Raw genomic sequence first — 281,027 nt, 5'->3', positions numbered from 1 at the left:
CCTATCTTCACTATCCCCTCCCTCCCCCGCCCTATCTTCACTATCACCTCCCTCCCCCGCCCTATCTTCACTATCCCCTCCCTCCCCCACCCTATCTTCACTATCACCTCCCTCCCCCGCCCTATCTTCACTGTCCCCTCCCTCCCCCGCCCTTTCTTCACTGTCACCTCCCTCCCCCGCCCTATCTTCACTATCGCCTCCCTCCCCTCCCTATCTTCTCTATCACCTCCCTCCCCCACCCTATCTTCACTATCACCTCCCTCCCCCACCCTATCTTCACTATCCCCTCCCTCCCCCGCCCTATCTTCACTATCACCTCCCTCCCCCGCCCTATCTTCACTATCACCTCCCTCCCCCGCCCTATCTTCACTATCACCTTCCTCCCCCTCCCTATCTTCACTATCCCCTCCCTCCCCTGCCCGTTCTTCACTATCACCTCCCTCCCCCGCCCTATCTTCACTATCGCCTCCCTCCCCCGCCCTATCTTCCCTTACACCTCCCTCCCCCGCCCTATCTTCACTATCACCTCCCTCCCCCACCCTATCTTCACTATCCCCTCCCTCCCCCACCCTATCTTCACTGTCGCCTCCCTCCCCCGCCCTATCTTCCCTTACACCTCCCTCCCCCACCCTATCTTCTGCATAAAATCCAGCTTTTTCTTAGCCATCATGAATTCTGAAGAGGGGTCATTGGACATGAAACGTTAACTCTGATTTCTCTCCACAGATGTTGCCAGACCTGCTGAGTTTTTCCAGCATTTTCTAGAATCATAGAGTAGTACAGCTTTGAACAGTCCAACTCGTCCACGCTGACCATCATCCCAAACTAAACTAGTCCCAGCTGCCTGTGTTGGCCCATATTCCTCTAACCATTTCCTATTCCTGATCTTATTCAAATATCTTTTTAACTCTGTAACTGTACCTGCGTCCACCACTTCCTCTGGAACACTCACCACACACTATGTAAAAACATTACCCCCTCATGTCCTTCATAAACCTTCCTCCTCTCGTCTTAGAGATATGCCTCTGGGCTTGAAATCCCTCCTCGTAGTCAAAAGACATCTTCCTTTACCTTACCTACACCCTCATGATTTCAAAAACCTCAATATTATCACACTTCAGCCTCCTACCTTCCAGTGAAAAACTCCCAACCTCTCCAGTCTCTCCCTATAACTCAAACCTTCCATTTCAGGCAACATCCTAGTAAATCTTTTCTGAACCCTTTCCATCTTAATCTCCTTCCTATAACTGGGAGACCAGAACTGGACACAATGTTCCAGGAGAGGCCTCACCAACATCCTGTATACCCTCAATGTGACGTCCTAACTCCCTATACTCAAAGGGCGGAGCAATGAAGGCTAGCGTGCTAAACTCCCTCTGAACCACCCCCAATGCCTGTGATGAAAACTGTAAAGACTGATGTCCTGGAATCCCTGGGTCCCTCTGTTCTACAACACTACCCCAAGGCCCTACTTTTAGTTGAGTACGTTCTGCCCTTGCCTGTTTAACCAAAACACAATATCTCACATTTATTCAAATTAAACTCCATCTGCCACTCACCTTTTCTGTATTTGTTTCTGATTTCCAGCATCTGCAATTCTTTGTTTGTTTTACATTATAAACAGAGATAAGAGAATTTATAATGAGAAACAGGGCAACAGCAGACAAGCAAAATAATTAATTTGTGTCTGCCTTTATTGATGAAGACACCTCACAGATATAACAGACAGCCAAGAGACTGGTGAGAATGTGGAATTGAAAGAATTTGCTGTTTTTAAAAATGTAATGTTAGACAAATCCTCATGACCTGAAGACCCACATGGCAGATAGTTGAAAGAGGTGTTATAGAGATAGCAGGTGTATTGGAGAGATTCTATATTCGAGAGCAGCTCCTGCAGATTAAAGGACAGCAATTCAACCTCAGATATTTAAAAAAAGGAGTGAGATCCTGTGGCCCTGATCTCGGTAAATTAGGAAAAGTTCTTGAAACTGTAATAAAGGATGAGATAACTGGATATTCAAAAACATCATAATCTGGTTGGGCAGAGTGAATATGGATTTATGAAGGGGAAATCATGTTTGCCAAACCTCCAGCATTTTTTGTGGATGTTATTAGCAAAATAGATAAGGGGGAGCTGATGGAATGTTGTGACTGGGCTTTTCAGAAAGTTTTCCATCAGATTCTACACAGGGGGTTAGGAAACAAAATTTAAGTCCAAGGGCCATATACTGACATTGGAGAACAGAAAGAAAACAGAGTCTATTATTCTAGTGTTGACAGGCTGTGTCCATCGCACTGGACCCTCACTCCCTCCACCTACCTGGACCCTCACTCCCTCCACTGCCCTGAACCCTCACACCCTCCATGACCCGGGACTGTCACTCCCTCTATCTCCCTGAAACCTCACTCCATCCATCGCCCTGAACCTTCATTCCCTCCATCGCCCCGAACCCTCAATCCCTCCATCGCCCTGGACCCTCGCTCCCTCCATCGCCCTGGACCCTCACTCCCTCCATCGCCCTGGACCCTCACTCCCTCCATCGCCCTGGACCCTCACTCCCTCCATCGCCCTGGACCCTCACTCCCTCCATCACCCTGGACCCTCACTCCCTCCATCGCCCTGAACCCTCACTCCCTCCATCGCTCCTAACCCTCACTCCCTCCATCGCCCTGAACCCTCACTCCCTCCATCTACCTGAACCCTCACTCCCTCCACCTCCCTCAGATCTCACTCCCTCCATCACCCTGAGCCCTCACTTCCACCGTCGCCCTGGACCTTGACTCCCTCCATCGCCCTGAACCCTCGCTCCCCTCCATCTTCCTAGACCCTCACTCCCTCCAGTGCCCTGAGCCCTCACTCACTCCATCGCCCTGAACCCTCACTCCCTCCACCTCCCGGAACCCTCACTCCCTCCATCTCCCTGAATGTTCACTCCCTCCATCTCCCTGATCCCTCACTCCCTCCATCTCCCTGAATGTTCACTCCCTCCATCGCACTGGACCCTCACTCTTTCCATCTACCTGAACCCTCACTCACTCCATCCCCCTGAACCTTCACACCCTCCATCTACCTGGACCCTCACTCCCTCCATCTGCCTGAACACTCACTCCGTCCATCGCCCTGAACCTTCACTCCCTCCATCCCCCCGAACTCTCACTCCCTCCATCTCCCTAGACCCTCATTCCCTCCAACTCCCTGAACGTTCACTCCCTCCATTGCACTGGACCCTCACTCTTTCCATCTACCTGTACCCTCACTCCCTCCACTGCCCTGAACCCTCACTCCCTCCAACCCCCGAACCCTCACTCCCTCCATCCCCTGAATATTCCCTCCCTCCACCATCCTGAGCCCTCACTCCCTCCATCGTCATGAAACCTCACTTCCTCAATCCCCCTGAATTCTTACTCCCTCCATCGCACTGGACCCTCACTCCCTCCATCTCCCTGAAACCTCATTCTCTCCTCTGCCCCAAAACCTCACTCCCTCCATCCCCCTTAACACTCACTCCCTCCATCTCCCTGAATCCTCACTCCCTCTACCGCCCCGAACTCTCACTCCCTCCATTTCCTAGACCCTCATTCCTTCCAACTCCCTGACTGTTCACTCTCTCCATCACCCGGGACCCTCACTCTCTCCTCCGCCCCAAAACCAGATTCCCTCCATCGCCCTGAACCCTCACTCTGTCCATCGTCCTGAACCCTCACTCCCTCCATCGCCATGAACCCTCACTCCCTCCAACCCCCGAACCCTCACTCCCTCCATCCCCTGAATACTCCCTCCCTCCACCATCCTGAGCCCTCACTCCCTCCATCGTCATGAAACCTCACTTCCTCAATCCCCCTGAATTCTCACTCCCTCCATCTCCCTGAACGCTCACTCCCTCCATCCCCCTAAGCCCTCACCTTCTCCATTGCCCTGTAACCTCACTCTCTCCATCTCCCTAGACTCTCACTCCCTCCATCTCCCTGAACCCTCACTCATTCCACTGCCCTGAACCCACACTCATTCCACTGCCATGAGCCCTCACTCACTCCATCCCCTTGAATCCTCACTCCCTCCATCTACCTGGAACCTCACTCCCTCCATCGCTCTGGACCCTCACTCCCTCCATCTCCCTGAACCCTCACTCACTCCATCTCCCTAAGCCTTCACTCCCTCCGTTGTCCTGAACATTCACTCCCCTCCACTGCCCTGAGCCCTCACTCACTCCATCACCCTGCACCCTCACTCCCCTCCATCTCCCTGACTCCTCACTCCCTCCATCCCTCTAACACTCCCTCCATCCATCTTCATGAACCCTCACTCCCCTCCATCTCCCTGATCCCTCACGCCCTCCATCTCCATGAACGTTCACTCACTCCATCGCATTGGACTCTCACTTCCTCCGTCACCCTGGAACCTCACTCCCTCTATCTCCCTGAAACCTCACTCTCTCCTCCGCCCCAAAACCTCATTCCTTCTATCGCCCTGAACCCTCACTCCCTCCATCCCCTGAACCTTCACTAACTCCACTGACCTGAACCCCCACTCACTCCATCCCCCTTAACCCTCACTCCCTCCATCTACCTGGACCCTCACTCCCTCCACCGCCCCGAACTCCCACTCCCTCCATCTCCCTAGACTCTCATTCCCTCCAACTTCCTGAACGTTCACTCCCTCCATCGCACTGGACCCTCACTCTCTCCATCACTCTGAACCCTCACTACCTCCACTGCCCCGAACCCTCACTCCCTCCATCTCCCTGAACCCTCACTCTCTCCTCTGCCCCAAAACCAGATTCCCTCCATCGCCCCGAACCCTCATTCCCTCCATCGCCCTGAACCCTCACTCCCTCCATCTTCCTGAAACCTCACTCTCTCATCCGCCCCAAAACCTCACTCCCTCCATCCCCTGAATCTTCACTCACTCCATCCCCCTTAACCCTCACACCCTCCATCTACCTGGACCCTCACTCCCTCCATCGCTCTGGACCCTCACTACCTCCATCTCCCTGAACACTCACTCCGCCCATCTCCCTGAACCTTCACTCCCTCCATCTCCATGGGCCCTCACTCCCTCCACAGCCCCGAACCCTCATTCCCTCCATCCCCCTGAACCTTCATTCCCTCCATCGCGCTGGACCCTCACTCCCTCCATCACTCTGAACCCTCACTCCCTCCATTGCCCTGAACCCTCACTCCCTCCACCGCCCCGAATTCTCACTCCCTCCATCTCTCTAGACCCTCATTCCCTCCAACTCCCTGAACGTTCACTCCCTCCATCTACCTGTACCCTCACTCCCTCCATCGCCCTTAACCCTCACTCCCTCCATCTCCCTGAAACCTCACTCTGTCCATCGCCCCAAACCCTCACTCCCTCCACCGCCCCGAACCCTCCCTCCCTCCATCGCCATGAACCCTCACTCCCTCCAACCCCCGAACCCTCAATCCCTCCATCGCCATGAACCCTCACTCCCTCCATCCCCTGAATACTCCCTCCCTCCACCATCCGGAGCCCTCACTCCCTCCATCGTCATGAAACCTCATTTCCTCAATCCCCCTGAATTCTCACTCGCTCCATCGCCCTGGACTCTCACTCCCTCCATCTCCCTGGACCCTCACTCCCTCCACTGCCATGAGCCCTCACTCACTCCATCCCCCGAACCCTCACTCACTCCATCCCCGACTCCTCACTCACACCATCCACTTGAACCCTCACTCCCTCCATCACCCTAGACCCTCACTTCCTCCATCTCCCTAAGTCCTCACACCCTCCATCTCCCTGGACCCTCACTCCCTCCACTGCCATGAGCCCTCACTCACTCCATCCCCGACTCCTCACTCACACCATCCCCTTGAACCCTCACTCCCTCAATCTACCTGGACCCTCACTCCCTCCATCGCCCTGAACCCCCACTCCCTCCATCGCCCTGTACCCTCAGTTGCTCCATCACCCTGAACGTTCACTCCCTCCATCTCCCTGGACCCTCACTCCCTCCATCGCACTGGACCCTCACTCCCTCCATCCCCCTTAACCCTCATTCCCTCCATCCCCCTTAACCCTCACTCCCTCCATCCCCCTTAACCCTCACTCCCTCCATCTCCCTGGACCCTCACTCCCTCCATCGCACTGGACCCTCATTCCCTCCATCCCCCTTAACCCTCATTCCCTCCATCCCCCTTAACCCTCACTCCCTCCATCCCCCTTAACCCTCACTCCCTCCATCTCCCTGGACCCTCACACCCTCCATCTCCCTGGACCCTCACTCCCTCCATCACCCTGAACGTTCACTCCCTCCATCTCCCTGGACCCTCACTCCCTCCATCACCCTGAACGTTCACTCCCTCCATCCCCCTGAACCCTCACTCACTGCATCTCCCTGGACCCTCACTCCCTCCATCACCCTGAGCCCTCATTCACTCCGTCGCCCTGATGCCTCACTTCCACCATCTCCCTAGACCCTCACTCCCTCCATTGCCCCAAACCCTCAGTCCCTCCATCACCCTGAGCCCTCACTCCCTCCATTGCCCTGAAACCTCACTCTCTCCACTGCCCTGAGCCCTGTCTCCCTCCATCTCCCTGAAAATTCACGCCCTCCATCTCCCTGAACCCTCACTCCCTCCATCACCCTGAACCCTCACTCCCTCCATCACCCTGAACCCTCACTCACTGCATCTCCCTGAACCCTCACTCCCTCCATCACCCTGATCCCTCACTTCCTCCATCTCCCTGAAAATTCAATCCCTCCATCACCCTGGACTCTCACTCCCTCCATCTCCCTGGACCCTCACTCCCTCCACTGCCATGAGCCCTCACTCACTCCATCCCCCGAACCCTCACTCACTCCATCCCCGACTCCTCACTCACACCATCCACTTGAACCCTCACTCCCTCAATCTACCTGGACCCTCACTCCCTCCATCACCCTAGACCCTCACTTCCTCCATCTCCCTAAGTCCTCACTCCCTCAATCTACCTGGACCCTCACTCCCTCCATCTCCCTGGACCCTCACTCCCTCCATCGCACTGGACCCTCACTCCCTCCATCCCCCTTAACCCTCATTCCCTCCATCCCCCTTAACCCTCACTCCCTCCATCCCCCTTAACCCTCACTCCCTCCATCTCCCTGGACCCTCACTCCCTCCATCGCACTGGACCCTCATTCCCTCCATCCCCCTTAACCCTCATTCCCTCCATCCCCCTTAACCCTCACTCCCTCCATCCCCCTTAACCCTCACTCCCTCCATCTCCCTGGACCCTCACACCCTCCATCTCCCTGGACCCTCACTCCCTCCATCACCCTGAACGTTCACTCCCTCCATCTCCCTGGACCCTCACTCCCTCCATCACCCTGAACGTTCACTCCCTCCATCTCCCTGGACCCTCACTCCCTCCATCACACTGGACCTTCACTCCCTCCATCCCCCTGAACCCTCACTCACTGCATCTCCCTGGACCCTCACTCCCTCCATCACCCTGAGCCCTCATTCACTCCGTCGCCCTGATGCCTCACTTCCACCATCTCCCTAGACCCTCACTCCCTCCATTGCCCCAAACCCTCAGTCCCTCCATCACCCTGAGCCCTCACTCCCTCCATTGCCCTGAAACCTCACTCTCTCCACTGCCCTGAGCCCTGTCTCCCTCCATCTCCCTGAAAATTCACGCCCTCCATCACCCTGAACCCTCACTCACTGCATCTCCCTGAACCCTCACTCCCTCCATCACCCTGAACCCTCACTCACTGCATCTCCCTGAACCCTCACTCCCTCCATCGCCCTGATCCCTCACTCCCTCCATCACCCTGATCCCTCACTTCCTCCATCTCCCTGAAAATTCAATCCCTCCATCACCCTGAACCCTCACTCCCTCCATCACCCTGAACCCTCACTCCCTCCATCACCATGAACCCTCACTCCTCCATCCCCCTGAATACTCCCTCCCTCCATCACCCTGAGCCCTCACTCCCTCCATTGCCCTGAAACCTCACTCCCTCCATCACCCTGAGCCCTCACTCCCTCCATCGCCTGAACCCTCACTCCCTCCACTGCCCTGAGCCCTCACTCACTCCATTGCCTTGAACCCTCACTCCCTCCATCTCCCTGATCCCTCACTCCCTCCATCTCCCTGAATGTTCACTCACTCCATCGCACTGGACTCTCACTCCCACCATCTACTTGGACCTCACTCCCTCCATCACCCTGAACAGTTACTCCCTCCATCTCCCTAAGCCCTCACTCCCTCCATCTCCCTGAACCCTCACTCCCTCCATCGCCCTGAACCCTCACTCCCTCCATCTCCCTGAACCCTCACTCCCCTCCATCCCCCTGAACACTCACTCCCTCCATCTCCCTGAATGTTCACTCCCTCCACCGCCCCGAACTCTCACTCCCTCCATCGGCATGAACCCTCCATCCCCTGAATACTCACTCCCTCCACCATCCTGAACCCTTACTCCCTCCATTGCCCTGAGCCCTCACTCCCTCCCCCGCCATGAACCCACACTCCCTCCATTGCCCTGAACCCTCACATCCTCCATCTCCCTGTACCCTCACTCCCTACATCACCCTGACCCCTCACTCCCTCCATCTTTCTGAGATCTCCCTCCCTCCATCTCCCTAAACCCTCACTCCCTCCATCTCCCTGAACCCTCACTCCCTCCATCGTCCCTAACCCTGACGCCCTCCATCTCCCTGAACCCTCACTCCCTCCATCGTCCCTAACCCTGACGCCCTCCATCTCCCTGAACCCTCACTCCCTCCATCTCCCTGAACGCTCACTCCCTCCATCTCCCTGAACCCTCACTCCCTCCATCTTTCTGAGATCTCCCTCCCTCCATCTCCCTGAACCCTCACTCCCTCCATCTCCCTGAACGCTCACTCCCTCCATCTCCCTGTACCCTCACTCCCTCCATTGCCCCTAACCCTCACTCCCTCCATCTCCCTGTACCGTCACTCCCTCCATTGCCCCTAACCCTCACTCCCTCCAACTCCCTGAACCCTCACTCCTTCCATCACCCTGAGCCCTCACTCACTCCATCACCCTGAGCCATCCCTCCCTCCATCTCCCTGAACCCTCACTCCCTCCATCTCCCTGAACCCTCACTCCCTCCATCTCCCTGAACCCTCACTCCCTCCATCTCCCTGGACCCTCACTCCCCTCCACTGCCCTGAGCCCTCACTCCCTCAATCACCCTGAACCCTCACTCCCTCCATTACTCTGAACCCTCACTCCCTCCATTACCGTCAACACTCACTCCATACAATGCTCCAAACCCTCACTCCCTCCATTGCCCTGAGCTTTCACTCCCTCCATCTCCCTGAACACTCACTCCCTCCATCTCCCTGAACACTCCCTCCCTCCATCTCTCTGAATCCTCACTCCCTCCATCACCCTGAACCCTCGCTCCCTCGATGGCCCTGTACCCTCACTCCCTGCATCTCCCTGGACTCTCACACCCTCCATCGTCCCTAACCCTCACGTCTCCATCTTCCTGTACCCTCACTCCCTCCACTGCCCTGAACCCTCACTCCTACCACTGCCCTGAGCCCTCACTCACTCCTTCTACCTGAACTCTCACTCCCTCCATGACCCTGAACCGTCAATCCCTCCATCTTCCTGAGATCTCCCTTCCTCCATCTCCCTTTACCCTCATTCCTCTCCACTGCCCTGAGCCCTCTCATGCTCCATCTTCCTGAACCCTCACTCCCTCCATCTCCCTGAACCCTCACTACCTCCATCACTCTGAACCCTCACTCCCTCCATTACTGTCAACACTCACTCCATACAACGCCCCGAACCCTCACTCCCTCCAACCCCGGAAACCTCACTTCCTCCAATCCCTGAGCCCTCACTCCATCCATCTTCCTGAGATCTCCCTCCCTCCATTTACCTGAAAACTCCCTCCCTCCATCTCCCTGAACCCTCACTCCCTCCATCTCCCTTAACCCTCACTCCCTCCATCACCCTGAACCCTCACTCCCTGCATCTCCCTGGACCCTCACTCCCTCCATCGCCCTGTACCCTCACTCCCTCCATCGCTCCTAACCCTCAATCCCTCCATCGTCCCTAACCCTCACGCCCTCCATCTCCCTGAACCCTCACTCCCTCCATCTTCCTGAGATCTCCCTCCCTCCATCTCCCTAGACCCTCACTCCCTCCATCTCCCTAAGCCCTCACTCCCTCCATCACCCTGAACCCTCAGTCCCTCCATCCCTATGAACCCTCACTCACTCCATCCCCCTGAACCCTCACTCTCTCCATCACTCTGAACCCTCACTCCCTCCTTTACCATCAACACTCACTTAATACAATGCCCCGAACCCTCACTCCCTCCAACCCCTGAACCCTCACTCCCTCCATTGCCCTGAGCCCTCACTCAGTCCACTACCCTGAGCCCTCACTCACTCCATCCCCCTGAACCCTCACTCCCTCCATCTACCTGGACCCTCACTCCCTACATCACCCTGAGCCCTCACTCCATCCATCTTCCTGAGATCTCCCTCCCTCCATCTCCCTGAACCCTCATTCCCTCCATCTAACTTCAATCCCTCTATCTCCCTGAACCCTCACTCCCTCCATTGCCCTGAGCACTAACTCCCTCCACCGCCCCGACCCTCACTCCCTCCATCCCCTGAACATTCACTCCCTCCATCCAACTGGACTCTCACTCCCTCCATGTCCCTGAACACTCACTCCCTCCATCACCCTGAACCCTCACTCCCTCCATCACCCTGAACCCTCACTCCCTCCACTGCCCTGAACCCTCACTCCCTCCATCACCCTGAGCCCTCACTCCCTCCGTTGCCCGAACCCTCACTTCCTCCATCCCCTGAACCCTCACTCCCTCCATCACCCTGAGCCCTCACTCCCTCTATCACCCTGAACCCTCACTCCCTCCATCTTCCTGAGACCTCCCTCCCTCCATCTCCCTGAACCCTCACTCCCTCCATCACCCTGAACCCTCACTCCCTCCATCTCCCTGAACCCTCACTCCCTCCATCACCCTGAACCCTCACTCCCTCCATGGCCCTGTACCCTCACTCCCTCCATGGCCCTGTACCCTCACTCCCTGCATCTCCATGTACCCTCACTCCCTCCATGGCCCTGTACCCTCACTCCCTCCATGGCCCTGTACCCTCACTCCCTCCATGGCCCTGTACCCTCACTCCCTCCATCGCTCCTAACCCTCATTCCCTCCATCACCCTGATCCCTCACTCCCTCCATCTCCCTGAACCCTCACTCCCTCCATTGCCCTGAACACACACTCCCTCCACCGCCCGACCCTCACTCTCTCCATCCCCTGAACATTCACTCCCTCCATCCACCTGGACTCTCACTCCCTCCATCACCCTGAACCGTCACTCCCTCCATCACCCTGAACCCTCACTCCCTCCATCTCCCTGAACCGTCACTCCCTCCATCACCCTGAACCCTCACTCCCTCCATGGCCCTGTACCCTCACTCCCTGCATCTCCCTGAACCCTCACTCCCTCCATCGCTCCTAACCCTCACTCCCTCCATCTACCTGGACCCACACTCCCCTCCACTGCCCTGAGCCCTCTCACGCTCCATCTTCCTGGACCCTCACTCCCTCCATCACCCTGAACCGTCACTCCCTCCATCACCCTGAACCCTCACTCCCTCCATCTCCCTGAACCGTCACTCCCTCCATCACCCCGAACCCTCACTCCCTCCATGGCCCTGTACCCTCACTCCCTGCATCTCCCTGGACCCTCACTCCCTCCATCACCCTGAACCCTCTCGCCCTCCACTACCGTCAACACTCACTCCATACAACGCCCCGAACCCTCACTCCGTCCAACCCCTGAAACCTCACTCCCTCCATCACACTGAAACCTCAATCCCTCCATCATCCTGAGCCCTCACTCCCTCCATCTTCCTGAGACCTCCCTCCCTCCATCTCCCTGGACCCTCACTCCCCTCCACCGCCATGAGCACTCTCTCCCTCCATTTCCCTCATCCCTCACTCCCTGCATCACCATAAGCCCTCACTCCCTCTGTCTGCCTGAACCCTCACTCCCTCCATTGCCCCGAACCCTCACGCCCTCCATGTTCCTGAACTCTCAATCCCTTCACCTCCCTGAACCCTCACTCCCTTCATCACCCTGAACCCTCACTCCCTCCATCTCCCTGGACCCTCACTCCCCTCCGCCGCCCTGAACCCTCACTCCCTCCATCTCCCTGAACCCTCATTCCCTCCATCTCCCTTAACCCTCACTCCCTCCATCACTCTGAACCCTCACTCCCTCCATTACCGTCAACACTCACTCCATACAACGCCCCGAACCCTCACTCCCTCCAACCCCTGAACCCTCACTCCCTCCATCTCCCTGAACACTCACACCCTCCATCTCCCTGTACCCTCACTCCCTACATCACCCTGACCCCTCACTCCATCCATCTTCCTGAGATCTCCCTCCCTCCATTGCCCTGAACCCTCACGCCCTCCCTCTCCCTGAACCCTCACTCCCTCCATCTCCCTGGACCCTCACTCCCTCCATCTACCTTAACCCTCACTCCCTCCATCTTCCTGGACCCTCACTCCCCTCCACTGCCCTGAGCCCTCTTGCACTCCATCTTCCTGAACCCTCACTGCCTCCATCACTCTGAACCCTCACTCCCTCCATTACCGTCAACACTCACTCCATACAATGCCCCGAACCCTCACTCCCTCCAACCCCTGAACCCTCACTCCCTCCATCTCCCTGAACCCTCAATCCCTCATCGCCCTGAGCCCTCCATCGCCCTGAACCCTCACTCCCTCCATCTACCTGGACTCTCACTCCCTCCATCTCCCTGAACCGTCACTCCCTCCATCACCCTGAACCATCACTCCCTCCATCACCCTGAAACCTCACTCCCTCCATTGCCCTGAATACACACTCCCTCCACCACCCCGAACCCTCATTCCCTCCATCCCCCTGAACACTCACTCCCTCCATCTCCCTGTACCCTCACTCCCTCTATCACCCTGAACCCTCAATCCCTCCATCTTCCTGAGACCTCCCTCCCTGCATCTCCCTGAACCCTCACTCCCTCCATGGCCCTGTACCCTCACTCCCTGCCTCTCCCTGAACCCTCACTCCCTCCATCTCCCTGAATACTCACTCCCTCCACCTCCTTGAACCCTCACTCCTTCCATCTCCCTGAACCCTCACTCCCTCCATTTTCCTGAACCCTCACTCCCTCCATCTCCCTGAACCCTCACTCCCTCCATCTCCCTGAATACTCACTCCATCCATTTCCCTGTACCCTCACTCCCTCCCTTGTCCTGAACCTTCACTCCCCTCCATTGCCCTCAACCCTCACTCCCTCTATTTCCCTGTACCCTCACTCCCTCCTCCGCTCCAAAACCTCACTCCCTCCACTACCTGAACCCTGACTCCCTCCATCGCCCTGAACCCTCACTCCCTCTATTACTGTCAATACTCACTCCCTTCATCTTCCTAAACGCTTACTCCCTCCATCTCCCTGAGCCCTCTCTCCCTCCATTTCCCTCAGCCCTCACTCCCTGTATCACCATAACCCTCACTCCCTCCATCACCCTGAACCCTCACTCCCTCCATCTCCCTGAACCCTCACTCCCTCCATCTCTCTGAAACCTCACTCCCTCAAACCTCACTCCCTCCATCTCCTTGAGCCCTCACTCCCTCCATCGCCCCGGCTCACTCCCTGCATCGCCCTGAACCCTCTCTCCCTCCATTTCCCTCAGCCCTCACTCCCTGCATCACCATAGACCCTCACTCCCTCCATCACCCTGAACCATCACTCCCTCCATCTCCCTGAGTCCTCACTCCCTCCATCTCCCTGAACCCTCACTCCATCCATCTCCCTGAACCCTCATTCCCTTCATTTCCCTGAACCCTTGCTCCCTCTATCCTCACTCCCTCCACCCCTCCAAACCCTCACTCCCTCCACTGCCCCGATCCCTCGCTCCCTCCATCACCCTGAGCCCTCACTCCCTCCATCTCGCTGAACCCTCACTCCCTCCATCACCCTGAGCCCTCACTCCCTCCATCTCCCTGAACCCTCATTCCCTCCATCTCCTCTGAGCCCTCACTCCCTCCATCTCCCTGAACCCTCACTCCCTCCATCACCCTGAACCCTCACTCGCTCCATCCCCCTGAACCCTCCCTCCCCTCCTGGCACTGCTGTACTGTAGCAGCACAGTGTACTAGCTACAAGAGCCGATCAGCCTTTCAGCCAGTCTGATCTGCCACTACCTTCCAAGCTGTTGACCTCTCCCATCTGGAACGAATCGGGCAGTATGTACATCGGGATTTCTCCTCCAAACCCTCTCCCCATCCTGACCTGGAATAGGTCCTTCATTGTCACTGCATTAGAATACTGCAGCCATTGCCCCTTCCTCACTACCCTGCTGGTGTCTTACCCCACATGGACTGTGACGGGTGGAGAAAGCCGCTGACCATCGCCTTCTCAAGGCCAGTTAGGAACAGACACCAAGTGCTGGTCTAACTAGTGATGTCCATGTCCCATGAAACCATTTTAAAGAGGCCCTTTGCACTGTCTTCCATTGTACGAGTTGACAGCATCCCTGGTCCCTGTGGTGAGGCGTTGCACATGAAAGCTCATCGGTTCCTGGCATCGCAGTGGAATCGCGTTGCAATACGAGCCAATGTTTTCTTCACTCTGTCAAATAATTTATGATTTCTCCAGAACTCTTCCAGTACATTAGGAGAAAGTGAGGTCTGCAGATGCTGGAGATCAGAGCTGAAAAATGTGTTGCTGGAAAAGCGCAGCAGGTCAGGCAGCATCCAAGGAGCAGGAGGATCGACATTTCGGGCATGAGCCCTTCTTCAGGAATCCTGAAGAAGGGCTCATTCCCGAAACGTCGATCCTCCTGCTCCTTGGATGCTGCCTGACCTGCTGCACTTTTCCAGCAACACACACTTCACTTCCAATACATTCCCTTCATCTCTTTCAGGAAACAACCCACCGTCTGTGAGGTTTGTGTAAACCACAAATAGATTGTTTTTTTTTGTTTATTTTAGATTTTTGTTGTGATCCAGCAGAGTAAATAATCAGGCCTCAAGGATATTTAAAGACTGTGAAACCTTTTATTTAAGCCTAAGCCCACACAGCGTAGAGAGGATGACTTAGAGTTTCAGTTTCCCTTTGTGTTTTAGGGCAGTCCTGGGAAGTCTCGGGGTTGGGATGTCATGTTGAGTCTGTTCAGGACATTGGTGAAACCTCTTGTGGAACACTCTGCCCAGTTCTGGTCACCTTGCTATAGGAAAGATATTATGATGCTGGAGACGATTCCGAAGAGATTTACCAGGATGTTACTGGGTTTGGAAGGTTTGAGTTATAAAGAAAGGCTGGATAGCATGGGAATTTTTTCACTGGAGTGTAGGAGGTTAAGAGGTGACCTTAAATAGGTTTATAGAATCATGAGGGGTATCAATAGGCTTAATGTTGGGTTAAAATCAACGAGGTAAAAACAATGACTGCAGATGCTGGAAACCAGATGCTGGATTAGTGGTGCTGGAAGAGCACAGCAGTTCAGGCAGCATCCAAGGAGCTTCGAAATCGACGTTTCGGGCAAAAGCACCTTCAGGTGGTTGGTCCTGACAGTGAAGGGGATTGAGGATTGGTCAGCCCAGTTCCCGAAGAGCATGGCCTCGCTCTTGCCTCGGTTTACCTTGGCCCCCGAGGCCTGCTCGAACTGGTCACATATCCACATGAGTCTGTGCACGGACAGTGGATCCGAGCAGAAAACGGTGACATCATCCATGTACAGGGAGGCCTTAACCTGTAGGCCCCCGCTGCCAGGAATAGTCACCCCTCTCAGGCTCGCATCCTTCCCAATGGACTCGGCAAATGGCTCCATGCAGCACACAAAGAAGACAGGAGAGAGAGGGCAGCCCTGCCTGACTCCAGATCTGACTGGGAAGCTGTCTCATTCCCACCCATTGACTGAGACTGCACTGACAATGTTGGTGTAGAGCAGTCTGATCCAATTGCAGATTTCCTCCCCAAAGCCCATTTTGGAGAGAACATCTCTCATATACGTATGTGATATCCTGTCAAAGGCTTTCTCCTGGTCCAGGCTGATGAGGCAGGTGTCCAACCCTCTGTCCTGCACGTAGGCGATCGTATCCCTGAGGATTGCGAGACTCTGAGCGATCTTCCTGCCCGGTACAGCACAGGTTTGGTCAGGGTGAATCACTGACCCCAGAGCAGACCTGACCCGGTTGGCAATTACCTTTGACAGAATTTCGTAATCCGCATTCAACAGTGAGATTGGTCTCCAATGGCTGAGTTCCTCCCTCTCCCCCTTCCGCTTGTAGGTGAGGGTGATGATGCCTTCCCTCATGGATTCACTCATGGTACCTGCCCGAAACATACTGACATACACCTCCAGCAGGTCCTGGCCAATCAAGTCCCACAGAGCAGAACAGAGCTCAACCGGTAAGCCCTCGCTTCTGGGAGTTTTATTCTTTTCGAAGGACTCGAGGGCCTTGGTCAGTTCGTCCAGAGATAGCGGCTGGTCCAGCCTCTCCCGTGTTCTATCGTCTAAGACCTCCGTGATAGAGGACAGGAACGACTGGGAGGCTGCGCTGTCGGTCGGCTTCGTGTCATACAGACTGGCATCGAAGGATTTACTGATCCTCATGATGTCAGCCTGAGATGACGTTACCGAGCCATCTTCTTTCTTCAGGCTGCTGAGCACGGAGCTCTCTTTGTGCACCTTCTGGAAGAAGAAACGTGAGCACGTCTCGTCCTGCTCCACCGAGCAGACCCTGGTCCGGATGATTATCCTGGAGGCCTCCGAGGCAAAGAGCGAGGCTTGCTGGCCCTTCACCTCCTTGAGGTCCTCCGTGACATCCACCCCCATCGTCTGCAGCAGGAACAGGTTCTGCATACTTTCCTGGAGCTGGGACAGTTTTCCCCGCCTCTCTCTCGCCTCCTGGACACCTTTGAGGATGAAGAACCTCTTGATGTTTCCTTTTACTGTTTCCCACCAGTCCGCTGGAGACTCAAAGAGGGGCTTCACGGTTCTCCAATCTCCGTAGTCCGTCTGGAGCTCCTCAATGTTTCCTGAGGTCAACAGCTTTGTGTTCAGCTTCCACCTTCCCTTACCAGCCCACTGCTCGTCCTGTAGGTGACAGTCGGCCAGCAGGAGGCAGTGGTCAGAGAAGAACACCGGTTTGACGTCGGTGGATCTGACCGAGAGCGTTCGGGACACAAACAGGTAATCTATCCTTGAACAGATAGACCCGTCTGCCCGTGACCAGGTGTATCTACGCTGCGCTCCATCTGCAGGGGTGCTGAAGACGTCGTGCAGCTTGGCATCTTTTACCGTGTCCTTCAGAGTGCTGGACGTGGCGTCCAGTTTACTGTCCCCCCTGCCAGATCGTCCATCTGCATCAATGATGCAGTTGAAGTCTCCGGCCAGAATGACCGGCCTGGACGTAGCCAACAACAGTGGAAGCTGCTGCAGGACGGCCAACCGTTCACTCTTACCCACTGGGGCATACACGTTAATCAGTCTCGGGGGAGCATTCCTGTACATGACGTCGGTGACAAGGAGGTGCCCACCCACCACCTCCTTAACCTCGGAGATGGTGAAGTTGCCTCCCCGCAACAGGATACCCAGGCCGGAAGCGCGGCTATCGTTGCCCCCCGACCAAACTGACGGCCCGTGGGCCCACAAGCTCGACCATCTCCTGTAACTGCTGAGGTGCGGTATCCCACACTCCTGCAGAAACAGGACGTTGGCTTTGACGTTGGCCAGGAAGGCCAGCGTTGAAACACATCGCGTAGCCAATTTAATACTACGCACATTGATGCTGGCAATTTTAAACCCCATTTTAACAGTTTAGGAGGTTGGCAGTGTCCATTTGCTGCTGGTCTTGCCCCTCTGGGGAGCTGTGTGCATCCCCGTGGTGACGGCAAACTGCTGGACCCTCCCAGGGCTGAGGTAGTTGTCCAGCTCCACGTTGGAGTCATTTCCCCGCTCTGGTGTCTTCGGGTCGGGCCCAGGGTCCACACAGTCTAGGTCTCCATCTGACAGTGGGGCTGTCACTGGGACGCTGCTCCCAGTTCCCTGGAGCTGTGGGCCGGTGGGTACCTCTTGGTTCTCACCAGGTTGGGGGAGGCCTTCACCCATCCCCTCAGAGGGATCGTCTTTTCCTGTTTGGGTGGTGCTGCCATCCTTTTTCCACACAGCGCTCTGTCTCTTCCTCCGGTGACGACCCTCCTTGCGCCCGTCCTCACCGTTGGAAGAGCTGCCTGTATCCTCGTCGTGTCGGTGTCGCTTCCCCCTTTGCTTGGTGGCTTTGGGAGGTTTCCCCTTCTTGCTTTTGACAGTAATCCAATCCTTGCCTCCTTTGATCCCTCCTCTTCCATTTCCTCCGTCTGTCTTGAAGGAGCTCGGATCAGCTGCTGCATCTCCCCGCTGTCTGCCGTCTGCTCCTCTACAGCCTGCCCTTCCTTCTGGGTGCCTCCAGACACCGTTCCTGTGCTGTTTTGTGGTACCTCGCTGGTCTTAGGCGGTCCACAGCTCACATTGCCACCTCCGGCCATCTGTGGCAACCCCTGGTCTTGGGCAGGCCGTGTACATGTGGCCCGCCTCTCCGCACAGATTACAGTTCTTGGCCTCCTTACATTCCTTAGTCGGGTGGCCTTACTACTTGCAGTTTCGGCAGACGGTCACCTTACAATCCACCGCCATGTGGCCTGACCTCCCGCAAGTTCGGCACACTTTCGGCTGCCCTGCGTATGTCAGGTAACCTCTGCTCCCTCCGCTGGCAAAGCTGGAGGGTGGGTGGAGGATGTTCCCACTGGCATCGACCCTCAGGGTTACCCTGACCTGTCGTTTGCTGCTCCAGATCCCGAAAGGATCGACCACATCGGTACTCTCTCTCCTTTGACCTGGAGGTATCTTCTCAGGAAGGTCAGGACACCTGCTGCTGGGACGTGTGGGTCGTACATCTGGATTGTTACAACCCGACTCCTCTGCACAGGAAGCCCACACAACGGGACCGCCCACAAGATGGAGAACAGAGGTTCCCCTTCCTTCTCCTTGAAGACCTTCAGGAGCTGCTCACAATTCTTCACATTCCTGAAGGTCACGTCAAAATAGCCCACCCCTGGGAACGACCTTTTTTTTTATTTCAAAAATATACTTTATTCATAAATGATTTGATGGTCTGTACATTGAATCATGCCATACATATGTTCATATTTACAAACACAGATTCGACTTTATCCTTGTCATTCGCATTTACAATCCTGTGCATTTTTCAATCTTGTATATATACATATATTTGGCTGAGGCATCAGCAGAGCCCAAAAAAAACGTCCGCATGGGCCCCCTGTTCTTCTTTCGGCAGGCCGATCTTACACGGTGGTCTTTCCCCACCGCGCCTTGGCGGCAGCTGCCCCAAGCTTCAGCGCGTCCCTCAACACGTAGTCTTGGACCTTGGAATGTGCCAGTCTGCAACACTCAGTCGGGGTCAACTCCTTCAGCTGGAAGATCAACAGGTTTCGGACCGCCCAGAGAGCATCCTTCACCGAGTTGATGATCCTCCAGGCGCAGTTAATGTTCGTCTCGGTGTGAGTCCCGGGGAACAGGCCGTAGAGCACGGAGTCCCGCGTCACGGCGCTGCTCGGGACGAACCTCGACAAGCACCACTGCATTCCTCTCCAGACTTCCTCTGCATAGGCACATTCCAGAAGGAGGTGTGTGACAGTCTCGTCCCCCCCGCAGCCACTTCGAGGGCAGCGTCCGGTGCGGCAGAGAGTCCGGGCGTGCATAAAGGATCTCACTGGCAGAGCCCTTCTCACCACCAGCCAAGCCACGTCTTGGTGCTTGTTGGAAAGTTCTGGTGATGAGGCATTCTGCCAAATGGCTTTGACAGTCTGCTCAGGGAACCGCTCGACAGGATCCGCCCTCTCCTTTTCCCGAAGGGTCTCAAGGACACTACATGCTGACCACTTCCTGATGGACTTGTGGTCAAAGGTGTTTTTCCTCATAAACATCTCCACGAAGAACAGGTGATCTCGACCCCCTCGAACCCACAGCACTCCAGCAAAATCTTCTTCACAAACACCGTCCAATCGACTGGCGTGTGCTCCTCCACCTTCTTCACAGTCACCCTGACTGTGTTGTGAAAGCCCTGCCCAGGGCTGCGAGCAGCTGCTGAGGCCATAGCTCAGAGGTTGGCTGGTCCCTGAATTGGCATCAAGCCGAAGCCAGCATAAAGAGGAAAGGCATCATCACCCTCGTCTACAAGCGGAAGGGGGAGAGGGAGGAAATTAGAAATTGGAGACCGATCTCACTGTTAAATGCAGACTACAAAATCCTGTCAAAGGTCATCGCCAACCGGGTCAGGTCTGCTCTGGGATCGGTGATCCACCCGGACCAAACCTGTGCTGTACCGGGCAGGAAGATCTCTGAGAGTCTCGCACTCCTCAGGGATACGATCGCCTACGTGCAGGACAGGGGGGTGGACACATGCCTCATCAGCCTGGACCAGGAGAAAGCCTTTGACAGGATATCGCATACATATATGAGGGATGTCCTCTCCAAAATGGGCTTTGGGGAGGGAATCGGAAATTGGATCAGACTGCTCTACACCAACATTGTCAGTGCAGTCTCAATCAATGGGTGGGAATCAGATAGCTTCCCTGTAAGATCTGGAGTCAGGCAGGGATGCCCCCTCTCACCCGCCTTGTTTGTGTGTTGCATAGAGCCATTTGCCGAATCCATCAGGAAGGATGCGAGCCTGAGGGGGGTGACTATTCCTGGCAGCGGGGGCCTGCAGGTTAAGGCCTCCCTGTACATGGATGACGTCGCTGTTTTCTGCTCGGATCCGCTGTCCGTGCACAGACTCGTGTGCATCTGCGACCAGTTCGAACGGGCCTCGGGGGCCAAGGTAAACCGAGGCAAGAGCGAGGCCATGCTCTTCGGGAACTGGGCCGACCAATCCTCTATCCCCTTCACCGTCAGGACTGACCACCTGAAGGTGCTGGGTATTTGGTTCGGGGGGGCTGGGGCGTGCGCCAAGACCTGGGAGGAGCGGATCAGGAAGATGAGACAGAAACTAGGCAGATGGGGGCAACGGTCGCTCTCCATCGCGGGAAAAAACCTGGTCATCAGGTGTGAGGTACTCTCAGTATTGCTACATGTGGCACAGGTCTGGCCTATCCCCAGGACCTGTGCCGCCGCAGTCACCCGGGCCATCTTCCAATTCATTTGGAGATCAAAGATGGACCGGGTCCGAAGAGACTCAATGTACAAAGACCGGTGCAATGGGGGAAAAAACACGCCCAATGCCACCCTCACCCTGATGGCCACCTTTGTGTGTGGCTGCATCAAGCTGTGTGTGGATCCCCGCTATGCAAACACCAAGTGTCACTACGTACTGAGGTTCTACCTGTCCCCGGTGTTGCGAAGGATGGGCCTGGCCTCGCTGCCGCGGAACGCTCCGAGTAGTTGGACCGTTCCGTATCACCTGCCCTTCGTGGAGATGTTTATGAAGAAAAACACCTTTGACCACAAGTCCATCAGGAAGTGGTCAGCACGTAGTGTCCTTGAGACCCTTCGGGAAAAGGAGAGGGCGGATCCTGTCGAGCGGTTCCCTGAGCAGACTGTCAAAGCCATTTGGCAGAATGCCTCATCGCCAGAACTTTCCAGCAAGCACCAAGACATGGCTTGGCTGGTGGTGAGAAGGGCTCTGCCTGTGAGATCCTTTATGCACGCCCGGACTCTCTGCCGCACCGCACGCTGCCCTCGAAGTGGCTGCGGGGGGGACGAGACTGTCACACACCTCCTTCTGGAATGTGCCTATGCAGAGGAAGTCTGGAGAGGAATGCAGTGGTGCTTGTCGAGGTTCGTCCCGAGCAGCGCCGTGACGCGGGACTCCGTGCTCTACGGCCTGTTCCCCGGGACTCACACCGAGACGAACATTAACTGCGCCTGGAGGATCATCAACTCGGTGAAGGACGCTCTCTGGGCGGTCCGAAACCTGCTGATCTTCCAGCTGAAGGAGTTGACCCCGACCGAGTGTTGCAGACTGGCACATTCCAAGGTCCAAGACTACGTGTTGAGGGACGCGCTGAAGCTTGGGGCAGCTGCCGCCAAGGCGCGGTGGGGAAAGACCACTGTGTAAGATCGGCCTGCCGAAAGAAGAACAGGGGGCCCATACAGACGTTTTTTTGGGCTCTGCTGATGCCTCAGCCAAATATATGTATATATACAAGATTGAAAAAATGCACAGGATTGTAAAGGACAAGAATAAAGTCGAATCTGTGTTTGTAAATATGGACATATGTATGGCATGATCCAATGTACAGACCATCAAATCATTTATGAATAAAGTATATTTTTGAAATTAAAAAAAAAAGATCCACCAAGAGCAGGTCAGCACAACCAAACGATCCTCCAACGTCCTATCACGATCCAGCGATGGTCTCCAGCAGCTCCGACACCTCGCAACACACTCCCCATGGTTTCTCCCCCACCAGCACACGTCCGCTGCGTCAGACCTGCAGCACCCGAGCAGGATCTCTCCCTCTGGTCCTCAGGAACTGCACATATCCTGAGCCAAAAGGCCGAGAAGTGCTGGCGATGTCATCGCATTACAGCCAACCCACGGTTTAAAAGCCCCCACTTTCAACACAGAGTTCCCAATTTGTCAACCACGTTACAGTGAATTCACGTGGACAAAATGTGTGTTACCACAGAATGACCTCAATTAAAAAAAACAATTAAATTAGTTTAGATTCGATGGACTGTTTGGCCTTTTTGTCAGTGCTGTGGGCCTGCAAGTCTACCCTCGTAGAAGGATTAAAGCCAGTTTAGGAATTATCTACAACTTGATGGGTAGTGGAGCCAGGAACTCATTGCCTGAAATAGGACAAAAGGGGACATGGGGATGACTTTAAATTATAATCGCCTTTTCCCTTTTAAGGTAGACCAGCAGGAGGCTGGAAGAACACAGCCAGTCAGGCAGCTTCAGGAGTTGGAGAGCTCAATGTTTTGGGTGTAAGCTTTCCCCTCTCACGCCTTGAAAGCGGAGTATTGTTTGATTTACTCTTTTCTCCTTTTGTTCTCTGAGGTAGGCTGAAGCACCTTCCTCAAAGCCTGGCTTTCAGATTCGCAGCTTTCAAACGAATCGACAATAAAAACCTTTAGGATAAAGCGAAGGGAGGGTTTATACACAAAACATTCAAAACATGGGGGAGTCCCTTCATTACTCAATCCACACAAACAGGAAGGACTACAATGCTCAAACTTCCAGCTTTATTTCTTTACTTTCAACAGAAAACGAAGAAGGTCTGCAAAATATAACTTTTAACCTCATTTCACGTTTTACACAACACTATAATTACTGCAAAGTTTAACTTTCAACATGGTTCTTTCTTACTACCTTGTTCCTTAGATTCTGTACCAAGTCACTCTACCGAGGATGGCATCTTGTGCAGTGACATGTTACACATTTCACAGGACCCCTGCGCTTGTGTACACATAGCAATAAAATCAAAATCAAAATCAGATCGTGTCAAGCATTTCAGATGTTAACGGTGCAGGAGAGTAGAGCAGAAAGTTGGTTAATTACAAATTTTGGTAAATCCATTGGTAACTAAAAACCAGTTACCACGCATTAACAAATTCCCAGATGTCAGGATCTCATAACAGATTCCTCTGTGAACTTGGCAAGAGACAAAAAAACTGCAGATGCTGGAATCCAAGGTAGACCAGCAGGAGGCTGGAATACACAGCAAGGCAGGCAGTATCAGGAGGGAGAGGGACACAGCAAGGCAGGCAGTATCAGGAGGGAGGGGGACACAGCAAGGCAGGCAGTATCAGGATGGAGGGGGACACAGCAAGGCAGGCAGTATCAGGAGGGAGAGGGACACTGCAAGGCAGGCAGCATCAGGAGGGAGGGGAACACAGCAAGGCAGGCAGTATCAGGAGGGAGGGGAACACAGCAAGGCAGGCAGTATCAGGAGGGAGAGGGACACAGCAAGGCAGGCAGTATCTGGAGGGAGAAGGACACAGCAAGGCAGGCAGTATCAGGAGGGAGGGGGACACAGCAAGGCAGGCAGTATCAGGATGGAGGGGGACACAGCAAGGCAGGCAGTATCAGGAGGGAGGGGAACACAGCAAGGCAGGCAGTATCAGGAGGGAGGGGGACACAGCAAGGCAGGCAGTGTCTGGAGGGAGAGGGACACAGCAAGGCAGTCAGTATCAGGAGGGAGGGGGACACAGCAAGGCAGGCAGTATCAGGATGGAGGGGGACACAGCAAGGTAGGCAGTATCAGGAGGGAGGGGGACACAGCAAGGCAGGCAGTATCAGGGGGGAGGGGGACACAGCAAGACAGGCAGTATCAGGAGGGAGAGGGACACAGCAAGGTAGGCAGTATCAGGAGGGAGGGGGACACAGCAAGGCAGGCAGTATCAGGGGGGAGGGGGACACAGCAAGGCAGGCAGTATCAGGAGGGAGGGGGACACTGCAAGGCAGGCAGCATCAGGAGGGAGGGGGACACAGCAAGGTAGGCAGTATCAGGAGGGAGAGGGACACAGCAAGGCAGGCAGTATCAGGAGGGAGAGGGACACAGCAAGGCAGGCAGTATCAGGAGGGAGAGGGACACAGCAAGGCAGGCAGTATCGGGAGGGAGAGGGAACACAGCAAGGCAGGCAGTATCAGGAGGGAGAGGGACACAGCAAGGCAGGCAGTATCAGGAGGGAGAGGGACACAGCAAGGCAGGCAGTATCGGGAGGGAGAGGGAACACAGCAAGGCAGGCAGTATCAGGAGGGAGAGGGACACAGCAAGGCAGGCAGTATCGGGAGGGAGAGGGAACACAGCAAGGCAGGCAGTATCGGGAGGGAGAGGGAACACAGCAAGGCAGGCAGTATCAGGAGGGAGAGGGACACAGCAAGGCAGGCAGCATCAGGAGGGAGAGTGATACAGCAAGGCAGGCAGTATCAGGAGGGAGGGGGAACACAGCAAGGCAGGCAGCATCAGGAGGGAGAGTGATACAGCAAGGCAGGCAGTATCAGGAGGGAGGGGGACACAGCAAGGCAGGCAGCATCAGGAGGGAGAGGGACACAGCAAGGCAGGCAGTATCAGGAGGGAGAGGGACACAGCAAGGCAGGCAGTATCAGGAGGGAGGGGGAACACAGCAAGGCAGGCAGCATCAGGAGGGAGAGTGATACAGCAAGGCAGGCAGTATCAGGAGGGAGGGGGAACACAGCAAGGCAGGCAGCATCAGGAGGGAGAGTGATACAGCAAGGCAGGCAGTATCAGGAGGGAGGGGGACACAGCAAGGCAGGCAGCATCAGGAGGGAGAGGGACACAGCAAGGCAGGCAGTATCAGGAGGGAGAGGGACACAGCAAGGCAGGCAGTATCAGGAGGGAGGGGGAACACAGCAAGGCAGGCAGCATCAGGAGGGAGAGTGATACAGCAAGGCAGGCAGTATCAGGAGGGAGGGGGACACAGCAAGGCAGGCAGCATCGGGGGGGAGAGGGACACAGCAAGGCAGGCAGTATCAGGAGGGAGAGGGACACAGCAAGGCAGGCAATATCAGGAGGGAGGGGGACACAGCAAGGCAGGCAGTATCAGGATGGAGGGGGACACAGCAAGGCAGGCAGCATCAGGATGGAGGGGGACACAGCAAGGCAGGCAGTATCAGGAGGGAGGGGGAACACAGCAAGGCAGGCAGTATCAGGAGGGAGAGGGACACAGCAAGGCAAGCAGTATCAGGAGGGAGAGGGACACAGCAAGGCAAGCAGTATCAGGAGGGAGAGGGACACAGCAAGGCAGGCAGTATCAGGAGGGAGGGGGACACAGCAAGGCAGGCAGCATCAGGAGGGAGAGGGACACAGCAAGGCAGGCAGCATCAGGAGGGAGAGTGATACAGCAAGGCAGGCAGTATCAGGAGGGAGAGGGACACAGCAAGGCAGGCAGTATCAGGAGGGAGGGGAACACAGCAAGGCAGGCAGCATCGGGGGGGAGAGGGATACAGCAAGGCAGGCAGCATCAGGAGGGAGACGGACACAGCAAGGCAGGCAGCATCAGGAGGGAGAGGGAACACAGCAAGGCAGGCAGTATCAGGAGGGAGGGGGACACAGCAAGGCAGGCAGCATCAGGAGGGAGAGAGACACAACGTTTCAGATTTGATTAGATTCACTATAGTGTGAAAACTGGCCCTTTGGCGCAACACGTCCACACTGACCCTCCGAAGAGCAACCCACCCAGACCCATCCCCTGCCCCACATTTACCCCTGACACTGTGGCCAATTCACCCTGACCTGCACATCTTTGGACTGTGGGAGGAAACCGGAGCACCCGGAGGAAACCCACGCAGACACGGGGAGAATGTGCAAACTCCACACAGACAGTCATCGAAGGTAGGAATCGAACCCGGGTCCTTGGTGCTGTGAGGCAGCCGTGCTAACCACTCAGTCACCGTGCCACCCCCACTTCAGGTATAACCCTTCCTCAGGACTGGCCTCAGCAATTTCCCTTCGGTATCGGCTCCTTTCCAGCCAGCAACTTGGTGGAGGTGGAGGTGGAGGGGCCAAGACAAGCAGCCAACTCAGCCTGGGGATCCCATAACTCCCCTTCGAGTTCAAATAGTAATGGGCTTGGAATTCCAGAGTTGGAGACTGAAGCCATTTGGTTGAGTTTTCCGGAGAGGCTGTAGATCGGCTGGGATTTTGTTCCCTGGAGCTTGGGAGACTGAAGGGATGGTGAGCTGATAAAGTCGATGGAATCATGAGGGGCATCAATAAGGGAGATAGGCAACAGCTTTACCCCATGGTGAGGAGCCTAAAACTAGAGGGCATAGGTTTAAGGTGAGAGGGAGGAGATACAAAAAGGTCCAGGGGACAGTTTTTTTAACAAGCAGGGGGTGGTGAGTGTCTGGAACAGGCTGCCAAAGGAAGTGGTATAGAGACGTACAAGATAATACATGGCTTGGAAAGGGTGGATGCTAGGAAATTGTTTCCGTTAGGTGAGGAGACTAGGACCGTGGACACAGCCTTAGAATTAGAGGGGGTCAATTCAGAACAGAAATGCGGAGACAGTTCTTCAGTCAGAGAGTGGTGGGCCTGTGGAATTCATTGCCACGGAGTGCAGTGGAAGCCGGGACGCTAAATGTCTTCAAGGCCGAGATTGATAGGTTCTTGTTGTCGAGAGGAATTAAGGGCTACGGGGAGAATGCGGGTAAGTGGAGTTGAAGTGCCCGGCAGCCATGATTGAATGGCGGAGTGGACTCGATGGGCCGAATGGCCTTACTTCCACTCCTATGTCTTATGGTCTTATGGTGGAAGCTACCATTACCGTGTAGACATGTACATGGATGGGATAGGTGCGGAGGGATATGGACCAAACACAGGGAAATGGGACTAGATTCATTGTGAAAATGGGGTAGCATGGATATGTTGGGCTGAAGGGCCTGTTTTCCTGTTGTAAACCTCTATGACTGTTCATCCAGCTCTGATTTCAGTCATGTGAGAAAGACAGGCATTTGCAGAGGAATCGGAGGCTTGCAAAGCTGGAGGTGCAGCTTTATCTCTTGGCCTGTACTGGGAGGTGTGTGGGGAACTGTCAAAGCATCGGCACCATGTTTGAAGTCTTCCCTTGTCCGGAGCTGGCCGGAGATAGAAAGCTTGTGTATCACCTTTCACTAGGATCTCGACAGAATGCAGGTGGTTCAGGAGATTCTGGAAATAGGATCATGGGATCAACCTCAGTCATGTGATGAGTGCAACTAGGTTGCTCATTGAAAAAAAAACCCAGAAGTTAACACAGAAACAAGACAGAGTAGTTTTCTTTGGGATTCCTTTCCATGTTCTCCGACCATTTAAATCAAACTCGAATAGTCCCTGAGAGTGCTATAGCCAATAGGGTAACAGTGCTGGAAAGCAGGAACACATTATAAAATCTTGCCTCCCTCTACACTGTACATCTTGTTTTCACTGTAATAAATCTTCTCTTGACGCTATTCAAGGCCTTGCCATCTGTGTCACAGAATTCCAGTTATTAAGGTGGCACAGTGGCTCAGAGGTTAGCTCTGCTGCCTCACAGTGCCAGTGAACCCCGGGTTCAATCCTTGCCTCAGGCAACTCTCTGTGTGGTGTTTGTGTGCTCTCCCTGTGTCTGCATGGGTTTCCTCCGGGTGCTCTAGTTTCCTCCCACAATATAAAGATGTGCAGGCTACATAGAACATAGAAAAGCCCAGCATAGAATTGGCCCTTTGGCCCATGATGTTGTGCCAAGGATTCATCCTAAAATAAAATAGCCTAACTTACGCACCCCTCAATTCACTGCTATCCATGTGCATGTCCAGCAGTCACTTAAATATCCCGAATGACTCTGCTTCCATCACCGCTGGCAACGCAAACCATACATTCACAACTCTCTGCAGAAAGAACCTACCTCTGACGTCTCTTCTATACCTTCCTCCTAATATCTTAAAACTATGACCCCTCGGCCCAGTCAATCCTGCCCTGGGGAGAAGTCTCTGGCTATTGACTCTATCCATGCTTCTCATTACCTTGTATACCTCGATCAGGTCACACCTCTTCCTCCTTCTCTTCAGAGAGAAAAGTCCGAGCTTATTCAACCTTTCTTTATAAGGCAAGCCCACCAGTCCAGGCAGCATCCTGGTAAACCTTCTTTGCACCCTCTCCAAAGCCTCTGTATCTTTCCTATAGTAGGGCAACCAGAACTGGACACAATATTCCAAGTGTGGTCTTACTAGGGACTTGTACAGCTGCAGCAAAACCTCGCAGCTCTTAAACTCGATCCCCCTGTTAATGAAAGCCAAAATACCATATGCTTTCTTAACAACCCTATCCACTTGGGTGGCAACTTTGAGGAATCTATGTACTTGAACCCTCTGTTTGGGGTGGGTTGGCCATGTGAAATTGCCCATAGTGTTGAGGGGGATGTGTAGGTTAGGTGCATGAGTCAGGGGAAATGTAGAGTAATAGGGTAGGGGAATGGGTCTCTTCGGAGAGTCAGTATAGATCTGTGGGGCCAAATGGCCTGTTTCCACACTGTAGGGATTCTATGATTGTCAATAATCTCTTTGCACTTGTATTCTCTGCATCTATGTATCAAGCCTTTGATATTTGTGTGATTTTGCTGACCAACTTTCTTGACTCTTTCTGCCACATTCAAAGGCCTGCCACCCAGTCTCTGGGTTCCTGGACCAGTACTGAGACGACATCACATATTCTGCCTCTGGGTATTTGCCAAGTTTTAAGGACCACATTAGCAGAAAGTCTGGGTGCACTATATCCAGGCTTTCTGTTGTTCTGAATAAACCTCTGCTCCAATCTGCCAGGCGAAAGCAGGGGCTATGTACTCATTGTTCACTGTCTTTTAGTTTATTGTTTATTAGGGGAGAATATTACTGAACAGTTTGTACAGGAATGATATTGATGGCAGCACATCTTGTACTGTTTCAGAATGCGAGACTGTTATGTGCACGGTGTCGTTATTCATATTGTTTGATGTGAAAGGTGCTGTGACACAGAAGCTTCTTCACAAACTCAAACATGGACAATGTTCGGTTACTCTATATTTCTCACAGACATCTACCTGCGTGGTGTGAGAGCAGTGGGCTTTGTATGTGATATCCCTGAAGCAGATCATGCAACGAGTGTTGAATTTTACTGTGTTATTATTTCCTGATAAAATTTGGAGAAATGTGTTACATAACAATTCAAATTTGATGACTTCAACCTTTATTCACAGGAGGGTTAAGGTGCCTGACTCTATTTTACATTTTAAATCCAGCATTTTGTGTGAACACTGTTCTGTTTACCCTGGATATTCCCCCCTGACTGTTCCCATTTGGGGAGGGTCTTTATAATGTCTGCCTGATGAAAGGGTGCACTTTTCACAGTTGTAAAAGTACCAATTAATAAAAGATTAATAATCTAGAGCATCTACACCCGAGACACAGTTTGCTGCACAGATAGGTTTTCATTCATTCTCTCTTTGATCTAGTCATGGCGTAGAGAGTCAGAGAAGTCTCCAGCTTACAAAAGGCCCATCAGCCCGCCCAGTCTGTACCACCAAACTATTCCAATCATATTTTCCAGCAATTGGCCCATAGCTGTGTGTGCCTTAGCACTGCAAATGCACATCAAAATTCTTCTTCAATATGATGAGGGTTTCTGCCTCTCCCTCCCTCCCTCCCCCTTACAGGCAGGAAGTCCCGGATTCCCACCACCCTCTGGGTCAGAAAGTGTTTTCTCACATCCTGGCTCATCCTTTTGCCCCTCACCAACCACGCCATCAAGGAAAAGTCTCTTTTTATCCACCCTATTGCCGTCCCTCAATCTTATCCACCTCCATCATGCCCCCCCCCCCACCCCACTCGATCTCCTCTGCTCCAAGAGAAACAATCCCAGTCTGTGCAATCTCTCTTCAGAACTGAAACTCTCCAGCCCAGGCAACATCCTGGTAAATCTCCTTCTGCATTCTCTCCAGTGTTATCACATCCCTCCCATAATGTGCATTCCAGAACTATACATTCTGCTTTATACTTAGCCCATGTTTTCTACAGTTCCAGTATAATCTCCCTGCTCTCAAATTCCATGCCTTGATTAATATAGGTATATAATATACCATGTATATTCTTAACTGCTTTATCCACCTAACACTGAAGGTACTGATGCAGATGTACCCTATGGTCCTTCTGATCCCTGGCTCAGAGTCTCAGATTGATTACAATCAAATCCTAAATACTTACAGTACAGAAACCGCCCATTTGGACCAACACATCCATCCCCACTAGCCTCCACCCATCCCTTTTATTTCCCAATCTCACTGCCATGAAAACAGATCAGAGTTTTTATCATAGAATTCCCTACAGTGTGGAAGCAGGCCATTCAGCCCATAGAGTCCACACTGACCCTCCAAAGAACTTCCTACCTAGACCCACCCCTTTACACTATTTCTGTAACCTTGCTCTGTGTGTGTGTGAGTGTCTGTATGTCTGTGTGTTTGCGTGTGCGTCTGTGTGTGTGTGTGTCTGTGTGTCTGTGGCTGTATATGTGTGTGTGTGTGTCTGCATCTGTGTGTCTGTGTCTGTGTCTGTATCTGTGTGTGTCTGTGTGTGTGCGTGTCTGTGTCTGTATCTGTGTGTCTGTGTCTGTGTCTGTATCTGTGTGTGTGTGTGTGTCTGTATCTGTGTGTCTGTGTCTGTGTCTGTATCTGTGTCTCTGTGTGTGTGTCTCTGTGTGTCTGTGTCTGTGTCTGTATCTGTGTGTCTGTGTGTGTGTCTCTGTGTGTCTGTGTCTGTGTCTGTATCTGTGTGTCTGTGTGTCTGTATCTGTGTGTCTGTGTCTGTATCTGTGTGTCTGTGTGTGTGTCTCTGTGTGTGTGTCTCTGTGTGTCTGTGTCTCTGGTGTCTGTGTGTCTGTGTGTGTGTCTCTGTGTGTCTGTGTGTGTGTCTCTGTGTGTCTGTGTCTCTGTGTGTTGGCTGCTCTATGGAGAAGTGAATAAAGAAAAGGGGTCTATTCATTTCTCCTCACCTGGGAGCTTGGTTTGCACGATACAATCGAGAACTGTAACCAACTGGGCAACCTCACCCACCGACTGGTCATTACACGATTAACACATCCTTATTCCTCTCTCTCACACATGTACAGTTCTACTTCCCTCTTAGATGTCTCAATGTTATTTGCCTCATCCATTTCTTGTAGCAGGGACTTCTGCTTTCCCATTCCTCTCCGTGTTTCTCTCAAATTTCCAATCGGATTTATTGGTACTTATGGCTCCGAATCCCATCTACGTGACAAGAGCAGATCCTTGCTCTAAGTCTACCCGCTGTTCATGGAAAATGGGTCACATCAAGGCACCAGGAATACTCTCTGAATCTGTGACTCTGATACTTGCTGGTTTCTTGCTCACCTTGATCAAAGTCTGAGGGAAGCTGCAGAACACCAACAGAGACTGCTCTGTGCTTTGAACTCACCTCTCACAGGGCAACATCGGTCAGGGGTGAAAGGGGAACAAGCAAGCCCGATTATTGCGAGGTAAAGTCACCATAATCCTACCAACCCACAGGATTTACTCTCTGATTAGGGAGAGAGGGATGTCTGATGGTGGTTTAATCAGAGTCAGAGAATCCCAACACTGTGGAAACAGGCTATTCAGCCCAATGAGTCTACATTGACCCTTCAAAGGGCACTTCACCCAGATCTGCTCTCTTACCCCCACAACCCTGCATTTCACATGTCTAACCTGCCTAGCCTGCACATTCCTGAACACTATGGCATACAAAGTGGCCAAAAACAGCATGAAAGTCGAAAATTGGGGAAACTTTAAAGGTCGACAGAAAGCCACAAGAAGACCCATAATGAAAAGTAAGATAGAACATGAGAAAAAAACCCAGCACAGTATATAGAGACCGATAGCAAAGGTTTCTATAAATATATAAAACTAAAAAGAGTGGCTGAAATAGACATTGGTCCTTTAGAGGGTGAGAGGACCATTTCATTATGGGCATTGAATCGTCCTTCACAATGGAGGGCACTAGTAACAAGCCAATAATTGACAAAGAGATGAAGGGAGGTGAGCACCTGGAATCAGTCATTATTACGGAAGAGTTAGTGTTGGACAAACTAACGGAGCTAAGGATAGATAAGTCTCCTGGCCCTGATGGAATGCATCCCAGGGTACGAAAAGAGATGGCGGGAGAAATGGCAAGTGCAATGGTGGTAGTTTTCCAAAATTCACTGGACTCTGGGGCAGCCCCAGCAGATTGGAAATTGAGAGCCTCCCTTATTTCCTTCAATACTTGTGACAGATTACCTCTTTTCTTACACTCCTTCCTTCTCACTGGAATATACATTTGCTGAGCACTTTGAAAAATTGTTTTGAAAGTTCTCCACTGCTCATCAACTGTCCCACCATAAAATCTTTGTTCCCAGTCTACTCTAGCCAAGTCCTCCCTCATTGTAGACCCCCTTGTTCAAGCACAGGACCCTAGTATTGGATTTTACCTTCACATTCTCCATCGGTGTTCTAAGTCCCACCATCCTGTGATCACTCCTTCCAAGAGGATCCTGAACTGTGAGGTCATTAATTATTCCTGTCTCATTACATAGTCCCAGATTGAGGAGAGCTTGCTCCCTCATTGGTTCCATTACATACTGCATATTGTTCTGCATCATATTGTAGCTGTCCAATCTCCACCCCCACCCCCGATCCCCAACCCCCACACCAAATCCCCAATCCCCTCCCCCACCCCTCACCCCAATCCACAATCTCCACCCCCACTGCCCCACCTCCACCCCAATCCCCAATTCCCAATCCCCAACTCCCACCCCCACCCCTAATATCCAATCCCCTCCTCACCCCTCCCCCAATCCTTAATCTCTTCCCTCACCCCCCATTCCCCAATCTCCTCCTCCACCCCAATCCACAGTCTCCTCCCCACCCCAATCCCCAATCCAATCCCCCACCACCCCACCCCCACCCCAATCCCCACCCCCACCCCAATTCCCAATCCCCTCCCCAACCCCAAATCCCCTATCCCCACCCCCACCCCAATCCCCAAACCCCTCCCCACCTCCCAATCCCTAATCCCCTGCCCCACTCCCACCTCAAAATCCCCAAACTCCTCCCCCACCCCCAAATCCCCAATCTCCAATCTCCTCCCCCACCCTCAATCCCCAATTCCCTACCCACCCTCAATCCCAAATCCCCAATCCCCTCCCCCACCCCCACCGCTAATCCCAATCTCCTTCTTGTGGCACTCCACTGGTCACAGGCCTCCAGTCTGAAAAACAACCCTCCATCACCACCCTCTGTCTTCTATCTTTGAGCCAGTTCTGTATCCAAATGGCTAATTCTCCCTGTATTCCGTGAGATCTAACCTTGCTAATCATTCTCCCACAGGGAACCTTGTCGAACGCCTTACTGAAGTCCATATAAATCACGTCTATTGCTCTGCCCTCATCAATCTTCTTTGTTACTTCTTCAAAAAACTCAATCAAGTTTGTGAGATATGATTTCCCATGCACAAAGCCATGTTGACTATCCCTAATCAGTCCTTGCCTTTCAAATACATGAACATCCTGTCCCTCAGGATTCCCTCCAACAACTTGCCCACCAGGCTCACCGGTCTATAGTTTCCTGGCTTGTCCTTACCACCCTTCTTAAACAGTGGCACCACGTTTGCCAAATTCCAGTCTTCCGGCACCTTCTCTGTGACTATCGATGATACAAATATCTCAGCAAGAGGCCCAGCAATCACTTCTCTAGCTTACCACAGAGTTCTAGGGTACACCTGATCAGGTCCTGGGGAGTTATCCACTTTCATGCGTTCGAGACATCCAGCACTTCCTCCTCTGTAATCTGGACATTTTGCAAGATGTCACCATCTATTTCCATACAGTCTATATCTTCCATATCCTTTTCCACAGTAAATACTGATGCAAAATACTTGCTTAGTATCTGCCATCCCAGGAGCAGGGGAATCGATGCTTTGAGCATAAGGCCTTCATCAGGAAATGGGGAGGGGCTGAGAGATAAATGGGAGACGGGTGAGACTGGGGGGGGGGGGGGGGGGGGGGGGGCAGGTACCTGGGATTGTGATAGGTAGATGAAAGTGGGGGTGTGGTGAAGGTGATAGGTCAGAGAGGAGGGGAGAGCAGATAGGTGGGAAGGACTATGGACAGGTACCTTTGGGCTAATACATTGGGGAGACAGGACACCCACTCGCAGAAAGATTCAGGGAACTTCTCCGGGACACCCGCACCAACCAACCCCACTGCCTCATGGGCCGAACACTTCAACTCCCCGTCCCACTCAGCTAAGGACATGCAGGTCCTGGGCCTCCTTCATCGCTAAACCCTAACCACCCGACGCCTGGAGGAAGAACACCTCATCTTCTGCCTTGGAACCCTGCAACCACACGAGATCAATGTGGATTTCACCAGTTTCTTCATTTCCCCTCCCCACACCTTACCCCAGATCCAACCTTCCAGCTCAGCACCGTCCCCATGACCTATCCCATCTATCCATCTTCCTTCCCACCCACCCGCTCCACCTTCCTCTCTGACCTATCACCATCCCACCCCACCCCCACCTGCATCTACCTATCGCATTCCTCGTTACCTTCCCTCCAGCCCCAACCCCCCCCGCCCCTTTTATCTCTCAGCTCCTTCCCCCCCGACCCTCGCATTCCTGATGAAGGGCTTATGTCTGAAATGTCGACTCTCCTGCTCCTTGGATACTGCCTGACCGGCTGTGCTTTTCCAGCACCACACTCTCAGCTCTGATCTCCCAGTGTTCAAGTCCCAACTGACAATGTGATGGAGATGTGCCAAACAGATTAAATGAAATAAAAACACAAGATAAGCAAATTATGATCTCAACCATAAAAACCAGGAGCAGGAATAAGCCATTCAGTTCATTGAGATGACTCTGCCATCAAATATCATCACAGTTAGAGAGAAACAAACTCACAGATGCTGCAAACCAGGGTGGCTAGGCAGGAGTGAGCCAGGCAGCATCACAAGGCAGCATGGTGGCTCAGTGGTTAGCACTGCTGCCTCTCAGCATCAAGGACCCGGGTTCGATTCCCACCTTGCGCGACTGTCTGCATGGAGTTTGTACATTCTCCTCGTGTCTGTGGGGGTTTCCTCCGGGTGCTCTAGTTTCCACCCACAGTCACAAAGATGTGTGGGCCAGGTGAATTGGCCGTGCTAAATTGCCTGTAGTGTTAGGTGCATTAGTAAGGAGTAGGTGAATGGGTCAGTGTGGACTTGTTGGGCTGAAGGGCCTGTTTCCATACAGTAGGGAATCTAATTTAATCAACGTTTCAGGTATAACGGAGGGGGGTCTCCACCTCCTGATGCTGCCTGGCTCGCTGTGCTCTTCCAGCCCCTTGACTGAATATAATCACAGCTGATCCTTTCTCTCAATGCCAAATCCCCACTTCCTCTCCATACCCTTGATGCCTTTAAAAAATACACATTTCTTTCTGTTTCTTTCTTGAATACATGAGCAATCTGGCCTTTCTGGATTCCCACCCTTTGCTGAAAAGTAATGCTGTCATTCCCTCTGGCTTTGCTGTCCCCTAATGCCCTTTTCATGTTCATATTTGCTCCCTCCCCACTCGAATGTCTTCCTGTCCCACAACACTATGGTCAGCTAGCTCAGCCGCACCCCCCCCCACCCCACCCCCCACCCCCTGGGAGCTAGCACCACAAACAGGGCACTTGGTGACATTACAAAAGCAAAGGCTGCTGCATTCCTGCCCTCTGGAGTGCCCTTACTGGTTTAACTGGTAGTCACACCCCCCCCTTTCTGTTTCCCATCATCAAATCAGAACTCTGTATCCGAAGGGGTATGACAGTCTCCTAGAATATACAATCCCAGTAAGACTCCCCCTCACAGTCTCTGTCGTTCAGTCTCCAGCTCATAAGCTCTGAGCTGAATCTGCAAAAACTCACTGTAGATCCTGAAATATACCAATGCTCATATGCTTAGTGTTTTGACCTCAAACATCTCCACACACTTGACAGTGAAATATAAGGTCAGCCAGCAGAGTGAGTGTTGTTCTGACTGCTCGGAGGGCCTTAGTTGATGAGAGGTGTTAGATATTTTTTAAGTGAATATACCTGTGAAGTGCATTTAGCTGCACTATGTGTACAGTTTCTTAGAATCCCTACAGTATGGAAATAGGCCGTTTGGCCCAACACAACCACACTGGCGCTCAGAAGATTAGGTAAAAACAATGACTGCTGATGCTGGAAACCAGATTCTGGATTAGAGTGGTGCTGGAAAAGCAAAGCAGTTCAGGCAGCATCCGAGAAGCAGGGAAATCGATGTTTCGGGCGAAAGCCCTTCATCAGGAATACCTCAGAAGATTAACCCATTCAGACCCATTCCTCTACATTTACCTCAGATTAATGCACTTATCTTACACTTCCCTATCACACTGGGTAATTTAGCACAGTCAATCCACCCAAATTTGCAACACCTTTGGACTGTGGGAGGAAACCCATGCAGACACAGGGAAAATGTGCAAACTCCACACAGGCAGACCCCCAAGCTGGAATCGAACCAGGATCCCTTGTGCTGTGAGACGGCAGTGCTAACCACTGAGGCACCATGCCACCTGGGCTGCTTCCTATCAAACAGTACATCACCTTATGGACATGATTTGGAGGTCCCGGTGTTGGACTGGGGTGTACAAAGTTAAAAATCACACAACACCAGGTTATAGTCCAACAGGTTTAATTGGAAGCACTAGCTTTCGGAGCGACGTTCCTTCATCAGGTGATAGTGGAGGGCTCGATCGTAACACAGAATTTATAGCAAAAATTTACAGTGTGATGTAACTGAAATTATACATTGAAAAATTGATTGTCTGTTAAGCCTTTCATCTGTTAGAATACAGTGATAGTTTCACTTCTTTCATGTGTAAATCACAAAACCTTTTTTTTAAAGTTGCATTCTCGGGTTAGCTGTTAGCTAGTGTTCGCTCCGAAAGCTAGTGTTCGCTCCGAAAGCTAGTGTGCTTCCAATTAAACCTGTTGGACTATAACCTGGTGCAGTGTGATTTTTAACTTTGTTCACCTTATAGAGGTTTATAAAATCAGGGGAGACATGGAGAGGGTAAATAGACAAGGTCTTTTTCCTGAGGTCCAAAACTCAAGGGCATAGGTTTAAGGTGAGAGGGAAAAGATTTAAAAGAGACCTGAGGGGCATCTTTTTTTTACGCAGTGGGTGGTGTGTGTATGGGATGAGCATCTGGATGGGTATATGAATAGGAAGGATTTAAAGGGATACTGGCCTAATGCTGACAAATAGGACTCAATCAGAAGCTGATCAGCGTTGACACATTGAACCGAAGGGTCTGTTTGGAGAAAGTGAGTCCTGAAAAGGGGTCCTGCCCAAAACATTGACTCTCCTGCTCCTCGGATGCTGCCTGACCTGCTGTGCTTTTCCAGCACCACACTTAAACAACTCTAAAGGGTCTGCTTCTGTGTTGTGTGACTCCATGACTCTGTGTGAGTATGGTGGTGTTGTTGCTATAGGCTGGTATTTGGGAAGCACAAGCAGAGATCTTCCTGAGTAAAACCAACCTTGGATGGCCGGTCAGGGAAACTGGATCTTGTTGAATGAGCTCACGGGGAATGGTGAGCTGAGAGATGAGAAACCTCAGCAAACACCTCTCCCACATTCAGGCCCACTGTCAAATGTGTATCCTAACTTTTTAACTATTACTTAATTGAGTCAATTGTAGTTCATGAGTAGCAGGATCTTCCCCTGGGTCAGATAACTGTGAGTTTGAGTCCCCCTGTGGAGATTTGAGGGTGGAATCTGGACTGAGATCCCCGCAGAGTGCTGAGGGAGGGCCGCACTGTACTCTTTCAGCTGAGATTTTCAATGAGGCCTTGTCGACTGCCTCAGGAGAATATAAAATATTATTTCATTATTTTGAAGTGGAGCAGAGTCTTACATATTTTTAAACAAAATGCTTATATTACCATAAAGGCCATTCAGCCCATCAAGCTGGCTGTGCTATTCAATGGGACCATGGCTGATCTGACACTCCTCACATCTTCTTTCTTCTCTCTTTCCCCGTAACCCTTGATTTCCCGAATAATCAAGCATCTATCTCAGCCTCTGAGGCAAGGACTTCCACAACTCTCACAACTCTCTGAGGGAAGAAATTCCTCTTTGTTTTAATTCAGCAAGTCCTTTGTTCTGAGACAATGTCCTCTGGTCCTAGCCTCTCCCATGAGGGGCAACACCCCCTCACTGTTCACCCTGTCAAGCCCCTGAAGAATTCTCCATCTTTCAATGAGATCACCCTCATTCTTTGAAACTCCAGGGAGCAGCCTGCAAAGTGGTTAAACCTTTGCTAATAAGGGAATCCCTCCATACCGGGGACATCCAAGTGATTGGATTTCATTGATTTATTGTCACATGTGTTTATTAGAAATACTATTTAGTTGCACCATCTTAAAACACAGAAAATAAACCAAAACGCAGAATGTAAAGCCAGGAAAATAAAACAATAAAGTTCAGCTTATCGTATTAGCCAAATAAAATGAGGTGGCGTTTGGAACAGCTCCCACATCTAGCTCAGCGCTGGGCTAAAGTCTGGCCTCCTCCTCCTCAATGCTTCAAGTCATAGAGTCATCGACATGTACAGCATGGAAACAGACCCTTTGGTCCAACCCGTCCATGCTAACCAGATATCCCAACCCAATCTAGTCCCATCTGCCAGTACCCGGCCCATATCCCTCCAAACCCTTCCTATTCATATACCCATCCAAATGCCTCTTAAATGTTGCTATTGTACCAGCCTCCACCACATCCTCTGGCAGCTCATTCCATACACGTACCACCCTCTGCGTGAAAAAGTTTCCCCTTAGGTCTCTTTTATATCTTTCCCTTCTTACCCTAAACCTATGCCCTCTAGTTCTGGACTCCCCGACCCCAGGGAAAAGACTTTGTCTATTCATCCTATCCATGTCCCTCACAATTTTGTAAACCTCTTATAAGGTCACCCCTCAGTCACCAACGCTCCAGGGAAAACAGCCCCAGACTGTTCAGCCCCTCCCTATAGCTCAAATCCTCCAACCCTGGCAACATCCTTGTAAGTCTTTTCCGAACCTTTTCAAGTTTAACAACATCTTTCCGATAGGAAGGAGACCAGAATTGCATGCAATATTCCAACAGTGGCCTAACCAATGTCCTGTACAGCCGCAACATGACTCCCAACTCCTGTACTCAATACTCTGACCAATAAAGGAAAGCATACCAAACACCCCCTTCACTATCCTATCTACCTGGACTCCACTTTCAAGGAGCTATGAACCTGCACTCCAAGGTCTCTTTGTTCAGCAACATTCCCTAGGACCTTCCCATTAAGTGTATAAGTGCTGGTAAGATTTGCTTTCCCAAAATGCAGCACCTCGCATTTATCTGAATTAAACTCCATCTGCCACTTCTCAGCCCATTGGCCCATCTGGTCTAGATCCTGTTGTAATCTGAGGTAAACCTCTTCCCTGTCCACTACACCTCCAATTTTGGTGTCATCTGCAAACTTACTAACTGTACCTCTTATGCTCGCATCCAAATCATTTATGGAAATAACAAAAAGTACGCGACCCAGCACCGATTCTTGTGGCGCTCCACTGGTCACAGGCCTCCAGTCTGAAAAACAACCCTCCACCACCACCCTCTGTCTTCTACCTTTGAGCCAGTTCTGTATCCAAATGGCTAGTTCCCCCTTTATTCCATGAGACCTAACTTTGCTCATCAGTCTCTGAAGGGGAACCTTGCCCCTGCAGCTAAACCGGTTACACTGCCGCTGGAACACAGAGGTGTCACTCTCCAGTGCCATCTTGCCTTCATCCTATGTGGCCGTCGTCATGAGTTGATGCTTGGTCAACATGCCATTGCAGCTGCCAGCTGGTGCTGCAGGATCCCGCACTGGGACCTAACTCAGGGCCATTCCCATCTCTGCTAGCTGATGCTCGGGCCTAGCTTGAGACCCAGAGCCTTGGCTCAGCCTGCAGGGCTGGTTGAGGGGATGAAACCTGGGAGCTGTACCTCACTGGAGGGAGACCTCGGGCTGGGGTGGAGCCATGTCCACCTCCCCCTGGCATTGCTACAGCCACTGCTGTCAGACATCTCCTCCTTCAACATTGGCCCAGTCTCACTGGTCCTCGGGCCCACTCTGCCATCCCTGTTCACAATGCCACACAGGGCAGAATGATGCCACTGTCACTGAGGTGAAAAGATATGGGAAAAGACTAAAGAAAAAAGAAACGATAAGCGTGAGGTTTTGCACTGTGGAAAGTGAAATCAAGGTAGGGGTTTCATGGTGAATGGTAGGCCCATAAGGAGTGCAGTGGAACAAAGGGACCTTGGAGTTCAGGAACATGGTTCTCTGAAAGTGGAGTCCCAGGTAGACAGGTCAGTGAAGAAAGCTTTTGGCGCACTGGCCTTCATCAGTCAGGGCATTGAGTATAGAAGTTGGGAAGTTATATTACAGTTTTACAGGTGATTGGTGAGGCTGCACTTGGAGTATCGCGTTCAATTTTGGTCACATTGCTGTAGGCAGGATGTTATTAAACTGGAAAGAGTACAGAAATAAATTTACAAGGATATGGCCAGGACTCAATGATCAGAGTTACAGGGAGAGGTTGGACAAGCTGGGACTGTTTTCTGTAGAGCGTAGGAGACTGAGGGGAAACGTTATAGAGGTGTATAAGATCATGAGAGGCACGGATCGGGTGAATGCACACAGTCTTTTTCCCAGGGTTGGGGAATCAAGGACTAGAGGGGATCAGTTTAAGGCGCGGGGGAAAAGAATAAAAGGGAATCTGAGGGGCAACGTTTTTACACAGAGGGTGGTACGCATTTGGAGTGAGCTGCCGGGGAAGTGGTTGAGGTGGGGACATTAACAACATTTAAGAGGCACTTGAACAAATATATGACTAGGAAAGGATTAGAAGGATATGGGCCAAGTGCAGGGAAATGGGGTTAGAGTGGACGGATGTTTTGGTCGGCATGGACCAGTGTGGGCTGAAGGGCCAGTCTCTGTGCTGTAGGACTCTGTGATTCTATGACTCGAAAATTAGTTGGAAGTGGACTCAGTAGCCCAAACGCTGCTACCTCACCGCCACCACCTTGAATAATCAAGTGTCAATAAAAAATAAAAAAAGACAAATCTCTGACCTGCCCCCAATGAATTATTATCTTTCCTAATATGAAGGGACCAAAACTGCTCCCATTGGTCCAGACGTGGTCTCCCCCACACCTTGTACAGTTGCAGTAAGATTTCCTTACTCTGAAACCTCAACCCCCTGAAAATAAGGGCTACCATTCTATGACCCTTCCTGATTCCCTGCTACCCCTGTCTGCTGGTTTTCTGTGTTTCATGTACACGTTCCCTCGCGGGTTTTCTGTGTTTCATGTACATGCTCCCTCCCTGGTTTTCTGTGTTTCATGTACACGTTCCCTCCCTGGGTTTTCTGTGTTTCATGTACACGTTCCCTCCCTGGTTTTCTGTGTTTCATGTACACATTCCCTCCCGGGTTTTCTGTGTTTCATGTACACGTTCCCTCCCTGGGTTTTCTGTGTTTCATGTACACGTTCCCTCCCTGGTTTTCTGTGTTTCATGTACACGTTCCCTCCCTGGTTTTCTGTGTTTCATGTACACGTTCCCTCCCTGGTTTTCTGTGTTTCATGTACACGTTCCCTCCCTGGTTTTCTGTGTTTCATGTACACGTTCCCTCCCTGGTTTTCCGGGTTTCATGTACACATTCCCTCCCTGGTTTTCCGGGTTTCATGTACACATTCCCTCCCTGGTTTTCTGTGTTTCATGTACACATTCCCTCCCTGGTTTTCCAGGTTTCATGTACACGTTCCCTCCCTGGTTTTCCAGGTTTCATGTACACGTTCCCTCCCTGGTTTTCCGGGTTTCATGTACACATTCCCTCCCTGGGTTTTCTGTGTTTCATGTACACATTCCCTCCCTGGTTTTCTGTGTTTCATGTACACGTTCCCTCCCGGGTTTTCTGTGTTTCATGTACACCTTCCCTCCCGTGTTTTCTGTGTTTCATGTACACGTTCCCTCCCTGGTTTTCTGTGTTTCATGTACACGTTCCCTCCCGTGTTTTCTGTGTTTCATGTACACCTTCCCTCCCGTGTTTTCTGTGTTTCATGTACACGTTCCCTCCCGTGTTTTCTGTGTTTCATGAACACGTTCCCTCCCTGGTTTTCTGTGTTTCATGTACACGTTCCCTCCCTGGTTTTCTGTGTTTCATGTACACATTACCTCCTGGGTTTTCTGTGTTTCATGTACACGTTCCCTCCCGGGTTTTCTGTGTTTCATATATACGTTCCATCCCTGGTTTTCTGTGTTTCATGTACACCTTCCCTCCCGTGTTTTCTGTGTTTCATGTACACGTTCCCTCCCGTGTTTTCTGTGTTTCATGAACACGTTCCCTCCCTGGTTTTCTGTGTTTCATGTACACGTTCCCTCCCTGGTTTTCTGTGTTTCATGTACACGTTCTCTCCCTGGTTTTCTGTGTTTCATGTACACGTTCCCTCCCTGGTTTTCTGTGTTTCATGTACACATTCCCTCCTGGGTTTTCTGTGTTTCATGTACACATTCCCTCCCTGGTTTTCTGTGTTTCATGTACACATTCCCTCCCGTGTTTTCTGTGTTTCATGTACACGTTCCCTCCCTGGTTTTCTGTGTTTCATGTACACATTCCCTCCCGGGTTTTCTGTGTTTCATGTACACGTTCCCTCCCGGGTTTTCTGTGTTTCATGTACACGTTCCCTCCCTGGTTTTCTGTGTTTCATGTACACGTTCCCTCCCTGGTTTTCTGTGTTTCATGTACACATTCCCTCCTGGGTTTTCTGTGTTTCATGTACACGTTCCCTCCCGGGTTTTCTGTATTTCATATATACGTTCCATCCCTGGTTTTCTGTGTTTCATGTACACGTTCCCTCCCGTGTTTTCTGTGTTTCATGTACACGTTCCCTCCCTGGTTTTCTGTGTTTCATGTACACATTCCCTCCTGGGTTTTCTGTGTTTCATGTACACGTTCCCTCCCTGGTTTTCTGTGTTTCATGTACACGTTCCCTCCCTGGTTTTCTGTGTTTCATGTACACATTCCCTCCTGGGTTTTCTGTGTTTCATGTACACGTTCCCTCCCGGGTTTTCTGTGTTTCATATACACGTTCCATCCCTGGTTTTCTGTGTTTCATGTACACGTTCCCTCCCGTGTTTTCTGTGTTTCATGTACACGTTCCCTCCCTGGTTTTCTGTGTTTCATGTACACGTTCCCTCCCTGGTTTTCTGTGTTTCATGTACACGTTCCCTCCCTGGTTTTCTATGTTTCATGTACACATTCCCTCCCTGGTTTTCTGTGTTTCATGTACACATTCCCTCCCTGGTTTTCTGTGTTTCATGTACACCTTCCCTCCCTGGTTTTCTGTGTTTCATGTACACATTCCCTCCCTGGTTTTCTGTCTTTCATGTACACCTTCCCTCCCTGGTTTTCTGTGTTTCATGTACACGTTCCCTCCCTGGTTTTCTGTGTTTCATGTACACATTCCCTCCCTGGTTTTCTGTCTTTCATGTACACCTTCCCTCCCTGGTTTTCTGTGTTTCATGTACACGTTCCCTCCCTGGTTTTCTGTGTTTCATGTACACCTTCCCTCCCTGGTTTTCTGTGTTTCATGTACACGTTCCCTCCCTGGTTTTCTGTGTTTCATGTACACATTCCCTCCCTGGTTTTCTGTCTTTCATGTACACCTTCCCTCCCTGGTTTTCTGTGTTTCATGTACACGTTCCCTCCCTGGTTTTCTGTGTTTCATGTACACGTTCCCTCCCTGGTTTTCTGTGTTTCATGTACACCTTCCCTCCCTGGTTTTCTGTGTTTCATGTACACGTTCCCTCCCTGGTTTTCTGTGTTTCATGTACACATTCCCTCCCTGGTTTTCTGTGTTTCATGTACACGTTCCCTCCCTGGTTTTCTGTGTTTCATGTACACGTTCCCTCCCTGGTTTTCTGTCTTTCATGTACACATTCCCTCCCTGGTTTTCTGTGTTTCATGTACACGTTCCCTCCCTGGTTTTCTGTGTTTCATGTACACGTTCCCTCCCTGGTTTTCTGTGTTTCATGTACACCTTCCCTCCCTGGTTTTCTGTGTTTCATGTACACGTTCCCTCCCTGGTTTTCTGTGTTTCATGTACACATTCCCTCCTGGGTTTTCTGTGTTTCATGTACACATTCCCTCCCTGGTTTTCTGTGTTTCATGTACACGTTCCCTCCCTGGTTTTCTGTGTTTCATGTACACATTCCCTCCCTGGTTTTCTGTGTTTCATGTACACGTTCCCTCCCGGGTTTTCTGTGTTTCATGTACACGTTCCCTCCCGTGTTTTCTGTGTTTCATGTACACGTTCCCTCCCGGGTTTTCTGTGTTTCATGTACACGTTCCCTCCCTGGGTTTTCTGTGTTTCATGTACACGTTCCCTCCCGGGTTTTCTGTGTTTCATGTACACGTTCCCTCCCTGGTTTTCTGTGTTTCATGTACACGTTCCCTCCCTGGTTTTCTGTGTTTCATGTACACATTACCTCCTGGGTTTTCTGTGTTTCATGTACACGTTCCCTCCCGGGTTTTCTGTATTTCATATATACGTTCCATCCCTGGTTTTCTGTGTTTCATGTACACGTTCCCTCCCGTGTTTTCTGTGTTTCATGTACACGTTCCCTCCCTGGTTTTCTGTGTTTCATGTACACATTCCCTCCTGGGTTTTCTGTGTTTCATGTACACGTTCCCTCCCTGGTTTTCTGTGTTTCATGTACACGTTCCCTCCCTGGTTTTCTGTGTTTCATGTACACATTCCCTCCTGGGTTTTCTGTGTTTCATGTACACGTTCCCTCCCGGGTTTTCTGTGTTTCATATACACGTTCCATCCCTGGTTTTCTGTGTTTCATGTACACGTTCCCTCCCGTGTTTTCTGTGTTTCATGTACACGTTCCCTCCCTGGATTTCTGTGTTTCATGAACACGTTCCCTCCCTGGTTTTCTGTGTTTCATGTACACGTTCCCTCCCTGGTTTTCTGTGTTTCATGTACACGTTCCCTCCCTGGTTTTCTGTGTTTCATGTACACGTTCCCTCCCTGGTTTTCTATGTTTCATGTACACATTCCCTCCCTGGTTTTCTGTGTTTCATGTACACGTTCCCTCCCGTGTTTTCTGTGTTTCATGTACACATTCCCTCCCGTGTTTTCTGTGTTTCATGAACACGTTCCCTCCCTGGTTTTCTGTGTTTCATGAACACGTTCCCTCCCTGGTTTTCTGTGTTTCATTTACACATTCCCTCCCTGGTTTTCTGTGTTTCATTTACACATTCCCTCCTGGGTTTTCTGTGTTTCATGTACACGTTCCCTCCCGGGTTTTCTGTGTTTCCTGTACACGTTCCCTTCCGGGTTTTCTGTGTTTCATGTACACGTTCCCTCCCTGGTTTTCTGTGTTTCATGTACACATTCCCTCCCGGGTTTTCTGTGTTTCATGTACACATTCCCTCCCTGGTTTTCTGTGTTTCATGTACACCTTCCCTCCCTGGTTTTCTGTGTTTCATGTACACGTTCCCTCCCTGGTTTTCTGTGTTTCATGTACACGTTCCCTCCCTGGTTTTCTGTGTTTCATGTACACGTTCCCTCCCTGGTTTTCTGTGTTTCATGTCCACATTCCCTCCCTGGTTTTCTGTGTTTCATGTACACCTTCCCTCCCTGGTTTTCTGTGTTTCATGTGCACGTTCCCTCCCTGGTTTTCTGTGTTTCATGTACACGTTCCATCCCGGGTTTTCTGTGTTTCATGTACACGTTCCCTCCCTGGTGTTTTGTGTTGCTGCTTTCTGCAGTTTTTCTCCATTAAGTAATATTCTGTTTTTGTCAATTCCAAAATTGACAACTTCACATTTTTCCAAATTATACTCCATTTTCCAAACTATTCTCAATTTTTCCAAACTCTACTCCATTTTCCAACTTTATGTGTAGTTACTTTTTGAAGAATTTTTTGTAGAATCCCGACAAAGTGGAAACATGCCATTTGGCCCAACGAGACCACATCAACTCACCCACACACAGACTCATCCCTCATCCATATCCCTGTTATCCTGGATTTCCCGTGGCCTACTTAACCTATCAATATTTCCTCACAGGATCCTATTGTGTGGAAAGAGGCCATTTGGCCCATCACATCCACACCAACCCTCTGAACAGCATCCCATCTAGACTCAGTCCCACACTCTAAACCTGTAATCCTGCATTTCCCACGGCCAATTCACCTAACCTGTACATTTTTGGTCTGTGGGAGGAAACCCACGCAGACACGGGGAGGATGTGCAAACTCCACACAGACAGTCACCCGAGGCTGGAATTGAACCTGGGTCCCTGGCGCTGTGAGGTAGCACACTGTGATAGCCACTGAGCCACTGTTTCATACAAATTGCTTGTATTCCTCTTGCAACCTGCTGCTCCACCTATTTTAGTGTTATTTGCAAATGTGGCTACAGTACCTTCATGTCTTTCCTCCAAGTCATTAAGATATATTGTAAGCAGTTACAGTCCCAACACTCATACCTGCGGAAGGTCTCAGGGGTTCCCTCCACTCACTGTTTCCTGCCCATTAACCAACTCTCCATCCCAGCCAATTTACTGTCCAACACCTTGTGCTCTTATCTTATGACTTAACCTTTTGTGTGGTACTTTGTTGAATACCTCCTGGACGCCCAAATCTAACACATCTACTGGTTACCCGCTCTCTACTCTGGCTGAGGCTTCCTGGAAAATCTCTCATAAATTAGTCAGATATAATTTCCCTTTCATGAAGCCGTATTGACTGTGTGTGATTATTCCCGATGTTATACTTGACTTCCTTCATGATTGATTCCAATACTTTTCCAAACATAGAGGTTAAGCTAATTGTCCTATGGTTCCCTGCTTTTTAATTTCATTCTGTTTTGGAATGGTGGGGTGGGGGGGTGGGGGTGTGCACGGGTCACATTGGGCTAGGGGTATCGCATTGACAGTTTTCCAATCCTCTGATACTTCTTCAGAATCCAAGGATTGTTTTTGGAAAATTACAACTGAAATGTATCCCTGATCTCTGTACTCCCTGTTTTGGGATCCTGGGTTCAGACCCGGGACACATCCTGTGGTGGGTTGGACTTGGACATCCTTGCACAGAGCTTAAAAATGTGTTGCTGGAAAAGCGCAGCAGGTCAGGCAGCATCAAAGGAGCAGGAGAATCGACGTTTCGGGCATAACCCCTTCTTCAGGATCTGCAGTCCTCACTTTCTTCTCATCCTTGCTCAGAGGTTGGGACATTGTCACTGTAACACAAGAGCCCTTTAAGCAACAGTTATTCCTCGTGTTCTGAACCTCAAATCAAGATTGATCAAGCAGATTATCTGGAGATCATCCCAGTGCTGTCATGTGGGAGCTTGTCTCGTGTATATTGACTGTTTTCTATAAGGTAACAGTCACTCCACTTCATTACTCAAGAATCACATTGAGATCTTCCAAGGTGAGTAAAAGATGCCACCTAAGTGGTTTTTATTCTGGGTTTGGGGTTGGGTTAAGGGCAAATGAAGTTGGTGGGGGTGGGGAGGGTAGATGGGTCACCCAGCAGCTCCCCAGGAACATCCTTCATTTCTGCTCTTGACCTGCTCCCCCTCCGGGTTGGTGATGTCATTTCCTGTTCTTTTTCTCAGAGGGTGGCAGATGGGGTCCTAATCAATCGAGATAGAACAGGATGAAATAATGGTCTCCTTTGATGCAACAGCCCCGTTCACGTTCATCAACATCAACCTGGCCAAGGAAACACTGACTACACTATTAGAAGAACCAAAGACACAGACACCAAACACCACCAACTTCATCGACAAGGACAGTATTGTCATGCTAGTGGACCAATGCCTGACCACACAATTCACCTTCAACAACAAAACCTACACACAAACCAACGGAACACCCATGGGATTTCTGATATCAGGGTTCTTAGCAGAGGCAGTAACAAACACCTCTGCTGACCATCCAACCCAAACTTTGATCCCGTTACGTGGATGACACCTTTGTCCTCATTAAACAAAACAAACTAGAAGAAACCTCCATCAATAATCCCCTCACTGACATAAAATTCACTAAAGAGCAGGAAAACAACACCAAACTGCCATTCCTAAATGTCACAGTAGAGCAAACAGCCAATGGGGAACTTCAAACCAGCTTCTACAGGAAAACAACACAAACGGACTAAATACTGAACTATAGAAGCAATCATCCCAACATCCACAAATGAAGCTACATCAGAACATTATTTCAATGAGCCACCATACACTGCAGCACAGAGGAACTATGCAGAGCAGAGGAAAATCATCTATACCGTGTGTTCAAAAAGACCGGGTACCCAATGAACACAGTCCGCCGATTTGTTAGCAACAAACCCAAACAATGAGACAAAACACGTCCAGAAACCCTAGCCACTCTCCCTGACATCAAAGATATCTCAGAAATGACTGCCAGACTACTCAGACCCCTTGGCATCATGGTAGCACACAAACCCACCAACACACTAAAACAGCAGCTAATGAACTTGAAAGACCTTATACAGACAACAAGCAAAACAAATGTCATCTACAAAATACCTTGCAAGAATTGTAACAAACACTACTTTGGACAAACAAGCAGAAAACTAGCCACCAGGATACATGAACACCAACTAGCCACAAAGAGACATGACCCTCTCTCACTAGTATCCTCACATACAGATGAGGAAGGACACCACTTCGACTGGGACAACACATCCATCCTAGGACAAGCCAAACAAAGAGACGCACGAGAATTCCTAGAAGCATGGCATTCCATACGGAACTCTATCAACAAACACATCAAGTTAGAATCCATCTACCACCCCCTGAGAAAAAGAACAGGAAGTGACATCACCAACCCAAGGAACCCTAAACACATAAACAGAAAGCAGGACAGAACAGCAGTGCTAAACCAGAGGCTCACTGATGCTGTTACCGAACATGATGACAAAACATCTGAAAATAAACCTTCCAGCTCTGTGAGCAAACCTACATCTATGAACCCAAGGTCCAGTTGAGGCCATTCTCACAGATACTGTACTTGGCTATCAGCCTCTGCTCAGCCACTTTAATTTGATGCACATCCTGAAGTCCACCTTAGATTACTCAGCGGTGAGCTACTGAATGCAAAATTACTTAACACAAGGAACAGAAAGGACACCACAACTGATTGGATGACCTGTGTCAACTAGTGGAGTTTTTGTAACATTTAGCCGAGTGAGCTTTGATTAAGCCTAACATCAGAACAGTCCTGAAGAGCAGCCCAAACAGTTTGAAAGAGTTTTCCCAGAGTTGTCTTGGATTAACTTTCAGGATTGGTGAAGTCAGTAGACTCTGAACAGAAATCATGTCTGAGGAGTTCACACTGACAAATCGTACATGGCAGGTGACAGCACGTTACCATGAAGGTGACAGTTTTTCTGCTGTGAATTGAGATCATTCAAAATGTATTGAGGTCCCTCAGAGAAGAACATGGCGTATAGAGAAAAATATTCTGGCCTAGACTCGCCAGCCAGTCATTATTCTGCAGTGTAGATGCTCATGGGCTCAATGCCAGATTTCTTTCTAATACATTGAATTCAAATCTGAACCTGGTTCCCCAAAATATTACCAGAGTCTAGATTAATAGTGATAATGCCACTAAGCCATCAGCTCCCCTACTCGAACCCCATTTAGATGATTAAATACTTTGTCTCATTTCGAAGTAACTTTTCAACTGACCCCATATTTACTTCACACACCTGCCCCAGGCCATTTACATACTCCAGACCTTATCCTTACCCAACATGGTCTGCTCTCGCCTAACATGTCCCCTCCACTTTCTCTGGACCTATAACCCCAGCCCCTGCCGAAAAAGGGCAGCAGGTCAGGCAGCATCCGAGGAGCAGGAGAATCGACGCTTTGGGCATGAGCCCTTCTTCAAGAATCTTCATTCTTGAAGAAGGGCTCAGGCCCGAAGCGTCGATTCTCCTGCTCCTCGGATGCTGCCAGACCTGCTGCGCTTTTCCAGCAACACATTTTCGGCACTATAAGGTTCCCCCCTCAGTCTCCTACGCTCTAAAAAATAGTCAAAGACTGTGGTGCTGGAAAAGCACAACAAACCTGGCACTACATCCTTCCCCCACTCTTCACCCTCCAAGGACCCCATCTCCCCTCCTCTACACTGGACCTGCCTCTGTGCTCCCCATCCCCAGGACCCACAATGCCCCTCCCCCCGATTTGACTTGATTCCTCCAACAGGACCTAATCCCATCTGCCCAATATCTCTTAGCTACCTCAAACTGCCTGAAACAGACACTTATTGGACTGGAGGCCTGAGTCTAGTGGAGTTCCTCAGGGGTCGGTGCTGGGGCCATTGCTGTTTGTTATCAGTATCAATGATCTGTTTGTGAATGTACAAGGCATGATTAGTAAGTTTATTGATGACACTCCAAACACATGAGATCAACACTAACTTCACCAGTTTCCTCATCTCCCCTCCCCTCACCTCCTCCCTGACCCAACCCTCCAATCAGCACTGCCCTCTTGAACTGTCCTACCTATTCATCTTCCTTCCCATCTGTCCGCTTCACCCTCCTCTACAACACTATCACCCCCACCTCCACCTACCTATCGCCTTCCCACTAATCTTACCCCTAACCCCACCCCCACCCTCTTATTTATCTCTCAGCCCCTTCCCCCTACACACACACCGTTTCCCTCCCACTCCACTTTCCTGATAATGGACTTATATCTGAAACATCGATTCTCCTGTTCCTCGGATGCTGCCTGACCTGCTGCCCTTTTTCGGCAGCACATTTTTGGCTCTGATCTCCAGCATCTGCAGTCCTCACTTTCTCCTCGGAGGGAACCTTATAGAGGTGTATAAGATCATGAGAGGGATGGATCAGGTGAATGCACTCAGTCATTTTTCCAGGGTTGGGGAATCGAGGACTAGAGGGGGTCAGTTTCAGGTTCGAGGGGAAAATATAAAAGGGAACCTGAGGAGCAATGTTATTTACCCAGGGGGTGGTAAGCATATGGAATGAGGTGTCAGTGGAAGTGGTTGAGGTGGGTAATTAACAACATTTAAAAGGCGTTTGGATAAATACATGGATAGGGAAGGATTAGAAGGATATGGGCCAAGTGCAGGGAAATGGGGTTAGAGTGGACGGACATTTTGGTCGGCATGGACCAGTGTGGGCAGAAGGGCCTGTCTCCGTGCTATAGGACTCTGTGCCTCTCTATGACTACCTCACATACCGGACCCACATGCCACTTTGCACTCTACCCCCTACCACCCACTTGGCATATTATCCCACCCAGCACTCTACCCCCACACACCCATGTGGCACATTACCCTGTCAGCATCCCCAACCCAAACCCCTACTTTGTGCAGTATTGTTTGACAGGAGCTGTCAAAGTGACTGTCTATGATTCCGGACCGTCACATTTCAAACCCTCAGTGGTTGTGCGTTATGGGGGAGCCATCAGAATGGAAGTATGGCTCCTCACTTTTGTAGGACACCCTGGTCAGAATGCCCTCTCAGAATAGTCTTCCTCCTTCCTCTTGTAAACCAATCTCTGTTGTAAATCCAAATCTAGATCTCCCATACTGTTTGAAATCGTGATAAGCAACAAATGACATGGGAAGGAGGGAATGAGCAGTTCTGAAAAAGGGTCACTCAACCTGAAACATTCACTCTGATTTCTCTCCACAGATGCTGCCAGACCTGCTGAGCTTTTCCAGCAATTTCTGCATTTGTTTGTGACGTGGGAATGACATTGTCTGATGAAGGAATATGATGTAGATGAACAGCCAACAACAACATGTGTACCATTAAATAGCCAGAATAATTTGAACACATATGGAACACACAGGCAGAGAGTTGTGGCACAGTTGATGGCCTCACAGCGCCAGAGACCTGTGTTCAAATCCAGCCTCAGGCAACTGTCTGTGTGGAGTTTGCACATTCTCCCTGTGTCTGTGTGGGTTTCCTCCCACAGTCCAAAGATGTGCAGATCAGGTGAATTGGCCATGCTAAATTGCCCGTAGTCTTAGGTGTAGGGGAATGGGTCTGGGAGGGTTAGTGTGGACTTGTTGGGCTGAAGGGCCTGTTTCCCCACTGTAAGTAATCTTAAAAAAAAGAGTAATGAGTATAGTGAACTGCTAATGCATGAGAACACTTGCGTGTCTGTTGGGTAAGTTATGCAACTTAAGATGTCCACAACAAAGCATGCATTTTATTTTTTTCACAGGCTGATGTTTGGACTGAATTGCAATCATGTACATGTGTCCTTCCTGGTCTGCTGTAGTGATGAGACCTCAGATATGAGGCACACACTGCAGGGAGCCATCTTATAGTCACTTTGATAAATAACCCAGAACCGATTACCTGCTGAGCTCAGAACTGACCTCCCTCTTTCAATACAGAGACAAAGGTTTCAGCAAATTCAGACAAATCTTCAAGTTTTATCTTTTCTGTTTTAACAAATTAATTTCCCTCAGGCCCTGTCTCAGCTACCTCTCAAATCACTAGTGGTCTCGTTACTCTATTTAATTTTGTAGGTTTTCCAATAATCCCCTTAATATTTACAGGCTCTGTGTTGGCCCCTTTATACTTTTGCGATTTGCATTCTGGACTCTTTTTTTAATTTGGTCAGATTCATTTCTATTCTTTTTGAACTTTGTGGATACTAACTGGGCCCTTGACTTTGTATTGTATTACTTAAGCCATTTCTACCCTTATGGTCACCCATAGGAATCCTGAACCTTTCCTAACTCTCCGGATTATTCTGGACTTCTGGCTGGTTTTACCACCAATCAGCCAAGTTCACCCCCAAATAAAGGTTCCCTTGTAGAGAGAGGTGTGGGTGTCTCAACCACCATTACCAGCCCAGAAATGAGCTCTCTGCTGAAGTAAATGTTTGTTGGTGGTACTTCTATATCATCTCCTGTGAGTGCCCTGTTTAACACATGGGAATGCATCCTGTTTGGGGGCGGCACTGCTGCCTCACAGCACCGGGGATCTGGGTTTGATTCCAGCCTTGGGTGACTGTCTGCATGGGTTTCCTCCAGCTGCTCCAGTTTCCTCCTACAGTCCTAAGGTGTACAGTTTGGTGTGCTTGGTCATGGGAGATGTTATAGGATGGCTGGGTGGGTCTGGATAGGATACTCCTCAGAGGGTCTGTGTAGCCTCGATGGGCCTAATGGCCTGTTTCCACACTGTAATGATTCTATGTTCTGATGTTGGAGATCTTTCATATTTTCCTTAATGTAGATGTGGAGATGCCGGTGTTGAACTGGGATGGACAAAGTTAAAAATCACACAACACCAGGTTATATAGTCCAACAGGTTTAGTTGGAAGCACTAGCTTTCGGAGCGCTGCTCCTTCATCAAGTAGCTAGTTGGGGCTAGTTGGGACTGAAGAAGGGCTTATGCCCGGAATGTCGATTCTCCTGCTCCTGGGATGCTGCCTGACCTGCTGCGCTTTTCCAGCAACACATTTTTCAGCTCTGATCTCCAGCATCTCAGTCCTCACTTTCTCCTAGCAGGAACATAGGACACAGAAATTATATTTAAAGATCAAAGTGTTATACATCAGTTTGATCTTTTGCTATACATTCTGTGTTTTATGATCCTGCCCCACTAGCTACCTGATGAAGGAGCAGTGCTCTAAAAGCTAGTGTGCTTCCAATTCAACCTGTTGGACTAGAACCTGGTGCAGTGTGATTTTTAACTTGGTCCACCCCAGTCCAACACTGACACTTCCACATCATATCAAGAAATGTTATATCCCTCTTCACGGATGTTGTCTGACCTGCTGAGTATTTTTGAGATTTTCAGCCCTCTGTTTTCCTTCGGTGTGGATCTGAAGGCAGTGTTAATGTGCGTGATGTGGAGATGCCAGTGTTGGACTGGGGTGTACAAAGTTAAAAATCACACAACACCAGGTTATAGTCCAATAGGTTTAATTGGAAGCTCTAGCTTTCGGAGCGTCGTTCCTTCATCAGGTGGTTGTCCACTATCTGATGAAGGAGCATCGCTCCGAAAGCTAGTGCTTCCAATTAAACCTATTGGACTATAACCTGGTGTTGTGTGATTTTTAACTTAATGTGCGTGGTGTGCTATTACATTAGTTAAACACAAACAATGGTAAAGAGACCGACTTGTTTCAATAAAGATTAAAAATTCAACTCTGAGAAGGTATGACTCAGAGCTCCTCAATGAAATCAGCAGATGCAGAAACAGCATTAGTCAGCCCACTGCATCACCATGGCAACTGGCTAGGCCCTGAGGCAGTATCTTGTGAGCTGGTATGCTTCCTTGTTCAGTACAGGTCAGACAGCACTGCCTTACATAAAGAGGTTTGACAGCACAGTGTCTTCCTGCCTCACAACAAGGGAACACGCACAGGAGCAACCTCTTTGACTCAGAACAGGATGGCAGAGATTTGATCTCAAGTTACTGAATTTACTGGACAAATAATTCCCTCAGCTTGTTCTTCATAGGGGCAACGAGCCAGCAGGTGTTCTCCATCCATCCCCCTTAGTGACGTTGAAGTTTGCCACTCTGTGACAGGGGACCAGTGGGACAGCAGGAGGTGAAACCTGAGCTTTGAATCACCAGGTAAGCACTTAAGAGTTGAATTCCATGCTGTCAAAGTGTTGCAGTCAAAGCCTATAGCTTCAGCACAGACAGCGAGGAACATGAGTGTTTTGTGGGACTTTTCAGAGGATTAAAATCTAATGTAAGGGCATCAGGTAGAGTTTGTCGATATATAGGGACAGAACAGTCACCTTCAAACTGTGAATTGTGCAGCAAACAACAGGTTCTGGTGTCTGCACTTTGTTCTGTTATTGTTAGCTCTGTTTACTTTCGTTCCTGAATGTAAAACATTTAAGGAGTGTGTATTGACCTGGAGGTTCAAAGGTCGCCTCCACACAGCCTACCCTCTGCAGTTTACACAAAACAAGATTATCAGGTGCTCCCAGAGAAATGAGCTACATGTCAGTGCAGTCTCCAATGGGTTAGGTCAAGGTCCTGAGATATTGCTCTGTCTGGGTCTCCCTGATAAGCTCAGAGTGCTGTAGAGTTTACTCTCTCAGTGAACATTCGTCCAATTACTGAGTTCAGACAGCACTCCTGGCCTGACAAGCACAAAGGAAAATAACTTCTGGAAACTTGAAACATTTCCAAATGTCTTTGAAACTTACAGCAAGGAAGGAGACTCCTCAGGTAAAAACAATGACTGCAGATGCTGGAAACCAGATTCTGGATTAGTGGTGCTGGAAGAGCACAGCAGTTCAGGCAGCATCCAAGAGACTACTCAGCCCATCATTCCGGGTCTTGCATCCCACTCTTTTCCATGATTTGGAGATGCCGGTGTTGGACTGGGGTGTACAAAGTTAAAAATCACACAACACCAGGTTATAGTCCAACAGGTTTAATTGGAAGCACACTAGCTTTCGGACCGTTGCTTCTTCCTACCACCTGATGAAGCTAGTGTGCTTCCAATTAAACCTGTTGGACTATAACCCGTTGTTGTGTGATTTTTACCTTTGTACGCTCTTTTCCTGTAGTCCTGCAATTACTTTTCCTCTAGCATTGATTCAATTAGCTCACAGAATTGGTCATAGAATCCCTACAGTGTAGAAACAGGCCATCCAGCTCACCAAGTCCGCACTCAACCCTCCAAAGAGCACCCCACCCAGACCCACTCCCTAACCTATCCCAGTAACCCTGCATTTCTCATGGTTAATCCACCCTAACCTGCACATCTTTGGACTGTGGGAGAAAACCAGAGCACCCAGAGGAAACCCATGCAGACAGGGGAGAATGTGCAAACTCCACACAGACAGTTGCCAGAGGGGCTGAATGGCCTTTTCCACTCATTAGTTCTTATGTTTTTACCACGAGTACCAATTCTCTTACTGCTCAGTCTGCTTCCACTATTTTGTCAGACTGTGTATTCTCTATATTTTTAATCACCCTCATACGATGTGTTATGACACATCACCAGGACTCAAACCCCAGCCTTCTGTCTCAGAGATAGGATCACTACCACGACAAGGAGAAAGTGAGGACTGCAGATGCTGAAGATCAGAGCTGAAAATGTGTTGCTGGAAAAGCGCAGCAGGTCAGGCAGCATCCAAGGAGCAGGAGAATCGACGTTCTGGCATAAGCCCTTCTTCAGGGTTTATACCCGAAACGTCGATTCTCCTGCTCCTTGGATGCTGCCTGACCTGCTGCGCTTTTCCAGCAACACATTTTCAGCTCATTGCCACAACAACCCTTACCAAATTTTTGGTCATTAGAACTCACTGTGTAAAACACGTTTCTTCACCTCCACCTCATAGGTCTTTTACTAATGATACACTTTTAAGAATAGTCTTTCGGACATAAGCTTCATACCAATAGCATGATTTGACAACCTGTCCCTGGGTGTGAATGAGCTCCATCTGCCTCGCTCTGCATTGACACCGTCTAATACTGCAAAATCATTTGTGAACTTGTTTCCAACCTTCTCAGTGTGGTCGATTAAACAGAGACCTGGGAAATACAGGGGAGGTAGGGGGACAGGTTCATAGCTGTGTCTCTCCAGGAATACATGAGGGAAAGTCGGATCATTCCAGAGAAACAGGGATCTCTGCTTCACGTAAGCAGTGTGGGAAACCATACAGACCAAACTGGAGTTAATCATTACAGAGACTGTACAGACCACGCAGACCAAACTGGAGTTCATTGTTCCAGAAAGTGTACCCATTATTATGGCGATAGCTATCGTATTCCACATCTAAAAGCCCCAAAGCTTCTTTTGACAGCTCCTTACAGACATGTGTAAGGTGGCAGGTGGATAGAGGGGAGAGGGACAGAGGGTGAGGGGTTATATTGGTGGGTGGTTGCTTCAGGAGGGAAGTAGCTGGATGTGAGCTACAGACGAAGCTGGGTGAGGCGGTGGAGACTTCAGGAGAAGGGGAGGGTGATGGTAGGTGGGGGTGAGTGTGCTAGGAGGGTGAGTAAGCAGGTGACAGGTGTGACAGAGAGTGGCAGGTAGATGAGAAGGATCCAGTGAAAAGTTAGCAAATTTGAGGGCTGAGTAGGTCAGGTTCGGGGCTTGTCTGGTTGCCTGGGGTGGAGATGATTGTGACTTCGGTGTTTGGGGACAGGAAGCCCATGAGGTTTGGGGATGGATTAGTTGTGTATTGATGGGGAGGGGGGACATGTTGAAGTTATGTGGATAATGGCGCACGGTCAGGTGACGTGGTGAGATGTTGTTTAGTTAATGGTACCATGTTTGGATTTAATCCATTTATGTTTGCTGGATCACCAACGAGGTCAGTGAGAACCCTCTAGGCTCCAACTTGAGCTCACAGTTAGTGCCAGTGTCGGAGTGTTCCAGACACTGCGTAAAAGTCCAGTCAAGGTTTTGACTTCTTGGAAAATTCCCGTAGGCCTGAGCAGAGCAGTATGAGGGCCAGCTTCCTGCTTGCGGTGTGCAATTGGCCTTTCGATCTGACAGCAGACAATTACAATCCGGAAGGTTCTGACAGCAGTCAGCATGTCTTTAACTGCCCGACAAACACACCCAGGGCCAGGGCATGCAATTAATGAGGTAAAGAAAATCACTTGGTTCCTGCCAAATGGAGGGACTGAACACTTTAACTGAAGTGTTTGCCCTACCTGACCACAATTCCACAATTGTATTGTTGAGTAAAGAACTTCCCCTGAATTCCACTTTGGAATGACTGTCTGTGGTTTATAGCTCCCCACATTTTGGTTTGTTCCACAGGCAGGATATTCCCAATCAGTTTACATCTCAGCTCAACATCATCTTGGGAAACCTGTGGCCAACTTGCTGCAATGCCTCTCTGTCAGGGTTGCTAACCGCAGTTGAGAAGATTCCAGGAGATTTGTCCATTTGATGTTTGGATTCATTTGCCAGTCATATTTCTACCCAAATTTAATGATCGTGGGGAGTGCATGAATTAGTGGTTATTTACATAACACATTAGAACAACACTGTGCTGTTTTCGCCTGCTGTTTTCGCCTGCTGTGGAGGTTTGCTGCTTTTACAAAGTGTAAACCGAGCTGCCAATTCTGTATTCCTGTCCGAAGCCCCCAGCTGAGACACATTGATGGAGCTCCATTGCTTGGAGAAGGTAGTTTCTTGGATCTCACCAGGATGTCCTGTTGGAGTTTAAACCAGTGAGAAACATTCAAGGAAATTAATCACTCACCCCCACCATGGGAGCTCAGTGTAATCACTCACCCCCACCATGGGAGCTCAGTGTAATCACTCACCCCCACCATGGGAGCTCAGTGTAATCACTCACCCCCACCATGGGAGCTCAGTGTAATCACTCACCCCCACCATGGGAGCTCAGTGTAATCACCGATGCAACAGACCATTAGAAAGTAAAGAAATCCCTGGGTATTAAATATTCTCCCTTACACTTCCTCCCGTAATGGACAAAATGCAATTTCCTAAAGAGAAGATGTTGGGGTGTGGATACAGTCACAGAGATGGACAGGGAGAAGATGGTGGCACTTACCCTGGGGGAGTGGAGAAGGTCATTGATCTTTTTATTGCAATACTGGGCCATCCTGGGCGGCACAGTGGTTAGCACTGCTGCCTCCCAGCGCCAGAGACCCGGGTTCAGTTCCCGCCTCAGGCAACTGACTGTGTGGAGTTTGTCCATTCTCCCCGTGTCTGCGTGGGTTTCCTCTGGGTGCTCCTGTTTCCTCCCACAGTGTTGGGTGTAGGGGAATGGGTCTGGGTGGGTGGCGGGTCGGTGTGGAATTGTTGGGCCGAAGGGCCTGTTTCCACACTGTCAGTAATCTAATCCTCCAAGATGGCGCCCACGCTGATGTCACAGCCTCCACTGCGTCTCCTGGGAATAGGAGCGTTGGCAGTGCATCAGCACAGCAAAGGCCTCCAGGTCCCTGTCACAGAGCACAGGAGCCCAGAGGAAACAGCAGCAACAGTGCCAGGCAGCACCAGACGGGCAGTAGTTCTCTGGCTGCACAGCAGTCTTTAAACAATGGGCGAAAGGGGGGACTGGAGATACTGGAGATCAGAGTTGAGACTGTGGTGCTGGAAAAGCACAGCAGGTCAGGCAGCATCCTGATGAAGGGCTTCTGTCTGAAAGATCGATTCTCCTACTCCTGGGATGCTGCCTGACCTGCTTGTGCTTTTGCAGCGCCACACTCTCAACTTCAAACAACAGGGTTATGAGCAAGGGATGCTCATGCATTCTGGGATATATACAAGTCATTCTGGGAAAGACACATGACTGGGTGGGGTTGGAATTGGATGTGACAGCTGTCATAGGATGGGTTCATAGAATCATGCAGCACAGAAACAGATTCTTCAGTTAAACTCATCCATACTGATCATGTTTCCCAAACTGAAGTAGTCCCATTTGCTCGCACTTGGCCCATATCCCTGAGGATCCAATGGATTTCTCAGTAATCCTCCTGGAGTTAGTGACATTGTGTCTCACCAAATCTCATTCAAACTTCACAAAGGTCACGTTTGCTCATTTGTGATGACCTGGACTTCAATGTGCCTCTGCTCCAGTTCTGCTGGTTTCGCCTTTTCTTTTCCCGGGCTTTTGCTCTTTGTATTCTTAGTAACTGTAACCCAGTACTTACTTACAGCGGAGCTCCAGCTTAAAGAGACAAATCTGGTCAGATGTCATGTGTAAACTTGCTAGGCCTCATGCCGGAACTCAGACTTAGCCAAAATACATAAGATTCAGCCCATGGTTTCTTGACCAGATCATCTCACAGACTCTTGCTTCTCTTGATCTATCGATCTTAAATAAGTTACTTCACGGTTTTGCAAAGGGTAGGCCATGCTTCACAAACCTTATTGAGTTCTTTCAGAAGATGACCACATTGGTGGATGAGGGTAAAGCGGTTGATGTGCTGTATATGGATTTCAGTAAGGCGTTTGATAAGGTTCCCCACGGTGGGCTATTGCACTAAATACAGAGGAATGGGATTGAGGGTGACTTCGTGGCTTGAATCAGAAATTGGCTAGCTGAAAGAAGAGAGAGGGTGATGGTTGATGGGAAATGTTCATCCTGGAGTTCAGTTATTAGTGGGGTACCACAAGGATCTGTTTTGGGGACATTGCTGTTTGTCATTTTATAAAAGACCTGGTTGAGGGCATAGAAGGATGAGTTAGTAAATTTGCGAATGACACTAAGGTAGGCAGAGTTGTGGGCAGTGCTGAAGGATGTTGCAGGTTACAGAGGGATAAAGATAAGCTGCAGAGCTGGGCTGAGAGGTGGCAACTGGAGTTTAATGAGGAAAAGTGAGGTGATTCACTTTGGAAGGAATAAACAGTACTGGGCTAATGGTAAGATTCTTGGTAGTGTAAATCAGCAGAGAGATCTCGGTGTCCACGTACATAGATCCCTGAAAGTTGCCACCCAGGCTAATAGGGTTGTTAAGAAGGCAGATGGTATGTTCACTTTTATTGGTAGAGGGACTGAGTTTCGGAGCCACGAGCCATTCAGGCAAAAACAGCACTGTGTTGTTCGGAGCCATGTTGCAGCTGTACAAAACTCTGGTGCGGCTGCACTTGGAGTATTGTGTACAGTTCTGGTCACCGCATTACAGGAAGGATATAGAAGCTTTGGAAAAGGTTCAGGGGAGATTTGCTAAGATGTTGCCTGGTCTGGAGGGAAGGTCTTATGAGGAAAGGCTGAGGGACATGAGGCTGTTTTCGTTAGAGGTTTTCAAAGGTTGAGAGGTGACTTAATAGAGACATATAAGATAATCAGAGAGTTAGATAGGGTGGACAGGGAGAGCCTTTTTCCTCAGATGGTGATGGCTAGCATGAGGGGACATAGCTTTAAACTGAGGGGTGATAGATATAGGACAGATGTCAGGGGTAGTTTCTTTACTCAGAGAATGGTAATGGCATAGAACGCACTGCCTGCAACAGTAGTAGACTTGCCAACTTTAAGGGCATTTAAATGGTCATTGGATAAACATATGGATGAAAATGGAATAGTGCAGGTTAGATGGGCATCAGATTGGTTCCACAGTTTGGCACAACATTGAGGGCCGAAGGGCCTGTACTGCACTGTAATGCTCTCTGTTCTGTGTATGTTCTATGATCATTTAGCACCCATACCCACATTCAGTGAGCAGGCATTCTGCACCTAATGCTGGGAGTTTGTTGAGTGAGGAGGTTAGAAGGGGATGGAAATGCTCCTTTGTTCCATGAGAATTAGTTCTTGCTGGGCAGTGCATGCAGAAACTAGCTGCTCGGTGAGCGTGTGGTAAGTGAGCAAGGCCTATTCTAGTAGGAAGTTTCATAATAGTTCAGGAGGTTACTAGTACGGGTAAGGTTAGTAAAATGGAGAAAAAGGAAAAATATAGGTAAGTCAACCAAATAATTAAATAGCTCATGAAAACAGATGAAGGATGCAGGTGCAATTGCACATTGTGGGAGTTTCGTGATGCCAGTGTGACCCAGGGTGAACATGTTTGCAGTAAGTGTTTGCAAAATATGCAGCTTTGACTCAAAGCTGGAGGCTGAAGCACAAACACTGAGGAAAATCACGGAGGGCGGAATTAGCCAAAGAAAGAAGGCAGTCCCTCTCCTGAGCTGAGGGATTTGGTCACTGGTCAGGAAAATGTAACTATGACAGCAAGTGAGATGGGTAAAGGAAACCAAGGAAAAAAACTGCAGGACTCTTCGACTGTACAACAGGTTTGAGGTTCTTGTAGGGTGTTTAAATAGAGTGGGGGCTGTGTGTCTAAATAGAGTGGGGGCTGTGTGTTTAAATAGAGTAGGGGCTGTGTGTTTAAATAGAGTGGGGGCTGTGTGTTTAAATAGAGTAGGGGCTGTGTGTTTAAATAGAGTGGGGGCTGTGTGTTTAAATAGTGTGAGGGCTGTGTGTTTAAATCGAGTGTCGGCTGTGCGTTTAAACAGAGTGAGGGCTGTGTGTTTAAATAGAGTGTGGGCTGTGTGTGTGAATAGAGAGTGAGGGCTGTGTGTTTAAATAGTGTGAGGGATGTGTGTTTAAATAGAGTGAGGGCTGTGTGTGTGAATAGAGAGTGGGCTGTGTGTTTAAATAGAGTGGGGGCTGTGTGTTTAGATAGAATGTGGGCTGTGTGTGTGAATAGAGAGTGGGCTGTGTGTTTAAATAGAGTGGGGGCTGTGTGTGTGAATAGAGTGTGGGCTGTGTGTTTAAATAGAGTGAAGGCTGTGTGTTTAAACAGAGTGAGGGCTGTGTGTTTGAATAGAGTGAGGGCTGTGTGTTTGAATAGAGTGGGGGCTGTGTGTGTGAATAGAGAGTGGGCTGTGTGTTTGAATAGAGTGAGGGCTGTGTGTTTGAATAGAGTGGGGGCTGTGTGTGTGAATAGAGAGTGGGCTGTGTGTTTAAATAGAGTGGGGGCTGTGTGTGTGAATAGAGTGTGGGCTGTGTGTTTAAATAGAGTGGGGGCTGTGTGTTTAAACAGAGTGACGGCTGTGTGTTTGAATAGAGTGAGGGCTGTGTGTTCGAATAGAGTGTGGGCCGTGTGTGTGTATAGATGGTGGGCTGTGTGTGTGTATAGAGTGGGGGCTGTGTGTGTGAATAGAGTGTGGGCTGTGTGTTTAAATAGAGTGGGGGCTGTGTGTTTAAACAGAGTGAGGGCTGTGTGTTTAAATAGAGTGAGGGCTGTGTGTGTGAATAGAGTGGGGGCTGTGTGTTTGAATAGAGTGAGGGCTGTGTGTTTGAATAGAGTGAGGGCTGTGTGTTTGAATAGAGTGGGGGTTGTGTGTGTGTATAGAGTGAGGGCTGTGTGTTTGAATAGAGTGGGGGTTGTGTGTGTGTATAGAGTGAGGGCTGTGTGTTTGAATAGAGTGAGGGCTGTGTGTTTGAATAGAGTGGGGGTTGTGTGTGTGTATAGAGTGAGGGCTGTGTGTTTGAATAGAGTGAGGACTGTGTGTGTGAATAGAGTGAGGGCTGTGTGTTTGAATAGAGTGAGGGCTGTGTGTGTGAATAGAGTGAGGGCTGTGTGTTTGAGTAGAGTGGGGGCTGTGTGTTTGAATAGAGTGAGGACTGTGTGTTTGAATAGAGTGAGGGCTGTGTGTTTGAATAGAGTGAGGACTGTGTGTTTGAATAGAGTGAGGGCTGTGTGTTTGAATAGAGTGAGGGCTGTGTGTTTGAATAGAGTGAGGGCTGTGTGTGTGAATAGAGTGAGGGCTGTGTGTTTGAGTAGAGTGGGGGCTGTGTGTTTGAGTAGAATAAGGGCTGTGTGTGTGAATAGAGTGGGGCTCTGTGTGAATAGAGTGGGGCTCTGTGTGAATATTGTGAGGGCTGTGTGTGTGAATAGAGTGAGGGCTGTGTGTGTGAATAGAGTGAGGGCTGTGTTTGTGAATGGACTGTGGGCTATGTGTGTGAATGGACTGTGGGCTATGTGTGTGAATAGAGTGGGGGCTGCATGTTTAAATAGAGCGAGGGTGTGTTTTTGAACAGAGTGAGGGCTGTGTGTTTGAATAGAGTGAGGGCTGTGTGTGTGAATAGAATGGGGGCTGTGTGTTTGAACAGAGTGGGGGCTGTGTGTGTGCATAGAGTGGGGGCTGTGTGTGTGCGTGGACTGTGGGCTGTATGTGTGTGAATAGAGTGGGGGCTGCATGTTTAAATAGAGCGAGGGTGTGTTTTTGAATAGTGTGGGGGCTGTGTGTGTGATGAGTGAAGTGGCCATAGCACCATGGTCCAGGAAGGCATTCAAATTGGAAGGTACAAAGAAAATGTTTTGTTGGATGGAGAATGGGGTCACTTTTACTCAGTTGGCTGAATGGTTGGTTGGCAAAGTGGTGTGATGCAAACAGCAAGGTTAAGAGGGCACGGTGAGTAAGAGGGTCAGCACTGCTGCCTAACAGCACCAGTGACCCAGGTTTGATTCTCCCCTCAGGCGACTGTCTGTATGGAGCTTGCACACTCTCCCTGTGTCTGTGTGGGTTTCCTACACATGTTCGGGTTTCCTGCCATAGTCAGGTTAGCTGGGTTGGCCGTGCTAAATTGCCCATTGTGTCCAGAGTGGATTAGTAATCAGAAATGCAGGTTTACACGGATAGGGTAGGGATGCGGGTGTGGGTCAGTGTGGACTGGATGGGCCAAATGGCCTGTTTCCACATCGTAAGGATTCTATGATTGACACGATTGGTTTGAAACAGAGTGCAGACAGCTGTGTCTTTTCCCCCATGGCAGGGGTCAGACACCTGCTCACACCTGGAGAGGAGCTTACAGTGGCAGGGAATGGATCCAGTTATCATGGTCCACATAGGTGCCAACTACATCAGCAGGACAAAAAAGGAGATTTGGCACAGTCAAATGTGGGGGACAGTCAAATGTCAAATTTAATAATCTCTGAATTATTACTAAGCCAGTGCAATTTAGCAGAGGGCAAACAAGGTTAGAGAAGGGAATACATGGGTCAGAGATTAGTGGAGCACTGTCACCAGGACTGGGGAAAGTGGGATTGGTTCCCATTCGGATAATCTGCACCTGAACCATTCCAGGTGTAACATAACTGAGGAAATATAAACTGGGGAAATGTGAAAGATTTTAAACTAAATAGTGGGAGCCCGGCAAGTTGTGGTAAATCAAAGAGAGACAAGTCAAGAAAGGAAGATATTTATATGGGAAATGATGATCAGGATGATGCAGATTTTATTGCAACTGAACAGAAACGATTAGAGATTACAAAAATAGTAAAATCATTCGACATGAAGTAGATAAACTCATTGCAATTAATAAAAATAAGTGTAATCTAATAAGGATGGCATCAGGCGCAAGGACTGAAGGATGACACCGACTGAGACCTAAATATTGGGGAGTGCACGGCATTTTGAAATGATAGATGGGAATGAATGATGGTATTAGCACAATAGAGAAGGATGATTAAGCTCAGAAAAACCAAAATGTGGAAGTGGCTTTAAAGGCAAGATGTCATTGTGAGAGTGATGTACAGGCCCATTAACAGTAACCACATGGGAGAGTGTTTTCACTGAGACCAGTGTCTTGACAAATTACTTAATTAGGGTAAACAGTTGAGGTGGGGGTGGGGGTGGGGGTGGGTGCAGGTGCGGGGGTGGGGGCGGGTGTGGGGGTGGGTGCGGGGTACAGGGGAGAGTTCACATCAGATGTAATTTGGAAGATTAAAGAGAAGGATAGCGATTTGGATCCTGAAACCAGAGTATATGAGGAAACGCTGGAGTGTACAAAAATAACACCATGCCAACAGATAATGTCAAAGTTGACAAAAAACGGTTAAAAAAACAGAATTAAAAGCTGTGGAAACAGGCCATTTGGCCCAACAAGTCCACACCAACCCTCCGATGAGCAACCCACCCAGACCCACTTCTCTACACTTACCCCTGACTAATGCATCTAACACTATGGACAATTTTGCATGGCCAAGTAACCTGATCTGCACATCTTTGGACAGTGGGAGGAAACCGGTGCAAACCCATGCAGCTGCAGGGAGAATGTGCAAACTCCACACAGACAGTCACCCGAGGCTGGAATCGAACCCGGGTCTCCGGTGCTGTGAAGCAGCAGTGCTAACTACTGGGAGACTATGCCACCCTTTATATCTGAATTCTCTCAACATTTGCAACATAATGAATGAATCAATATCACAAATAGGCAAAAAGTGTATGATGTATTAGCAGTTCCAAAAACTGCACAAGGTTGAGATCTAAATATTCAAGAGTTATTTGACATTTAGAAAATCATAATATAATCAGACAGAGTCAATATGGTTTTGTGATTGGGAACTTGTATGAAAAATGATTAGAGTTTTTTTAGGATGTAACAAAAAGGTGGGTAAAGGGGAACTGGTAGATGTGAAACATAAACAGAAATTGCTGGAAAAGCTCAGCAGGTCTGGCAGCATCTGTGGAGAGAAATCAGAGTTACAAAGATTTAAATCACATGGGATTTGGGGTGGGTTGGTTCAATGGATACAAGGTAAAAACAATTACTGCAGATGCTGGAAACCAGATTCTGGATTAGTGGTGCTGGAAGAGCACAGCAGTTCAGGCAGCATCCAAGGAGCAGTAAAATCGATGTTTTGGGCAAAAGCCCTTCGTCAGGAATACAGGCAGAGAGCCTGAAGGGTGGAGAGATAAGCTGGAGGAGGGTGGGGGTGGGGAGAAAGTAGCATCGAGTACAATAGGTGAGTGGGGGTGGGGATGAAGGTGATAGGTCGGTGGTGGTGGTGGGGGGAGGGTGGAGTGGATAGGTGGAGAAGAAGATAGGCAGGTAGGACAAGTCATGGGGACAAAACTGGCTTGGTCATAGCAGACAGAGGGTAATGGTGGAAGGATATTTTTCAGAATGAAGATCAGTAACTCGTGGTGTTCCACAGGGATCAGTCTTAGGTCCTCTGTTGTCTGTTGCATATATAAATGACCTGGTGGAAAATGTGGGTGGTCTGGTTAGTAAATTTGCAGATGACACAAAGCTTTCAGGTGATTCTGAAAGGATTTCGATAGAGTGGCGACGTGGGCACAGAAATGACAAATGGAGTTCAATCCAGACAAATGTGAGGTAATGCATTTTGGAGGATCAAATTTACTATGATTGAACTGTAAATGGCAGAACCCTTAGGAACATTACCATTAAAAACGGATCTGTGTGTGCAGGTCCACGGTTCCCTACAAATGGCAATACAGGTGACCAAGGTAATGAAGCACGCAGATGGCATGCTCACCTTCATTGGCCAGGGCATGGGGTACAAGAGTCAACAAACCATTTTGCAGCTCGGTAAAACTTTTGTTAGGCTGCATCTGGAGTATTGGGTGCAGGTTTGGTCGCCACACTACCAGAAGGATGTGGAAGCTTTGGAGAGAGTGCAGAGAAGGTTCACCACGATGTTGCCTGGTCTCGAGGGCATTAGCTATGAGGAAAGGTTAAAAAGATGAGGATTGTTTTCACATTGGAAAGATGGCGGCTGAGAGGAGACCTGATAGAGGTCTCCACAATGAAGAGAAACATAAACAGGGTGGATAGTCCGAGGCTTCTTCCCAGGATTGAAGTTTCAATTACAGGGTTAACGGTAGGGTTCTTAGTAAGGTGGAGGAGCAGAGGGATCTTGGGGTCTATGTTCATAGATCTTTCAAAGTTGCCACTCAGGTGGATAGAGCTTGTAAGAAGGCCTATGGTGTATTAGCGTTCATTAGCAGAGGGATTGAATTCAAGAGTCGTGAGGTGATGTTGCAGCTGTACAGGACCTTGGTAAGGCCACATTTGGAGTACTGTGTGCAGTTCTGGTTGCCTCACTTTAGGAAAGATGTGGAAGCTTTGGAGAGGGTACAGAGGAGATTTACTAGGATGTTGCCTGGAATGGAGAATAGGTCGTATGAGGATAGGTTGAGAGTGCTAGGCCTTTTCTCATTGGAACGGCGAAGGATGAGGGGTGACTTGATAGAGGTTTATAAGATGATCAGGGGAATAGATAGAGTAGACAGTCAGAGACTTTTCCCCAGGTACAACAGAGTGTTACAAGGGGACATAAATTTAAGGTGAAGGGTGGAAGGTATAGGGGGGATGTCAGGGGTAGGTTCTTTACCCAGAGAGTGGTGGGGGCATGGAATGCGCTGCCTGTGGGAGTGGCAGAGTCAGAATCATTGGTGACCTTTAAGCGGTACATGGATAGGTACATGGATAGGTGCTTAAGCTAGGACAAATGTTCGGCACAACATCGTGGGCCGAAGGGCCTGTTCTGTGCTGTATTGTTCTATGTTCTATTACAAGGGGTCACAGGTTCAAGGGGAGAGGGGTCCGGTTAAGGGAGATGTGTGAGGGAGTGGTAGGAGCCTGGAACACAGTGCCAGAAGAGGTGGTGGAAGCCGGCACAATCACAACGTTTCAGAGGCATCTGGATGGTTACAGGAATAGGGAGGGAATAGAGGGATAGGTTACAAATAAGGGCCGAAGGTTTGTTTTTGATTGGGTTAGGGCACAATGATCGGCACAGTCTTGGAGGGCCTGTGTTGTAGTTCCCTTTTGTTCTTTTGTATTTAATGTTTCGGGTCAAGTGACCCCAGTAGATGTTGTTTATTTCAATTTCCAAACGTAATTTGATAAGATGCCTTATGAAAAGGTAACTAGGCAAAGAAGGTGAATGGTGTGAGGGTGATATAATTAACATTACTGGAGAATGATTAACTAACAGGAAAGGTAGTTGGGACTGATGTGACACTCTCAGATTGACAAACTACACAGAAGTCAGTGCTGAGACCTTAACTGTTTAAAATCCACAACAATGTTTTGTGTGAAGGGAGCAGTGACATTGTAGCCAGACACACTGACAATGTGAAGTTAAGTAGAAAACCAAGTTGTGGGGAGGATACAAAGGAAATTATATTGGTGATGTGTGTGGGCATACATTTGGTACACGGAATTACGCCGATAGAAAATAATGCAAGAATATTTGGCAGGAAGGACAGGAAAACAGTATTATGTAAGCAGAAAGAGCAGAATGTTGTGGTTCATAAATCACACAATGTCATCACACAAATACAGCAAGAAACCAAGAAGGCAAATCGAATGCGGATTTTTCTTGCAAAAGGTATGGAGTTAAAAGTAGAATATTGGTGAGGTCACATATGGAATACCGTGATTAGACTTAATCTCCTTACTTAGGAAGGGATAGGATTGCATTGAAAGCAGTTCAGAGAAGGATCGTTTGGCTGGTTTCTGGAGTTTAAAAAAGTGTTGCTGAAAAAGCGCAACAGGTCAGGCAGCATCAAAGGAGAAGGAGAATCGACGTTTCGGGCATAAGCCCTTCTTCTGGAGTAACAGGTTATTTTATGAGGCAAGGTGGAGTAGGTCGGGCCTGTACTCAGTGGTGGGGTGATCTTTCTGAAACGTGGGCGGCACGGTGGCACAGTGGTTAGCGCTGCTGCCTCACAGTGCCTGAGACCTGGGTTCAATTCCCGCCTCAGGCGACTGACTGTGTGGAGCTTGCTCGTTCTCCCCGTGTCTGCGTGGGTTTCCTCCGGGTGCTCTGGTTTCCTCCCACAGTCCAAAGATGTGCAGGCCAGGTGAATTGGCCATGCTAAATTGCCCATAGTGTTAGGTAAGGGGTAAATGTAGATGTAGGGGTATGGGTGGGTTACGCTTCGGTGGGGCGGTGTGGACTTGTTGGGCCAAAGGGCCTGTTTCCACACTGTAAGTAATCTAATCTAATATCAGATCCTGAGGGGACTTGACAGGGTGAATGCTGAGAGGACATTTTCTTTTGTGGGGAAATCTGAAACCGCAGGGCACAGTTTTGAAATAATGGGCCTCTCACTTAAGACAGAGAGGGTTAATCATCTTGGGAATTCTCCTTGCCTGAGAGCAGTGCAGAGCAGTGGAGGCTGACTCTTTAAATATATTCAATGCTGCCTTAGACAACTTTGTTTTTTGTTTGTTACGAGTTATGGGATGCATGCAGGTAAGCTCACAACCAGACCAGCCAGTTCTGAAAAAAAGGTCATACCAGACTCGAAAGGTTAACTCTGTTTCTCTCTCCACAGGTGCTGCCAGATCTGCTGAGTTTCTCCAGCATTCTCTCTCTTTGTTTCAGTCATGATCTTATTATTCAGTAGGGTAGGTTCGGGGGGGGGGGGGGGGCGGGGGGGCTGCTAACTGCAGCTCAGATTTCTCATTTCCCTTCATTTTGAATTGCCCTTGGGGATGTTGGTGATGTGCAGTTGATATTCATGTGGTGTTGGTGTACTCAGTGCTGTTTGCAGGAGAATGTTCCCATAGCAACAGTGAAGGGACGGTGATATAATTCTGAGTCAGGATGGTGAATGGCTTTTTTGCTATTCATATATGGGATGAGGGCATCGCTGTCTAGACCAGCATTTATAGCCCATTCCTAATTGCCCAGAGGGTAAGTACAGGTCAACCAATTGCTGTGAGCCTGCAGTTACAGGCCAGACCAGGTAAGGATGGCAGCTTCCTTCTCTAAAGGACATTGGTGAACCAAGTGGGTTTTTCCAACAGTGGACTCATGGTCATCAGTCGACTCTTAACTCCAGGTTTATGTTTTTAATCAAATTCCACCATGTGCTGTGGTGGGATTTGAACCCTGGTCCCTAGAACATTATATGGGTCTCAGGATTATCAGTCCAGTGATAATGCCACTAAGCCATCACTTGGGGGGAAGCTTGCATGTGGTGGTGTTCCCATGTATCTGCTGCCTTTGTCCTTGGTGATGGAAGTGGTCCTGGGTTTGGAAGGTGCTGTCAAAGGAGCTTTGGTGAGTTGCTGCAGTGCAGCTGATAGATGGTATACAATACTGGCTCTACATGGGTAATGAAGAAAGAATGAATGTTGAAGGTGGTGGATGGGATGCCAATCACATGACTACTTTAATGTGAATGGTGTCGAGCTTCCTGAGTGTAATTGGATGTGCTCTCACTCTGTCAAGTGGAGAGTAGTCCATTGCAGTTTGGCTTGTACTCAGCATCTACCCTCAATAGCAAGTCATGGCAAACACTTCCACATGCTGTTCTTAAGCTTGGGGCACTGGCAATAAGGTGTCAGGCTGTGCTCCCTGTACACATTACAGAAACCCTTCAGCTATTCTAGAAATGCTTCTTAAAGAACTGATCTTCTTCCCTTGACAGGTCCCTGTGGACTGAGGAAACCTACCTTGCAATGGAAAGCAACCCCTTGGAAGAGCACAGGCCTGGCCTACTGCCATGGTTTATTGCAGCAACTCAGATCCTTGGCCTAGCTGCTGTGGTCATGACTGGTGTGTGGATGGGTCACTATGAAGGGGGGTTTGCGTGGGATGGAGGTTCGCTCCAGTTCAATGTGCACCCTCTCTGTATGGTGGTTGGAATGATCTTCCTCTATGGAGACTGTGAGTACTGGAGAAACTCTCCATCGTATTCTTCAATTTGAAGAATTACACTTTGTTAAATAGACGATTGTGTCGCAAGTGAAAAAATGCCCCACCCCCGCCCAAGTGTTGGTGAGAGGTGTTTGTGTATATACCAGAGTCTGCATCACAATTTATTGATTAAATATGAATAATATAGCAAGAAATCAATTTCCAGTCTTTCTATTTCGCCTTCATAAAACCCCTATGGTGTGGAAACAGGCCCTTTGACCTAACAAGTCCACCCCACCCTCCGAAGAGTAATCTACCCAGACCCATTCTCCAAAATTTACCCCTGACTAATGCACCTCTCTGAACGCTATGGACAATTTTAGCCTGGCCAGTTCATCTAACCTGCACATCTTTGGTCTGTGGGAGGAAACCCATGCAGACATGGGGAGAACGTGCAAACTCCACATAGACAGTCGCCCGAGGCTGGAATCGAACCTGGGACCCTGGCGCAGTGAGGCAGCAGTGCTAACCACTGAGCCACCATGCCCCACCATTCCCTAATCCCAATTAAAGCTGAGTGTTAGTACATCATGGAGGGACATTGAGAATACAGAATAATGACAGGCTGGAGCCATTAAATGTTGGGATCATAGAAACAAGCAGAGAACTTGGAAGATTTTGATTCTGATACCATCTAGGTGCTAGGCTCTGGAATTACCACCCCACCCCCCAGATGCCTGTATGTGCCTCTCCATCCCCCTTTAAGATACCCCTTCAAAACCTAAAGCTTTGACTATGGTCACCTGTCCTAATGTAACTTTGTGAATGCAACATGAGAATGCACCTTGGAATGTTTCGATAGGTTAAATATACCGTATAAATACAAGCTAAAAACCAGGACATTTGAGAATTACAAACCTTGCAGCACCTGCTACACTCTGTTAATAAAACTGGGGGAGAACGTCCTTAAGTAACCCTGAGCAGTATATGAAGCTGTTCATTCATAGGCAAAAACCGTTTGGTCAAATAATAGCTCAGGTCATTGCCATTACTCTAATTTGAAGAGACATGCATCCAGTCTCTGCAAACAGGCCCAGGAATATGCCCGAGCAGTGTCTAGTGGCTGTCACATGAAGGATTCGTTTACCTATCCCAGAGCTGACAATTTGCCTGAAGACTGGTGCTTTTAATGAAATTTCCAGGTACAATGAGAATGGCAAATGTGCTCCCAAACAGATAAGCTGCTGACTGCAAATCAAACAGAGATCTTTGGAATAGAAAATCAGATCAGTTTGTGGCCTTGGGCTTGATGAATTCAATTTCAAACTCTTTGACTATGGAAGGAGAAAATTATCTTGTTGTGCAGTTAATGTAATTGTGCTTTCTCAATTACACCCTCAGGTTAATTTAAATCAAATCATCCCTGACTCATTCCACTTCCTTGATGGTTATTGACCAGTTGACTGTGAGGGGCCCTATTTAATTTCTATAATCCATTCTGTGGTGTCCAGCATGAGTTGAAGTCAAACACCAGGCTACATCCATACATAGTAATACCCAAATCAACAAAACCTTCCTCTGAAACTACAGGGCTCATAATGTGATAATTTCTCCAGCAGAGGAAGCTCCCCAGGGCTGGAGAGTTTCAATGGGCTGGGATTGTTTTCTGTAGAATAGAGAAGGTGAGTAGGGTCCTGATTGAGGTCTACTAAATTATGAGTCACATAGACATGATATGCAAATACTTTTCCCCTTGATAGACAGACCAGTAATCAGAAAGTATAGATTTAAGTTAAGCAGCACAAGGTTTAGAGCAGATTTAAGGTAGAATTATTTCACTCAGAGGGTGGTGTATATCTGGAAGGGTGGTAGAGGCAGCAAACATTAGTGTGTTTAAGAGCTATTTAGATGAGTACTTGAAATGCCACAGCATACGAGGTTATGGGTTAAGTCCTGGAAAATGGGTTTGGACAGGATAGGTATTTGGTGACTGACACAGACACAGTGGGCCAAAGGCCCTAGTTTTTGCTGTACAATTCTACCACCAAGCCTACTTCCTCATCAGTTTACCACAGCCAGCTGCCTCACAGCATGGCTCCACGTATACAGGCAAAACGCGGTGTGACACAACAGTCCATCACAAGCCCCGATTCCTGGGATCGTCTCACCAGGAGCCTCAGACATTTACCCTTGACCCCTGCCAGAAAAGCCAAGGACCAGGAGGAAACTCTCTCCTTCTCCATTGAAGGTCGGTGCCGTATTAAAACACGGGAATACAGAACAAGTCAGGAAAAGCAGAGGCTCATGAAGACTCAGCCTTGCCCTAAGTGTAAGAGCCTGGAAGCCAGGCTCTAGTATTATCAAGTCATGGGCAGACTCCATCTGGGATATACATCGCTCAGGACACCAAAGCCTTGATATTGGAGGGGTGTAGGATAGAATAACAAAATGATGTAGATGTTAATGAGAACATGGGGCAATGGAGAGTAATTAGAGGTCATTAATAATCTCTAATGATCTAACTGAATGGCACAGAAACTAAAGCTGTTCTGTCACCTCCTCCTGTTCCTGTTTGTTGATCTACACACACAAAATGGGTACCCAAGGTTTAAAAGAAATGTTCATAGGGTGTGATTGTCACAGACAAGACCAACAGTTATTGCTTATCCCTTATCGCCACCTCTTTGAACTCTGCAGCCCATGTGGTGCAGGGACACCCACAATGTTGTTGGGCTCCAAGTTCCAGGGTTTTGGTCAATTGACAGTGAAGGGTTGGTATTATACTTCTAATTTAGGATGGTGAATGACTAAGAGGGGTAGTTACAGGTGGTGGTGTTCCTGTATATCTGCTGGCCTTGTCATTTTACAGGTTAGAGTTCCTGAGCTTGGAAGGTGCTGTCTAAGGAGCCTTGGTGAATTGCTACAGTGCATCAGTACACACTGCTGCTACTCAGCATCGGTGGTGGAGGGAGTGGGTGCTTGTGGATGTGGTGCCAATTAAGCGGGCTGCTTTGTCCTGGATGCTGTCAAGCTTCTTGAGTGTTGTTAGAGCGGTCCCCATCCAGGCAAGTGGGGAGGATTCCTGATTTGTACCTTGTAGATGGTGGACAGGCTTTGGGGAGTCAAGAGGTGAATTACTCGCCGCAGTATTCCTAGCCTCTGACTTGGTCTTGCAGTCACTGTGTTTATTTAGCTAGTCCAGTTCAGTTTCTAGTTAATGGAAATTCCCAGTTGCAGAAAAAATAGAGATTTCCCAGGAACGAAACAATGTTTGGGAAGCATCGGCAAATTGGCAGCCTAATTGCTCATTTGGAGAGCTGGTGCAGACATGATGGGTGAATGGCCTTGTCTTGCACCATAACATTCTCATTCTCCTTTTGGGGTCTAGATGGTCATCATTTCTGTCAGCTCAAATGCCTCTTTGAACATTCCTCTTGACCAGATATAAAGAAAGTTAAAATGTTGTGCGATGGGGTGGGAGGAGATGACCATTTGGCAGATGGTTCTGTTTTCAGGTTGGTGTAGGATGTCAGTATGTCACGGGGTTGGATGTGGTGTCCAGCCAATGGCTGGAGCATAGGCAGAAAATCGTGAGATGAATCCTCCAGGAATGGACTCAATCCCAGTTGACACCACGATTGCATGGCAGGATGGGGTGGGTGTGTTCGAAATTGAAGGAAAAGGAGATGGATTGGGAGGTGAGGAGGATTGTAAATCTAAAGTTACAGAGAAAAAAAATCTAGAATGTTCCCCAATCCCACTTCCATTATAATACAGGAGGGATACTGGAATTGACCAGAGTCATAGAATTATACAGCACAGACACAGGCCCTTTGGTCTCACTCGTCTATGCAGACCAGGTTTCCTAAACTGAATTCGTCCCATTTGTCCCTAGTTAGTCTATATCCATCTAAACCTTACCTCTCCATGTACCTGTCCAGAGGCTGCTCCTGCTGAAAGGGTTAAATGCCAGATATAAAAATGCAGACTGACGGAATGCTGTCATATATGTCTGTAGCACAGTTAAGGTCTCCCAGAACACTGTTAATGTGCTTGCCCTATTTGCACACCTCATTCTCACACCTCTTCACCACCCATTCTCTAGTTTCATCATGTCTCGGGCAATCTCCCAGAGCCCACCTTACAATAACAGTAAGTACTCACTTTCTCTATGTCCAAAGATATGCAGCTCAGTGGCTTGGCTAAATTGCCCACAGTGTTCAGGGATGTGTAGTCCAGGTTGGTTCACTATGGGAAATGTAGAGTTACAGACATACGCTAGTGGACTGGGTCTGGGTGCCATGCTCCTCAGAGAGTCGGTGTGGACTTGATGGGCTGAATGGCCTGCTGCCGGGATCAATGATTCCATGATATCTGGACGTTGAGTGGAATAAAGGAGGCTATAATCAGAGCTGCTGATTATCTGGTGTTGCTTCACCTGATCAGCCTGTATGTTCAAGTGTGTTTTTCAATTTTCAAAAGTCACGTTTTAAGGGACTCAGACTCTCCCTTGCTAACACTGTAATCTCTTGGTAATCTAATGTCTTAATAACTAAATCCTGTGCTTTACTCAGAATCTCCTTCTCTAAGAGACTGAGTTGAACATCACCAAAGATGTATCCTCACTTCCTGACAGTTACTGATAACCCAATGTATTTCTCCTGCAGCAATCCTGGTGTACAGAGTGTTCAAACATGAGAACAAAATTACAGTGAAGATCCTACACACAGCTATCCACCTGACTGGATTGATAGCCACCATTGTTGGTAGGCCTGATGTGGGTTCAGTGGGAATGGCAGTGTCATCTTGTGAGGGGTGGGTGTCTGAATGGGAGTAGGATTACAAGGAGTCAAACAAAATGAAAATTGGAAGAGATGTGAGAGACACGAGCAAGAGAGAGTGTGTGTGAGAGAGAGTGCAAGAGACAGAAAGAGAGAGAGCGAGAGAGTTGGATGAGGGGGAAAGAGACTGGTGCAGCACAGTGGCTCAGTGGTTAGCACTGCTGCCTCACAGCACCAGGGACCTGGGTTCAATTTCAGTCTTGGGCAACTGTCTGTTTGGAGTTTGTATGTTCTCCCTGTGTCTGTATGGGTTTCCTCTCACAGTCACAAAGATGTGCAGATGAATTAGCCATGGTGTGCAGGCAGGGTGGGTTAGCCATGGGGAATGCAAGGTTATAGGGATGGGGTGGGATGCTGTTCGGAGAGTCAGCATGGATGTGTTGGGTTGAATGACCCAGACAAACATTGGTTGTTTACTGGAATCAGCATGTGATGACCAACGACACGAGGGTGGTGGTGACATTGTGAGAGGGTTGCACCTCCCTCGGACTTTGTGCATGATCGGGGCCTGGGAATGAGCAACCATCTGAGGTTAAAATGTGTGGATTCTGATAGTGCAATTTCTTCCAACTCCTAGGTTTGGTTGCGGTGTTTCAGTTCCACTCAGCACAGAATATACCCAACATGTACAGTCTACACAGCTGGTGTGGCCTCATAACTGTCATTCTCTTCTGCACACAGGTTAGTGCCCGTCACTGTGTCACTTCCAGGAAGGGTCGCCCAGGGCCAGTGCCAATTTACCCAGAACTCTCCCTCCCTGTCCCTTAAACTAACGAGGGAAAGGTGGATTATTTGGAAAAGTACAGACTATGTTAAAGTGTTTGGAAATGGCATCGAAAGGGGTGAAGCTGAAATATGAAGGAATTGGGTGGATGAGATGGGTTTGGGCTTCAGGGAGTGGGAATGATAAAATCTCCCATGGTCCTGTAGATCTGGTTGGAGCCACTTGTACCCACTCCCTGGTTGACCTGCTTTTTCAATATCGTTACCTGTCACGTGCTGTGTCAGTGTTGAAGGTTAAAGTGTGTGTTTTGTTTTGGCTCTCCTTTCACAGTGGGTGCTGGGACTGGTGTTCTTCCTGTTTCCTGGTGTGGCCTACTCTCTCCGAGCCTCATACCGGCCTCTACATGTCTTCTTTGGCCTTGCGCTCTTCATTCTGGCTATCGGGACTTGCCTGCTCGGGATCACTGAGAAACTGCTCTTCTCCATCAGGTGAGGATCACTGAGACACTGCAGGGAGGAGAGGACATTTGTGAAGTCCTCAAACAGGATGTGGGGCTTACCTTGCGGATGCAGTGGCCCAGTTCTACAGAAAGTCACATGGTGGATCCCATGCTTGTGCCAAGCTGCTGAGCTCAGTGCCACAGTTGGCGTCTGTACCATAGAGCCTGGGCAAAATGGGTGAGGGCCAGGAGGATGAGCCCCGATTGCTGGATTCTCAGTGGCATCTTGCTGCAGAGCTTGTGCAGATAGATGTTGGATGAGACCACCATGAGATTAACTCCTCTCCAGTCTTGGCTCAGATCTCACCAAGTAGTCCTCTGCCATACGCTGGCCAATTGGTCATTGCCAAATAGTCCATGGAACAAGAGCCCCTTGCAGTTGTGCCATGGTGGATCTGTGACTGAAGCCCTTTACCCTGGACACATTCCAAGAACAAATGCCAATCAATTGGAGATCTCACATTAATAATGGATGGAGCATTACTGGTATTTACAGAAGGGAATTCTGCACTTTTGTCACCTTTAGTGTTTCCCAATTTCCCTACAATCAGGTCTGGTTGATTATGATGCGATTAGACAAAATTTAGGATGCACAGGATAGGGAAGGAAACTGCAGGGGATGGACACAATTGAAAAGTGGAGCTTATTCAAGGAACTGGTACTGCATGTCATTGATAAGTGTGTACCTGTCAGGCAGGGAGGAAGTGGTCAAGTGAGGGAACCGTGGTTTATGAAAGAAGTTGAATCTCTTGTCAAGAGGAAGAAGAAGGCTAATGTTATGATGAGATGTGAAGGCTCAGTTAGGGCATTTGAGAGTTACAAGTTAGCCAGGAAAGACCTAAAGAGAGAGCTAAGAAGAGCCAGGAGGGGACATGAGAGGTTGATGGCAGATAGGATCAAGGAAAACCTTAAAGCTTTATATCAGGAATAAAATAATGTCTAGAGTGAGGACAGTCGTGGGAAGTTGTGCATGGAGTCCGAAGAGATAGGAGAGGTGCTAAATGAATATTTTTCGTCGGTTTTCACACAGGGAAAAGACAATGTTGTTGAGGAGAATACAGTACTAAGATACAGGTTACTAGACTAGATGTGATTGAGGTTCATAAGGAGGAGGTGTTAGCAATTCTGAAAAATGTGAAAATTGAAAAGTCGCCTGGGCCAGATGGGATTTATCCAAGGATTCTCTGGGAAGCTATGGAGGAGATTGCAGAGCCTTTGGCTTTGATCTTTATGTCATAATTGTCTGCAGGAATAGTGCCAGAAAGCTGGAAGATAGCACATGTTGTTCCCTTGTTCAAGATGGGGAGTAGAGACAACCCTGGGAATTATAGACCAGTGAGCCTTACTTTGGTTGTGGGTTAGTGTTAGAAAAGGTTATAAGAGATAGGATTTATAATCATCGAGAAAGGAACAATTTGATTAGGGATCATCAACACGGTTTTGTGAAGGGTAGATCGTGCCTCACAAACCTTATTGAGTTCTTCAAAAAGGTGACCAAACAGGTAGATGGGGGTAAAGCGGTTGATGTGGTGTATATGGATTTCAGTGAGGTGTTTGATAAGGTTCCCCACAATAGACTATTGCAGAAAATACGGAGGCATGGGATTGAGGGTGATTTAGCGGTTTGGATCAGAAATTGGCTAGCTGTAAGAAGACAGAAGGTGGTGGTTGATGGGATATGTTCATCCTGGAGTTCAGTTTGTAGTGGCCAAAAGAGAAAATGCTGGAAAATCTCAGCAGGTCTGGCAGCATCTGTAAGGAGAGAAAAGAGCTGACATTTCAAGTCTAACTGACCCTCTGTCAAAGCTAAAAAAGGGGGAAATAGGGAGGTATTTATACTGGGCTGAGAGAAGGAGTCATGGCTCCAGAAGCAAAGGTAGCAATAAAGAGGTAATAATGACAGTGCATAGAGAGATTATAGGGAGATTAGGAGCTGTGAATGACCAAGGCTGAAGCCAGTGCTATGTGACAAAATATGTGGGGGATGGGGGGAGGGGTGAAGCAGAGGCAAAATGGAAAACAGGGGAAAAGGGTAGCAAAGGGGGAGGAAGAGAGAAAAAAGGTGATGAGACAGTGAGGAGCGAGAGAAAGAGAGACAATCAAGAAATAAGAAGTACAGAACAGTGAACAAAATATATTAAAAAAGGGGAATAAAATAAATGAAATAAAATTACGGAGCAGAATGAAAACAGAGGGGTCGAGATGGGATAATCATCTGAAATTGTTGAATTCAGTGTTGAGACCGGCAGGCTGTAACGTGCCTAGTCGGAAGATGAGATGCTGTTCCTCCAGTTTGTGTTGAGCTTCACTGGAACATTGCAGCAGGCCAAGGACAGACATGTGGGTATGGGAGCAGGAGTGTGTGTTGGAGTGGCAAGCCACAGGATGGTCCGGGACCTGATTGTGTACAGACCGAAGGTGCTCAGCAAAGCGATCACCCAGTCGGCGTTTTGTCTCTCCAATATCGAGGAGACCACATTGGGAGCAATGAATGCAATAGACCAAATTGAAAGAGGTACAAGTGAAATGCCGCGTAATCTGAAATGAGTGTTTGGGGCCTTTGATGGTGAGCATGGAAGGGGTAAAGGGGCAGGTGTTGCACCTTCTGTGATTACATGGGAAGGTGCTGTGTGTGATGGGAGAGGTGTTAGGTGAGATGGAGGAGTGGATTAGATTGTCCTGGAGGGAACGATCTCTGCGGAATGCAGACGGGGGAGGGAAGGGAAGATGTGTTTAGTGGTGGTGTTGTGTTGGAGTTGGCAAAAATGGGGGAGGATTATTTTTTGCATGTGAAGGCTGGTGGGGTGAAAGGTGAGAACAAGGGGGACCCTATCCTTGTTCTGGGAGGGGAGGGAGGGGGTGAGGGTCGTGGCGCGGGAGATGGACCGCACGCTGTCGAGAGCCCTGTCAACAACTGTAAGTGGGAAGCCACAGCTCCTCTCCCTATAATCTCTCTATGCACTGTCATTATCACCTCTTTATTGCTACCCTTGCTTCTGGAACCATGACTCACCTTCTCTCGGCCTCGTATAAATACCTCCCTATTTCTCCCCTTTTTTAGTTTTGACAAAGGGTTAGTTAGACTCGAAACGTCAGCTCTTTTCTCTCCTTACAGATGTTGCCAGACCTGCTGAGATTTTCCAGCATTTTCTCTTTTGGTTTCAGATTCCAGCATCGGCAGTAATTGGCTTTTATTCAGTTACGAGTGGGGTACCACAAGGATCTGCTTTGGGGCCACTGTTGTTTGTAATTTTTATAAATGTTGAAAAATGTGGTGCTGGAAAAACACAGCAGGCCAGGTAGCATCCGAGGAGCAGGAGAATCGCGTTTCGGGCATAAGCCCTTCTTCAGGAATTTTTATAAATGACTTGGATGAGGGCAAAGAAGGATGGGTTAGTCAATTTGTGCATGACACTAAGGTCATTAGAGTTGTGGGCAGTGCTAAAGGATGTTGCAGGTTACAGAGGGACATAGATAAGCTGCAGAGCTGGGCTGATATGCAGCAAATAGATTCTGGATTAGTGGTGCTGGAAGAGCACAGCAGTTCAGGCAGCATCCAAGGAGCTTCGAAATCGACATTTCAGGCAAAAGCCCTTCAAAGCTCCTTGGATGCTGCCTCTACTGCTGTGTTCTTCCAGCACCACTATTCCAGAATCTGGTTTCCAGCATGTGCGACCTGGAGGGGAACATGCAGGTGATAATGTTCCCATGCGTCCTTCCATGTGGTAGCAGTCATGGGTTTGGCAGGTGTTGACGAAGGACCCTTGGTGAGTCGCAGCAGTTTATCTTGTAGAAGGTACACACTGCGCAGCCAAGATGGGTCTGTGATGGATGGACTGCAAACAAATGAACTGCTTTGTCCTGGATGGTGTCAAGCTCCTCAAGTGTTATAGGAGCTGTGGTTCATCCAGGAATATAGAGAACGTTGGGCCAAACTCTTGACTTGTGTGTTATAGATGATGAACCACATTTAGGAGTAAGTTATATGTCCCAAAATTCCAAGCCTCTGACTTGGTCTTGTAGCCACAGTATTGATTTGATTGATCCAGTTCCATTTCTGGTCAATGGTACCTCCCAGGTTGTTGACTGTGGGGGATTTAATGATGGTAACGCCACTGAATGTCAAGGGGAGATGGTTGGATTCTCTCTCACTGCAGATGTTCATTGCCTGTCACCAGTGTGTGCGATGTGTCAGGCCGAAATGTGGGAGTCGTTTGGGGCAGGACGTCATGTAATAGATACCTTGAGGAACATGACAAACTGATGTTGACAATCCCGCGGAGGTTCAGAGTGTGGAGGATTTTGCCTGAACGAGTCCTTTCCCTTGCAGTGACACCTACTCGAAATTCGCAGCAGCGGGAGTCATGGCGAACGTGTTGGGCCTGGTATTGGTCGGCTTCGGGTTAACGGTTGGTTATGTCGTGACTCGCAGCGAGTGGAAGCGGGCAGCAAGCCCAGAGGAGGAAGCTCTCTCCATGCATTTCAAAACCCTGACTGAGAGGGACAGCCCTGATTCACCACAGGGATCATAAATGGTCAAATCCAGCACCTTCAAGTAGCAGCCTGGTCATGCTGTGTGAGTGAGTGAGTGGAAATAACACGTGCTTTCTTGATGTCTCCTTTTGATCAATAAAACCCATGATGCTTATTTTCCCTAATAATGGTAAGCTGACTCAAGCCCCCAGTAAACTCGACTTGGGGGTGTATCAGCAGTTATCACATCCCAGAAAAGGAAGAATTGAAAACTGGATGAATGAAAGGATAACAATTAAGATTTTACCTCAGGGAGCCACAGATACCAGTCTGTTAGGTTGACCTTGTGTGGAATGAGCTTGAGTAAGTTCAGCCCAATTCCCATTGGACCATGGGATCATGGCAACCCCAGAGCAGCTGGAAGGCAGGTGAAGGAACCTCGAATCAGTGCCGTCCAGAGTAATCAGGAGTCTCAGTCCAGATTGATGCTATGGCATGGGGTAGGATCAATGTGGTGTGAGATTTACGCTGCCAAACCTGGCCTACTTCTTGTTGGCACAAGGTTCTCTGACATCATCACCCGTTAACTTCACAAGTGTCAAATTAAATCTTTGGTATTAAATAATAGGTTAGAATATAAAAAGTTTTGAAATAAATCGGTAGGATTTATTATTAGCCCACTTCCATTCTGTACCAGCTGCCATATATAATACCCCAGTGTTGAGAGAGAATTGGTTATATGTAACATGAGGGTAACCATTTCAGAGTGTTCTCATCTCCACACTCCAGGGAATCGAAATCTGTACAAACTGCCTTTTATTGAGTCTAAAATGTATACAATTCACATCAATTTAGCAGCAAGACATCCTGTACCCACATTAGGCAGACATTCCTGTCTAACTTCCTCTTTGTTACCCAGGACGTCAGTATGCTAGAAATCTTCTTTTATTCTCATCTCCCCCTCCTCCTGAAGATTTATTTCCACTCTTTCAATTCCAAAATTTCAAGACTGTGAAATTCTTCTTCCTCCTTCCTCCTCTAATTTCCAGCTTTGCAAAGTTCTGCCTCGATGTCACTAACTTTGTTTCACTGGCTGCCTGAAGCCATTTCATTTCCTAGTGCGATCGCTCTGAACTGTACCAGCTCGAATCCAGATCGGGACGTTGCCTGAGCTGAGGCCACGAGCCCCTTTAATGAGAGGGTCAGTTTTCCTTGTCAGGTACCTTGTGCATTAAGAGAGCATCAAATCCCTCAGCACCGCTGCCAACGAACCTTCCCTCTGGGTACAGTTTTTAACCTGCCTTGTTGACTTCCATCTCCATCTCAAACAAGTACTATTTTTGTATTTGCTTTGATGTGGAGATGCTGGTGTTGGACTGGAGTGATTTCTGACTTTATATTTGCTTGATCATTTTATTCAACAAGGGAAAATTTTCAGGCTAATCCCATCCTGCAGGAAAGAGGAATCAATTTAACTGCCCAATAGACGTGCAGCTCAGAGGTGCTCAGCAGCTAAAGTAACCCCAGAGTGTTGGAAAATGACCATCCAGTGACTGTCAGATACCTCTTGCTCACATGACCTTTATCAAAGAGACATTGCTCAGTAAGTTCCTGCAAGCACTGAAGACTTCCCCCATAACTCAAATACTGTCACCAATTCTAGTTGGAGGTATTCCTGGAGGGTTTGAAAGAATGTGACTTCCTGTCCCCAGCCACCATGTCCCTACTGTCTTGCTTTTGGTTACATGACAAAATGATCTTCTCTCCCATGATCACTTGTAAAAAGGATCAGTAACTGATGGAATGAAAGCTGACTGTTATTAATTAGCTTTATTTTCCATCCCCAATACCTTGATATTTTCAGAGAGTTAAAAAGACCCTTTGTCACAAAACAATTCCCTTGATTTATTTCTGGCTTAAACTGGAGATTAAACTTTCATTCCTGGAGATCAGGACAACAACCAAGCAGCCGGTGTTTTGAGAAATCTTGGAAAATATATTTCTATCCCATCATTGCTGTTGTCCACCTTGCACTGGCCTCCCTGTGGGGTGAGGGGAGGAGATTCAGCCTTGGCTGTAACAAGTAAGGGAGAGTGGAACAGCCCAGTATACACCTCCAATCGTCCTGATCTACAGCATGACCAATGGCCAGGGGGAGAATGGAAAAGGGGCATGGGCCAGGAAACCTCTCTGCTTGAGTATGACTCTGGAACTTTCTGTAGCTCAAATCGGCCTCTGCTGTTTGGGGGGAGGGGGAGTGCGGGGGACGGGGATGAGGGGGCTTTGTTCGTTTTGCCTGAACACAAATGTTAGTTAGGCTTACAGTAGAAAGAGTTTTACTCTGCGTCTAACTCCATGCTGTGCCTGACCTGACTGTGTTTGTTAGGGCCAGTGTCAAGGGAGTTTAACATCTAGTTAACTTACAGTTTAAGAAAGTAGAGGGAGCTTCACTCTGTGTATAACCCTCTGCTGTCTGTATCCTGGGAGTATCTGATGGGGACAGTGTAGAGGGACCTTCACTCTGTGTTTAACCCCGTGCTGTCCCTGTCCTGATGAATGAATATGCTGAAAATGTTGTATTGCTAGTGAAAGCACAGGATTTAGTTCATGTCAGAAACAGAAATTGGGATTCAGGCAGTGTCTAGTCTATGGAATAAGTGTAAGGATAAGATCGTCCTGCCAGGATATCTGCCAGTAAGTGCAACAATAATCACCTGGGTCCGTTAGCATCTGTGGACAGAATGGATGAGTGAATGTTTAAAGAATAGATCTACCATAGGATCTGGTTGCAAAGAGCTCACTCCTGGATCCTGAAATTGTCTGTCCTCCCCAGAGAGATGTTCCCTGACCTGCTGGGAAGTTGTTGCATTTCCTGAGTTCTGATTTGGATTGATAGGACAATTCCCGTCTGTATTTAATCACTTCTAGAAAACTCTGGGCTATTTTCATGTGACTGCAGGACCAGGGCTTTGTGAGCGGATAGTGAATGATAATAGCAAGCCTGCTCCCACAGTATGACCGAACCTCTCTGACCAGTGTTCTCCACCAGTGAGGCCACTCACGGATCCCTGGATTGCAGACTGAAGGATACCTCATGAAGCTTGTTTATTATGTTACTGAATGTCACCTATTAGAATTAGGTCAAAGCCAAGATGACATCGACAGATTACACTGAAACAGAAGGAGATGGAAGAGGGAAATCAGCATCTATTTGTTCACTTGTGAATGATTTCAGTCAGAATGTGTGTCTGTCAGTTAAGTATTTGTTTGTCTACTTTGCTCTGTGTTATATTGTAAGATTTTAAATAAATGTTGCAGCCAAAATTGATTCTGTGTGTGCTGTGTGGTCCTATCCTGCTGGTTCGGTTGATTCAGATATTCCTACAGGGTCATTGAATCCCTACAATATGGGAGACAGGCCATTCGGCCCATTGAGTCCATTCTAACCCTCTGAAGAGCTTCCCACCCAGGCTGACCCTCTCACCTATCCCTGCACCGCTCATGGCTAATCTACCAACCTACAGACCATGGGCAATTTCCCACGGCCAATTCACCCTAACCTGCACATCTTTGGATTGTGGGAGGAAACTGGAGGAATCCCAGGCAGACACAGGGAGAGTGTGTAAACATCATACAGAAAGTCACAAGAGGCTGGAATTGAACCCAGGTCCCTGGCACTGTGAGGCTGCAGTGCTAACCAGCGAGCCACCCATCCCTCTCACTCTGTCCTTCCATTTCTCCTTGTACACAAAGCTGAAATAGCTGGGGTTACACATTAGTGTTGCCTTTGGTTAAACCCGAATGGGGCAATCGACAGGCCTAGGCCAGTGCTCTAGAGATATCAGTTCAGTTCCCACCTCAGGAGCTGAGAAATTTAAATGCAATAAATCAGTCTGGAATACGAAGCTAGTCTCAGTGAAAATGACAATGAAAACCAACATCAATTGCTGTGAAAAACTCATTGGTTCATTGATGAAGGACATTTGCCATCCTTAACCAGCTGACATTTGACCCTGGGACCACAGTGATGTCAATGACTCTGAACTGTCCTTTTTAAGGGCAAAGTTCAGGGCAGCTGAGGGATGGGCAAAACATGCTGCTGGCCAATACAGCGTGAAAGAGTGATGAGAGTAAAAGCATGTGAACTTTGGAGGGGGGGGGGGTCAGTGGAGAAGAGCTTCAAATTTCAAAAACTGAAAAGAAAATGCTACAAGAGGAGAAATGAGGGGAATTCTGAGGAAGGGTCACCGGATTTGAAACATTCACTCTGATTTCTCTTCACAGATGCTGCCAGACCTGCTGAGCTTTTCCAGCAACTTCGGTTTTTATTTCTGGTTTACAGCATCTGCAGTTCTCTTGGTTTTTATGAGCAATGTTTTGCAGGAAGTGTGATGCACGATTGGGGAAGAGGAGGTAGGGCTAAAGACAGGAGGAGTTTGCATGTGAAAGGACTGACATTCTGAAACAAGGTGGCTGGTTTTGGTGTCGGTAGTCGCTGGAGTCTACATTGCAGTGTTCACCAAGAGCTGCCACAGCTTACCCTGGGTCAACACAGATCTTGGGATCAAGTTTGCACTCTGCCCTTATTTAACAATCTAAATTGAAAATGCATACATTTTCCAAAGTCAAATCAGGAGCCAATCAAACTAACAGCATTGGGGAATTAATTGTTATCTGTTTCTCCTTTTCCATTCAAAAATACCTTTGAAATATTTACTGAAAATGACTTAGGAATGAACCCATCCAGCACAGTCTTTCTGAATAATTTAAGTACATTCATACTTCAAAACACTTGACAGTATGTCTGTTTCATGACCTTTCACCTTTAACAAGTTGAAGTGTAAGAACCTCCCCAAAGTCCTGTAAATGGCCATAATTCGCATAAACATGACATGATGATTCATTTGCTTTGTGGGTGTGACCAGATTCCAGCGTCCAATCATCCAACTGTACAGTACAGGCCATTAAACCCATCACATCCACACTGCCCTCAGTACCCTACTACTGGCACTGATCATACTTCCCAGCACCAGGCTCAGAGCTTTGAATTCCTGATGAAGGGCTCCGGCCTGAAACATCGATTTTTCCTGCTCCTCAGATGCTGCTTGGCCAGCTGTGCTTTTCCAGCACCACACTCTCAACTCAGACCTTTGAATGCTATGACATTTTAAGTGTTTATCTGGGTCCTTTTTGAGGTTGCAAGGTTTCCCACTTCCACCTCCGACCCCTGCAGTGCATTCCAGACCCCTACCATCTTCTAGGTAGACACGTTTTCTTCAAATCCCCCCGAAACCTCTTGCCTTTTCCGTTAAAATGTTGGCTGCTTGTTACGGAGCCTTGAACTGGGGGAAGAGCTGCTTTCTATTTACCCTGACCATACCTCTCGTAATCACACACACCTCGGTCAAGCTGCTTCTGAGCTGTCTTTGTTCTAAAAAAAACAACTTACCCAGAACCTCCCTCCATCACTGAACTGCTCCATCTCAAGCAACGCCATAGTGAATCGCCTCTGCATCCCCTCCAGTACAATCACATCCTTCCTGTAGTCTGGTGACCAGACCAATCCTCCAACTATGGTCTAACCAAGCTCTGTTCAGCTCCAACATTACCTCCCTGCTTTTATAATCTACGCCACAACGGATAAAGATACATGTCTCACATGCCTCCTTAACGACACCACTAAACAGTCCTGCTACCTTCAGGGATCAGTGGAGAAACTCCCTGAGATCCCTCTGTTCCTCTGAGCTTCCGAGTGACCTGCCATTCATTGTTTTCTTTCTCCCTTCTTCCATATTGCATCACCTCACTTGTCAGGGTTCCATTGAACTTGCCGCTGTCTGTCTATCTGACCAACTTGTATATATCCTTCCATAACCTAACACCTTCCTCCTCTCTGTCAACCACTCAGCCAATCTTTACATCATCTGCAAACTTTACTGGCCAAGCCTCTACACTCCCGTCAGCATCATTGGGTATTTTTGAAATACCCAAATGATTTAAAATATACAAGTACACAAACTGTCGACATGAAACAGAATTTGCATTGGAAATAGTTCTGCCAAGTGTATTGGTGTAACCAAGGCCAGGTGAATTACAGTGCTAACACTTGAGAGTCTAATAGAATTGCTCCCTTCATTACCTCCTCTAACGTTTCTTATTCAACTTCTACATATGCACCAACAAAACCAATCCCAGCTTCTCACTTCCACATTTGTGTGTTACCAGCTCTCGATAGGCCATTGGTTTGAGATCGCACCACCTGAACCCTGGATATCTAGGGCAGGATGCACTTTCATCACCTTCAGATCAGCATTAATCCCTCGAGTTCCTTCACACTAGTTACAACTGGAGATGCTTTGTGCATCTCATGACATTGTGGGTCTTTGTTCTCAGTGGAGCTCGGAGGAACTCCTGTCACACAAACTGGCCAATAAATTCACCGTCACTCAATACCGTGGAAGGGTTTGGAAGACACTGCCCTCAAATGATGAGAAAACCGAGCCTCCTTGTCTTCTCCCTGTGTGACTGACCTCTCATGTTACCCTCCTGTTCTCATCCCTCACCCAGTCCCATAGCGACCTGCATCACGCTGTGAGCAGTTCTCCCAGTTTCTCTGTCACGATTGTCAACATCTCAAACACCACCTCATCTTATGACTCAATATTTTGCAGTCCCTTCTCCTTAATATAAATGATTAACAACCTCAGGCCTTAATTATAGTAGCCACTTAAACTGGGATGGTGTGTCTGTGTCTATGTGCATGTCCGTGTGTGTATGTGTGTGTATATATAAGTTGTGTATGTGAGAGAGAGAGAGACTGTGTGTGAGAGTGTGAGTGTGTGTGTGAGACAGATACTGTGTGTGAGAGAGAGAGTGTGTCTGTGTGTGAGTGTGTGTGCAAGAGAGTGAGTGTGTGTGTGTGTGAGTGTGAGAGACAGAGACTGAGTGTGAGAGAGTGTGTCTGTGTGTGAGTGTGAGTGTGTGTGAGTGTGAGTGTGTGTGTGTGCATGTGTGTGAGACAGAGACTGTGTGTGAGAGTGTGAGTGTGAGTATGTGTGTGTGTGAGTGTGTGTGTGTGTGTGAGACAGAGACTGTGTGTGAGAGACAGAGTGTGTCTGTGTGTGAGTGTGTGTGCAAGAGAGTGTGAGTGTGTGTGTGTGAGACAGAGACTGTGTGTGAGACAGAGTGTGTCTGTGTGTGAGTGTGTGTGCAAGAGAGTGTGAGTGTGTGTGTGTGTGTGTGTGAGTGTTGAGAGGACAAGGAGGTCTATCCCCTGGAGTTGATTTGTCTTTTGCCTCCTCCTCAAACCCGGAGAGTGCACTCTGCTCTGCTTTGCTAGTTTGATCTGGTTCCCTTTCAACCTGCACCTGCCCATTGAAGCACCCACACCCACCACCTGCATTTCGGAACCACAGGGGAACGATGCCAAACCATTTGGCTGCTGAGCAATGATTTACAACGTTAAGAACAGGAGGAGCACCATTTCGCTGCTCATTTTATGATATTATCGCTGACTGTCCTACACCAAATGTAAAGGCTGTGTCTTAGGAGGGAGGTGGTGTTGTGGATATTGTCCCTGGGCGAATAATCCAGATAAACACCTGGAGGTGTTGTGTGGGGGGGGGGGGGGAGAGGGTGCTAGTGGGGGGTGAGAGAGGGACATGGATTCCAAACCCACAATGAAGCAGGTGCAACGTAAATTCATGTGTTTCAAAAATAAGTATTAATCAGTTTGAGATTTAGAATTAGCAATTAATGCGGCCTCTAATGCCATTTGCAAAAGAACAAGTTGAACTTCTATCACCTTCTGTGTTTCGAATATTTCTCAATGTCGCCATGGTGAGGTCTGGCTCTGATTTTTGACTTTGTCCTAACAACATGATACCTTGATCAATGGAAATAGTTCTCTTCTTGACAATTATATCAAGAAAACATTGATCAAGGTGTGGACCACCCAGGGCTTGGTACAATTGAAGCCTAATTTCTAATTCTTTGTATTTGATTGTTTATATATAAAGGTCTGAAGCTGATTATCCTGTACTTGGGGGAAATATGCATCTCAGGACCTTACTAATGTTCATTCTTAATAGAGCTGAGAGGAGGCTTGGTCATATACACTGGCTAATAACTCAGTTTTACTCAATTCAATGGATGGATTTCAAAGACACTGTAGACGTGAATGATGAGAGAAATGGGTAGAATTCTCTGTAGAACCCACATCTCATTCAGTAATGTCCGTTATGGAAGGAAATCTGCATTTTTACATGGTCTGGCCTACATGTGACTCCAGACCACAGCAATGTGGTTGACTCATAGCAGCCTCTGAAATGGTCATGCAGTATATTCAGTTCAATGGCAATTATTGATGGGTAACAGATATTGGCCTTCCAAGCGATGCCCTTATTCTGTCAATGAACAGTGACAAGTTTATTTTCATACCCCTATCTAATAAAGTTCAAATTGTCCTCTATATTCCACAGTTTTCTGGGGAAGAGAATACCAGCCAGCCTTTGTACCTCCCTCAGATCCCCTGAACCTCTCCTCCCTCAGATCCTCTGCACCTCTCCTCCCTCAGATCCCCCGCACCTCTCCTCCCTCAGATCCCCCGCACCTCTCCTCCCTCAGATCCCCCGCACCTCTCCTCCCTCAGATCCCCGCACCTCTCCTCCCTCAGATCCCCGCACCTCTCCTCCCTCAGATCCCCCGCACCTCTCCTCCCTCAGATCCCCCGCACCTCTCCTCCCTCAGATCCCCGCACCTCTCCTCCCTCAGATCCCCCGCACCTCTCCTCCCTCAGATCCCCTGCACCTCTCCTCCCTCAGATCCCCCGCACCTCTCCTCCCTCAGATCCTCTGCACATCTCCTCCCTCAGATCCCCCGCACCTCTCCTCCCTCAGATCCCCTGCACCTCTCCTCCCTCAGATCCCCGCACCTCTCCTCCCTCAGATCCCCCGCACCTCTCCTACCTCCGATCCTCTGCACCTCTCCTCCTTCAGATCCCCTGCACCTCTCCTCCCTCAGATCCCCGCACCTCTCCTCCCTCAGATCCCCCGCACCTCTCCTACCTCCGATCCTCTGCACCTCTCCTCCTTCAGATCCCCTGCACCTCTCCTCCCTCAGATCCCCTGCACCTCTCCTCCCTCAGATCCCCCGCACCTCTCCTCCCTCAGATCCCCCGCACCTCTCCTACCTCCGATCCTCTGCACCTCTCCTCCCTCAGATCCCCTGCACCTCTCCTCCCTCAGATCCCCCGCACCTCCTCTCCCTCAGGTCCCCCGCACCTCCTCTCCCTCAGATTCCCCGCACCTCTCCTCCCTCAGATCCCCGCACCTCTCCTCCCTCAGATCCCCCACACCTCTCCTCCCTCAGATCCCCTGCACCTCTCCTCCCTCAAATCCCCTGCACCTCTCCTCCCTCAGATCCCCTGCACCTCTCCTCCCTCAGATCCCCTGCACCTCTCCTCCCTCAGATCCCCTGCACCTCTCCTCCCTCAAATCCCCTGCACCTCTCCTCCCTCAGATCCCCTGCACGTCTTCTCCCTCAGATCCTCTGCACCTCTCCTCCCTCAGATCCCCCGCACCTCTCCTCCCTCAGCTCCCCCGCACCTCTCCTCCCTCAGATCCACCGCACCTCTCCTCCCTCAGATCCCTTGTACCTCTCCTCCCTCAGATCCCCCGCACCTCTCCTCCCTCAGATCCCCTGTACCTCTCTGCATTAATTCTTGCACAAATATCCAGTGTGAAATTTGCCGGTGTGCGTTGATATTAGTATATTTGCAGGTAAGTGTTGATAAAAGTATATTTGCTGGTGAGTGTTGATATTAGTATGTTTGCAGGTAAGTGTTGATAAAAGTATATTTGCTGGTGAGTGTTGATATTAGTATGTTTGCCGGTGTGTGTTGATATTAGTATATTTGCAGGTAAGTGTTGATAAAAGTATATTTGCCGGTGTGTGTTGATATTAGTATATTTGCAGGTGTGTGTGTTGATATTAGTATATTTGCCGGGGTGTGTTGATATTAGTATATTTGCAGGTAAGTGTTGATAAAAGTATATTTGCCGGTGTGTGTTGATATTAGTATATTTGCAGGTGTGTGTGTTGATATTTGTATATTTGCCGGTGAGTGTTGATATTTGTATATTTGCCGGTGAGTGTTGATATTAGTATATTTGCCGGTGAGTGTCGATATTTGTATATTTGCCGGCGTGTGTTGATATTATATATTTGCTGCTGAGTGTTGATATTAGTATATTTGCCAGCGAGAATTGATATTAGTATATTTGCCGGTGTGTGTTGATATTAGTATATTTGCCGGTGAGTGTTGTGATTAGTATATTTGCCAGTGAGTGTTGATAATAGTATATTTGCCGGTCAGTGTTGATATTAGTATATTTGCCGGTGTGTGTTGATATTAGTATATTTGCCAGTGAGTGTTGGTATTAGTATATTTGCCGGCGAGTATTGATATTAGTATATTTGCTGGTGTGTGTTGATATTAGTATATTTGCCGGTGAGTGTTGATATTTGTATATTTGCCGGTGTGTGTTGATATTTGTATATTTTCCGGTGTGTGTTGATAATAGTATATTTGACGGTGAGCTTTGATATTAGCATATTTGCCGGTCTGTGTTGATATTAGTATATTTGCTGGTGTGTTTTGATATTAGTATATTTGCCAGTGTGTGTTGATATCAGTATATTTGCCGGTGAGTGTTGATATTAGTATATTTGCCGGTGTGTGTTGATATCAGTATATTTGCCGGTGAGTGTTGATATTAGTATATTTGCTGGTGTGTGTTGATATTAGTATATTTGCTGGTGTGTGTTGAAAATAGTATATTTGCCGGTGTGTGTTGATATTAGTATATTTGCCGGTGCGTGTTGATATCAGTATATTTGCCGCTGAGTGTTGGTATTAGTATATTTGCTGGTGTGTGTTGATATCAGTATATTTGCCGTTGTGTGTTGATATCAGTATATTTGCCGGTGAGTGTTGATATTAGTATATTTGCCGGTGTGTGTTGATATTAGTATATTTGCCGGTGTGTGTTGATATCAGTATATTTGCCGGTGAGTGTTGATATTAGTATATTTGCTGGTGTGTGTTGATATTAGTATATTTGCTGGTGTGTGTTGAAAATAGTATATTTGCCGGTGTGTGTTGATATTAGTATATTTGCCAGTGCGTGTTGATATCAGTATATTTGCCGGTGAGTGTTGATATTAGTATATTTGCCGGTGTGTGTTGATATCAGTATATTTGCCGGTGAGTGTTGGTATTAGTATATTTGCTGGTGTGTGTTGATATTAGTATATTTGCCGGTGAGCGTTGATATTAGTATATATGCTGGTGTGTGTTGATATTAGTATATTTGCCGGTGAGCGTTGATATTAGTATATTTGCCGGTGTGTGTTGATATTAGTATATTTGCCGGTGAGCGTTGATATTAGTATATTTGCTGGTGTGTGTTGATATTAGTATATTTGCCGGTGTGTGTTGATATCAGTATATTTGCCGGTGAGTGTTGATATCAGTATATTTGCCGGTGTGTGTTTATAATAGTACATTTGCCGGTGTGTGTTGATATTAGTATATTTGCCGGTGTGTGTTGATGTCAGTATATTTGCCGGTGAGTGTTGATATTAGTATATTTGCCGGTGTGTGTTGATACTATTATGTTGAACTGTTACTTTAAGGAGAAATTGAGGACTGCAGATGCTGGAGATCAGAGCTGAAAATGTGTTGCTGGAAAAGCGCAGCAGGTCAGGCAGCATCCAAGGAGCAGGAGAATCGACGTTCGGGCATAACCTCTTTGTCCGCAATGTGAAAGCTCACTGTGAGGTATATTTAAATGTGACCTTGTGGATGCAATTCAATGTGAATTGATGTCTCAGGAAGTGGTTGAATGTTCATCCAGCCACAAAATGTCCTTGTATTATTTGCATTTCTCTTTCCAAAACAGTTCAAACAAATTAGAGTGCACTCTGCCTCACATTTTTTACATGAAGGACAAATCACATAAGGTGAATGTCAGCTGATTTTTCCCCTTAATTACTCTTTAAATGCAAGGTTGTTTGACCTTCCACAATAACTTACCAAAAGAGGAAGCGATTAACAAGCTTTAATATGTTGAGAAATAACAATCACTCTTTTACTTTGCCCAGAGATTCTGTGTATTGGCAACAAGGACAGTGGAGCTGCCACTGCTCAGAGCAAGTGCTGTTGAGCTGCCATCCTGACCCACTGCTGGACTGCCCGACACTGCCGTCAGGGAGGATCAGACACTGACATGGCCTCAGGGGGCTGAGGGACCTGGAGGGAAACCTCGCAGCTGATGGTGATCCAATGTATCTGCTGTTGAAATTACAGGGAGCAGAGGTCACGAGTTTGGAAGGGCTGATGGGTTTTTAGACTGCACCTTGTATATGCTACACATGGTTACGGTAGGTGTGAGTGCGGGAGGGAGTGAATACAGAAGATTATGGCACAGGCAGACCCTCACTCTCTGGGTTATACAGGGGGGAGTGGGCTCAGTGGGACACACAGACCCTCACTCTCTGGGTTATACAGGGGGGAGTGGGCTCAGTGGGACACACAGACCCTCACTCTCTGGGTTATACAGGGGGGAGTGGGCTCAGTGGGACATACAGACCCTCACTCTCTGGGTTATACAGGGGGGAATGGGCTCAGTGGGACATACAGACCCTCACTCTCTGGGTTATACAGGGGGGAGTGGGCTCAGTGGGACATACAGACCCTCACTCTCTGGGTTATACAGGGGGGAATGGGCTCAGTGGGACATACAGACCCTCACTCTCTGGGTTATACAGGGGGGAATGGGCTCAGTGGGACACACAGACCCTCACTCTCTGGGTTATACAGAGGGGAATGGGCTCAGTGGGACATACAGACCCTCACTCTCTGGGTTATACAGGGGGGAATGGGCTCAGTGGGACATACAGACCCCCACTCTCTGGGTTAAACGTGGGGAATGGGCTCAGTGGGACATACAGACCCTCACTCTCCGTGTTATACAGGGGGGAATGGGCTCAGTGGGACACACAGACCCTCACTCTCGGGGTTATACAGAGGGGAATGGGCTCGGTGGGACACACAGACCCTCACTCTCGGGGTTATACAGAGGGGAATGGGCTCGGTGGGACACACAGACCCTCACTCTCGGGGTTATACAGGGGGGAATGGGCTCAGTGGGACACACAGACCCTCACTCTCTAGGTTATACAGGGGGGAATGGGCTCGGTGGGACACACAGACCCTCACTCTCGGGGTTATACAGGGGGGAATGGGCTCAGTGGGACACACAGACCCTCACTCTCTAGGTTATACAGGGGGGAATGGGCTCAGTGGGACACACAGACCCTCACTCTCTAGGTTATACAGGGGGGAATGGGCTCAGTGGGACATACAGGCCTTCAGTCTCTGGGTTATACAGGGGGAGTGGGCTCGGTGGGACACACAGACCCTCACTCTCTGGGTTATACAGGGGGAATGGGCTCAGTGGGACACACAGACCCTCACTCTCAGGGTTATACAGGGGGAATGGGCTCAGTGGGACAGACAGACCCTCACTGTCTGGGTTATACAGGGGGGAATGGGCTCAGTGGGACATACAGGCCTTCAGTCTCTGGGTTATACAGGGGGAGTGGGCTCGGTGGGACACACAGACCCTCACTCTCTGGGTTATACAGGGGGAATGGGCTCAGTGGGACAGACAGACCCTCACTGTCTGGGTTATACAGGGGGAATGGGCTCGGTGGGACACACAGACCCTCAGTGTCTGGGTTATACAGGGGGAATGGGCTCAGTGGGACAGACAGACCCTCACTCTCTGGGTTATGCAGGGGGAATGGGCTCAGTGGGACACACAGACCCTCACTGTCTGGGTTATACAGGGGGAATGGGCTCAGTGGGACATACAGGCCTTCAGTCTCTGGGTTATACAGGGGGAGTGGACACAGTGTCCATTAAATGATTCTGCTTTGTAGTGTATGGAGTGAAGCCTGTTGAGCAGTTTGTCATTTCACTCCTCCACACTGCTTCCTCGTTGCTTGTGGATAATGGATGGGCTTTGGGAAGTCAGGAGAATCCCAAGCCTCATGACGTGTTGTTGCTTGATCCAGGTCTCATTCTGGTCCATAGCGACCTGCCAGCTGATGTTAGTAGGAGATTCAGTCATGCTAATGCCACTGTTTGCCAGGTGGCGATGGGGAGATTCATTGCCTGGTACATGTATTGGGTCAGTGTTATGTGCCACCTCTCAGCCAACGCCTGAATATTGTCCAGAATTTGCACAGCACTTTAAAATTGTGCCAACCATTCTGGGAAAAGAAACATTGAATAACAAGGCAATAATACAACCTGGTTTCCCGAAGGAGTTTAGGGTCAGCAGCTTCTACCTCTGGGTACTGCCTTTTTGGCTCAGGATTTCTGAATATCCCAAAGAGCTCAAAATGTGAAAGGACACTATCTCTAACTTAATATTACACAACTGCCATAAGTTGCACCTATACATCACTGCTGTGTTGTCTTCAACATTAAGACTCTCTCCCGTTTCCTGTCCACTTAACACTTCAGATTACCAGTACCGTGTACTGGTGCTTCCCTCGTTTATTTATATCATGCTGGATCAACATTGTTTGTTTTGTCAGGACAACACAAGACTCATTACGTGGGAACCAATCCATTAATGACCTTGTAAGGTGCTCTTAAACCTAATCATCTCACCTGGCTCCAATGTAATTGGTCTTTAGGTAAATGAGTTGCTTAGCAACACTTCCCTTATTAGATCTATTTTCCCTTTTGCTGAAGTTGTTCGTGCAGAACAAGGCGAGACACTTTGACCATTTTCTTTAGTTTAACACAAAGTTTTAGAATCATCAAAGCAGTGGATTCATTGCAGGAGCTGTCAACATTCCAGAGTGACACATTTCAGGGTCACAGCTACATTCAGCACTGACAGGGGCTGCCATAACAACTGTTTGGAAATGCGATCAGAGAGAGGAAGGGGTCAGGACAGGGGTAGGGGTGCCAAATGTTGGAGGGGGTGGGGGGAAGTGGTTTTCTGGGTGGAGGGGGTTTTGAGTATTCAGGGGCAAGGGGTACAACAGGAAATCAGGGTTTGGGTTAGGAGGAAGATTGTTAAATAATGTGAGAGGTTGAGGACAGTGGTAATTGGGTGGTGGGGGAAAGGTGTGTGGCCAGTTTTATAGTTAGCCATGAGTTAGATTGTAGTTCCTCGAACCATTCCTCCAAAGTGTCCGACACTAACTTGGAGTTGGGGACCTCTGGAAGTTTCAATTTCCCCAGAATTTCTGCTGGGTCATTAGTGCACCGGGACGTCCTCATGACTTCCGATGATTTCCGATTGGAAGATCTGGACCAAGGCCTGAGAACCGCACTGTGGAATCTAACTCACAGAAAACACCAATTAGTCCTTTTATAACCACAAAGATCAAACACTGTGCTATCAGATCGCTTACAGGAACTGTACATAACCCTTGTGTTCTGCATTGTGTCTCCCAATCAATCAAAATTTTAACGCCAATAATTATTTACCGTGAGTGCCATGTTTGTCTTGAGTACCTCTCTGTTTATAGCTGGTTCCCAAGGCAACCAGCTGTATGGTTTCTCAAACTGTTTACCAGTGAGCTGGATCATTGCTGCACTCCCCAGTTCAGAGCAGGCCGTCTGTAGTTGAGAAGCATGTACTTTGCAGAGAACAATGTCTTTTATCCTCAAACATGGAAACAAGACCCTCGCAAACTGTGGATTTTTCAACAGGTTAGTGACGCTGTCAGGGCTGGGCTGTGCTGTGAGTGAGGAGTGCCATTGGAAACTATTACTGTTCAGCTGTTAACTTCTCCACGCTAGTGGATAGTTCCTCACAATAATGTTATGAGCTGGGGCTTTCTCAGAGGTCACACACTTACCTCCGAGTCGGAACATTTAAGGCCAACTACGATTTGAACACAAAATGTAGGCTGACACTGCAGCAGAGTGATGAGGGCGTTCTGCATTGTCAGAGGTGCTGCTATTTGTTGAGATGTTAAAGCAATGACAGATCTACCAAACGAGTTGGGATAGAAGTGATCCTCTAGCACAAATGGAAGATAGGAATTGTTCCAATGTCCAAACCAATATCCATCCCTTGACTGACATTTGATCATTCACATTCCTGAAGAAGAGCTTATGCCCGAAACATCGACTCTCCTGCTCCTCGGATGCTGCCTGACCTGCTGCACTTTTCCAGCACCACAATCTCAACTCTAATCTCCAGCATCTGCAGTCCTCACTTTCTCTCTGGTGGTTTTGTACACTAACTGGAGGTGGTGACACTGTGCTAACGTCAGTGGATTATGGATCCAGAGAGCTACATGAATGTTCTGGGGAGATGGTTTCAGACCCCAACATGGTGGCTGGTAGAATTCAAATTAAATCAATAACTCTGAAACGTCAAGTTGGCCACATCATTGGTCACTGGAATCTGGTTGACTAATACCCTTTGGGGAGGGAAACATTTCTGAGGGAAATAGCCCTGTTCGAGCCTACATGCAAGGTGCTGGAGTTGGAACCATCCTCTGATAATAAGCCACTCAGTTCTGGGGCAATTAGGGATGGGCTACACATGCTGGACTTAATCCTGACACCCATGAAAGAATTTGTGAAAGATTTTTTGAGGGTCAATCCTCCTAAGAGAATTGGGGTTGCGGGGGCGGTAGGATATTGGATGTTTAAATATAAAAAATATGCATTTCCATAGCACCTTTCAAGGATTCAAAATATCTCAAAACGCAATGCACTCTTCAAGTGTGGGTACTTTTGTAATTTTTTGCAAACATGGTGGCTGGTTTGAGCACAGCAAGATCCCACAAACAGCAGTGGGACTAATTGTTTTCATTACGACAGACTCCTTGGCTATTTCCTTGTGCCCCACCCCCCCCCCCCCCCCCTGTTGTGTGATCACTATTTTTAATGACATATTCTCCTCAAGTCCCCAACCAGGCCACATGTGGCCTCCCATTCAAGGCAATTGTGGCTAGTCAGTGGGTCGAAGGAGGCCATTCAGCCCAGGGATGAATCTTGCCCTCCTGAGGAAGGGTTATACCTGAAACGTTGCTTTCTCCACCTCCTGACACTGCTGTGTTCTTCCAGCCTCCTGCCGGTCTGTTTGGTATCTCCCTCCTGGAGGAAGCGTTCCCTTTAACCTTCACCCTTTAACCTTCACCCTGTCAAGGTTGGAAATCCAGCAGTGGGGAGGAAATTGTGCCTCCTGCCTCTGTTTGGTGTTGTCAGTGCCATCGCTCTGCCCACTCCATGGTGCGTCGGAATCATCAAATCCATCAACATTTCCACTTCGAATATCAACAGCACCCATTTTTTAAAAACATGTTCATTGACGGGATGAAGGTGTTGCCGGATAGGCTAGCATTTATGGAGTCAGTGAGGACTGCAGATGCTGGAGATCAAAGTTGAGAATGTGTTGCTGGAAAATCACAGCCGGTCAGGCAGCATCCGATGAGCCGGAAAATTGACATTTCGGGCCAGAACCCTTCATCATTCCTGCTCCTTGGATGCTGCCTGACCTGCTGTGCTTTTCCAGCAGCACTCTCTTGACCAGCATTTATAGCCCATGCCAGAGGGCAGTTCAGAGTCATCCACATTGCAGTGGGTCTGGAGTCACAAGACTGGGTAAGGATGGCAGTTTCCTTCCCCAAAAGGACATTAGTGAACCAGATGGGTTTTCCAATCAATTGACAATCATCATTAGATTTTTGTTGAATTCAAATTCCACCATGTGCAGAGGTGGGATTTGAACCTGGGTCCCGAGAATATTACCTGGCTCACTGGATAAACACCAGTAGGCCATCACCTGACCCTAAAATACTCAACCCTTCTCGTCACCAACCTTTCAGGTTTCCATGGGGATACTTGTGCCAACAGGTAGGATGTTTCCTGAAGTCTCGGGTCCAGTATTCCTCAACTCTGACAGAAATGTAACTGATGGAGATTTGGCAGGACCTCTTCCACAGTTCCAACACGGCTAGATGGAACTTTAGGACAGAAATGATTCATTTCTTCTGTCCAAATGTTTTCCTTTGATCTTTGTTTATGTTCCAATTCCCTTTGTACAGATTAACAACAATTCACTTCCATAAGGCCACTGGTATATTGTAGATTATAGGTGACTCCTTCCTCCTATTGTTAGGGCCAGATTCTGGGCGAGGCCCCCAGGTTATTGAGATCCCCAAAATTGTCAAGCTGCCGGTTGAGGAGGGGGTGAACGGGCTCCCTTTTATTCATCTGCACCCCCCCCATTTCATTGATGTTCATTGATGAAGTGAATTGATGTTTCAACAATGAAGCATTCTTGAGTTAATGAAAACAATGAGGTTATAAGTTACTAAATGCAAGAAGAAATACAAACACAACACACATACAAACACAGATTAGCAGTGAGGAGTAAGTCCAAAAAAAAGTCATAAATTAAAAGATACACAATTCAGTCACGAGGTCACTTGTGAAGCACAGATAATGGATGTTAATAGTTAAACAGACACTTTGGGATCAAAACTGAAACTGCTGGAAAAGCTCAGCAGGTCTGGCTGCACCTGTAGCTGGGAAACTGTTGGTTTTTATGCAGCAGATGGGGAAGGTCAGGAGTAATCGATAGGTGGAGTTAGAGCCTGAAGAGAGATAAGAACAGGCGGAGAGACAGAGGAGAGGATACCAATCAGCCTGGGAGAATCAGGGGTTACTAATGGGGTCCATTTGAGGCTAACAATGGGCTGTCTGTAATAGCAGACCATGTGACACCAAGCCCTAGTGTGTGGGGGCTGTGGCCAGGACATGGGAGAAAACGCCTCAAGCTGTAGAACTGTCAAACTCCACGTTAAATCCAGATGGTTGGTCGCGTTCCCAAGGGGAAAATGAGTGACACTGGAGCACTGCAGCAAGCCCGAGACAGAGATATTGGCCAAGGAACGCGGTGGGGGGTTAGTAGGTAACTGGAAGTTCAGGGTTATCTTTTGTGGGCAGAACAGAGATGTTCTGTGAAGGGGGTCACCCAGCCCTTGCTTTGTTCCCCCAGTGTAGAGGAGACCACGTTGGGAGCAGCGAATGCAGGAGACTAGAGTGTGGGGAGTGCAGGGAAAGTGCTGACGAGGGGATGTGTCTGGGATAGAGTGTTAGTTGTGCAGTGAAGATGCCGTAGTGGGGTGAAAATGTGGTCCTCTTGGCCATTCCGTGTGTCTGGATGGAGACCTGGTTGTCGAAGGCAAAAATGCTGTGGTCGAGCATGAAGCATATGAGTTGTAGGATGGTGCTCGGAGATTGGCAATTGTTGGTGTTGAGTACTGAGGCTGTTGCTGCGATGTCTGGGATGCTGGTGTAGAGTGCGGGAACGTCCATTGTGACGAGGAATGTTCCCGGTTCGACTGGTCCGTGGATGCTGAGTTTCTGTAAGAAATCTGTAGTGTTGTGACAGAAGCTGGGCGTCTCCTGTACAATGGGATTCAAGATGCCCTCGACATAGCCAGAGAGATTCTCTCACAGGGTCCACTGCCTGATATGATGGGATGTCCTGGTGTGTTGGCTTGGTGTTTCTTCGGAAGGCAGCAGAAGTCTCTGCTCAGATGAGGAGGAATGCAATGGATATCTACAGATAAAGCACCCTCATTAGAACAGTATACAATGCTCAACTCATCGATCGCCAGTTTCGATGTGCCACAGCGAGAAATCTCAATGACATCCTCAGGAGACAGACATAGGACACAATCGAAGGGGTACCTTCTGTCATCCGGTACTTGCCAGGAGTGGAGAAACTACACCATGTTCTTCATTGCTTTGAGTCCACACTCCAGGCCTACCACAGCCAGGAGTCACCTGCTACACTGCTCCCCGGCCTCCCCATGTCATCAACTCGACTCCAGTGAAACACCCCTGAAGATTCAGTGTCTGCTTCACAGCCTCAGAGTGAGTGTGAGCACGCTGAGCTCCTGCTGTTACCATAGCGCTGGCGTTCTGGGCTGTCTCCATGACTGCTCTGTGTGTGCTCCTCCCATCCAGCCCCCTGCGAGGTTTGGATAACTAGTCCAGTGGGGTTTCTATTTGCAGTAACACCTCAGGCTGTAGGTGGCTGAGCTGGCCTGACTGCATGGCCACATCATCAGGACCTGTGTTCATTGTCAAGGAACACGTAGACCACATCCATTGGCAGAATGCTGATGGCTCCCATGGTCAGTGCTGTGGACACTCCACATGCAGCTGGTAAAGGCAAGTATCTCCTTCAATCCTTTTACCAGCATCTTGGCACTCACAACACCCTTTGAGGGCAATGCCATGTCTTTTCCCAGAAGTTGAGTTTGGCTGGGCCTGGGGCAGGGGGGGGGACAAACATCGCTCAGTATCATATAGACTTGCTTGTCTTGAGCTGGAGAAATGTGGTCATCTTCTATGTTTCTATGTTGCCTTCTCCTTTTCTTGATATTCTAAGTTCTGCTGCTTCATCTTAAATCCCTCTACCACCTGTCTATCCACTTCATCACTGCCAGTCTCCTCTTGTAAAGTATTAAGCATCCCTTTTCAAATTTTGGTTTTCTGAACTTTGGGCAAAGTTATAACCCAAGTGTCTCACTAAATCTTGTAACAGGGCGTTTTAATCCTGAAATAAGTTTCTCCAAATTCCTCTGGGAATGTGCTAGCAGCAAGTGCGAACATTTCCAATACAAACAGAAACCTCTTGTATTTTGTTTCGTTGAAATTGGATAAAGCTGAGTTACACAGGAAGTGAGGCCTGCAGCTGCTGCAGAGTCAGGGCCGAAAGTGTGGCACTGGAAAAGCGCAGCAGGTCAGGCAACATCTGAGGCGCAGGAGAGTCGACGTTTTGGGCATAAGCCCCTCATCGGGAAAGCTAAGTTACCTCGATCAGACAGCTTTAACTTCATCTAGGATTTCAAATCTCAGCCATGACCCCCCTGGTTTCTAACAACCAGATGGACTCTTTCAAACTGTCAGGCTCCAAAGAGTGACTACAATGGTCAGCAATTCTCAGGAAAAAGATAATTAATCATTAAGAATATCTCTACCTGTTTTCCACAGCACATTCTTTGTTTGATTAGATTCCCTACAGTGTGGAAACAGGCCCTTCGGCCCAACAAGTCCATACCAACCCTCTGAAAAGTAGCCCACCCCCCCTACATTTCCCTCTGACTAATCCACCGAACACTGTGGGCAATTTAGCATGGCCAGGTCACCTGGCCTGCAGGAGGAAACCCATGCAGACAGGGAGAGAAGGTGCAAACTCCACACAGACAGTCACCCGAGGCTAGGATCGAACCAGGGTCCCTGTTGCTGGGAGGCAGCAGTGCTAACCACTGAGCTACAGTGCTGCCCCTAGTTACTATTCACAACTACAATTCACAATTAATGTTCACAAATTAAAAATGGTAATTTCTGAGCTAATTTCGATTTTTGAATGATTTTCAGGAATTTAAACAGGTGTTTCGTCAATTTCAGCATTTCCTGGAATTGGCTGAACTTTGGCTTAACTTCTCAGTGAGAAAACTTCCTTCTTTGGGGATGGAAATCATTGGGCCATTGCTGTCTCACTACCTCCACCAGGTGGCTGGATTGTGTATTGCCCTGTATCAGAATCACTGAGATGTTCCCATTCACCCGACAAAAGTCATTGTGGGGAATCTCAAACAGCAGGTTAGCAAGTGAGTCATTTGATTTATATCTTCACGCCTAAAAAGAATAGAAATATCAGTCCGACAGGCGAGGTTTAGAGGAAACTAGTGAATGGCTATTGCTTATAGCATTGTGTCTAGGCCCAGTACAACAGGGTGGCAATATACAGCAATGTTTGACATTAGAAGGCCATCCTTAAATAGGAGTTTGAAAGTGGACAAAGTTTTTTGATCTTGTTACTCCCATCGTCAAGCTTTGAAAATACTGAACTGGATCAAGAAAGTGGAGTCCCAGGTAGACAGGAAGGCAGAATCCAGACTCTCCTGCTCCTCCAATGCTTTCTGACCTGCTGTGCTTTTCCAGCTCTCCAAAACAAAATCAATCCTGACTTCGAGCATTTGCAGTCCTTACTATCTCCTAATAGTGACGAATGTGTTCAGTATGCTTGCCTTTCTTGGCCAATGTGTTGTATATCGCAGTTGGGAGGTCATGTTGGGGCTGTACAGGACATTGAGGAGAAAGTGAGGACTGCAGATGCTGGAGATCAGAGCTGAAAATGTGTTGCTGGAAAAGCACAGCAGGTCAGGCAGCATCCAAGGAACAGGAGAATCGACGTTTCGGGCATCAGCTCTTCTTCAGGAATGAGGAATTCCTCATTCCTCATTCTTCATTCCTGAAGAAGAGCTGATGCCCGAAACGTCGATTCTCCTGCTCCTTTGATGCTGCCTGACCTGCTGCGCTTTTCCAGCAACACATTTTCAGCTCAGTACAGGACATTGGCTCAACCACTTTTGGAATGGTGCTTTCGGTTCTGGTCTCCCTGTTATAGGAAAGGTGCCATGAAACTTGAAAGAGTTCAGGAAAGATTTACAAGGATGTTGCCAGGGTTGGAGGGTTTGAGCTACAGGGAGAGGCTGAACAGGCTGGGGCTGTTTTCCCTGGAGCGTTGGAGCCTTACAGAGGTTTATAAAATCATGAGGGGCATGGATAGGGTAAGTAGACAAGGTCTGTTCCCTGGAGTGGGGGAGTCCAAATCTAGAAGTCATAGGTTTAGGGTGAGAGGGGAGAGATTTAAAAGGGACCTAAGGGGCAACTTTTACACCCAGAGGGTGGTACGTGTATGGAATGAGCTGCCAGAGGATGTGGTGGAGGCTGGTACAATTGCAACATTTAAGAGGCATTTGGATGGGTATATGATTAGGAAGGGTTTGGAGGGATATGGGCCGGGTGCTGGCTGGTGGGACTAGATTGGGTTGGGATATCTGGTTAGCATGAACGGGCTGGACCGAAGGGTCTGTTTCTGTGCTGTACGTCTCTATAACACTATTTCTAGAACATTGATCAGTGCTTTGTTATTTTCTGCCCTTGAGATGCATTGAGATGGGGATGCTTACTCAGTGACGTTAGCAAGTCCTGGTTAGTGTGGCTGCCATTAATGTCAAGGTCTGTTTCCATACAGCTCACGCTAACAAAATGATTTGTGATTGTATTGGTTATTAATCCAGAACACTACACCCCCCTCCTCATGCTCAGAAGAATATTGTATGCAGACAGTCACATAGATCCCTACAATGTGGAAAGAGGCCATTTGGCCCATCAAGTCCACACTGATCCTCCAAAGATCTCCACCTTGTGGCTGTAACCCTCCATTTCCCAAGGCTAACCCACCCTAACCTGCACATCTTTGGACTGGAGGAGGAAACCCCCATGAACGCAGCAATGTTTAAACTCCGAAGGGTAAGAGTGACTCTCCAACCAGTGGAGAGTCCTGACACCCATTGATTCCCAAATTGTTCCAGCTCCTGACTGCCACACCCAGTCTGATTGAACCTGATCCCTGGAGTGCTGTCCCATATCTAAAGGCTTGTGGTTTTTTTTTACACCTTCCACAATCTCAAAACTCCGCTCCAGTCAAAACAGTACTGTTTGAAACATTGACCAGGATATATTTCCTTTCCCCACTTCCCTGGAAAGAGAATGGACAGGATCATCAATTGTTACAAACTCTTACAAAAAGGAGACGTTACAGAAAGGAAGTTAGCCAGCTTCACAATCAGAATGAGACCAACCATTGTCCCCATGCTCAGTGAGACTGACCACTTTAAAACATAATTCACAAATCAGCAACTATGGAAACAACGCTGACAATTATTTGGACCTATAGCCATGCAGGGAAACAGGGTGGGACATGAGCAGCCATGCTTCTACAGACACAATCATGCCAGATAAATCTGGATCTGGGGATGCTGATTAAATCTTCAGCCACAGAGAACTCCTTTACAAAGCTGGACTTGGTTTAACATCTTACCCGAGCGCTGGCACCACTCACAGCATGGCATCAAAATGCCACACAGAACTAGAACACTCAGATCGTTGCAGTGGGAATGGGAGTCAGATCAATGCAGTGGGAATGGGAGTCAGATCAATGTAGTGGGAATGGGAGTCAGATCAATGCAGTGGGAATGGGAGTCAGATCAATGCAGTGGGAATGGGAGTCAGATCAATGTCATGGGAATGGGACACAGATCACTGCAGTGGGAATGGGAGTCAGATCAATGCAGTGGGAATGAGAGTCAGATCAATGTCATGGGAATGGGACACAGATCACTGCAGTGGGAATGGGACACAGATCACTGCAGTGGGAATGGCAGTCAGATCAATGCAGTGGGAATGGGACACAGATCACTGCAGTGGGAATGGGAGTCAGATCAATGCAGTGGGAATGGGACACAGATCAATGCAGTGGGAATGGGACACAGATCACTGCAGTGGGAATGGGAGTCAGATCAATGCAGTGGGAATGGGACACAGATCGCTGCAGTGGGAATGGGAGTCAGATCAATGCAATGGGGATGGGAGTCAGATCAATGCAGTGGGAATGGGACACAGATCAATGCAGAGGGAATGGGAGTGGAGAGTCAGATTCTGGTAGTGGAAGTGGATGTGGAGAGTGGGAGTGGGGAGTGGGAATGTGAGTGGGAATTGTAGTGGGGTCTGGGGAGTGGGAGTGGGGAGTGGGATTGCTGGAGTAGAGATGGAAGTGGGAGTGGGAGGGGGTTGCTGCAGTGGGAGTGGGGGGGGCAGTGGGCGGGACTGAAAGTAGGAGGGGGATGGAGGTGGAGTGGGATTGGGAGTGGGAGAGTGAGAGGGAGAGGGGGGAGTGGGAGGGGTGTGAGGGGGAGTGGGAGAGTGAGAGGGAGAGGGGGAGTGGGAGAGTGAGGGGGGGAGTGAGGGGGAGAGGGAGTGGGTGGAGTGGGAGAGTGAGAGGGAGAGGGGAGAGTGGGAGGGGGAGGGGGAGTGGGAGGGGTGTGAGGGGGAGTGGGAGAGTGAGGGGGAGAGGGAGGGGGAGAGGGAGGTGGAGAGGGAGTGGGCGGAGTGGGAGGGGAAGCGGGGGGGCAGTGGGAGGGGGAGGGGGAGTGGGAGAGTGAGGGGGAGGGGGGAGTGGGAGGCGTGTGAGGGGGAGTGGGAGAGTGAGGGGGAGAGGGAATGGGCGGAGTGGGAGGGGGAGCGGGAGGGGGAGTGGGAGGGGGAGTGGAGTGGGAGGGGAGTGAGGGGGAGTGGGAGACTGAGGGGGAGAGGGAGGGGGAAAGGGAGTGGGGGAGTGGGAGGGGGTGCGGGGGGGGGCGGGAGAGGGAGTGGGGCAGTGGGGGAGGGGGAGGGGGAGTGGGAGCGGGAAAGGGAGTGGGGGGTGGGGGAGGGAGAGGGGGAGTGTGGGGGGAGTGGGAGGGGAGAGAGAGTGGGGGTATGGGGGAGGTGGAGGGGAAGTGGGAGTGTGAGGGGAGAGAGGGAGGGGGAGGGAGAGGGGGAGGGGGAGTGTGAGGGGGAGGGGAAGTGTGGGTGCAAGCTCAGTCATCTCTTGTCGATCTTTGGGAAGTCAATGAGAGAAATGTTTCAGTGTCTTTTCAAGATGATTCATTGCCAGGGTTTTACAGCGTAGTCAGTGTCTGACAGTGACAATACGTGTGGGACAAAATGCTGCAACTCCCCCTCCCCCCTCCCCCTCCCCCTCCCATAGCAGCCTTGGGCTAAGTAAAATGTGCCCTGTTTGACCAAGATCATTCTGGGCAGCATTCCCTGATGACCACCCCCCCATTGTGTAGACTGGCCCGGCTGCAGCTTCATCCTCCAACTTTAATAATGGCGCTGCTGTCCTCACCATGGCTCCCATCTCAACTTGCCTACAACCCCTTCTGATTTCCCACAGATTCCACAACAACCAAACACCATCTTCCAGGATCTCTCGGGAGCTCTTCAAACACCTCCGATTCGACATGGACATGTCAAGGAAGGTAAGAGAGAAACTCAGCCTCTCCCTGTAACAGACATTACAGAGCATGACCATACCAGAGAAACCCAGTCCCTCTCTGTAATAGACATTACGAAGCATGAGCACACTAGAGATACCCAGCCTCTCTGTTGAATAGACAATATAGAGCATGACCACACCAGAGAAACCTAGCCTTTCTCTGTAATACACATTACAGAGCATGACCATGACAGAGAACCTCAGCCTCACTCTGCAATAGACATTACTGAGCATGAACACATCACAGAAACCCAGTCTCTCTCTGTAATAGACATTACAGAGCATGACCACACCAGAGAAAGTCAGCCTCTCTGTTGAATAGACAATATAGAGCATGGCCACACCAACCCACTGACTCCCATAGCTACCTGGATTACACCTCTTCCCACCCTATCTCTTGCAAAAATGCCATCCCGTATTCCCAATTTCTCCGCCTTCGCCGTATCTGCTCCCAGGAGGACCAGTTCCACCATAGGACACACCAGATGGCCTCCTTCTTCAGAGACCGCAATTTCCCTTCCCACGTGGTTAAAGATGCCCTCCAACGCATCTCGTCCACATCCCGCACCCCCGCCCTCAGACCCCACCCCTCCAACCGTAACAAGGACAGAACGCCCCTGTTGCTCACCTTCCACCCTATAAACCTTCGCATCAACCAAATCATCCACCGACATTTCCGCCACCTCCAAAAAGACCCCACCACCAGGGATATATTTCCCTCCCCACCCCTTTCCGCCTTCCGCAAAGACCGTTCCCTCAGTGACTACCTGGTCAGGTCCACACCCCCCTACAACCCACCCTCCCATTCTGGCACTTTCCCCTGCCACCGCAGGAACTGTAAAACCTGTGCCCACACCTCCTCCCTCACCTCTATCCAAGGCCCTAAAGGAGCCTTCCACATCCATCAAAGTTCCACCTGCACATCCACCAATATCATTTACTGTATCCGTTGCTCCCGATGTGGTCTCCTCTACATTGGGGAGACTGGGCGCCTCCTAGCAGAGCGCTTTAGGGAACATCTCCGAGACACCCGCACCAATCAACCAAACTGCCCCGTGGCCCAACATTTCAACTCCCCCTCCCACTCTGCCGAGGAGATGGAGCCTCCTTCACCGCCGCTCCCTCACCACCAGACGCCTGGAGGAAGAACGCCTCATCTTCCGCCTCGGAACACTTCAACCCCAGGGCATCAATGTGGACTTCAACAGCTTCCTCATTTCCCCTTCCCCCACCTCATCCTAGTTTCAAACTTCCAGCTCAGTTACTGTCTCCTTGACTTGTCCGACCTGCCTATCTCCTTTTCCACCTATCCACTCCACCTTCTCCTCCTTGACCTATCACCTTCATCCCCTCCCCCACTCACCCATTGTACTCTGTGCTACTCTCTCCCCACCCCCACCCTCCTCTAGCTTATCTCTCCACGCTTCAGGCTCACTGCCTTTATTCCTGATGAAGGGCTGTTGCCCGAAAAGTTGATTTCGCTGCTCGTTGGATGCTGCCTGAACTGCTGTGCTCTTCCAGCACCACTAATCCAGTATTTGATTTTCAGCATCTGCAGTCATTGTTTTTACCACACCAGAGAAACTCAGCCTCTCTCTGTTATAGACATTACTGAGCATGAACACACCAGAGATACCCAGCCTCTCTGTGTAATAGACATTACAGAGCATGACCAAACCAGAGATACCCAGCCTCTCTCAGTAATACACATTACAGAGCATGGCCATGACAGAAAACCTCAGCCTCACTCTGCAATAGACATTACTGAGCATGAACACATCACAGAAACCCAGTCTCTCTCTGTAATAGACATTACAGAGCATGGCCACACCAGAGATACCCAGCCTCTCTCCCTAATAGATATTACAGAGCATGACCACACCAGAGAAACTCAGCCGCTCTGTTTAATAGATGTTACAGAGCATGACCACACTAGAGAGACTCAGCCTCTCTCTGTAATAGACATTACAGAGCATGACCACACCACAGATACCCAGCCTCTCTCTGTAATAGACATTACAAAGAATGTCCATACCAAAGAAACCCAGCCTCTCTCCCTAATAGACATTACAGAGCATGACCATACCAGAGAAACACAGCCTCTCTATGTAATAGACATGACAGAGCATGACGATACCAGAGAAACTGAACCTCTCTCTGTAATAGACATTACAGAGCATGACCACACCAGAGATACCCAGCCTCTCTCTGTAATAGACATTACAGAGCATGACCACACCAGAGATACCCAGCCTCTCTCTGTAATAGACATTACAGAGCATGACCACACCAGAGATACCCAGCCTCTCTCTGTAATAGACATTACAGAGCATGACCACACCAGAGATACCCAGCCTCTCTCTGTAATAGACATTACAAAGCATGTCCACACCAGAGAAACTGAGCCTCTCTCCTTCATAGACATTACAGAGCATGACCACACCAGAGAGACTGTTTCCTGATGAAGAGCTTTTGCCTGAAACGTTGATTTCGCTGCTCATTGGATGCTGCCTGAACTGCTGTGCTCTTCCAGCACCACTAATCCAGTATATCTCTGTAATTGACATTACAGAGCATGGCCATGACAGAGAATCCCAGCCTCTGTCTGTAATAGTCATTACAGAGCATGGCTATACCAGAGAAACTCAGCCTCACTCTGTGATAGACTTAGATTACTTACAGTGTGGAAACAGGCCCTAAGGCCCAACAAGTCCACACCAACCCGCCGAAGCGCAACCCACCCATACCCCTACATCTACCCCTTACCTAACACTATGGGCAATTTAGCATGGCCAATTCACCTGATCTGCACATTGTTGGAGTGTGGGAGGAAACCGGAGCACCCGGAGGAAACCCACGCAGACACGGGGAGAATGTGCAAACTCCACACAGACAGTCGCCTGAGGCGGGAATTGAACCCAGGTCTCTGGCGCTGTGAGGCAGCAGTGCTAACCACTGTGCCACTGTGCCGCCCTTAATAGACATTACAGAGCATGACCACACCAGAGAAACTCAGCCTCTCTCTGTTAAAGACATTACAGAGCATGACCACACCAGAGAAACTCAGCCTCTCTCTGTTAAAGACATTACAGAGCATGACCACACCAGAGATACCCAGCCTCTCTCCCTAATAGATATTACAGAGCATGACCATACCACAGATACCCAGCCTCTCTCCCTAATAGATATTACAGAGCATGACCATACCACAGATACCCAGCCTCTCTCAGTAATAGACATTACAGAGCATGGCCATACCAGAGATACCCAGCCTCTCTCTGTAATAGACATTACAGAGCATGACCATACCAGAGATACCCAGCCTCTCTGTGTAATAGACATTACAGAGCATCACCATACCAGAGATACCCAGCCTCTCTCTGTAATAGACATTACAGAGCATGACCATGACAGAGATACCCAGCCTCTCTGTGTAATAGACATTACAGAGCATGACCACACCAGAGAAACTCAGCCTCTCTCTGTTAAAGACATTACAGAGCATGACCACACCAGAGAAACTCAGCCTCTCTCTGTTAAAGACATTACAGAGCATGACCACACCAGAGATACCCAGCCTCTCTCCCTAATAGATATTACAGAGCATGACCATACCACAGATACCCAGCCTCTCTCCCTAATAGATATTACAGAGCATGACCATACCACAGATACCCAGCCTCTCTCAGTAATAGACATTACAGAGCATGGCCATACCAGAGATACCCAGCCTCTCTCTGTAATAGACATTACAGAGCATGACCATACCAGAGATACCCAGCCTCTCTGTGTAATAGACATTACAGAGCATCACCACACCAGAGATACCCAGCCTCTCTCTGTAATAGACATTACAGAGCATGACCATGACAGAGATACCCAGCCTCTCTGTGTAATAGACATTACAGAGCATGGCCATACCAGAGATACCCAGCCTCTCTCAGGAATAGACATTACAGAGCATGGCCATACCAGAGATACCCAGCCTCTCTCTGTAATAGACATTACAGAGCATGGCCATACCAGAGATACCCAGCCTCTCTCAGGAATAGACATGACAGAGCATGACGATACCAGAGATACCCAGCCTCTCTCAGGAATAGACATTACAGAGCATGGCCATGACAGAGAAACTCAGAATTTCTCTGTAATAGATATTACTGAGCACGAGCATTACAGAGAAACCCAGTCCCACTCTGAAATAGACATTACAGAGCATGGCCATACAATCGAAACACAGCCTCTCTCTGTAATAGACATTACAGAGCAGGACTGTACTAGATGTACCCAGCCTCTCTGTGTAATAGACATTACAGAGCATGACCACACCAGAGATACCCAGCCTCTCTGTAATAGACATTTCAGAGCACGACCGTACTGCATGATAGAGGCAATAAGAAAGGAGCTTTATCTTCAGTGTAAAAGAGTCGAGGAGCTTTACACTCTATTTGACTCCCTGCTCTCCCTCTCCTGGAAATGGGTATATTACTCAGCTATTATTTCACTGGCTTAGCAGAGGATAAAAATAATTTCTTCCCTGAGTAAAATTGGTAGAGGAATTGAGTTCCGGAGTCCTGAGGTCATGCTGCAGTTGTATAAGACTCTGGTGCGGCCGCATCTGGAGTATTGTGTGCAGTTTGGGTCGCCATACTATAGGAAGGATGTGGAGGCACTGGAACGGGTGCAGAAGAGGTTTACCAGGATCTTGCCTGGTATGGGAGGAAGATCGTATGAGGAAAGGCTGAGGCACTTGGGGCTGTTTTCATTGGAGAAAAGAAGGTTTAGGGGTGACTTAATAGAGGTGCACAAGACGATTAGGGGTTTAGATAGGGTTGACCATGAGAACCTCTTTCCACGTATGGAGTCAGCTATTACGAGGGGGCATAGCTTTAAATTAAGGGGTGGTAGGTATAGGACAGATGTTAGGGGTAGATTCTTTACTCAGCGAGTCGTGAGTTCATGGAATGCCCTGCCAGTAGCAGTGGTGGACTCTCCCTCTTTATGGGCATTTAAATGGGCATTTGATAGGCATATGGAGGATAGTGGGCTAGTGTAGATTAGGTGGGCTGTATTTTTCTATGTTCTATGTTAAAATCAATCAGAGATTAGTGATAACCCCAGGATAGTGTGGCAATTCAGTGACTGTCAGGGGACATTGGTGTCTTTTTGGTGATAGTTATTCTCTGGCATTTTTGTGATGCCACGTGTCAACCCAAGCCTGGATATTGTCCAGATGTTGCTGTATTTGACCACAGACTGCTTCAGTATCTAAGGAGTCGCGAATGGTGCTGAATATTGTGCAATCGTAATGTACATCCCCATTTCTGACCTTATGGCAGAAGGAAGGTCATTGATGAAGCAGTTGAAGATGGTTGGGCCCAGCACTATACCCTGAGGGACTCCTGCTGAGGTGTCCTGAAGCTGAGATAACTGACCTCCCACAACCACAACCTTCTTCCTCTGCTGAGAGTGTGGTGCTGGAAAAGCACAGCAGGTCAGGCAGCATCCGAGGAGCAGGAGAATTAATGTTTCAGGCACAAGCTCTTCATCAGGAATAAGGCTTTTGGGCCAGGGGGCTGAGAGGTGAATGGGAAGAGGGGACTCACTGAGATCCTTGAAGAGAGAGGGAGGAGAACTTCTTCAAGGTAGGCATCCTTGGAAGAGTTGTCCCACCAACCTCATTCCTGATGAAGGGCTTCTGCCCGAAATGTCAATTCTCCTGCTCATCTTCCCCTGTGTCAGCGGTGACTCTAACCACTGGAGAGTTTGGCCCCAGATACCCATTGATTCCAGTGTTGCTGAGGCTTCTTGATGCCACACTCGGTTGTATATAGCCTTGGTGTTAAGGGCTGTCCCTCTCCTCTCCCCTCTGGAATTCAGCTCTTTTGTCCATGATTGATCCAAGGCTGTAGTGAAGGTCAGGAGCTGGGTGACCCTGGTGGAACCCAAACTGGGCGTCACTGAGCAGGTTATTGCTGAGCAGGTGCTGCTCGGTAACACTGTTGCTGACACCATCCATCCCCTTACTGATGAGATGGTGTATGACCAGTTTGGGTTTGGCTTGTGTTTGTTGAACTGGACCTACCTTGGCAATTTTCCACATTGCGGATGGCATGGTGGTTCAGTAGTCAGCACTCGTGCCTCACAGCGCCAGGGTCCCGGGTTCGAATCCAGCCTCGGGTGACTGTCTGTGTGGGATTTGCACATTCTCCCCGTGTCTGCGTGGGTTTCCTCTGGGTGCTCCAGTTTCCTCCCACAGTCCAAAGGTGTGCAGGATAGGGTGGATTGGCCATGGGAAATGCAGGGGTGGGAGGTCTAGATCTGGGTAGAATGTTCTTCAGAATGTCGATGTGGACTTAATGAGCTGATTCCACACTGTAGGGATTCTATGATTTGATGATGATGACTCCTGCAGTTTCTATTGAACCGGGATTGATCTCCTGGTTTGATGGTAATGTTTGAGTCGGGGATATACTGGGCCATGAGACTGCAAGTTGTGCTGGATTTCAGTTCTGCTGGTCCATGGTGGATGCCCTGACTCGAGTTCCTGGATCTTTATGAAGTCTGTCCTATTTAGCACAGTGATAGTGCGAGACAACACAATTGAGGTCATTCTTAACGTGAAGGTGGGACCTTGTCTCCACAAGGACTGTGTGGTGGTCACCCTCACTTATCCTGTCATGGACGGATGTATCTGCAGCCAGCAGATTGAGAACGATGTGGTCAGGTATATGTTTCCCTCTTGTTGGGTACCTCCCCACCTGCTGCAAATTGAGAAGAGCAGCTATCATCTTCAGGATCTAAGCAGATCCATCAGTAGCACCTCCGCTGAGCCACAGTTGGCTATTGAAGTCCCTGCTCTTCCCCCCCCCCCCCCACCCCCCGCCCCCCCCCAACCCCTTCCTTGGCAGCCTCATTCTCTAAGTTTGTTCAACATTGTTCATCAGCTGAAGGAGTTCAGTACATGGTCAGCAGCAGCAGGAGGTTTCCTTGGCCCACCCCATGTTTAACCTGAAGTAATGAGACTTCATGAGGGCTGGAATCAATGTTGACTACCCGGGCAACTCCCTCCTTCCTGTATCCCACTGTGCTGCGTCTTGTCCCAATGATGGGACAGGACATATCCCGGGATGGGTACTGGGACATTGTATGGTATGGTTCTGTCAATATGGCGGGGTCAGGCTGTTACTCAATGAATCTGTGAGAGAGGTCACCCAATGTTGGCACTAGCCCCCAGATGGTAGTGAGGAGGATTGTGCAGGGTCAACAGGGCTAGTTCTGCCATTGTCTATTCAGGTGCCTAAGCCAATGCCAGGGTGGCCCCTCCTGTTGAGACTTTGTAGCGTTTGGTATGACTGAGTGGCTTGTTCGGCATTTCAGAGGGCAGCTGAGAACCAACTGCCTCACTGTCGGTCTGGTGTCACATGTAGGCCAGACCAAGTGAAGATGGCAGATTTCCTTTCTGAAAATCAACAATGGTTTCATGGTCATCAGTAGATTCAGAGTTCCAGATTCATTTTTATTGAATTTAACATTGTGGGATTTGGATGTGGGTCCCCAGAACATTAGCTGAGATTCTGGCCTAGCCATAATCCCAGTCAGCCATCATCTCCCCATTGTATTCCCCATGTCTGTTCTTTCCCATGAACTGGATTACCATGTTGTGAGAGTGATGTATTTTTTCTTGTTGTAGACCTGGTGGATCTGATGATGATCCAGAACGCCCAGATGCACCAAGTGATCATGAATAACCTCACCATGACAGCGCTGAAGGGATTCGGGTACAGTGCACAGGCCCGGCCTGCCGTGCAGGTCAGATCTCACACACTTTCAAACTGATTCCTGAATGAATACTTTGCTTTAGTATTCACTACAGAGAGGGGCTTTGATGTTTGTGAGGACAGCGTGAAACAGGCTGATATGCTGAAACAAGTTGATGTTCAGAAGGAGGATGTGCTGAAAAGTTTGCAAAACACAAGGACAGATAAATGATCTGCAGCGTACAGGACATACCCTGGGATACTACAGGAAGTGAGGGAAGAGATTGCTGTGCCTTTGGTGATGATCTTTGCATCCTCGCTATCCACAGGAGAAGCACCAGATGACTGGAGGGTGGCAAATGTTATTCCCTTGTTCAAGAAAGGGAATAGGGATATCCTGGGAAATATAGACCAGTCAGTCTTACATCTGTGGTGGGCAAATTATTGGAGAGGATTCTGGGGGACAGGATTTATGATTACTTGGAAAGCCATAGTTTGATTAGAGATGATCAGTCTGGCTTTGTGAAGGACAGGTCATACCTCACAAACCTTATTTAATTTTTTGAGGATGTGACAACACACATTGAAGAAGGTAGAGCAGTGGACGTGGTGTATATGGATTTCAGCAAGGTGTTTGATAAGCTTCCCCATGGTAGGCTCATTCAGGAAGTAAGGAGGCATGGGATAGAGGGAAATCTGGCTGTCTGCATACAGAATTGGCTGGCCCATAAACAGAGGGTGGTGGTAGATGGAAAGTATTCAGCCTGGAGCTTGGTGACCAGTGGTGTTCCACAGGGATCGGTTCTGGGACCTCTGCTCTTTGTGATTTTTATAAATGACTTGGATGAGGAAGTGGAAGGGTGGGTTAGTAAGTTTGCCGATGACACAAAGGTTGGTGGAGTTGTGGATAGTGTGGAGGGCTTTTGTTGTTGCAACGGGACATTGACAGGATGCAGAGCTGGGCTGAGAAGCGGCAGATGGAACAGTGTGAAGGTTTAATTTGAATGCAGAATACAGGGTTAAAGGCAGGATTCTTGGCAGCGTGGAGAATCTTCGGGTCCAGTCCATTGGTCCCTCAAAGTTGTCACCCAAGTTGATCAGGTTGCTCAGGAGATGCACGGTGGGTTGGCTTTCATTAACAGGGGGATTGAGTTTAAGCGCAGTGAGGATTTTCTGCAGCTCTCTAGAGCCCTGGTTAGACCACACTTGGAATATTGTGCTCAGTTCTGGTCGCCTCATTATAGGAAGGATGTGGAAGCTTTAGAGACGGCGCAGAGGAGATTTACCAGGATGGTGCCTGGACTGGACAGCATGTCTGATGAAGAAAGGTTGGGGGAGTTAGGGCTTTTCTCATTGGAACGAAGAAGGATGAGAGGTGACTTGATAGAGGTGTACAAGATGATGAGAGACATAGATAGAGTGGATAGCCAGAGACTTTTTTCCCAGGGCAGAAATGGCTATCACAAGAGGATATAATTTTAAGGTGACTGTTAGAAGGTTTAGGGGAGATGTCAGAGGAAGGTTCTTTAGAGTGGCACGGTGTCTCAGTGGTTAGCACTGCTACCTCACAGCACCAGGGACCTGGGTTCAATTCCAGCCTCGAGTGACTGTCTGTGTGGAGTTTGCACATTCTCCCCGTGTCTGCGTGGGTTTCCTCCGGGTGCTCCAGTTTCCTCCCACAGTCCAAAGATGTGCAGGTCAGGTGAATTGGCCTTGCTAAGTTACCTGTAGTGTTAGATGCATTAGTCAGAGAGAAATGCAGTGGTAGTAGAGTTAGGGACATTTAAGTGACTCTTGGATAGGCACATGGATGATAGCATTATGTAGGTTAGTCTGATCTTAGAGTAGGGCAAAAGGCTGGCACAACATGAAGGGCCTGAACTATTCTATAATCTCTTTGCTTGTGATTGCTCGCTGTGCACTGAATGTTCCATTTCCCACAATACAGCCATGATAGCAATATGTTCATAACCAGAGAATTTTACCTTGGTGACATTTTACACACACCAAACAGATCAGACAGGACCTTTGATTAAGCATCTCGCACTAAGGTCAACCCCTTGAACAGTAGAGCACTTCTTCCATGGAGTATCAGCCTTGGTTATGGAGCAGTCTCAAACCCAAACACTTCTAAATGCCTCCACTCTACACACTCGACACTAGTGTCCTGATGAAACGTCGATTCTCCTGCTTCTCGGATGCTGCCTGACCTGCTGCGCTTTTCCAGCCCCTCACATCTCGACTCGGATCTCCAGCATCTGCAGTCCTCACTTTCTCCGCACTGGAAGCCACTCATTAATCCCAGTCCAACCCCACCAACAATTCCACTTTAAAAACCTTATCCTTAATGTTCAAATCCTCTGGAAGTTTCCTCCATCCCAGCAGCTCCCTGAGAACATGGTGATCCTCCAGTCACAGTCTCTCTTGCAGCTCCCACAGAATTCACAACGGCATTGAGCTCTTTGTCAGAATGCTCAATTTCCTCCATAAACTCTCTCTCTGTCTTCTTTCCAAAGCCATCTTCAATACCGACGGACGTGGTCAGGGATTTAACCACCTGTCTGTCTATCTCCTTATATGGATCAATGCCAGTTTTCACCAAATAATCTTCCTGTGACTGTTATCGAGACACTTCTCTGTCAAAGCGGCTACATAAATGCAAGTTGTTGTTGAATTAAACTGATGAGTGCACATTCCACCTGCAATTGCCAACAGCTGCCATATGTAATTCCCACTATTACAAAGATCATGTTCAAATCTACAGCCATTGAGACCTCGATGTGGTTTAAGAAGTCAGTCTGACAGTGTTGCCTGTGTGTTCTCAGAACCGCACGTCCATCAGAATGGAGGACAGCGAGCCAGATACAATCTATCACCATCATTACACACCTTGGCCATACACTGTGTACCCCTCTTGGCCACACCAGGTTCAAACCCAGAGTCAACCTCAAGCACAGCACATGGTGAGAGGACAACAGGAGAATCTGAGGCCTACAGTCCGCCACCTCAGTGGAGATGCACCCCCGAGTCCCCGGAGAGAGATGTAAGTTCCTGGCTGCTTCGTTGTGGTGGTAATCCACAGGCCTAGGGTGAACTCTGGGAAGATGTACAAAGTGCAGCCAGAGGGTAAATGTGGACTGGAAAAGTCTACCTTGTTTATATCCTTGATGGCAAGTGTCACAGATTGTTGTAAAAGTCCACCCTATTCACTATTGTCCATTCCAGGTGTATAACTGCCAGTTGTATCTTGTGTGGCCTATGTATGATTCCACACCCCCAGCAATGAGCATGACCTCATGTCCCCTGGGCAATTACGGACGGGTAATTCATGTTGCCGTATCTCACAAACGAATGAAAAGGTTTGAAAAAGTGGCAATGAATTTGCTCCGATCAATATCTACCAGACATCTACCCCACTGCTATCTAGTGCCAGGTTTTTGTCCCCGTTCAGAGCAGACCGTTGTTCTGTTATTAACAAATATACCTTATCCCTGTTGTGAAAAGGATTTGCCTGTTGTGCTCTGACTCCTTTGATCTCTAGTCTCTCAAACTTTGCCAACAATATAAAACCGATCAGTTTTCTATTTCTTCCTTCAGTGCTGAGGGAGAATCTTTCGGACTCAAAACGTAAACTCTGTTTCTCTTCCCACGGATCCTGTCAGACCTGCTGAGTTTCTTCAGCCTGAGTGTCATCTCAACCTCACCTCAACTCAGTCCCTCCACGCTGGGACCCACCCAATGAACCTTTAGTGGACTGAGTCCAATACCTTTCCGCAGATACGAGGATCAAATCGATTCAATATATCCCGAACATTCTTCAGTTGGCGATGTGATCCTTTGCCACAGCATCTCATCCAGCTCAGTGACAAATTATACTTCATACACAGAGAGGATAGACAGGCAGGAGGCTGGGAGAACACAGCGAGGCAGGCAGTATCAGGAGGGAGAGGGACACAGCAAGGCAGGCAGCATCAGGAGGGAGGGGAACACAGCAAGGCAGGCAGTATCAGGAGGGAGGGGGACACAGCAAGGCAGGCAGCATCAGGAGGGAGAGGGAACACAGCAAGGCAGGCAGCATCAGGAGGGAGAGGGACACAGCAAGGCAGGCAGTATCGGGAGGGAGGGGGACACAGCAAGGCAGGCAGCATCAGGAGGGAGAGGGAACACAGCAAGGCAGGCAGCATCAGGAGGGAGAGGGACACAGCAAGGCAGGCAGTATCAGGAGGGAGAGGGAACACAGCAAGGCAGGCAGCATCAGGAGGGAGGGGGACACAGCAAGGCAGGCAGCATCAGGAGGGAGAGGGACACAGCAAGGCAGGCAGTATCAGGAGGGAGGGGGACACAGCAAGGCAGGCAGCATCAGGAGGGAGAGGGACACAGCAAGGCAGGCAGTATCAGGAGGGAGAGGGACAAAGCAAGGCAGGCAGTATCAGGAGGGAGGGGGACACAGCAAGGCAGGCAGTATCAGGAGGGAGAGGGACACAGCAAGGCAGGCAGTATCAGGTTGGAGGGGGACACAGCAAGGCAGGCAGTATCAGGAGGGAGGGGGACACAGCAAGGCAGGCAGTATCAGGAGGGGGGGGGGACACAGCAAGGCAGGCAGTATCAGGAGGGAGAGGGACACAGCAAGGCAGGCAGCATCAGGAGGGAGAGGGACAAAGCAAGGCAGGCAGTATCAGGAGGGAGGGGGACACAGCAAGGCAGGCAGCATCAGGAGGGAGGGGGACACAGCAAGGCAGGCAGCATCAGGAGGGAGGGGGACACAGCAAGGCAGGCAGCATCAGGAGGGAGAGGGACACAGCAAGGCAGGCAGCATCAGGAGGGAGGGGGACACAGCAAGGCAGGCAGTATCAGGAGGGAGAGGGACACAGCAAGGCAGGCAGCATCAGGAGGGGGAGGGACACAGCAAGGCAGGCAGTATCAGGAGGGAGGGGGACACAGCAAGGCAGGCAGTATCAGGAGGGAGGGGGACACAGCAAGGCAGGCAGCATCAGGAGGGAGAGGGACACAGCAAGGCAGGCAGCATCAGGAGGGGGAGGAACACATCAAGGCAGGCAGTATCAGGAGGGAGGGGGACACAGCAAGGCAGGCAGTATCGGGAGGGAGAGGGACACAGCAAGGCAGGCAGTATCAGGACGGAGGGGATCACAGCAAGGCAGGCAGTATCAGGAGGGAGAGGGACACAGCAAGGCAGGCAGTATCAGGAGGGAGAGGGACACAGCAAGGCAGGCAGCATCAGGAGGGAGAGGGACACAGCAAGGCAGGCAGTATCAGGAGGGAGGGGGACACAGCAAGGCAGGCAGTATCAGGAGGGAGAGGGAACACAGCAAGGCAGGCAGTATCAGGAGGGAGGGGGACACAGCAAGGCAGGCAGTATCAGGAGGGAGGGGGACACAGCAAGGCAGGCAGTATCGGGAGGGAGGGGGACACAGCAAGGCAGGCAGCATCAGGAGGGAGGGGGACACAGCAAGGCAGGCAGTATCGGGAGGGAGAGGGAACACAGCAAGGCAGGCAGTATTTGGAGGGAGGGGGACACAGCAAGGCAGGCAGTATCAGGAGGGAGAGGGACACAGCAAGGCAGGCAGTATCGGGAGGGAGGGGGACACAGCAAGGCAGGCAGTATCAGGAGGGAGGGGGACACAGCAAGGCAGGCAGTATCAGGAGGGAGAGGGAACACAGCAAGGCAGGCAGTATCAGGAGGGAGGGGGACACAGCAAGGCAGGCAGTATCAGGAGGGAGAGGGAACACAGCAAGGCAGGCAGTATCAGGAGGGAGAGGGACACAGCAAGGCAGGCAGTATCAGGAGGGAGGGGGACACAGCAAGGCAGGCAGTATCAGGAGGGAGAGGGAACACAGCAAGGCAGGCAGTATCAGGAGAGAGAGGAACAAAGCAAGGCAGGCAGCATCAGGAGGGAGGGGGACACAGCAAGGCAGGCAGTATCAGGAGGGAGGGGGACACAGCAAGGCAGGCAGCATCGGGAGGGAGGGGGACACAGCAAGGCAGGCAGCATCAGGAGGGAGGGGGACACAGCAAGGCAGGCAGCATCAGGAGGGAGGGGGACACAGCAAGGCAGGCAGTATCAGGAGGGAGAGGGACACAGCAAGGCAGGCAGCATCAGGAGGGAGAGGGACACAGCAAGGCAGGCAGTATCAGGAGGGAGGGGGACACAGCAAGGCAGGCAGTATCAGGAGGGAGGGAGAGGGAACACAGCAAGGCAGGCAGTATCAGGAGGGAGGGGGACACAGCAAGGCAGGCAGCATCAGGAGGGAGAGGGACACAGCAAGGCAGGCAGTATCAGGAGGGAGAGGGAACACAGCAAGGCAGGCAGCATCAGGAGGGAGAGGGACACAGCAAGGCAGGCAGCATCAGGAGGGAGAGGGACACAGCAAGGCAGGCAGTATCAGGAGGGAGGGGGAACACAGCAAGGCAGGCAGCATCAGGAGGGAGAGGGACACAGCAAGGCAGGCAGCATCAGGAGGGAGAGGGACACAGCAAGGCAGGCAGTATCAGGAGGGAGAGGGAATACAGCAAGGCAGGCAGTATCAGGAGGGAGGGGGACACAGCAAGGCAGGCAGTATCAGGAGGGAGGGGGACACAGCAAGGCAGGCAGTATCAGGAGGGAGAGGGAACACAGCAAGGCAGGCAGTATCAGGAGGGAGGGGGACACAGCAAGGCAGGCAGTATCAGGAGGGAGAGGGAACACAGCAAGGCAGGCAGTATCAGGAGGGAGAGGGACACAGCAAGGCAGGCAGTATCAGGAGGGAGGGGGACACAGCAAGGCAGGCAGTATCAGGAGGGAGAGGGAACACAGCAAGGCAGGCAGTATCAGGAGGGAGAGGGAACACAGCAAGGCAGGCAGTATCAGGAGAGAGAGGGACACAGCAAGGCAGGCAGTATCAGGAGGGAGGGGGGACACAGCAAGGCAGGCAGTATCAGGAGAGAGAGGGACACAGCAAGGCAGGCAGCATCAGGAGGGAGGGGAACACAGCAAGGCAGGCAGTATCAGGAGGGAGAGGGAACACAGCAAGGCAGGCAGTATCAGGAGGGAGAGGGAACACAGCAAGGCAGGCAGTATCAGGAGGGAGAGGGAACACAGCAAGGCAGGCAGTATCAGGAGGGAGTGAAGTCAGTGTCTCCTTCAGTCCTAAAGAAAGGTTACACCTGAAATGTTGACCTCTCTCCCTCCCGATACTGCCTGCCTTGCTGTGTCCCCCTCCCTCCTGATACTGCCTGCCTTGCTGTGTCCCCCTCCCTCCTGATGCTGCCTGCCTTGCTGTGTCCCCCTCCCTCCTGATACTGCCTGCCTTGCTGTGTCCCCCTCCCTCCTGATACTGTCTGCCTTGCTGTGTTCCCCTCCCTCCTGATACTGCCTGCCTTGCTGTGTTCCCTCTCCCTCCTGATGCTGCCTGCCTTGCTGTGTTCCCTCTCCCTCCTGATACTGCCTGCCTTGCTGTGTTCCCTCTCCCTCCTGATGCTGCCTGCCTTGCTGTGTTCCCTCTCCCTCCTGATACTGCCTGCCTTGCTGTGTTCCCTCTCCCTCCTGATACTGCCTGCCTTGCTGTGTCCCCCCTCCCTCCTGATACTGCCTGCCTTGCTGTGTCCCTCTCTCTCCTGATACTGCCTGCCTTGCTTTGTTCCTCTCTCTCCTGATACTGCCTGCCTTGCTTTGTTCCTCTCCCTCCTGATGCTGCCTGCCTTACTGTGTCCCTCTCCCTCCTGATGCTGCCTGCCTTGCTGTGTCCCTCTCCCTCCTGATGCTGCCTGCCTTGCTGTGTTCCTCTCTCTCCTGATACTGCCTGCCTTGCTGTGTTCCCTCTCCCTCCTGATACTGCCTGCCTTGCTGTGTCCCCCTCCCTCCTGATACTGCCTGCCTTGCTGTGTCCCTCTCCCTCCTGATACTGCCTGCCTTGCTGTGTTCCCTCTCCCTCCTGATACTGCCTGCCTTGCTGTGTCCCCCTCCCTCCTGATACTGCCTGCCTTGCTGTGTTCCCTCTCCCTCCTGATACTGCCTGCCTTGCTGTGTCCCCCTCCCTCCTGATACTGCCTGCCTTGCTGTGTCCCCCTCCCTCCTGATACTGCCTGCCTTGCTGTGTTCCCTCTCCCTCCTGATACTGCCTGCCTTGCTGTGTTCCCTCTCCCTCCTGATACTGCCTGCCTTGCTGTGTTCCCCTCCCTCCTGATACTGCCTGCCTTGCTGTGTCCCCCTCCCTCCTGATACTGCCTGCCTTACTGTGTCCCTCTCCCTCCTGATGCTGCCTGCCTTACTGTGTCCCTCTCCCTCCTGATACTGCCTGCCTTGCTGTGTTCCCTCTCCCTCCTGATACTGCCTGCCTTGCTGTGTTCCCTCTCCCTCCTGATACTGCCTGCCTTACTGTGTCCCTCTCCCTCCTGATACTGCCTGCCTTGCTGTGTTCCCTCTCCCTCCTGATACTGCCTGCCTTGCTGTGTTCCCTCTCCCTCCTGATACTGCCTGCCTTACTGTGTCCCTCTCCCTCCTGATGCTGCCTGCCTTACTGTGTCCCTCTCCCTCCTGATACTGCCTGCCTTGCTGTGTCCCTCTCCCTCCTGATACTGCCTGCCTTGCTGTGTTCCCTCTCCCTCCTGATACTGCCTGCCTTGCTGTGTCCCCCTCACCCTCCTGATACTGCCTGCCTTACTGTGTCCCCCTCCCTCCTGATACTGCCTGCCTTACTGTGTCCCTCTCCCTCCTGATACTGCCTGCCTTGCTGTGTCCCTCGTCCTCCTGATACTGCCTGCCTTACTGTGTTCCCTCTCCCTCCTGATGCTGCCTGCCTTGCTGTGTCCCTCTCCCTCCTGATGCTGCCTGCCTTGCTGTGTTCCCTCTCCCTCCTGATGCTGCCTGCCTTGCTGTGTCCCTCGTCCTCCTGATACTGCCTGCCTTACTGTGTTCCCTCTCCCTCCTGATACTGCCTGCCTTGCTGTGTCCCTCTCCCTCCTGATGCTGCCTGCCTTGCTGTGTCCCTCTCCCTCCTGATACTGCCTGCCTTGCTGTGTCCCTCTCTCTCCTGATACTGCCTGCCTTGCTGTGTCCCTCTCCCTCCTGATACTGCCTGCCTTGCTGTGTCCCTCTCTCTCCTGATACTGCCTGCCTTGCTGTGTCCCCCCTCCCTCCTGATACTGCCTGCCTTGCTGTGTCCCTCTCTCTCCTGATACTGCCTGCCTTGCTTTGTTCCTCTCCCTCCTGATGCTGCCTGCCTTGCTGTGTTCCTCTCTCTCCTGATACTGCCTGCCTTGCTGTGTTCCCCCTCCCTCCTGATACTGCCTGCCTTGCTGTGTCCCTCTCTCTCCTGATACTGCCTGCCTTGCTGTGTCCCCCCTCCCTCCTGATACTGCCTGCCTTGCTGTGTCCCTCTCTCTCCTGATACTGCCTGCCTTGCTTTGTTCCTCTCCCTCCTGATGCTGCCTGCCTTGCTGTGTTCCTCTCTCTCCTGATACTGCCTGCCTTGCTGTGTCCCCCTCCCTCCTGATACTGCCTGCCTTGCTGTGTCCCTCTCCCTCCTGATACTGCCTGCCTTGCTGTGTTCCCTCTCCCTCCTGATACTGCCTGCCTTGCTGTGTCCCCCTCCCTCCTGATACTGCCTGCCTTGCTGTGTTCCCTCTCCCTCCTGATACTGCCTGCCTTGCTGTGTCCCCCTCCCTCCTGATACTGCCTGCCTTGCTGTGTCCCCCTCCCTCCTGATACTGCCTGCCTTGCTGTATTCCCTCTCCCTCCTGATACTGCCTGCCTTGCTGTGTTCCCTCTCCCTCCTGATACTGCCTGCCTTGCTGTGTTCCCCTCCCTCCTGATACTGCCTGCCTTGCTGTGTCCCCCTCCCTCCTGATACTGCCTGCCTTGCTGTGTCCCTCTCCCTCCTGATGCTGCCTGCCTTGCTGTGTCCCTCTCCCTCCTGATGCTGCCTGCCTTGCTGTGTTCCCTCTCCCTCCTGATGCTGCCTGCCTTGCTGTGTCCCTCGTCCTCCTGATACTGCCTGCCTTACTGTGTTCCCTCTCCCTCCTGATACTGCCTGCCTTGCTGTGTCCCTCTCCCTCCTGATACTGCCTGCCTTGCTGTGTTCCCTCTCCCTCCTGATACTGCCTGCCTTGCTGTGTTCCCTCTCCCTCCTGATACTGCCTGCCTTGCTGTGTCCCCCCTCCCTCCTGATACTGCCTGCCTTGCTGTGTCCCTCTCTCTCCTGATACTGCCTGCCTTGCTTTGTTCCTCTCCCTCCTGATACTGCCTGCCTTGCTGTGTCCCTCCCCCTCCTGATACTGCCTGCCTTGCTGTGTCCCTCTCCCTCCTGATACTGCCTGCCTTGCTGTGTCCCTCTCCCTCCCGATACTGCCTGCCTTGCTGTGTCCCTCTCCCTCCTGATGCTGCCTGCCTTGCTGTGTCCCTCTCCCTCCTGATGCTGCCTGCCTTGCTGTGTCCCTCTCCCTCCTGATGCTGCCTGCCTTGCTGTGTTCCTCTCTCTCCTGATACTGCCTGCCTTGCTGTGTTCCCTCTCCCTCCTGATACTGCCTGCCTTGCTGTGTCCCCCTCCCTCCTGATACTGCCTGCCTTGCTGTGTCCCTCTCCCTCCTGATACTGCCTGCCTTGCTGTGTTCCCTCTCCCTCCTGATACTGCCTGCCTTGCTGTGTCCCCCTCCCTCCTGATACTGCCTGCCTTGCTGTGTTCCCTCTCCCTCCTGATACTGCCTGCCTTGCTGTGTCCCCCTCCCTCCTGATACTGCCTGCCTTGCTGTGTCCCCCTCCCTCCTGATACTGCCTGCCTTGCTGTGTTCCCTCTCCCTCCTGATACTGCCTGCCTTGCTGTGTTCCCTCTCCCTCCTGATACTGCCTGCCTTGCTGTGTTCCCCTCCCTCCTGATACTGCCTGCCTTGCTGTGTCCCCCTCCCTCCTGATACTGCCTGCCTTGCTGTGTCCCTCTCCCTCCTGATGCTGCCTGCCTTGCTGTGTCCCTCTCCCTCCTGATGCTGCCTGCCTTGCTGTGTTCCCTCTCCCTCCTGATGCTGCCTGCCTTGCTGTGTCCCTCGTCCTCCTGATACTGCCTGCCTTACTGTGTTCCCTCTCCCTCCTGATACTGCCTGCCTTGCTGTGTCCCTCTCCCTCCTGATACTGCCTGCCTTGCTGTGTTCCCTCTCCCTCCTGATACTGCCTGCCTTGCTGTGTTCCCTCTCCCTCCTGATACTGCCTGCCTTGCTGTGTCCCCCCTCCCTCCTGATACTGCCTGCCTTGCTGTGTCCCTCTCTCTCCTGATACTGCCTGCCTTGCTTTGTTCCTCTCTCTCCTGATACTGCCTGCCTTGCTTTGTTCCTCTCCCTCCTGATGCTGCCTGCCTTACTGTGTCCCTCTCCCTCCTGATGCTGCCTGCCTTGCTGTGTCCCTCTCCCTCCTGATGCTGCCTGCCTTGCTGTGTTCCTCTCTCTCCTGATACTGCCTGCCTTGCTGTGTTCCCTCTCCCTCCTGATACTGCCTGCCTTGCTGTGTCCCCCTCCCTCCTGATACTGCCTGCCTTGCTGTGTCCCTCTCCCTCCTGATACTGCCTGCCTTGCTGTGTTCCCTCTCCCTCCTGATACTGCCTGCCTTGCTGTGTCCCCCTCCCTCCTGATACTGCCTGCCTTGCTGTGTTCCCTCTCCCTCCTGATACTGCCTGCCTTGCTGTGTCCCCCTCCCTCCTGATACTGCCTGCCTTGCTGTGTCCCCCTCCCTCCTGATACTGCCTGCCTTGCTGTGTTCCCTCTCCCTCCTGATACTGCCTGCCTTGCTGTGTTCCCTCTCCCTCCTGATACTGCCTGCCTTGCTGTGTTCCCCTCCCTCCTGATACTGCCTGCCTTGCTGTGTCCCCCTCCCTCCTGATACTGCCTGCCTTACTGTGTCCCTCTCCCTCCTGATGCTGCCTGCCTTACTGTGTCCCTCTCCCTCCTGATACTGCCTGCCTTGCTGTGTTCCCTCTCCCTCCTGATACTGCCTGCCTTGCTGTGTTCCCTCTCCCTCCTGATACTGCCTGCCTTACTGTGTCCCTCTCCCTCCTGATACTGCCTGCCTTGCTGTGTTCCCTCTCCCTCCTGATACTGCCTGCCTTGCTGTGTTCCCTCTCCCTCCTGATACTGCCTGCCTTACTGTGTCCCTCTCCCTCCTGATGCTGCCTGCCTTACTGTGTCCCTCTCCCTCCTGATACTGCCTGCCTTGCTGTGTCCCTCTCCCTCCTGATACTGCCTGCCTTGCTGTGTTCCCTCTCCCTCCTGATACTGCCTGCCTTGCTGTGTCCCCCTCACCCTCCTGATACTGCCTGCCTTACTGTGTCCCCCTCCCTCCTGATACTGCCTGCCTTACTGTGTCCCTCTCCCTCCTGATACTGCCTGCCTTGCTGTGTCCCTCGTCCTCCTGATACTGCCTGCCTTACTGTGTTCCCTCTCCCTCCTGATGCTGCCTGCCTTGCTGTGTCCCTCTCCCTCCTGATGCTGCCTGCCTTGCTGTGTTCCCTCTCCCTCCTGATGCTGCCTGCCTTGCTGTGTCCCTCGTCCTCCTGATACTGCCTGCCTTACTGTGTTCCCTCTCCCTCCTGATACTGCCTGCCTTGCTGTGTCCCTCTCCCTCCTGATGCTGCCTGCCTTGCTGTGTCCCTCTCCCTCCTGATACTGCCTGCCTTGCTGTGTCCCTCTCTCTCCTGATACTGCCTGCCTTGCTGTGTCCCTCTCCCTCCTGATACTGCCTGCCTTGCTGTGTCCCTCTCTCTCCTGATACTGCCTGCCTTGCTGTGTCCCCCCTCCCTCCTGATACTGCCTGCCTTGCTGTGTCCCTCTCTCTCCTGATACTGCCTGCCTTGCTTTGTTCCTCTCCCTCCTGATGCTGCCTGCCTTGCTGTGTTCCTCTCTCTCCTGATACTGCCTGCCTTGCTGTGTTCCCTCTCCCTCCTGATACTGCCTGCCTTGCTGTGTCCCCCTCCCTCCTGATACTGCCTGCCTTGCTGTGTCCCTCTCCCTCCTGATACTGCCTGCCTTGCTGTGTTCCCTCTCCCTCCTGATACTGCCTGCCTTGCTGTGTCCCCCTCCCTCCTGATACTGCCTGCCTTGCTGTGTTCCCTCTCCCTCCTGATACTGCCTGCCTTGCTGTGTCCCCCTCCCTCCTGATACTGCCTGCCTTGCTGTGTCCCCCTCCCTCCTGATACTGCCTGCCTTGCTGTATTCCCTCTCCCTCCTGATACTGCCTGCCTTGCTGTGTTCCCTCTCCCTCCTGATACTGCCTGCCTTGCTGTGTTCCCCTCCCTCCTGATACTGCCTGCCTTGCTGTGTCCCCCTCCCTCCTGATACTGCCTGCCTTGCTGTGTCCCTCTCCCTCCTGATGCTGCCTGCCTTGCTGTGTCCCTCTCCCTCCTGATGCTGCCTGCCTTGCTGTGTTCCCTCTCCCTCCTGATGCTGCCTGCCTTGCTGTGTCCCTCGTCCTCCTGATACTGCCTGCCTTACTGTGTTCCCTCTCCCTCCTGATACTGCCTGCCTTGCTGTGTCCCTCTCCCTCCTGATACTGCCTGCCTTGCTGTGTTCCCTCTCCCTCCTGATACTGCCTGCCTTGCTGTGTTCCCTCTCCCTCCTGATACTGCCTGCCTTGCTGTGTCCCCCCTCCCTCCTGATACTGCCTGCCTTGCTGTGTCCCTCTCTCTCCTGATACTGCCTGCCTTGCTTTGTTCCTCTCCCTCCTGATACTGCCTGCCTTGCTGTGTCCCTCCCCCTCCTGATACTGCCTGCCTTGCTGTGTCCCTCTCCCTCCTGATACTGCCTGCCTTGCTGTGTCCCTCTCCCTCCCGATACTGCCTGCCTTGCTGTGTCCCTCTCCCTCCTGATGCTGCCTGCCTTGCTGTGTCCCTCTCCCTCCTGATGCTGCCTGCCTTGCTGTGTCCCTCTCCCTCCTGATGCTGCCTGCCTTGCTGTGTTCCTCTCTCTCCTGATACTGCCTGCCTTGCTGTGTTCCCTCTCCCTCCTGATACTGCCTGCCTTGCTGTGTCCCCCTCCCTCCTGATACTGCCTGCCTTGCTGTGTCCCTCTCCCTCCTGATACTGCCTGCCTTGCTGTGTTCCCTCTCCCTCCTGATACTGCCTGCCTTGCTGTGTCCCCCTCCCTCCTGATACTGCCTGCCTTGCTGTGTTCCCTCTCCCTCCTGATACTGCCTGCCTTGCTGTGTCCCCCTCCCTCCTGATACTGCCTGCCTTGCTGTGTCCCCCTCCCTCCTGATACTGCCTGCCTTGCTGTGTTCCCTCTCCCTCCTGATACTGCCTGCCTTGCTGTGTTCCCTCTCCCTCCTGATACTGCCTGCCTTGCTGTGTTCCCCTCCCTCCTGATACTGCCTGCCTTGCTGTGTCCCCCTCCCTCCTGATACTGCCTGCCTTGCTGTGTCCCTCTCCCTCCTGATGCTGCCTGCCTTGCTGTGTCCCTCTCCCTCCTGATGCTGCCTGCCTTGCTGTGTTCCCTCTCCCTCCTGATGCTGCCTGCCTTGCTGTGTCCCTCGTCCTCCTGATACTGCCTGCCTTACTGTGTTCCCTCTCCCTCCTGATACTGCCTGCCTTGCTGTGTCCCTCTCCCTCCTGATACTGCCTGCCTTGCTGTGTTCCCTCTCCCTCCTGATACTGCCTGCCTTGCTGTGTTCCCTCTCCCTCCTGATACTGCCTGCCTTGCTGTGTCCCCCCTCCCTCCTGATACTGCCTGCCTTGCTGTGTCCCTCTCTCTCCTGATACTGCCTGCCTTGCTTTGTTCCTCTCTCTCCTGATACTGCCTGCCTTGCTTTGTTCCTCTCCCTCCTGATGCTGCCTGCCTTACTGTGTCCCTCTCCCTCCTGATGCTGCCTGCCTTGCTGTGTCCCTCTCCCTCCTGATGCTGCCTGCCTTGCTGTGTTCCTCTCTCTCCTGATACTGCCTGCCTTGCTGTGTTCCCTCTCCCTCCTGATACTGCCTGCCTTGCTGTGTCCCCCTCCCTCCTGATACTGCCTGCCTTGCTGTGTCCCTCTCCCTCCTGATACTGCCTGCCTTGCTGTGTTCCCTCTCCCTCCTGATACTGCCTGCCTTGCTGTGTCCCCCTCCCTCCTGATACTGCCTGCCTTGCTGTGTTCCCTCTCCCTCCTGATACTGCCTGCCTTGCTGTGTCCCCCTCCCTCCTGATACTGCCTGCCTTGCTGTGTCCCCCTCCCTCCTGATACTGCCTGCCTTGCTGTGTTCCCTCTCCCTCCTGATACTGCCTGCCTTGCTGTGTTCCCTCTCCCTCCTGATACTGCCTGCCTTGCTGTGTTCCCCTCCCTCCTGATACTGCCTGCCTTGCTGTGTCCCCCTCCCTCCTGATACTGCCTGCCTTACTGTGTCCCTCTCCCTCCTGATGCTGCCTGCCTTACTGTGTCCCTCTCCCTCCTGATACTGCCTGCCTTGCTGTGTTCCCTCTCCCTCCTGATACTGCCTGCCTTGCTGTGTTCCCTCTCCCTCCTGATACTGCCTGCCTTACTGTGTCCCTCTCCCTCCTGATACTGCCTGCCTTGCTGTGTTCCCTCTCCCTCCTGATACTGCCTGCCTTGCTGTGTTCCCTCTCCCTCCTGATACTGCCTGCCTTACTGTGTCCCTCTCCCTCCTGATGCTGCCTGCCTTACTGTGTCCCTCTCCCTCCTGATACTGCCTGCCTTGCTGTGTCCCTCTCCCTCCTGATACTGCCTGCCTTGCTGTGTTCCCTCTCCCTCCTGATACTGCCTGCCTTGCTGTGTCCCCCTCACCCTCCTGATACTGCCTGCCTTACTGTGTCCCCCTCCCTCCTGATACTGCCTGCCTTACTGTGTCCCTCTCCCTCCTGATACTGCCTGCCTTGCTGTGTCCCTCGTCCTCCTGATACTGCCTGCCTTACTGTGTTCCCTCTCCCTCCTGATGCTGCCTGCCTTGCTGTGTCCCTCTCCCTCCTGATGCTGCCTGCCTTGCTGTGTTCCCTCTCCCTCCTGATGCTGCCTGCCTTGCTGTGTCCCTCGTCCTCCTGATACTGCCTGCCTTACTGTGTTCCCTCTCCCTCCTGATACTGCCTGCCTTGCTGTGTCCCTCTCCCTCCTGATGCTGCCTGCCTTGCTGTGTCCCTCTCCCTCCTGATACTGCCTGCCTTGCTGTGTCCCTCTCTCTCCTGATACTGCCTGCCTTGCTGTGTCCCTCTCCCTCCTGATACTGCCTGCCTTGCTGTGTCCCTCTCTCTCCTGATACTGCCTGCCTTGCTGTGTCCCCCCTCCCTCCTGATACTGCCTGCCTTGCTGTGTCCCTCTCTCTCCTGATACTGCCTGCCTTGCTTTGTTCCTCTCCCTCCTGATGCTGCCTGCCTTGCTGTGTTCCTCTCTCTCCTGATACTGCCTGCCTTGCTGTGTTCCCTCTCCCTCCTGATACTGCCTGCCTTGCTGTGTCCCCCTCCCTCCTGATACTGCCTGCCTTGCTGTGTCCCTCTCCCTCCTGATACTGCCTGCCTTGCTGTGTTCCCTCTCCCTCCTGATACTGCCTGCCTTGCTGTGTCCCCCTCCCTCCTGATACTGCCTGCCTTGCTGTGTTCCCTCTCCCTCCTGATACTGCCTGCCTTGCTGTGTCCCCCTCCCTCCTGATACTGCCTGCCTTGCTGTGTCCCCCTCCCTCCTGATACTGCCTGCCTTGCTGTATTCCCTCTCCCTCCTGATACTGCCTGCCTTGCTGTGTTCCCTCTCCCTCCTGATACTGCCTGCCTTGCTGTGTTCCCCTCCCTCCTGATACTGCCTGCCTTGCTGTGTCCCCCTCCCTCCTGATACTGCCTGCCTTGCTGTGTCCCTCTCCCTCCTGATGCTGCCTGCCTTGCTGTGTCCCTCTCCCTCCTGATGCTGCCTGCCTTGCTGTGTTCCCTCTCCCTCCTGATGCTGCCTGCCTTGCTGTGTCCCTCGTCCTCCTGATACTGCCTGCCTTACTGTGTTCCCTCTCCCTCCTGATACTGCCTGCCTTGCTGTGTCCCTCTCCCTCCTGATACTGCCTGCCTTGCTGTGTTCCCTCTCCCTCCTGATACTGCCTGCCTTGCTGTGTTCCCTCTCCCTCCTGATACTGCCTGCCTTGCTGTGTCCCCCCTCCCTCCTGATACTGCCTGCCTTGCTGTGTCCCTCTCTCTCCTGATACTGCCTGCCTTGCTTTGTTCCTCTCCCTCCTGATACTGCCTGCCTTGCTGTGTCCCTCCCCCTCCTGATACTGCCTGCCTTGCTGTGTCCCTCTCCCTCCTGATACTGCCTGCCTTGCTGTGTCCCTCTCCCTCCCGATACTGCCTGCCTTGCTGTGTCCCTCTCCCTCCTGATGCTGCCTGCCTTGCTGTGTCCCTCTCCCTCCTGATGCTGCCTGCCTTGCTGTGTCCCTCTCCCTCCTGATGCTGCCTGCCTTGCTGTGTTCCTCTCTCTCCTGATACTGCCTGCCTTGCTGTGTTCCCTCTCCCTCCTGATACTGCCTGCCTTGCTGTGTCCCCCTCCCTCCTGATACTGCCTGCCTTGCTGTGTCCCTCTCCCTCCTGATACTGCCTGCCTTGCTGTGTTCCCTCTCCCTCCTGATACTGCCTGCCTTGCTGTGTCCCCCTCCCTCCTGATACTGCCTGCCTTGCTGTGTTCCCTCTCCCTCCTGATACTGCCTGCCTTGCTGTGTCCCCCTCCCTCCTGATACTGCCTGCCTTGCTGTGTCCCCCTCCCTCCTGATACTGCCTGCCTTGCTGTGTTCCCTCTCCCTCCTGATACTGCCTGCCTTGCTGTGTTCCCTCTCCCTCCTGATACTGCCTGCCTTGCTGTGTTCCCCTCCCTCCTGATACTGCCTGCCTTGCTGTGTCCCCCTCCCTCCTGATACTGCCTGCCTTGCTGTGTCCCTCTCCCTCCTGATGCTGCCTGCCTTGCTGTGTCCCTCTCCCTCCTGATGCTGCCTGCCTTGCTGTGTTCCCTCTCCCTCCTGATGCTGCCTGCCTTGCTGTGTCCCTCGTCCTCCTGATACTGCCTGCCTTACTGTGTTCCCTCTCCCTCCTGATACTGCCTGCCTTGCTGTGTCCCTCTCCCTCCTGATGCTGCCTGCCTTGCTGTGTCCCTCTCCCTCCTGATACTGCCTGCCTTGCTGTGTCCCTCTCTCTCCTGATACTGCCTGCCTTGCTGTGTCCCTCTCCCTCCTGATACTGCCTGCCTTGCTGTGTCCCTCTCTCTCCTGATACTGCCTGCCTTGCTGTGTCCCCCCTCCCTCCTGATACTGCCTGCCTTGCTGTGTCCCTCTCTCTCCTGATACTGCCTGCCTTGCTTTGTTCCTCTCCCTCCTGATGCTGCCTGCCTTGCTGTGTTCCTCTCTCTCCTGATACTGCCTGCCTTGCTGTGTTCCCTCTCCCTCCTGATACTGCCTGCCTTGCTGTGTCCCCCTCCCTCCTGATACTGCCTGCCTTGCTGTGTCCCTCTCCCTCCTGATACTGCCTGCCTTGCTGTGTTCCCTCTCCCTCCTGATACTGCCTGCCTTGCTGTGTCCCCCTCCCTCCTGATACTGCCTGCCTTGCTGTGTTCCCTCTCCCTCCTGATACTGCCTGCCTTGCTGTGTCCCCCTCCCTCCTGATACTGCCTGCCTTGCTGTGTCCCCCTCCCTCCTGATACTGCCTGCCTTGCTGTATTCCCTCTCCCTCCTGATACTGCCTGCCTTGCTGTGTTCCCTCTCCCTCCTGATACTGCCTGCCTTGCTGTGTTCCCCTCCCTCCTGATACTGCCTGCCTTGCTGTGTCCCCCTCCCTCCTGATACTGCCTGCCTTGCTGTGTCCCTCTCCCTCCTGATGCTGCCTGCCTTGCTGTGTCCCTCTCCCTCCTGATGCTGCCTGCCTTGCTGTGTTCCCTCTCCCTCCTGATGCTGCCTGCCTTGCTGTGTCCCTCGTCCTCCTGATACTGCCTGCCTTACTGTGTTCCCTCTCCCTCCTGATACTGCCTGCCTTGCTGTGTCCCTCTCCCTCCTGATACTGCCTGCCTTGCTGTGTTCCCTCTCCCTCCTGATACTGCCTGCCTTGCTGTGTTCCCTCTCCCTCCTGATACTGCCTGCCTTGCTGTGTCCCCCCTCCCTCCTGATACTGCCTGCCTTGCTGTGTCCCTCTCTCTCCTGATACTGCCTGCCTTGCTTTGTTCCTCTCCCTCCTGATACTGCCTGCCTTGCTGTGTCCCTCCCCCTCCTGATACTGCCTGCCTTGCTGTGTCCCTCTCCCTCCTGATACTGCCTGCCTTGCTGTGTCCCTCTCCCTCCCGATACTGCCTGCCTTGCTGTGTCCCTCTCCCTCCTGATGCTGCCTGCCTTGCTGTGTCCCTCTCCCTCCTGATGCTGCCTGCCTTGCTGTGTCCCTCTCCCTCCTGATGCTGCCTGCCTTGCTGTGTTCCTCTCTCTCCTGATACTGCCTGCCTTGCTGTGTTCCCTCTCCCTCCTGATACTGCCTGCCTTGCTGTGTCCCCCTCCCTCCTGATACTGCCTGCCTTGCTGTGTCCCTCTCCCTCCTGATACTGCCTGCCTTGCTGTGTTCCCTCTCCCTCCTGATACTGCCTGCCTTGCTGTGTCCCCCTCCCTCCTGATACTGCCTGCCTTGCTGTGTTCCCTCTCCCTCCTGATACTGCCTGCCTTGCTGTGTCCCCCTCCCTCCTGATACTGCCTGCCTTGCTGTGTCCCCCTCCCTCCTGATACTGCCTGCCTTGCTGTGTTCCCTCTCCCTCCTGATACTGCCTGCCTTGCTGTGTTCCCTCTCCCTCCTGATACTGCCTGCCTTGCTGTGTTCCCCTCCCTCCTGATACTGCCTGCCTTGCTGTGTCCCCCTCCCTCCTGATACTGCCTGCCTTGCTGTGTCCCTCTCCCTCCTGATGCTGCCTGCCTTGCTGTGTCCCTCTCCCTCCTGATGCTGCCTGCCTTGCTGTGTTCCCTCTCCCTCCTGATGCTGCCTGCCTTGCTGTGTCCCTCGTCCTCCTGATACTGCCTGCCTTACTGTGTTCCCTCTCCCTCCTGATACTGCCTGCCTTGCTGTGTCCCTCTCCCTCCTGATACTGCCTGCCTTGCTGTGTTCCCTCTCCCTCCTGATACTGCCTGCCTTGCTGTGTTCCCTCTCCCTCCTGATACTGCCTGCCTTGCTGTGTCCCCCCTCCCTCCTGATACTGCCTGCCTTGCTGTGTCCCTCTCTCTCCTGATACTGCCTGCCTTGCTTTGTTCCTCTCTCTCCTGATACTGCCTGCCTTGCTTTGTTCCTCTCCCTCCTGATGCTGCCTGCCTTACTGTGTCCCTCTCCCTCCTGATGCTGCCTGCCTTGCTGTGTCCCTCTCCCTCCTGATGCTGCCTGCCTTGCTGTGTTCCTCTCTCTCCTGATACTGCCTGCCTTGCTGTGTTCCCTCTCCCTCCTGATACTGCCTGCCTTGCTGTGTCCCCCTCCCTCCTGATACTGCCTGCCTTGCTGTGTCCCTCTCCCTCCTGATACTGCCTGCCTTGCTGTGTTCCCTCTCCCTCCTGATACTGCCTGCCTTGCTGTGTCCCCCTCCCTCCTGATACTGCCTGCCTTGCTGTGTTCCCTCTCCCTCCTGATACTGCCTGCCTTGCTGTGTCCCCCTCCCTCCTGATACTGCCTGCCTTGCTGTGTCCCCCTCCCTCCTGATACTGCCTGCCTTGCTGTGTTCCCTCTCCCTCCTGATACTGCCTGCCTTGCTGTGTTCCCTCTCCCTCCTGATACTGCCTGCCTTGCTGTGTTCCCCTCCCTCCTGATACTGCCTGCCTTGCTGTGTCCCCCTCCCTCCTGATACTGCCTGCCTTACTGTGTCCCTCTCCCTCCTGATGCTGCCTGCCTTACTGTGTCCCTCTCCCTCCTGATACTGCCTGCCTTGCTGTGTTCCCTCTCCCTCCTGATACTGCCTGCCTTGCTGTGTTCCCTCTCCCTCCTGATACTGCCTGCCTTACTGTGTCCCTCTCCCTCCTGATACTGCCTGCCTTGCTGTGTTCCCTCTCCCTCCTGATACTGCCTGCCTTGCTGTGTTCCCTCTCCCTCCTGATACTGCCTGCCTTACTGTGTCCCTCTCCCTCCTGATGCTGCCTGCCTTACTGTGTCCCTCTCCCTCCTGATACTGCCTGCCTTGCTGTGTCCCTCTCCCTCCTGATACTGCCTGCCTTGCTGTGTTCCCTCTCCCTCCTGATACTGCCTGCCTTGCTGTGTCCCCCTCACCCTCCTGATACTGCCTGCCTTACTGTGTCCCCCTCCCTCCTGATACTGCCTGCCTTACTGTGTCCCTCTCCCTCCTGATACTGCCTGCCTTGCTGTGTCCCTCGTCCTCCTGATACTGCCTGCCTTACTGTGTTCCCTCTCCCTCCTGATGCTGCCTGCCTTGCTGTGTCCCTCTCCCTCCTGATGCTGCCTGCCTTGCTGTGTTCCCTCTCCCTCCTGATGCTGCCTGCCTTGCTGTGTCCCTCGTCCTCCTGATACTGCCTGCCTTACTGTGTTCCCTCTCCCTCCTGATACTGCCTGCCTTGCTGTGTCCCTCTCCCTCCTGATGCTGCCTGCCTTGCTGTGTCCCTCTCCCTCCTGATACTGCCTGCCTTGCTGTGTCCCTCTCTCTCCTGATACTGCCTGCCTTGCTGTGTCCCTCTCCCTCCTGATACTGCCTGCCTTGCTGTGTCCCTCTCTCTCCTGATACTGCCTGCCTTGCTGTGTCCCCCCTCCCTCCTGATACTGCCTGCCTTGCTGTGTCCCTCTCTCTCCTGATACTGCCTGCCTTGCTTTGTTCCTCTCCCTCCTGATGCTGCCTGCCTTGCTGTGTTCCTCTCTCTCCTGATACTGCCTGCCTTGCTGTGTTCCCTCTCCCTCCTGATACTGCCTGCCTTGCTGTGTCCCCCTCCCTCCTGATACTGCCTGCCTTGCTGTGTCCCTCTCCCTCCTGATACTGCCTGCCTTGCTGTGTTCCCTCTCCCTCCTGATACTGCCTGCCTTGCTGTGTCCCCCTCCCTCCTGATACTGCCTGCCTTGCTGTGTTCCCTCTCCCTCCTGATACTGCCTGCCTTGCTGTGTCCCCCTCCCTCCTGATACTGCCTGCCTTGCTGTGTCCCCCTCCCTCCTGATACTGCCTGCCTTGCTGTATTCCCTCTCCCTCCTGATACTGCCTGCCTTGCTGTGTTCCCTCTCCCTCCTGATACTGCCTGCCTTGCTGTGTTCCCCTCCCTCCTGATACTGCCTGCCTTGCTGTGTCCCCCTCCCTCCTGATACTGCCTGCCTTGCTGTGTCCCTCTCCCTCCTGATGCTGCCTGCCTTGCTGTGTCCCTCTCCCTCCTGATGCTGCCTGCCTTGCTGTGTTCCCTCTCCCTCCTGATGCTGCCTGCCTTGCTGTGTCCCTCGTCCTCCTGATACTGCCTGCCTTACTGTGTTCCCTCTCCCTCCTGATACTGCCTGCCTTGCTGTGTCCCTCTCCCTCCTGATACTGCCTGCCTTGCTGTGTTCCCTCTCCCTCCTGATACTGCCTGCCTTGCTGTGTTCCCTCTCCCTCCTGATACTGCCTGCCTTGCTGTGTCCCCCCTCCCTCCTGATACTGCCTGCCTTGCTGTGTCCCTCTCTCTCCTGATACTGCCTGCCTTGCTTTGTTCCTCTCCCTCCTGATACTGCCTGCCTTGCTGTGTCCCTCCCCCTCCTGATACTGCCTGCCTTGCTGTGTCCCTCTCCCTCCTGATACTGCCTGCCTTGCTGTGTCCCTCTCCCTCCCGATACTGCCTGCCTTGCTGTGTCCCTCTCCCTCCTGATGCTGCCTGCCTTGCTGTGTCCCTCTCCCTCCTGATGCTGCCTGCCTTGCTGTGTCCCTCTCCCTCCTGATGCTGCCTGCCTTGCTGTGTTCCTCTCTCTCCTGATACTGCCTGCCTTGCTGTGTTCCCTCTCCCTCCTGATACTGCCTGCCTTGCTGTGTCCCCCTCCCTCCTGATACTGCCTGCCTTGCTGTGTCCCTCTCCCTCCTGATACTGCCTGCCTTGCTGTGTTCCCTCTCCCTCCTGATACTGCCTGCCTTGCTGTGTCCCCCTCCCTCCTGATACTGCCTGCCTTGCTGTGTTCCCTCTCCCTCCTGATACTGCCTGCCTTGCTGTGTCCCCCTCCCTCCTGATACTGCCTGCCTTGCTGTGTCCCCCTCCCTCCTGATACTGCCTGCCTTGCTGTGTTCCCTCTCCCTCCTGATACTGCCTGCCTTGCTGTGTTCCCTCTCCCTCCTGATACTGCCTGCCTTGCTGTGTTCCCCTCCCTCCTGATACTGCCTGCCTTGCTGTGTCCCCCTCCCTCCTGATACTGCCTGCCTTGCTGTGTCCCTCTCCCTCCTGATGCTGCCTGCCTTGCTGTGTCCCTCTCCCTCCTGATGCTGCCTGCCTTGCTGTGTTCCCTCTCCCTCCTGATGCTGCCTGCCTTGCTGTGTCCCTCGTCCTCCTGATACTGCCTGCCTTACTGTGTTCCCTCTCCCTCCTGATACTGCCTGCCTTGCTGTGTCCCTCTCCCTCCTGATACTGCCTGCCTTGCTGTGTTCCCTCTCCCTCCTGATACTGCCTGCCTTGCTGTGTTCCCTCTCCCTCCTGATACTGCCTGCCTTGCTGTGTCCCCCCTCCCTCCTGATACTGCCTGCCTTGCTGTGTCCCTCTCTCTCCTGATACTGCCTGCCTTGCTTTGTTCCTCTCCCTCCTGATACTGCCTGCCTTGCTGTGTCCCTCCCCCTCCTGATACTGCCTGCCTTGCTGTGTCCCTCTCCCTCCTGATACTGCCTGCCTTGCTGTGTCCCTCTCCCTCCCGATACTGCCTGCCTTGCTGTGTCCCTCTCCCTCCTGATGCTGCCTGCCTTGCTGTGTCCCTCTCCCTCCTGATGCTGCCTGCCTTGCTGTGTCCCTCTCCCTCCTGATGCTGCCTGCCTTGCTGTGTTCCTCTCTCTCCTGATACTGCCTGCCTTGCTGTGTTCCCTCTCCCTCCTGATACTGCCTGCCTTGCTGTGTCCCCCTCCCTCCTGATACTGCCTGCCTTGCTGTGTCCCTCTCCCTCCTGATACTGCCTGCCTTGCTGTGTTCCCTCTCCCTCCTGATACTGCCTGCCTTGCTGTGTCCCCCTCCCTCCTGATACTGCCTGCCTTGCTGTGTTCCCTCTCCCTCCTGATACTGCCTGCCTTGCTGTGTCCCCCTCCCTCCTGATACTGCCTGCCTTGCTGTGTCCCCCTCCCTCCTGATACTGCCTGCCTTGCTGTGTTCCCTCTCCCTCCTGATACTGCCTGCCTTGCTGTGTTCCCTCTCCCTCCTGATACTGCCTGCCTTGCTGTGTTCCCCTCCCTCCTGATACTGCCTGCCTTGCTGTGTCCCCCTCCCTCCTGATACTGCCTGCCTTGCTGTGTCCCTCTCCCTCCTGATGCTGCCTGCCTTGCTGTGTCCCTCTCCCTCCTGATGCTGCCTGCCTTGCTGTGTTCCCTCTCCCTCCTGATGCTGCCTGCCTTGCTGTGTCCCTCGTCCTCCTGATACTGCCTGCCTTACTGTGTTCCCTCTCCCTCCTGATACTGCCTGCCTTGCTGTGTCCCTCTCCCTCCTGATACTGCCTGCCTTGCTGTGTTCCCTCTCCCTCCTGATACTGCCTGCCTTGCTGTGTTCCCTCTCCCTCCTGATACTGCCTGCCTTGCTGTGTCCCCCCTCCCTCCTGATACTGCCTGCCTTGCTGTGTCCCTCTCTCTCCTGATACTGCCTGCCTTGCTTTGTTCCTCTCCCTCCTGATACTGCCTGCCTTGCTGTGTCCCTCCCCCTCCTGATACTGCCTGCCTTGCTGTGTCCCTCTCCCTCCTGATACTGCCTGCCTTGCTGTGTCCCTCTCCCTCCCGATACTGCCTGCCTTGCTGTGTCCCTCTCCCTCCTGATGCTGCCTGCCTTGCTGTGTCCCTCTCCCTCCTGATGCTGCCTGCCTTGCTGTGTCCCTCTCCCTCCTGATGCTGCCTGCCTTGCTGTGTTCCTCTCTCTCCTGATACTGCCTGCCTTGCTGTGTTCCCTCTCCCTCCTGATACTGCCTGCCTTGCTGTGTCCCCCTCCCTCCTGATACTGCCTGCCTTGCTGTGTCCCTCTCCCTCCTGATACTGCCTGCCTTGCTGTGTTCCCTCTCCCTCCTGATACTGCCTGCCTTGCTGTGTCCCCCTCCCTCCTGATACTGCCTGCCTTGCTGTGTTCCCTCTCCCTCCTGATACTGCCTGCCTTGCTGTGTCCCCCTCCCTCCTGATACTGCCTGCCTTGCTGTGTCCCCCTCCCTCCTGATACTGCCTGCCTTGCTGTGTTCCCTCTCCCTCCTGATACTGCCTGCCTTGCTGTGTTCCCTCTCCCTCCTGATACTGCCTGCCTTGCTGTGTTCCCCTCCCTCCTGATACTGCCTGCCTTGCTGTGTCCCCCTCCCTCCTGATACTGCCTGCCTTACTGTGTCCCTCTCCCTCCTGATGCTGCCTGCCTTACTGTGTCCCTCTCCCTCCTGATACTGCCTGCCTTGCTGTGTTCCCTCTCCCTCCTGATACTGCCTGCCTTGCTGTGTTCCCTCTCCCTCCTGATACTGCCTGCCTTACTGTGTCCCTCTCCCTCCTGATACTGCCTGCCTTGCTGTGTTCCCTCTCCCTCCTGATACTGCCTGCCTTGCTGTGTTCCCTCTCCCTCCTGATACTGCCTGCCTTACTGTGTCCCTCTCCCTCCTGATGCTGCCTGCCTTACTGTGTCCCTCTCCCTCCTGATACTGCCTGCCTTGCTGTGTCCCTCTCCCTCCTGATACTGCCTGCCTTGCTGTGTTCCCTCTCCCTCCTGATACTGCCTGCCTTGCTGTGTCCCCCTCACCCTCCTGATACTGCCTGCCTTACTGTGTCCCCCTCCCTCCTGATACTGCCTGCCTTACTGTGTCCCTCTCCCTCCTGATACTGCCTGCCTTGCTGTGTCCCTCTCCCTCCTGATGCTGCCTGCCTTGCTGTGTCCCTCTCCCTCCTGATGCTGCCTGCCTTACTGTGTCCCTCTCCCTCCTGATACTGCCTGCCTTGCTGTGTCCCTCTCCCTCCTGATGCTGCCTGCCTTACTGTGTCCCTCTCCCTCCTGATACTGCCTGCCTTGCTGTGTCCCTTTCCCTCCTGATGCTGCCTGCCTTGCTGTGTTCCCTCTCCCTCCTGATACTGCCTGCCTTGCTGTGTCCCTCTCCCTCCTGAAACTGCCTGCCTTGCTGTGTCCCTCTCCCTCCTGATACTGCCTGACTTGCTGTGTCCCTCTCCCTCCTGGGACTGTCTGCCTTGCTGTGTTCCCCTCCCTCCTGATACTGCCTGCCTTGCTGTGTCCCTCTCCCTCCTGATGCTGCCTACCTTGCTGTGTCCCTCTCCCTCCTGATACTGCCTGCCTTGCTGTGTCCCTCTGCCTCCTGATACTGCCTGACTTGCTGTGTCCCTCTCCCTCCCGATGCTGCCTGCCTTGCTGTGATCCCCTCTCTCCTGATACTGCCTGCCTTGGTTTGAACCTCTCCCTCCGGATACTGCCTGCCTTGCTGTGTCCCTCTCCCTCCTGGTACTGCCTGCCTTGCTGTGTCCCTCTCCCCTCCCGATACCTCCTGCCTGGCTGTGTACCTCTCCCCTCCTGATCCTGCCTGCCTTGCTGTGTTCCCCCTCCCTCCCTCCTGATGCTGCCTGCCTTGCTGTGTTCCCCCTCCCTCCCTCCTGATGCTGCCTGCCTTGCTGTGTTCCCTCTCCCTCCTGATACTGCCTGCCTTGCTGTGTCCCTTTCCCTCCTGATGCTGCCTGCCTTGCTGTGTTCCCTCTCCCTCCTGATACTGCCTGCCTTGCTGTGTCCCTCTCCCTCCTGATACTGCCTGCCTCGCTGAGTCCCTCTCCCTCCTGAAACTGCCTGCCTTGCTGTGTCCCTCTCCCTCCAGATACTGCCTGACTTGCTGTGTCCCTCTCCCTCCTGGGACTGTCTGCCTTGCTGTGTTCCCCTCCCTCCTGATACTGCCTGCCTTGCTGTGTCCCTCTCCCTCCTGATGCTGCCTGCCTTGCTGTGTTCCCCCTCCCTCCCTCCTGATGCTGCCTGCCTTGCTGTGTCCCTCTCCCACCTGATACTGCCTGCCTTGCTGTGTCCCTCTCCCACCTGATACTGCCTGACTTGCTGTGTCCCTCTCCCTCCTGGGACTGTCTGCCTTGCTGTGTTCCCCTCCCTCCTGATACTGCCTGCCTTGCTGTGTCCCTCTCCCTCCTGATGCTGCCTGCCTTGCTGTGTTCCCCCTCCCTCCCTCCTGATGCTGCCTGCCTTGCTGTGTCCCTCTCCCACCTGATACTGCCTGCCTTGCTGTGTCCCTCTCCCACCTGATACTGCCTGCCTTGCTGTGTCCCTCTCCCACCTGATGCTGCCTGCCTTGCTGAGTCCCTCTCCCTCCTGAAACTGCCTGCCTTGCTGTGTCCCTCTCCCTCCTGATACTGCCTGACTTGCTGTGTCCCTCTCCCTCCTGGGACTGTCTGCCTTGATGTGTTCCCCTCCCTCCTGATACTGCCTGCCTTGCTGTGTCCCCCTCACCCTCCTGATACTGCCTGCCTTACTGTGTCCCCCTCCCTCCTGATACTGCCTGCCTTACTGTGTCCCTCTCCCTCCTGATACTGCCTGCCTTGCTGTGTCCCTCTCCCTCCTGATGCTGCCTGCCTTGCTGTGTCCCTCTCCCTCCTGATGCTGCCTGCCTTACTGTGTCCCTCTCCCTCCTGATACTGCCTGCCTTGCTGTGTCCCTCTCCCTCCTGATGCTGCCTGCCTTGCTTTGTTCCTCTCTCTCCTGATACTGCCTGCCTTGCTGTGTTCCTCTCTCTCCTGATACTGCCTGCCTTGCTGTGTTCCCTCTCCCTCCTGATACTGCCTGCCTTGCTGTGTCCCCCTCCCTCCTGATACTGCCTGCCTTGCTGTGTCCCTCTCCCTCCTGATACTGCCTGCCTTGCTGTGTTCCCTCTCCCTCCTGATACTGCCTGCCTTGCTGTGTCCCCCTCCCTCCTGATACTGCCTGCCTTGCTGTGTTCCCTCTCCCTCCTGATACTGCCTGCCTTGCTGTGTCCCCCTCCCTCCTGATACTGCCTGCCTTGCTGTGTCCCCCTCCCTCCTGATACTGCCTGCCTTGCTGTATTCCCTCTCCCTCCTGATACTGCCTGCCTTGCTGTGTTCCCTCTCCCTCCTGATACTGCCTGCCTTGCTGTGTTCCCCTCCCTCCTGATACTGCCTGCCTTGCTGTGTCCCCCTCCCTCCTGATACTGCCTGCCTTGCTGTGTCCCTCTCCCTCCTGATGCTGCCTGCCTTGCTGTGTCCCTCTCCCTCCTGATGCTGCCTGCCTTGCTGTGTTCCCTCTCCCTCCTGATGCTGCCTGCCTTGCTGTGTCCCTCGTCCTCCTGATACTGCCTGCCTTACTGTGTTCCCTCTCCCTCCTGATACTGCCTGCCTTGCTGTGTCCCTCTCCCTCCTGATGCTGCCTGCCTTGCTGTGTCCCTCTCCCTCCTGATACTGCCTGCCTTGCTGTGTCCCTCTCTCTCCTGATACTGCCTGCCTTGCTGTGTCCCTCTCCCTCCTGATACTGCCTGCCTTGCTGTGTCCCTCTCTCTCCTGATACTGCCTGCCTTGCTGTGTCCCCCCTCCCTCCTGATACTGCCTGCCTTGCTGTGTCCCTCTCTCTCCTGATACTGCCTGCCTTGCTTTGTTCCTCTCCCTCCTGATGCTGCCTGCCTTGCTGTGTTCCTCTCTCTCCTGATACTGCCTGCCTTGCTGTGTTCCCTCTCCCTCCTGATACTGCCTGCCTTGCTGTGTCCCCCTCCCTCCTGATACTGCCTGCCTTGCTGTGTCCCTCTCCCTCCTGATACTGCCTGCCTTGCTGTGTTCCCTCTCCCTCCTGATACTGCCTGCCTTGCTGTGTCCCCCTCCCTCCTGATACTGCCTGCCTTGCTGTGTTCCCTCTCCCTCCTGATACTGCCTGCCTTGCTGTGTCCCCCTCCCTCCTGATACTGCCTGCCTTGCTGTGTCCCCCTCCCTCCTGATACTGCCTGCCTTGCTGTATTCCCTCTCCCTCCTGATACTGCCTGCCTTGCTGTGTTCCCTCTCCCTCCTGATACTGCCTGCCTTGCTGTGTTCCCCTCCCTCCTGATACTGCCTGCCTTGCTGTGTCCCCCTCCCTCCTGATACTGCCTGCCTTGCTGTGTCCCTCTCCCTCCTGATGCTGCCTGCCTTGCTGTGTCCCTCTCCCTCCTGATGCTGCCTGCCTTGCTGTGTTCCCTCTCCCTCCTGATGCTGCCTGCCTTGCTGTGTCCCTCGTCCTCCTGATACTGCCTGCCTTACTGTGTTCCCTCTCCCTCCTGATACTGCCTGCCTTGCTGTGTCCCTCTCCCTCCTGATACTGCCTGCCTTGCTGTGTTCCCTCTCCCTCCTGATACTGCCTGCCTTGCTGTGTTCCCTCTCCCTCCTGATACTGCCTGCCTTGCTGTGTCCCCCCTCCCTCCTGATACTGCCTGCCTTGCTGTGTCCCTCTCTCTCCTGATACTGCCTGCCTTGCTTTGTTCCTCTCCCTCCTGATACTGCCTGCCTTGCTGTGTCCCTCCCCCTCCTGATACTGCCTGCCTTGCTGTGTCCCTCTCCCTCCTGATACTGCCTGCCTTGCTGTGTCCCTCTCCCTCCCGATACTGCCTGCCTTGCTGTGTCCCTCTCCCTCCTGATGCTGCCTGCCTTGCTGTGTCCCTCTCCCTCCTGATGCTGCCTGCCTTGCTGTGTCCCTCTCCCTCCTGATGCTGCCTGCCTTGCTGTGTTCCTCTCTCTCCTGATACTGCCTGCCTTGCTGTGTTCCCTCTCCCTCCTGATACTGCCTGCCTTGCTGTGTCCCCCTCCCTCCTGATACTGCCTGCCTTGCTGTGTCCCTCTCCCTCCTGATACTGCCTGCCTTGCTGTGTTCCCTCTCCCTCCTGATACTGCCTGCCTTGCTGTGTCCCCCTCCCTCCTGATACTGCCTGCCTTGCTGTGTTCCCTCTCCCTCCTGATACTGCCTGCCTTGCTGTGTCCCCCTCCCTCCTGATACTGCCTGCCTTGCTGTGTCCCCCTCCCTCCTGATACTGCCTGCCTTGCTGTGTTCCCTCTCCCTCCTGATACTGCCTGCCTTGCTGTGTTCCCTCTCCCTCCTGATACTGCCTGCCTTGCTGTGTTCCCCTCCCTCCTGATACTGCCTGCCTTGCTGTGTCCCCCTCCCTCCTGATACTGCCTGCCTTGCTGTGTCCCTCTCCCTCCTGATGCTGCCTGCCTTGCTGTGTCCCTCTCCCTCCTGATGCTGCCTGCCTTGCTGTGTTCCCTCTCCCTCCTGATGCTGCCTGCCTTGCTGTGTCCCTCGTCCTCCTGATACTGCCTGCCTTACTGTGTTCCCTCTCCCTCCTGATACTGCCTGCCTTGCTGTGTCCCTCTCCCTCCTGATACTGCCTGCCTTGCTGTGTTCCCTCTCCCTCCTGATACTGCCTGCCTTGCTGTGTTCCCTCTCCCTCCTGATACTGCCTGCCTTGCTGTGTCCCCCCTCCCTCCTGATACTGCCTGCCTTGCTGTGTCCCTCTCTCTCCTGATACTGCCTGCCTTGCTTTGTTCCTCTCCCTCCTGATACTGCCTGCCTTGCTGTGTCCCTCCCCCTCCTGATACTGCCTGCCTTGCTGTGTCCCTCTCCCTCCTGATACTGCCTGCCTTGCTGTGTCCCTCTCCCTCCCGATACTGCCTGCCTTGCTGTGTCCCTCTCCCTCCTGATGCTGCCTGCCTTGCTGTGTCCCTCTCCCTCCTGATGCTGCCTGCCTTGCTGTGTCCCTCTCCCTCCTGATGCTGCCTGCCTTGCTGTGTTCCTCTCTCTCCTGATACTGCCTGCCTTGCTGTGTTCCCTCTCCCTCCTGATACTGCCTGCCTTGCTGTGTCCCCCTCCCTCCTGATACTGCCTGCCTTGCTGTGTCCCTCTCCCTCCTGATACTGCCTGCCTTGCTGTGTTCCCTCTCCCTCCTGATACTGCCTGCCTTGCTGTGTCCCCCTCCCTCCTGATACTGCCTGCCTTGCTGTGTTCCCTCTCCCTCCTGATACTGCCTGCCTTGCTGTGTCCCCCTCCCTCCTGATACTGCCTGCCTTGCTGTGTCCCCCTCCCTCCTGATACTGCCTGCCTTGCTGTGTTCCCTCTCCCTCCTGATACTGCCTGCCTTGCTGTGTTCCCTCTCCCTCCTGATACTGCCTGCCTTGCTGTGTTCCCCTCCCTCCTGATACTGCCTGCCTTGCTGTGTCCCCCTCCCTCCTGATACTGCCTGCCTTACTGTGTCCCTCTCCCTCCTGATGCTGCCTGCCTTACTGTGTCCCTCTCCCTCCTGATACTGCCTGCCTTGCTGTGTTCCCTCTCCCTCCTGATACTGCCTGCCTTGCTGTGTTCCCTCTCCCTCCTGATACTGCCTGCCTTACTGTGTCCCTCTCCCTCCTGATACTGCCTGCCTTGCTGTGTTCCCTCTCCCTCCTGATACTGCCTGCCTTGCTGTGTTCCCTCTCCCTCCTGATACTGCCTGCCTTACTGTGTCCCTCTCCCTCCTGATGCTGCCTGCCTTACTGTGTCCCTCTCCCTCCTGATACTGCCTGCCTTGCTGTGTCCCTCTCCCTCCTGATACTGCCTGCCTTGCTGTGTTCCCTCTCCCTCCTGATACTGCCTGCCTTGCTGTGTCCCCCTCACCCTCCTGATACTGCCTGCCTTACTGTGTCCCCCTCCCTCCTGATACTGCCTGCCTTACTGTGTCCCTCTCCCTCCTGATACTGCCTGCCTTGCTGTGTCCCTCTCCCTCCTGATGCTGCCTGCCTTGCTGTGTCCCTCTCCCTCCTGATGCTGCCTGCCTTACTGTGTCCCTCTCCCTCCTGATACTGCCTGCCTTGCTGTGTCCCTCTCCCTCCTGATGCTGCCTGCCTTACTGTGTCCCTCTCCCTCCTGATACTGCCTGCCTTGCTGTGTCCCTTTCCCTCCTGATGCTGCCTGCCTTGCTGTGTTCCCTCTCCCTCCTGATACTGCCTGCCTTGCTGTGTCCCTCTCCCTCCTGAAACTGCCTGCCTTGCTGTGTCCCTCTCCCTCCTGATACTGCCTGACTTGCTGTGTCCCTCTCCCTCCTGGGACTGTCTGCCTTGCTGTGTTCCCCTCCCTCCTGATACTGCCTGCCTTGCTGTGTCCCTCTCCCTCCTGATGCTGCCTACCTTGCTGTGTCCCTCTCCCTCCTGATACTGCCTGCCTTGCTGTGTCCCTCTGCCTCCTGATACTGCCTGACTTGCTGTGTCCCTCTCCCTCCCGATGCTGCCTGCCTTGCTGTGATCCCCTCTCTCCTGATACTGCCTGCCTTGGTTTGAACCTCTCCCTCCGGATACTGCCTGCCTTGCTGTGTCCCTCTCCCTCCTGGTACTGCCTGCCTTGCTGTGTCCCTCTCCCCTCCCGATACCTCCTGCCTGGCTGTGTACCTCTCCCCTCCTGATCCTGCCTGCCTTGCTGTGTTCCCCCTCCCTCCCTCCTGATGCTGCCTGCCTTGCTGTGTTCCCCCTCCCTCCCTCCTGATGCTGCCTGCCTTGCTGTGTTCCCTCTCCCTCCTGATACTGCCTGCCTTGCTGTGTCCCTTTCCCTCCTGATGCTGCCTGCCTTGCTGTGTTCCCTCTCCCTCCTGATACTGCCTGCCTTGCTGTGTCCCTCTCCCTCCTGATACTGCCTGCCTCGCTGAGTCCCTCTCCCTCCTGAAACTGCCTGCCTTGCTGTGTCCCTCTCCCTCCAGATACTGCCTGACTTGCTGTGTCCCTCTCCCTCCTGGGACTGTCTGCCTTGCTGTGTTCCCCTCCCTCCTGATACTGCCTGCCTTGCTGTGTCCCTCTCCCTCCTGATGCTGCCTGCCTTGCTGTGTTCCCCCTCCCTCCCTCCTGATGCTGCCTGCCTTGCTGTGTCCCTCTCCCACCTGATACTGCCTGCCTTGCTGTGTCCCTCTCCCACCTGATACTGCCTGACTTGCTGTGTCCCTCTCCCTCCTGGGACTGTCTGCCTTGCTGTGTTCCCCTCCCTCCTGATACTGCCTGCCTTGCTGTGTCCCTCTCCCTCCTGATGCTGCCTGCCTTGCTGTGTTCCCCCTCCCTCCCTCCTGATGCTGCCTGCCTTGCTGTGTCCCTCTCCCACCTGATACTGCCTGCCTTGCTGTGTCCCTCTCCCACCTGATACTGCCTGCCTTGCTGTGTCCCTCTCCCACCTGATGCTGCCTGCCTTGCTGAGTCCCTCTCCCTCCTGAAACTGCCTGCCTTGCTGTGTCCCTCTCCCTCCTGATACTGCCTGACTTGCTGTGTCCCTCTCCCTCCTGGGACTGTCTGCCTTGATGTGTTCCCCTCCCTCCTGATACTGCCTGCCTTGCTGTGTCCCCCTCACCCTCCTGATACTGCCTGCCTTACTGTGTCCCCCTCCCTCCTGATACTGCCTGCCTTACTGTGTCCCTCTCCCTCCTGATACTGCCTGCCTTGCTGTGTCCCTCTCCCTCCTGATGCTGCCTGCCTTGCTGTGTCCCTCTCCCTCCTGATGCTGCCTGCCTTACTGTGTCCCTCTCCCTCCTGATACTGCCTGCCTTGCTGTGTCCCTCTCCCTCCTGATGCTGCCTGCCTTACTGTGTCCCTCTCCCTCCTGATACTGCCTGCCTTGCTGTGTCCCTTTCCCTCCTGATGCTGCCTGCCTTGCTGTGTTCCCTCTCCCTCCTGATACTGCCTGCCTTGCTGTGTCCCTCTCCCTCCTGAAACTGCCTGCCTTGCTGTGTCCCTCTCCCTCCTGATACTGCCTGACTTGCTGTGTCCCTCTCCCTCCTGGGACTGTCTGCCTTGCTGTGTTCCCCTCCCTCCTGATACTGCCTGCCTTGCTGTGTCCCTCTCCCTCCTGATGCTGCCTACCTTGCTGTGTCCCTCTCCCTCCTGATACTGCCTGCCTTGCTGTGTCCCTCTGCCTCCTGATACTGCCTGACTTGCTGTGTCCCTCTCCCTCCCGATGCTGCCTGCCTTGCTGTGATCCCCTCTCTCCTGATACTGCCTGCCTTGGTTTGAACCTCTCCCTCCGGATACTGCCTGCCTTGCTGTGTCCCTCTCCCTCCTGGTACTGCCTGCCTTGCTGTGTCCCTCTCCCCTCCCGATACCTCCTGCCTGGCTGTGTACCTCTCCCCTCCTGATCCTGCCTGCCTTGCTGTGTTCCCCCTCCCTCCCTCCTGATGCTGCCTGCCTTGCTGTGTTCCCCCTCCCTCCCTCCTGATGCTGCCTGCCTTGCTGTGTTCCCTCTCCCTCCTGATACTGCCTGCCTTGCTGTGTCCCTTTCCCTCCTGATGCTGCCTGCCTTGCTGTGTTCCCTCTCCCTCCTGATACTGCCTGCCTTGCTGTGTCCCTCTCCCTCCTGATACTGCCTGCCTTGCTGAGTCCCTCTCCCTCCTGAAACTGCCTGCCTTGCTGTGTCCCTCTCCCTCCAGATACTGCCTGACTTGCTGTGTCCCTCTCCCTCCTGGGACTGTCTGCCTTGCTGTGTTCCCCTCCCTCCTGATACTGCCTGCCTTGCTGTGTCCCTCTCCCTCCTGATGCTGCCTGCCTTGCTGTGTTCCCCCTCCCTCCCTCCTGATGCTGCCTGCCTTGCTGTGTCCCTCTCCCACCTGATACTGCCTGCCTTGCTGTGTCCCTCTCCCACCTGATACTGCCTGACTTGCTGTGTCCCTCTCCCTCCTGGGACTGTCTGCCTTGCTGTGTTCCCCTCCCTCCTGATACTGCCTGCCTTGCTGTGTCCCTCTCCCTCCTGATGCTGCCTGCCTTGCTGTGTTCCCCCTCCCTCCCTCCTGATGCTGCCTGCCTTGCTGTGTCCCTCTCCCACCTGATACTGCCTGCCTTGCTGTGTCCCTCTCCCACCTGATACTGCCTGCCTTGCTGTGTCCCTCTCCCACCTGATGCTGCCTGCCTTGCTGAGTCCCTCTCCCTCCTGAAACTGCCTGCCTTGCTGTGTCCCTCTCCCTCCTGATACTGCCTGACTTGCTGTGTCCCTCTCCCTCCTGGGACTGTCTGCCTTGATGTGTTCCCCTCCCTCCTGATACTGCCTGCCTTGCTGTGTCCCTCTCCCTCCTGATGCTGCCTGCCTTGCTGTGTCCCTCTCCCTCCCGATGCTGCCTGCCTTGCTGTGTCCCTCGTCCTCCTGATACTGCCTGCCTTGCTGTGATCCCCTCTCTCCTGATACTGCCTGCCTTGGTTTGAACCTCTCCCTCCTGATACTGCCTGCCTTGCTGTGTCCCTCTCCCTCCTGGTACTGCCTGCCTTGCTGTGTCCCTCTCCCCTCTCCGATACCTCCTGCCTGGCTGTGTACCTCTCCTCTCCTGATCCTGCCTGCCTTGCTGTGTTCCCCCTCCCTCCCTCCTGATACTGATTGCCTTGCTGTGTCCCTCTCCCTCCTGATGCTGCCTGCCTTGCTGTGTCCCAGTCCCTCCTGATACTGCCTGCCCGGCTGTGTTCCCCTCCCTCCTGATGCTGCCTGCCTTGCTGTGTTCCCCCTCCCTCCCTCCTGATGCTGCCTGCCTTGCTGTGTTCCCTCTCCCTCCTGATACTGCCTGCCTGACTGTGTGCCCTCTCCCTCCCTCCTGATACTGCCTGCCTTGCTTTGTTCCCTCTCCCTCCTGATACTGCCTGCCTTGCTGTGTTCCCCCTCCCTCCCTCCTGATGCTGCCTGCCTTGCTGTGTCCCTCTCCCACCTGATACTGCCTGCCTTGCTGTGTCCCTCTCCCACCTGATACTGCCTGCCTTGCTTTGTTCCCTCTCCCTCCTGATACTGCCTGCCTTGCTGTGTTCCCCCTCCCTCCCTCCTGAAACTGCCTGCCTTGCTGTGTTCCTCTCCCTCCTGATACTGCCTGCCTTGCTGTGTCCCTCTCCCTCCTGATGCTGCCTGCCTTGCTGTGTCCCTCTCCCTCCTGATGCTGCCTGCCTTATTGTGTCCCTCTCCCTCCTGATACTGCCTGCCTTGCTGTGTCCCCCTCCCTCCTGATACTGCCTGCCTTGCTGTGTTCCCTCTCCCTCCTGATGCTGCCTGCCTTATTGTGTCCCTCTCCCGCCTGATACTGCCTGCCTTATTGTGTCCCTCTCCCTCCTGATACTGCCTGCCTTGCTGTGTCCCCCTCCCTCCTGATGCTGCCTGCCTTGCTGTGTCCCTCTCTCTCCTGTTACTGCCTGCCTTGCTGTGTCCCCCTCCCTCCTGATACTGCCTGCCTTGCTGTGTTCCTCTCCCTCCTGATGCTGCCTGCCTTGCTGTGTCCCTCACCCTCCCGATGCTGCCTGCCATGCTGTGTCCCTCTCCCTCCTGATGCTGCCTGCCTTGCTGTGTCCCTCTCTCTCCTGATACTGCCTGCCTTGCTGTGTCCCTCTTCCTCCCGATACTGCCTGCCTTGCTGTGTTGCTCTCCCTCCTGATGCTGCCTGCCTTGCTGTGTCCCTCACCTTCCTGATGCTGCCTGCCTTGCTGTGTCCCTCCCCCTCCTGATACTGCCTGCCTTGCTGTGTCCCTCTCCCTCCTGATGCTGCCTGCCTTGCTGTGTCCCTCTCTCTCCTGATACTGCCTGCCTTGCTGTGTCCCTCTCCCTCCTGATACTGCCTGCCTTGCTGTGTCCCTCTCCCTCCTGATGCTGCCTGCCTTGCTGTGTCCCTCTCTCTCCTGATGCTGCCTGCCTTGCTGTGTCCCTTTCCCTCCTGATGCTGCCTGCCTTGCTGTGTCCCCCCTCCCTCCTGATACTGCCTGCCTTGCTGTGTCCCTCACCTTCCTGATGCTGCCTGCCTTGCTGTGTCCCTCCACCTCCTGATACTGCCTGCCTTGCTGTGTTCCTCTCCCTCCTGATGCTGCCTGCCTTGCTGTGTCCCTCCACCTCCTGATACTGCCTGCCTTGCTGTGTTCCTCTCCCTCCTGATACTGCCTGCCTTGCGGTGTCCCCCTCCCTCCTGATACTGCCTGCCTTTCTATGTCCCCCTCCCTCCTGATGCTGCCTGCCTTGCTGTGTTCCCCCTCCCCCCTTCCTGATACTGCCTGCCTTGCTGTGTTCCCCCTCCCTCCCTCCTGATACTGCCTGCCTTGCTGTGTCCCTCTCCCTCCCGATACTGCCTGCCTTGCTGTGTCCCTCTGCCTCCTGATACGGCCTGACTTGCTGTGTCCCTCTCCCTCCTGATACTGCCTGCCTTGCTGTGTCCCTCGTCCTCCTGATACTGCCTGACTTGCTGTGTCCCTCTCCCTCCCGATGCTGCCTGCCTTGCTGTGTCCCTCATCCTCCTGATACTGCCTGCCTTGCTGTGATTCCCTCTCTCCTGATACTGCCTGCCTTGCTGTGTCCCACTCCCTCCTGGTACTGCCTGCCTTGCTGTGTCCCTCTCCCCTCCCGATACCTCCTGCCTGGCTGTGTACCTCTCCCCTCCTGATCCTGCCTGCCTTGCTGTGTTCCCCCTCCCTCCCTCCTGATACTGCCTGCCTTGCTGTGTTCCCCCTCCCTCCCTCCTGATACTGACTGCCTTGCTGTGTCCCTCTTCCTCCCGATGCTGCCTTGCTGTGTCCCTCTCTCTCCTGATCCTGCCTGCCTTGCTGTGTCCCTCTCCCTCCTGATACTGCCTGCCTTGCTGTGTCCCTCTCCCTCCTGATGCTGCCTGCCTTGCTGTGTCCCTCTCTCTCCTGATGCTGCCTGCCTTGCTGTGTCCCTCTCCCTCCTGATGCTGCCTGCCTTGCTGTGTCCCTCTCCCTCCCGATTCTGCCTGCCTTGCTGTGTCCCTCGTCCTCCTGATACTGCCTGACTTGCTGTGTCCCTCTCCCTCCCGATGCTGCCTGCCTTGCTGTGTCCCTCTCCCCCCTGATACTGCCTGCCTTGCTGTGTTCCCCTCCCCTCTGATACTGCCTGCCTTGCTGTGTCCCTCTCTCTCCTGATACTGCCTGCCTTGCTGTGTTCCCCTCCCTCCTGATACTGCCTGCCTTGCTGTGTTCCTCTCCCCCCTGATACTGCCTGCCTTGCGGTGTCCCCCTCCCTCCTGATACTGCCTGCATTTCTATGTCCCCCTCCCTCCTGATGCTGCCTGCCTTGCTGTGTTCCCCCTCCCTCCTGATGCTGCCTGCCTTGCTGTGTCCCCCCTCCCTCCTGATACTGCCTGCCTTGCTGTGTCTCTCCTCCTCCTGATACTACCTGCCTTGCTGTGTCCACCTCCCTCCTGATACTGCCTGCCTTGCTGTGTCCCTCTCCCTCCTGATACTGCCTGCCTTTCTATGTCCCCCTCACTCCTGATACTGCCTGCCTTGCTGTGTCCCTCTCCCCTCCCGTTACTGCCTGCCTGGCTGTGTGCCTCTCCCCTCTAGATCCTGCCTGCCTTGCTGTGTTCCCCCTCCCCCCTTCCTGATACTGCCTGCCTTGCTGTGTTCCCCCTCCCTCCCTCCTGATACTGCCTGCCTTGCTGTGTCACTCTCCCTCCCGATACTGCCTGCCTTGCTCTGTCCCTCGTCCTCCTGATACTGCCTGACTTGCTGTGTCCCTCTCCCTCCCGATGCTGCCTGCCTTGCTGTGTCCCTCGTCCTCCTGATAATGCCTGCCTTGCTGTGATCCCCTCTCTCCTGATACTGCCTGCCTTGCTGTGTCCCTCTCCCTCCTGGTACTGCCTGCCTTGCTGTGTCCCTCTCCCCTCCCGATACCTCCTGCCTGGCTGTGTACCTCTCCCCTCCTGATCCTGCCTGCCTTGCTGTGTTCCCCCTCCCTCCCTCCTGATACTGCCTGCCTTGCTGTGTTCCCCCTCCCTCCCTCCTGATACTGACTGCCTTGCTGTGTCCCTCTCCACCCTGATACTGCCTGCCTTGCTGTGTCCCTCTCCCCTCCCGATACCTCCTGCCTGGCTGTGTACCTCTCCCCTCCTGATCCTGCCTGCCTTGCTGTGTTCCCCTCCCCTCTGATACTGCCTGCCTTGCTGTGTCCCTCTCTCTCCTGATACTGCCTGCCTTGCTGTGTTCCCCTCCCTCCTGATACTGCCTGCCTTGCTGTGTCCCTCTCCCCCCTGATACTGCCTGCCTTGCTGTGTTCCCCTCCCCTCTGATACTGCCTGCCTTGCTGTGTCCCTCTCCCTCCTGATACTGCCTGCCTTGCTCTATCCCCCTCCCTCCTGATACTGCCTGCCTTGCTGTGTCCCCCTCCCTCCTGATACTGCCTGCCTTGCTGTGTCCCACTCCCCCCTGATACTGCCTGCCTTGCTGTGTCCCCCTCCCTCCTGATGCTGCCTGGTTTGCTGTGTCCCCCTCTCTCCTGATACTGCCTGCCTTGCTGTGTCCCCCTCCCTCCTGATGCTGCCTGGTTTGCTGTGTCCCCCTCTCTCCTGATACTGCCTGCCTTGCTTTGTCCCCCTCCCTCCTGATGCTGCCTGCCTTGCTGTGTCCCTCTCCCTCCTGATACTGCCTGCCTTGCTGTGTCCCTCTCCCTCCTGAAACTGCCTGCCTTGCTGTGTCCCTCTCCCTCCTGATACTGCCTGCCTTGCTGTGTCCCTCTCCCTCCTGAAACTGCCTGCCTTGCTGTGTCCCTCTCCCTCCTGAAACTGCCTGACTTGCTGTGGCCCTCTCCCTCCTGATACTGCCTGCCTTGCTGTGTCCCTCTCCCTCCTGATACTGCCTGCCTTGCAGTGTCCCTCTCCCTCCTGATACTGCCTGACTTGCTGTGTCCCTCTCCCTCCCGATGCTGCCTGCCTTGCTGTGATCCCCTCTCTCCTGATACTGCCTGCCTTGGTTTGAACCTCTCCCTCCTGATACTGCCTGCCTTGCTGTGTTCCCCTCCCTCCTGATACTGCCTGCCTTGCTGTGTTCCCCTCCCTCCTGATACTGCCTGCCTTGCTGTGTCCCCCTCCCTCCTGATACTGCCTGCCTTGCTGTGTTCCCCTCCCTCCTGATGCTGCCTGCCTTATTGTGTCCCTCTCCCTCCTGATACTGCCTGCCTTATTGTGTCCCTCTCCCTCCTGATGCTGCCTGCCTTGTTGTGTTCCCCTCCTTCCTGATACTGCCTGCCTTGCTGTGTTCCCTCTCTCTCCTGATACTGCCTGCCTTGCTGTGTTCCCTCTCCCTCCTGATACTGTCTGCCTTGCTGTGTCCCCCTACCTCCTGATACTGCCTGCCTTGCTGTGTTCCCTCTCCCTCCTGATGCTGCCTGCCTTGCTGTGTCCCTCTCCCTCCTGATGCTGCCTGCCTTGCTGTGTCCCTCTCCCTCCCGATACTGCCTGCCTTGCTGTGTTCCTCTCCCTCCTGATGCTGCCTGCCTTGCTGTGTCCCTCCCCCTCCTGATACTGCCTGCCTTGCTGTGTTCCTCTCCCTCCTGATGCTGCCTGCCTTGCTGTGACCCTCTCTCTCCTGATACTGCCTGCCTTGCGGTGTTCCTCTCCCTCCTGATTCTGCCTGCCTTGCTGTGTCCCCCTGCCTCCTGATGCTGCCTGCCTTGCTGTGTCCCTCTCCCTCCTGATGCTGCCTGCCTTGCTGTGTCCCCCTCCCTACTGATACTGCCTGCCTTGCTGTGTTCCTCTCCTTCCTGATGCTGCCTGCCTTGCTGTGTCCCTCACCCTCCCAATGCTGCCGGCCTTGCTGTGTCCCTCTCCCTACTGATGCTGCCTGCCTTGCTGTGTCCCTCTCTCTCCTGATACTGCCTGCCTTGCTGTGTCCCCCTCCCTTCTGATACTGCCTGCCTTGCTGTGTTCCCTCTGCCTCCTGAGACTTCCTGCCTTGCTGTGTCCCCCTGCCTCCTGATGCTGCCTGCCTTGCTGTGTCCCTCTCCCTCCTGATGCTGCCTGCCTTGCTGTGTCCCTCTCTCTCATGTTACTGCCTGCCTTGCTGTGTCCCCCTCCCTCCTGATACTGCCTGCCTTGCTGTGTTCCTCTCCTTCCTGATGGTGCCTGCCTTGCTGTGTCCCTCACCCTCCCAATGCTGCCGGCCTTGCTGTGTCCCTCTCCCTACTGATGCTGCCTGCCTTGCTGTGTCCCTCTCTCTCCTGATACTGCCTGCCTTGCTGTGTCCCTCTCCCTCCTGATACTGCCTGCCTTACTGTGTCCCACTCCCTCCTGATACTGCCTGCCTTGCTGTGATCCCCTCCCTCCTGATACTGCCTGCCTTGCGGTGTCCCTCTCCCTCCTGATGCTGCCTGCCTTGCTGTGTCCCAGTCCCTCCTGATACTGCCTGCCCTGCTGTGTTCCTCTCCCTCCTGATGCTGCCTGCCTTGCTGTGTTCCCACACCCTCCCTCCTGATGCTGCCTGCCTTGCTGTGTTCCTCTCCCTCCAAATACTGCCTGCCTTGCTGTGTTCCCCCTCCCTCCCTCCTGATACTGCCTGCCTTGCTGTGTTCCTCTCCCTCCTGATGCTGCCTGCCTTGCTCTGTTCCCCGACCCTCCCTCCTGATGCTGCCTGCCTTGCTGTGTCCCTCTCCCTCCTGATACTGCCTGCCTTGCTGTGTTCCTCTCCCTCCTGATGCTGCCTGCCTTGCTCTGTTCCCCCACCCTCCCTCCTGATGCTGCCTGCCTTATTGTGTCCATCTCCCTCCTGATACTGCCTGCATTGCTGTGTTCCCCTCCCTCCTGATGCTGACTGCCTTGCTGTGTTCCCCTCCCTCCCGATACTGCCTGCCTTGCTGTGTCCCTCTCCCTCCTGATACTGCCTGCCTTGCTGTGTACCTCTCCCTCCTGATACTGCCTGCCTTGCTGTGATCCCCTCCCTCCTGATACTGCCTGCCTTGCTGTGTCCCTCTCCCCTCCCGTTACTGCCTGCCTGGCTGTGTGCCTCTCCCCTCTAGATCCTGCCTGCCTTGCTGTGTTCCCCCTCCCGCCTTCCTGATACTGCCTGCCTTGCTGTGTTCCCCCTCCCTCCCTCCTGATACTGCCTGCCTTGCTGTGTCCCTCTCCCTCCCGATACTGCCAGCCTTGCTGTGTCCCTCTCCCTCCCGATACTGCCTGCCTTGCGGTGTCCCTCTCCCTCCTGATGCTGCCTGCCTTGCTGTGTTCCCGCACCCTCCCTCCTGATGCTGCCTGCCTTGCTGTGTCCCTCACCCTCCCGATGCTGCCTGCCTTGCTGTGTCCCTCTCCCTCCTGATGCTGCCTGCCTTGCTGTGTTCCCCCTCCCTCCTGATACTGCCTGCCTTGCTGTGTCCCTCACCTTCCTGATGCTGCCTGCCTTGCTGTGTCCCTCCACCTCCTGATGCTGCCTGCCTTGCTGTGTCCCTCACTCTCCTGATACTGCCTGCCTTGCTGTGTCCCTCTCCCTCCTGATACTGCCTGCCTTGCTGTGTTCCTCTCCCTCCTGATGCTGCCTGCCTTGCGGTGTTCCTCTCCCCCCTGATACTGCCTGCCTTGCTGTGTCCCCCTCCCTCCTGATACTGCCTGCCTTTCTATGTCCCCCTCACTCCTGATACTGCCTGCCTTGCTGTGTCCCTCCCCCTCCTGATACTGCCTGCCTTGCTGTGTCCCCCTCCCTCCCGATACTGCCTGCCTTGCTGTGTCCCTCTCCCTCCCGAGACTGCCTGCCTTACTGTGTCCCACTCCCTCCTGATACTGCCTGCCTTGCTGTGATCCCCTCCCTCCTGATAGTGCCTGCCTTGCTGTGTCTCTCCTCCTCCTGATACTACCTGCCTTGCTGTGTCCACCTCCCTCCTGATCCTGCCTGCCTTGCTGTGTTCCCCCTCCCCCCTTCCTGATACTGCCTGCATTGCTGTGTTCCCCCTCCCTCCCTCCTGATACTGCCAGCCTTGCTGTGTCCCTCCCCCTCCCGATACTGCCTGCCTTGCGGTGTCCCTCTCCTTCCTGATGGTGCCGGCCTTGCTGTGTCCCAGTCCCTCCTGATACTGCCTGCCCTGCTGTGTTCCCCTCCCTCCTGATGCTGCCTGCCTTGCTGTGTTCCCCCACCCTCCCTCCTGATGCTGCCTGCCTTGCTGTGTTCCTCTCCCTCCTGATGCTGCCTGCCTTGCTGTGTTCCCCCTCCTTCCCTCCTGTTACTGCCTGCCTTGCTGTGTCCCCCTCCCTCCTGATACTGCCTGCCTTGCTGTGTTCCTCTCCTTCCTGATGGTGCCTGCCTTGCTGTGTCCCTCACCCTCCCAATGCTGCCGGCCTTGCTGTGTCCCTCTCCCTACTGATGCTGCCTGCCTTGCTGTGTCCCTCTCTCTCCTGATACTGCCTGCCTTGCTGTGTCCCTCTCCCTCCTGATACTGCCTGCCTTACTGTGTCCCACTCCCTCCTGATACTGCCTGCCTTGCTGTGATCCCCTCCCTCCTGATACTGCCTGCCTTGCGGTGTCCCTCTCCCTCCTGATGCTGCCTGCCTTGCTGTGTCCCAGTCCCTCCTGATACTGCCTGCCCTGCTGTGTTCCTCTCCCTCCTGATGCTGCCTGCCTTGCTGTGTTCCCACACCATCCCTCCTGATGCTGCCTGCCTTGCTGTGTTCCTCTCCCTCCAAATACTGCCTGCCTTGCTGTGTTCCCCCTCCCTCCCTCCTGATACTGCCTGCCTTGCTGTGTTCCTCTCCCTCCTGATGCTGCCTGCCTTGCTCTGTTCCCCGACCCTCCCTCCTGATGCTGCCTGCCTTGCTGTGTCCCTCTCCCTCCTGATACTGCCTGCCTTGCTGTGTTCCTCTCCCTCCTGATGCTGCCTGCCTTGCTCTGTTCCCCCACCCTCCCTCCTGATGCTGCCTGCCTTATTGTGTCCATCTCCCTCCTGATACTGCCTGCATTGCTGTGTTCCCCTCCCTCCTGATGCTGACTGCCTTGCTGTGTTCCCCTCCCTCCCGATACTGCCTGCCTTGCTGTGTCCCTCTCCCTCCTGATACTGCCTGCCTTGCTGTGTACCTCTCCCTCCTGATACTGCCTGCCTTGCTGTGATCCCCTCCCTCCTGATACTGCCTGCCTTGCTGTGTCCCTCTCCCCTCCCGTTACTGCCTGCCTGGCTGTGTGCCTCTCCCCTCTAGATCCTGCCTGCCTTGCTGTGTTCCCCCTCCCGCCTTCCTGATACTGCCTGCCTTGCTGTGTTCCCCCTCCCTCCCTCCTGATACTGCCTGCCTTGCTGTGTCCCTCTCCCTCCCGATACTGCCAGCCTTGCTGTGTCCCTCTCCCTCCCGATACTGCCTGCCTTGCGGTGTCCCTCTCCCTCCTGATGCTGCCTGCCTTGCTGTGTTCCCGCACCCTCCCTCCTGATGCTGCCTGCCTTGCTGTGTCCCTCACCCTCCCGATGCTGCCTGCCTTGCTGTGTCCCTCTCCCTCCTGATGCTGCCTGCCTTGCTGTGTTCCCCCTCCCTCCTGATACTGCCTGCCTTGCTGTGTCCCTCACCTTCCTGATGCTGCCTGCCTTGCTGTGTCCCTCCACCTCCTGATGCTGCCTGCCTTGCTGTGTCCCTCACTCTCCTGATACTGCCTGCCTTGCTGTGTCCCTCTCCCTCCTGATACTGCCTGCCTTGCTGTGTTCCTCTCCCTCCTGATGCTGCCTGCCTTGCGGTGTTCCTCTCCCCCCTGATACTGCCTGCCTTGCTGTGTCCCCCTCCCTCCTGATACTGCCTGCCTTTCTATGTCCCCCTCACTCCTGATACTGCCTGCCTTGCTGTGTCCCTCCCCCTCCTGATACTGCCTGCCTTGCTGTGTCCCCCTCCCTCCCGATACTGCCTGCCTTGCTGTGTCCCTCTCCCTCCCGATACTGCCTGCCTTACTGTGTCCCACTCCCTCCTGATACTGCCTGCCTTGCTGTGATCCCCTCCCTCCTGATAGTGCCTGCCTTGCTGTGTCTCTCCTCCTCCTGATACTACCTGCCTTGCTGTGTCCACCTCCCTCCTGATCCTGCCTGCCTTGCTGTGTTCCCCCTCCCCCCTTCCTGATACTGCCTGCATTGCTGTGTTCCCCCTCCCTCCCTCCTGATACTGCCAGCCTTGCTGTGTCCCTCCCCCTCCCGATACTGCCTGCCTTGCGGTGTCCCTCTCCTTCCTGATGGTGCCGGCCTTGCTGTGTCCCAGTCCCTCCTGATACTGCCTGCCCTGCTGTGTTCCCCTCCCTCCTGATGCTGCCTGCCTTGCTGTGTTCCCCCACCCTCCCTCCTGATGCTGCCTGCCTTGCTGTGTTCCTCTCCCTCCTGATGCTGCCTGCCTTGCTGTGTTCCCCCTCCTTCCCTCCTGATACTGCCTGCCTTGCTGTGTTCCTCTCCCTCCTGATGCTGCCTGCCTTGCTGTGTCCCTCTCCCTCCTGATACTGCCTGCCTTGCTGTGTTCGCTCTCCCTCCCTCCTGATACTGCCTGCCTTGCTGTGTTCCTCTCCCTCCTGATGCTGCCTGCCTTGCTGTGTCCCTCTCCCTCCTGATACTGCCTGCCTTGCTGTGTTCGCTCTCCCTCCCTCCTGATGCTGCCTGCCTTGCTGTGTTCCTCTCCCCCCGATACTGCCTGCCTTGCTGTGTCTCTCTCCCTCCTGATACTGCCTGCCTTACTGTGTCCCTCTCCCTCCTGATACTGCCTGCCTTGCTGTGTCCCCCTCCCTCCTGATACTGCCTGCCTTGCTGTGTCCCTCTCCCTCCTGATACTGCCTGCCTTGCTGTGTCCCTCCCCCTCCTGATGCTGCCTGCCTTGCTGTGTCCCCCTCCCTCCTGATGCTTCCTGACTAGCTGTGTCCCTCTCCCTCCTGATACTGCCTGCCTTGCTGTGTCCCTCTCCCTCCTGATACTGCCTGCCTTGCTGTGTTCCCCTCCCTCCTGATACTGCCTGCCTTGCTGTGTCCCTCTCCCCCCTGATACTGCCTGCCTTGCTGTGTTCCCCTCCCCTCTGATACTGCCTGCCTTGCTGTGTCCCTCTCCCTCCTGATACTGCCTGCCTTGCTCTATCCCCCTCCCTCCTGATACTGCCTGCCTTGCTGTGTCCCCCTCCCTCCTGATACTGCCTGCCTTGCTGTGTCCCACTCCCCCCTGATACTGCCTGCCTTGCTGTGTCCCCCTCCCTCCTGATGCTGCCTGGTTTGCTGTGTCCCCCTCTCTCCTGATACTGCCTGCCTTGCTGTGTCCCCCTCCCTCCTGATGCTGCCTGGTTTGCTGTGTCCCCCTCTCTCCTGATACTGCCTGCCTTGCTTTGTCCCCCTCCCTCCTGATGCTGCCTGCCTTGCTGTGTCCCTCTCCCTCCTGATACTGCCTGCCTTGCTGTGTCCCTCTCCCTCCTGAAACTGCCTGCCTTGCTGTGTCCCTCTCCCTCCTGATACTGCCTGCCTTGCTGTGTCCCTCTCCCTCCTGAAACTGCCTGCCTTGCTGTGTCCCTCTCCCTCCTGAAACTGCCTGACTTGCTGTGGCCCTCTCCCTCCTGATACTGCCTGCCTTGCTGTGTCCCTCTCCCTCCTGATACTGCCTGCCTTGCAGTGTCCCTCTCCCTCCTGATACTGCCTGACTTGCTGTGTCCCTCTCCCTCCCGATGCTGCCTGCCTTGCTGTGATCCCCTCTCTCCTGATACTGCCTGCCTTGGTTTGAACCTCTCCCTCCTGATACTGCCTGCCTTGCTGTGTTCCCCTCCCTCCTGATACTGCCTGCCTTGCTGTGTTCCCCTCCCTCCTGATACTGCCTGCCTTGCTGTGTCCCCCTCCCTCCTGATACTGCCTGCCTTGCTGTGTTCCCCTCCCTCCTGATGCTGCCTGCCTTATTGTGTCCCTCTCCCTCCTGATACTGCCTGCCTTATTGTGTCCCTCTCCCTCCTGATGCTGCCTGCCTTGTTGTGTTCCCCTCCTTCCTGATACTGCCTGCCTTGCTGTGTTCCCTCTCTCTCCTGATACTGCCTGCCTTGCTGTGTTCCCTCTCCCTCCTGATACTGTCTGCCTTGCTGTGTCCCCCTACCTCCTGATACTGCCTGCCTTGCTGTGTTCCCTCTCCCTCCTGATGCTGCCTGCCTTGCTGTGTCCCTCTCCCTCCTGATGCTGCCTGCCTTGCTGTGTCCCTCTCCCTCCCGATACTGCCTGCCTTGCTGTGTTCCTCTCCCTCCTGATGCTGCCTGCCTTGCTGTGTCCCTCCCCCTCCTGATACTGCCTGCCTTGCTGTGACCCTCTCTCTCCTGATACTGCCTGCCTTGCGGTGTTCCTCTCCCTCCTGATTCTGCCTGCCTTGCTGTGTCCCCCTGCCTCCTGATGCTGCCTGCCTTGCTGTGTCCCTCTCCCTCCTGATGCTGCCTGCCTTGCTGTGTCCCCCTCCCTCCTGATACTGCCTGCCTTGCTGTGTTCCTCTCCTTCCTGATGCTGCCTGCCTTGCTGTGTCCCTCACCCTCCCAATGCTGCCGGCCTTGCTGTGTCCCTCTCCCTACTGATGCTGCCTGCCTTGCTGTGTCCCTCTCTCTCCTGATACTGCCTGCCTTGCTGTGTCCCCCTCCCTTCTGATACTGCCTGCCTTGCTGTGTTCCCTCTGCCTCCTGAGACTTCCTGCCTTGCTGTGTCCCCCTGCCTCCTGATGCTGCCTGCCTTGCTGTGTCCCTCTCCCTCCTGATGCTGCCTGCCTTGCTGTGTCCCTCTCTCTCCTGTTACTGCCTGCCTTGCTGTGTCCCCCTCCCTCCTGATACTGCCTGCCTTGCTGTGTTCCTCTCCTTCCTGATGGTGCCTGCCTTGCTGTGTCCCTCACCCTCCCAATGCTGCCGGCCTTGCTGTGTCCCTCTCCCTACTGATGCTGCCTGCCTTGCTGTGTCCCTCTCTCTCCTGATACTGCCTGCCTTGCTGTGTCCCTCTCCCTCCTGATACTGCCTGCCTTACTGTGTCCCACTCCCTCCTGATACTGCCTGCCTTGCTGTGATCCCCTCCCTCCTGATACTGCCTGCCTTGCGGTGTCCCTCTCCCTCCTGATGCTGCCTGCCTTGCTGTGTCCCAGTCCCTCCTGATACTGCCTGCCCTGCTGTGTTCCTCTCCCTCCTGATGCTGCCTGCCTTGCTGTGTTCCCACACCCTCCCTCCTGATGCTGCCTGCCTTGCTGTGTCCCTCTCCCTACTGATGCTGCCTGCCTTGCTGTGTCCCTCTCTCTCCTGATACTGCCTGCCTTGCTGTGTTCCTCTCCCTCCAAATACTGCCTGCCTTGCTGTGTTCCCCCTCCCTCCCTCCTGATACTGCCTGCCTTGCTGTGTTCCTCTCCCTCCTGATGCTGCCTGCCTTGCTCTGTTCCCCGACCCTCCCTCCTGATGCTGCCTGCCTTGCTGTGTCCCTCTCCCTCCTGATACTGCCTGCCTTGCTGTGTTCCTCTCCCTCCTGATGCTGCCTGCCTTGCTCTGTTCCCCCACCCTCCCTCCTGATGCTGCCTGCCTTATTGTGTCCATCTCCCTCCTGATACTGCCTGCATTGCTGTGTTCCCCTCCCTCCTGATGCTGACTGCCTTGCTGTGTTCCCCTCCCTCCCGATACTGCCTGCCTTGCTGTGTCCCTCTCCCTCCTGATACTGCCTGCCTTGCTGTGTACCTCTCCCTCCTGATACTGCCTGCCTTGCTGTGATCCCCTCCCTCCTGATACTGCCTGCCTTGCTGTGTCCCTCTCCCCTCCCGTTACTGCCTGCCTGGCTGTGTGCCTCTCCCCTCTAGATCCTGCCTGCCTTGCTGTGTTCCCCCTCCCGCCTTCCTGATACTGCCTGCCTTGCTGTGTTCCCCCTCCCTCCCTCCTGATACTGCCTGCCTTGCTGTGTCCCTCTCCCTCCCGATACTGCCAGCCTTGCTGTGTCCCTCTCCCTCCCGATACTGCCTGCCTTGCGGTGTCCCTCTCCCTCCTGATGCTGCCTGCCTTGCTGTGTTCCCGCACCCTCCCTCCTGATGCTGCCTGCCTTGCTGTGTCCCTCACCCTCCCGATGCTGCCTGCCTTGCTGTGTCCCTCTCCCTCCTGATGCTGCCTGCCTTGCTGTGTTCCCCCTCCCTCCTGATACTGCCTGCCTTGCTGTGTCCCTCACCTTCCTGATGCTGCCTGCCTTGCTGTGTCCCTCCACCTCCTGATGCTGCCTGCCTTGCTGTGTCCCTCACTCTCCTGATACTGCCTGCCTTGCTGTGTCCCTCTCCCTCCTGATACTGCCTGCCTTGCTGTGTTCCTCTCCCTCCTGATGCTGCCTGCCTTGCGGTGTTCCTCTCCCCCCTGATACTGCCTGCCTTTCTATGTCCCCCTCACTCCTGATACTGCCTGCCTTTCTATGTCCCCCTCACTCCTGATACTGCCTGCCTTGCTGTGTCCCTCCCCCTCCTGATACTGCCTGCCTTGCTGTGTCCCCCTCCCTCCCGATACTGCCTGCCTTGCTGTGTCCCTCTCCCTCCCGATACTGCCTGCCTTGCTGTGTCCCTCTCCCTCCTGATACTGCCTGCCTTGCTGTGATCCCCTCCCTCCTGATAGTGCCTGCCTTGCTGTGTCTCTCCTCCTCCTGATACTACCTGCCTTGCTGTGTCCACCTCCCTCCTGATCCTGCCTGCCTTGCTGTGTTCCCCCTCCCCCCTTCCTGATACTGCCTGCATTGCTGTGTTCCCCCTCCCTCCCTCCTGATACTGCCAGCCTTGCTGTGTCCCTCCCCCTCCCGATACTGCCTGCCTTGCGGTGTCCCTCTCCTTCCTGATGGTGCCGGCCTTGCTGTGTCCCAGTCCCTCCTGATACTGCCTGCCCTGCTGTGTTCCCCTCCCTCCTGATGCTGCCTGCCTTGCTGTGTTCCCCCACCCTCCCTCCTGATGCTGCCTGCCTTGCTGTGTTCCTCTCCCTCCTGATGCTGCCTGCCTTGCTGTGTTCCCCCTCCCTCCCTCCTGATACTGCCTGCCTTGCTGTGTTCCTCTCCCTCCTGATGCTGCCTGCCTTGCTGTGTCCCTCTCCCTCCTGATACTGCCTGCCTTGCTGTGTTCGCTCTCCCTCCCTCCTGATACTGCCTGCCTTGCTGTGTTCCTCTCCCTCCTGATGCTGCCTGCCTTGCTGTGTCCCTCTCCCTCCTGATACTGCCTGCCTTGCTGTGTTCGCTCTCCCTCCCTCCTGATGCTGCCTGCCTTGCTGTGTTCCTCTCCCCCCGATACTGCCTGCCTTGCTGTGTCTCTCTCCCTCCTGATACTGCCTGCCTTACTGTGTCCCTCTCCCTCCTGATACTGCCTGCCTTGCTGTGTCCCCCTCCCTCCTGATACTGCCTGCCTTGCTGTGTCCCTCTCCCTCCTGATACTGCCTGCCTTGCTGTGTCCCTCCCCCTCCTGATGCTGCCTGCCTTGCTGTGTCCCCCTCCCTCCTGATGCTTCCTGACTAGCTGTGTCCCTCTCCCTCCTGATACTGCCTGCCTTGCTGTGTCCCTCTCCCTCCTGATACTGCCTGCCTTGCTGTGTCCCTCTCCCTCCTGATACTGCCTGCCTTGCTGTGTCCCTCTCCTTCCTGATACTGCCTGCCTTGCTGTGTCCCTCTCCCTCCTGATACTGCCTGCCTTGCTGTGTCCCTCTCCCTCCTGATACTGCCTGCCTTGCTGTGTTCCCTCTCCCTCCTGATACTTCCTGCCTTGCTGTGTCCCTCTCCCTCCTGATGCTGCCTGCCTTGCTGTGTTCCCACTCCCTCCTGATACTGCCTGCCTTGCTGTGTCCCTCTCCCACCTGATGCTACCTGCCTCGCTGTGTCCCCTTCCATCCTGATGCTGCCTGCCTTGCTGTGTCCCTCTCTCTCTCCTGATGCTGCCTGCCTTGCTGTGTCCCTCTCCCTGCTGATACTGCCTGCCTTGCTTGTTCCCGTCCCTCCTGATACTGCCTGCCTTGCTGTGTCCCTCACCCTCCTGATACTGCCTGCCTTGCTGTTTTCCCCCTCCCTCCTGATACTGCCTGCCTTGCGGTGTCCCTCTCCCTCCTGATACTGCCTGCCTTGCTGTGTCCCTCTCCCTCCTGATACTGCCTGCCCTGCTATGTTCCTCTCCCTCCTGATGATGCCTGCCTTGCTGTGTTCCCCCACCCTCCCTCCTGATGCTGCCTGCCTTGCTGTGTTCCTCTCCCTCCAAATACTGCCTGCCTTGCTGTGTACCCCCTCCCTCCCTCCTGATACTGCCTGCCTTGCTGTGTTCCTCTCCCTCCTGATGCTGCCTGCCTTGCTGTGTTCCCCCACCCTCCCTCCTGATGCTGCCTGCCTTGCTGTGTCCCTCTCCCTCCTGATACTGCCTGCCTTGCTGTATTCGCTCTCCCTCCCTCCTGATACTGCCTGCCTTATTGTGTCCCTCTCCCTCCTGATACTGCCTGCATTGCTGTGTTCCCCTCCCTCCTGATGCTGCCTGCCTTGCTGTGTTCCCCTCCCTCCCGATACTGCCTGCCTTGCTGTGTCCCTCTCCCTCCTGACACTGCCTGCCTTGCTGTGTCCCTCTCCCTCCTGATACTGCCTGCCTTGCTGTGATCCCCTCCCTCCTGATACTGCCTGCCTTGCTGTGTCCCTCTCCCTCCTGATACTGCCTGCCTTGCTGTGTCCCTCTCCCTCCTGATACTGCCTGCCTTACTGTGTCCCTCTCCCTCCTGATACTGCCTGCCTTTCTGTGTCCCCCTCCCTCCTGATGCTGCCTGCCTTGCTGTGACCCCTCCCTCCCGATACTGCCTGCCTTACTGTGTCCCTCTCCCTCCTGATGCTGCCTGCCTTGCTGTGTTCCCACACCCTCCCTCCTGATACTGCCTGCCTTGCTGTGTCCCTCTCCCTCCCGATACTGCCAGCCTTGCTGTGTCCCTCTCCCTCCCGATACTGCCTGCCTTGCGGTGTCCCTCTCCCTCCTGATGCTGCCTGCTTTGCTGTGTCCCTCTCCCTCCCGATACTGCCTGCCTTGCGGTGTCCCTCTCCCTCCCGATACTGCCTGCCTTGCGGTGTCCCTCTCCCTCCTGATACTGCCAGCCTTGCTGTGTCCCTCTCCCTCCCGATACTGCCAGCCTTGCTGTGTCCCTCTCCCTCCCGATACTGCCTGCCTTGCGGTGTCCCTCTCCCTCCTGATACTGCCAGCCTTGCTGTGTCCCTCTCCCTCCCGATACTGCCTGCCTTGCTGTGTCCCTCTCCCTCCCGATACTGCCAGCCTTGCTGTGTCCCTCTCCCTCCCGATACTGCCTGCCTTGCGGTGTCCCTCTCCCTCCTGATGCTGCCTGCTTTGCTGTGTTCCCACACCCTCCCTCCTGATGCTGCCTGCCTTGCTGTGTCCACCTCCCTCCTGATAATGCCTGCCTTGCTGTGTCCCTATCCCTCCTGATACTGCCTGCCTTTCTATGTTCCCCTCCCTCCTGATACTGCCTGCCTTGCTGTGTCCCTCTCCCCTCCTGATCCTGCCTGCCTTGCTGTGTTCCAACTCCCCCCTTCCTGATACTGCCTGCCTTGCTGTGTTCCCCCTCCCTCCCTCCTGATACTGCCTGCCTTGCAGTGTCCCTCTCCCTCCTGATGGTGCCGGCCTTGCTGTGTCCCAGTCCCTCCTGATACTGCCTGCCCTGCTGTGTTCCCCTCCCTCCTGATACTGCCTGCCTTGCTGTGTTCCTCTCCCTCCTGATGCTGCCTGCCTTGCGGTCTTCCTCTCCCCCCTGATACTGCCTGCCGTGCTGTGTCCCTCTCCCTCCTGATACTGCCTGCCTTGCTGTGTTCGCTCTCCCTCCCTCCTGATACTGCCTGCCTTATTGTGTCCCTCTCCCTCCTGATACTGCCTGCATTGCTGTGTTCCCCTCCCTCCTGATGCTGCCTGCCTTACTGTGTCCGTCTCCCTCCTGATACTGCCTGCCTTGCTGTGTCTCTCTCCCTCCTGATACTGCCTGCCTTACTGTGTCCCTCTCCCTCCAAATACTGCCTGCCTTGCTGTGTTCCCTCTCCCTCCTGATACTGCCTGCCTTGCTGTGTCTCTCTCCCTCCTGATACTGCCTGCCTTACTGTGTCCCTCTCCCTCCTGATACTGCCTGCCTTGCTGTGTCCCTCTCCCTCCTGATACTGCCTACCTTGCTGTGTCCCCCTCCCTCCTGATGCTGCCTGCCTTGCTGTGTCCCTCTCCCTCCTGATGCTGCCTGCCTTAATGTGTCCGTCTCCCTCTTGATGCTGCCTGCCTTACTGTGTTCCCTCTCCCCTCTGATACTGCCTGCCTTGCTGTGTCCCCCTCCCTCCTGATGCTGCCTGCCTTGCTGTGTTCCCCTCCCTCCTGATGCTGCCTGCCTTCCTGTGTCCCTCTCCTTCCCGATGCTGCCTGACTTGCTGTGTCCCTCTCCCTCCTGGTACTGTCTGACTTGCTGTGTTCCCCTCCCTCCTGATGCTGCCTGCCTTGCTGTGTTCCCCCACCCTCCCTCCTGATGCTGCCTGCCTTGCTGTGTCCCTCTCCCTCCTGATACTGCCTGCCTTGCTGTGTTCGCTCTCCCTCCCTCCTGATACTGCCTGCCTTATTGTGTCCCTCTCCCTCCTGATACTGCCTGCCTTGCTGTGTCCCTCTCCCTCCTGATACTGCCTGCCTTGCTGTGATCCCCTCCCTCCTGATACTGCCTGCCTTGCTGTGTCCCTCTCCCTCCTGATACTGCCTGCCTTGCTGTGTCCCTCTCCCTCCTGATACTGCCTGCCTTTCTGTGTTCCCCTCCCTCCTGATACTGCCTGCCTTGCTGTGTCCGTCTCCCCTCCCGTTACTGCCTGCCTGGCTGTGTGCCTCTCCCGCCTTCCTGATACTGCCTGCCTTGCTGTGTTCCCCCTCCCTCCCTCCTGACACTGCCTGCCTTGCTGTGTCCCTCTCCCTCCCGATACTGCCAGCCTTGCTGTGTCCCTCTCCCTCCCGATACTGCCTGCCTTGCGGTGTCCCTCTCCCTCCTGATGCTGCCTGCCTTGCTGTGTTCCCGCACCCTCCCTCCTGATGCTGCCTGCCTTGCTGTGTCCCTCACCCTCCCGATGCTGCCTGCCTTGCTGTGTCCCTCTCCCTCCTGATGCTGCCTGCCTTGCTGTGTCCCTCTCTCTCCTGATACTGCCTGCCTTGGTGTGTCCCTCTCCCTCCTGATACTGCCTGCCTTGCTGTGTTGCTCTCCCTCCTGATGCTGCCTGCCTTGCTGTGTCCCTCACCTTCCTGATGCTGCCTGCCTTGCTGTGTCCCTCTCCCTCCTGATACTGCCTGCCTTGCTGTGTCTCTCTCCCTCCTGATGCTGCCTGCCTTGCTGTGTCCCTCTCTCTCCTGATACTGCCTGCCTTGCTGTGTCCCTCTCTCTCCCGATACTGCCTGCCTTGCTGTGTTGCTCTCCCTCCTGATGCTGCCTGCCTTGCTGTGTCCCTCCACCTCCTGATGCTGCCTGCCTTGCTGTGTCCCTCTCTCTCCTGATGCTGCCTGCCTTGCTGTGTCCCTCTCCCACCTGATGCTGCCTGCCTTGCTGTGTTCCTCTCCCTCCTGATGCTGCCTGCCTTGCGGTGTTCCTCTCCCCACTGATACTGCCTGCCTTGCTGTGTCCCCCTCCCTCCTGATACTGCCTGCCTTTCTATGTCCCCCTCACTCCTGATACTGCCTGCCTTGCTGTGTCCCTCCCCCTCCTGATACTGCCTGCCTTACTGTGTCTCTCCTCCTCCTGATACTACCTGCCTTGCTGTGTCCACCTCCCTCCTGATACTGCCTGCCTTGCTGTGTCCCTCTCCCTCCTGATACTGCCTGCCTTTCTATGTCCCCCTCACTCCAGATACTGCCTTCCTTGCTGTGTCCCTCTCCTCTCCCGTTACTGCCTGCCTGGCTGTGTGCCTCTCCCCTCTAGATCCTGCCTGCCTTGCTGTGTTCCCCCTCCCCCCTTCCTGATACTGCCTGCCTTGCTGTGTTCCCCCTCCCTCCCTCCTGATATTGCCAGCCTTGCTGTGTCCCTCCCCCTCCCGATACTGCCTGCCTTGCGGTGTTCCCCTCCCTCCTGATGTTGCCTGCCTTGCTGTTTTCCCCCACCCTCCCTCCTGATGCTGCCTGCCTTGCTGTGTTCCTCTCCCTCCAAATACTGCCTGCCTTGCTGTGTTCCCCCTCCCTCCCTCCTGATACTGCCTGCCTTGCTGTGTTCCTCTCCCTCCTGATGCTGCCTGCCTTGCTGTGTCCCTCTCCCTCCTGATGCTGCCTGCCTTGCTGTGTCCCTCTCCCTCCTGATACTGCCTGCCTTGCTGTGTTCGCTCTCCCTCCCTCCTGATACTGCCTGCCTTATTGTGTCCCTCTCCCTCCTGATACTGCCTGCATTGCTGTGTTCCCCTCCCTCCTGATACTGCCTGCCTTGCTGTGTCTCTCTCCCTCCTGATACTGCCTGCCTTGCTGTGTCTCTCTCCCTCCGGATACTGCCTGCCTTGCTGTGTCCCCCTCCCTCCTGATGCTGCCTGCCTTGCTGTGTCCCTCTCCCTCCTGATGCTGCCTGCCTTGCTGTGTTCCCTCTCCCTCCTGATACTGCCTGCCTTGCTGTGTCCCCCTCCCTCCTGATGCTGCCTGCCTTGCTGTGTCCCTCTCCCTCCTGATGCTGCCTGCCTTACTGTGTCCGTCTCCCTCCTGATACTGCCTGCCTTGCTGTGTCTCTCTCCCTCCTGATACTGCCTGCCTTACTGTGTCCCTCTCCCTCCTGATACTGCCTGCCTTGCTGTGTCCCCCTCCCTCCTGATGCTGCCTGCCTTACTGTGTTCCCTCTCCCTCCTGATATTGCCTGCCTTACTGTGTCCCTCTCCCTCCTGATACTGCCTGCCTTGCTGTGTCCCTCTCCCTCCTGATCCTGCCGGCATTGCTGTCTTCCCTCTCCCTCCTGATACTGCCTGCCTTGCTGTGTCCCTCTCCCTCCTGATGCTGCCTGCCTTGCTGTGTTCCCACTCCCTCCTGATACTGCCTGCCTTGCTGTGTCCCCCTCCCTCCTGATACTGCCTGCCTTGCTGTGTCCCTCACCCTCCTGGTACTGCCTGCCTTGCTGTGTTCCCCTCCCTCCTGATACTGCCTGCCTTGCGGTGTCCCTCTCCCCTCCTGATGCTGCCTGCCTTGCTGTGTTCCCCTCCCTCCTGATGCTGCCTGCCTTGCGGTGTCCCTCTCCCCTCCTGATGCTGCCTGCCTTGCGGTGTCCCTCTCCCCTCCTGATACTGCCTGCCTTGCTGTGTCCCTCACCCTCCTGATACTGCCTGCCTTGCTGTGTTCCCCCTCCCTCCTGATACTGCCTGCCTTGCGGTGTCCCTCTCCCCTCCTGATCCTGCCTGCCTTGCTGTGTCCCTCTCCCTCCTGATACTGCCTGCCTTGCTTTGTCCCTCTCACTCCTGATACTGCCTGCCTTGCTGTGTCCCCCTCCCTCCTGCTGCTGCCTGTCTTGCTGTGTTCCCCTCCCTCCTGATGCTGCCTGCCTTCCTGTGTCCCTCTCCCTCCCGATGCTGCCTGCCTTGCTGTGTCCCTCGTCCTCCTGATACTGCCTGCCTTGCTGTGTTCCCCTCCCTCCTGATACTGCCTGCCTTGCTATGTCCCTCTCCCTCCTGATACTGCCTGACTTGCTGTGTCCCTCTCCCTCCTGATGCTGCCTGCCTTGCAGTGTCCCTCTCTCTCCTGATACTGCCTGCCTTGCTGTGTTCCTCTCCCTCCTGATGCTGCCTGCCTTGCTGTGTTCCCCCACCCTCCCTCCTGATGCTGCCTGCCTTGCTGTGTCCCTCGCCCTCCTGATACTGCCTGCCTTGCTGTGTTCGCTCTCCCTCCCTCCTGATACTGCCTGCCTTATTGTGTCCCTCTCCCTCCTGATACTGCCTGCATTGCTGTGTTCCCCTCCCTCCTGATGCTGCCTGCCTTGCTGTGTTCCCCTCCCTCCCGATACTGCCTGCCTTGCTGTGTCCCTCTCCCTCCTGATACTGCCTGCCTTGCTGTGATCCCCTCCGTCCTGATACTGCCTGCCTTGCTGTGTCCCTCTCCCTCCTGATACTGCCTGCCTTGCTGTGTCCCTCTCCCTCCTGATACTGCCTGCCTTTCTGTGTCCCCCTCCCTCCTGATACTGCCTGCCTTGCTGTGTCCCTCTCCCACCTTATACTGCCTGCCTTGCTGTTTTCCCTCTCCCTCCTGATACTGCCTGCCTTGCTGTGTCCCAGTCCCTGCTGATGCTGCCTGCCTTGCTGTGTTCCTCTCCCTCCTGATGCTGCCTGCCTTGCTGTGTTCCCCCTCGCTCCCTCCTGATGCTGCCTGCCTTGCTGTGTTCCCCCTCGCTCCATCCTGATACTGCCTGCCTTGCTGTGTTCCCTCTCTCTCCTGATACTGCCTGCCTTGCTGTGTCCCTCCCCCTCCTGATGCTGCCTGCCTTGCTGTGTTCCCCCTCCCTCCTGATACTGCCTGCCTTGCTGTGTCCCTCTCCCTCCTGATACTGCCTGCCTTGCTGTGTCCCTCTCCCACCTGATACTGCCTGCCTTACTGTGTCCCTCTCCCTCCTGATACTGCCTGCCTTACTGTGTCCCTCTCCCTCCTGATACTGCCTGCCTTGCTGTGTCCCTCTCCCTCCTGATACTGCCTGCCTTGCTGTGTTCCCCCTCCCTCCTGATACTGCCTGCCTTGCGGTGTCTCTCTCCCCTCCTGATCCTGCCTGCCTTGCTGTGTCCCTCTCCCCCCTGATACTGCCTGCCTTGCTGTGTCCCTCTCCCTCCTGATACTGCCTGCCTTGCTGTGTTCCCTCTCCCTCCTGATACTGCCTGCCTTGCTGTGTCCCTCTCCCGCCTGATGCTGCCTGCCTTGCTGTGTTCCCCCTCCCTCCTGATACTGCCTGCCTTGCTGTGTCCCTCTCCCTCCTGATGCTGCCTGCCTTGCTGTGTCCCTCTCCCACCTGATACTGCCTGCCTTATTGTGTCCCTCTCCCTGCTGATACTGCCTGCCTTGCTGTGTTCCCCTCCCTCCTGATACTGCCTGCCTTGCTATGTCCCTCTCCCTCCTGATACTGCCTGCATTGCTGTGTTTCCCCTCCCTCCTGATGCTGCCTGCCTTCCTGTGTTCCTCTCCTTCCCGATGCTGCCTGCCTTGCTGTGTCCCTCGTCCTCCTGATACTGCCTGCCTGACTGTGTTCCCTCTCCCTCCTGGTACTGTCTGACTTGCTGTGTTCCCCTCCCTCCTGATGCTGCCTGCCTTGCTATGTCCCTCTCCCTCCTGATGCTGCCTGCCTTGCTGTGTCCCTCTCTCTCCTGATACTGCCTGCCTTGCTGTGTTCCTCTCCCTCCTGATGCTGCCTGCCTTGCTGTGTTCCCCCACCCTCCCTCCTGATGCTGCCTGCCTTGCTGTGTCCCTCTCCCTCCTGATACTGCCTGCCTTATTGTGTCCCTCTCCCTCCTGATACTGCCTGCATTGCTGTGTTCCCCTCCCTCCTGATGCTGCCTGCCTTGCTGTGTTCCCCTCCCTCCCGATACTGCCTGCTTTGCTGTGTCCCTCTCCCTCCTGATACTGCCTGCCTTGCTGTGATCCCCTCCCTCCTGATACTGCCTGCCTTGCTGTGTCCCTCTCCCTCCTGATACTGCCTGCCTTGCTGTGTCCCTCTCCCTCCTGATACTGCCTGCCTTTCTGTGTCCCCCTCCCTCCTAATACTGCCTGCCTTGCTGTGTCCCTCTCCCACCTTATACTGCCTGCCTTGCTGTTTTCCCTCTCCCTCCTGATACTGCCTGCCTTGCTGTGTCCCAGTCCCTGCTGATGCTGCCTGCCTTGCTGTGTTCCTCTCCCTCCTGATGCTGCCTGCCTTGCTGTGTTCCCCCTCGCTCCATCCTGATGCTGCCTGCCTTGCTGTGTCCCTCTCCCACCTTATACTGCCTGCCTTGCTGTGTCCCTCTCCCTCCTGATACTGCCTGCCTTGCTGTGTCCCCCTCCCTCCTGATACTGCCTGACTTGCTCTATCCCCCTCCCTCCTGATACTGCCTGCCTTGCTGTGTCCCCCTCCCTCCTGATACTGCCCGCCTTGCTGTGTCCCCCTCCCCCCTGATACTGCCTGCCATGCTGTGTCCCCCTCCCTCCTGATGCTGCCTGGCTTGCTGTGTCCCCCTCTCTCCTGATACTGCCTGTCTTGCTGTGTCCCTCTCCCTCCTGATGCTTCCTCCCTTGCTGTGTCCCTCTCCCTCCTGATGCTCCCTGCCTTGCTGTGTCCCCCTCCCTCCCGAGGTTGCCTGCCTTACTGTGTCCCCCTCCCTCCTGATACTTCCTCCCTTGCTGTGTCCCTCTCCCTCCTGATGCTTCCTCCCTTGCTGTGTCCCTCTCCCTCCTGATGCTGCCTGCCTTGCTGTGTTCCCTCTCCCTCCTGATACTGCCTGTCTTGCTGTGTCCCTCTCCCTCCTGATACTGCCTGCCTTGCTGTGTCTCTCTCCCTCCTGATACTGCTTGCCTTACTGTGTCCCTCACCCTCCCGATACTGCCTGCCTTGCTGTGTCTCTCTCCCTCCTGATACTGCCTGCCTTACTGTGTCCCTCACCCTCCTGATACTGCCTGCCTTGCTGTGTCTCTCTCCCTCCTGATACTGCCTGCCTTACTGTGTCCCTCTCCCCCCGATACTGCCTGCCTTGCTGTGTCCCTCTTCCTCCTGATACTGCCTGCCTTGCTGTGTCCCCCTCCCTCCTGATGCTGCCTGCCTTGCTGTGTCCCCCTCCCTCCTGATACTGCCTGCCTTGCTGTGTCCCCCTCCCTCCTGATCCTGCTTGCCGAGCTTTGTCCCCCTCCCTCCCGATACTGCCAGCCTTGCTGTGTCCCTCTCCCTCCTGATACTGCCTGCCTTGCTGTGTCCCTCTCCCTCCTAATACTGCCTGCCTTGCTGTGTTCCCACTCCCTCCATCCTGATGCTGCCTGACTTGCTTTGTCCCTCTCCCTCCTAATACTGCCTGCCTTGCTGTGTTCCCTCTCCCTCCCTCCTGATACTGCCTGCCTTGCTGTGTTCCTCTCCCTCCTGATGCTGCCTGCCTTGCTGTGTTCCCCTCCCTCCTGATACTGCCTGCCTTGCTGTGTTCCTCTCCCTCCTGATGCTGCCTGCCTTGCTGTGTTCCCCTCCCTCCTAATACTGCCTGCCTTGCTGTGTTCCCTCTCCCTCCCTCCTGATACTGCCTGCCTTGCTGTGTTCCTCTCCCTCCTGATGCTGCCTGCCTTGCTGTGTTCCCCTCCCTCCTGATACTGCCTGCCTTGCTGTGTCCCTCTCCTTCCTGATACTGCCTGCCTTGCTGTGTCCCTCTCCCTCCTGATACTGCCTGCCTTGCTGTGTTCCCTCTCCCACCTTATACTGCCTGCCTTGCTGTGTCCCTCTCCCTCCTGATACTGCTTGCCTTACCGTGTCCCTCTCCCTCCTGATACTGCCTGCCTTGCTGTGTTCCCTCTCCCTCCTGATACCGCCTGCCTTGCTGTGTCCCTCTCCCTCCTGATGCTGGCTGCCTTGCTGTGTTCCCCCTCCCTCCTGATACTGCCTGCCTTGCTGTGTCCCTCTCCCTCCTGATGCTGCCTGCCTTGCTGTGTCCCTCTCCCACCTGATACTGCCTGCCTTACTGTGTCCCTCTCCCTCCTGATACTGCCTGCCTTATTGTGTCCCTCTCCCTGCTGATACTGCCTGCCTTGCTGTGTTCCCCTCCCTCCTGATACTGCCTGCCTTGCTATGTCCCTCTCCCTCCTGATACTGCCTGCCTTGCTGTGTTCCCCCTCCCTCCTGATACTGCCTGCCTTGCGGTGTCCCTCTCCCCTCCTGATCCTGCCTGCCTTGCTGTGTCCCTCTCCCCCCTGATACTGCCTGCCTTGCTGTGTCCCTCTCCCTCCTGATGCTGCCTGCCTTGCTGTGTTCCCCCTCCCTCCTGATACTGCCTGCCTTGCTGTGTCCCTCTCCCTCCTGATGCTGCCTGCCTTGCTGTGTCCCTCTCCCACCTGATACTGCCTGCCTTACTGTGTCCCTCACCCTCCTGATACTGCCTGCCTTATTGTGTCCCTCTCCCTGCTGATACTGCCTGCCTTGCTGTGTTCCCCTCCCTCCTGATACTGCCTGCCTTGCTATGTCCCTCTCCCTCCTGATACTGCCTGCATTGCTGTGTTTCCCCTCCCTCCTGATGCTGCCTGCCTTCCTGTGTCCCTCTCCTTCCCGATGCTGCCTGCCTTGCTGTGTCCCTCGTCCTCCTGATACTGCCTGCCTGACTGTGTTCCCTCTCCCTCCTGGTACTGTCTGACTTGCTGTGTTCCCCTCCCTCCTGATGCTGCCTGCCTTGCTATGTCCCTCTCCCTCCTGATGCTGCCTGCCTTGCTGTGTCCCTCTCTCTCCTGATACTGCCTGCCTTGCTGTGTTCCTCTCCCTCCTGATGCTGCCTGCCTTGCTGTGTCCCTCTCCCTCCTGATACTGCCTGCCTTGCTGTGTCCCTCTCCCTCCTGATACTGCCTGCCTTTCTGTGTCCCCCTCCCTCCTGATACTGCCTGCCTTGCTGTGTCCGTCTCCCCTCCCGTTACTGCCTGCCTGGCTGTGTGCCTCTCCCGCCTTCCTGATACTGCCTGCCTTGCTGTGTTCCCCCTCCCTCCCTCCTGACACTGCCTGCCTTGCTGTGTCCCTCTCCCTCCCGATACTGCCAGCCTTGCTGTGTCCCTCTCCCTCCCGATACTGCCTGCCTTGCGGTGTCCCTCTCCCTCCTGATGCTGCCTGCCTTGCTGTGTTCCCGCACCCTCCCTCCTGATGCTGCCTGCCTTGCTGTGTCCCTCACCCTCCCGATGCTGCCTGCCTTGCTGTGTCCCTCTCCCTCCTGATGCTGCCTGCCTTGCTGTGTCCCTCTCTCTCCTGATACTGCCTGCCTTGGTGTGTCCCTCTCCCTCCTGATACTGCCTGCCTTGCTGTGTTGCTCTCCCTCCTGATGCTGCCTGCCTTGCTGTGTCCCTCACCTTCCTGATGCTGCCTGCCTTGCTGTGTCCCTCTCCCTCCTGATACTGCCTGCCTTGCTGTGTCCCTCTCCCTCCTGATGCTGCCTGCCTTGCTGTGTCCCTCTCTCTCCTGATACTGCCTGCCTTGCTGTGTCCCTCTCTCTCCCGATACTGCCTGCCTTGCTGTGTATCTCTCCCTCCTGATGCTGCCTGCCTTGCTGTGTCCCTCCACCTCCTGATGCTGCCTGCCTTGCTGTGTCCCTCTCTCTCCTGATGCTGCCTGCCTTGCTGTGTCCCTCCACCTCCTGATGCTGCCTGCCTTGCTGTGTCCCTCTCCCACATGATGCTGCCTGCCTTGCTGTGTCCCCCTCCCTCCTGATGCTGCCTGCCTTGCGGTGTTCCTCTCCCCACATGATGCTGCCTGCCTTGCTGTGTCCCCCTCACTCCTGATACTGCCTGCCTTGCTGTGTCCCTCCCCCTCCTGATACTGCCTGCGTTACTGTGTCTCTCCTCCTCCTGATACTACCTGCCTTGCTGTGTCCACCTCCCTCCTGATACTGCCTGCCTTGCTGTGTCCCTCTCCCTCCTGATACTACCTGCCTTGCTGTGTCCCTCTCCCTCCTGATACTGCCTGCCTTTCTATGTCCCCCTCACTCCAGATACTGCCTTCCTTGCTGTGTCCCTCTCCTCTCCCGTTACTGCCTGCCTGGCTCTGTGCCTCTCCCCTCTAGAACCTGCCTGCCTTGCTGTGTTCCCCCTCCCCCCTTCCTGATACTGCCTGCCTTGCTGTGTTCCCCCTCCCTCCCTCCTGATATTGCCAGCCTTGCTGTGTCCCTCCCCCTCCCGATACTGCCTGCCTTGCGGTGTTCCCCTCCCTCCTGATGTTGCCTGCCTTGCTGTTTTCCCCCACCCTCCCTCCTGATGCTGCCTGCCTTGCTGTGTTCCTCTCCCTCCAAATACTGCCTGCCTTGCTGTGTTCCCCCTCCCTCCCTCCTGATACTGCCTGCCTTGCTGTGTTCCTCTCCCTCCTGATGCTGCCTGCCTTGCTGTGTCCCTCTCCCTCCTGATGCTGCCTGCCTTGCTGTGTCCCTCTCCCTCCTGATACTGCCTGCCTTGCTGTGTTCGCTCTCCCTCCCTCCTGATACTGCCTGCATTGCTGTGTTCCCCTCCCTCCTGATGCTGCCTGCCTTACTGTGTCCGTCTCCCTCCTGATACTGCCTGCCTTGCTGTGTCTCTCTCCCTCCGGATACTGCCTGCCTTGCTGTGTCCCCCTCCCTCCTGATGCTGCCTGCCTTGCTGTGTCCCTCTCCCTCCTGATGCTGCCTGCCTTGCTGTGTTCCCTCTCCCTCCTGATACTGCCTGCCTTGCTGTGTCCCCCTCCCTCCTGATGCTGCCTGCCTTGCTGTGTCCCTCTCCCTCCTGATACTGCCTGCCTTACTGTGTCCCTCTCCCTCCTGATACTGCCTGCCTTGCTGTGTCCCCCTCCCTCCTGATGCTGCCTGCCTTACTGTGTTCCCTCTCCCTCCTGATATTGCCTGCCTTACTGTGTCCCTCTCCCTCCTGATACTGCCTGCCTTGCTGTGTCCCTCTCCCTCCTGATACTGCCGGCATTGCTGTCTTCCCTCTCCCTCCTGATACTGCCTGCCTTGCTGTGTCCCTCTCCCTCCTGATGCTGCCTGCCTTGCTGTGTTCCCACTCCCTCCTGATACTGCCTCCCTTGCTGTGTCCCCCTCCCTCCTGATACTGCCTGCCTTGCTGTGTCCCTCTCCCTCCTGATGCTGCCTGCCTTGCTGTGTTCCCACTCCCTCCTGATACTGCCTGCCTTGCTGTGTCCCTCACCCTCCTGATACTGCCTGCCTTGCTGTGTTCCCCTCCCTCCTGATACTGCCTGCCTTGCGGTGTCCCTCTCCCCTCCTGATGCTGCCTGCCTTGCTGTGTTCCCCTCCCTCCTGATGCTGCCTGCCTTGCGGTGTCCCTCTCCCCTCCTGATGCTGCCTGCCTTGCGGTGTCCCTCTCCCCTCCTGATACTGCCTGCCTTGCTGTGTCCCTCACCCTCCTGATACTGCCTGCCTTGCTGTGTTCCCCCTCCCTCCTGATACTGCCTGCCTTGCGGTGTCCCTCTCCCCTCCTGATCCTGCCTGCCTTGCTGTGTCCCTCTCCCCCCTGATGCTGCCTGCCTTGCTGTGTTCCCCTCCCCTCTGATACTGCCTGCCTTGCTGTGTCCCTCTCCCCCCTGATACTGCCTGCCTTGCTGTGTCCCTCTCCCTCCTGATACTGCCTGCCTTGCTTTGTCCCTCTCACTCCTGATACTGCCTGCCTTGCTGTGTCCCCCTCCCTCCTGATGCTGCCTGCCTTGCTGTGTTCCCCTCCCTCCTGATGCTGCCTGCCTTCCTGTGTCCCTCTCCCTCCCGATGCTGCCTGCCTTGCTGTGTCCCTCGTCCTCCTGATACTGCCTGCCTTGCTGTGTTCCCCTCCCTCCTGATACTGCCTGCCTTGCTATGTCCCTCTCCCTCCTGATACTGCCTGACTTGCTGTGTCCCTCTCCCTCCTGATGCTGCCTGCCTTGCAGTGTCCCTCTCTCTCCTGATACTGCCTGCCTTGCTGTGTTCCTCTCCCTCCTGATGCTGCCTGCCTTGCTGTGTTCCCCCACCCTCCCTCCTGATGCTGCCTGCCTTGCTGTGTCCCTCGCCCTCCTGATACTGCCTGCCTTGCTGTGTTCGCTCTCCCTCCCTCCTGATACTGCCTGCCTTATTGTGTCCCTCTCCCTCCTGATACTGCCTGCATTGCTGTGTTCCCCTCCCTCCTGATGCTGCCTGCCTTGCTGTGTTCCCCTCCCTCCCGATACTGCCTGCCTAGCTGTGTCCCTCTCTCTCCTGATACTGCCTGCCTTGCTGTGATCCCCTCCCTCCTGATACTGCCTGCCTTGCTGTGTCCCTCTCCCTCCTGATACTGCCTGCCTTGCTGTGTCCCTCTCCCTCCTGATACTGCCTGCCTTTCTGTGTCCCCCTCCCTCCTGATACTGCCTGCCTTGCTGTGTCCCTCTCCCACCTTATACTGCCTGCCTTGCTGTTTTCCCTCTCCCTCCTGATACTGCCTGCCTTGCTGTGTCCCAGTCCCTGCTGATGCTGCCTGCCTTGCTGTGTTCCTCTCCCTCCTGATGCTGCCTGCCTTGCTGTGTTCCCCCTCGCTCCCTCCTGATGCTGCCTGCCTTGCTGTGTTCCCCCTCGCTCCATCCTGATACTGCCTGCCTTGCTGTGTTCCCTCTCTCTCCTGATACTGCCTGCCTTGCTGTGTCCCTCCCCCTCCTGATGCTGCCTGCCTTGCTGTGTTCCCCCTCCCTCCTGATACTGCCTGCCTTGCTGTGTCCCTCTCCCTCCTGATACTGCCTGCCTTGCTGTGTCCCTCTCCCACCTGATACTGCCTGCCTTACTGTGTCCCTCTCCCTCCTGATACTGCCTGCCTTACTGTGTCCCTCTCCCTCCTGATACTGCCTGCCTTGCTGTGTCCCTCTCCCTCCTGATACTGCCTGCCTTGCTGTGTTCCCCCTCCCTCCTGATACTGCCTGCCTTGCGGTGTCCCTCTCCCCTCCTGATCCTGCCTGCCTTGCTGTGTCCCTCTCCCCCCTGATACTGCCTGCCTTGCTGTGTCCCTCTCCCTCCTGATACTGCCTGCCTTGCTGTGTTCCCTCTCCCTCCTGATACTGCCTGCCTTGCTGTGTCCCTCTCCCTCCTGATGCTGCCTGCCTTGCTGTGTTCCCCCTCCCTCCTGATACTGCCTGCCTTGCTGTGTCCCTCTCCCTCCTGATGCTGCCTGCCTTGTTGTGTCCCTCTCCCACCTGATACTGCCTGCCTTACTGTGTCCCTCTCCCTCCTGATACTGCCTGCCTTATTGTGTCCCTCTCCCTGCTGATACTGCCTGCCTTGCTGTGTTCCCCTCCCTCCTGATACTGCCTGCCTTGCTATGTCCCTCTCCCTCCTGATACTGCCTGCATTGCTGTGTTTCCCCTCCCTCCTGATGCTGCCTGCCTTCCTGTGTCCCTCTCCTTCCCGATGCTGCCTGCCTTGCTGTGTCCCTCGTCCTCCTGATACTGCCTGCCTGACTGTGTTCCCTCTCCCTCCTGGTACTGTCTGACTTGCTGTGTTCCCCTCCCTCCTGATGCTGCCTGCCTTGCTATGTCCCTCTCCCTCCTGATGCTGCCTGCCTTGCTGTGTCCCTCTCTCTCCTGATACTGCCTGCCTTGCTGTGTTCCTCTCCCTCCTGATGCTGCCTGCCTTGCTGTGTTCCCCCACCCTCCCTCCTGATGCTGCCTGCCTTGCTGTGTCCCTCTCCCTCCTGATACTGCCTGTCTTATTGTGTCCCTCTCCCTCCTGATACTGCCTGCATTGCTGTGTTCCCCTCCCTCCTGATGCTGCCTGCCTTGCTGTGTTCCCCTCCCTCCCGATACTGCCTGCCTTGCTGTGTCCCTCTCCCTCCTGATACTGCCTGCCTTGCTGTGTCCCTCTCCCTCCTGATACTGCCTGCCTTGCTGTGTCCCTCTCCCACCTTATACTGCCTGCCTTGCTGTTTTCCCTCTCCCTCCTGATACTGCCTGCCTTGCTGTGTCCCAGTCCCTGCTGATGCTGCCTGCCTTGCTGTGTTCCTCTCCCTCCTGATGCTGCCTGCCTTGCTGTGTTCCCCCTCGCTCCATCCTGATGCTGCCTGCCTTGCTGTGTCCCTCTCCCAACTTATACTGCCTGCCTTGCTGTGTCCCTCTCCCTCCTGATACTGCCTGCCTTGCTGTGTCCCCCTCCCTCCTGATACTGCCTGACTTGCTCTATCCCCCTCCCTCCTGATACTGCCTGCCTTGCTGTGTCCCCCTCCCTCCTGATACTGCCCGCCTTGCTGTGTCCCCCTCCCCCCTGATACTGCCTGCCTTGCTGTGTCCCCCTCCCTCCTGATGCTGCCTGGCTTGCTGTGTCCCCCTCTCTCCTGATACTGCCTGTCTTGCTGTGTCCCTCTCCCTCCTGATACTGCCTGCCTTGCTGTGTCCCCCTCCCTCCTGATGCTCCCTGCCTTGCTGTGTCCCCCTCCCTCCCGAGGTTGCCTGCCTTGCTGTGTCCCCCTCCCTCCTGATACTGCCTGTCTTGCTGTGTCCCTCTCCCTCCTGATACTGCCTGCCTTGCTGTGTCTCTCTCCCTCCTGATACTGCTTGCCTTACTGTGTCCCTCACCCTCCCGATACTGCCTGCCTTGCTGTGTCTCTCTCCCTCCTGATACTGCCTTCCTTACTGTGTCCCTCACCCTCCTGATACTGCCTGCCTTGCTGTGTCTCTCTCCCTCCTGATACTGCCTGCCTTACTGTGTCCCTCTCCCCCCGATACTGCCTGCCTTGCTGTGTCCCTCTCCCTCCTGATACTGCCTGCCTTGCTGTGTCCCCCTCCCTCCTGATGCTGCCTGCCTTGCTGTGTCCCCCTCCCTCCTGATACTGCCTGCCTTGCTGTGTCCCCCTCCCTCCTGATCCTGCTTGCCGAGCTTTGTCCCCCTCCCTCCCGATACTGCCAGCCTTGCTGTGTCCCTCTCCCTCCTGATACTGCCTGCCTTGCTGTGTTCCCTCTCCCTCCCTCCTGATACTGCCTGCCTTGCTGTGTTCCTCTCCCTCCTGATGCTGCCTGCCTTGCTGTGTTCCTCTCCCTCCTGATGCTGCCTGCCTTGCTGTGTTCCCCCTCCCTCCTGATACTGCCTGCCTTGCTGTATCACTCTCCCTCCTGATGCTGCCTGCCTTGCTGTGTTCCCCCTCCCTCCTGATACTGCCTGCCTTGCTGTGTCCCTCTCCTTCCTGATACTGCCTGCCTTGCTGTGTCCCTCTCCCTCCTGATACTGCCTGCCTTGCTGTGTTCCCTCTCCCACCTTATACTGCCTGCCTTGCTGTGTCCCTCTCCCTCCTGATACTGCTTGCCTTACCGTGTCCCTCTCCCTCCTGATACTGCCTGCCTTGCTGTGTTCCCTCTCCCTCCTGATACCGCCTGCCTTTCTGTGTCCCTCTCCCTCCTGATGCTGGCTGCCTTGCTGTGTTCCCCCTCCCTCCTGATACTGCCTGCCTTGCTGTGTCCCTCTCCCTCCTGATGCTGCCTGCCTTGCTGTGTCCCTCTCCCACCTGATACTGCCTGCCTTACTGTGTCCCTCTCCCTCCTGATACTGCCTGCCTTATTGTGTCCCTCTCCCTGCTGATACTGCCTGCCTTGCTGTGTTCCCCTCCCTCCTGATACTGCCTGCCTTGCTATGTCCCTCTCCCTCCTGATACTGCCTGCCTTGCTGTGTTCCCCCTCCCTCCTGATACTGCCTGCCTTGCGGTGTCCCTCTCCCCTCCTGATCCTGCCTGCCTTGCTGTGTCCCTCTCCCCCCTGATACTGCCTGCCTTGCTGTGTCCCTCTCCCTCCTGATACTGCCTGCCTTGCTGTGTTCCCTCTCCCTCCTGATACCGCCTGCCTTGCTGTGTCCCTCTCCCTCCTGATGCTGCCTGCCTTGCTGTGTTCCCCCTCCCTCCTGATACTGCCTGCCTTGCTGTGTCCCTCTCCCTCCTGATGCTGCCTGCCTTGCTGTGTCCCTCTCCCACCTGATACTGCCTGCCTTACTGTGTCCCTCTCCCTCCTGATACTGCCTGCCTTATTGTGTCCCTCTCCCTGCTGATACTGCCTGCCTTGCTGTGTTCCCCTCCCTCCTGATACTGCCTGCCTTGCTATGTTCCTCTCCCTCCTGATACTGCCTGCATTGCTGTGTTTCCCCTCCCTCCTGATGCTGCCTGCCTTCCTGTGTCCCTCTCCTTCCCGATGCTGCCTGCCTTGCTGTGTCCCTCGTCCTCCTGATACTGCCTGCCTGACTGTGTTCCCTCTCCCTCCTGGTACTGTCTGACTTGCTGTGTTCCCCTCCCTCCTGATGCTGCCTGCCTTGCTATGTCCCTCTCCCTCCTGATGCTGCCTGCCTTGCTGTGTCCCTCTCTCTCCTGATACTGCCTGCCTTGCTGTGTTCCTCTCCCTCCTGATGCTGCCTGCCTTGCTGTGTTCCCCCACCCTCCCTCCTGATGCTGCCTGCCTTGCTGTGTCCCTCTCCCTCCTGATACTGCCTGCCTTATTGTGTCCCTCTCCCTCCTGATACTGCCTGCATTGCTGTGTTCCCCTCCCTCCTGATGCTGCCTGCCTTGCTGTGTTCCCCTCCCTCCCGATACTGCCTGCCTTGCTGTGTCCCTCTCCCTCCTGATACTGCCTGCCTTGCTGTGATCCCCTCCCTCCTGATACTGCCTGCCTTGCTGTGTCCCTCTCCCTCCTGATACTGCCTGCCTTGCTGTGTCCCTCTCCCTCCTGATACTGCCTGCCTTTCTGTGTCCCCCTCCCTCCTGATACTGCCTGCCTTGCTGTGTCCCTTTCCCACCTTATACTGCCTGCCTTGCTGTTTTCCCTCTCCCTCCTGATACTGCCTGCCTTGCTGTGTCCCAGTCCCTGCTGATGCTGCCTGCCTTGCTGTGTTCCTCTCCCTCCTGATGCTGCCTGCCTTGCTGTGTTCCCCCTCGATCCATCCTGATGCTGCCTGCCTTGCTGTGTCCCTCTCCCACCTTATACTGCCTGCCTTGCTGTGTCCCTCTCCCTCCTGATACTGCCTGCCTTGCTGTGTCCCCCTCCCTCCTGATACTGCCTGACTTGCTCTATCCCCCTCCCTCCTGATACTGCCTGCCTTGCTGTGTCCCCCTCCCTCCTGATACTGCCTGCCTTGCTGTGTCCCCCTCCCCCCTGATACTGCCTGCCTTGCTGTGTCCCCCTCCCTCCTGATGCTGCCTGGCTTGCTGTGTCCCCCTCTCTCCTGATACTGCCTGTCTTGCTGTGTCCCTCTCCCTCCTGATGCTTCCTCCCTTGCTGTGTCCCACTCCCTCCTGATACTGCCTGCCTTGCTGTGTCCCCCTCCCTCCTGATGCTCCCTGCCTTGCTGTGTCCCCCTCCCTCCCGAGGTTGCCTGCCTTGCTGTGTCCCCCTCCCTCCTGATACTGCCTGTCTTGCTGTGTCCCTCTCCCTCCTGATACTGCCTGCCTTGCTGTGTCTCTCTCCCTCCTGATACTGCTTGCCTTACTGTGTCCCTCACCCTCCTGATACTGCCTGCCTTGCTGTGTCTCTCTCCCTCCTGATACTGCCTGCCTTACTGTGTCCCTCTCCCCCCGATACTGCCTGACTTGCTGTGTCCCTCTCCCTCCTGATACTGCCTGCCTTGCTGTGTCCCCCTCCCTCCTGATGCTGCCTGCCTTGCTGTGTCCCCCTCCCTCCTGATACTGCCTGCCTTGCTGTGTCCCCCTCCCTCCTGATCCTGCTTGCCGAGCTTTGTCCCCCTCCCTCCCGATACTGCCTGCCTTGCTGTGTCCCTCTCCCTCCTGATACTGCCTGCCTTGCTGTGTCCCTCTCCGTCCTAATACTGCCTGCCTTGCTGTGTTCCCACTCCCTCCATCCTGATGCTGCCTGACTTGCTTTGTCCCTCTCCCTCCTAATACTGCCTGCCTTGCTGTGTTCCCTCTCCCTCCCTCCTGATACTGCCTGCCTTGCTGTGTTCCTCTCCCTCCTGATGCTGCCTGCCTTGCTGTGTTCCCCTCCCTCCTGATGCTGCCTGGCTTGCTGTGTCCCCCTCTCTCCTGATACTGCCTGCCTTGCTGTGTCCCTCTCCCTCCTGATGCTTCCTCCCTTGCTGTGTCCCTCTCCCTCCTGATACTGCCTGCCTTGCTGTGTCCCCATCCCTCCTGATGCTCCCTGCCTTGCTGTGTCCCCCTCCCTCCCGAGGTTGCCTGCCTTGCTGTGTCCCCCTCCCTCCTGATACTGCCTGTCTTGCTGTGTCCCTCTCCCTCCTGATACTGCCTGCCTTGCTGTGTCTCTCTCCCTCCTGATACTGCTTGCCTTACTGTGTCCCTCACCCTCCCGATACTGCCTGCCTTGCTGTGTCTCTCTCCCTCCTGATACTGCCTGCCTTACTGTGTCCCTCTCCCCCCGATACTGCCTGCCTTGCTGTGTCCCTCTCCCTCCTGATACTGCCTGCCTTGCTGTGTCCCCCTCCCTCCTGATGCTGCCTGCCTTGCTGTGTCCCCCTCCCTCCTGATACTGCCTGCCTTGCTGTGTCCCCCTCCCTCCTGATCCTGCTTGCCGAGCTTTGTCCCCCTCCCTCCCGATACTGCCTGCCTTGCTGTGTTCCTCTCCCTGCTGATACTGCCTGCCTTGCTGTGTTCCCACTCCCTCCATCCTGATGCTGCCTGACTTGCTTTGTCCCTCTCCCTCCTAATACTGCCTGCCTTGCTGTGTTCCCTCTCCCTCCCTCCTGATACTGCCTGCCTTGCTGTGTTCCTCTCCCTCCTGATGCTGCCTGCCTTGCTGTGTTCCCCTCCCTCCTGATACTGCCTGCCTTGCTGTGTCCCTCTCCTTCCTGATACTGCCTGCCTTGCTGTGTCCCTCTCCCTCCTGATACTGCCTGCCTTGCTGTGTTCCTCTCCCTCCTGATGCTGCCTGCCTTGCTGTGTTCCCCTCCCTCCTGATGCTGCCTGCCTTGCTGTGTTCCCTCTCCCACCTTATACTGCCTGCCTTGCTGTGTCCCTCTCCCTCCTGATACTGCTTGCCTTACCGTGTCCCTCTCCCTCCTGATACTGCCTGCCTTGCTGTGTTCCCTCTCCCTCCTGATACCGCCTGCCTTGCTGTGTCCCTCTCCCTCCTGATGCTGGCTGCCTTGCTGTGTTCCCCCTCCCTCCTGATACTGCCTGCCTTGCTGTGTCCCTCTCCCTCCTGATGCTGCCTGCCTTGCTGTGTCCCTCTCCCACCTGATACTGCCTGCCTTACTGTGTCCCTCTCCCTCCTGATACTGCCTGCCTTATTGTGTCCCTCTCGCTGCTGATACTGCCTGCCTTGCTGTGTTCCCCTCCCTCCTGATACTGCCTGCCTTGCTATGTCCCTCTCCCTCCTGATACTGCCTGCATTGCTGTGTTCCCCCTCCCTCCTGATACTGCCTGCCTTGCTGTGTCCCTCTCCCTCCTGATGCTGCCTGCCTTGCTGTGTTCCCTCTCCCTCCTGATACTGCCTGCCTTGCTGTGTCCCTCTCCCTCCTGATACTGCCTGCCTTGCTGTGTCCCTCGCCCCCCTGATACTGCCTGCCTTGCTGTGTTCCCCTCCCCACTGATACTGCCTGCCTTGCTGTGATCCCCTCCCTCCTGATACTGCCTGCCTTGCTGTGTCCCTCTCCCCCCTGATACTGCCTGCCTTGCTGTGTTCCCCTCCCTCCTGATACTGCCTGCCTTGCTGTGTCCCTCTCCCTCCTGATACTGCCTGCCTTGCTTTGTCCCTCTCACTCCTGATACTGCCTGCCTTGCTGTGTCCCCCTCCCTCCTGATGCTGCCTGCCTTGCTGTGTTCCCCTCCCTCCTGATGCTGCCTGCCTTCCTGTGTCCCTCTCCTTCCCGATGCTGCCTGCCTTGCTGTGTCCCTCGTCCTCCTGATACTGCCTGCCTGACTGTGTTCCCTCTCCCTCCTGGTACTTTCTGACTTGCTGTGTTCCCCTCCCTCCTGATGCTGCCTGCCTTGCTGTGTCCCAGTCCCTGCTGATGCTGCCTGCCTTGCTGTGTTCCTCTCCCTCCTGATGCTGCCTGCCTTGCTGTGTTCCCCCTCGCTCCATCCTGATGCTGCCTGCCTTGCTGTGTCCCTCTCCCACCTTATACTGCCTGCCTTGCTGTGTTCCCTCTCTCTCCTGATACTGCCTGCCTTTCTGTGTCCCTCCCCCTCCTGATGCTGCCTGCCTTGCTGTGTTCCCCCTCCCTCCTGATACTGCCTGCCTTGCTGTGTCCCTCTCCCTCCTGATACTGCCTGCCTTGCTGTGTCCCTCTCCCACCTGATACTGCCTGCCTTACTGTGTCCCTCTCCCTCCTGATACTGCCTGCCTTACTGTGTCCCTCTCCCTGCTGATACTGCCTGCCTTGCTGTGTTCCCCTCCCTCCTGATACTGCCTGTCTTGCTTTGTCCCTCTCCCTCCTGATACTGCCTGCCTTGCTGTGTTCCCCTCCCTCCTGATGCTGCCTGCCTTGCGGTGTCCCTCTCCCCTCCTGATCCTGCCTGCCTTGCTGTGTCCCTCTCCCCCCTGATACTGCCTGCCTTGCTGTGTCCCTCTCCAACCTGATACTGCCTGCCTTGCTGTGTTCCCCTCCCCACTGATACTGCCTGCCTTGCTGTGTTCCCCTCCCCACTGATACTGCCTGCCTTGCTGTGTTCCCCTCCCTCCTGATACTGCCTGCCTTGCTGTGTCCCTCTCCCCCCTGATACTGCCTGCCTTCCTGTGTCCCCCTCCCTCCTGATGCTGCCTGCCTTGCTGTGTTCCCCTCCCCTCTGATACTGCCTGCCTTGCTGTGTCCCTCTCTCTCCTGATACTGCCTGCCTTGCCGTGTTCCCCTCCCCTCTGATCCTGCCTGCCTTGCTGTGTCCCTCTCCCTCCTGATACTGCCTGCCTTGCTGTGTCCCCCTCCCTCCTGATACTGCCGGACTTGCTCTATCCCCCTCCCTCCTGATACTGCCTGCCTTGCTGTGTCCCCCTCCCTCCTGATACTGCCTGCCTTGCTGTGTCCCCCTCCCCCCTGACACTGCCTGCCTTGCTGTGTCCCCCTCCCTCCTGATGCTGCCTGCCTTGCTGTGTCCCCCTCTCTCCTGATGCTGCCTGCCTTGCTGTGTCCCCCTCCCTCCCGAGGTTGCCTGCCTTGCTGTGTCCCTCTCCCACCTGATACTGCCTGTCTTGCTGTGTCCCTCTCCCTCCTGATGCTTCCTCCCTTGCTGTGTCCCTCTCCCTCCTGATACTGCCTGCCTTGCTGTGTCCCTCTCACTCCTGATACTGCCTGCCTTGCTGTGTCCCCCTCCCTCCTGATGCTGCCTGCCTTGCTGTGTCCCTCTCTCTCCTGATGCTGCCTGCCTTGCTGTGTCCCCCTCCCTCCTGATCCTGCCTGCCTTACTGTGTTCCTCTCCCTCCTGATGCTGCCTGCCTTGCTGTGTCCCTCACCCTCCCGATGCTGCCTGCCTTGCTGTGTCCCTCTCCCTCCTGATACTGCCTGCCTTGCTGTGTCTCTCTCCCTCCTGATGCTGCCTGCCTTGCTGAGTCCCTCTCTCTCCTGATACTGCCTGCCTTGCAGTGTCCCTCTCCCCTCCTGATCCTGCCTGCCTTGCTGTGTCCCTCTCCCCCCTGATACTGCCTGCCTTGCTGTGTCCCTCTCCAATCTGATACTGCCTGCCTTTCTGTGTCCCCCTCCCTCCCGTTACTGCCTGCCTGGCTGTGTGCCGCTCCCCTCTAGATCCTGCCTGCTTTGCGGTGTCCAAGTCCCTCCTGATACTGCCTGCCCTGCTGTGTCCCTCTCCCTCCTGATGCTGCCTGCCTTACTGTGTCCCTCTACCTCCTGATACTGCCTGCCTTGCTGTGTCTCTCTCCCTCCTGATACTGCCTGCCTTGCTGTGTCCCTCTCCCCCCTGATACTGCCTGCCTTGCTGTGTCTCTCTCCCTCCTGATACTGCCTGCCTTACTGTGTCCCTCTCCCTCCTGATACTGCCTGCCTTGCTGTGTCCCTCTCCCTCCTGATGCTGCCTGCCTTGCTGTGTTCCCTCTCCTTCCTGATACTGCCTGCCTTACTGTGTCCCTCACCCTCCTGATACTGCCTGCCTTGCTGTGTCTCTCTCCCTCCTGATACTGCTTGCCTTACTGTGTCCCTTTCCCTCCCGATACTGCCTGCCTTGCTGTGTCTCTCTCCCTCCTGATACTGCCTGCCTTACTGTGTCCCTCACCCTCCTGATACTGCCTGCCTTGCTGTGTCTCTCTCCCTCCTGATACTGCCTGCCTTACTGTGTCCCTCTCCCCCCGATACTGCCTGCCTTGCTGTGTCCCTCTCCCTCCTGATACTGCCTGCCTTGCTGTGTCCCCCTCCCTCCTGATGCTGCCTGCCTTGCTGTGTCCCCCTCCCTCCTGATACTGCCTGCCTTGCTGTGTCCCCCTCCCTCCTGATCCTGCTTGCCTAGCTTTGTCCCCCTCCCTCCCGATACTGCCTGCCTTGCTGTGTCCCTCTCCCTCCTGATACTGCCTGCCTTGCTGTGTTCCCTCTCCCTCCCTCCTGATACTGCCTGCCTTGCTGTGTTCCTCTCCCTCCTGATGCTGCCTGCCTTGCTGTGTTCCCCTCCCTCCTGATACTGCCTGCCTTGCTGTGTCCCTCTCCCTCCTAATACTGCCTGCCTTGCTGTGTTCCCTCTCCCTCCCTCCTGATACTGCCTGCCTTGCTGTGTTCCTCTCCCTCCTGATGCTGCCTGCCTTGCTGTGACCCTCTCCCTCCTAATACTGCCTGCCTTGCTGTGTTCCCTCTCCCTCCCTCCTGATACTGCCTGCCTTGCTGTGTTCCTCTCCCTCCTGATGCTGCCTGCCTTGCTGTGTTCCCCTCCCTCCTGATACTGCCTGCCTTGCTGTGTCCCTCTCCTTCCTGATACTGCCTGCCTTGCTGTGTCCCTCTCCCTCCTGATACTGCCTGCCTTGCTGTGTTCCCTCTCCCACCTTCTACTGCCTGCCTTGCTGTGTCCCTCTCCCTCCTGATACTGCCTGCCTTACCGTGTCCCTCTCCCTCCTGATACTGCCTGCCTTGCTGTGTCCCTCTCCCTCCTGATACCGCCTGCCTTGCTGTGTCCCTCTCCCTCCTGATACTGCCTGCCTTGCTTTGTCCCTCTCACTCCTGATACTGCCTGCCTTGCTGTGTCCCCCTCCCTCCTGATGCTGCCTGCCTTGCTGTGTTCCCCTCCCTCCTGATGCTGCCTGCCTTCCTGTGTCCCTCTCCTTCCCGATGCTGCCTGCCTTGCTGTGTCCCTCGTCCTCCTGATACTGCCTGCCTGACTGTGTTCCCTCTCCCTCCTGGTACTGTCTGACTTGCTGTGTTCCCCTCCCTCCTGATACTGCCTGCCTTGCTATGTCCCTCTCCCTCCTGATGCTGCCTGCCTTGCTGTGTCCCTCTCTCTCCTGATACTGCCTGCCTTGCTGTGTTCCTCTCCCTCCTGATGCTGCCTGCCTTGCTGTGTTCCCCCACCCTCCCTCCTGATGCTGCCTGCCTTGCTGTGTCCCTCTCCCTCCTGATACTGCCTGCCTTGCTGTGTTCGCTCTCCCTCCCTCCTGATACTGCCTGCCTTATTGTGTCCCTCTCCCTCCTGATACTGCCTGCATTGCTGTGTTCCCCTCCCTCCTGATGCTGCCTGCCTTGCTGTGTTCCCCTCCCTCCCGATACTGCCTGCCTTGCTGTGTCCCTCTCCCTCCTGATACTGCCTGCCTTGCTGTGATCCCCTCCCTCCTGATACTGCCTGCCTTGCTTTGTCCCTCTCCCTCCTGATACTGCCTGCCTTGCTGTGTCCCTCTCCCTCCTGATACTGCCTGCCTTTCTGTGTCCCCCTCCCTCCTGATACTGCCTGCCTTGCTGTGTCCCTCTCCCACCTTATACTGCCTGCCTTGCTGTTTTCCCTCTCCCTCCTGATACTCCCTGCCTTGCTGTGTCCCAGTCCCTGCTGATGCTGCCTGCCTTGCTGTGTTCCACTCCCTCCTGATGCTGCCTGCCTTGCTGTGTTCCCCCTCGCTCCATCCTGATGCTGCCTGCCTTGCTGTGTCCCTCTCCCAGCTTATACTGCCGGCCTTGCTGTGTTCCCTCTCTCTCCTGATACTGCCTGCCTTGCTGTGTCCCTCCCCCTCCTGATGCTGCCTGCCTTCCTGTGTTCCCCCTCCCTCCTGATACTGCCTGCCTTGCTGTGTCCCTCTCCCTCCTGATACTGCCTGCATTGCTGTGTCCCTCTCCCACCTGATACTGCCTGCCTTACTGTGTCCCTCTCCCTCCTGATACTGCCTGCCTTACTGTGTCCCTCTCCCTGCTGATACTGCCTGCCTTGCTGTGTTCCCCTCCCTCCTGATACTGCCTGCCTTGCTTTGTCCCTCTCCAACCTGATACTGCCTGCCTTGCTGTGTTCCCCTCCCTCCTGATACTGCCTGCCTTGCTTTGTCCCTCTCCAACCTGATACTGCCTGCCTTGCTGTGTCCCACTCCAACCTGATACTGCCTGCCTTGCTGTGTTCCCCTCCCTCCTGATACTGCCTGCCTTGCTGTGTCCCTCTCCCTCCTGATACTGCCTGCCTTGCTGTGTTCCCCTCCCCACTGATACTGCCTGCCTTGCTGTGTTCCCCTCCCTCCTGATACTGCCTGCCTTGCTGTGTCCCTCTCCCCCCTGATACTGCCTGCCTTGCTGTGTCCCCCTCCCTCCTGATACTGCCTGACTTGCTCTATCCCCCTCCCTCCTGATACTGCCTGCCTTGCTGTGTCCCCCTCCCTCCTGATACTGCCTGCCTTGCTGTGTCCCCCTCCCCCCTGATACTGCCTGCCTTGCTGTGTCCCCCTCCCTCCTGATGCTGCCTGCCTTGCTGTGTCCCCCTCCCTCCTGATGCTGCCTGCCTTGCTGTGTCCCCCTCCCTCCTGATACTGCCTGCCTTGCTGTGTCCCCCTCCCTCCTGATACTGCCTGCCTTGCTGTGTCCCCCTCCCTCCTGATACTGCCTGCCTTGCTGTGTCCCTCTCCCACCTGATACTGCCTGTCTTGCTGTGTCCCTCTCCCTCCTGATGCTTCCTCCCTTGCTGTGTCCCTCTCCCTCCTGATACTGCCTGCCTTGCTGTGTCCCTCTCACTCCTGATACTGCCTGCCTTGCTGTGTCCCCCTCCCTCCTGATGCTGGCTGCCTTGCTGTGTCCCTCTCTCTCCTGATGCTGCCTGCCTTGCTGTGTCCCCCTCCCTCCTGATCCTGCCTGCCTTGCTGTGTTCCTCTCCCTCCTGATGCTGCCTGCCTTGCTGTGTCCCTCACCCTCCCGATGCTGCCTGCTTTGCTGTGTCCCTCTCCCTCCTGATACCGCCTGCCTTGCTGTGTCTCTCTCCCTCCTGATGCTGCCTGCCTTGCTGAGTCCCTCTCTCTCCTGATACTGCCTGCCTTGCGGTGTCCCTCTCCCCTCCTGATCCTGCCTGCCTTGCTGTGTCCCTCTCCCCCCTGATACTGCCTGCCTTGCTGTGTCCCTCTCCAATCTGATACTGCCTGCCTTGCTGTGTTCCCCTCCCCACTGATACTGCCTGCCTTTCAGTGTCCCCCTCCCTCCCGTTACTGCCTGCCTGGCTGTGTGCCTCTCCCCTCTAGATCCTGCCTGCCTTGCGGTGTCCCAGTCCCTCCTGATACTGCCTGCCCTGCTGTGTCCCTCTCCCTCCTGATGCTGCCTGCCTTACTGTGTCCCTCTCCCTCCTGATACTGCCTGCCTTGCTGTGTCTCTCTCCCTCCTGATGCTGCCTGCCTTGCTGTGTCCCCCTCCCTCCTGATCCTGCCTGCCTTGCTGTGTTCCTCTCCCTCCCGATGCTGCCTGCCTTGCTGTGTCCCTCACCCTCCCGATGCTGCCTGCCTTGCTGTGTCCCTCTCCCTCCTGATACCGCCTGCCTTGCTGTGTCTCTCTCCCTCCTGATGCTGCCTGCCTTGCTGAGTCCCTCTCTCTCCTGATACTGCCTGCCTTGCGGTGTCCCTCTCCCCTCCTGATCCTGCCTGCCTTGCTGTGTCCCTCTCCCCCCTGATACTGCCTGCCTTGCTGTGTCCCTCTCCAATCTGATACTGCCTGCCTTGCTGTGTTCCCCTCCCCACTGATACTGCCTGCCTTTCTGTGTCCCCCTCCCTCCCGTTACTGCCTGCCTGGCTGTGTGCCTCTCCCCTCTAGATCCTGCCTGCCTTGCGGTGTCCCAGTCCCTCCTGATACTGCCTGCCCTGCTGTGTCCCTCTCCCTCCTGATGCTGCCTGCCTTACTGTGTCCCTCTCCCTCCTGATGCTGCCTGCCTTGCTGTGTCTCTCTCCCTCCTGATACTGCCTGCCTTACTGTGTCCCTCTCCCTCCTGATACTGCCTGCCTTGCTGTGTCTCTCTCCCTCCTGATACTGCCTGCCTTACTGTGTCCCTCTCCCTCCTGATGCTGCCTGCCTTGCTGTGTTCCCTCTCCTTCCTGATACTGCCTGCCTTACTGTGTCCCTCACCCTCCTGATACTGCCTGCCTTGCTGTATCTCTCTCCCTCCTGATACTGCCTGCCTTGCTGAGTCCCCCTCCCTCCTGATGCTGCCTGCCTTGCTATGTTCCCTCTCCTTCCTGATACTGCCTGCCTTACTGTGTCCCTCTCCCTCCTGATGCTGCCTGCCTTGCTGTGTCCCTCTCCCTCCTGATGCTGCCTGCCTTGCTGTGTCCCTCTCCCTCCTGATACTGCTTGCCTTACTGTGTCCCTCTCCCTCCCGATACTGCCTGCCTTGCTGTGTCTCTCTCCCTCCTGATACTGCCGGCCTTACTGTGTCCCTCATCCTCCTGATACTGCCTGCCTTGCTGTGTCTCTCTCCCTCCTGATACTGCCTGCCTTACTGTGTCCCTCTCCCCCCGATACTGCCTGCCTTGCTGTGTCCCTCTCCCTCCTGATACTGCCTGCCTTGCTGTGTCCCCCTCCCTCCTGATGCTGCCTGCCTTGCTGTGTCCCCCTCCCTCCTGATACTGCCTGCCTTGCTCTGTCCCCCTCCCTCCTGATCCTGCTTGCCTAGCTTTGTCCCCCTCCCTCCCGATACTGCCTGCCTTACTGTGTCCCTCTCCCCCCGATACTGCCTGCCTTGCTGTGTCCCTCTCCCTCCTGATACTGCCTGCCTTGCTGTGTCCCCCTCCCTCCTGATGCTGCCTGCCTTGCTGTGTCCCTCTCCCTCCTGATACTGCCTGCCTTGCTGTGTCCCTCTCCCTCCTGATACTGCCTGCCTTGCTGTGTCCCTCTCCCTCCTAATACTGCCTGCCTTGCTGTGTTCCCACTCCCTCCATCCTGATGCTGCCTGCCTTGCTTTGTCCCTCTCCCTCCTAATACTGCCTGCCTTGCTGTGTTCCCTCTCCCTCCCTCCTGATAATGCCTGCCTTGCTGTGTTCCTCTCCCTCCTGATGCTGCCTGCCTTGCTGTGACCCTCTCCCTCCTAATACTGCCTGCCTTGCTGTGTTCCCTCTCCCTCCCTCCTGATACTGCCTGCCTTGCTGTGTTCCTCTCCCTCCTGATGCTGCCTGCCTTGCTGTGTTCCCCTCCCTCCTGATACTGCCTGCCTTGCTGTGTCCCTCTCCTTCCTGATACTGCCTGCCTTGCTGTGTCCCTCTCCCTCCTGATACTGCCTGCCTTGCTGTGTTCCCTCTCCCACATTATACTGCCTGCCTTGCTGTGTCCCTCTCCCTCCTGATACTGCCTGCCTTGCCGTGTCCCTCTCCCTCCTGATACTGCCTGCCTTGCTGTGTTCCCTCTCCCTCCTGATACCGCCTGCCTTGCTGTGTCCCTCTCCCTCCTGATGCTGCCTGCCTTGCTGTGTTCCCCCTCCCTCCTGATACTGCCTGCCTTGCTGTGTCCCTCTCCCTCCTGATGCTGCCTGCCTTGCTGTGTCCCTCTCCCTCCTGATGCTGCCTGCCTTGCTGTGTCCCTCTCCCACCTGATACTGCCTGCCTTACTGTGTCCCTCTCCCTCCTGATACTGCCTGCCTTATTGTGTCCCTCTCCCTGCTGATACTGCCTGCCTTGCTGTGTTCCCCTCCCTCCTGATACTGCCTGCCTTGCTATGTCCCTCTCCCTCCTGATACTGCCTGCATTGCTGTGTTCCCCCTCCCTCCTGATACTGCCTGCCTTGCTGTGTCCCTCTCCCTCCTGATGCTGCCTGCCTTGCTGTTTTCCCTCTCCCTCCTGATACTGCCTGCCTTGCTGTGTCCCTCTCCCTCCTGATACTGCCTGCCTTGCTGTGTCCCTCTCCCTCCTGATGCTGCCTGCCTTGCTGTTTTCCCTCTCCCTCCTGATACTGCCTGCCTTGCTGTGTCCCTCTCCCTCCTGATACTGCCTGCCTTGCTGTGTCCCTCTCCCCCCTGATACTGCCTGCTTTGCTGTGTTCCCCTCCCTCCTGATACTGCCTGCCTTGCTGTGTCCCTCTCCCTCCTGATACTGCCTGCCTTGCTTTGTCCCTCTCACTCCTGATACTGCCTGCCTTGCTGTGTCCCCCTCCCTCCTGATGCTGCCTGCCTTCCTGTGTCCCTCTCCTTCCCGATGCTGCCTGCCTTGCTGTGTCCCTCGTCCTCCTGATACTGCCTGCCTGACTGTGTTCCCTCTCCCTCCTGGTACTGTCTGACTTGCTGTGTTCCCCTCCCTCCTGATGCTGCCTGCCTTGCTATGTCCCTCTCCCTCCTGATGCTGCCTGCCTTGCTGTGTCCCTCTCTCTCCTGATACTGCCTGCCTTGCTTTGTTCCTCTCCCTCCTGATGCTGCCTGCCTTGCTGTGTCCCTCTCCCTCCTGATGCTGCCTGCCTTGCTATGTCCCTCTCCCTCCTGATACTGCCTGACTTGCTGTGTCCCTCTCCCTCCTGATGCTGCCTGCCTTGCTGTGTCCCTCTCTCTCCTGATACTGCCTGCCTTGCTGTGTTCCTCTCCCTCCTGATGCTGCCTGCCTTGCTGTGTTCCCCCACCCTCCCTCCTGATGCTGCCTGCCTTGCTGTGTCCCTCTCCCTCCTGATACTGCCTGCCTTGCTGTGTTCGCTCTCCCTCCCTCCTGATACTGCCTGCCTTATTGTGTCCCTCTCCCTCCTGATACTGCCTGCATTGCTGTGTTCCCCTCCCTCCTGATGCTGCCTGCCTTGCTGTGTTCCCCTCCCTCCCGATACTGCCTGCCTTGCTGTGTCCCTCTCCCTCCTGATACTGCCTGCCTTGCTGTGATCCCCTCCCTCCTGATACTGCCTGCCTTGCTGTGTCCCTCTCCCTCCTGATACTGCCTGCCTTGCTGTGTCCCTCTCCCTCCTGATACTGCCTGCCTTTCTGTGTCCCCCTCCCTCCTGATACTGCCTGCCTTGCTGTGTCCCTCTCCCACCTTATACTGCCTGCCTTGCTGTTTTCCCTCTCCCTCCTGATGCTGCCTGCCTTGCTGTGTCCCAGTCCCTGCTGATGCTGCCTGCCTTGCTGTGTTCCACTCCCTCCTGATGCTGCCTGCCTTGCTGTGTTCCCCCTCGCTCCATCCTGATGCTGCCTGCCTTGCTGTGTCCCTCTCCCACCTTATACTGCCGGCCTTGCTGTGTTCCCTCTCTCTCCTGATACTGCCTGCCTTGCTGTGTCCCTCCCCCTCCTGATGCTGCCTGCCTTCCTGTGTTCCCCCTCCCTCCTGATACTGCCTGCCTTGCTGTGTCCCTCTCCCTCCTGATACTGCCTGCATTGCTGTGTCCCTCTCCCACCTGATACTGCCTGCCTTACTGTGTCCCTCTCCCTCCTGATACTGCCTGCCTTACTGTGTCCCTCTCCCTGCTGATACTGCCTGCCTTGCTGTGTTCCCCTCCCTCCTGATACTGCCTGCCTTGCTTTGTCCCTCTCCCTCCTGATACTGCCTGCCTTGCTGTGTTCCCCCTCCCTCCTGATACTGCCTGCCTTGCTGTGTCCCCCTCCCTCCTGATACTGCCTGCCTTGCGGTGTCCCTCTCCCTCCTGATACTGCCTGCCTTGCGGTGTCCCTCTCCCCTCCTGATCCTGCCTGCCTTGCTGTGTCCCTCTCCCCCCTGATACTGCCTGCCTTGCTGTGTCCCACTCCAACCTGATACTGCCTGCCTTGCTGTGTTCCCCTCCCCACTGATACTGCCTGCCTTGCTGTGTTCCCCTCCCTCCTGATACTGCCTGCCTTGCTGTGTCCCTCTCCCCCCTGATACTGCCTGCCTTGCTGTGTCCCCCTCCCTCCTGATACTGCCTGACTTGCTCTATCCCCCTCCCTCCTGATACTGCCTGCCTTGCTGTGTCCCCCTCCCTCCTGATACTGCCTGCCTTGCTGTGTCCCCCTCCCCCCTGATACTGCCTGCCTTGCTGTGTCCCCCCCCCCTCCTGATGCTGCCTGCCTTGCTGTGTCCCCCTCCCTCCTGATGCTGCCTGCCTTGCTGTGTCCCCCTCCCTCCTGATACTGCCTGCCTTGCTGTGTCCCCCTCCCTCCTGATACTGCCTGCCTTGCTGTGTCCCCCTCCCTCCTGATACTGCCTGCCTTGCTGTGTCCCTCTTCCACCTGATACTGCCTGTCTTGCTGTGTCCCTCTCCCTCCTGATGCTTCCTCCCTTGCTTTGTCCCTCTCCCTCCTGATACTGCCTGCCTTGCTGTGTTCCTCTCCCTCCTGATGCTGCCTGCCTTGCTGTGTCCCTCACCCTCCCGATGCTGCCTGCCTTGCTGTGTCCCTCTCCCTCCTGATACCGCCTGCCTTGCTGTGTCTCTCTCCCTCCTGATGCTGCCTGCCTTGCTGTGTTCCCCTCCCTCCTGATACTGCCTGCCTTGCTGTGTCCCTCTCCCTCCTGATACTGCCTGCCTTGCTTTGTCCCTCTCACTCCTGATACTGCCTGCCTTGCTGTGTCCCCCTCCCTCCTGATGCTGCCTGCCTTGCTGTGTTCCCCTCCCTCCTGATGCTGCCTGCTTTCCTGTGTCCCTCTCCTTCCCGATGCTGCCTGCCTGGCTGTGTCCCTCGTCCTCCTGATACTGCCTGCCTAACTGTGTTCCCTCTCCCTCCTGGTACTGTCTGACTTGCTGTGTTCCCCTCCCTCCTGATGCTGCCTGCCTTGCTGTGTCCCTCTCTCTCCTGATACTGCCTGCCTTGCTGTGTTCCTCTCCCTCCTGATGCTGCCTGCCTTGCTGTGTTCACCCACCCTCCCTCCTGATGCTGCCTGCCTTGCTGTGTCCCTCTCCCTCCTGATACTGCCTGCATTGCTGTGTTCCCCTCCCTCCTGATGCTGCCTGCCTTGCTGTGTTCCCCTCCCTCCCGATACTGCCTGCCTTGCTGTGTCCCTCTCCCTCCTGATACTGCCTGCCTTGCTGTGTTCCCCTCCCTCGTGATACTGCCTGCCTTGCTTTGTCCCTCTCCCTCCTGATACTGCCTGCCTTGCTGTGTTCCCCCTCCCTCCTGATACTGCCTGCCTTGCGGTGTCCCTCTCCCCTCCTGATCCTGCCTGCCTTGCTGTGTCCCTCTCCCCCCTGATACTGCCTGCCTTGCTGTGTCCCTCTCCAACCTGATACTGCCTGCCTTGCTGTGTTCCCCTCCCCATTGATACTGCCTGCCTTGCTGTGTTCCCCTCCCCACTGATACTGCCTGCCTTGCTGTGTTCCCCTCCCTCCTGATACTGCCTGCCTTGCTGTGTCCCTCTCCCCCCTGATACTGCCTGCCTTGCTGTGTCCCCCTCCCTCCTGATGCTGCCTGCCTTGCTGTGTTCCCCTCCCCTCTGATACTGCCTGCCTTGCTGTGTCCCTCTCCCTCCTGATACTGCCTGCCTTGCCATGTTCCCCTCCCCTCTGATACTGCCTGCCTTGCTGTGTCCCTCTCCCTCCTGATACTGCCTGCCTTGCTGTGTCCCCCTCCCTCCTGATACTGCCTGACTTGCTCTATCCCCCTCCCTCCTGATACTGCCTGCCTTGCTGTGTCCCCCTCCCTCCTGATACTGCCTGCCTTGCTGTGTCCCCCTCCCTCCCGAGGTTGCCTGCCTTGCTGTGTCCCCCTCCCCCCTGATACTGCCTGTCTTGCTGTGTCCCTCTCCCTCCTGATGCTTCCTCCCTTGCTGTGTCCCTCTCCCTCCTGATACTGCCTGCCTTGCTGTGTCCCTCTCCCTCCTGATGCTTCCTCCCTTGCTGTGTCCCTCTCCCTCCTGATACTGCCTGCCTTGCTGTGTCCCTCTCCCTCCTGATACTGCCTGTCTTGCTGTGTCCCTCTCCCTCCTGATGCTGCCTGCCTTGCTGTGTCCCTCTCCCTCCTGATACTGCTTGCCTTACTGTGTCCCTCTCCCTCCCGATACTGCCTGCCTTGCTGTGTCTCTCTCCCTCCTGATACTGCCTGCCTTACTGTGTCCCTCACCCTCCTGATACTGCCTGCCTTGCTGTGTCTCTCTCCCTCCTGATACTGCCTGCCTTACTGTGTCCCTCTCCCCCCGATACTGCCTGCCTTGCTGTGTCCCTCTCCCTCCTGATACTGCCTGCCTTGCTGTGTCCCCCTCCCTCCTGATGCTGCCTGCCTTGCTGTGTCCCCCTCCCTCCTGATACTGCCTGCCTTGCTGTGTCCCCCTCCCTCCTGATCCTGCTTGCCTAGCTTTGTCCCCCTCCCTCCCGATACTGCCTGCCTTGCTGTGTCCCTCTCCCTCCTGATACTGCCTGCCTTGCTGTGTCCCTCTCCCTCCTAATACTGCCTGCCTTGCTGTGTTCCCACTCCCTCCATCCTGATGCTGCCTGCCTTGCTTTGTCCCTCTCCCTCCTAATACTGCCTGCCTTGCTGTGTTCCCTCTCCCTCCCTCCTGATACTGCCTGCCTTGCTGTGTTCCTCTCCCTCCTGATGCTGCCTGCCTTGCTGTGACCCTCTCCCTCCTAATACTGCCTGCCTTGCTGTGTTCCCTCTCCCTCCCTCCTGATACTGCCTGCCTTGCTGTGTTCCTCTCCCTCCTGATGCTGCCTGCCTTGCTGTGTTCCCCTCCCTCCTGATACTGCCTGCCTTGCTGTGTCCCTCTCCTTCCTGATACTGCCTGCCTTGCTGTGTCCCTCTCCCTCCTGATACCGCCTGCCTTGCTGTGTTCCCTCTCCCACCTTATACTGCCTGCCTTGCTGTGTCCCTCTCCCTCCTGATACTGCCTGCCTTACCGTGTCCCTCTCCCTCCTGATACTGCCTGCCTTGCTGTGTTCCCTCTCCCTCCTGATACCGCCTGCCTTGCTGTGTCCCTCTCCCTCCTGATGCTGCCTGCCTTGCTGTGTTCCCCCTCCCTCCTGATACTGCCTGCCTTGCTGTGTCCCTCTCCCTCCTGATGCTGCCTGCCTTGCTGTGTCCCTCTCCCACCTGATACTGCCTGCCTTACTGTGTCCCTCTCCCTCCTGATACTGCCTGCCTTATTGTGTCCCTCTCCCTGCTGATATTGCCTGCATTGCTGTGTTCCCCCTCCCTCCTGATACTGCCTGCCTTGCTGTGTCCCTCTCCCTCCTGATGCTGCCTGCCTTGCTGTGTTCCCCCTCCCTCCTGATACTGCCTGCCTTGCTGTGTCCCTCTCCCTCCTGATGCTGCCTGCCTTGCTGTGTTCCCTCTCCCTCCTGATACTGCCTGCCTTGCTGTGTCCCTCTCCCTCCTGATACTGCCTGCCTTGCTGTGTCCCTCGCCCCCCTGATACTGCCTGCCTTGCTGTGTCCCTCGCCCCCCTGATACTGCCTGCCTTGCTGTGTTCCCCTCCCCATTGATACTGCCTGCCTTGCTGTGTTCCCCTCCCCACTGATACTGCCTGCCTTGCTGTGTTCCCCTCCCTCCTGATACTGCCTGCCTTGCTGTGTCCCTCTCCCCCCTGATACTGCCTGCCTTGCTGTGTCCCCCTCCCTCCTGATGCTGCCTGCCTTGCTGTGTTCCCCTCCCCTCTGATACTGCCTGCCTTGCTGTGTCCCTCTCCCTCCTGATACTGCCTGCCTTGCCATGTTCCCCTCCCCTCTGATACTGCCTGCCTTGCTGTGTCCCTCTCCCTCCTGATACTGCCTGCCTTGCTGTGTCCCCCTCCCTCCTGATACTGCCTGACTTGCTCTATCCCCCTCCCTCCTGATACTGCCTGCCTTGCTGTGTCCCCCTCCCTCCTGATACTGCCTGCCTTGCTGTGTCCCCCTCCCTCCCGAGGTTGCCTGCCTTGCTGTGTCCCCCTCCCCCCTGATACTGCCTGTCTTGCTGTGTCCCTCTCCCTCCTGATGCTTCCTCCCTTGCTGTGTCCCTCTCCCTCCTGATACTGCCTGCCTTGCTGTGTCCCTCTCCCTCCTGATGCTTCCTCCCTTGCTGTGTCCCTCTCCCTCCTGATACTGCCTGCCTTGCTGTGTCCCTCTCCCTCCTGATACTGCCTGTCTTGCTGTGTCCCTCTCCCTCCTGATGCTGCCTGCCTTGCTGTGTCCCTCTCCCTCCTGATACTGCTTGCCTTACTGTGTCCCTCTCCCTCCCGATACTGCCTGCCTTGCTGTGTCTCTCTCCCTCCTGATACTGCCTGCCTTACTGTGTCCCTCACCCTCCTGATACTGCCTGCCTTGCTGTGTCTCTCTCCCTCCTGATACTGCCTGCCTTACTGTGTCCCTCTCCCCCCGATACTGCCTGCCTTGCTGTGTCCCTCTCCCTCCTGATACTGCCTGCCTTGCTGTGTCCCCCTCCCTCCTGATGCTGCCTGCCTTGCTGTGTCCCCCTCCCTCCTGATACTGCCTGCCTTGCTGTGTCCCCCTCCCTCCTGATCCTGCTTGCCTAGCTTTGTCCCCCTCCCTCCCGATACTGCCTGCCTTGCTGTGTCCCTCTCCCTCCTGATACTGCCTGCCTTGCTGTGTCCCTCTCCCTCCTAATACTGCCTGCCTTGCTGTGTTCCCACTCCCTCCATCCTGATGCTGCCTGCCTTGCTTTGTCCCTCTCCCTCCTAATACTGCCTGCCTTGCTGTGTTCCCTCTCCCTCCCTCCTGATACTGCCTGCCTTGCTGTGTTCCTCTCCCTCCTGATGCTGCCTGCCTTGCTGTGACCCTCTCCCTCCTAATACTGCCTGCCTTGCTGTGTTCCCTCTCCCTCCCTCCTGATACTGCCTGCCTTGCTGTGTTCCTCTCCCTCCTGATGCTGCCTGCCTTGCTGTGTTCCCCTCCCTCCTGATACTGCCTGCCTTGCTGTGTCCCTCTCCTTCCTGATACTGCCTGCCTTGCTGTGTCCCTCTCCCTCCTGATACCGCCTGCCTTGCTGTGTTCCCTCTCCCACCTTATACTGCCTGCCTTGCTGTGTCCCTCTCCCTCCTGATACTGCCTGCCTTACCGTGTCCCTCTCCCTCCTGATACTGCCTGCCTTGCTGTGTTCCCTCTCCCTCCTGATACCGCCTGCCTTGCTGTGTCCCTCTCCCTCCTGATGCTGCCTGCCTTGCTGTGTTCCCCCTCCCTCCTGATACTGCCTGCCTTGCTGTGTCCCTCTCCCTCCTGATGCTGCCTGCCTTGCTGTGTCCCTCTCCCACCTGATACTGCCTGCCTTACTGTGTCCCTCTCCCTCCTGATACTGCCTGCCTTATTGTGTCCCTCTCCCTGCTGATACTGCCTGCATTGCTGTGTTCCCCCTCCCTCCTGATACTGCCTGCCTTGCTGTGTCCCTCTCCCTCCTGATGCTGCCTGCCTTGCTGTGTTCCCCCTCCCTCCTGATACTGCCTGCCTTGCTGTGTCCCTCTCCCTCCTGATGCTGCCTGCCTTGCTGTGTTCCCTCTCCCTCCTGATACTGCCTGCCTTGCTGTGTCCCTCTCCCTCCTGATACTGCCTGCCTTGCTGTGTCCCTCGCCCCCCTGATACTGCCTGCCTTGCTGTGTCCCTCGCCCCCCTGATACTGCCTGCCTTGCTGTATTCCCCTCCCCACTGATACTGCCTGCCTTTCTGTGATCCCCTCCCTCCTGATGCTGCCTACCTTGCTGTGTACCCCTCCCTCCTGATACTGCCTGCCTTGCTGTGTCCCTCTCCCCTCCTGATGCTGCCGGCCTTGCTGTGTCCCCCTCCCTCCTGATACTGCCTGCCTTGCTGTGTCCCCCTCCCCCCTGATACTGCCTGCCTTGCAGTGTCCCCCTCCCCCCTGATACTGCCTGCCTTGCTGTGTCCCCCTCCCTCCTGATGCTGCCTGGCTTGCTGTGTCCCCCTCCCCCCTGATACTGCCTGCCTTGCTGTGTCCCCCTCCCTCCTGATACTGCCTGCCTTGCTGTGTCCCTCTCCCTCCAAATACTGCCTGCCTTGCTGTGTTCCCTCTCCCTCCCTCCTGATACTGCCTGCCTTGCTGTGTCCCTCTCCCTCCAAATACTGCCTGCCTTGCTGTGTTCCCTCTCCCTCCCTCCTGATACTGCCTGCCTTGCTGTGTTCCTCTCCCTCCTGATGCTGCCTGCCTTGCTGTGACCCTCTCCTTCCTGATACTGCCTGCCTTGCTGTGTCCCTCTCCCTCCTGATACTGCCTGCCTTGCTTTGTCCCTCTGACTCCTGATACTGCCTGCCTTGCTGTGTCCCCCTCCCTCCTGATGCTGCCTGCCTTGCTATGTTCCCCACCTTCCTGATGCTGCCTGCTTTCCTGTATCCCTCTCCTTCCCGATGCTGCCTGCCTGGCTGTGTCCCTCGTCCTCCTGATACTGCCTGCCTGACTGTGTTCCCTCTACCTCCTGGTACTGTCTGACTTGCTGTGTTCCCCTCCCTCCTGATGCTGCCTGCCTTGCTGTGTCCCTCTCTCTCCTGATACTGCCTGCCTTGCTGTGTTCCTCTCCCTCCTGATGCTGCCTGCCTTGCTGTGTTCCCCCACCCTCCCTCCTGATGCTGCCTGCCTTGCTGTGTCCCTCTCCCTCCTGATACTGCCTGCCTTGCTGTGTTCGCTCTCCCTCCCTCATGATACTGCCTGCCTTGCTGTGTCCCTCTCCCACCTGATACTGCCTGCCTTATTGTGTCCCTCTCCCTCCTGATACTGCCTGCATTGCTGTGTTCCCCTCCCTCCTGATGCTGTCTGCCTTGCTGTGTTCCCCTCCCTCCCGATACTGCCTGCCTTGCTGTGTCCCTCTCCCTCCTGATACTGCCTGCCTTGCTGTGTTCCCCTCCCTCCTGATACTGCCTGCCTTGCTTTGTCCCTCTCCCTCCTGATACTGCCTGCCTTGCTGTGTTCCCCCTCCCTCCTGATACTGCCTGCCTTGCGGTGTCCCTCTCCCCTCCTGATCCTGCCTGCCTTGCTGTGTCCCTCTCCCCCCTGATACTGCCTGCCTTGCTGTGTCCCTCTCCAACCTGATACTGCCTGCCTTGCTGTGTTCCCCTCCCCATTGATACTGCCTGCCTTGCTGTGTTCCCCTCCCCACTGATACTGCCTGCCTTGCTGTGTTCCCCTCCCTCCTGATACTGCCTGCCTTGCTGTGTCCCTCTCCCCCCTGATACTGCCTGCCTTGCTGTGTCCCCCTCCCTCCTGATGCTGCCTGCCTTGCTGTGTTCCCCTCCCCTCTGATACTGCCTGCCTTGCTGTGTCCCTCTCCCTCCTGATACTGCCTGCCTTGCCATGTTCCCCTCCCCTCTGATCCTGCCTGCCTTGCTGTGTCCCTCTCCCTCCTGATACTGCCTGCCTTGCTGTGTCCCCCTCCCTCCTGATACTGCCTGACTTGCTCTATCCCCCTCCCTCCTGATACTGCCTGCCTTGCTGTGTCCCCCTCCCTCCTGATACTGCCTGCCTTGCTGTGTCCCCCTCCCCCCTGATGCTGCCTGCCTTGCTGTGTCCCCCTCCCTCCCGAGGTTGCCTGCCTTGCTGTGTCCCCCTCCCCCCTGATACTGCCTGTCTTGCTGTGTCCCTCTCCCTCCTGATGCTTCCTCCCTTGCTGTGTCCCTCTCCCTCCTGATACTGCCTGCCTTGCTGTGTCCCTCTCCCTCCTGATGCTTCCTCCCTTGCTGTGTCCCTCTCCCTCCTGATGCTTCCTCCCTTGCTGTGTTCCCCTCCCTCCTGATGCTGCCTGCCTTGCTGTGTCCCTCTCACTCCTGATACTGCCTGCCTTGCTGTGTCCCCCTCCCTCCTGATGCTGCCTGCCTTGCTGTGTCCCTCTCTCTCCTGATGCTGCCTGCCTTGCTGTGTCCCCCTCCCTCCTGATCCTGCCTGCCTTGCTGTGTTCCTCTCCCTCCTGATGCTGCCTGCCTTGCTGTGTCCCTCACCCTCCCGATGCTGCCTGCCTTGCTGTGTCCCCCTCCCTCCTGATCCTGCCTGCCTTGCTGTGTTCCTCTCCCTCCTGATGCTGCCTGCCTTGCTGTGTCCCTCACCCTCCCGATGCTGCCTGCCTTGCTGTGTCTCTCTCCCTCCTGATACTGCCTGCCTTGCTGAGTCCCTCTCTCTCCTGATACTGCCTGCCTTGCGGTGTCCCTCTCCCCTCCTGATCCTGCCTGCCTTGCTGTGTCCCTCTCCCCCCTGATACTGCCTGCCTTGCTGTGTCCCTCTCCAATCTGATACTGCCTGCCTTGCTGTGTTCCCCTCCCCACTGATACTGCCTGCCTTTCTGTTTCCCCCTCCCTCCCGTTACTGCCTGTCTGGCTGTGTCCCTCTCCCTCCTGATGCTGCCTGCCTTGCTGTGTCCCTCACCCTCCCGATGCTGCCTGCCTTGCTGTGTCCCTCTCCCTCCAGATGCTGCCTGCCTTACTGTGTCCCTCTCCCTCCTGATACTGCCTGCCTTGCTGTGTCTCTCTCCCTCCTGATACTGCCTGCCTTACTGTGTCCCTCTCCCTCCTGATACTGCCTGCCTTGCTGTGTCTCTCTCCCTCCTGATACTGCCTGCCTTACAGTGTCCCTCTCCCTCCTGATACTGCCTGCCTTGCTGTGTCCCTCTCCCTCCTGATGCTGCCTGCCTTGCTGTGTTCCCTCTCCTTCCTGATACTGCCTGCCTTGCTGTGTCCCTCTCCCTCCAGATGCTGCCTGCCTTACTGTGTCCCTCTCCCTCCCGATACTGCCTGCCTTGCTGTGTCTCTCTCCCTCCTGATACTGCCTGCCTTACTGTGTCCCTCACATCCTGATACTGCCTGCCTTGCTGTGTCTCTCTCCCTCCTGATACTGCCTGCCTTACTGTGTCCCTCTCCCTCCCGATACTGCCTGCCTTGCTGTGTCTCTCTCCCTCCTGATACTGCCTGCCTTACTGTGTCCCTCACATCCTGATGCTGCCTGCCTTGCTGTGTCCCACTCCCTCCTGATACTGCCTGCCTTGCTGTGTCCCTCTCCCTCTTGATACTGCCTGCCTTGCTGTGTCCCCCTCCCTCCTGATACTGCCTGCCTTGCTGTGTCCCCCTCCCTCCTGATCCTGCTTGCCTAGCTTTGTCCCCCTCCCTCCCGATACTGCCTGCCTTGCTGTGTCCCTCTCCCTCCTGATACTGCCTGCCTTGCTGTGTCCCTCTCCCTCCTAATACTGCATGCCTTGCTGTGTTCCCACTCCCTCCATCCTGATGCTGCCGGCCTTGCTTTGTCCCTCTCCCTCCGAATACTGCCTGCCTTGCTGTGTTCCCTCTCCCTCCCTCCTGATACTGCCTGCCTTGCTGTGTTCCTCTCCCTCCTGATGCTGCCTGCCTTGCTGTGTTCCACTCCCTCCTGATGCTGCCTGCCTTGCTGTGTTCCCCTCCCTCCTGATACTGCCTGCCTTGCTGTGTCCCTCTCCTTCCTGATACTGCCTGCCTTGCTGTGTCCCTCTCCCTCCTGATACTGCCTGCCTTGCTGTGTTCCCTCTCCCACCTTATACTGCCTGCCTTGCTCTGTTCCCACTCCCTCCATCCTGATGCTGCCTGCCTTGCTGTGACCCTCTCCCTCCTAATACTGCCTGCCTTGCTGTGTTCCCTCTCCCTCCCTCCTGATACTGCCTGCCTTGCTGTGTTCCTCTCCCTCCTGATGTTACCTGCCTTGCTGTGTTCCCCTCCCTCCTGTTACTGCCTGCCTTGCTGTGTCCCTCTCCTTCCTGATACTGCCTGCCTTGCTGTGTTCCCTCTCCCACCTTATACTGCCTGCCTTGCTGTGTGCCTCTCCCTCCTGATACTGCCTGCCTTACCGTGTCCCTCTCCCTCCTGATACTGCCTGCCTTGCTGTGTTCCCTCTCCCTCCTGATACCGCCTGCCTTGCTGTGTCCCTCTCCCTCCTGATGCTGCCTGCCTTGCTGTGTTCCCCCTCCCTCCTGATACTGCCTGCCTTGCTGTGTCCCTCTCCCTCCTGATGCTGCCTGCCTTGCTGTGTCCCTCTCCCACCTGATACTGCCTGCCTTACTGTGTCCCTCTCCCTCCTGATACTGCCTGCCTTATTGTGTCCCTCTCCCTGCTGATACTGCCTGCCTTGCTGTGTTCCCCTCCCTCCTGATACTGCCTGCCTTGCTATGTCCCTCTCCCTCCTGATACTGCCTGCATTGCTGTGTTCCCCCTCCCTCCTGATACTGCCTGCCTTGCTGTGTCCCTCTCCCTCCTGATGCTGCCTGCCTTGCTGTGTTCCCTCTCCGTCATGATACTGCCTGCCTTGCTGTGTCCCTCTCCCTCCTGATACTGCCTGCCTTGCTGTGTCCCTCGCCCCCCTGATACTGCCTGCCTTGCTGTATTCCCCTCCCCACTGATACTGCCTGCCTTGCTGTGATCCCCTCCCTCCTGATACTGCCTGCCTTGCTGTGTCCCTCTCCCCCCTGATACTGCCTGCCTTGCTGTGTTCCCCTCCCTCCTGATACTGCCTGCCTTGCTGTGTCCCTCTCCCCTCCTGATGCTGCCGGCCTTGCTGTGTCCCCCTCCCTCCTGATACTGCCTGCCTTGCTGTGTCCCCCTCCCCCCTGATACTGCCTGCCTTGCAGTGTCCCCCTCCCCCCTGATACTGCCTGCCTTGCTGTGTCCCCCTCCCTCCTGATACTGCCTGCCTTGCTGTGTCCCTCTCCCTCCAAATACTGCCTGCCTTGCTGTGTTCCCTCTCCCTCCTGATACTGCCTGCCTTGCTGTGTCCCCCTCCCTCCTGATACTGCCTGCCTTGCTGTGTCCCTCTCCCTCCAAATACTGCCTGCCTTGCTGTGTTCCCTCTCCCTCCTGATACTGCCTGCCTTACTGTGTCCCTCTCCCTCCTGATACTGCCTGCCTTACTGTGTCCCTCTCCCTCCTGATACTGCCTGCCTTGCTGTGTCCCTCTCCTTCCTGATGCTGCCTGCCTTGCTGTGTCCCCCTCCCCCCTGATACTGCCTGCCTTGCTGTGTCCCCCTCCCTCCTGATACTGCCTGCCTTGCTGTGTCCCTCTCCCTCCAAATACTGCCTGCCTTGCTGTGTTCCCTCTCCCTCCTGATACTGCCTGCCTTGCTGTGTTCCTCTCCTTCCTGATACTGCCTGCCTTGCTGTGTCCCTCTCCCTCCTGATACTGCCTGCCTTGCTGTGATCCCCTCCCTCCCGATACTGCCTGCCTTGCTGTGTCCCTCTCCCTCCAAATACTGCCTGCCTTGCTGTGTTCCCTCTCCCTCCTGATACTGCCTGCCTTGCTGTGTTCCTCTCCTTCCTGATACTGCCTGCCTTGCTGTGTCCCTCTCCCTCCTGATACTGCCTGCCTTGCTGTGATCCCCTCCCTCCCAATACTGCCTGCCTTGCTGTGTTCCTCTCCCTCCAAATACTGCCTGCCTTGCTGTGTTCCCCCTCCCTCCCTCCTGATGCTGCCTGCCTTGCTCTGTTCCTCTCCCTCCTGATGCTGCCTGCCTTGCTGTGTTCCCCCTCCCTCCCTCCTGATGCTGCCTGCCTTGCTCTGTTCCTCTCCCTCCTGATGCTGCCTGCCTTGCTGTGTTCGCTCTCCCTCCTGATACTGCCTTCCTTGCTGTGTCTCTCTCCCTCCTGATACTGCCTGCCTTGCTGTGTCCCTCTCCCTCCTGATACTGCCTGCCTTGCTGTGTCCCTCTCCCTCCTGATACTGCCTGCCTTATTGTGTCCCTCTCCCTCCTGATACTGCCTGCCTTGCTGTGTCCCTCTCCCTCCTGATACTGCCTGCCTTGCTGTGTCCCTCTCCCTGCTGATTCTGCCTGCCTTGCTGTGTTCCCCTCCCTCCTGATACTGCCTGCCTTACTGTGTCCCTCTCCCTCCCGATACTGCCTGCATTGCAGTGTTCCCCTCCCTCCTGATGCTGCCTGCCTTACTGTGTCCCTCTTCCTCCTGATGCTGCCTGCCTTGCTGTGTCCCTCTCCCTCCTGATACTGCCTGCCTTGCTGTGTCCCCCCTCCCTCCTGATGCTGCCTGCCTTGCTGTGTCTCTCTCCCTCCTGATACTGCCTGCATTGCAGTGTTCCCCTCCCTCCTGATGCTGCCTGCCTTACTGTGTCCCTCTCCCTCCTGATACTGCCTGCCTTGCTGTGTCTCTCTCCCTCCTGATTCTGCCTGCCTTGCTGTGTTCCCCTCCCTCCTGATACTGCCTGTCTTGCTGTGTCCCTCTCCCTGCTGATTCTGCCTGCCTTGCTGTGTTCCCCTCCCTCCTGATACTGCCTGCCTTGCTGTGTTCCCCTCCCCAATGATACTGCCTGCCTTGCTGTGTTCCCCTCCCTCCTGATACTGCCTGCCTTGCTGTGTCCCTCTCCCCCCTGATACTGCCTGACTTGCTGTGTCCCCCTCCCTCCTGATACTGCCTGCCTTGCTGTGTTCCCCTCCCTCCTGATGCTGCCTGCCTTGCTGTGTCCCTCTCCCTCCTGATGCTGCCTGCCTTGCTGTGTTCCCCTCCCTCCTGATACTGCCTGCCTTGCTGTGTCTCTCTCCCTCCTGATACTGCCTGCTTTACTGTGTCCCTCTCCCTCCCGATACTGCCTGCCTTGCTGTGTTCCTCTCCCCCCTGATACTGCCTGCTTTGCTGTGTTCCCCTCCCCACTGATACTGCCTGCCTTGCTGTGTCCCTCTCCCTCCTGATACTGCCTGCCTTGCTGTGTCCCTCTCCCCCCTGATACTGCCTGACTTGCTGTGTCCCTCTCCCTCCCGATGCTGCCTGCCTGCTGTGTCCCTCGTCCTCCTGATACTGCCTGCCTTGCTGTGTTCCCCTCCCTCCTGATGCTGCCTGCCTTGCTGTGTCCCTCTCCCTCCTGATACTGCCTGCCTTGCTGTGTTCCCCTCCCTCCTGATGCTGCCTGCTTTGCTGTGTCCCTCTCCCTCCTGATACTGCCTGCCTTGCTATGTCCCTCTCCCCTCCTGATACTGCCTGCCTTGCTGTGTCTCTCTCCCTCCTGATGCTGCCTGCCTTGCTGTGTTCCCCTCCCTCCTGATACTGCCTGCCTTGATGTGTTCCTCTCCCTCCTGATGCTGCCTGCCTTGCTGTGTCCCTCTCCCTCCTGATACTGCCTGCCTTGCTGTGTCCCTCTCCCCCCTCATACTGCCTGCCTTGCTGTGTCCCTCTCCCTCCTGATACTGCCTGCCTTGCTGTGTCCCTCTCCCTCCTGATGCTGCCTGCCTTGCTGTGTCCCTCTCCCTCCTGATACTGCCTGCCTTGCTGTGTCCCTCTCCCTCCTGATACTGCCTGCCTTGCTGTGTTCCCCCTCCCTCCTGATACTGCCTGCCTTACTGTGTCCCCCTCCCTCCTGATACTGCCTGCCTTACTGTGTCCCTCTCCCTCCTGATACTGCCTGCCTTGCTGTGTCCCTCTCACTCCTAATGCTGCCTGCCTTGCTGTGTCCCTCTCCCTCCTGATACTGCCTGCCTTGCTGTGTCCCTCTCACTCCTAATGCTGCCTGCCTTGCTGTGTCTCTCTCCCTCCTGATACTGCCTGCCTTGCTGTGTCCCTCTCCCTCCTGATACTGCCTGCCTTACTGTGTCCCTCTCCCTCCTGATACTGCCTGCCTTGCTGTGTCCCTCTCACTCCTAATGCTGCCTGCCTTGCTGTGTCTCTCTCCCTCCTGATACTGCCTGCCTTGCTGTGTCCCTCTCCATCCTGATACTGCCTGCCTTGCTGTGTTCCCCCTCCCTCCTGATACTGCCTGCCTTACTGTGTCCCCCTCCCTCCTGATACTGCCTGCCTTACTGTGTCCCTCTCCCTCCTGATACTGCCTGCCTTGCTGTGTCCCTCTCCCTCCTGATACTGCCTGCCTTGCTGTGTCCCTCTCCCTCCTGATGCTGCCTGCCTTGCTGTGTCCCTCTCCATCCTGATACTGCCTGCCTTGCTGTGTCCCCCTCCGTCCTGATACTGCCTGCCTTGCTGTGTCCCCCTCCCTCCTGATACTGCCTGCCTTGCTGTGTCCCCCTCCCTCCTGATGCAGTTTTGTTTGTCTCACTCTCCTATCAACCACTTTTGGGGATTTATTTGCTCGAACAATTAATTTGTCGCCTTCAGCATCGGAATTGCTGCGAAAATTTTGTTTTAATTCATTCACAGGACGGGGCACCTCTAAGCATTCCCCGTCTCTAATTACCCTGTGGGGCAGTTAAGTGTCAACCCCAATTCTGTGGGACTGGAGTCACGTATCGGCCAGGGCAGGTGAGGATAGCAGTTACCTTCCCGAAAGGACGTTGGGGAACCAGATGGTGAATTCCCAGACAATTGGCAAATGGTCTCACGATCAACAGGAGACGTTTCATTCCAGATTTTCTTTTTCATTAAATTCATTCTCCACCACCTGGCACGGCAACGTTCAAGTCAGGTTCTCCTGGACATGAGCTGGCTCTCGGGATGAACAGGCCAGCGGGGGGGGGTAATAGCATTCAGCCATCACATCCCCCATGAACATGAGGATTACGGGAGGTGGTTACAAAAAAGATTCAAATCTTTCTTTTTTGACCCTTTTCTCTCCCTCCCACTTTTCATCTCTCTCAGTTCGTCCTCTCTTTTTTACTTTCTCTGTATCCAACGGGAATGTGTCCAGGGATCTGTGACCAAGGATCTGTGTGCAAGGGGAGAGTGTGTGCAAGGGGAGAGAGTGTGCAGGGGGAGAGTGTGTGCAGGGGGAGAGAGTGTGCAGGGGGAGAGTGTGTGCAGGGGGAGAGAGTGTGCAGGGGGAGAGAGTGTGCAGGGGGAGAGAGTGTGCAAGGGGAGAGTGTGTGCAGGGGGGAGAGTGTGTGCATTGGGAGAGTGTGTGCAGACAGGAGTGTGTCCAGGGAGGAGTGTGTCCAGGGAGGAGTGTGTCCAGGGGAGGATGTGTGACCAGGTGGGAGTGTGTCTGGGCTGTGGGGATGGGAAAGAGTGGGACCAGGGTAGAGTGTGTCAAGGGGAAAGTGTATCCCGCGGAGTTTGTGTCCACGGGAGAGTGTGTCCGGGGGGAGTGTTTTTAGATTAGATTACTTACAGTGTGGCAACAGGCCCTTCGGCCCAACAAGTCTGCACTGACCCACCAAAGCGTAACCCATCCAGACCCATTCCCCTACATTTACCCCTACACCTAACACTACGGGCAATTTAGCATGGCCAATTCACCTAACCTGCACATTTTTGGATTGTGGGAGGAAACCGGAGCACCCGAGGAAACCCACACAACACGGGGAGAATGTGCAAACTCCACACAGAGAGTCGCCTGAGGTGGGAAGTGAACCTGGGTCTCTGGTGCTATGAGGCAGCAGTGCTAACCACGGTGCCACTGTGCCACCATGTCACTCACGGGGGTGAGCGTGTCCAGGGGACAGTATGTACAGGAAGGGTGTGTGTCCCAGGGTGAGTGTGTCCCAGGGGGGAGTGTGTCCAGGGGGTAGTGTGTACAGGGAGGGTTTGTGTCCCAGGGAGGAGTGTGTCCCGGGGGGAGTGTGTCCCAAGGGGGAGTGTGCCCCAGGGGTAGTGTGTCCAGGGGACAGTGCGTACAGGGAGGATATGTGTCCCAGGGGAGAGTGTGTCCAAGGGGTAGTGTGTCCAGGGGACAGTGCGTACAGGGAGGATGTGTGTCCCAGGGGAGAGTGTGTCCCAGGGGGGAGTGTGTCCCAGGGGGGAGTGTGTCCAAGGGGTAGTGTGTCCAGGGGACAGTGCGTACAGGGAGGATGTGTGTCCCAGGGGGGAGTGTGTCCCAGGGGGGAGTGTGTCCCAGGGGGTAGTGTGTACAGGGCAGACTGTGTCCAAGGGGAGAGTGTGTCCCATGGAGTGTGTGTCCGGAGGGAGAGTGGATCCTGGGGGGAGAGTGTGTCCAGGGGGAGAGTGTGTGTCCAGGGGGAGAGTGTGTGCAGTGGGAGAGTGTGTGCAGTGGTAGAGTGTGTCCGGGGGAGACTGTGTCCAGGGGGAGAGTGTGTCCGGGGGAGAATGTGTGTCCGGGGAAGAGTGTGTGTCCGGGGAAGAGTGTGTGTCCAGAGGGAGAGTGTGTGTCTGAGGGATGTGTGTCCAGGGGGAGAGTGTGTGTCCAGGGGGAGAGTGTGTGTCCGGGGGAGAGTGTGTGTCCGGGGGTGTGTGCAGGGGGAGCGTGTGTGTCCGGGGGGTGTGTGCAGCGGGAGAGTGTGTGTCCGAGGGGTGTGTCCAGGGGGAGAGTGTGTGTCCGGGGGGTGTGTGTGCAGGGGGAGAGTGTGTGTCCGGGGGGTGTGTGTCTGGGAGGTATGTGCAGGGGGAGAGTGTGTGTCCGGGGGTGTGTGTGCAGGGGGAGAGTGTGTGTCCGAGGGGTGTGTCCAGGGGGAGAGTGTGTGTCCGGGGGGTGTGTGTCTGGGAGGTATGTGCAGGGGGAGAGTGTGTGTCCGGGGGGTGTGTGTCCAAGGGGAGAGTGTGTGTCCGGGGATGTGTCCAGGGGGAGAGTGTGTGTCCGGGGGGTGTGTGTGCAGGGGGAGAGTGTGTGTCCGGGGGGTGTGTGCAGGGGGAGAGTGTGTGCCCGGGGGTGTGTGTTCAGGGGGAGAGTGTGTGTCTGAGGGTGTGTGCAGCGGGAGAGTGTGTGTCTGAGGGTGTGTCCAGGGGGAGAGTGTGTGTCCGGAGGTGTGTCCAGGGGGAGAGTGTGTGCCCGGGGGTGTGTGTCCAGGGGGAGAGTGTGTGTCCGGGCGTGTGTCCAGGGGGAGAGTGTGTGTCCGGGGATGTGTCCAGGGGGAGAGTGTGTGTCCGGGGGGTGTGTGTCCAAGGGGAGAGTGCGTGTCCGGGAGGTGTGTCCAGGGGGAGGGTGTGTGTCTAAGGGTGTGTGTCCAGGGGGAGAGTGTGTGTCTGGGGGTGTGTGTCCAAGGGGAGAGTGTGTGTTCGGGGATGTGTGTGTCCAGGGGGAGAGTGTGTGTCCGGGGGTGTGTGCAGGGGGAGAGTGTGTGTCTGGGGGTGTGTGTCCAGGGGGAGAGTGTGTGTCTGAGGGTGTGTGTCCAGGGGGAGAGTGTGTGTCTGAGGATGTGTGTCCAGGGGGAGAGTGTTTGTCTGGGGGTGTCTCCAGGGGGAGAGTGTGTGTCTGGGGGTGTCTCCAGGGGGAAAGTGTGTGTCTGGGGGTGTCTCCAGGGGGAGAGTGTGTGTCCAGGGGTGTCTCCAGGGGGAGAGTGTGTGTCCAGCGGTGTGTACAGGGGGAGAGTGTGTGTCCGGTGGGTGTGTGTCTGGGGGGAGTGTCCAGGGGGAGAATGTGTGTCTGAGGGGTGTGTGTCCAGGGGGAGAGTGTGTGTCCAGGGGTGTGTACAGGGGGAGAGTGTGTGTCCGGTGGGTGTGTGTCTGGGGGGTGTGTGCAGGGGGAGAGTGTGTGTCCGGGGGTGTGTCCAGGGGGAGAGTGTGTGTCCGGGGGTGTGTCCAGGGGAAGAGTGTGTGTCCGAGGGTGTGTGTCCAGGGGGAGAGTGTGTGTCCGGGGGGTGTGTGCAGGGGGAGAGTGTGTGTCCGGGGATGTGTCCAGGGGGAGAGTGTGTGTCCGAGGGTTTGTCCAGAGGGAGAGTGTGTGCCCGGGGGTGTGTGTCCAGGGGGAGAGTGTGTGTCTGTGGGTGTGTCCAGGGGGAGAGTGCGTGTCCGGGAATGTGTCCAGGGGGAGAGTGTGTGTCCGGGGGGTGTGTGTCCAAGGGGAGAGTGCATGTCCGGGAGGTGTGTCCAGGGGGAGAGTGTGTGTCTGAGGGTGTGTGTCCAGGGGGAGAGTGTGTGTCCAAGGGTGTGTGTCCAGGGGGAGAGTGTGTGTCTGGGGGTGTGTGTCCAAGGGGAGAGTGTGTGTTCGGGGATGTGTGTGTACAGGGGGAGAGTGTGTGTCCGGGTGTGTGCAGGGGGAGAGTGTGTGTCTGGGGGTGTGTGTCCAGGGGGAGAGTGTGTGTCTGAGGGTGTGTGTCCAGGGGGAGAGTGTGTGTCTGAGGATGTGTGTCCAGGGGGAGAGTGTGTGTCTGGGGGTGTCTCCAGGGGGAGAGTGTGTCTCCAGGGGTGTGTACAGGGGGAGAGTGTGTGTCCGGTGGGTGTGTGTCTGGGGGAGAGTGTGTGTCCAGGGGTGTGTACAGGGGGAGAGTGTGTGTCTGAGGGGTGTGTGTCCAGGGGGAGAGTGTGTGTCCAGGGGTGTGTACAGGGGGAGAGTGTGTGTCCAGGGGTGTGTGCAGGGGGAGAGTGTGTGTCCGGGGGTGTGTCCAGGGGGAGAGTGTGTGTCCGGGGGTGTGTCCAGGGGAAGAGTGTGTGTCCGAGGGTGTGTGTCCAGGGGGAGAGTGTGTGTCCGGGGGTGTGTGCAGGGGGAGAGTGTGTGTCCGAGGGGTGTATGCAGGGGGAGTGTGTGTGTCCGGGGATGTGTCCAGGGGGAGAGTGTGTGTCCGAGGATGTGTGTCCAGGGGGAGAGTGTGTGTCCGGGGATGTGTGTGTCCAGGGGGAGAGTGTGTGTCCAGGGGGAGAGTGTGTGTCCGGGGGTGTGTCCGGGGGTGTGTCCAGGGGGAGAGTGTGTGTCTGAGGGTGTGTGTCCAGGGGGAGAGTGTGTGTCTGAAGATGTGTGCCCAGGGGGAGAGTGTGTGTCCGGGGATGTGTGTGTCCAGGGGGAGAGTGTGTGTCTGAGGATGTGTGTCCAGGGGGAGAGTGTGTGTCCGGGGATGTGTGTGTCCAGGGGGAGAGTGTGTGTCCAGGGGGAGAGTGTGTGTCCGGGGGTGTGTCCAGGGGGAGATTGTGTGTCTGAGGGTGTGTGTGCAGGGGGAGAGTTTGTGTCCGGGGGTGTGTCTAGGGGGAGAGTGTGTGTCCGGGGGTGTGTCCAGGGGGAGAGTGTGTGTCTGGGGGTGTGTGTCCAGGGGGAGAGTGTGTGTCTGAGGGAGTGTGTGCAGGGGGAGAGTGTGTGTCCGGGGGTGTGTCCAGGGGGAGAGTGTGTGTCCGGGGGTGTGTCCAGGGGGAGAGTGTGTGTCCGGGGGGTGTGTGCAGGGGGAGAGTGTGTGTCTGAGGGTGTGTGTGCAGGGGGAGAGTGTGTGTCCGGGTGTGTGTCCAGGGGGAGAGTGTGTGTCCGGGTGTGTGTCCAGGGGGAGAGTGTGTGTCTCGGGGTGTGTGTCCAGGAGGAGAGTGTGTGTCCGGGGGTGTGTCCAGGGGAAGAGTGTGTGTCCGGGTGTGTGTCCAGGGGGAGAGTGTGTGTCTGGGGGTGTGTCCAGGGGGAGAGTGTGTGTCCGGGTGTGTGTGCAGGGGGAGAGTGTGTGTCTGGAGGTGTGTGTCCAGGGGAAGAGTGTGTGTCCGGGTGTGTGTCCAGGGGGAGAGTGTGTGTCTGGGGGTGTGTCCAGGGGGAGAGTGTGTGTCCGGGGGGTGTGTGTCCAAGGGGAGAGTGTGTGTCCGGGGATGTGTCCAGGGGGAGAGTGTGTGTCCGGGGGTGTGTCCAGGGGAAGAGTGTGTGTCTGGGGGTGTGTCCAGGGGGAGAGTGTGTGTCCGAGGGTGTGTGTCCAGGGGGAGAGTGTGTGTCCGGGGGGGTGTCCAGGGGGAGAGTGTGTGTCCGGGGGGTGTGTGCAGGGGGAGAGTGTGCGTCCGAGGGGTGTGTGCAGGGGGAGTGTGTGTGTCCGGGGATGTGTCCAGGGGAAGAGTGTGTGTCCGAGGATGTGTGTCCAGGGGGAGAGTGTGTGTCCGGGGATGTGTGTGTCCAGGGGGAGAGTGTGTGTCTGAGGGTGTGTGTGCAGGGGGTGAGTGTGTGTCCGGGGGTGTGTCTAGGGGGTGTGTCCAGGGGGAGAGTGTGTGTCTGAGGGTGTGTGTCCAGGGGGAGAGTGTGTGTCTGAGGATGTGTGTCCAGGGGGAGAGTGTGTGTCCGGGGATGTGTGTGTCCAGCAGGAGAGTGTGTGTCTGAGGATGTGTGTCCAGGGGGAGAGTGTGTGTCCGGGGATGTGTGTGTCCAGGGGGAGAGTGTGTCCAGGTGGAGAGTGTGTGTCTGGGGGTGTGTCCAGGGGGAGAGTGTGTGTCCGGGGGTGTGTCCAGGGGGAGAGTGTGTGTCTGAGGGTGTGTGTCCAGGGGGAGAGTGTGTGTCTGAGGATGTGTGTCCAGGGGGAGAGTGTGTGTCCGGGGATGTGTGTGTCCAGGGGGAGAGTGTGTGTCCGGGGCTGTGTCCAGGGGGAGAGTGTGTGTCTGAGGGTGTGTGTGCAGGGGGAGAGTGTGTGTCCGGGGGTGTGTCTAGGGGGAGAGTGTGTGTCCGGGGGTGTGTCCAGGGTGAGAGTGTGTGTCTGGGGGTGTGTGTCCAGGGGGAGAGTGTGTGTCTGAGGGTGTGTGTGCAGGGGGAGAGTGTGTGTCCGGGGGTGTGTCCAGGGGGAGAGTGTGTGTCCGGGGGTGTGTCCAGGGGGAGAGAGTGTGTCTGAGGGTGTGTGTGCAGGGGGAGAGTGTGTGTCTGAGGGTGTGTGTCCAGGGGGAGAGTGTGTGTCCGGGTGTGTGTCCAGGGGGAGAGTGTGTGTCCGGGGGTGTGTCCAGGGGGAGAGTGTGTATCCGGGGGGTGTGTGCAGGGGGAGAGTGTGTTTCCGGCGGGTGTGTGCAGCGGGAGAGTGTGTGTCCGAGGGTGTGTGTGTCCAAGGGGAGAGTGTGTGTCTGAGGGTGTGTGTCCAGGGGGAGAGTGTGTGTCCGGGGGTGTGTCCAGGGGGAGAGTGTGTGCCCGGGTGTGTGTGTCCAGGGGGAGAGTGTGCGTCCGGGCGTGTGTCCAGGGGGAGAGTGTGTGCCCGGGTGTGTGTGTCCAGGGGGAGAGTGTGTGTCCGGGCGTGTGTCCAGGGGGAGAGTGTGTGTCTGAGGGTGTGTCCAGGGGGAGAGTGTGTGTCCGGGGGTGTGTCCAGGGGGAGAGTGTGTGTCCGGTGGGTGTGTGTCCAAGGGGAGAGTGCGTGTCCGGGAGGTGTGTCCAGGGGGAGGGTGTGTGTCTGAGGGTGTGTGTCTGAGGGTGTGTGTCCAGGGGGAGAGTGTGTGTCTAAGGGTGTGTGTCCAGGGGGAGAGTGTGTGTCTGGGGGTGTGTGTCCAGGGGGAGAGTGTGTGTTCGGGGATGTGTGTGTCCAGGGGGAGAGTGTGTGTCCGGGGGTGTGTGCAGGGGGAGAGTGTGTGTCTGGGGGTGTGTGTCCAGGGGGAGAGTGTGTGTCTGAGGGTGTGTGTCCAGGGGGAGAGTGTGTGTCCGGTGGGTGTGTGTCTGGGGGGTGTGTGCAGGGGGAGAGTGTGTGTCTGAGGGGTGTGTGTCCAGGGGGAGAGTGTGTGTCCAGGGGTGTGTGCAGCGGGAGAGTGTGTGTCTGGGGGTGTGTCCAGGGGGAGAGTGTGTGTCCGGGGGTGTGTCCAGGGGAAGAGTGTGTGTCCGAGGGTGTGTGTCCAGGGGGAGAGTGTATGTCGGGGGGGTGTGTGCAGGGGGAGTGTGTGTGTCCAGGGATGTGTCCAGGGGGAGAGTGTGTGTCCGAGGATGTGTGTCCAGGGGGAGAGTGTGTGTCCGGGGATGTGTGTGTCCAGGGGGAGAGTGTGTGTCTGAGGGTGTGTGTGCAGGGGGAGAGTGTGTGTCCGGGGGTGTGTCCAGGTGGAGAGTGCGTGTCCGGGGGTGTGTCCAGGGGGAGAGTGTGTGTCTGAGGGTGTGTTTCCAGGGGGAGAGTGTGTGTCTGAGGATGTGTGTCCAGGGGGAGAGTGTGTGTCCGGGGATGTGTGTGTCCAGGGGGAGAGTGTGTGTCTGAGGATGTGTGTCCAGGGGGAGAGTGTGTGTCCGGGGATGTGTGTGTCCAGGGGGAGAGTGTGTGTCCAGGGGGAGAGTGTGTGTCCGGGGGTGTGTCCAGGGGGAGAGTGTGTGTCTGAGGGTGTGTGTGCAGGGGGAGAGTGTGTGCCCGGGGGTGTGTCTAGGGGGAGAGTGTGTGTCCGGGCGTGTGTCCAGGGGGAGAGTGTGTGTCTGGGGGTGTGTGTCCAGGGGGAGAGTGTGTGTCTGAGGGTGTGTGTACAGGGGGAGAGTGTGTGTCCAGGGGTGTGTCCAGGGGGAGAGTGTGTGTCCGGGGGTGTGTCCAGGGGGAGAGTGTGTGTCCGGTGGGTGTGTGCAGGGGGAGAGTGTGTGTCTGAGGGTGTGTGTGCAGGGGGAGAGTGTGTGTCCGGGTGTGTGTCCAGGGGGAGAGTGTGTGTCCGGGTGTGTGTCCAGGGGGAGAGTGTGTGTCTGGGGGTGTGTGTCCAGGGGGAGAGTGTGTGTCCGGCTGTGTGTCCAGGGGGAGAGTGTGTGTCCGGGGGTGTGTCAAGGGGGAGAGTGTGTGTCCGGGGGGTGTGTGCAGGGGGAGAGTGTGTGTCCGGGGGGTGTGTGCAGGGGGCGAGTGTGTGTCTGAGGGGTTTGTGCAGGGGAAGAGTGTGTGTCCGGTGGTGTGTGCAGGGGGAGAGTGTGTGTCCGGGGGTGTGTCCAGGGGGAGAGTGTGTATCCGGGGGGTGTGTGCAGGGGGACAGTGTGTTTCCGGGGGGTGTGTGCAGCGGGAGAGTGTGTGTCCGAGGGTGTGTGTGTCCAAGGGGAGAGTGTGTGTCTGAGGGTCTGTGTCCAGGGGGAGAGTGTGTGTCCGGGGGTGTGTCCAGGGGGAGAGTGTGTGCCCGGGTGTGTGTGTCCAGGGGGAGAGTGTGTGTCCGGGCGTGTGTCCAGGGGGAGAGTGTGTGCCCGGGTGTGTGTGTCCAGGGGGAGAGTGTGTGTCCGGGCGTGTGTCCAGGGGGAGAGTGTGTGTCTGAGGGTGTGTCCAGGGGGAGAGTGTGTGTCCGGGGGTGTGTCCAGGGGGAGAGTGTGTGTCCGGTGGGTGTGTGTCCAAGGGGAGAGTGCGTGTCCGGGAGGTGTGTCCAGGGGGAGGGTGTGTGTCTGAGGGTGTGTGTCTGAGGGTGTGTGTCCAGGGGGAGAGTGTGTGTCTAAGGGTGTGTGTCCAGGGGGAGAGTGTGTGTCTGGGGGTGTGTGTCCAGGGGGAGAGTGTGTGTTCGGGGATGTGTGTGTCCAGGGGGAGAGTGTGTGTCCGGGGGTGTGTGTCTGGGGGGTGTGTGCAGGGGGAGAGTGTGTGTCTGGGGGAGTGTGTCCAGGGGGAGAGTGTGTGTCTGAGGGTGTGTGTCCAGGGGGAGAGTGTGTGTCCGGTGGGTGTGTGTCTGGGGGGTGTGTGCAGGGGGAGAGTGTGTGTCTGAGGGGTGTGTGTCCAGGGGGAGAGTGTGTGTCCAGGGGTGTGTGCAGGGGGAGAGTGTGTGTCCGGGGGTGTGTCCAGGGGGAGAGTGTGTGTCCGGGGGTGTGTCCAGGGGAAGAGTGAGTGTCCGAGGGTGTGTGTCCAGGGGGAGAGTGTGTGTCCGGGTGGTGTGTGCAGGGGGAGAGTGTGTGTCCGGGGATGTGTCCAGGGGGAGAGTGTGTGTCCGAGGATGTGTGTCCAGGGGGAGAGTGTGTGTCCGGGGATGTGTGTGTCCAGGGGGAGAGTGTGTGTCTGAGGGTGTGTGTGCAGGGGGAGAGTGTGTGTCCGGGGGTGTGTCTAGGTGGAGAGTGTGTGTCCGGGGGTGTGTCCAGGGGGAGAGTGTGTGTCTGAGGGTGTGTTTCCAGGGGGAGAGTGTGTGTCTGAGGATGTGTGTCCAGGGGGAGAGTGTGTGTCCGGGGATGTGTGTGTCCAGGGGGAGAGTGTGTGTCTGAGGATGTGTGTCCAGGGGGAGAGTGTGTGTCCGGGGATATGTGTGTCCAGGGGGAGAGTGTGTGTCCAGGGGGAGAGTGTGTGTCCGGGGGTGTGTCCAGGGGGAGAGTGTGTGTCTGGGGGTGTGTGTCCAGGGGGAGAGTGTGTGTCTGAGGGTGTGTGTGCAGGGGGAGAGTGTGTGTCCAGGGGTGTGTCCAGGGGGAGAGTGTGTGTCCGGGGGTGTGTCCAGGGGGAGAGTGTGTGTCCGGGGGGTGTGTGCAGGGGGAGAGTGTGTGTCTGAGGGTGTGTGTGCAGGGGGAGAGTGTGTGTCCGGGTGTGTGTCCAGGGGGAGAGTGTGTGTCCGGGTGTGTGTCCAGGGGGAGAGTGTGTGTCTGGGGGTGTGTGTCCAGGGGGAGAGTGTGTGTCCGGCTGTGTGTCCAGGGGGAGAGTGTGTGTCCGGGGGTGTGTCAAGGGGGAGAGTGTGTGTCCGGGGGGTGTGTGCAGGGGGAGAGTGTGTGTCCGGGGGGTGTGTGCAGGGGGCGAGTGTGTGTCTGAGGGGTTTGTGCAGGGGAAGAGTGTGTGTCCGGTGGTGTGTGCAGGGGGAGTGTGTGTGTCCGGGGATGTGTCCACGGGGAGAGTGCGTGTCCGAGGGTGTGTGTCCAGGGGGAGAGTGTGTGTCTGAGGGTGTGTGTCCAGGGGGAGAGTGTGTGTCTGAGGATGTGTGTCCAGCGGGAGAGTGTGTGTCCGGGGATGAGTGTGTCCAGGGGGAGAGTGTGTGTCCAGGGGGAGAGTGTGTGTCCAGGGGGAGAGTGTGTGTCTGGGGGTGTGTGTCCAGGGGGAGAGTGTGTGTCTGAGGGTGTGTGTGCAGGGGGAGAGTGTGTGTCCGGGGGTGTGTCCAGGGGGAGAGTGTGTGTCCGGGGGGTGTGTGCAGGGGGGAGAGTGTGTGCATTGGGAGAGTGTGTGGAAGGGGAGAGTGTGTGCAGGGGGAGAGTGTGTGCAAGGGGAGAGTGTGTGCAAGGGGAGAGAGTGTGCAGGGGGAGAGTGTGTACAAGGGGAGAGAGTGTGCAGGGGGAGAGTGTGTGCAGGGGGAGAGTGTGTGCAGGGGGAGAGTGTGTGCAGACAGGAGTGTGTCCAGGGAGGTGTGTGTCCAGGGGAGGATGTGTGACCAGGTGGGAGTGTGTCTGGGCTGTGGGGATGGGAAAGAGTGGGACCAGGGTAGAGTGTGTCAAGGGGAAAGTGTATCCCGCGGAGTTTGTGTCCACGGGAGAGTGTGTCCGGGGGGAGTGTTTTTAGATTAGATTACTTACAGTGTGGCAACAGGCCCTTCTGCCCAACAAGTCTGCACTGACCCACCAAAGCGTAACCCATCCAGACCCATTCCCCTACATTTACCCCTACACCTAACACTACGGGCAATTTAGCATGGCCAATTCACCTAACCTGCACATTTTTGGATTGTGGGAGGAAACCGGAGCACCCGAGGAAACCCACACAACACGGGGAGAATGTGCAAACTCCACACAGAGAGTCGCCTGAGGTGGGAAGTGAACCTGGGTCTCTGGTGCTATGAGGCAGCAGTGCTAACCACGGTGCCACTGTGCCACCATGTCACTCACGGGGGTGAGCGTGTCCAGGGGACAGTATGTACAGGAAGGGTGTGTGTCCCAGGGTGAGTGTGTCCCAGGGGGGAGTGTGTCCAGGGGGTAGTGTGTACAGGGAGGGTTTGTGTCCCAGGGAGGAGTGTGTCCCGGGGGGAGTGTGTCCCATGGGGGAGTGTGCCCCAGGGGTAGTGTGTCCAGGGGACAGTGCGTACAGGGAGGATGTGTGTCCCAGGGGAGAGTGTGTCCAAGGGGTAGTGTGTCCAGGGGACAGTGCGTACAGGGAGGATGTGTGTCCCAGGGGAGAGTGTGTCCCAGGGGGGAGTGTGTCCCAGGGGGGAGTGTGTCCAAGGGGTAGTGTGTCCAGGGGACAGTGCGTACATGGAGGATGTGTGTCCCAGGGGAGAGTGTGTCCCAGGGGGAGTGTGTCCCAGGGGGGAGTGTGTCCCAGGGGGGAGTGTGTCCAAGGGGTAGTGTGTACAGGGCAGACTGTGTCCAAGGGGAGAGTGTGTCCCATGGAGTGTGTGTCCGGAGGGAGAGTGGATCCTGGGGGGAGAGTGTGTCCAGGGGGAGAGTGTGTGTCCAGGGGGAGAGTGTGTGCAGTGGGAGAGTGTGTGCAGTGGTAGAGTGTGTCCGGGGGAGACTGTGTCCAGGGGGAGAGTGTGTCCGGGGGAGAATGTGTGTCCGGGGAAGAGTGTGTGTCCAGGGGGAGAGTGTGTGTCCAGAGGGAGAGTGTGTGTCTGAGGGATGTGTGTCCAGGGGGAGAGTGTGTGTCCAGGGGGAGAGTGTGTGTCCGGGGGAGAGTGTGTGTCCGGGGGTGTGTCCAGGGGGAGAGTGTGTGTCCGGGGGGTGTGTGTCTGGGAGGTATGTGCAGGGGGAGAGTGTGTGTCCGGGGGGTGTGTGTCCAAGGGGAGAGTGTGTGTCCGGGGATGTGTCCAGGGGGAGAGTGTGTGTCCTTGGGTGTGTCCAGGGGGAGAGTGTGTGTCCGGGGGGTGTGTGTCTGGGAGGTATGTGCAGGGGGAGAGTGTGTGTCCGGGGGGTGTGTGTCCAAGGGGAGAGTGTGTGTCCGGGGGTGTGTCCAGGGGGAGAGTGTGTGTCCAGGGGGAGAGTGTGTGTCCGGGGGAGAGTGTGTGTCCGGCGGGTGTGTGTCCAAGGGGAGAGTGTGTGTCCGGGGATGTGTCCAGGGGGAGAGTGTGTGTCCTTGGGTGTGTCCAGGGGGAGAGTGTGTGTCCGAGGGGTGTGTCCAGGGGGAGAGTGTGTGTCCGGGGGGTGTGTGTGCAGGGGGAGAGTGTGTGTCCGGGGGGTGTGTGCGCAGGGGGAGAGTGTGTGTCCGGGGGGTGTGTGCAGGGGGAGAGTGTGTGTCTTAGGGTGTGTGCAGCGGGAGAGTGTGTGTCTGAGGGTGTGTCCAGGGGGAGAGTGTGTGTCTGAGGGTGTGTCCAGGGGGAGAGTGTGTGTCCGGGGATGTGTCCAGGGGGAGAGTGTGTGTCCGGGGGGTGTGTGTCCAAGGGGAGAGTGCGTGTCCGGGAGGTGTGTCCAGGGGGAGGGTGTGTGTCTGAGGGTGTGTGTCTGAGGGTGTGTGTCCAGGGGGAGAGTGTGTGTCTAAGGGTGTGTGTCCAGGGGGAGAGTGTGTGTCTGGGGGTGTGTGTCCAAGGGGAGAGTGTGTGTTCGGGGATGTGTGTGTGCAGGGGGAGAGTGTGTGTCTGGGGGTGTGTGTCCAAGGGGAGAGTGTGTGTCTGAGGGTGTGTGTCCAGGGGGAGAGTGTGTGTCTGAGGATGTGTGTCCAGGGGGAGAGTGTGTGTCTGGGGGTGTCTCCAGGGGGAGAGTGTGTGTCTGGGGGTGTCTCCAGGGGGAGAGTGTGTGTCTGGGGGTGTCTCCAGGGGGAGAGTGTGTGTCCAGCGGTGTGTACAGGGGGAGAGTGTGTGTCCGGTGGGTGTGTGTCTGGGGGGTGTGTGCAGGGGGAGAGTGTGTGTCTGAGGGGTGTGTGTCCAGGGGGAGAGTGTGTGTCCAGGGGTTTGTACAGGGGGAGAGTGTGTGTCCGGTGGGTGTGTGTCTGGGGGGTGTGTGCAGGGGGAGAGTGTGTGTCCGGGGGTGTGTCCAGGGGGAGAGTGTGTGTCCGGGGGTGTGTCCAGGGGAAGAGTGTGTGTCCGAGGGTGTGTGTCCAGGGGGAGAGTGTGTGTCCGGGGGGTGTGTGCAGGGGGAGAGTGTGTGTCCGGGGATGTATCCAGGGGGAGAGTGTGTGTCCGAGGGTGTGTCCAGGGGGAGAGTGTGTGCCCGGGGATGTGTGTCCAGGGGGAGAGTGTGTGTCTGAGGGTGTGTCCAGGGGGAGAGTGTGTGTCCGGGGATGTGTCCAGGGGGAGAGTGTGTGTCCAGGGGGAGAGTGTGCGTCTGAGGGTGTGTGTGCAGGGGGAGAGTGTGTGTCCGGGGATGTGTCCAGGGGGAGAGTGTGTGTCCGAGGGTGTGTCCAGGGGGAGAGTGTGTGCCCGGGGGTGTGTGTCCAGGGGGAGAGTGTGTGTCTGAGGGTGTGTCCAGGGGGAGAGTGTGTGTCCGGGGATGTGTCCAGGGGGAGAGTGTGTGTCCGGGGGGTGTGTGTCCAAGGGGAGAGTGCGTGTCCGGGAGGTGTGTCCAGGGGGAGAGTGTGTGTCTGAGGGTGTGTGTCCAGGGGGAGAGTGTGTGTCCAAGGGTGTGTGTCCAGGGGGAGAGTGTGTGTCTGGGGGTGTGTGTCCAGGGGGAGAGTGTGTGTCCGGGATGTGTGTGTCCAGGGGGAGAGTGTGTGTTCGGGGATGTGTGTGTCCAGGGGGAGAGTGTGTGTCCGGGGGTGTGTGCAGGGGGAGAGTGTGTGTCTGAGGGTGTGTGTCCAGGGGGAGAGTGTGTGTCTGAGGGTGTGTGTCCAGGGGGAGAGTGTGTGTCTGAGGATGTGTGTCCAGGGGGAGAGTGTGTGTCTGGGGGTGTCTCCAGGGGGAGAGTGTGTGTCCAGGGGTGTGTACAGGGGGAGAGTGTGTGTCCGGTGGGTGTGTGTCTGGGGGAGAGTGTGTGTCCAGGGGTGTGTACAGGGGGAGAGTGTGTGTCTGAGGGGTGTGTGTCCAGGGGGAGAGTGTGTGTCCAGGGGTGTGTACAGGGGGTGAGTGTGTGTCCAGGGGTGTGTGCAGGGGGAGAGTGTGTGTCCGAGGGGTGTGTGCAGGGGGAGTGTGTGTGTCCGGGGATGTGTCCAGGGGGAGAGTGTGTGTCCGAGGATGTGTGTCCAGGGGGAGAGTGTGTGTCCGGGGATGTGTGTGTCCAGGGGGAGAGTGTGTGTCCGGGGGTGTGTCCAGGGGGAGAGTGTGTGTCTGAGGGTGTGTGTGCAGAGGGTGAGTGTGTGTCCGGGGGTGTGTCTAGGGGGTGTGTCCAGGGGGAGAGTGTGTGTCTGAGGGTGTGTGTCCAGGGGGAGAGTGTGTGTCTGAGGATGTGTGTCCAGGGGGAGAGTGTGTGTCCGGGATGTGTGTGTCCAGGGGGAGAGTGTGTGTCCGGGGATGTGTGTGTCCAGGGGGAGAGTGTGTGTCCGGGGGTGTGTCCAGGGGGAGAGTGTGTGTCCGGGGGTGTGTCCAGGGGGAGAATGTGTGTCTGAGGGTGTGTGTCCAGGGGGAGAGTGTGTGTCTGAGGATGTGTGTCCAGGGGGAGAGTGTGTGTCCGGGGATGTGTGTGTCCAGGGGGAGGATGTGTGTCCGGGGGTGTGTCCAGGGGGAGAGTGTGTGTCTGAGGGTGTGTGTGCAGGGGGAGAGTGTGTGTCCGGGGGTGTGTCTAGGGGGAGAGTGTGTGTCCGGGTGTGTGTCCAGGGCGAGAGTGTGTGTCTGGGGGTGTGTGTCCAGAGGGAGAGTGTGTGTCTGAGGGTGTGTGTGCAGGGGGAGAGTGTGTGTCCGGGGGTGTGTCTAGGGGGTGTGTCCAGGGGGAGAGTGTGTGTCCGAGGATGTGTGTCCAGGGGGAGAGTGTGTGTCCAGGGATGTGTGTGTCCAGGGGGAGAGTGTGTGTCTGAGGGTGTGTGTGCAGGGGGAGAGTGTGTGTCCGGGGGTGTGTCCAGGGGGAGAGTGTGTGTCTGAGGGTGTGTTTCCAGGGGGAGAGTGTGTGTCCGGGGGTGTGTCTAGGTGGAGAGTGTGTGTCCGGGGGTGTGTCCAGGGGGAGAGTGTGTGTCTGAGGATGTGTGTCCAGGGGGAGAGTGTGTGTCCGGGGATGTGTGTGTCCAGGGGGAGAGTGTGTGTCCAGGGGGAGAGTGTGTGTCCGGGGGTGTGTCCAGGGGGAGAGTGTGTGTCCGGGGGTGTGTCCAGGGGGAGAGTGTGTGTCCGGGGGGTGTGTGTAGGGGGAGAGTGTGTGTCTGAGGGTGTGTGTGCAGGGGGAGAGTGTGTGTCCGGGTGTGTGTCCAGGGGGAGAGTGTGTGTCTGGGGGTGTGTGTCCAGGGGGAGAGTGTGTGTCCGGGTGTGTGTCCAGGGGGAGAGTGTGTGTCTGGGGGTGTGTCAAGGGGGAGAGTGTGTGTCCGGGGGGTGTGTGCAGGGGGAGAGTGTGTGTCCGGGGGGTGTGTGCAGGGGGCGAGTGTGTGTCTGAGGTGTTTGTGCAGGGGAAGAGTGTGTGTCCGGGGGTGTGTGCAGGGGGAGTGTGTGTGTCCGGGGATGTGTCCACGGGGAGAGTGCGTGTCCGAGGGTGTGTGTCCAGGGGGAGAGTGTGTGTCTGAGGGTGTGTGTCCAGGGGGAGAGTGTGTGTCTGAGGATGTGTGTCCAGGGGGAGAGTGTGTGTCCGGGGATGTGTGTGTCCAGGGGGAGAGTGTGTGTCCAGGGGGAGAGTGTGTGTCTGGGGGTGTGTGTCCAGGGGGAGAGTGTGTGTCTGAGGGTGTGTGTGCAGGGGGAGAGTGTGTGTCCGGGGGTGTGTCCAGGGGGAGAGTGTGTGTCCGGGGGGTGTGTGCAGGGGGGAGAGTGTGTGCATTGGGAGAGTGTGTGGAAGGGGAGAGTGTGTGCAGGGGGAGAGTGTGTGCAAGGGGAGAGAGTGTGCAGGGGGAGAGTGTGTACAAGGGGAGAGAGTGTGCAGGGGGAGAGTGTGTGCAGGGGGAGAGTGTGTGCAAGGGGAGAGTGTGTGCAGGGGGAGAGTGTGTGCAGACAGGAGTGTGTCCAGGGAGGAGTGTGTCCAGGGGAGGATGTGTGACCAGGTGGGAGTGTGTCTGGGCTGTGGGGATGGGAAAGAGTGGGACCAGGGTAGAGTGTGTCAAGGGGAAAGTGTATCCCGCGGAGTTTGTGTCCACGGGAGAGTGTGTCCGGGGGCAGTGTTTTTAGATTAGATTACTTACAGTGTGGCAACAGGCCCTTCGGCCCAACAAGTCTGCACTGACCCACCAAAGCGTAACCCATCCAGACCCATTCCCCTACATTTACCCCTACACCTAACACTACGGGCAATTTAGCATGGCCAATTCACCTAACCTGCACATTTTTGGATTGTGGGAGGAAACCGGAGCACCCGAGGAAACCCACACAACACGGGGAGAATGTGCAAACTCCACACAGAGAGTCGCCTGAGGTGGGAAGTGAACCTGGGTCTCTGGTGCTATGAGGCAGCAGTGCTAACCACGGTGCCACTGTGCCACCATGTCACTCACGGGGGTGAGCGTGTCCAGGGGACAGTATGTACAGGAAGGGTGTGTGTCCCAGGGTGAGTGTGTCCCAGGGGGGAGTGTGTCCAGGGGGTAGTGTGTACAGGGAGGGTTTGTGTCCCAGGGAGGAGTGTGTCCCGGGGGGAGTGTGTCCCATGGGGGAGTGTGCCCCAGGGGTAGTGTGTCCAGGGGACAGTGCGTACAGGGAGGATGTGTGTCCCAGGGGAGAGTGTGTCCAAGGGGTAGTGTGTCCAGGGGACAGTGCGTACAGGGAGGATGTGTGTCCCAGGGGAGAGTGTGTCCCAGGGGGGAGTGTGTCCCAGGGGGGAGTGTGTCCAAGGGGTAGTGTGTCCAGGGGACAGTGCGTACAGGGAGGATGTGTGTCCCAGGGGAGAGTGTGTCCCAGGGGGAGTGTGTCCCAGGGGGGAGTGTGTCCCAGGGGGGAGTGTGTCCAAGGGGTAGTGTGTACAGGGCAGACTGTGTCCAAGGGGAGAGTGTGTCCCATGGAGTGTGTGTCCGGAGGGAGAGTGGATCCTGGGGGGAGAGTGTGTCCAGGGGGAGAGTGTGTGTCCAGGGGGAGAGTGTGTGCAGTGGGAGAGTGTGTGCAGTGGTAGAGTGTGTCCGGGGGAGACTGTGTCCAGGGGGAGAGTGTGTCCGGGGGAGAATGTGTGTCCGGGGAAGAGTGTGTGTCCAGGGGGAGAGTGTGTGTCCAGAGGGAGAGTGTGTGTCTGAGGGATGTGTGTCCAGGGGGAGAGTGTGTGTCCAGGGGGAGAGTGTGTGTCCGGGGGAGAGTGTGTGTCCGGGGGTGTGTCCAGGGGGAGAGTGTGTGTCCGGGGGGTGTGTGTCTGGGAGGTATGTGCAGGGGGAGAGTGTGTGTCCGGGGGGTGTGTGTCCAAGGGGAGAGTGTGTGTCCGGGGATGTGTCCAGGGGGAGAGTGTGTGTCCTTGGGTGTGTCCAGGGGGAGAGTGTGTGTCCGAGGGGTGTGTCCAGGGGGAGAGTGTGTGTCCGGGGGGTGTGTGTGCAGGGGGAGAGTGTGTGTCCGGGGGGTGTGTGCGCAGGGGGAGAGTGTGTGTCCGGGGGGTGTGTGCAGGGGGAGAGTGTGTGCCCGGGGGTGTGTGTTCAGGGGGAGAGTGTGTGTCTTAGGGTGTGTGCAGCGGGAGAGTGTGTGTCTGAGGGTGTGTCCAGGGGGAGAGTGTGTGTCTGAGGGTGTGTCCAGGGGGAGAGTGTGTGTCCGGGGATGTGTCCAGGGGGAGAGTGTGTGTCCGGGGGGTGTGTGTCCAAGGGGAGAGTGCGTGTCCGGGAGGTGTGTCCAGGGGGAGGGTGTGTGTCTGAGGGTGTGTGTCTGAGGGTGTGTGTCCAGGGGGAGACTGTGTGTCTAAGGGTGTGTGTCCAGGGGGAGAGTGTGTGTCTGGGGGTGTGTGTCCAAGGGGAGAGTGTGTGTTCGGGGATGTGTGTGTGCAGGGGGAGAGTGTGTGTCTGGGGGTGTGTGTCCAAGGGGAGAGTGTGTGTCTGAGGGTGTGTGTCCAGGGGGAGAGTGTGTGTCTGAGGATGTGTGTCCAGGGGGAGAGTGTGTGTCTGGGGGTGTCTCCAGGGGGAGAGTGTGTGTCTGGGGGTGTCTCCAGGGGGAGAGTGTGTGTCTGGGGGTGTCTCCAGGGGGAGAGTGTGTGTCCAGCGGTGTGTACAGGGGGAGAGTGTGTGTCCGGTGGGTGTGTGTCTGGGGGGTGTGTGCAGGGGGAGAGTGTGTGTCTGAGGGGTGTGTGTCCAGGGGGAGAGTGTGTGTCCGGGGGTGTGTCCAGGGGGAGAGTGTGTGTCCGGGGGTGTGTCCAGGGGAAGAGTGTGTGTCCGAGGGTGTGTGTCCAGGGGGAGAGTGTGTGTCCGGGGGGTGTGTGCAGGGGGAGAGTGTGTGTCCGGGGATGTATCCAGGGGGAGAGTGTGTGTCCGAGGGTGTGTCCAGGGGGAGAGTGTGTGCCCGGGGATGTGTGTCCAGGGGGAGAGTGTGTGTCTGAGGGTGTGTCCAGGGGGAGAGTGTGTGTCCGGGGATGTGTCCAGGGGGAGAGTGTGTGTCCAGGGGGAGAGTGTGCGTCTGAGGGTGTGTGTGCAGGGGGAGAGTGTGTGTCCGGGGATGTGTCCAGGGGGAGAGTGTGTGTCCGAGGGTGTGTCCAGGGGGAGAGTGTGTGCCCGGGGGTGTGTGTCCAGGGGGAGAGTGTGTGTCTGAGGGTGTGTCCAGGGGGAGAGTGTGTGTCTGAGGGTGTGTGTCCAGGGGGAGAGTGTGTGTCCAAGGGTGTGTGTCCAGGGGGAGAGTGTGTGTCTGGGGGTGTGTGTCCAGGGGGAGAGTGTGTGTCCGGGATGTGTGTGTCCAGGGGGAGAGTGTGTGTTCGGGGATGTGTGTGTCCAGGGGGAGAGTGTGTGTCCGGGGGTGTGTGCAGGGGGAGAGTGTGTGTCTGAGGGTGTGTGTCCAGGGGGAGAGTGTGTGTCTGAGGGTGTGTGTCCAGGGGGAGAGTGTGTGTCTGAGGATGTGTGTCCAGGGGGAGAGTGTGTGTCTGGGGGTGTCTCCAGGGGGAGAGTGTGTGTCCAGGGGTGTGTACAGGGGGAGAGTGTGTGTCCGGTGGGTGTGTGTCTGGGGGAGAGTGTGTGTCCAGGGGTGTGTACAGGGGGAGAGTGTGTGTCTGAGGGGTGTGTGTCCAGGGGGAGAGTGTGTGTCCAGGGGTGTGTACAGGGGGTGAGTGTGTGTCCAGGGGTGTGTGCAGGGGGAGAGTGTGTGTCCGAGGGGTGTGTGCAGGGGGAGTGTGTGTGTCCGAGGATGTGTCCAGGGGGAGAGTGTGTGTCCGAGGATGTGTGTCCAGGGGGAGAGTGTGTGTCCGGGGATGTGTGTGTCCAGGGGGAGAGTGTGTGTCCGGGGGTGTGTCCAGGGGGAGAGTGTGTGTCTGAGGGTGTGTGTGCAGAGGGTGAGTGTGTGTCCGGGGGTGTGTCTAGGGCGTGTGTCCAGGGGGAGAGTGTGTGTCTGAGGGTGTGTGTCCAGGGGGAGAGTGTGTGTCTGAGGATGTGTGTCCAGGGGGAGAGTGTGTGTCCGGGATGTGTGTGTCCAGGGGGAGAGTGTGTGTCCGGGGATGTGTGTGTCCAGGGGGAGAGTGTGTGTCCGGGGGTGTGTCCAGGGGGAGAGTGTGTGTCCGGGGGTGTGTCCAGGGGGAGAGTGTGTGTCTGAGGGTGTGTGTCCAGGGGGAGAGTGTGTGTCTGAGGATGTGTGTCCAGGGGGAGAGTGTGTGTCCGGGGATGTGTGTGTCCAGGGGGAGGATGTGTGTCCGGGGGTGTGTCCAGGGGGAGAGTGTGTGTCTGAGGGTGTGTGTGCAGGGGGAGAGTGTGTGTCCGGGGGTGTGTCTACGGGGAGAGTGTGTGTCCGGGGGTGTGTCCAGGGCGAGAGTGTGTGTCTGGGGGTGTGTGTCCAGAGGGAGAGTGTGTGTCTGAGGGTGTGTGTGCAGGGGGAGAGTGTGTGTCCGGGGGTGTGTCCAGGGGGAGAGTGTGTGTCCGGGGGTGTGTCCAGGGGGAGAGTGTGTGTCTGAGGGTGTGTGTGCAGGGGGAGAGTGTGTGTCCGGGTGTGTGTCCAGGGGGAGAGTGTGTGTCCGGGTGTGTGTCCAAGGGGAGAGTGTGTGTCTAGGGGTGTGTCTCCAGGGGGAGAGTGTGTGTCCGGGTGTGTGTCCAGGGGGAGGGTGTGTGTCCGGGGGTGTATCCAGGGGGAGAGTGTGTGTCCGGGGGGTATGTGCAGGGGGAGAGTGTGTGTCCGGGGGGTTGTGTGCAGCGGGAGACTGTGTGTCCGAGGGTGTGTGTGTCCAAGGGGAGAGTGTGTGTCTGAGGGTGTGTGTCCAGGGGGAGAGTGTGTGTCCGGGGGTGTGTCCAGGGGGAGAGTGTGTGTCCGGGGGTGTGTCCAGGGGGAGAGTGTGTGCCCGGGGGTGTGTGTCCAGGGGGAGAGTGTGTGTCCGGGCGTGTGTCCAGGGGGAGTGTGTGTGTCTGAGGGTGTGTCCAGGGGGAGAGTGTGTGTCCGGGGATGTGTCCAGGGGGAGAGTGTGTGTCCGGTGGGAGTGTGTCCAAGGGGAGAGTGCGTGTCCGGGAGGTGTGTCCAGGGGGAGGGTGTGTGTTTGAGGGTGTGTGTCTGAGGGTGTGTGTCCAGGGGGAGGGTGTGTGTCTGAGGGTGTGTGTCTGAGGGTGTGTGTCCAGGGGGAGGGTGTGTGTCTGAGGGTGTGTGTCTAAGGGTGTGTGTCCAGGGGGAGAGTGTGTGTCTGGGGGTGTGTGTCCAGGGGGAGAGTGTGTGTTCGGGGATGTGTGTGTCCAGGGGGAGAGTGTGTGTCCGGGGGTGTGTGCAGGGGGAGAGTGTGTGTCTGAGGGTGTGTGTCCAGGGGGAGAGTGTGTGTCTGAGGGTGTGTGTCCAGGGGGAGAGTGTGTGTCTGAGGATGTGTGTCCAGGGGGAGAGTGTGTGTCTGGGGGTGTCTCCAGGGGGAGAGTGTGTGTCCAGGGGTGTGTACAGGGGGAGAGTGTGTGTCCGGTGGGTGTGTGTCTGGGGGAGAGTGTGTGTCCAGGGGTGTGTACAGGGGGAGAGTGTGTGTCTGAGGGGTGTGTGTCCAGGGGGAGAGTGTGTGTCCAGGGGTGTGTACAGGGGGTGAGTGTGTGTCCAGGGGTGTGTGCAGGGGGAGAGTGTGTGTCCGGGGGGTGTGTGCAGGGGGATAGTGTGTGTCCGAGGGGTGTGTGCAGGGGGAGTGTGTGTGTCCGGGGATGTGTCCAGGGGGAGAGTGTGTGTCCGAGGATGTGTGTCCAGGGGGAGAGTGTGTGTCCGGGGATGTGTGTGTCCAGGGGGAGAGTGTGTGTCCAGGGGGAGAGTGTGTGTCCGGGGGTGTGTCCAGGGGGAGAGTGTGTGTCTGAGGGTGTGTGTGCAGAGGGTGAGTGTGTGTCCGGGGGTGTGTCTAGGGGGTGTGTCCAGGGGGAGAGTGTGTGTCTGAGGGTGTGTGTCCAGGGGGAGAGTGTGTGTCTGAGGATGTGTGTCCAGGGGGAGAGTGTGTGTCCGGGATGTGTGTGTCCAGGGGGAGAGTGTGTGTCCGGGGATGTGTGTGTCCAGGGGGAGAGTGTGTGTCCGGGGGTGTGTCCAGGGGGAGAGTGTGTGTCCGGGGGTTTGTCCAGGGGGAGAGTGTGTGTCTGAGGATGTGTGTCCAGGGGGAGAGTGTGTGTCCGGGGGTGTGTCCAGGGGGAGAGTGTGTGTCCGGGGGTTTGTCCAGGGGGAGAGTGTGTGTCTGAGGGTGTGTGTCCAGGGGGAGAGTGTGTGTCTGAGGGTGTGTGTGCAGGGGGAGAGTGTGTGTCCGGGGGTGTGTCTAGGGGGAGAGTGTGTGTCCGGGGGTGTGTCCAGGGCGAGAGTGTGTGTCTGGGGGTGTGTGTCCAGAGGGAGAGTGTGTGTCTGAGGGTGTGTGTGCAGGGGGAGAGTGTGTGTCTGGGGGTGTGTGTCCAGGGGGAGAGTGTGTGTCCGGGATGTGTGTGTCCAGGGGGAGAGTATGTGTTCGGGGGTTTGTCCAGGGGGAGAGTGTGTGTCTGAGGGTGTGTGTCCAGGGGGAGAGTGTGTGTCTGAGGGTGTGTGTGCAGGGGGAGAGTGTGTGTCCGGGGGTGTGTCCAGGGGGAGAGTGTGTGTCTGAGGGTGTGTGTCCAGGGGGAGAGTGTGTGTCTGAGGGTGTGTGTCCAGGGGGAGAGTGTGTGTCTGAGGATGTGTGTCCAGGGGGAGAGTGTGTGTCTGGGGGTGTCTCCAGGGGGAGAGTGTGTGTCCAGGGGGAGAGTGTGTGTCCGGGGGGTGTGTGTCCAAGGGGAGAGTGTGTGTCTGAGGGTGTGTGTCCAGGGGGAGAGTGTGTGTCTGAGGATGTGTGTCCAGGGGGAGAGTGTGTGTCTGGGGGTGTCTCCAGGGGGAGAGTGTGTGTCCAGGGGTGTGTACAGGGGGAGAATGTGTGTCCGGTGGGTGTGTGTCTGGGGGAGAGTGTGTGTCCAGGGGTGTGTACAGGGGGAGAGTGTGTGTCTGAGGGGTGTGTGTCCAGGGGGAGAGTGTGTGTCCAGGGGTGTGTACAGGGGGTGAGTGTGTGTCCAGGGGTGTGTGCAGGGGGAGAGTGTGTGTCCGGGGGGTGTGTGCAGGGGGATAGTGTGTGTCCGAGGGGTGTGTGCAGGGGGAGTGTGTGTGTCCGGGGATGTGTCCAGGGGGAGAGTGTGTGTCCGAGGATGTGTGTCCAGGGGGAGAGTGTGTGTCCGGGGATGTGTGTGTCCAGGGGGAGAGTGTGTGTCCAGGGGGAGAGTGTGTGTCCGGGGGTGTGTCCAGGGGGAGAGTGTGTGTCTGAGGGTGTGTGTGCAGAGGGTGAGTGTGTGTCCGGGGGTGTGTCTAGGGGGTGTGTCCAGGGGGAGAGTGTGTGTCTGAGGGTGTGTGTCCAGGGGGAGAGTGTGTGTCTGAGGATGTGTGTCCAGGGGGAGAGTGTGTGTCCGGCATGTGTGTGTCCAGGGGGAGAGTGTGTGTCCGGGGATGTGTGTGTCCAGGGGGAGAGTGTGTGTCCGGGGGTGTGTCCAGGGGGAGAGTGTGTCCAGGGGGAGAGTGTGTGTCTGAGGGTGTGTGTCCAGGGGGAGAGTGTGTGTCTGAGGATGTGTGTCCAGGGGGAGAGTGTGTGTCCGGGGATGTGTGTGTCCAGGGGGAGGATGTGTGTCCGGGGGTGTGTCCAGGGGGAGAGTGTGTGTCTGAGGGTGTGTGTGCAGGGGGAGAGTGTGTGTCCGGGGGTGTGTCTAGGGGGAGAGTGTGTGTCCGGGGGTGTGTCCAGGGCGAGAGTGTGTGTCTGGGGGTGTGTGTCCAGAGGGAGAGTGTGTGTCTGAGGGTGTGTGTGCAGGGGGAGAGTGTGTGTCCGGGGGTGTGTCCAGGGGGAGAGTGTGTGTCCGGGGGTGTGTCCAGGGGGAGAGTGTGTGTCTGAGGGAGTGTGTGCAGGGGGAGAGTGTGTGTCCGGGTGTGTGTCCAGGGGGAGAGTGTGTGTCCGGGTGTGTGTCCAAGGGGAGAGTGTGTGTCTGGGGGTGTGTCTCCAGGGGGAGAGTGTGTGTCCGGGTGTGTGTCCAGGGGGAGAGTGTGTGTCCGGGGGTGTATCCAGGGGGAGAGTGTGTGTCCGGGGGGTATGTGCAGGGGGAGAGTGTGTGTCCGGGGGGTTGTGTGCAGCGGGAGACTGTGTGTCCGAGGGTGTGTGTGTCCAAGGGGAGAGTGTGTGTCTGAGGGTGTGTGTCCAGGGGGAGAGTGTGTGTCCGGGGGTGTGTCCAGGGGGAGAGTGTGTGTCCGGGGGTGTGTCCAGGGGGAGAGTGTGTGCCCGGGGGTGTGTGTCCAGGGGGAGAGTGTGTGTCCGGGCGTGTGTCCAGGGGGAGAGTGTGTGTCTGAGGGTGTGTCCAGGGGGAGAGTGTGTGTCCGGGGATGTGTCCAGGGGGAGAGTGTGTGTCCGGTGGGAGTGTGTCCAAGGGGAGAGTGCGTGTCCGGGAGGTGTGTCCAGGGGGAGGGTGTGTGTCTGAGGGTGTGTGTCTGAGGGTGTGTGTCCAGGGGGAGAGTGTGTGTCTAAGGGTGTGTGTCCAGGGGGAGAGTGTGTGTCTGGGGGTGTGTGTCCAGGGGGAGAGTGTGTGTTCGGGGATGTGTGTGTCCAGGGGGAGAGTGTGTGTCCGGGGGTGTGTGCAGGGGGAGAGTGTGTGTCTGAGGGTGTGTGTCCAGGGGGAGAGTGTGTGTCTGAGGGTGTGTGTCCAGGGGGAGAGTGTGTGTCTGAGGATGTCTGTCCAGGGGGAGAGTGTGTGTCTGGGGGTGTCTCCAGGGGGAGAGTGTGTGTCCAGGGATGTGTACAGGGGGAGAGTGTGTGTCCGGTGGGTGTGTGTCTGGGGGAGAGTGTGTGTCCAGGGGTGTGTACAGGGGGAGAGTGTGTGTCTGAGGGGTGTGTGTCCAGGGGGAGAGTGTGTGTCCAGGGGTGTGTACAGGGGGTGAGTGTGTGTCCAGGGGTGTGTGCAGGGGGAGAGTGTGTGTCCGGGGGGTGTGTGCAGGGGGATAGTGTGTGTCCGAGGGGTGTGTGCAGGGGGAGTGTGTGTGTCCGGGGATGTGTCCAGGGGGAGAGTGTGTGTCCGAGGATGTGTGTCCAGGGGGAGAGTGTGTGTCCGGGGATGTGTGTGTCCAGGGGGAGAGTGTGTGTCCAGGGGGAGAGTGTGTGTCCGGGGGTGTGTCCAGGGGGAGAGTGTGTGTCTGAGGGTGTGTGTGCAGAGGGTGAGTGTGTGTCCGGGGGTGTGTCTAGGGGGTGTGTCCAGGGGGAGAGTGTGTGTCTGAGGGTGTGTGTCCAGGGGGAGAATGTGTGTCTGAGGATGTGTGTCCAGGGGGAGAGTGTGTGTCCGGGATGTGTGTGTCCAGGGGGAGAGTGTGTGTCCGGGGATGTGTGTGTCCAAGGGGAGAGTGTGTGTCCGGGGGTGTGTCCAGGGGGAGAGTGTGTGTCCGGGGGTGTGTCCAGGGGGAGAGTGTGTGTCTGAGGGTGTGTGTCCAGGGGGAGAGTGTGTGTCTGAGGATGTGTGTCCAGGGGGAGAGTGTGTGTCCGGGGATGTGTGTGTCCAGGGGGAGAGTGTGTGTCCGGGGGTGTGTCCAGGGGGAGAGTGTGTGTCTGAGGGTGTGTGTGCAGGGGGAGAGTGTGTGTCCGGGGGTGTGTCTAGGGGGAGAGTGTGTGTCCGGGGGTGTGTCCAGGGCGAGAGTGTGTGTCTGGGGGTGTGTGTCCAGAGGGAGAGTGTGTGTCTGAGGGTGTGTGTGCAGGGGGAGAGTGTGTGTCCGGGGGTGTGTCCAGGGGGAGAGTGTGTGTCCGGGGGTGTGTGCAGGGGGAGAGTGTGTGTCTGAGGGTGTGTGTGCAGGGGGAGAGTGTGTGTCCGGGTGTGTGTCCAGGGGGAGAGTGTGTGTCCGGGTGTGTGTCCAAGGGGAGAGTGTGTGTCTGGGGGTGTGTCTCCAGGGGGAGAGTGTGTGTCCGGGTGTGTGTCCAGGGGGAGAGTGTGTGTCCGGGGGTGTGTCCAGGGGGAGAGTGTGTGTCCGGGGGGGTATGTGCAGGGGGAGAGTGTGTGTCCGGGAGGTTGTGTGCAGCGGGAGACTGTGTGTCCGAGGGTGTGTGTGTCCAAGGGGAGAGTGTGTGTCTGAGGGTGTGTGTCCAGGGGGAGAGTGTGTGTCCGGGGGTGTGTCCAGGGGGAGAGTGTGTGTCCGGGGGTGTGTCCAGGGGGAGAGTGTGTGCCCGGGGGTGTGTGTCCAGGGGGAGAGTGTGTGTCCGGGCGTGTGTCCAGGGGGAGAGTGTGTGTCTGAGGGTGTGTCCAGGGGGAGAGTGTGTGTCCGGGGATGTGTCCAGGGGGAGAGTGTGTGTCCGGTGGGAGTGTGTCCAAGGGGAGAGTGCGTGTCCGGGAGGTGTGTCCAGGGGGAGGGTGTGTGTCTGAGGGTGTGTGTCTGAGGGTGTGTGTCCAGGGGGAGAGTGTGTGTCTAAGGGTGTGTGTCCAGGGGGAGAGTGTGTGTCTGGGGGTGTGTGTCCAGGGGGAGAGTGTGTGTTCGGGGATGTGTGTGTCCAGGGGGAGAGTGTGTGTCCGGGGGTGTGTGCAGGGCGAGAGTGTGTGTCTGGGGGTGTGTGTCCAGGGGGAGAGTGTGTGTCTGAGGGTGTGTGTCCAGGGGGAGAGTGTGTGTCCGGGGGTGTGTCCAGGGGGGGAGTGTGTGTCTGGGGGTGTCTCCAGGGGGAGAGTGTGTGTCTGGGGGTGTCTCCAGGGGGAGAGTGTGTGTCCAGGGGTGTGTACAGGGGGAGAGTATGTGTCCGGTGGGTGTGTGTCTGGGGGGTGTGTGCAGGGGGAGAGTGTGTGTCTGAGGGGTGTGTGTCCAGGGGGAGAGTGTGTGTCCAGGGGGAGAGTGTGTGTCCGGGGGAGAGTGTGTGTCCGGGGGTGTGTCCAGGGGGAGAGTGTGTGTCCGGGGGGTATGTGTCTGGGAGGTATGTGCAGGGGGAGAGTGTGTGTCCGGGGGGTGTGTGTCCAAGGGGAGAGTGTGTGTCCGGGGATGTGTCCAGGGGGAGAGTGTGTGTCCGGGGGTGTGTCCAGGGGGAGAGTGTGTGTCCGAGGGGTGTGTCCAGGGGGAGAGTGTGTGTCCGGCGGGTGTGTGTGCAGGGGGAGAGTGTGTGTCCGGGGGGTGTGTGCAGGGGGAGAGTGTGTGCCCGGGGGTGTGTGTTCAGGGGGAGAGTGTGTGTCTTAGGGTGTGTGCAGCGGGAGAGTGTGTGTCTGAGGGTGTGTCCAGGGGGAGAGTGTGTGTCTGAGGGTGTGTCCAGGGGGACAGTGTGTGTCCGGGGATGTGTCCAGGGGGAGAGTGTGTGTCCGGGGGGTGTGTGTCCAAGGGGAGAGTGCGTGTCCGGGAGGTGTGTCCTGGGGGAGGGTGTGTGTCTGAGGGTGTGTGTCTGAGGGTGTTTGTCCAGGGGGAGAGTGTGTGTCTAAGGGTGTGTGTCCAGGGGGAGAGTGTGTGTCTGGGGGTGTGTGTCCAAGGTGAGAGTGTGTGTTCGGGGATGTGTGTGTCCAGGGGGAGAGTGTGTGTCCGGGGGTGTGTGCAGGGGGAGAGTGTGTGTCTGGGGGTGTGTGTCCAGGGGGAGAGTGTGTGTCTGAGGGTGTGTGTCCAGGGGAGAGTGTGTGTCTGAGGGTGTGTGTCCAGGGGGAGAGTGTGTGTCTGGGGGTGTCTCCAGGGGGAGAGTGTGTGTCTGGGGGTGTCTCCAGGGGGAGAGTGTGTGTCCAGCGGTGTGTACAGGGGGAGAGTGTGTGTCCGGTGGGTGTGTGTCTGGGGGGTGTGTGCAGGGGGAGAGTGTGTGTCTGAGGGGTGTGTGTCCAGGGGGAGAGTGTGTGTCCAGGGGTTTGTACAGGGGGAGAGTGTGTGTCCGGTGGGTGTGTGTCTGGGGGGTGTGTGCAGGGGGAGAGTGTGTGTCCGGGGGTGTGTCCAGGGGGAGAGTGTGTGTCCGGGGGTGTGTCCAGGGGAAGAGTGTGTGTCCGAGGGTGTGTGTCCAGGGGGAGAGTGTGTGTCTGAGGGTGTGTGTGCAGGGGGAGAGTGTGTGTCCGGGGATGTATCCAGGGGGAGAGTGTGTGTCCGAGGGTGTGTCCAGGGGGAGAGTGTGTGCCCGGGGGTGTGTCCAGGGGGAGAGTGTGTGTCCGGGGATGTGTCCAGGGGGAGAGTGTGTGTCCAGGGGGAGAGTGTGTGTCTGAGGGTGTGTGTGCAGGGGGAGAGAGTGTGTTCGGGGATGTGTCCAGGGGGAGAGTGTGTGTCCGAGGGTGTGTCCAGGGGGAGAGTGTGTGCCCGGGGGTGTGTGTCCAAGGGGAGAGTGCGTGTCCGGGAGGTGTGTCCAGGGGGAGAGTGTGTGTCTGAGGGTGTGTGTCCAGGGGGACAGTGTGTGTCCAAGGGTGTGTGTCCAGGGGGAGAGTGTGTGTCTGGGGGTGTGTGTCCAAGGGGAGAGTGTGTGTTCGGGGATGTGTGTGTCCAGGGGGAGAGTGTGTGTTCGGGGATGTGTGTGTCCAGGGGGAGAGTGTGTGTCCGGGGGTGTGTGCAGGGGGAGAGTGTGTGTCTGAGGGTGTGTGTCCAGGGGGAGAGTGTGTGTCTGAGGGTGTGTGTCCAGGGGGAGAGTGTGTGTCTGAGGATGTGTGTCCAGGGGGAGAGTGTGTGTCTGGGGGTGTCTCCAGGGGGAGAGTGTGTGTCCAGGGGTGTGTACAGGGGGAGAGTGTGTGTCCGGTGGGTGTGTGTCTGGGGGAGAGTGTGTGTCCAGGGGTGTGTACAGGGGGAGAGTGTGTGTCTGAGGGGTGTGTGTCCAGGGGGAGAGTGTGTGTCCAGGGGTGTGTACAGGGGGTGAGTGTGTGTCCAGGGGTGTGTGCAGGGGGAGAGTGTGTGTCCGGGGGGTGTGTGCAGGGGGATAGTGTGTGTCCGAGGGGTGTGTGCAGGGGGAGTGTGTGTGTCCGGGGATGTGTCCAGGGGGAGAGTGTGTGTCCGAGGATGTGTGTCCAGGGGGAGAGTGTGTGTCCGGGGATGTGTGTGTCCAGGGGGAGAGTGTGTGTCCAGGGGGAGAGTGTGTGTCCGGGGGTGTGTCCAGGGGGAGAGTGTGTGTCTGAGGGTGTGTGTGCAGAGGGTGAGTGTGTGTCCGGGGGTGTGTCTAGGGGGTGTGTCCAGGGGGAGAGTGTGTGTCTGAGGGTGTGTGTCCAGGGAGAGAGTGTGTGTCTGAGGATGTGTGTCCAGGGGGAGAGTGTGTGTCCGGGATGTGTGTGTCCAGGGGGAGAGTGTGTGTCCGGGGATGTGTGTGTCCAGGGGGAGAGTGTGTGTCCGGGGGTGTGTCCAGGGGGAGAGTGTGTGTCCGGGGGTGTGTCCAGGGGGAGAGTGTGTGTCTGAGGGTGTGTGTCCAGGGGGAGAGTGTGTGTCTGAGGATGTGTGTCCAGGGGGAGAGTGTGTGTCCGGGGATGTGTGTGTCCAGGGGGAGAGTGTGTGTCCGGGGGTGTGTCCAGGGGGAGAGTGTGTGTCTGAGGGTGTGTGTGCAGGGGGAGAGTGTGTGTCCGGGGGTGTGTCTAGGGGGAGAGTGTGTGTCCGGGGGTGTGTCCAGGGCGAGAGTGTGTGTCTGGGGATGTGTGTCCAGAGGGAGAGTGTGTGTCTGAGGGTGTGTGTGCAGGGGGAGAGTGTGTGTCCGGGGGTGTGTCCAGGGGGAGAGTGTGTGTCCGGGGGTGTGTCCAGGGGCAGAGTGTGTGTCTGAGGGTGTGTGTGCAGGGGGAGAGTGTGTGTCCGGGTGTGTGTCCAGGGGGAGAGTGTGTGTCCGGGTGTGTGTCCAGGGGGAGAGTGTGTGTCTGGGGGTGTGTCTCCAGGGGGAGAGTGTGTGTCCGGGTGTGTGTCCAGGGGGAGAGTGTGTGTCCGGGGGTGTGTCCAGGGGGAGAGTGTGTGTCCGGGGGGTTGTGTGCAGCGGGAGACTGTGTGTCCGAGGGTGTGTGTGTCCAAGGGGAGAGTGTGTGTCTGAGGGTGTGTGTCCAGGGGGAGAGTGTGTGTCCGGGGGTGTGTCCAGGGGGAGAGTGTGTGTCCGGGGGTGTGTCCAGGGGGAGAGTGTGTGCCCGGGGGTGTGTGTCCAGGGGGAGAGTGTGTGTCCGGGCGTGTGTCCAGGGGGAGAGTGTGTGTCTGAGGGTGTGTCCAGGGGGAGAGTGTGTGTCCGGGGGTGTGTCCAGGGGGAGAGTGTGTGTCCGGTGGGAGTGTGTCCAAGGGGAGAGTGCGTGTCCGGGAGGTGTGTCCAGGGGGAGGGTGTGTGTCTGAGGGTGTGTGTCTGAGGGTGTGTGTCCAGCGGGAGAGTGTGTGTCTAAGGGTGTGTGTCCAGGGGGAGAGTGTGTGTCTGGGGGTGTGTGTCCAGGCGGAGAGTGTGTGTTCGGGGATGTGTGTGTCCAGGGGGAGAGTGTGTGTCCGGGGGTGTGTGCAGGGGGAGAGTGTGTGTCTGGGGGTGTGTGTCCAGGGGGAGAGTGTGTGTCTGAGGGTGTGTGTCCAGGGGGAGAGTGTGTGTCCGGGGGTGTGTCCAGGGGGAGAGTGTGTGTCTGGGGGTGTCTCCAGGGGGAGAGTGTGTGTCTGGGGGTGTCTCCAGGGGGAGAGTGTGTGTCCAGGGGTGTGTACAGGGGGGGAGTGTGTGTCCGGTGGGTGTGTGTCTGGGGGGTGTGTGCAGGGGGAGAGTGTGTGTCTGAGGGGTGTGTGTCCAGGGGGAGAGTGTGTGTCCAGGGGTGTGTGCAGGGGGAGAGTGTGTGTCCGGGGGTGTGTCCAGGGGGAGAGTGTGTATCCGGGGATGTGTCCAGGGGAAGAGTGTGTGTCCGAGGGTGTGTCCAGGGGGAGAGTGTGCGTCCGGGGGGTGTGTGCAGGGGGAGAGTGTGTGTCCGGGGATGTGTCCAGGGGGAGAGTGTGTGTCCGAGGGTGTGTGTCCAGGGGGAGAGTGTATGTCCGGGGGGTGTGTGCAGGGTGAGTGTGTGTGTCCGGGGATGTGTCCAGGGGGAGAGTGTGTGTCCGAGGATGTGTGTCCAGGGGGAGAGTGTGTGTCCGGGGATGTGTGTGTCCAAGGGGAGAGTGCGTGTCCGGGAGGTGTGTCCAGGGGGAGGGTGTGTGTCTGAGGGTGTGTGTCTGAGGGTGTGTGTCCAGGGGGAGAGTGTGTGTCTAAGGGTGTGTGTCCAGGGGGAGAGTGTGTGTCTGGGGGTGTGTGTCCAGGGGGAGAGTGTGTGTTCGGGGATGTGTGTGTCCAGGGGGAGAGTGTGTGTCCGGGGGTGTGTGCAGGGCGAGAGTGTGTGTCTGGGGGTGTGTGTCCAGGGGGAGAGTGTGTGTCTGAGGGTGTGTGTCCAGGGGGAGAGTGTGTGTCCGGGGGTGTGTCCAGGGGGGGAGTGTGTGTCTGGGGGTGTCTCCAGGGGGAGAGTGTGTGTCTGGGGGTGTCTCCAGGGGGAGAGTGTGTGTCCAGGGGTGTGTACAGGGGGAGAGTATGTGTCCGGTGGGTGTGTGTCTGGGGGGTGTGTGCAGGGGGAGAGTGTGTGTCTGAGGGGTGTGTGTCCAGGGGGAGAGTGTGTGTCCAGGGGGAGAGTGTGTGTCCGGGGGAGAGTGTGTGTCCGGGGGTGTGTCCAGGGGGAGAGTGTGTGTCCGGGGGGTATGTGTCTGGGAGGTATGTGCAGGGGGAGAGTGTGTGTCCGGGGGGTGTGTGTCCAAGGGGAGAGTGTGTGTCCGGGGATGTGTCCAGGGGGAGAGTGTGTGTCCGGGGGTGTGTCCAGGGGGAGAGTGTGTGTCCGAGGGGTGTGTCCAGGGGGAGAGTGTGTGTCCGGCGGGTGTGTGTGCAGGGGGAGAGTGTGTGTCCGGGGGGTGTGTGCAGGGGGAGAGTGTGTGCCCGGGGGTGTGTGTTCAGGGGGAGAGTGTGTGTCTTAGGGTGTGTGCAGCGGGAGAGTGTGTGTCTGAGGGTGTGTCCAGGGGGAGAGTGTGTGTCTGAGGGTGTGTCCAGGGGGACAGTGTGTGTCCGGGGATGTGTCCAGGGGGAGAGTGTGTGTCCGGGGGGTGTGTGTCCAAGGGGAGAGTGCGTGTCCGGGAGGTGTGTCCTGGGGGAGGGTGTGTGTCTGAGGGTGTGTGTCTGAGGGTGTTTGTCCAGGGGGAGAGTGTGTGTCTAAGGGTGTGTGTCCAGGGGGAGAGTGTGTGTCTGGGGGTGTGTGTCCAAGGTGAGAGTGTGTGTTCGGGGATGTGTGTGTCCAGGGGGAGAGTGTGTGTCCGGGGGTGTGTGCAGGGGGAGAGTGTGTGTCTGGGGGTGTGTGTCCAGGGGGAGAGTGTGTGTCTGAGGGTGTGTGTCCAGGGGAGAGTGTGTGTCTGAGGGTGTGTGTCCAGGGGGAGAGTGTGTGTCTGGGGGTGTCTCCAGGGGGAGAGTGTGTGTCTGGGGGTGTCTCCAGGGGGAGAGTGTGTGTCCAGCGGTGTGTACAGGGGGAGAGTGTGTGTCCGGTGGGTGTGTGTCTGGGGGGTGTGTGCAGGGGGAGAGTGTGTGTCCGGGGGTGTGTCCAGGGGGAGAGTGTGTGTCCGGGGGTGTGTCCAGGGGAAGAGTGTGTGTCCGAGGGTGTGTGTCCAGGGGGAGAGTGTGTGTCTGAGGGTGTGTGTGCAGGGGGAGAGTGTGTGTCCGGGGATGTATCCAGGGGGAGAGTGTGTGTCCGAGGGTGTGTCCAGGGGGAGAGTGTGTGCCCGGGGGTGTGTCCAGGGGGAGAGTGTGTGTCCGGGGATGTGTCCAGGGGGAGAGTGTGTGTCCAGGGGGAGAGTGTGTGTCTGAGGGTGTGTGTGCAGGGGGAGAGAGTGTGTTCGGGGATGTGTCCAGGGGGAGAGTGTGTGTCCGAGGGTGTGTCCAGGGGGAGAGTGTGTGCCCGGGGGTGTGTGTCCAGGGGGAGAGTGTGTGTCTGAGGGTGTGTCCAGGGGGAGAGTGTGTGTCCGGGGATGTGTCCAGGGGGAGAGTGTGTGTCTGGGGGGTGTGTGTCCAAGGGGAGAGTGCGTGTCCGGGAGGTGTGTCCAGGGGGAGAGTGTGTGTCTGAGGGTGTGTGTCCAGGGGGACAGTGTGTGTCCAAGGGTGTGTGTCCAGGGGGAGAGTGTGTGTCTGGGGGTGTGTGTCCAAGGGGAGAGTGTGTGTTCGGGGATGTGTGTGTCCAGGGGGAGAGTGTGTGTTCGGGGATGTGTGTGTCCAGGGGGAGAGTGTGTGTCCGGGGGTGTGTGCAGGGGGAGAGTGTGTGTCTGAGGGTGTGTGTCCAGGGGGAGAGTGTGTGTCTGAGGGTGTGTGTCCAGGGGGAGAGTGTGTGTCTGAGGATGTGTGTCCAGGGGGAGAGTGTGTGTCTGGGGGTGTCTCCAGGGGGAGAGTGTGTGTCCAGGGGTGTGTACAGGGGGAGAGTGTGTGTCCGGTGGGTGTGTGTCTGGGGGAGAGTGTGTGTCCAGGGGTGTGTACAGGGGGAGAGTGTGTGTCTGAGGGGTGTGTGTCCAGGGGGAGAGTGTGTGTCCAGGGGTGTGTACAGGGGGTGAGTGTGTGTCCAGGGGTGTGTGCAGGGGGAGAGTGTGTGTCCGGGGGGTGTGTGCAGGGGGATAGTGTGTGTCCGAGGGGTGTGTGCAGGGGGAGTGTGTGTGTCCGGGGATGTGTCCAGGGGGAGAGTGTGTGTCCGAGGATGTGTGTCCAGGGGGAGAGTGTGTGTCCGGGGATGTGTGTGTCCAGGGGGAGAGTGTGTGTCCAGGGGGAGAGTGTGTGTCCGGGGGTGTGTCCAGGGGGAGAGTGTGTGTCTGAGGGTGTGTGTGCAGAGGGTGAGTGTGTGTCCGGGGGTGTGTCTAGGGGGTGTGTCCAGGGGGAGAGTGTGTGTCTGAGGGTGTGTGTCCAGGGAGAGAGTGTGTGTCTGAGGATGTGTGTCCAGGGGGAGAGTGTGTGTCCGGGATGTGTGTGTCCAGGGGGAGAGTGTGTGTCCGGGGATGTGTGTGTCCAGGGGGAGAGTGTGTGTCCGGGGGTGTGTCCAGGGGGAGAGTGTGTGTCCGGGGGTGTGTCCAGGGGGAGAGTGTGTGTCTGAGGGTGTGTGTCCAGGGGGAGAGTGTGTGTCTGAGGATGTGTGTCCAGGGGGAGAGTGTGTGTCCGGGGATGTGTGTGTCCAGGGGGAGAGTGTGTGTCCGGGGGTGTGTCTAGGGGGAGAGTGTGTGTCCGGGGGTGTGTCCAGGGCGAGAGTGTGTGTCTGGGGATGTGTGTCCAGAGGGAGAGTGTGTGTCTGAGGGTGTGTGTGCAGGGGGAGAGTGTGTGTCCGGGGGTGTGTCCAGGGGGAGAGTGTGTGTCCGGGGGTGTGTCCAGGGGGAGAGTGTGTGTCTGAGGGTGTGTGTGCAGGGGGAGAGTGTGTGTCCGGGTGTGTGTCCAGGGGGAGAGTGTGTGTCCGGGTGTGTGTCCAGGGGGAGAGTGTGTGTCTGGGGGTGTGTCTCCAGGGGGAGAGTGTGTGTCCGGGTGTGTGTCCAGGGGGAGAGTGTGTGTCCGGGGGTGTGTCCAGGGGGAGAGTGTGTGTCCGGGGGGTATGTGCAGGGGGAGAGTGTGTGTCCGGGGGGTTGTGTGCAGCGGGAGACTGTGTGTCCGAGGGTGTGTGTGTCCAAGGGGAGAGTGTGTGTCTGAGGGTGTGTGTCCAGGGGGAGAGTGTGTGTCCGGGGGTGTGTCCAGGGGGAGAGTGTGTGTCCGGGGGTGTGTCCAGGGGGAGAGTGTGTGCCCGGGGGTGTGTGTCCAGGGGGAGAGTGTGTGTCCGGGCGTGTGTCCAGGGGGAGAGTGTGTGTCTGAGGGTGTGTCCAGGGGGAGAGTGTGTGTCCGGGGGTGTGTCCAGGGGGAGAGTGTGTGTCCGGTGGGAGTGTGTCCAAGGGGAGAGTGCGTGTCCGGGAGGTGTGTCCAGGGGGAGGGTGTGTGTCTGAGGGTGTGTGTCTGAGGGTGTGTGTCCAGCGGGAGAGTGTGTGTCTAAGGGTGTGTGTCCAGGGGGAGAGTGTGTGTCTGGGGGTGTGTGTCCAGGCGGAGAGTGTGTGTTCGGGGATGTGTGTGTCCAGGGGGAGAGTGTGTGTCCGGGGGTGTGTGCAGGGGGAGAGTGTGTGTCTGGGGGTGTGTGTCCAGGGGGAGAGTGTGTGTCTGAGGGTGTGTGTCCAGGGGGAGAGTGTGTGTCCGGGGGTGTGTCCAGGGGGAGAGTGTGTGTCTGGGGGTGTCTCCAGGGGGAGAGTGTGTGTCTGGGGGTGTCTCCAGGGGGAGAGTGTGTGTCCAGGGGTGTGTACAGGGGGGGAGTGTGTGTCCGGTGGGTGTGTGTCTGGGGGGTGTGTGCAGGGGGAGAGTGTGTGTCTGAGGGGTGTGTGTCCAGGGGGAGAGTGTGTGTCCAGGGGTGTGTGCAGGGGGAGAGTGTGTGTCCGGGGGTGTGTCCAGGGGGAGAGTGTGTATCCGGGGATGTGTCCAGGGGAAGAGTGTGTGTCCGAGGGTGTGTCCAGGGGGAGAGTGTGCGTCCGGGGGGTGTGTGCAGGGGGAGAGTGTGTGTCCGGGGATGTGTCCAGGGGGAGAGTGTGTGTCCGAGGGTGTGTGTCCAGGGGGAGAGTGTATGTCCGGGGGGTGTGTGCAGGGTGAGTGTGTGTGTCCGGGGATGTGTCCAGGGGGAGAGTGTGTGTCCGAGGATGTGTGTCCAGGGGGAGAGTGTGTGTCCGGGGATGTGTGTGTCCAGGGGGAGAGTGTGTGTCTGAGGGTGTGTGTGCAGGGGGAGAGTGTGTGTCCGGGGGTGTGTCTAGGTGGAGAGTGTGTGTCCAGGGGGAGAGTGTGTGTCCGGGGTGTGTCCAGGGGGAGAGTGTATGTCTGAGGGTGTGTGTGCAGGGGGAGAGTGTGTGCCCGTGGGTGTGTCTAGGGGGAGAGTGTGTGTCCGGGGGTGTGTCCAGGGGGAGAGTGTGTGTCTGGGGTTGTGTGTCCAGGGGGAGAGTGTGTGTCTGAGGGTGTGTGTGCAGGGGGAGAGTGTGTGTCCAGGGGTGTGTCCAGGGGGAGAGTGTGTGTCCGGGGGTGTGTCCAGGGGGAGAGTGTGTGTCCGGGGGGTGTGTGCAGGGGGAGAGTGTGTGTCTGAGGGTGTGTGTGCAGGGGGAGAGTGTGTGTCCGTGGGTGTGTCCAGGGGGAGAGTGTGTGTCCGGGGGTGTGTCCACAGGGAGAGTGCGTGTCCGAGGATGTGTGTCCAGGGGGAGAATGTGTGTCTGAGGGTGTGTGTCCAGGGGGAGAGTGTGTGTCTGAGGATGTGTGTCCAGGGGGAGAGTGTGTGTCCGGGGATGTGTGTGTCCAGGGGGAGAGTGTGTGTCCAGGGGGAGAGTGTGTGTCTGGGGGTGTGTGTCCAGGGGGAGAGTGTGTGTCTGAGGGTGTGTGTGCAGGGGGAGAGTGTGTGTCCGGGGGTGTGTCCAGGGGGAGAGTGTGTGTCCGGGGGGTGTGTGCAGGGGGAAAGTGTGTGTCTGCGGGGTTTGTGCAGGGGAAGAGTGTGTTTCCGGGGGTTTATCCAGGGGGAGAGTGTGTGTCCGAGGGTGTGTGCAGGGGGAGAGTGTGTGTCCAGGGGGTGTGTGCAGGGGGAGAGTGTGTGTCCAGGGGTGTGTGTCCAGGGGGAGAGTGTGTGTCTGAGCGGTGTGTGCAGGGGGAGTGTGTGTGTCCGGGGATGTGTCCAGGGGGAGAGTGTGTGTCCGAGGATGTGTGTCCAGGGGGAGAGTGTGTGTCTGAGGGTGTGTGTGCAGGGGGATAGTGTGTGTCCGGGGGTGTGTCTAGGTGGAGAGTGTGTGTCCGGGGGTGTGTCCAGGGGGAGAGTGTGTGTCTGAGGGTGTGTTTCCAGGGGGAGAGTGTGTGTCTGAGGATGTGTGTCCAGGGGGAGAGTGTGTGTCCGGGGATGTGTGTGTCCAGGGGGAGAGTGTGTGTCTGAGGATGTGTGTCCAGGGGGAGAGTGTGTGTCCGGGGATGTGTGTGTCCAGGGGGAGAGTGTGTGTCTGAGGATGTGTGTCCAGGGGGAGAGTGTGTGTCCGAGGATGTGTGTCCAGGGGGAGAGTGTGTGTCCGGGGATGTGTGTGTCCAGGGGGAGAGTGTGTGTCCAGGGGGAGAGTGTGTGTCCGGGGGTGTGTCCAGGGGGAGAGTGTGTGTCTGAGGGTGTGTGTGCAGAGGGTGAGTGTGTGTCCGGGGGTGTGTCTAGGGGGTGTGTCCAGGGGGAGAGTGTGTGTCTGAGGGTGTGTGTCCAGGGAGAGAGTGTGTGTCTGAGGATGTGTGTCCAGGGGGAGAGTGTGTGTCCGGGATGTGTGTGTCCAGGGGGAGAGTGTGTGTCCGGGGATGTGTGTGTCCAGGGGGAGAGTGTGTGTCCGGGGGTGTGTCCAGGGGGAGAGTGTGTGTCCGGGGGTGTGTCCAGGGGGAGAGTGTGTGTCTGAGGGTGTGTGTCCAGGGGGAGAGTGTGTGTCTGAGGATGTGTGTCCAGGGGGAGAGTGTGTGTCCGGGGATGTGTGTGTCCAGGGGGAGAGTGTGTGTCCGGGGGTGTGTCCAGGGGGAGAGTGTGTGTCTGAGGGTGTGTGTGCAGGGGGAGAGTGTGTGTCCGGGGGTGTGTCTAGGGGGAGAGTGTGTGTCCGGGGGTGTGTCCAGGGCGAGAGTGTGTGTCTGGGGATGTGTGTCCAGAGGGAGAGTGTGTGTCTGAGGGTGTGTGTGCAGGGGGAGAGTGTGTGTCCGGGGGTGTGTCCAGGGGGAGAGTGTGTGTCCGGGGGTGTGTCCAGGGGGAGAGTGTGTGTCTGAGGGTGTGTGTGCAGGGGGAGAGTGTGTGTCCGGGTGTGTGTCCAGGGGGAGAGTGTGTGTCCGGGTGTGTGTCCAGGGGGAGAGTGTGTGTCTGGGGGTGTGTCTCCAGGGGGAGAGTGTGTGTCCGGGTGTGTGTCCAGGGGGAGAGTGTGTGTCCGGGGGTGTGTCCAGGGGGAGAGTGTGTGTCCGGGGGGTATGTGCAGGGGGAGAGTGTGTGTCCGGGGGGTTGTGTGCAGCGGGAGACTGTGTGTCCGAGGGTGTGTGTGTCCAAGGGGAGAGTGTGTGTCTGAGGGTGTGTGTCCAGGGGGAGAGTGTGTGTCCGGGGGTGTGTCCAGGGGGAGAGTGTGTGTCCGGGGGTGTGTCCAGGGGGAGAGTGTGTGCCCGGGGGTGTGTGTCCAGGGGGAGAGTGTGTGTCCGGGCGTGTGTCCAGGGGGAGAGTGTGTGTCTGAGGGTGTGTCCAGGGGGAGAGTGTGTGTCCGGGGGTGTGTCCAGGGGGAGAGTGTGTGTCCGGTGGGAGTGTGTCCAAGGGGAGAGTGCGTGTCCGGGAGGTGTGTCCAGGGGGAGGGTGTGTGTCTGAGGGTGTGTGTCTGAGGGTGTGTGTCCAGCGGGAGAGTGTGTGTCTAAGGGTGTGTGTCCAGGGGGAGAGTGTGTGTCTGGGGGTGTGTGTCCAGGCGGAGAGTGTGTGTTCGGGGATGTGTGTGTCCAGGGGGAGAGTGTGTGTCCGGGGGTGTGTGCAGGGGGAGAGTGTGTGTCTGGGGGTGTGTGTCCAGGGGGAGAGTGTGTGTCTGAGGGTGTGTGTCCAGGGGGAGAGTGTGTGTCCGGGGGTGTGTCCAGGGGGAGAGTGTGTGTCTGGGGGTGTCTCCAGGGGGAGAGTGTGTGTCTGGGGGTGTCTCCAGGGGGAGAGTGTGTGTCCAGGGGTGTGTACAGGGGGGGAGTGTGTGTCCGGTGGGTGTGTGTCTGGGGGGTGTGTGCAGGGGGAGAGTGTGTGTCTGAGGGGTGTGTGTCCAGGGGGAGAGTGTGTGTCCAGGGGTGTGTGCAGGGGGAGAGTGTGTGTCCGGGGGTGTGTCCAGGGGGAGAGTGTGTATCCGGGGATGTGTCCAGGGGAAGAGTGTGTGTCCGAGGGTGTGTCCAGGGGGAGAGTGTGTGTCCGGGGGGTGTGTGCAGGGGGAGAGTGTGTGTCCGGGGATGTGTCCAGGGGGAGAGTGTGTGTCCGAGGGTGTGTGTCCAGGGGGAGAGTGTATGTCCGGGGGGTGTGTGCAGGGTGAGTGTGTGTGTCCGGGGATGTGTCCAGGGGGAGAGTGTGTGTCCGAGGATGTGTGTCCAGGGGGAGAGTGTGTGTCCGGGGATGTGTGTGTCCAGGGGGAGAGTGTGTGTCTGAGGGTGTGTGTGCAGGGGGAGAGTGTGTGTCCGGGGGTGTGTCTAGGTGGAGAGTGTGTGTCCAGGGGGAGAGTGTGTGTCCGGGGGTGTGTCCAGGGGGAGAGTGTATGTCTGAGGGTGTGTGTGCAGGGGGAGAGTGTGTGCCCGTGGGTGTGTCTAGGGGGAGAGTGTGTGTCCGGGGGTGTGTCCAGGGGGAGAGTGTGTGTCTGGGGTTGTGTGTCCAGGGGGAGAGTGTGTGTCTGAGGGTGTGTGTGCAGGGGGAGAGTGTGTGTCCAGGGGTGTGTCCAGGGGGAGAGTGTGTGTCCGGGGGTGTGTCCAGGGGGAGAGTGTGTGTCCGGGGGGTGTGTGCAGGGGGAGAGTGTGTGTCTGAGGGTGTGTGTGCAGGGGGAGAGTGTGTGTCCGTGGGTGTGTCCAGGGGGAGAGTGTGTGTCCGGGGGTGTGTCCACAGGGAGAGTGCGTGTCCGAGGATGTGTGTCCAGGGGGAGAGTGCGTGTCTGAGGGTGTGTGTCCAGGGGGAGAGTGTGTGTCTGAGGATGTGTGTCCAGGGGGAGAGTGTGTGTCCGGGGATGTGTGTGTCCAGGGGGAGAGTGTGTGTCCAGGGGGAGAGTGTGTGTCTGGGGGTGTGTGTCCAGGGGGAGAGTGTGTGTCTGAGGGTGTGTGTGCAGGGGGAGAGTGTGTGTCCGGGGGTGTGTCCAGGGGGAGAGTGTGTGTCCGGGGGGTGTGTGCAGGGGGAAAGTGTGTGTCTGCGGGGTTTGTGCAGGGGAAGAGTGTGTTTCCGGGGGTTTATCCAGGGGGAGAGTGTGTGTCCGAGGGTGTGTGCAGGGGGAGAGTGTGTGTCCAGGGGGTGTGTGCAGGGGGAGAGTGTGTGTCCAGGGGTGTGTGTCCAGGGGGAGAGTGTGTGTCTGAGCGGTGTGTCCAGGGGGAGAGTGTGTGTCCGAGGATGTGTGTCCAGGGGGAGAGTGTGTGTCTGAGGGTGTGTGTGCAGGGGGATAGTGTGTGTCCGGGGGTGTGTCTAGGTGGAGAGTGTGTGTCCGGGGGTGTGTCCAGGGGGAGAGTGTGTGTCTGAGGGTGTGTTTCCAGGGGGAGAGTGTGTGTCCGGGGATGTGTGTGTCCAGGGGGAGAGTGTGTGTCTGAGGATGTGTGTCCAGGGGGAGAGTGTGTGTCCGGGGATGTGTGTGTCCAGGGGGAGAGTGTGTGTCTGAGGATGTGTGTCCAGGGGGAGAGTGTGTGTCCGGGGATGTGTGTGTCCAGGGGGAGAGTGTGTGTCCAGGGGGAGAGTGTGTGTCCGGGGGTGTGTCCAGGGGGAGAGTGTGTTTCTGAGGGTGTGTGTGCAGGGGGAGAGTGTGTGCCCGTGGGTGTGTCTTGGGGGAGAGTGTGTGTCCGGGGGTGTGTCCAGGGGGAGAGTTTGTGTCTGGGGGTGTGTGTCCAGGGGGAGAGTGTGTGTCTGAGGGTGTGTGTGCAGGGGGAGAGTGTGTGTCCAGGGGTGTGTCCAGGGGGAGAGTGTGTGTCCGGGGGGTGTGTCCAGGGGGAGAGTGTGTGTCCGGGGGGTGTGTGCAGGGGGAGAGTGTGTGTCTGAGGGTGTGTGTGCAGGGGGAGAGTGTGTGTCCGGGGGTGTGTCCACGGGGAGAGTGCGTGTCCGAGGGTGTGTGTCCAGGGGGAGAGTGTGTGTCGGAGGGTGTGTGTCCACGGGGAGAGTGTGTGTCTGAGGATGTGTGTCCAGGGGGAGAGTGTGTGTCCGGGGATGTGTGTGTCCAGGGGGAGAGTGTGTGTCCAGGGGGAGAGTGTGTGTCTGGGGGTGTGTGTCCAGGGGTAGAGTGTGTGTCTGAGGGTGTGTGTGCAGGGGGAGAGTGTGTGTCCGGGGGTGTGTCCAGGGGGAGAGTGTGTGCCGTGGGGTGTGTGCAGGGGGAGAGTGTGTGTCTGAGGGGTTTGTGCAGGGGAAGTGTGTGTTTCCGGGGGTTTATCCAGGGGGAGAGTGTGTGTCCGAGGGTGTGTGCAGGGGGAGAGTGTGTGTCCAGGGGGTGTGTGCAGGGGGAGAGTGTGTTTCCAGGGGTGTGTGTCCAGGGGGAGAGTGTGTGTCTGAGCGGTGTGTGCAGGGGGAGTGTGTGTGTCCGGGGATGTGTCCAGGGGGAGAGTGTGTGTCCGAGGATGTGTGTCCAGGGGGAGAGTGTGTGTCCGGGGATGTGTGTGTCCAGGGGGAGAGTGTGTGTCTGAGGGTGTGTGTGCAGGGGGAGAGTGTGTGTCCGGGGGTGTGTCTAGGTGGAGAGTGTGTGTCCGGGGGTGGGGTCCAGGGGGAGAGTGTGTGTCTGAGGGTGTGTTTCCAGGGGGAGAGTGTGTGTCTGAGGATGTGTGTCCAGGGGGAGAGTGTGTGTCCGGGGATGTGTGTGTCCAGGGGGAGAGTGTGTGTCTGAGGATGTGTGTCCAGGGGGAGAGTGTGTGTCCGGGGATGTGTGTGTCCAGGGGGAGAGTGTGTGTCCAGGGGGAGAGTGTGTGTCCGGGGGTGTGTCCAGGGGGAGAGTGTGTGTCTGAGGGTGTGTCTGCAGGGGTAGAGTGTGTGCCCGGGGGTGTGTCTAGGGGGAGAGTGTGTGTCCGGGGGTGTGTCCAGGGGGAGAGTGTGTGTCTGGGGGTGTGTGTCCAGGGGGAGAGTGTGTGTCTGAGGGTGTGTGTGCAGGGGGAGAGTGTGTGTCCAGGGGTGTGTCCAGGGGGAGAGTGTGTGTCCGGGGGTGTGTCCAGGGGGACAGTGTGTGTCCGGGGGGTGTGTGCAGGGGGAGAGTGTGTGTCTGAGGGTGTGTGTGCAGGGGGAGAGTGTGTGTCCGGGGGTGTGTCCAGGGGGAGAGTGTGTGTCCGGGGGGTGTGTGCAGGGGGAGAGTGTGTGTCTGAGGGGTTTGTGCAGGGGAAGAGTGTGTTTCCGGGGGTTTATCCAGGGGGAGAGTGTGTGTCTGAGGGTGTGTGCAGGGGGAGAGTGTGTGTCCAGGGGGTGTGTGCAGGGGGAGAGTGTGTGTCCAGGGGTGTGTGTCCAGGGGGAGAGTGTGTGTCTGAGCGGTGTTTGCAGGGGGAGAGTGTGTGCCGGGGGAGAGTGTGTGTCCGGGGGGTATGTGCAGGGGGAGAGTGTGTGTCTGAGGGTGTGTGTCCAGGGGAGAGTGTGTGTCCGGGAGTGTGTCTAGCGGGAGAGTGTGTGTCCGAGGGTGTGTGTCCAGGGGGAGAGTGTGTGTCTGAGGGTGTGTGTGCAGGGGGAGAGTGTGTGTCTGAGGGTGTGTGTCCAGGGGGAGAGAGTGTGTCCAGGGGGGGTGTGCAGGGGGAGAGTGTGTGTCTGAGTGGTGTGTGCAGGGGGAGAGTGTGTGTCCAGGGGGAGAGTGTGTGTCTGAGGGTGTGTGTCCAGGGGGAGAGTGTGTGTCTGAGGGTGTGTGTCCAGGGGGAGAGTGTGTGTCCGGTGGGGGTGTGCAGGGGGAGAGTGTGTGTCCGGGGGTGTGTCCAGGGGGAGAGTGTGTGTCCAGGGTGTGTGTGCAGGGGGAGACTGTGAGCTGGATTCTGTTTTGTTGTGTGGATTCCATCATCAGACACAAGTAGCAGCCAAGTCCCACCAGACACAAACAACCGATCAATCCGAGTTTTCGAGACATCAGGAGAATTCCTTGTTCTTTGGATTACCGGATTGGGGCAGAATAGCTGCATCTAATACAGTTTTTATCTTCCTCCCACCATCAATTGTACAATTTCCATGGGCCAGTTTATATAAAGTACACCATTGCAACAAGCAAACCCCCAAAAATCTGGAAATGAGCATTTAACTCTCAGCTTAAAGATAACACCAACGAAACCAATGATTGGGCAGTGGGCGTCATCAAAGCCAATGCTGTGAATGATCAATCTGCAGGAAATCTCTGCCCCATCTTGACCATAACCTGCCCTGAAGCTGCCTCTCCATGTGCCATACTGCATCGCCCCCATGAGAGATGGTGCAGGAAGCTGCCAGGGCCCCAGGCAGATTGCAGTGTATCTGTGGCCCAGAGTTGGCCAACCTGGCACTGGGACAGAGCTGGTAAATCTCACCATGAGCCAGTGGGTTAGAGCAGCTCTATTTAGAGATGAATAAAGTGTCAGTCGGGCCACCAGTCAGCAAACTGCAGTCAGGGGCTGGTGATTAACCAGAAGCTGTTGGATTTTCTCCTAGTAAAGCCGTTCCCCCACCTCCCCCACCGAGTGCTACAGGAACCGTCGGGGCTGATGTACGTCCTGCCTCAGGTAAGCTGCAACAATATCAGTGTGTTTCGGCTCCTATCGAGTAAACACCTCCATCTCTGTCATTGTTAATAAACCAACTCTATTAACTTTTAACTTGGGAAGATGTTAGTGCAGCAGTAACGTCAATGAACGAGTAATCTAAAACCTCAGGATAATGTTCTTAGGGCGTGAGCTCAAATCCAAGGCATATGCTGAGATCTGAATTCTCTACAGATCAGAATCCCCACAGTATGGAAGCAGGCCACTCAGCCCATCAAATTGAGGCTGACCTTCCAAAGAGGGCCTGTTTCCACACTATAGGGACTCAACTCTATTCTGTTCATCCTAACCTGGTCCGGCCTCACCGTATCAAGGAAAAGAAAGAGAACTATCGAGGATGTAAGTAACATCCCAGAAGCTGCAATACGTCAGGAAATGGAAGGCAGGGAGAAACACAGGGAATTCACAAGAGGAGCAGTCAGCTGACAGGTTAGCTGACTCTCAGAATCAGACAGCACGGGAAACAGACCCTTTGGTCTATCTCACAGCTCAATCTAACCTAGCTGCATTTGGCCCATATCCCTCTATCCCCCTGCTGTTCGTGTATCCATCCAGATGCCTTTTAAATGCCGTAATTGTACCAGCCTCCACCACTTCCTCTGGCAGCTCATTCCATACACACAGCACCCTCTACATGAAAACTTTGCCTCTTAGTTCCCTTATAAATCTTTCCCCTCTCACCTTATACCTGCATCTTCGAGTTTGGACTCTCTCACCCTGGGGAAAAGACCTTGGTCATTTACCTTATCATGTCCTTCATGATTTTATAAACATCAATAAGCTCACCCCTCAGACCTCAGCGCTCCAGGGAAAACAGCCCCAGTTTATTCAGCCTCTTCTCTATCGCTCAAATTCTACAATCCCAGCAACATCCTTGTAAATCACTTCGATACCCTCTCAAGTTTAACAACATCCTTCCTGCAGAACGGTGACCAGAATTGAACGCAGTATTCCAAACCTGGCCTCACCAATGTCCCATAGAGCTGCAGCATGACGTTCCAACTCCTATACTCAATGCACTGACCCAATGAGCACAAGCAAGTCAAACTCCTTCTTCCCCACACAGTCTACCTGTGACACCACTGTCAAGGAACTATGAGCCTGCATCCCAAGGTCTCTTTGTTTGGCCACACTGCCCACAGTCCGACTGTTAACTGTATAAGTCCTGCTCTGATTTTCCCAACCAAAGTACACCACCTCACATTCGCCTACATTAAATCACATCGGTCACTCTTCGGCCCATTGGTCCATCTGGTCAAGGTCCCGTTACTCGGAGATAACCTTATCCACTGCCCACCATAAACACCACCTATTCATGGGATGCCAGCATATATTACTCATCACTGGATGCCTAGAGGACTGTGAGACAACCAAACTGCTGTGGGGTCTGGAGTCATCTTTATCCAGAGCAGGGAATACTGGGAGATTTCCCCAAAGGATATTGGTGAACCAGGTGGGATTATGGGTAATAGTTTGTCAGTCATCATTTAGCCAGTTTTTTAAAATTTCCACCACAGGGGCATGCTGGGATTTGAATCCATGTCCCAAACATTAACCTTGAGGTTTAACATTACAGGTTTAGTCACATACCTCTGTTTTGCAACATGGAGTCCTGTTCAAAGAGTACGTTACTAACTTCAAACTTCTTTGGTCTGTCTGGTGCTCATGATAGTCACTTAGTTTCTTTCTCTAGTATTTCCTTTTTTTTTGGAGTTGATGTCAATTTTCCTCCGTTAATATCCCTGTGAAGTGCATCAGAATGTTTCACTATTTGAAAGGTACTGTAGGATTATAAATCATTGCAAATCTCTGAGGAAATGGGACAGAAACATTGCAATGCATTTCCCGATTAGGCTTACTCAATGCTTTTTGATTTCTGAATGTCACGACCAGCTATTTCTCTCTGTGCAGAGTATTACGATGTGGCCGATGGCCAGATGTGACAAGCTGCTGTCTGTTTGGTGGAGATTCCTGCCAGGAACACGTCTGGTTCCCTGACTGCTGACAGGCCACTAGGTCAGCTCCTGCAGCCACGGAAATCACACTCTGTACATCTTGCAATAATTGTACACTTGGCCAGACTTCTCCAAGGACTTTGCTGTTGCTTTGGGGAACACAGACTGTGCTGACCAATGCAATCTTCATTGTTTGACAAGAAAACAAAGTGCATAGCATTAATAATCTGAAACAAAAAGGAAGGAACACAATGGAAAAAGGTACGTGCTTTCAACAGCACCATTGACACCCCCTCCACAGACACAGACACAGACATACCCCACCCTCCCAAACACTGCCTCAGTGACAGATGATGAACCTCCAGGCTGTTCTGGCAGGTTCTTCCTGATTGGCTTTTGCAGATTCAGCTTTTAAGGAGATTTCCATAAATGCACAGCTTTCAGAATAAGTCATGCTGGCATTAATGTTTCCCTTGAGTCCTTTCCCATCCTTCCTCACCATTCTCTATCAATATCATACTCTATTCCCTTCCTCAGATACCAGCTAATTTTGCCTCACATCACAGAGGTTCAAACACGTTCCAGAATTGAGACAGAAGGAGGCCATTCATCCCATCATACCTGCACTGCTTCTATTATCCAGTCCCAGTCTCCTGCCTCTCTCCATATTTGTTAACTATTTCTATTAAAAACAACCTAATAACGCAATGCCCTTGTACTAATTGAAACTGGGTCAGCCAGGTAGACCTCATAGAATCTAAGTTCCCTGATTGGACCAGGTTAACAGCCCCAATCAGGGAGCCCTGGTTGACCAAAATAACCAGGAGGGTCAGAGTTTCTGCTTGCTCTGTGAGCTGGTTCTGAGGGAGCTGGATTAGTGTCAAGTACAATGAATGTGGAAATAAAGGTAATGGGATACTGGCCTCTGTGGAGTTATTTCACTGGTGTCAAGAGAATTCCAGCATCGTGTTGTTATTTGGGAGCTTGACCTGTTCAATCCTGGCGTTAAAGACCAGGCCCAGTATGTGGAAAGAATGTGATATTTTCTCGGGGTAAATTATATTGGGGCAGATAAAAAGCAATGAGTAATTCTCCCGACATCTTGTGGACCCACAGCTTTGTCGGTTTTTAGGAGCCTTATATTTCCTGAGGCACCAGATAAAAAAAAAACCTTTCAAGAGTTGATGGATTTACTTATAGAACATTCCGACCCCATGCCCTCTCTAATTCTAAGCTGCGATTGGTTTGACTCGGCAGTTTGAGAACCAAGGGAATCCATGTGGGGAGTTTTGATGAGGTTAAAGTGACTGACATAGGCAAGTGACTTTGGTTTCACTCTTAATGAGATGCTGAGAGACCATTAGCTATTTGGGATTAATGCTGTAACCATGCAAAAGTACCTATTGCTGAAGCTGAACAAACTTCAAACAGGCGCTACAACTGGCTTTGTAGTTAGAGAATGCAGCAAGTGGGGTATATGAGTCACAGAGTGTTCTCTCCCCAGGCTGGCTGAGCTTGGGAGACTCCACTGGAGTGAAGGTAATTACACAGCCTCACACGGCATATCCTGGACTCTCGGTCAGCCCACAGCAAAACCCCAAAACAAAGCCAAGCCTTGGCCAAACGGGTTAACATTTTCATCAGGATCTGGATCAGCAAACCATTGTAGTTTCCGCCAGAATGCAGACTCAAGACAGAAAAAGAGTCCCACTTGGCCTGAATCGAGTAAGAGACTGATATCCAGGAGAGTGCACACCCTGAAAATTCCACCTACATCTGGCTTGGAACAGATAATAGCCAAACCAGAACCAAATTAAATATCTGATTAACTGCTCAGCCAGTTCTAATGGAGGTTGATCCAAGTGTGGCTGTACCAATCACTGCAGAACCAGCCTTTTACACAGTTTGCCCTGGACTCCAATCCTTAAGCTTGCATCAGTTCTTGGCTCGACTGAGAACCTCCACTGGGGAACCTTTACAGATTAAAGGGACAACTCCAGTTCCAGTCTCGTATGAGAAGCAGCTGGTTAAGTTCCCATTGACTTGGGCCCAAGCCTGATGGGAGGGTATTGGTTCAATAAAGTTCACCTCGATTGGCCCAAAATGTTTCAAACAAAAAATGGCTGTCTGATTAAAGTCCTGGAAGGTTTTCGGGGTGGGGTGGGGGGGGGTGGGGTGTCCAGGGACTATCAAAGGGAACAAGGCTACCTTGCACCTTGACCAGGAAGCAATCCCATGATTCTGCAAGGCCCGCCCAGTGCCATCTACAGGGAGACGTGGAGGCAGAATCCGCCAGCTGGAAAGCCAAAGTAACCCCAAACCTGTCCAGTTTGTGGACTGGGCAGCACCGATTATACCGAGGGTGAATCTTGATGGGTCGCTTGGCCTTTGTGGGAATTTTAAACGACAGTAAACCATTTCTCACAGTTAGATAAATACTTAATCCCTCAAATAAAAGATTTATGCACATGCTGGCAGGGGGTTTGTCCTTCATAAAATGGGACATGAGCCATGCATACTGGCAAGTGCAGTTAGCTGAGGATTCCCAGAACGATGCTACAATTAATACCCATAAGGCTTTGTACCAATATAGGTGACAGCTCTGTGGGGTATCGTCAGCCTGGGCCATTTTTCAACAGACCATGGAGAACATTTTACAAGGACTACTCCAGGTCACCATTTATCTGGATGATGTGCGAAGAACAAGGAAGACCCACAAAGAGAATTTCGAGGACTTGGACATAGTGCTTGAACGTTTCTCCAAGGCAGGCAGAGACTTTAGTAGGGACCTAAGGAAAGATTTCAAAGAAGAGAATGGTCTTAACTGTAAACTCTTATCAAAATGCTCAACGAAATAATAGATGTTTTAACTACTAATAAACAGTTCTAATATAGGAACACCCCAGCAACACACCCTTGGCAAAGGCAAACAGATGGTCTCACATACAATCCTCGCAGCAGGAAGAGAACCCCAGCCTTTCGCTGGAACACAGAGAGGAATAAGAGCTTCCACATCCAGCTTCAAGACCCCAGCAACTGCTGAAACTAAAACTAAACATCCTGGTTCTGTGGGAGATTAACCCCACCCATTCAGGCTGCTTCTGTTGTTCCAGCTTTTAAAAAGAAAATCATCAAGGCTTTCCAAGCTGTTTACCACATTGGCTTTGAATAGACAGCTCACTATCTCTGTCTCAAACTCTCTTTACTAAAAGTACATTTTTTAAAGCCATAGTATTGTCAGAATAATATTGAAAGCTTGACAAATTTTATTGAGTATTTATTGAGTCAAGTAGACTAAGAGTAATCATTTTCTAGACACATTGACTCTATCATGTAACTTATATTTAAATCATTCAAACCTAAAACATCCCATGGAGACTCCGAGACATGGAATCACAGGAGGAAGCTGAAGTTGATGTTCCCGAGCATGGGCAAGGTCTTTGTGAGTGGGGCCTTTAAGAATACACGCCTGTTGGGCAGAGGCAAACCCAGGATCATCTCACTACTTGCAGTTACTTTGTGGTGGTGATGGTCAGCCTGGTTGCTATGGAGACTGCTGGGTGAGGGGTCAATGCTGCCCCTTCGCCAACGGGTGAGTGCACTGAGCGGTGGCAACAAATTTTCCTGCTCCTCAGATGCTGCCTGACCTGCTGTGCTTTTCCAGCCCCATTCTAATCTTGACACCAGTAGCAACGAATGTCATGGTTACCCCCAGTCCACCATGCCATCATCACCATGGAAACAGGCAACACACAGCCCCCGGCAGGGTGGTCCCCAAACTCTTATGTTACCGTGGGAAGCAATTCTGGCAACCATCTCTCCATCAGCATGGGGAGAAGATCCCAGACCCACCCTTTACTCTGGAAATGAGAAATGCAACAGGAAAATACTCAAATATCTTGGTAATTTGATATTTGTCATTCAATAATGAATTTAACGATTGACGTAAAGGGATATATCAGCACATTCTTGACCTTCTCTCTAAACCTGGTCTGGGTCACGGCATAAATACAAGTGTTTGTGGAGCAACTCAGGAGCTGCAGCATGAAGCCCAATTCCTGCATGTATTTGTTGAGATAAATAGTCACGTAACCGAAATCGAGGAGTCGACTCCACATATTATCCACCACAAACAATGCCCACAACAGGATGAAATTGGCCGAGATAACGAACAGTAAAATGATGGATTTCCTCCGACTTTCCATCTCTGGATCTCTGGGACTCTCTCCATTGCCGTGAGGCCGGAGTTGTCTCCGGATCCTGTTGCTCACTAAAATATGTCTGACAGTGAAAATGTTGAGCAGCAGAATCAGGAAACATGGGACTACAACAGTTACAGTGTAATGGAGGAACTCGATTACAGCCCAGACCTGAGAATACTGAACCTCGAGGGTTACAATGCAAAACCAGGGGGAGTTCCAAAGGTAATAGTGACCAGTGAACATAAAATACCAGATGATGTTCATTGAACAGCTTATCACAGTCACTGTTCCCAGAACCACTGTGGCCGTTCTTTCATTGCAATATTTACTTTTCAGCTTCTGGTGACAAATGGCCAGAAATCGATCAAATGTGAAAGTGTCAGTGAACCAAATGGAACACCCAGTGGTTGCAAATAAAAAGACTGCGTGAATATTACAGGCAGGTATTGATTCCAAGAAAATAAACTTTTCCTCAAAAACAATTGGAATATGTCTCATGATCAGATCAAGGACAATGACGAGTAGATCTGCTACTGCCATGGCCATCAGGTAGCAAGTCACACACTTTGAAAGGCCACAGTTTCCCCGAGACAGGATGCCAATTGTCACTAGTATGGCTGTGGGGAGAAAAGAAACAGGGGAATTATACACCAGACAGAGAGCAAAAATATAAGTTTCACTGTGGACCTCTCGTGATTTTAAGTAATATTACTGTACCCAGAGATATATTGATATAATCTTACCAACGATTATTTTCTGTACTAGCAAGAAGGATTATCATTCAATGAAAGCCATCGTTAGCAAGAGATTAAAATTGGGGATGAAATTAAACATGCCTGCTTTCATTTGTAAGAAATTGTATATTTGGGATTGCTGAATCATTTTCTTTTCTTCACACTAGAAGAGGAGCAGATCAGAAATGAAAATCTGGAGAAGAGCAGGTGTAGGAGTGATATTGATCATAAGAAAGGGAGTATGACCAGTAGATCAGAGACTCACGGAGTCATAGGGATTACAGCATGGAAACAGACCCTTCAGTCCAACTCCTCCATGCTGACTCGATATCCTAGATTAATCTAGTCCCATTTGCCAGCACTTGGCCCATATTCCTCTAAACTCTACCTGTTCATATACCCATCCAGATGTCTTTTAAAAGTTGGAATTTTATTGGTCTCCAATTTCTCTGACAGCTCATTCCAAACACACACCACGCGCTGCATGATAAATGTGGCCCTTCAGTCCCTTGAAATCTTTTCCTCCTCACCCTAAACCTAGCTCTGGACACTCCTACTCCAGGGAGAAGACCTTGTTTATTTACCCTGTCCATGCTCTTCAATATTTATAAACCTGTATAAGGTCACCCCTCAACCTCAGATGCTCCAGGGAAAACAATCCCAGTCTCTTCAGCCTCTCCCTATAGCTCAAACCCTCAAGCCCTGGCAACATCCTCAAACTCTTTTCTGAACCCTTTGTAGTAGCTGCTTGATGATGGTGGAAAGGCTGACTGCTTCAGGCTGAAGCCATTGAGGTTGCTACAGGATGGTGGTATTCACCATGATGGAGGATGTGAGGTCACACACCAATGACATCATCGTGGGCAGAGAATGACTTCAGTTCCTGTAAATCCTTCTCCTTTACATGAGGAGCTGGAGGGTCGTCTGTATTATAGCATTCTACCTTGTCTCTACTTAATTTAAACTTTTCTTTCATACATTTACTTCCATAGTGGGGAACCTTACATTTTACCTCATTATATTTTTTGCCACACACATAATCCATCTGTAACTCTTTGTAGACTGTTTGTATCTGCTTTCCTGCTCCCCTGTATATCTGTGAACCTTCCTCTCACTGTCCAGTTTCAAACCCTATTCATTACCCCCATTTTAGAGTTCACGAGCACACTAGTGGTTAGCATTACTGCCTCACAACGCCAGAGACCCAGGTTCAATTCCGGCCTCAGGCAACTGTCTGGGGGGAGTTTGCACATTCTCCCAGTATCTGCGTGGGTTTCCTCCAGGTGCTCTGATTTCCTCCCACATTCCAAAAATGTGCAGATTCGGTGAATTGGCTGTAATTATAGTAGTGTTAGGTGAAGGAGTGAATGTAGGGGAATGGGTCTGGGTGGGTTGCTCTTCGGAGGGTCGGTGTGGAGGTGTTGGGCTGAAGGGCCTGTTTCCACACTGTAAGTAATCTCATCTCATCAACTGCTCCCTCAAGATCCATCTCCATCCTTCCCCCAGAGCAAATTATAAATTAAAACTTATTTCTATCAGTCTCTGAGCTTCACATTCGACTCTTTGATCTTCTTGACCCCATGTGCGTTACCATGTGAACCTGGTAGTAATCTGGAGTTTATTCCTTTTGTATTTCTGCCTTTTTACTATAGTCTCTGGTTGTTTCCTGGCTCTCAGAAGCTCCCACAGGAAACCCAGGAAGGAGGGGTGTGCAGCCCTTTTCTCCACCTCTTCATCTTGTTATCCAGTCAGGGAGTCAGACAGATCCCCCAGTTGTAGACCCAGATGCACTGTAATTCTAGACCCAGGCCCAGGCTTGGCCTAGAGCTTGATCAATGAATCCTCCAGTCCCTCTGAATGTTTGTAATATCTCACAATACAACTTCCTAAAAAGGGATCCACAACACCTTCATTATCGTTCCAGCAGCAAGCCCAAATCCAACTCCCCTTGTCCCCCCACCCACCCCCCTCAGCTGCTGCTTGGCTGTCTCAGTAACACTAGAGGGAGCTCCTCATGTGGATGAGCACATGTCCAGCTGAGAGTGACGGTCACTGCTATTCAGTGGACAGGCACAGAACATGTTTTAAAGACACGTGTCAAAGCTGATTGGTATCACACTCAGACCCCTCCTCCTATTCGTACCAGCACTGCAAACATTGAGCATGTGGAACTGTGCAGGCTATACAGTAATTTAAAAGCAGTGTGGCCCACTCGATTCTCTATAAAGATACGAACAGGGAGCAGGAGTATGGTCTCTCAAATCTACTCCACCATTTCATGGCTCAGTGGTTAGCACTGCTGCCTCAAAGCACCAGAGACCCGGGTTCAATTCCAGCCTCGGGTGACTGTCTGTGTGGAGTTTACACATTCTCCCTGTGTCTGTGTGGGTTTCCTCTCTCAGCCCAAAGATGTGCAGGTTAGTGGATTAGTCATGATAAATTACCCATTGTATCTAATCATTGCGGATTAACAATGGGAAATGTGGGGTTACAGGGATAGGGTATAGGATGCTCTTCAGAAGGTTGGTGCAGACTGAGTGGGCTCCCTGATGTGCTGAAGTGTTCACGACTCTGAAGAAAACAAAGTTTTGTTTGGTCTTTTTAAGGAGACAACATGATGTCAAAGGTTCACTGGTAAGTGAAAAACCATATCACAGAAACAAAGAGAGTGTATGAGGACAGACTGGCAACTAACATAAACTAACAACAAGTCGGGAGAGCAGTTAATAAAGCATTCAGTGGCTGAGACCACAGAGTTTTGCATGGTCTGTGTTTTCTGCAGGTTTGTCCCTGGGAGGGTGGTGAAGGTAACACTGGAGCAGCCAAACCTGGGGTTAACAAAGACATGGCGATGGGTTTATGCAGCAGATGGGCTGAGACTGAGACAGAGGACAATATGGTGGAGGTTGTGAGGAGCAGGTTTGGTGATAGTGACGGAGAGGGGTCAATGCAGATGTGACCAGACAGCTTCAGTATCAGACATTATCCAAGAAGTGGGATCGAACCGGGGCTGTGTCTGACACTGAAGGTCGTGGCTTCAGTCTTCAAATCACAAATGGCAAGAACATTCACCTCAATATAACATTGGAGAGACTTACCAGGGACACCAATAATAGCGAGAATGGGATAGTAAGCTGCTTGAATAATCTGGAGAGCATATCCGATCTTAGCTTCAAATGACATTCAATTTAATGAAACCATTTGAAGTGCCCAGGTTAATGTGCAATCCATTGCTGTAACGTTCCAGTCCATTACTGTCAGACTGTGATCCCTCCTCTCCTCTCCCTCCCTCCCTCTCTGTGGGTGGTGTAGATCCCACTGATGGGAGTTAGAATGCTCCCTCTGGCACACTGGGATATCACGTTGGAAAGAGGGAACCCTCCAGTGAATCCCTCAGGATCCATGGAGAGTGACACTAATCACAGTCAGTGAACAAACAAGTTCAGTTAACCCTTTTCAATCCAACACTCTCTGTACCAAAGCAAAGTGGGAGATTTCCTGCGTCTGTGAGGTGTCGATGAGGGCTGCTGAGGAAAGGGAATGTTCAAAATGGTGGAAGCACCTTGTCCACCTGGGAGTCTTGGAGCAAACCAGCCCACAGTGACCAAGTTACCAAACTAAACTAGTCCCACCTACCTGTGTTTGGCCACTATCCTGACCAACTGATCCAAATGTCTTTTAAATACTGTAGCTGTACCTTCATTCCCCACTTTCTCTGTCAGTTCATACTTCAACCACTCTCAAATTATTGCCTCCTTTTTAAATATTTCTCCTCGCATCTTAGAAATATGCCACCTAGTTTGAACTCCCCAGCTGAGGGAAAAGACCCTGGTTCCTCCTGATTTTATAAACCTCTATCAGGTCACCCCTCAGCCTCCTACTCTCCAGTGAAAAAAGTCCCAGTCTTTCCAGTCTGTTTTTATATCTCAAACCCTCCTTTCCCATAAACGTCCTGGTAAATATTTTCTGAACCCTCTCTAGTTTGATATTATCCTTCCTATTACACACAGTTTGTACAGAAGAGGCCTCACCAATGTTCTGTATAACCTCAATCTGACATCCTAACGCCTATACTCAAAGGGCTGTGCAATTAAGGCAAGTGTGCTAATTGTTTTCTTAACCACCCTATCTACATCCAACATAAAGTTCAACAAATTATATACCTGACCCACTCAGGCTGACTGTTCTCCAACACTACCCAGAGCCCTGTCGTTAATTATATAACTCCTGCTCTTGTTCAAATTACCCAACTGCAATATCTTATATTTCTCCAAATTATTCCCCATCTGCCACTTTTCAGCCCACTGCCTTAATTGATCAAGATTCTTGTAATCTTCAATAACCTTCTTCACTGTCTGTGTCAGCAAACCTACTGACCAAGTCTCCCATATTCTCATCACATCATTGATATAAATGACAAACAAAATCAGATCCAATATCGATCCCTGTAGTACTCACCCTCCATCACCCCCATTTGTGTTTCTTACCATTAATTCTGTATCCTTCTGGTAAGCTCTCCTGAGTCCCATATGATCTAATTTTACTAATTAGTCTAGCTTGCAAAACCTTGTCAAAGGCTTTACTAACCTCCAAGCAAACAGCATCTACTGCTCTGCCATCATAAACCTTTTTGGTTATTTCATTAAAAAAAAACTCAATCAAGTTTGTGAGACACAATTTTCCTAACACAAAACCATACTGACTATCCCAGATCAGTTCTTGCCTCTCCAAATATATGTATATCCTATCTTTCAGAATCACTGAAACAACGCTCAGTGGTTAGCACTGCTCCTCACAGGTTTGATTCCAGCCTTGGGTGACTGTCTGTGTGGAGTTTGCATATTCTCCCTGTTTTAGGAATGAGGAGGGTGTGCCAAGCAGGCTAAGATAAAAGGTAGGGAGGAGGGACTTGGGGGAAGGGCATTGGGAATGCGATAGGTATCTACCTAGGTATTACCTATCGCATTCCCAACGCCCCTCCCTTTTATCTTAGCCTGCTTGGCACTCCCTCCTCATTCCTGAAGAAGGGCTTATGCCCGAAATGTCGATTCTCCTTCTCCTTTGATGCTGCCTGACCTGCTGCACTTTTCCAGCAACACGTTTTTAAGCTCAGATCCCCAGCATCTGCAGTCCTCACTTTCTCCTATTTTCTCCCTGTGTCTGCGTGAGTTTCCTCCCACAGTCCAAAGATGTGCAAGCTTGGCGAATTGGCCATGCTAAATTGCCCATAGTGTTCAGGGATGTTCAGGTGAGTTGGGTTAGTCAAGGGAAATGTACAGTAATATGGTAGGGGAAGTGGTCTTGGCAAGAACCTCTTCAGACGGTTATTGTGGGCTTGTTGGGCTGAATGGCCTGTTCCCACACTGTAGGGATTCTATGGTTTCCTTTCTTGATAATGTATCAACCACCAATGTCAGACTCATGGCTCTAGTTTCCAGATTTCTCCTTCCAGCCTTTCTTAAACAATGGCACAACATTAGCCATGTTCCTGCTATCCAGTACTTCACCCATGTTTATAGATAATACAAATATTTGTGCTAGGAACCCTGCAACCTTCTCCCTGACCTCCTACAATGTCCTGACATACATTTGATAAGATCCTGGAGATGTAACTACCTTGATGTTTTCTAAGACATCCAGCACTTAAACTGCTGTAATATGAACTGTTTTCAGCCCACTAACATTTATTTCCCCAAGTTATCTAGTCTCTATGTCTTTCTCTGTCAGTAAAAACTGATAAAATATTCATTTGATATCTCTCCATTCTCCAGAGGTTCAACACAAAGCCAACCTTGTTGATCTTTAAGGGATCCTACTCTCTCTCCATTTACTCTCTTGATCTTGATGGATTTGTAGAACCTTTTTGGATTCTCCCTAACCGTATCTGCACGGCCCTCTTATATACCCTCTTTGTTACCCTGATTCCGATAGAATGTCTCTATGCTCTTTATACTCTTCAATAGACTTCATTGATCCTTGTTGTCTATCATATATGATTCTTTTTTATTCTTGACTACAAACTCAATAACTTTATTTATCCATTGTTCCCTATTCTTACCAGCCTTACCCTTCACTCTAAAAGGAATAGAATGCCTTTGAATTCTCACTGTCATACTTTTGAAGGCTTCCCGCTTGTCAGTCATCCCTTTACCTGCAAACAGTCTATTCTAATCAACTTTCGAAAGTTCTTGTTTCATACCTTTAAAACGTGCCTTTCTCCAATGACAAACCTGAACTTTTCTGGAAGACTTATCCATTGTTAGAACGATTGTATAATGAATAACATTATGATCACTAGTCCTGAAGCATTCCCTGACTAACTCTTCTGTCACTTGCCCTTACTACTCAAGAGAAGGTCAAGTTTTGCTATTCTCTAGTCGGAACATTTACATACTGATAAAGAAAATTTTCTTGAACACATTTACCAAATTCGTCACCATCTAAACGTGTGACACTATGGTAGTCCCAGTCAATATTTGGAAAATGACAATCCCCTTTTACAACCTTATTATTCTTGCATATATTTATGAGCTCTCTACATATTTGCTTTTCGATCCCCTCTGACTACTGGGAGGGCCTACAGTACAATCCCATCCCATCACATCTCATGTGTACAATTGAGATTGAAGGGTTTTGGGGGGCTGTGGGCTGATTGTTACCTGTGTTCTGCTGAAGGCAAATGCAAGACCCAGACAGAATGGGCTGCGTCAATGGAAGGATGAGGTTTCGTACTAATCACAGAGCTCACCTTAACCTGCCAGTGAAATATATCGTCATTTGTTTTATTCCTTTTATGTTATATCTATTAGATCTCAGGATACAGAGAAAATAGTGGGTCTTCGTCATGTATACTGCATGTAGTGAGGACCACATTTTTTTTGTGGTGTTTTTATAAACTCTGGATTAAAAGAGGAGAGAACAGTTGAGAAACAAATCCTTAAAAGACTGGCTGCCGTTTTGACAGAGGGGTCATGTGGCCCCTTTCCTCCAGGGTAGTTACTGAAATATTGATTTATTTTTTTTCCATTGGCATGGAGAGGAACCCGAAATGTGGAAGCCCAGTTTGAACTGAGCCGGAGTCTGCAGTTTACAAACAGCGGATCCGGGACAGCCAATATTTATACAGCCCGGCCTTGGACAACCAACCTCCCGTCTAAACCAGACAGACATGGACACTGCCTGGCCAGGGGCTAATGTCCACACTGTTTCAGAAAGAGCCATTGTTTCCCAGCTGCAGTGACCCTGCCATGGCAGAAACGTGTCACACAGACTTGGTGACAGGCAGGTGAGGTGGGAGCCGGGTCGGAATATATCCTGGACAGCACGTGACAGCTGAAAATTGAAAAATATGTTCCACGAACTCCAAATATGGAAAGTAGTCACCTCATTGAATCTTCCTGACCCTAGCCAATGCTAGCGTTGGACGCCGGCCACTGTATATTCATGAGGGGCACGAAGAAATGAATAAAAGGGGTAACGTGGAACCTCAGCTCACTTTGATTTTGCACCTTTGTCCGTGGTCTCTCCAGAGATCACCTTCATCATCCAGCTGAGCGACACAGCCTTTCCTGTTCCTTGTACCTCACGGTGAACATCATCAGGATGACCAGGCCCAGAGAGACCACCTTGGTGTGACCACCCAAAGACCAGGACCTGCCCGAGACCACAGAAGCATCCCATATCAACAACTACAGATAAGGAAACATCAGACTGAGGGATCGTCTGTCCCAGGCTTATCGCAAAGGGATTCCAGTCACAGAGTCAGAGAGCACAGAAACAGACTCCCCCAGAAATACACCCCCCCAGAAACACACACCTCAGAAACAGACCCCCCCCCCGGAAACACATTCCCCCCCTTAGAAACAGACACCTCGGAAATAGACCCTCCCCCCTCCCCGGAAATACATACCCCCCCTCCTCTCGTGGGAAAGCATTCCGGTGATAATGATTACAACTCCATGACCTTTCATATACTCATGGCGAGGGATACAAGCAGATGATATGGGAAAGTATTTAATTGGGGGAGATGAGGAATAACTATGTTATTAGACAGGAATTGGGACACTTAAATTGGGAACAGATGTTCTCAGGGAAAGGCATGACAGAAAAATAGAGGTTGTTTAGGGAGCACTTGCTGATAGAGCTGGATAGGTTTGTCCCACTGAGGCAAGGAAGGGATGGTAGGGTGAAAGACCCTTGGGTGACAAAGGATGTGGAACATCTAGTCAAGAGGGATAAGGAAGCTTACTTAAGGTTGAAGAGGCAAGTATCAGAGGGGGGGTGTGGGGGTCTAGAGGGTTATAAGGTAGCCAGGAAGGAACTGAAGAATGCTCTTAGGAGATCTAGAAGGAAGCATGAAAAAGCTTTAGCGGGTAGGATTAAGAAAAACTCTAAGGTGTTCTACACTTATGTGAGGAACAAGAGGATGGCCAGAGTAAGGGTAGGGCCAATCAGGGATAGTGGAGGGAATTTGTGCCTGGAGTCGCAGGAGGGAGGGGAGGTCCTTAATGAATACTTTGCTTCAGTATTCATTACAGAGAGAGACCTTGTTTGTGAGGACAGTGTGAAACAGGCTGATATGCTCGAACAGGTTGGTGTTAAGAAGGAAGATGTGCTGAAAATTTTGAGAAATGTAAGCATAGATAAATTTCCTGGGCCAGACGGGATACACCCAAAGTTCCTACAGGAAGCGAGGGAAGAGATTGTTGCGTCTTTGGCGAGAATTTTTGCATTCTTACTGTCCACTGGAGTAGTGCCAGATGATTGGATGGTGACAAATGTTATCCACTTGTTGAAGAAAAGGAATAGGGATAATCCTGGAAATTATAGACCAGTCAGTCTTACGTCACTCTTGGGAAAAACATTGGAAAGGATTGAGAGACAGGATTTATGATTACTTGGAAAACCATAGCTTAATGAGAGATAGTCAGCATGGCTTTGTGAGGGGTAGGTCATGCCTCATAAACATTATTGAATTCTTTGAGGATGTGACAAAAAACATTGATGAAGGGAGAGCAGTGGATGTGGTGTATGTGGATTTTAGCAAGGTATTGATAAGGTTCCCTATGGTAGGCTGATTCAGAAAGTAAGGAGGCATGGGATAGAGGGAAACTGACTCACAGAGCACTTTTCCCCCTCCCACTCCATTTCCACTCCCTAACCACCCAACGCCTGGAGGAAGAATGCCTCATCTTCCGCCCCAGGACCCTTCAACCTCATGGCATCAATGTGAATTTCACCAGTCTCGTCATTTCCCCTCCCCCCACCTTATCCCAGTTTCAACCTTCCAGCTCAGCACTGTCCTCATGACCTGTCCCACCTGTCAATCTTCCTTCCCAACTATCCGCTCCACCCTCCTGTCTGACCGATCACCTTTTACCCCCCCCCCCCCATCCACCTATTAGACTCCGAGTTCCCTTCCCCCCAGCCTCACTCCCCTTCCATTTATCCCTCTACCCCCGAGGTTCCCAGCCTCATTCCTGATGAAGGGCTTTTGCCTGAAACGTTGATTTTCCTGCTCCTCGGATGCTGTCTGACCTGTTGTGCTTTTCCAGCACCACTCTCGACTCTAATCTTCAACATCTGGAGTCCTCACTTTCGCTGACCTGATACCCAGGTAGGCATCGTTGATAACTGATTGAACAAGCAGGAAGTGAAGGTCAGATGGCAGGCAATCTGGAGTTGAGAGGGTGTACAGCTCTTCTTGACAGTGAGAAATTGATTGGTCGGTGGACTCATGACAGGTACCAATGACAGAGAGCTTTTGTTTGCCAACAGCAATGTGATTGGTTCCTGGGTGATTGAGCTGCTTGGAGACAGAGTCAGAGACACTTTGCAGATCTCTGCCCAGCCCAGAATCAGTCCGTTCACGATGAGGAAAACCACTTCCTCTTTCTGCACCATTAGCCCTGGGCTGTGAGTTTTGAACTGATGGATCAAAGCTATTTTCTCAATGAACGTGTTCCTCTGTACTTCTTGTAGTCAAAGCTTCCAGGGAAAACCCTCTCAGCAACATCGGGGTCAGCCAGTACAGGATCATCTGAACATCAGACCCAGGAGGCACAGACACTGAGCAGACTTTCCAGTTTCTCTGCCTTCACCAAGAATCTGCTTTTCCCACGTGTGTGTGTGTGTGTGTGTGTGTGTGTGTCCATGGGTGTGTAATGGGCTATGTCATGGTTAGTGGCATCAGCAGGACCCCCAGGAAAGCCCCGTCCTGCCTATACACCATTGTGCCAGCTCCACATTGGGGTCTGTCCTGTGGTGGGATAAGGCATACCCATGAATAGTGATGGGAGGGTCTGTGGCACTGTCTGTAAGGTATGGTTTTGGGTGCTTATGTTATTTAATTAGTGAATGGGACACCTATCCCAACAACCCCAAGATGTTAGTTATTCATTTCAACAAAGCTGGAAAAGAGGAACAGAGAGTGTTCATTCAAAGACAGAGTGGTGGTAGAGAGGTTCTGCCACAGATTTACCCCTCCCCCAGTGACGGACCTGCAGTGAGGTGCACCTTGAGTTGCTTGGACCATAGTCCAGACTGTACTGACACAACTGCCTGTTACTGGCACTGGGCAATTGGTGGATCTCTGAGGCAGGAACTTCATGAGTGACTCTGAAAGACAGAGCAAAACAGTAGTCACTGAAAATCAGCTGTTTTTAAAGAAGAGCTCAAAATGTAAATAAGGGATACAACAAGTAAAGGCAATGAGGGCAGGCACAGTTACACCAATGGCGGCATGACATCATTGTTATACTGGAAACATCACACAGAAGGGCAGATGTGGCAGCTCAACATCCCTGGATAAAGTGTGTTTGGGAAGTAAGAAAGTGGGAGTAAGAAAGGCAGTTACTCAAAAGAACCAGTGAGAATTGGAGAGGAGGTAGGATATAGGAAAGGAAGCCATATTGGATGGCCTTAGAAGCAAAACTCTAGCAGTTTGATTCCTCCTGTGTACTGCAGGCCCTCAAATAATGGGAGAGAGCTAGAATTCCCGATATGTTTGCTCCTCTAAGTGTACAAATACAAAAGGACAGCAATAGTTGGGGATTTCAATTACCCAAATACCAATTGGGACATAAAGTGTGGGTAAGGCAAAAGGACAATTCTTTTCTTTGTATTCAAGAACTTTATTTTTAAAGCCAGCATATGACAAGTCCAATAAGAGAGCACAGTTCTAAATTTAGTTTCAGACCGTGAGACTGGGACAGGCGGAGGAATTAGAAATCAATGGCATTTTAAAGATAGAATTCATCACCCAATCACAGTTAGTACAATTATAGGAAAGGACAACGATAGAGCAAGAATAAGCAGTCTAAACCGAGGGAAGGCAAATTTTACAAAGCTGAGATAAGGCAAAATAAAATGGTGATGAGAGCTGGGGGGTGGGGGTGGGGTACATGACAGAACAGGGATAAAAACTGGAAGCTCTCGTTTGGAAGGTTTCATATCCATCCCAGATAAAAAGGAGACGCAGATGCCTGGAAGACAGAACACAATCCTTACAGAAAGTGAAGTGTGAAAGGGTGTCGATCAGATCACTGTGGGAGTTAGCTTATAGAAAACAGTCTGTCCTCAGAAATGAAAACAGAAAAGCCAAGGAATTGAGATAAAAAAATTCACACAACACCAGATTATAGTTCAACAGGTTTAATTAGAAGCACACTAGCTTTCGGAGCGACGCTCCTTCATCAGGAAGTGCACCCATCTCCAGCTCCTCCAAGACCGTGTTAGGGAACTGGAGCTGGAGTTGGATGAACTTCGAATCATTCGGGAGGCAGAAGGGGGTCATAGATCGGAGCTATAGGGCAGTAGTAACTCCAAAGATGGCAGATAGATGGGTGACAGTGAGGGGGACTGGGAGGAAGCAGCCAGTGCAGGGACCCCCTGCGGCCGTTCCCCTCAAGAACAAGTATACCGTTTTGGATACTTGTGGGGGGGACGACTTACCAGGGGTAAGTGACGGGGCTCAGGCCTCTGGCACGGAGCCTGTCCCCGCTACTCAGAAGGGAAGGGTGGAGAAGAGCAGAGCAATAATAATTGGGGACTCGATAGTTCGGGGCACAGATAGGCGGTTTTGTGGGAACGAGAGAGACTCACGTTTGGTATGTTGCCTCCCAGGTGCAAGGGTACGTGATGTCTCTGATCGTGTTTTCCGGGTCCTTAAGGGGGAAGGGGAGCAGCCGGAAGTCGTGGTCCATATTGGCACCAATGACATAGGGAGGAGGAGGGCTGAGGATGTTAGACAGGCTTTTAGGGAGCTAGGTTGGAAGCTCAGAGTTAGAACGAACAGAGTTGTTGTCTCTGGTTTGTTACCCGTGCCACGTGATAGAGAGTAGAGGAATAGGGAGAGAGAACAGTTAAATGCGTGGCTACAGGGATGGTGCAGGAGGGAGGGATTTCGGTACTTGGATAACTGGGGTTCTTTCTGGGGAAGGTGGGACCTCTATAAACAGGATGGTCTGCACCTGAACCTGAGGGGCACCAGTATCCTTGGGGGGAGGTTTGCTAGTGCTCTTGGGGGGGGTTTAAACTAACTCTGGAGGGGCATGGGAACCCAGACTGTAGCTTTAGGGTGCAGGACCTGGAGTGTAGGGAGGTTAGGAATATGGCATCAATCTTAAAGGAGGGTGCCTGTAAACAGAAGAGTGGCTTGAAGTGTGTATACTTTAATGCCAGAAGTATACGAAATAAGGTAGGTGAACTTGCAGCGTGGGTTGGTACCTGGGACTTCGATGTTGTGGCTATTACGGTGACGTGGCTAGATCAGGGACAGGATTGGCTGTTGCAGGTTCCAGGGTTTAAATGTTTTAGTAGGGTCAGAGGTGGGGGTAAAAGAGGGGGGGGTGTGGCTTTGCTTGTCAAAGATAGTATTACAGCGGTGGAAAGGAAGATGGACGAAGATTTGCCATCTGAGGTAGTTTGGGTTGAGGTTAGGAATAGGAGAGGTGAGGTCACCCTGTTAGGAGTCTTTTACAGGCCTCCTAATAGTCCTAGAATCGTTGAAGAAAGGATTGCGAAGATGATTCAGGAGAAGAGTGACAGTAATAGGGTGGTTGTTATGGGGGACTTTAACTTTCCTGATATTGATTGGGAAAGCTATAGCTCAAGTTCGTTAGATGGGTCAGTGTTTGTCCAATGTGTGCAGGAGAGTTTCCTGATACAATATGTAGATAAGCCAACAAGAGGTGAGGCCAAACTGGATTTGGTTCTGGGTAACGAACCAGGCCAGGTATTAGAACTAGAGGTAGGTGAGCACTTTGGGGACAGTGACCACAATTCGGTGATTTTTACTCTAGTGATGGAGAGGGATAAGTGTGTACTACAGGGCAAGAGTTATAGCTGGGGGCAGGGAAATTATGATGCGGTGAGGCATGACTTAGGATGTGTGGATTGGAAAAGTAGATTCCAAGGCAAGAGCGTAATTGATATGTGGAACTTGTTCAAGGAGCAACTATTGAGTGTCCTTGATAAGTACGTACCTATCAGGCAGGGAGGAAAGGGTCGTGTGAGGGAGCCGTGGTTTAATAAGGAATGGGAATCCCTTGTTAAATGGAAGAGGGCGGCCTTTGTAAAGATGAGGCGTGAAGGTTCAATAGGGGCGATTGAGAGTTATAAGGTAGCCCGGAAGGACCTGAAGAGAGAGCTAAGAGCAGCAAGGAGGGGACATGAAAGGTCCTTAGTTGGTAGGATTAGGGAAAACCCTAAGGCTTTCTATAGGTATGTTAGGAATAAAAGAATGACGAGGGTAGGAATAGGTCCAATCAAGGATAGTAATGGGAAGTTGCGTGTGGAGGCTGAAGAGATTGGGGAGGCACTGAATGAATACTTTTCGTCAGTATTCACTCAGGAACAGGACATTGTTGTCGATATGAATACTGAGGCACGAATAAGTAGAATGGATGGCTTTGAGATATGTAGAGAAGAGGTGTTGGAAATTCTGGCAAGGGTGAAAATAGATAAGTCCCCTGGGCCTGATGGCATTTATCCTAGGATTCTCTGGGAAGCAAGGGAGGAGATTGCAGAGCCATTGGCCTTGATTTTTGTGTCCTCTTTGTCTACAGGAGTAGTGCCAGAGGACTGGAGGCTAGCAAACGTGGTTCCCTTGTTCAAGAAGGGGAGTAGGGATAATCCTAGTAACTATTGGCCAGTGAGTCTCACTTCTGTTGTGGGCAAAGTCTTAGAGAGAATTGTAAGGGATAGGATTTATGCACATCTGGATAGGAATAATGTGATCAAGGATAGTCAGCATGGTTTTGTGAAGGGCAGGTCGTGCCTCACAAACCTTATTGAATTCTTTGAGAAGGTGACTAAGGAGGTAGATGAGGGGAAAGCGGTAGATGTGGTATATATGGATTTTAGTAAGGCGTTTGATAAGGTCCCCCATGGTAGGCTACTGCAGAAAATACAGAGATATGGCATTGAGGGTGAGTTGGAGGTTTGGATTAGGAATTGGCTGGCTGGAAGAAGACAGAGGGTAGTAGTTGATGGCAAAGGTTCATCTTGGAGTGCCGTCACTAGCGGTGTTCCGCAAGAATCTGTTTTGGGACCATTGCTGTTTTATAAATGACCTGGAGGAGGGGTTAGAAGGTTGGGTGAGCAAGTTTGCGGATGATACGAAAGTCGGAGGAGTTGTAGACAGTGAGGAAGGATGTGGCAGGTTACAGCGGGATATAGAGAAGCTGCAGAGCTGGGCAGAAAGGTGGCAAATGGTGTTCAATGTGGGTAAATGTGAGGTGATTCACTTTGGTAAGAGTAACAAAAAGATGGGGTACTGGGCTAATGGTCGGATACTTGGTAGTGTGGAAGAGCAGAGGGATCTTGGTGTCCATGTACACAGATCTCTGAAAGTTGCCACCCAGGTAAATAGTGCAGTGAAGAAGGCATATGGCGTACTGGCTTTTATTGGTAGAGGAATTGAGTTCCGGAGTCCTGAGGTCATGCTGCAGTTGTATAAGACTCTGGTGCGGCCGCATCTGGAATATTGTGTGCAGTTTTGGCCGTCATACTATAGGAAGGATATGGAGGCACTGGAACGGGTGCAGAGGAAGTTTACCAGGATGTTGCCTGGTATGGTAGGAAGATCCTATGAGGAAAGGCTGAGGCATTTGGGGTTGTTTTCATTGGAGAAAAGAAGGTCTGGGGTGACTTGATAGAGGTATACAAGATGATTAGGGGGTTAGATAGGGTTGACCATGAGAACCTTTTTCCACGTATGGAGTCAGCTATTACAAGGGGGCATAGCTTTAAATTAAGGGGGGGTAGATATAGGACTGATGTTAGGGGTAGGTTCTTCACTCAGCGAGTCGTAAGTTCATGGAATGCCCTGCCAGTAGCAGTGGTGGACTCTCCCTCTTTATGGGTATTTAAACGGGCATTGGATAGGTATATGGAGGATAGTGGGCTAGTGTAGGTTAGGTGGGCTTGGATCGGCGCAACATCGAGGACCGAAGGGCCTGTACTGCGCTGTATTCTTCTATGTTCTATGAAGGAGCGTCACTCCAAAAGCTAGAGTGCTTCCAAATAAACCTGTTGGACTATAACCTGGTGTTGTGTGATTTTTAACTTTGTACACCCCAGTCCAACACCTGCATCTCCAAATCAAGGAATTGAGAGGAATATTTAGAAACAGAATATGTGATGGTGTAAACGGTTGAATTTGAAAGGAGGATAGAATTTCTCCAGGTCACATGTGAGCATCAAAGACCAATGTTCCGGGGTTGAGTTAGGGAGAAACTAAAGAGGCTGGGACACTTTTCCCTGGAGCATAGGATAGTGAGAGGTGACATTATAGAGTTTGATAAAATTATGAGGGACATGGATAAGGTGAACAAGGGAAGGGGCTCCAAAACTAGACAGCACAACTTTAAGGTTAGAGGGGAAAGATTGAAAAAGAATCTGAGGGGCAACTTATTCCACAGAAGATGATGTACAGAATGAACTGCCAGTGAAAGTGGTAAAAGGGAGTTACACTTAACAGCATTTGGAAAGATTTACAGGGATATGGGCCAGGTGCTGATAATAGGACTAAGTTAGAGTCAGAGACGTACAGCACGGAAACAGACCCTTCGGTCCAACCCGTCCATACTGACCAGATATCCCAACCCAATCTAGTCCCACCTGCCAGCACCCGCCCCATATCCCTCCAAACTCTTCCTATTCATATACCCATCCAAATGCCTCTTAAATGTTGCAATTGTACCAGCTTCCACCACATCCTCTGACAGCTCATTCCATACACACACCACCCTCTGAGTGAAAAAGTTGCCCCTTAGGTCCCTTTTAAATCTTTTCCCTCTCACCCTAAACCAATGCCCTCTAGTTCTGGACTCCCCCACCCCAGGGTAAAGACTTTGTCTATTTATCCTATCCATGCCCCCCATGATTTTGTAAACCTCTATAAGGTCACCCCTCAGCCTCCGACGGTCCAGAGAAAACAGCCCCAGCCTGTTCAGCCTCTCCCTGTAGCTCAGATTCTCCAACCCTGGCAACATTCTTGTAAATCTTTTCTGAACCCTTTCAAGTTTCATAACATCTTTCCGATAGGAAGGAGACCAGAATTACATGCAATATTCCAAAAGTGGCCTAACCAATATCCTGTACAGCTGCAACATGACTTCCCAACTCCTGTACTCAATACTCTGACCAATAAAGGAAAGCATACCAAATGCTGCCTTCACTATCCTATCTACCTGTGACTCCACTTTCAAGGAGCTATGAACCTGCACTCCAAGGTCTCTTTGTTCAGCAACACTCTGCAGGATCTTACCATTAAGTGGACAAGACCTGCTAAGATTTGCTTTCCCAAAACGCAGCACCTCGCATTTATCTAAATTAAACTCCATCTGCCACTTCTCAGCCCATTGGCCCATCTGGTCCAGATCCTGTTGTAATCTGAGGGAACTTTCTTTGCTGTCCACCACACCTCCAAGTTTGGCATCATCAGCAAATTTAGTAAGTATGCCTCTTATGCTCACATCCAAATCATTTATGTAAATGACAAAAACTGGTGGACCCAGCACCGATCCTTGTGGCACTCCACTGGTCACAGGCCTCCAGTCTGAAAAACAACCCTCCACCACCACCCTCTGCCTTCTACCTTTGAGCCAGTTCTGTATCCAAATGGCTAGTTCTCCCTGTATTCCATGAGATCTAACCACCTGGTTAGCTTGGCTGAGTTGGGCCGAAGGCTCTGTTTCTGTGCTGTCTGACTATGACTGACACAGCAGCACCAATACGGTCAGCGCATCAGAAGAGGAGTCGAAATGGGATTGGGTTGAGTTGGGTGGAGAGGGGTTCTTAAGTAGGATGGAAAGAAACGTTCCAGATAACTCACAAAGACAGTCCTTAACTGAGAACCTTTACTTTGAGGCTGAGAGGAGACAGAGAAAAAGTTCAATGAGAAAAATATTCAGCCAGAGGGAAATAGTGATGGGGCATGAAAACCAACTGCACCCCAAAGGAACCTCAGACTATCCATGTGGGAGATGATGAAGAAGAGAGAGAGGAGAAAGGACCAAAAAATTGGAAACTAACCCTTCCCCACAGGCATCCAATTGGGAACGGACTCCCCATCCACTGTCTCCGCCACTGGCACCCAAACCAATTGTGTGGAATAACACGAGAAAGTGCCCAAAAACACTGATGTGCATCTTTCCTCATTGAGCCAATCAAGCAATTAGAACAAAAGGACATTTCAGCACATTCTTAAATTGCTGCCTGAATTTAGTCTGGGTCACTGCGTAAATGCAAGTGTTGGTGCAGCAACTGAGGAGCTGTAGCATGAAACCCAATTCCTGTACAAAAGTGTGTATAAACATAGATGGATAGCCTAATAACCACATCCGCCGACAGAAGGAATACACCATTAACATTACCCACAACAGGATGAAGTTCGCTGAGATGACAAACAGTAAAATGATGGATTTCCGCCGACTCTCCATCTCGCTGTCTCTGGAACATTCCCCACAGCTGCGAGTCCGCAGTCTCTTGCGGGCTCTGCTGCTCACTAAAATGTGTCTAACAGTGCAAACATTGAGCAGTAGAATAAGAAAAAATGGGATGGCTGGGGTTAGAATGTGATGCAGGAACTCAATTGTTACCCAGACGTGAGAGAACAGAATCATGATTGGCACATCGCAAAACCAGGGGTCATTTCTCATCGAATACCAACCAGTTAACATAAAGTACCAGAAAATATTCTTCAAACCGCTCAGCACAGTCACTGCTCCCAGAACCATGGCTGCAGTGCTTTTGGTGCAATATTTACTTTTCAGCTTCTGGCAACTAATGGCCACAAACCGATCAAAGGTGAAAGTGACGGTGAACCAGACGGAACAGTCAGTGGCTGCATAAAGCAGGATGGCGTGGATATTACACACGGGGATGGATTCCAGGAAAACAAACTGCTCATTATAAACAATTGGAATGTGTCTCAATATCAGGTCGAGAATGACAACCAGGAGATCTGTCACTGCCATGGCCAGCAGGTAATACGTGACACATTTAGAGAGAGCACACTTCCCTCGAGACAGTATCCCAATCGTCACCATGTTAACTGTGGGGAAGGGAAAACAAATCAGGACATTGTATACTGTATTTGGCTAGAAGCAAAATTACCAG

The 281,027-nt window shown here is 54.4% G+C and overlaps 2 protein-coding genes across 4 annotated transcripts; both read left to right on the top strand.

The window, feature by feature from the left end:
* The first annotated feature begins 54,914 nt into the window (after positions 1-54,914).
* Positions 54,915-84,263, top strand: cyb561 (cytochrome b561). 3 transcript variants are annotated; one of them, XM_072561035.1, is made up of 6 exons: positions 54,917-55,258; positions 71,274-71,512; positions 76,150-76,248; positions 76,901-77,004; positions 77,378-77,535; positions 81,877-84,263. In XM_072561035.1, the coding sequence occupies exons 2-6, from the start codon at positions 71,305-71,307 to the stop codon at positions 82,076-82,078; spliced, it is 771 nt and encodes a 256-aa protein (XP_072417136.1). In that variant the 5' UTR covers positions 54,917-55,258; positions 71,274-71,304; the 3' UTR covers positions 82,079-84,263. The 3 variants fall into 3 exon arrangements, with proteins under 3 accessions (XP_072417138.1, XP_072417136.1, XP_072417137.1); XM_072561036.1 differs by lacking the exon at positions 54,917-55,258 and adding an exon at positions 62,263-62,363; XM_072561037.1 differs by lacking the exon at positions 76,150-76,248 and having other exon boundaries at positions 54,915-55,258.
* A 13,445-nt stretch (positions 84,264-97,708) lies between these two features.
* LOC140465597 (proline-rich protein 29-like) lies at positions 97,709-258,368 on the top strand. The gene is made up of 6 exons (XM_072561136.1): positions 97,709-97,821; positions 107,933-108,017; positions 115,728-115,846; positions 118,620-118,837; positions 255,403-255,473; positions 257,424-258,368. Exons 1-6 carry the CDS (start codon positions 97,744-97,746, stop codon positions 257,453-257,455), a joined length of 603 nt encoding a protein of 200 aa, XP_072417237.1. The 5' UTR covers positions 97,709-97,743; the 3' UTR covers positions 257,456-258,368.
* The last annotated feature ends 22,659 nt before the right edge of the window (positions 258,369-281,027 follow it).

Source organism: Chiloscyllium punctatum, chromosome 42 (assembly GCF_047496795.1).
Source record: "Chiloscyllium punctatum isolate Juve2018m chromosome 42, sChiPun1.3, whole genome shotgun sequence".
In the NCBI taxonomy this organism is placed as follows: Eukaryota; Metazoa; Chordata; class Chondrichthyes; order Orectolobiformes; family Hemiscylliidae; genus Chiloscyllium; species Chiloscyllium punctatum.
Note: the sequence above shows the minus strand (reverse complement) of the source record. Positions and strands in the feature narration are given on the sequence as shown.

Coding starts and splice junctions, on each gene's coding strand:
- LOC140465597 (XM_072561136.1), top strand. CDS start 97,744: ATGTACTTTGCAGAGAACAATGTCTTTTATCCTCAAACATGGAAACAA. Junction 108,018..115,727: donor ACATGGACATGTCAAGGAAG/GTAAGAGAGAAA, acceptor TTCTTGTTGTAG/ACCTGGTGGATCTGATGATG. Junction 118,838..255,402: donor CCGAGTCCCCGGAGAGAGAT/GTAAGTTCCTGG, acceptor ATTTTCTCCTAG/TAAAGCCGTTCCCCCACCTC.
- cyb561 (XM_072561035.1), top strand. CDS start 71,305: ATGGAAAGCAACCCCTTGGAAGAGCACAGGCCTGGCCTACTGCCATGG. Junction 76,249..76,900: donor ATTGATAGCCACCATTGTTG/GTAGGCCTGATG, acceptor TCCAACTCCTAG/GTTTGGTTGCGGTGTTTCAG. Junction 77,536..81,876: donor AAACTGCTCTTCTCCATCAG/GTGAGGATCACT, acceptor TTTCCCTTGCAG/TGACACCTACTCGAAATTCG.